General features: G+C 44.1%; 2 protein-coding genes and 1 pseudogene across 5 annotated transcripts; 2 read left to right on the top strand and 1 right to left on the bottom strand.

The window, feature by feature from the left end:
- The first annotated feature begins 152595 nt into the window (after positions 1-152595).
- hmg20a (high mobility group 20A) lies at positions 152596-160999 on the top strand. 2 transcript variants are annotated; one of them, XR_003931816.1, is made up of 9 exons: positions 152596-152747; positions 154835-154905; positions 155190-155399; positions 156581-156713; positions 157463-157500; positions 158855-158930; positions 159074-159289; positions 160166-160365; positions 160468-160999. XR_003931816.1 is itself a non-coding variant. In XM_030096650.1 (9 exons), the coding sequence occupies exons 2-9, from the start codon at positions 154840-154842 to the stop codon at positions 160469-160471; spliced, it is 876 nt and encodes a 291-aa protein (XP_029952510.1). In that variant the 5' UTR covers positions 152596-152747; positions 154835-154839; the 3' UTR covers positions 160472-160997. The 2 variants fall into 2 exon arrangements, 1 of the variants encoding a protein (XP_029952510.1); XM_030096650.1 differs by having other exon boundaries at positions 160166-160298; positions 160468-160997.
- Positions 161000-170541: 9542 nt separating this feature from the next.
- On the top strand, positions 170542-274889 carry peak1 (pseudopodium-enriched atypical kinase 1). Of its 3 annotated transcripts, none has more exons than XM_030096611.1 (7): positions 170542-170641; positions 192785-192887; positions 227577-227653; positions 250933-254419; positions 262524-262759; positions 268335-269140; positions 271605-274889. In XM_030096611.1, the coding sequence occupies exons 4-7, from the start codon at positions 251058-251060 to the stop codon at positions 272955-272957; spliced, it is 5757 nt and encodes a 1918-aa protein (XP_029952471.1). In that variant the 5' UTR covers positions 170542-170641; positions 192785-192887; positions 227577-227653; positions 250933-251057; the 3' UTR covers positions 272958-274889. The 3 variants fall into 3 exon arrangements, with proteins under 3 accessions (XP_029952471.1, XP_029952472.1, XP_029952474.1); XM_030096612.1 differs by lacking the exon at positions 170542-170641 and adding an exon at positions 174815-174918; XM_030096614.1 differs by lacking the exons at positions 170542-170641; positions 192785-192887; positions 227577-227653 and adding an exon at positions 239596-240029.
- On the bottom strand, positions 260327-284886 carry LOC115391518 (creatine kinase, testis isozyme-like; annotated as a pseudogene).
- Positions 284887-288358: the final 3472 nt, after the last annotated feature.

The following is a 288358-nucleotide window of genomic DNA, read 5'->3' as shown; positions in this document are numbered from 1 at the left end:
TATTTGCGACAGGCTTGATACAGCTGTTTTTGTCCAAATTCAATAGACCCTGTTTTCAAGGGGGGATTACTACATTGGAGCACAATGTATAATAATTAAATGTGAATCTCCATATTCATGGGATAAGGCAGGCTGATGAGATAGATTAGATGTCTCACACCTGGTGGCCCGCATTCTCGTTCGCAATGATTAACAGCTGCTGCACAACACAGGAAGCCCGAGTGACACTTGACTTGCAGATGAGCCGCTCGACAGTGTTTGTTCTCTTATCTCGCAGAGAGAGGCGATCAGGATGTGACTCCAGGGGCAGGAAAAGCGAGTGTCTTCTCTTCCAGCTCAAACAAAACGGCAAATTACGGACTGGACAGTTGTTGGAAGGGCAAATCAACTTAAATTTTAACGATGCGTTATTCTCAGCGGGCCTGTGTTGATACTTTAAAGCAGCTGGACCAGCGCAAATGTTGACCCACCCTGCTACCAGATATGGGTCATGATAGGCAGGGACATGAGTGACTTCAGGAAGGAGGATATGGCCTCTGCTCCCTTCAGTCGTGGTTCCAGTCACTCTGGACTGATCGGTGCCTCGCAGCATTGCCTTTAGCTGAATGCCAATCACAGCGGAGTGACTAATAACAGAGAGCTCTTTCTGTGTCCGCACTACGTCTATATGCGGCATCCCCCTCGCCAACCCTGCATTGGGAGGCCTCAGCTGTAAGCACTGCCAGCATCTGCATCCACTGGGAAGCTGCCAGCCACCGTGCCGACCGCGGGGGCTCCTCTGAAGCAGGAAACCAAGCAATCTAACGACAAGAGGCACCCAAGAGTGGCACATCTGCTAATTACAGTAATAGCATCTACTGAAATGGGTACACGCCTAAGCTGACACTGTGCAACAGACACACAGGCATGAGCACACCTCCTCCAATCTCCTTGTTAATCGAGGCGTAATCAGTAATCAAGGCAGTGGAAACGTTTCCAATCTTCAGGTGGTACACCCTTTAATGTACACCCTGTAATGTGTTTAACAGATCAAGTTGTTGAACATGGAGTTGTCCCATAACAATTAGGTAACATTCTGTGAAGGCCAAGATTTGGAAAAGGCCTCATTGTTGGAGGTGGTAGTTGAGAAAATCACATGTTAAACTAATTAACCACTAGAAGGACAACCAGAGGAGGAGGCCTGTTCAGTCGATAATTGTACAGCTGTCATTTTCTAATACTTGGTGGGAGTCCATCATGATTCACTTTTGCGCTAATGTCAGATCATGTTGAGGAACATTTGCTTCTATGTTAATGTGATGAACAGAGTTACTGTATCATCAGAATAACATGGATGCTATGATATCATTTCAAAATAAAATAAAAAAATCTGATGCTCTGTCAGAGCTGCAAAAGTTTTTTTTTTTAATATACAAATATCTGTTTTCACTTACAATTCAGGACTGATTTTTTCTAAAAACAAAGTAGGAAAAGCTTGCAAAATGTGAATTTTTAATTAACTAGCAGAACAAAACTGAAAATGTACTGGCAATTATTCTGTGGCGATTTCACAGAAAGATTCCAACATTTCATGGCTCCAACCTCTTAAATTTGAGAAAACGCCAGTTCTCAGTGCTATTACAAGGCCAGCGCATAAGTGAGTGGGCGACTAAGTAAAGATTCAAGTTCCAGCATGAGTAAGTCAACTTCCAGTGTCTGTCTCAAAGTGAGAAGTGATTGATTTATATTAAAAGACACTTTGAGGTACTGTATGTTCTGGGAATATATAAGAGTTTTGGATTGACTGTGAGCAATTTAATGAAACAAAGTATGGAGTGTTGTACAGTAACATTAATGGCGGATTCCAGAGTGTCATGACTCCCAGTCAATATTCTACTCTGCACGTGTGTTATTTCATTACAAAAACAACCAACCCAGCAGTGGGCCAACAGTAAAACTAAATTGTTGTCAGTGTTTATTTCATTGCTATGTAAATGGGCATTGCATTCAACTTTTCTGACACAAAAACACAAAAACAATGGATTTTCTCCTGAAACGTCGTGGAAATGGGGCCTAAGCAACACGGTTTGGCCAAAAAACAGCAAAGAATAAGTCTCAATAGAATAATATTCACCCCGACATAACAAACCCTCTTTGCAGCCCTACTTGTTTGGCCCAGAGTCAGATTCACATGTAGAACTAGAAGAGGATGTGCTACATGTAACCCACTTCAGGGTATGTACACGTCGCATTCTAGGTTCTCGTTGGTGTCGGTCAGTTGGACTGACACGAATCCTACGTCTGAATCCGTTGAGTGGTGCGGTGGAACTCAAAGTTCTGCTTGAAGCATCGAAGGTCGACCTGGAGGCTCGCCATCAATTGGATCACTCATCAGCCTCGTTGGGCATGAAAGCTGAAGCTTCACTCTTTCCACGCATCACAATAAACCTGACCTGTATTTAGAAAACAGGTTTACAATCCAATTCAATACATAGAACTTCTTCAAATGATCACCAAAGTGTTTGAAATGTTCAATTCAAGGTGGTTGTACAACACTGATATATCTTTATCAAACAGGAATCAAAATACTATGGTTTACATACTGAAAACCATAATTAACCTTAACAGTCAAGAGTTTATCATGTCAAAATGTATTATTTTAATCAATTCAAATCAAAAGGAATAATGTTTTAAAGGTTTCATTCAACCAATGAATTCTTACTTCCACATGAAGACATGACATGTGCCTTCTTCATGTGTGTTTCTCCCATTTCAACCCTTTTGTAATATCAGAGTAGAGATTTGTTCTGAAAATGTGTTCAGTTCTGAAAACAGATTTAACTCCAATTACAGCTTTGCTGCGTCTAGACAACTTAAATGAACTTAAAATGACTTCTTGTACTCCTTCTGAACACATTTTAACTTCCCATCACATGTGCAAAAGATGAGGCAGTTCACACAGTAAAATTCTCACATGTGCTCATTCCAAGAAAAGGGAGCAAATAAACACAAATTTCACCATTGATACATTAATATAAATGCTGTTAAGTGCAAAATATGAATTAAAGAACTTAAAATGTACAAAACACTCTTACACCCCTACACTCTGAACACAGGCGACATGCAGGAGGAAACGACGAAGGATTTATTCCCCAAAAGAAGGTCAACATGTGAAATTTGGTTGTATTTCGGCTATAAAAAAAGACGATACGGAACAAAAAAACATCCTCGGCCGACAGTGCCTCGTCGTGGTTGCCTCAACACGAGGTAATACGTCAAACCTGTTGGACCATTTGAAACGCCATCACAAGACCCCAGGTGAAACTTCATCTTCTCAAAAAACAATTACAGAAGCCTTCGCTGGCATAACATCGTATGATAAGAACTCCAAATCATGGATGCAATAACTTTTTACCTCGCGAAAGACATGGTGCCATTGAACACCATGGATCGTTAAAGAGGGATTTAAAAAAATGATCCGAACGCTTGACAAGCGGTATGAAACACCACGTATTTCTCTCAAGTGGCCATCTCCCCAAATAGAGCTATTCAGGTCATCTGGTGAAAATTCTTCTATTTTTAATATCGCAATATATATCGCAATATATCTCAAGCCCCCAAAAAATCGCAATGTCAGTTTTTTCCAATATCGTGCAGCCCTACTTATAAACATAAAGAAATAATTAAATAACAATTGCAAATTAATGAATTGTATTTATTAGCCCTTCTGGAGGTGGGTTATATACAGAAACCTGAAATGTATTGAATTATTGTTCAGCAGCCACATACTCATCTTGAAATAATGCCATGACAACCTTTTCATGTTGTGGGGTAGATGTAATGGGGGTTTTTTTTGTTTGTTTGTTTTTTTGTTTGTTTTTTTTCATAAAACTAAACAATTCCTACCAAAACTTACAACAATGTTAAAGTTAAACAATGATAAAGTAAATTTTAATATGTTCTGGTGCAAACTACCGTGAAATGTCAACTAAACTTCCCATACAGATTTTACATTATGCATGTTTTTACAAATGTCTTGTTTTGAAGTTAATGTTAGATCACGAGCAATGAAGTCGCTGGCATCATTGGAGTATCACCGATATCTTATCTGGGGTCTCAATGTTGTGTTGTGATTGCTACTTTCAAGAAATTTGTTTCCAAAAACTCCAGTGTTGCCTTTGAAATTTTAACCATTTGTTTGGTGGTTTGGTGGCCCAAATTGTATCCTCTTACAGGCCAGTTTTGGCCCCTGGACCTTATGTTTGACACACCTTATTTAGACTCATTGCATTGGGTTTGTTTTGACGCTGTTCCAGTATGTTTATTTAATGGAATTATATTTCTCCTCCAATGGGTGACGGATTAATGCCACAGTAGCTCAAAAGCACACCAATACCCCTTTCACACTGGCCAAAAAAACAATTTAAACCCGCTAGTTAATCGGCTCCTCATGGCAGTGTGAAAGTGTTCACTCTGCATTAGACCCGGGTCTTTCAACCCTGCAATCGACGCGGGTTTTTAGCAGGTCACTGCTATCGGCATTTTAATGGGAGGGGCGAAAGGGAGTGTGAAAGGCAGACACGAGTCGACGCGGTAACTTACGTGACAGTGTGGCTACGTTAGCGCGCTAGTTGTTGTTTCTGAGCACAGCGTGAGATTTCCTTCGTCAAGATGACCCAGTATTGGCAAGATAGCGAGACCAGAGAGCTCCTCTGGATCCATGGGGAAGAGGAGATTTGTCTACAGGTAACGGGGACTGAGCTCTAGTCCGTTGTTTACTTTCGCTTTGCTCTGTTGCGCTGATGATGTCATCAACGCGGGACACTATCGGCGCAGGAAAACGCAGCGACGCGGCTCGCCAGCAGGCGGATCTGCAGGCAGTGTGACAGGACTCAAAAGGCGATTATTAGCGGGTCGAAAACACGGGTCGACCTGTGAAAGGGGTATTAGTGCATCAACCCATCTATTCATTGATCCATACAAGATTCATCCAAAAGAGGGTGATGTAAAGTTCAAGCCTAACCTATTTGAAGTTTGCAAAGAAGAGTTTTTTTTAATTGCAAGTTCTGTGCTGTTTTCTGATCCAGTCCACACCTCTGGAGAGGTAGCCCCACTTTGCTGAACCTCCATGCACTTGTTTTGCGTGGCAGTGAGGACACATCGACCTCCTCTGGTCAGTCATTTAGCTTCCCAGCTGTTACCCACTGCTGAGCCACTACAGATGACAAAATGCTAAGGTTGTCATTCACCGAGAGACAGGCCCCGCCTTTCAAGGGGTGACTGCCTGCCATCGGTGATGAATTGACTGCTTTTCCTTAAGATCTGTTCTGCCTACAGTGTCATTGAGCTGAACTGACCACAGAACAAACAGTCTCTGCAGTGATGGAGTCTGAGCTTCTCATGATGTCTGCTGTTGTTGACACAGCAGATAAATGAAAGGAACTGCAGTAACTCAGTGGCACAGTATGTGTGTGTGTGTGTGTGTGTGTGTGTGTGTGTGTGTGTGTGTGTGTGTGTGTATTGGTTTCCTGCTGATAGCAGAGCACAAAAACGGTCAGTGCCCAAAACAAACCTGACATTTACTTAGCTATTCAAGTCCAGCGTTTTTGTCTATACAAAATGCAGCGAGACGCAGTTGCAGCCATAATAAACTCGACAACCAGCTGAGACTCACCCGGATTGTTCCCTCTGCACATGAAATAAGCTTAAATAAGTTTTAATGTCAGGTGGCTAGTGCACCTTAGCTGCCCCTGAATGCATCACACCTACAGTCTACAGAAAGATAATTTCATATTAGCCCTGATTGGATCACAAGTAAGTTGCATGGGAATTTTGTTGACTTAAATTCTGCAAAGGACTGGGGTATTTTCTCATGCTTAAAAGTAGTGAGGGTTTAAATTTCCCATGTTAATCCAGGAGGAGCTGCTGCATTATGCATTGCCTGCATAAGAGCATCTTTCAGGAAGCACACCAAGTTGCTCAAGTCCTGAAAGTGACTGGGAAAACATTGATATGATTCATGGTACTGCCTAATCCCACATCCATCATCGGTTGGACTAAAATGCGAAAGCAACATAAATGTAGCTACACTGCCATGGATCATTTGTGAACAGTTTGTCATCCACATAATTCAGGCCTCAGGTAGAGGGTGAGGCACACAGTCCTGCAGTAATGCCCAAGAAAAAAGTAGAACTAAAGAGAAATCTGATAGCTATTTAACTCAAGTGTTCAGTTCAGCCACATCACGTCTCTGAAGCTGATTCCTGGATGAGAAATGGCCTACAGAACTTGGCATTCTATAATGTTTTGGTTGTATTTTTTCAATAAATTAGTCTGTTGCAGTTTTCCCTCAGTGCCTCGACCAGGAGTGTCAATCTCTTTTTAGTCTGAGGGCCACAAGCAGCCCAATTTCATCTTGAGTGGTAAAATTGTGCCATAATGACCAACGAATGTAAAGTTTTTCTTTGTTGTGGTGCAGCGTATATGTGATGAAAATGCCAATATTTTCACAAACCAAACAGTTATTACTGAGGAAGACTACAATCTCAACATGAAGCCAAATTTAAGGGAACCTTATGGTGTAAAATACAATGAAACTGTTGTCACTCAACAACTCACCCCAGGTATCTCTGACGACCAAGTTGAAATGCTATTACAGACGAAGCAAATCAACAAATTTTGTTTAAAAATCTACTTTCCTGCAAGTCATGGTTCACATCAGTGGATTCTTAACAGCAAGCTAAAAATATCAGAGCCAAAGGAGCTTTACACCTGAATCAAACCTCATTGATTACTTCTCCGTTTTACCACTCAGCTTTTTTTATTCTTTAGTCATCAGCCTAAGGTTTCCTTTCATTTCTACCACAATGCCAGGAGTCATTAGAGTGTGTTCGATGAAGGCATCTCATATACTAATTGTTTGTGCGATATGAGGTGATGTGCATCATGTTTGTCTTTATCAGAGGCTTACCCACAGACCAGGCTATATTTAAAGACCCATTCATGCAGAAAACGATAATATTTCACACCTTCACCTACTTTTTTCTGCTTGCTGCTCTGATAAACTTTACATCAGTACACAAACAGTCTTGAAACTGTTTTGGAAATAATTAATATTCCTGTTCTACACACTGACAGCATCGGCTGTCATTTCTCCTAAACAAACCCTCCTTCCTGAGCTGCCGGAGTCGGGTGTCGTGGCATCGGCCTTCTATATTTCATTGAAGCAGTTGAAAGGCATCCCAAAGAAAAGCTAAAAAAAAAAAAAACTTGTCATCAGAGGGAAGATTCCAGAAATCCGAGCCGCCATTTGAGAAGACAGGGAAGCGTCTGCAGCTACGTGAGACGTCAGGTGAAGTCTCAGGTCTGTTTGCACCAACAGTTCACGTCACTTCAAGTCTGACTTCTCCCTGAACCCTCTTTGAACCTCTGACAGCTTGTGTGATATGAAATCCGCCCCCACCGCCGCCACACCCCCGCTTCCCCCCGTCCAGAAAACGTTGTCATGCCTCACAAAGCGGCCGGCTCCTGACGGAGACCTTGTTCTCTGTCGATACGTGACGGGATAGATGGTGGGATCTGCTGGTTGGGTTCCTGAAGGGAAGAGTGGCTTTAGGATTCAGCATAGGAAAGAGGAGTTCCCAACATGCACATCCACAATTTCAATGAACACAATTCCCTTTTCTTACATTTACCTGAAATTCCGAATGTTCTGGGAGGTTGTATCTGCAGAAAAATTAAGAATGCAATTCTGCACTTCAAAAAGTTTTGAATGGAGACGGATCTTTTTTTTTTTTTTTTCAATTAAGAATCCATTGAATTATACGTGATGTTACTGCAGTCCTTCGGGAATTCCACTGAAATACAAAATGCGAGCGAGCAAGGGCAAAAAGTAAAACAGAGCCGAAAAAGAGGAAAGTAATTATAGATTTATTGAGCCATGTCTTTCACAATGCGAGCTGCCTGTCAATTTTTTAGATCTAATTCCATCTGTCTTTAACGACTGTGAGCTATGCAGCCGCTCATACCTCTGTAAATTGGGACTGACGGTGGAAAAGTCCCAATCAGTGGTGTCAAGGTGGATATTTTCCAACAGCTGTCAGAGTGAAGAAAGAAAAACTAAATTACTGCCTTTGCAGTTGACAATATTGGCTGTCTAGACTTCTATAATATACATCGTGGAAACTGTCAAGGAATGCAATACATGATGTTCAGTGTAGAACTTCCTGAGATATCAAATTTGATCAAGTACAGTGTGACCTTGACGGTTTAGGTGGAAAATATCAACATTTAATTGTTTAGTGAGAGCGTGTAGGATCTGAACATCACTTCGTCTGAAGTATCTAATGTTTCTAGATGCTGGAAACATGTTTAGTTACTCCAGTAGAGTGTGGGCAGTATACCTTTGAGTGAGCAATGTTCATTTATTAATCCTTTAACACCTGCTTCATCACAGTTTGAGTTACAAGAAACAAGATCTCATTTCAGACCGCATTCCTTTACAGGCCCAAAGCAGTGAAATACACAATTAAGCACATTAAGACCTTTGAGTGTGAGTGAATATGAATGAATGAATGAATACATGTGTCAAACGTACAGGAACTAGTTTTCTTTACCGAGTTTCTACATATTGGCTTTACAAGAAAATAACAGAGTTCTTTGATGAATTCAATCTGCTTGACAGCAACATGGAGCGTGTAATGAAGTTTTATCTTTGGAACACCAACACTGAGGAGCAATTTTTGGTCATAACAGTCGTTAAACACCAAATACGTATCAACTGACAGCTGTGGCAACACCCTGTATCCTTCTAACTTTCATCTATGAGCACTTTAGGAGTCAGGGTTGTCGATAGCTGAAGTCTAGCACAGGTAATGAGCAACAATGCATCAGAGGAGTTGGAAAGAGTTTTGCAACAGCATACCGGCCTTGACCAGCCTACATCTGGACCATTCATTTTGAGGTCAAAGGAAAGTAATGGCCGTGTCAGGTAAAGATCTACTTTCAAGAAAATTCAAAAGATCCCCAACCAAAGCATACACTGTTAACTTTCAAGTGGGAATAACAGCAAGTGTAGAATTAAAAAAAAAAAAGTAGGGTGGCTGGAGTTATTGTGTTAACAACAATTCATGAGGCCGGAGTGACCCTGTTCTGTTATGTCCTAAAATCTGATCAATTAACATGTGAAATAGGCAGAGCAGATGAAAACGTTCCTTCAACAAGGACCGAAAAGATCCCATTGGTGAGAAAGGGGCAAACAGAAGGACATACAACCCCAAAAACACAGCGCCTGCAGAACTAGTAGTTAAAGTTTTTCTATAAATATCAGTGTTGACTTATTGGCTTTCAAATGCATTAACGTCTCAAAATCAGCGTCTCAGCTCCTACTCTGCCACAACACGTGAACGTGCATGGCTGCCACTGTCCGCTACCTCGCTCCATCAGACGGCAGCAGGTTCTCTTTGTGGTTCCAACCGTGGCCTTGGTTCAAGCGGAGGCGACACACACCACCGAGCAGCGCCGCTTCCCTCCGCCCCCGCCCCAAAAGGCTTCCACTCCTCTCTTGCTAATGATTAACACCATAAATCACACTACGGCGTTTCCCGTCGCTGCCAGCGGTGAGGACAGCCGCTCTTCACTGACCTGACACTCCCGACGAGGGGCACTTGTGCTATGAAAACGGTGTGTTTTTTTGGGGGGTGGTGGCGGTGGGGTTTGGTTTCTGTCACAGTGTTTTGGGTGACAGGATTTTGTTATTTTGGAAGCACCACAATTTATCCATTCATGCTCTCCAGCATTACTGAGAGCAAACAATGACGATCAGATTGGCCGCTGACCACCACTCTAAATAAGCATAACCTGGCGGCACTTCAGCTGTCACATGGACTGGCTGGTTTAGCCTCTCTGTTGTATTATTTATGTGAAGTATGTCTCGTCAGGACACAGACTGGGATTAGGGCTTCAATTTTATGGCTTTAATCACTGAGAGAGTGTTGCTATAAAAAGATAAGAAAGCTTAATTCTGAAACAAGAAGCTTTAGAATCAGCTGAGGTGTCCTCTCTTGCGACTGATCATTCTGCAATTAGATAAAACAGAGTCTTGAGTAGAAATTTTAACCCAAGGACGAACAGTAATGATTTGCTTAGTGTCAAGTATCACATCCACCTTCTCTTCACTAAAGTAGGTCCCTGCTCTTTTGACCGATGTGATTTTCTGTCCTGGAGATATTCATCACTCATTAGGTCCCCTTCTCTGACCATCAGGCCGGATCTGGTCTCTGTACGTTTTCTGACACATTATTTGTATCTAGTGTGTCTCAAAACACTTGGTCCAGTTTTCTGTGAGCGCTGCAGCACAAAGGAACAGAAACGTAATGCTCCCAGTGACGCAGGGTGGGTTTATGGTGTAAATTTGGAAGCTCTTTATCTCAGGATCACAGGAGATTTGCTTTGAAAGAGACTGAACAAGCGGCTCACACACATTCTTCTAATAATTTTGTCATGAGAAAACAACAACAGGGACAATGAGGACATGGTGGGTACACCTTACCCACTGTACCGCTGCTACCGTTAGCTCTGACTTCACACTGCTTGGTTTCTTTCTCATGAAGAAAAACTGAAAACCTTTGCTCCTCACATGTACACTCTTCCTGTTACAGTTTGGCATTTCTGTGCTCCTGTTACTCGTGGAGTCTGGGTTTCGTGTTCCCTCCAGGCGCCCTCAGACCGGCCCCCACCACCACCACCCCTGCCCTGCTTCTGCATCACCTCACCCGACCTGCCTCTCCCCGCCGCTCGTTCCCATTCAGCCAACCGAGCCGAGCCTGCAGTATTTATACCTCCAGCTGAACAGGACTTCTTTGTCACATCTTCAAGTAACTCTGTGCGTCTCCAATTTCTCTAGTTGCCTGTTTTTGCCCTTTCCTTGGCTTTGTGTTCCATCGGCATCTGCTTATGCATGAACTCCTGGTTTTATTGTGATCTGAATCCTATGGCTTGTTTTTATGTCCACAAACGGATGGATTATTAGTGAAGCGAGCTCTCGCTATTTAACCCGCTTTCATGTGCACTGAGGTGAACTGCGAAGTCGCCTTTGATTTACATAATTAAACAGTTTAAATAGTTTAATATATCTGTGTGTTTCCCAGCACAGCTTTTCCCCTGGAAAGCTGCTGAACATTCCAGTTCCTTGTGGCTGCTTCACCCACACCGCCAGGTAGTCCTGAGGGTGAGAAAAACACCTCCAATCTGTGTCTCTGGGAATTTTTTTGACTTTCTGCTTGCTCTGACCAGAGACGTCATGTCAAGCATATCCTAATTCAGCAAGCTCCTCTCAAGAAAGTGTCCCGACAATAAAGCAGATAATACAAATAAACTGGGAAGGTTCAGGCAGAAGAGGCTGAGATTATGAGAGTTGGTGCTGTTAGTTGCTTTAGTGAAACACCACACACACACACACACACACACACACACACACACACACACACACACACACATCCAGGCACACAATAAACAGGGAAAGAACGCAGAAATTCGTATGGACAGACGACAAATTTGGATTGTTATTCAGGATGACTGTCACTGGAGTTACTTCATTGTTGTTATTGTCCATCTGCTTGCTGTTTACTGCGGCTGTGGTTTGCATGTGCAGTAGCAGTGTTTTCAAATAATTACCCTTGTTGGTATTTCCGCGGAGATGAGTCGGAGCATTTTCAAAAGTTCCATCTTGTTCAAAAAGCAGCATTTTCAGTGACTCTGAGCATCGCTGTCAAGGAATCGGACTCCCAACACGTAATGAAAGTTTTCTGCCATCATATGAAAATGTCGAACAAAAGGACTCTGTGTACCTTTTTTTTTTTTTTTTTTTTTTTTAACTACACATTCTAATTCTTGAAATACATTCACTTTGGTTGGTAATTTAATAAATACGCCTGTTGAATTTAGAACACTTCCACCGTTGTTTTTTTCTTTTTCACTAAAAAGCTTGAAGCCTTTAAGAGGCACAGAAAGCCTCAGCCACCTCGCTCTTCCTATTGAAGCGGTCTGAACACTTCAGTGAACATTGCCAGCGTAAGTCACAGCTTTACACCTGGTCCTTTATCTCCTGTTCAAAATCTAAAAATAAGCAATGAGAATATCTCTTCGCTGTCCTCTTTGGTATCACAAGCCATTGTGCATCAACAATCCAGCACTTTGGGAAATATGTGGGTAATGGACGACTCAGGGACAAACTGTAGGAAATATTAAAGGGTAACATCAACCTGAACCTTCACTGTTATGACTCTCTGAGCCCTCACTTTTAATTATTGATGTAAACATCCACTTTGACACTTTGGCTGTCAGCGATGACAACCCCGGCCGCTTGCCCGACACATGAAAGAGTAATGATGCGCTGCTAGCCTCGCTATCAGCAGGGTTCAGGGGATTAGCCGCAAAATGTGCTGTCCAAGCAGAATGCACGCGGTTTTATTTCTTTTCCTCTCACACCCTCGCTCGTTCAGATAAGGCACATTTTACACAAGGTGGGAAACTTGAAAGCCGGTGGCTGCGAGATCAAAGTGACCCGTGCCTCCGGTTCCCGAGGGAAGAGGCCGAGGGCACATTTTAAACGTCTGCGCTATTCACCGAAGCCAGGCTGGAAACTCAACAAACGATAAGCCTCTGGGACATGTACATATTTGAAGTCAGCAAACAAAAGTCTGAAGGGAATTACAAATGAAAGGTATGGAATTTTAAATGAGCTCAACTCAACCTACTTTTTCTTTTGGGTTTATGAAGAAGAGAAGAGTTTGTATTTCAGCTCGCTAACGCAGCTCAGAAGCTGCAAAATGATCACGCTGAGATCAGGTCACATAGATTTTCAAGAGTCTGACTTTGTTGCTGCGGCTCACACAGAGCTGGGAATCAGGACCACGGCCAATCAGGCTGACCCCGATCTGGCCTGATTCAATATCTTGCAACACATAAAGACGATGAAGACAACCTTACGCAACGTTGAAAGCGAGATTCATCAGATTTTAACTTTATTTTTGGAACATCCAATTCCAGCTAATTACTTATTTTAGCCAGTCAGAGAAAATAAAAAAAATAAATCTACATTTATGTTTTATTGAAATATTATTCAACTTGCACCTCTGGAAATGCAATCCAAATGTGAATTTGATCTCAAGCGTTTTGAAATGTGTGGAAACATGGGGAAAGACGGTTTCCGACAATTTAGCACAGGCACTCAGCCAGAGGACTCAGTCAGTCTGAAACAGTCTCACAAGACAGGCGTCACCTTTCCTTGTGCAATTTAATGATCTACTTTCAGATGCCAAAATATCAATATATCCACCATGAGAAGACATGTCTGGTTTAGAGTGTATCAAACGATTACCTGTAGACACTCATTTTAGATAAACATGCATTTCAAAAGGAAAATCCATTATTGATAAAGAAGAAAGTGTATGGAGTGAAATTAATGCCAAAACCTCTCCAACACAAAAAATGTGTTTTATTCACAGCCAATGATTCACAAACAAACTCAGTGTGTTTTACAAAAGCAAAATGTCATTCACAACTAATGCACTTCGGTTTGTTCATCAAAAAAACGTTCCACAAATTAAAAAAATATATAACTGCACTTACATTAAAATATCTTTCAAGATTAATTATTTTTTTCCGAGTACAAAAAACAATTCTGCAGGTTGGAGAAACATTTCCGCGGGTTGGAGAAACATTTCCGCGGGTAGGAGAAACAATTGGCTCCCCAGCGTCACGTGACTTTTGGCAGTGATTTTGCACCTTCCTGATTCGCATCCGCAGGACTTAGGATTTATTCACAACTGACAGTGCGTCATTTGCATGCCACAACAGGAGGTGGCGCTGTTGATGCCGTTTAACGCATAGCACCACACCATTGCCAGGACCACAACCGAGTCAGTCAGTCGCCCCAGAACAACGCGCCCTGAGCAGCCAACAGGTGAGTTTGTGGTCATTGTTGATGAAAAATTAAATTATCTTTCGTGGCTACATGTCATTTTTGTCACTGCCGGAGCTAACCCATGTTGCGGTGTCAGTTGTGTTAGCTGGTTGCTAGCGTTAGCCACGCTAGCTCGCACTGTCTCTTTCCTCCACTTACTTTTGAATTTATATCATATTTGTCCTCACTCATAGGAGATTGACTTGGAGAGTACATTGTAACTGACCTCATGTTAAAAGTCATAATGTTCGTGTGTGTTTTTCAGGGAGACCTGCTGATGAAGTGAATGAAACTCATCCAGACTGAACCTGTCGTTACAACTCGACACACGGAGGTGAAAGCGGCGGATTACCAAAGATTCCAACGGAGAAAAAGGAGACAGGAGACTGTGACGGCAGTTACCGCACCTGCTGCACCTGAACCTCACACACCTGATGTGTATCAAGCTCCACAACAGAGCGACACGGTGGAGAATGAGCATGAGAATGTGTCCTTTGTAAACATATCAATGGTGAAATTAAGTCCATGTGTGCCGAGATGAACCGCTTGTTTTGTTTATCTTGATTATATGTGACCAACTTCTGTTTTTCTGTAAATAAAATTGATGGCTAACAGTCTTCCTCTGCTGCTTCTAATGTTTATCCTTAACATTTCATTATGTCAGGACAGGTAAACCTCCTCAGCTGTTACTGCTCATATGGTGACAAAAACCAGCCTTCTACTTTAATAAGTTAATAAGACTATGGTGAAAATAAATATTGTAGCTCAGTAGCTATTTATGAAACTTCATTTTATTGGGAAATCCTCTGTGCGACTGCGCCATTCACCCATGCAATAATGTCAGACCATTTCTTGTTTCAAAGTCGTTTCTGTTTATTACCAACCTTCTTGTGTAGTGCAACAACACTGTTAAAGTTACAGTTACAGTTCAAATAAGGTGCAAAAGTCTTTGTGCACACATATCACTGCAGCTATATAAAGTACGATTAGATTGTGCATAAACAAATAACACTGCAAACAAAATTGAGGAAAACAATGTGCACCTTGCAGTCCACCGGCGTCCACACAACTAAGTCACAAAACTTTGCAGCTGTCACAATGATGTGAGTCTGTCTGGCTGTAGTATTACTGTCTTCATCAAGACAAAATGACTTCACTGAAGTCCAGACAAAGGTTCGTGCCCTGACGACCTATAGCGCCGTGCTGCTGCGATGCTTTGATGGACATTTCACTTCCAGGCAGAAGTGGTAAGTGAGCCCAACCGGGTCTGAACTGGGTCCAGCTTGTCTCCGTACGGTCCGTCGCCTTTCTGTTTTGGTCCATTTTTCCTCGTGTTTAATTCTGTCTTGTCGCAGCACAGTACGTGATCATACACTGTAAACACTGTAAACGTGAACGCGCACAGCGCCCTCTCCTGTTGTGGCATGCAAATGACGCACTGTCAGTTGTGAATAAATCCTAAGTCCTGCAGATGCGAATCAGGAAGGTGCAAAATCACTGCCAAAAGTCACGTGACGCTGGGGAGCCAATTGTTTCTCCTAACCGCGGAAATGTTTCTCCAACCCGCGGAAATGTTTCTCCAACCTGCAGAATTGTTTTTTGTACTCGGAAAAAAATAATTAATCTTGAAAGATATTTTAATGTAAGTGCAGTTATATATTTTTTTAATTTGTGGAACGTTTTTTTGATGAACAAACCAAAGTGCATTAGTTGTGAATGACATTTTGCTTTTGCAAAACACACTGGGCTCTAATTTGACGGCGCAACTTGGCGATGATCAGCGGCGGAGGCAGCGCATTCCTATTTTCGACAGGCGCAGAAGAGGGTGTCTGGCAGGTCCGCTGCACTTGCGCCGAGATGGGCGTGGCGGCGCACCAGGGGGAGGGGTCGACAGAATCAGCTGGGCGCAGTGATAGTTTCGTGCAGAAGGTGTGAGCAGGCTGGGGAGCGGAGGATCTAATGACACTGACAGCTTGTCAGTGTCATGAAAGATACACACAATCACTCATGAACCACATAATTGTTTTTATTATCTTCTTTAGCACTAGAACATCCAAGACAATCTGACAGACCATTTGGGTTTTTAGAATTCAAATAAATCTGTTAAAAATAATTCCCCTGTCCTCTAATTCTTTGACTTTTCCTAAATATGTGTCTTGTATGTTTTTCTGAAGCAAATAAGGTCCTAACAATAACACAGATAATATTACAAAGCATTTATACCTCCAAAGGCCAACAGTGGTCTGTGAGACTTATTATTTATTTATTTATTTATTTATTATTATTATTATTATTATTATTATTATTAGACTGATTAAAATGATGCACTTCACGGGGCTTTTTTTTCTTCTGTGATTGATTTGTTTTGGTTCATGCGCGCATCTGAACAGGGGGCTAGCTCTGACAGCAGACAATCAGACAGATGACCAAAAATATCAAGCAAATCCCAAAAGAAAGATAGTAAAAACAGGCATAAATAAGAGATATAAGGTGGAAGAAGCTTTAGCAATGATACAGGAGGTCAGTGAGGGGGAATCGGATGGCGGAGACGTGTCGGACATCAGCGATCTTGACTGGAGTGAAGAGGAGGAATGTTCTGAATCAGAGTCAGAACAGTCGCGGGACAAACAGCGAAACAAATATAATGCTGCTGCCCCAAAAATACCCGACCGACCTCCAGCTGCTGTACAGTCCAGCGTAGAACCTGCAGTGGCGCATGGAAGCGCTCACGCGTCACCTCCAGGTAGAGAATTACTGTAGGCTGCTGTCAGTTTACAACTAAATAATAATAACATAAAATGGTGTAAAATTATTATTATTATTATTATTATTATTTAAACTAATGTAATAAATCTGAGCACAACAGTGAACACGGTATTGACAGCAGGGGCACTGCAGCGTCTCCAGATGTGCCAGTTACAGATTCAGGTAAAATATTATATCCTCCATTAAAGTACAGCAAACCATGTATTTTTCGTTTCCAAAAATTAATTTTAGAACGAACATATTTTCTGAATAAATACTTTTGTCCTGTTGAGCCTGCAGTCCCAGAATAAAATGAGCAGGGTGAGGACGGGTCGGTGTGGGAAGGTGTCCGTCCTGGTGCGCAACCGGGGAGACTTATTTTACTAATTTTAATATGTTCTTGATTATTATTGACAGTTAATAATACAACTATTTTGTGTGTGTTGGCGTGTGTGTGCGTGTGTATCAGGGAAACGAGTGCGCGGAGTGTGAATGAGAGGTACGCTGCGCAAATGCGCACTGTAAAAAGTTCAATACATTTTAAAACCTGATTTTAGGCATTAATAAAGCAGATATGAGGCAGACGTTTTGCTGATCCACTTGATTTAATATTTTGTTTCTTTACCTTAATTTCTAATGCATTAGATTACAGAAAAGCAACCTGTTGGTGTGCTCCTGCGCAAAAACACTGCATATGACAGCCTGGCTGACCATAGTGGCCTTTGGAGGGGGGTAAGAATGCTGGCAACACGTGAAGCAGAGCGGAGGACGGAGCAGATAGCAGATGTCGCCACCATTCTCTCATAAATGATTATCCTTCGTCTGGGATGGCCGGAATGCCATGTGTGTGATAGGAATTACAGGGAATCATTTCAGAGGACATCGATCTGATGACAACTGAACCAGCAGTCCTAAGTAGACTCACCCAGCTCTGCTGTGCAGCTGCGCTGAGTGATTGGCACCTGTTATTCTTTGTGCTTTCCCAAATGTATCTTTAAGAGTTATGATGCACACAAATAAAAACAGATTTTCCCTTTCCCTACAAAGTCTGTATGTAGCCGCTAAATGCAGGGTGTCTGCATTTTTATTTCATTTGTCTGGCTCCCCAAGCTCTACAAGAGATTATTTATTTCAAAATGCAGTCATATACATTGTTGCTTCACTATGGTTTAGTATTGAGGCCAGGAAATAAAATGTATTTCATCGTGTTAATGTAGCAGTGTCCTTCTTTGAAAAAAAGGAGAGGTGTTCATTTGATTGGTCAAATTGCGCTCAGCTGGGTTAAACCCACTTTCTCTCCTCTCTCTTGCGCCACCTGCGCCGGTGGGCGGGATGGAGGCGTGACTGCGCCTGGTTCACGAAATTGGGACAATTTTCTGGACACGCCCCGTTGACTTTATCCGCCGACGGCGCACTCTGCCCTCCGCTGACAGCGGGCGGATTCGGCGCAGTCTGCGAAGTTAGAGCCCACTGAGTTTGTTTGTGAATCACTGGCTGTGAATAAAACACATTTTTTGTGTTGGAGAGGTTTTGGCATTAATTTCACTCCATAAAAGTGTTTAATAACAATGATTTGAAGCTGGATGGAGTTCTAAAAATCTGACCCAGTCTGTGTCACTAGTTGTCGTTGCATTCAAAAGTGTGTCTACAACTTCTTCGTCAACTTCTGTGCTTTAATTCACCCCCCTTTTCCATTCTTTTCTTCTTTATTATTCTGTTTTTGTCATCTTCTCCTTTACTTCTTCAATATATTCTTCATCATCTTCTTTTCCTTTTACATCTTCAGTTCTTTCATCTTCATCATCATTTTCCTTAATCCGATTGTTCTTCATCCAAATTGTAACGGTTCATGGCATTTTCTTTCTTTATTGTTTGTGGATTTGAGTGTCGTAATTTTGTCATGAATATCAATATTTCAGAGAACATTTGAATAATGTCTTTAAATAGACAGCTTTTTCTTTAGCCCTCCTTTAACAAAGCATCCAGGTAATACCAGAATCATGGAAACCACCTATTTAACCCCATTGTTTCCAAGAGGAGCATATGGCTTCCACAAAAATACACCAGTCCAAATAATTTTGAACCAATCAGGTGATCTTATGCCAGTCTCCCTCCAGGTCTCAGTACTGAAGATCTTCAGCTTGGTATTAAGGCTTCAGTTTCTTAAGTTTTCTTGGGCCAGAGTGAAGGAGAAGCAGTTCAACTAATTCTTGCCTTCACATCTTGTTCAGAGCCACCATTGGTAGAAAATGCCTTGATAGGTAAGGGAAGGTGGATCTTCATGGTTTTCATTATCCAGGGTGATTGGGTTAGGACTGGTGTTGTTAGTTCTCATGAACTTAGTCCTGCTCTTTTTGATGTTTAAACTGGTTAGCATCAGGTTTGAAAGCTAACAAGACATTGACACCAGCTGTGGTGTTCTTTGGAATTGGGCCAGGAAGAAAAACAAGTACAAAAACCATAATAGAGGCTAAAACCACTCGGTGCCAATGTTTGGTTTGATAAGATTTACTTCACACCTAACTGGGTTCACGTGTCAACAATCTGCATCAAAAACACACCTTCCTCAGATAAACAGAGAACCACAGTTCAATTTGTCATGAGCGCCAGCTCAGGATAACAACCGATTCGCTAAGTGAGATTGGGTCTTTGTATCATTGCCTAAGTTTTAGACCAACAAAAACATTTCACGAAAAGCACAGCTTCAGTCAAAGGCTCAGGGTTTCAATCAGCTGCATAACAAGATCTGATAGCTTCGCTTTTGTTCGCTAATGTTCACCGAGTCGACAGTCCACTGAGTCAAAGCTCGTCTTGATACAACAGTTAAAGAATTGCATGAATGGCGGAAATATCAAATAGTGACCAAAAGAAAGTTGATCATTTGGCATTGGCTTGTCGGAATGCATTTAACAATTTCTTTCTCAAAAGGGAAAGGCACAAAACAATGGCAGCCAAACACTGGCATCTTCAGTGAAACTAGTTGTGTCATGTTGTGAAAATGCTCTGGGTTTCCTGGATCCTTGTAGTTGTTTTTTTCTCTCCAACAGTGGACCATAGTAGTGACTTATTTAACAATAAAGTCAAGCAAATATGTTGCAAATTTTACACAGGCTGCTTAAACAATTGGCAGACGCTGCTGTGAATACCTGTCTTCTTCCCACAGCTGCACTGAGAAATTTTGTAAATTTGATCATAACAGCAACCAAAAGAACAGTGAGGCTGGTGTTAAATTACGAGAACTTTAGAGGTGAATGTCGCATGTGTGCTCAGCGGACTCGGTAATGTTAGAAAACCAGTGATCTCAGAAGTTCACCAATATGAAAACAAAGGTATTCAATAAATGTGATGGAAAATGGAAGGACTGGCGGTTCTTTGTTGCTGCCACTCGTGCCTGACAGCAAAGTGACTGACTGGACTGAGGAAATTAATAAAGTTCCAAAAAAATCATTTTGGGAACTGTTTGTTTGTTTTTTTGTTTTTTTTTTAATAGTGGACATTAGTTTCTATGCATAATTGTTACCTTATATGAGCATGCATGGGGGCCATAGATCCTGCAAATAAACAAAATCACACAAACATTAAGACTGTCAACCAAACGTGCCGGTCAGATTGAACTGCAAGCATTGAACTGTATGTTTCACTTCGACGCTGATAGTTCCAAAATAATTTTTTATAGAATAATTAAGTATGTTTATTCTGAATTAGGTGGGTTATACTGATAATTCCTCTTACATCTAAAGTATTCTGGATGTTGGCCCTCCCGGACCAGAATTCAACACCCCTGCTGGTCCATCCTCCATAATATTAACACTCAAGAACCCGACTGCTACACTGCTTCTTTAGGCATCGCTCCGCCATGCCATCCACCCCTCTTTTCACTGTGTAATGGTGATACCCTGACATGAAATTCCACTCAAAGGTGAGCGGATTACCTCCAGAGAGGGCTGGGGATGATCACAGGCAGAAATTTAAGACTAAAAGCACGTCAGTCTCAAGAAAGGACAAAAACAAAAAGGGATGTGAGGTAAATTACAACGGATGACAAGCATGATTAGCACATAATTTACCAGGCAGTGGCACAGTCAGCAGCATTAATCAAGATCACAACAGTTGGGTAATGCAGAGAGATAACCCCAGATCAACATTATCAGCCCAAAGCCCCATGTGAGGGCAGAACAGCGCCCACAAACACTGCTACTATTAACAGCACTTTTAAGGGTCAGCCACATGTGTATAAGAGATTGATATCCTACTCTTATTGCCAGACAGTCACATGATAGAAAGACTGAAGTCCTCACGGTTCAGTCGAGCTACGTTCACATAAGCAGCCTGTATATTTTTAAAATGCCACACAAAAATCAAGCCACAGTCACAGTTCAGCTGTCAACTTCTCCACTGAGACTTTTCAGAATGATTGGTTTATGATATCATCCAGTCCTTGGATGCTCTGAAAAAGGAGTCTGAAATGAGCCGGAGTTTGTTATTATGAAACTGAAACATAACGCATATGGCATTTCTATCAAAAATGCGTGCTTGACCCCAGCAGATCTCAGGAGTTCAGACAGAACATCTGTCGGTACAAAGTTCTAAAATGCAGGGATTTCTGACCAAGACCGAAGGCACGAAGGCTCCATTTGAATTACATATTGATTCTGTTTCCATTTTCATTTTTCATTTACTTGACAATGTTTTGAAAATCTCTGTTTATATAGAAACGGCAGAAAAGCTCAAATGACTTAGAAAGCATGCCAGGCCACAAAGCGGCGCTGTTGTTGTTGTTTGTTTTTTTTTGTTTTTTTTTTTGTTTTTTTTAATGTAATGTTTACTACGGCTGTGGTGTGCATGTGGAGCAGCAGCATTTCAGAAAAGTCGCATTTTGTCTCATTTACACGGAGACAGAGTCATTCTCATTAAATATGTTGTGTGGATTGACTCCGTTTTCACTTCGTTACACTGTCGTGTAACCGGACCATAAAATGACCCAGCTAGACACACCATGTTAACACAGGAGTTCTCAAGAAAGACGATTTCAGGTGAACCTTCAATGACCCGGGCAACGTTGGGTTTAACTTTTACAGGCACAACGATCGCAACAATCAGCTATTACTTTTTCAGAACATGCTAATCCAATTACACTGTGTTTGACTGTGCAGCTAATGAACCATGCAGATCGGTGTCATACTGAACAAGACTCGTCAGAACAAAGGGCTGATGATGACAGAATGGCCACTTCTCCCATGACAGTTGCTATGAGCAGCCGATTCCAGTGCATACAAGGCCAAGTATGTTCCCCACGACATTGAAGGCAAAGCCTGGATTCTTCCCAGTACTGAATATGAGCTTTACAAATAACCAAGTTGGTGTTGAGGTCCTGTAAAATCAGTCTCTGAAGAGAACAATCAGAGCTTTTCACGTCATTTCGAAAAAGATTAAGAGTTCAGCTGAGGCAGTGATGTGCATGTGGTAAAGTTTCACTCCAAATATTCTGAAAGCGTTGAAGAACTCTGTCATCAGACTCTCAGGTTAATCTATTTTCAAACAGGTTAGATCGGGCCGAGCAGGAGAGGGCAGATGGGAGCTTGTAAACCAAGTATTTTTAAGATGATTAATCCAATTCAAAAAGAAAAAAAAACTATACTTGAAGAAGGACTGAGTGTGGTTCATGGTCTGGGATGGGATCTGGACGACTGAATAGAGAATTTCTTTGATTTCTTGGTTTCGGATGACTGGATTGTTGGATTTCTGTAGTAAACCCACGGAGGAATAAAATTCATGTCAGTCTTCACACCCGACTGGTTTGATGGCCGATGAGCGTCTTTCTCAAAATACTGCCCCGTTGCTTGAATTCCCAGAGACCTCTTCACCACACCAAATAGCAAATAACATCACCTTGACTTGAATAATGTATTTTTCCATCACAATCGCTCACTGAGGCTTTGGCCTAGATTTTTATGGATTTAAATTGGATTTTAATCAACACAGTCACAGATTCAGTGCCCCCTCATGACATCTCGGGAAATGAAATTCCAACTCATTGACTTACAAAGCAGCAGCATGGGACGGGCCAACTTTCTCTCTTAGACAACCACAGCCACAGAGAGAGGCGCTAATCTCAGACCCAAACGAATCACACGCACAGTCGCTGCAAACTATTACAGCGAGCCCGGAGCTGCCAGCAGCAACACCTCAACATCCAGGTGGTAGACTGGCAGGATTACTGCTGTGGACCAACGAGGTGAAAACTGTGCCAGTGTGCTGAAAATGTATTTTTAAAAAATCTGGGATGCTGACAGTTTTGTTTATGCTTTTCACCTGTCTAATTGCTGCTGGGTTTGTTTGTTTTTTTGTTTTTTTTTCTGTTTAGAAATTGGTTTAAATGTTCTCCTGCTTGTTTATTCAGCTTTGAATGAGCTGGTTCTTTCTTAAATCAGAGAGGTATTTCATACTTCATCTAAATCAACCAGATCTTTCAATTAACTACTTTTGAGATGAGCAGAAACGCAGCATTCAGTCTACAGACCCGAACTGAAAGAGATACGAATATTCCTTAAGACACGCCACTGGGTGGCCCATGCACAGGTATAAAAGCCCCAGGTGTGCAAGGTTTCACTGATTCATTGATCTCCACTCCAGTGGGAGGAGATGTGTGTGTGGAAGTGTTCAGGAAGCTAGCGGGGCATCTACCCACCTCTCTGTGAGCAGGAGAGTCGATCTCAGGATAGCTGGCCGGCCTTTCTCCCCGTTGTCCATTTCTTTCTCCTGAAGCAATAGTGAAGCTTGAGAAGGGGTACCGTACGATCCGCTCTGCTAAAACGCCCAGGTATCGCCCGCTACCGAAGCTGACTCGCCCTGGTGTATCGCCGGCCGGCCGGCCGACGCCCCCACCAGTCCTCCCGTTTGTTCGCAGTCGCCAGGGAGTGACTTGAGATGTATTGCTGGGTTTCCGGTTTACGCAACTCCGCATGTCCTCCCATGTCCTGGAGTGCGCACCCACGCAAACATCTCAGCATCTCTACAGAAAACATCTCAGCCGAAGCCACCAAAGAAATGTTAGCTCCACTGCTACAAGCAGAGGCAAGGTGGGGGCTCTTCCGGGTCTGCCTGCTACGTGAGTACGGGAAGCCGGGATTGACCTTCCCTCAGGCCGAAATGCCTGCGGCGAGCGTGATTACTGCCTGCATGTGCTCATGACACGAGTTGACCCATCAACATGCACGAGCCGCTGCCGCAGATCTAGAATGCACAACACGGTCCGAGCCAGCCCAGCGCCTTGGACTGCAGCTCTGGCAGTGCAGGAGGCAGCATGTAGAGTCCCACCAACCTCCCAACCCCGACTCCACCCCAAAAAAAAAAAAACAGGGGTGCGCTCTGTGCCACGTGAGCTGCAGGCAGCCACAGGATCAGAGTTTTTTTTTTTTTTGCAATTAAAAATAGAGAAGCAGATCCTCCACCTTGGTAGCAGTCTGTGAAGAGTCAGACAGCTGATAAGGTTTATGAAATTGTAAGAGAATCCCCGACGGCGGGGGGGGGGGGGGGGGGGGGGGGGGGGGGGGGGGGGGCTCATTGTGATTGTGCAGCCATTACCTGGTCGAGGTTCTACACCTGTACATAGCTGCTGGCTCCTCCTCTGGGGAACAGGTACCAGCCATGCACCGATGCTGTGTCTTCTTTTAAGAAGCTATGCCCCTGAGTCGGTGAGGGGGGGTGAAATATCCCAGCCCCGCAAAGGAGATGTCTAATTTCTTGTCAGCTGGCCTGGCAGAGCAGAGCAGGCCAGCTGAGCGGCCTTTGTTCCCTTGAACCCAACTCGAGTGACTGGGGGGGGGGGTCGGCCATGCTTGGGGCTGCAACTGGCACTGCAGCATCTGGCGGTGATATGCAGCATCTGGTGGAGTCTCTAGTTCAGGTACTATGTACATGTGTATATAGTTTTTCACTGGGAGGTTTTGGTATCCACATGCACCGTTAGAGTAATCTGGTGGTGGTGACGTCTCATTTGAGTAACAGTGCTGCGGGTTCTGAGGTGAACCCAATGGGCTACTTGGCTCCGCCTCCTCAGTCTCCTCACGGTGTGTCTTAAAGAATATCCATGCCAACAGTGGATCAGTCCCCGTGCATATGGAATATGTAACTGTGTGGAGAGATAGTCTCGATACGATAGAGAACTGGCAAATTCTGGGCCAGAGTACCAATAACTCAGTCAGACATTCTGTAAAACACGAGTGTCCAGTCAAAGGTGAGGAACACCTCAGCGATTCCTGGTTTACGGTGATGATGAATTAATAAAAACAATTGATTCTATAAGTAGACCACATGAAATCCTGCACACTGGTGCATTCAGTTGTTGTTTCTTTTTTTTTTGTTTTTTCCTTTGCAGCATAGACCCAGTTGCTCCTTTCACGGTTCTGAATCCTTAAGAGGCCTTCATGTTACAGTACTGTTCTTGTCTTTGTTCTCCTGCATTCTCAGGAACCCCAGTTGTGCAGACCTATTTTTTTCAGCCACGGACGTTTGATTTAAAACACATTTGTCAGTAAGTTCAGGGGGAATCCATAAGCTTCTGCTCCCAGTCGCTCCCTCGCAGAGATCACGTCACGTGGAATCAACGTTTTCATTGAAGGGCTCTAATAATATATGATCACATGCCCGAATGGGTTAAGGCCTTTCTAGTATGTTGCTTTAAATAACCTCGTCCAAGTCCCCTAATCGATAGAACAGGCCCTCTCACATGCAACTGGCAGGCGTTCTGCTTTCGCTTGAGGGCACTTACATACTTGTTGGCACCTGGGGTATTCCACTGCACACTTGACATGCACTCCCATCCGAGACTGCTGGTGTCACACTTTGGCCCGAGGGTTATGGCAGGGCAGAGGGAGAGTGGGAGAGTCAGACACTGCACTGCACGTTCCCCGTGGAATGAAGCGCATGTGAATTGAGAGTATGAACAATGTTTATAACAAGCAGCCCCTCGGCCCACACCCCTCTTCTCTCCTCTGTGCTGGATTGCATCCACTAGTCATCAGCTCCTCCGTCACCGTTCAAGTACACGGAGGATCTCATTTCAGTCTTGGTCTTAACATTTTAAAATCCCCCGTACGTGTGAGGACCTGTCCTGGATGGACCGTCAGCTTCAGCCCGACGCCACCCGAAGCTGGATCACAGTTTATACCTCCGATGAACGTGTCAGTCAGGAAAGTTCTCGGCTGTGTTTATCAGACACAGTGGAATGGAATCAGTAAAGACTCAGCGTGAACCGTGTGTTCAGGCTGCTATTCTTAAAGGCAAACACATCGCCACGGCGCACGCTGCGACACGTGGGATTGGGGCGGGTCGAGTTCGAGCCACACGCCATGTGGAAAACTGCTGCTACTCCCAGTGGCATCAAGCACAAGTCAGTTCACAGACATTAGCTCTTGTGCATACTAACATGCCACAGGAGAAAAAGTCGACGACGAGCAATGTTAAAACGCTGAATTAAATAAGTGTGAGTCAATGATGGCACCGAATTCCAAATGAATGTGAGAGGAAAATCTTCAAACATCTTTTACATCTTTGTGGGTTTATCCAAACCAGACGCAATGAATAAAAATGACATTGATTAAAAAAAAAAAAAAAAATCCCAACAGTTTTCTCAACAGACCGATGGGACCGATGGATACTTGATTCCCCTGGAAGTATTTCATCTAAATTTAGCATTCTAATTTCAGTATTTACCATTAATATCAGATTTGAATGAGGATCATAACCCATGTAAACAATTCTAAATTCATCTTAAGAACCAACTGCATACAATGGAAATGGGGGACATGTGTGGCCAATGGTCCTCCGGTTGTGTATGTGTGTGTGTGTGTGTGTGTGTGTGTGTGTGTGTGTGTGTTTATATATGCTGATCTATTTATCCATTATGTATTTATGCATGCATTTATGCTCAGTTATTTATGCATTTATGAGTGTATGTGCTCATTTTCATGCATATCTATACCAGGTATGCATACATTATCACCACTCCTGGGATTGAAATAACATCATCAATGATAAATGTATCAGGTTTTGATAATGGCAAATGCGGAGTTAATAAATGGTGTTGTTGCTGTGCCATATGCTATCACGCTGAAGCCATCTCTCACTTTATTTCACTGAAAAAGCTGCGTGGAGAGGTCTCTGGGAATCCGGAGTTGAGTAACAGAGTGCTTATTAAATCTCAATTGAATTTGTTTGACGTCCACTCAGACCCAGCATTTTATATTTGGAAGTACCGTCAAGTAGTTTCAAGCACAACTGGTGGATGGTATCAAAGGAACGACAAATATAGCCGAGCTCACGGCACATTTTTCACGACTGCCGTAGGATCGCCGAAGCTAAGCCCTCTGACATGTCTCCACCGCTGTACAGTCACTGCTGGAGCTGTTCATGCATGAAATACTTATTAATGTCGCACTGTACAGAATACATGAGTGCAAATGGCTTTTTAGGGGTAATTCTTTGTACACTAATTGACTTTGACATCGCTTTTCCATTTTCTGAGTTCATCATGGAGTATTTACAATGCGAGGACGTCATCTGCCCGCATGAATATGCATGACTACAAGGGTGTTTGATAAATGATGATAAGGCACGCAACACCACTGCACTTTCGCTGCTTCTTGTACCCCTTCTGTGCCAATTACACTTCACCTAAAATGACTGAGGCTTTGATGTAATCTGAAGTAAAAGAACATTAATGACGTGATTTGCATGAAGTGATAATGAACAAAGTCACCTGAGGGTTTTCTCCACGGGCTGAGGAAAGTCTGGAGTCACACTGAGCTTTTAGCAAACAGCCGCCCGACCGCGCGGAGCAGACGATTCCAGACGAATCCGTCCACATTCCCCGGGTTTACAGAGTAAACGCTGACGGGGATTACAGTAATGGGGGGAAGCAGATTAGTTGCAAGATGAAGTAAATTAGTGCAAGTAACTTAATTGTTTGAGTTTCTCCCTCATTTGCTGGACCAGTGCAGATATATTAAAGATAATGAATTGGCATTAATAGAGCAAATACAAATCATTGCTTCTGCCTCAGTCACTCTCCAAGAGATCTCCGTTACCTCTGAAACAAACTTTTTTGTTATTGCTCTTGATCGCTCATCGTGACTGCAGGAAAAGCACGGAGGAGAAATTTATGCAATTCCAAACGGTAGATTCGTTGAAGCATATGCTTATCAGACCTAATTAATGAACCACACAAATAAACAACTGAAAAAAAATCTTTGCAGTCTTTGTGAGCAGCACAAACCTGATCACTGATTTTAAAAGATTCAGCACTGTTAACAGAATAGAGAAGTAGAGAGAAGAAGAGAAGTTTTTTCTTTAAATCAAGGGCTGCATTTCATTCATTTCGATCAATGATATTGATTTAGTTTACATGCAGTTAAGGCAACTCTTTAATTCATGTGTTTTGTTAAAACAATTGCATACACAATTATACACATTGATTGATACACTGATTGTTTCCCATGAGCTGAACGGAATAATCCCAACCACATTGCACCGGGTGTGGATCTTCTTATTCTACAGTAATTGACTTGCTATCTGGTTGTGCTCTTGCTTTTTCAGTGACTTTATTATAATTTACCTGTTTAATCGTCAACCTCATGCATGTTTTTCAGTCTTTTTTTTTTTTTTTTTTTTTAGTTTGTTTGCAGAGTATACCTTCACTCATTGTGGATTTAAGCACCAGTTATCTACAGTCGTTATACGGCGCTGCTCATCCACGGTCCCCACACCGTTCATGAGATTTCACAACCTTTGGGTTTAGAGGCCTCAGCCACTGAGCGCTTCCCTCTCTTTATGTTTAGCCCAAGTGTTTGTCTCTCTGCTGTAGATTGCACTCTTTCCTCTCCATCACCCTATTCTGACACATCTCTGGCTGTAAAGTTAACAACTGATCAGCGTTTTATGGTGCTGTTCACCATTTCCCCATTTTGTTAAATTTTCTCTCCTTGGCAATCACCTAACCTTAAGCACTTGAGACAGATGGCTGCTAACGCCCTTTTTTCCTGTTACTATTGAGTTTTATTTCATTTTGCTTTCTCTGTCATTGTGAATGCTGGCTAATGTGAAAACTGTGTCTTTATTTGTAAGTGTCTGTGATGGAAATGTTGCAATTCCCACTTTATATTGATTATATCATTAAAACCTTTGAATATCACCATAATATGCTTGTTATATGGATTCATATCCAATCCCATCAAGGCAAATTCTGATACCCAATCATTGAAGCTACTATAAATAAGCACTCCATCAGGAAGCTCAATGTCAGGAGGGGAAAAAAAACCCAATGTCACTCCACATGATGATAATTCCTTCTCTCAATCTTCAAGTTATGTCACTTGTCACTCAGGGGGAGAGCGTGAATGGCTCTTTTACCTCTCTCAAGTAGATTTTCATTCTCATCAAGCTGGAGGGCAGCAACTTTCCTTTCAACTGCAGGTAATAAAGCCTTTCTCACTCAGGTCCAACTTTGGGGTAATTTAAATGGCTTTTCTGGAGGTTTGACAGACAGACTTCACAATGCCGACCCGGCGGCGTGCCGAGCGCCGCCCGACAATGGAGAGCACTGTCCGTCGTCTCCGTTCACCGTCAGCGGCAAAGTTTTCACGTTCTATTTGTCATCATGTTCTTCGGTGACCTCTGATTGCATGCGCCGCTTGCCTGATTGAACTAACTCAGCCTGAAAGCCGCCCCGCTGCACACATGTGGCTTTCACGCTCTTTCATTCCCCACCTCTCCTCCGCTTCCATCCCAGTCTTTGGCCGACGCCAGCGCGGAGCTGTTGGCCCTGTGGGCTTTTATTTGAATGGATACTCAACTCTATAAGTGGTGCCATCTCCCAGAGAACCGGGGAAGATTCTGTGAATTACGCCTCTGACCTTCCACACAGAACTTCTCCTCTCATCTTCGCGGACTCTCAGAGAAGAGGCCGGGGCCCTAATCAAGCACGAGCACTTTATATTGATTTCCTAAAAGTTCTCTTATTCTTTCACTGCATAGGAAGTCCAGAGTAAGAGTTTGGGCTGTGTCATTTGGGTGTATTGGTCATCCGGCACGTCACAGCCAAAGGGGCGTGCAGTGATTGCTCTAGTTAGATTTGATCAGAGAAAGTTTCTGCTCGGTCTTGTGAAAATGAGAAAGTGTCACACTCTGTCAGCAAGAGTGAGGGGCACTAATGAGCGAAGACAATATAACTGCCCCCACCACATTATTTTTAGTACCGTGGCAGCGTGCGACAACGTGACAATCGCGGGGAAAAATTATTTGTCGCCAATTTCCTGCGAGATACTTAATCAAATCAACAATCAGGATCAATTAATCTGAGTTATGTGAAGTAGGGTACGCATTCACGCTGCTGAAAAACACAACTGCTCTTCAGTGAAATTGTTCTATACACAGGAGATATTCAACTATACCGTCTGATTAAATCAAGGCCGTCTTAATTTTTCTCTGTGGATAAGCCTTAGAAATGTTGAAGGTTTCAGCATGGGCCGGTAATGAAATGTAAATTTCATTTGTTTTGCGCTGTTGACAAAACATTCTAAGTGTCTTATGTGCTAATGAGTAATACACGGTCGGTTGATTTAGCCATTATTGCTTGATTTAATAGAGATGCAGACATCGGCTGTCAGGCGGCGGACTGGAGACCTGCTACCAGACGAACTGAAGGTTACTCTCAAAGCTTCTCTGCGCAGAGCAGGAAGATTCACAACATCATAACGCCTCAGGTTCATCTGAGGACTTACATTAAAGGACAGCTTTAATTAAAACTCAGCTGGAGCTTTTTCAAGTGCATAGGTTGGTAAGTTTGAAAATCTGTGACGAGATGAGATGAATAGTGGGCTGTGGGGAGTTTTGTTCGGGGCACAGCTGGTGGGCAGGAGTCTTATCCCAGAATTACTCCCGTCAACCCTTCCTTGATGTCAACAGAAAATAAAAACCTTACATACAGCATACAGTTTTAGAGCTGAAACTACCGTAAGAAATAGAATTTTGAAAACTTACCAGACATTTCAAATGGACATCATCTAATGAAGAAGAGTCATGCTTTACGTTGCCTATGAAGAGTTGAAGCATTAAGATCTTTACTATATATGTAGATGTCCGGGGTAGAGCGGTGTCAAACATCCGTCAACAACAGCAACATCATAAAAGCAACTGAAATAATCGGAGTCAAGGTGACACCAGCCGACCGTCCAGCCCAGGTTGAATTTGACTGCTTCACCGTCGGCCCGGAGTAAAATATCAACATCCATCAACCCAAAAAGAAGAGGCGAAGAAAAAAAACTCTGTTCCCTGACTGCACAATAAACAGGGAGCTGGCCTTTGGCATACTTTCTCTGTCAATACAGCCTCAGTCCTCCACATGAAGACTCAGTAACCTCTCAAACCTCCTGTTGTTCCTCGTGGGTACATTCTGCCAAAAGGAGTGAGTTGAGATGTATGAATGAATGAATATACAGATAGTTATAAATGGAAACAGTATGGTTGTTGTCCATTTACTCAAGAACATGCAGAGAACAGCATGTACTATGGCCATGATGCACATGTGTCGTAGCGTTTCTCTCAGAGATGGATTTTGGATTTTTTTGGATGTTTTCAAAGGGTCGTGTTTTCCCCCAAAATGCAATGAAAGCTTTCTGTTTTCGCTTGGAAATGTCACGTAAACGGACCCTGCAGTCCAGAAAATAATGCCGTTTAGTTTTAAGCAATGACATTTCCTACATAACGACCCAGCTGCAGAAAATAACAGCTCTGATCGCGCCGCAATGCCAACCTCACCCAAATATCATGGGGGATATTTGCAGCCGACCTGCTGTGCTGGGAGGTTTTCGCCACACAGGCATGAAGCAGCTTCTGTGTAATCATACACACTGTGCCCTGCACATCTCAGGTACATCCAGGGAAGCGGTGATTATCTGTCCGTGCCAGTAGGAGTGTTGCAGGCCCAGCCTGGCCCACAGTCACACAATCATCAAAAGTGGTCTTCTCATGGATCACCATACGGTTATCAGGTTTCTCCCGGCAGAGCAGGGGAGGATGTTGGCTTTTGGTGACTCTGCAGGATGCCTTTACCCCATTAACATGAGCTGGCTAATCCTTCGGCTGGCTGCAAGCGGCGGGATCCGGCAGTGTCTCTGTCTCCAGTGTCTGAGAACTGCCCTTTGCTGAAGGTGAGGGTGAAATTTGTCCCCCAGACTTTTTAATCTCAGAGGGCCTGTCAGGGAGGCCGCTTAATTATGACTGATGCAGCTGTGTGTCTGTGTGTGTATGTGTGTGTGTCTACACAATATCAGTGTCACAGCGGTTGCATGTGTGTGGCTGCCGGCATGCGAGAAGCATCAGGGGTTATCCGGCTTTTCAATTAAGAAGACAGTATGATGGGCATGAGCAGGGTCCTGTTTCTGACCGCCACCCTTCCTTCCAAGTGGAAGAACATGTTTATTTATGAGGCTCATCTTCAGACACCTGTATGGGGCACTAATCAGCACATACGTACTGCCACACAGCCAATTGTTAGTTTTATTTTCTTCTGATGATTGTCAATACTCAATTACATCAGTGACGTTATATCTGCGTTCATGCATTTTCATGATTTCTGCAAGAGAAGCATTTATTAAATACTGAAGATATGACCATAAAAGTCATCTTATTTGAGTCACTTCATAAAAACGCTAATAAAAACCTAGCATTTTTCTGGGGGTTTTTTTTTCAGAAAAGTTTTGTTTGCATAACAACATTTTAAAAACACTGTTCACACAGAAGTGACTTTTTCTCTTTGTAAAGAAACCACATGTGAGGGAAAAAAACTGACAAAGGCGAGCACACAAACCTTGGACATTGACTGCTATTACAGATGACTCTCAGCTCTTAAACTATAAATTTGCATTAAATTAGGGATGACAGATTCAGAATAGCAAATCTCAAAGCACAAAGAGATAAATATCATATATTTAAGAATATTTATTGTGTGTTATATTACTGTAAAGCGAAATAGTATTGCATATTCCTATGATATTGTGCAGCTCTACCTCATAGGTGACTTTAATATTTGTTTGCTTTTAACTTGTTTTCATGTCATGATAAAGATCAGTGTGGACTTTGATACAGATTAGATATTTCTTAAACAATTTCAGCCATCTAACAACCATATAAAAGCTGCAACGTTAGAATGCAAATGTGACAATGAGCTCCGGATAAGTTTATAATCCTTTAATATTTCACAGTTTATAGGAATTCTACTTTTCTGTGTAAAAACCGATTGACAGTAACAGCAGGAACGTAAATGACACGCTGAAAGCAGTGTTTGCCTTTTTTTCCCCAAACGCAACAAACTGTGACATGACTTGATTCTGTTAGTCCTCCCTGTCCATTCAAACCAACAGACGCAGCATGAACGCAATTGAATAAACCTCAATAAAAGCTCATGATACAATCTGATACTCCCTCCAATCCTCTCTCTCTCTCATATAACCAGTTAATGCTGCAGGATCCAATTTCAAAATATGAGCTTACAGATATGTGATGGGATCTCTGATGGTGTTTTCAGGATTATTCTGCTTATTATTCTGAAGCGGATAATATAAAATGATATCAAACACAACACCAAGGCCGTTATAAATACGTGTCGGGTTGGTGAATGTCACACGCCTGGAGGTGTGACTGTCTGCATGTGTGCATGAGTCTCTGTTCGCCTCGTGATGGACTGATGGCCATATTGTGTGCATTGAAAGTAGATGTCAAAGCTGATGTTGAACTTGTTCAAAGGAATATTTCAGAAATGAATGTGATGTGAATGTAATGTAAAATTTGCTCTGTAAATGCAACAGATCTGATGACTGAGAAGCGTCTGCTTGGCTTCATACAGTCATTTATATTCTGTGAATATCTCAATGACTATTGACAATATAATCTGTTGAGAGGAAAAAAAACTGGAGTGAAATAGATTTGATTATTAGGATGTCAAGATGGATTTAACCCATCCTTCACTAAAATATATAAAAAGTTTATTGAAAATGGGGACACATTGGTGCTTTTTAACATAACAATGGACTGGATAATGAATCATTTATGCTAGGATTCTTCATTCTTATTGTTGATATACTGGCAGAAAAGTTACCAGTGTTGTCTTTCTAAACTGTCGGACTGTGGAAAGCATTTTAAAGAAGTGAATGACTCTTCATGCCGCTGTTATGTAAAACAAGAAGCCAGAACACAACGGGGCCTCGTTTACGCGACATTTACAGAGGAAACTTTGTCATTTATGTCATTTATTTCAGAAAGGTTTTGCGTTTACACTCCAACATTTTGAAAATGACAGAAACACTGCAGAAGGTGTAATTAGCATGCTAGACCACAAGTTGGTGCTGTTCTTTGTCATTGTAATGAAACCACACATGCGTGTGCACAGAAACGGTAACAACGGCGAGTACTGGGACGTTCGTACAGACAGACGACCACGCTGGATTGTTATTCTGGGAGACTTTTACTCTGAAACTTCCAAGTCCCAAGAGAAAATGGACAGAGAGTCATGCCACTTGCTGTTATTGTCTATTTACTGACATGAGTCGAGGAAGCATTTACTTCACCGGAGAGGAAATCGGAGCATTTTCCAAAAAAGTTGCATTTTCAGCGGCTCCAGTCGCAGCTGTTTAATCAAACACCCAAAACACAATAAAAGTTTTCTGTTTTCATTTGAAAACATTGTGGATCTAAAATCAGCCCCAGCCTCTACTTTTACCCACAGTTCCACAGCAGTGACCTTCACTACAGGGCCGAGTTAAAAACAACCGGCTTTCCCATCCAGTTTTCACATATCGTTTACATACAAAATGACAGGGTGAAAAATACACATGAATACTTTAAGCACACCAGATTTAGTCTCATCAGCGTCTCGCTCGGCCCGGGCCGCTAACCTTCTCATCATCTTTTCATGGCGTGTGTCTGGCAGAGACAGAGAGCGCTCCACGCCCGATGGAAGCGCTGCCAGCCTTCATCACCGTCACCATGTCATCCAGCGTCCCGAGACCAGTATACGCTCCAGACTATATGAGGCGGGTGATGGCTGGCATGTGCTGCATCAGATCAGCTGCAAAGCGAATCTATGTATAGAATATGCCCAGAAACCTGTGTGAGTGGGGAGGAGATACAACACAGCAGCTGCATAGAAGAAGAAGAAGAAGAAGAAGAAGACGAAACAAGCTGCGGCGTATCGCCGGAGCTGCCGGTTGTCTGGGGAAATATAGCCAAGGTTCTTTTGGATTAGCGGAAGTAGATTTAATTGGAAACCAAACAATAAGGGACAGCAGAATTAAAACCGCCTCATTAGACAAATGCCTCTCGACATAAACATATTATCAACCGGGGAAATTGGAGGCCTTTTTTCCCGCGTACGTTGACTTTATTAGCAGTTCCATCGGTCCGGGCCTCCTGAGGTCAGACGGCTTTAAAAGTCTGCGCAGCCTTTTCTGGTGATGCCGCCGCCGTTTCAGTCTCAAATTGACTTTCCTGATACTTGTTGGGGTCAGGGTGCCGTAATAAGTGGGGAAGAGGTTGATCTCCGTTGCTAATTACACGCCACATGGCATTGTTATTCTTTGCTAATTGCGTGCTGTGAGTTACTGAGGGCGCCTTGCCTTGGAGGTTTTTAATCTATGTATAAAGCCCACAAATTTGGCACCGAATCTGGCAGCTCTGAGGCCGTCGACGCCGCCGGCCGCCTCCAAAAACCCCACGCTGAAATCCTCCCACGGTGGTGGACGCTCTTTTACTTATATTAATCATTGAAACAGAGAATTCTCCTCCGAACAAAATGGGGACGGCTTTGAGAGGCAGAGATTTAGCACACACGTGCGCACACACGCTAGCTTAGGAAAAATTTGCATATAATGTAGGCATATGGAGTGCCTTCTTGGATTAAAGCACAGGCCTGTCAGTTGTTGTTTTTGTGTATACGGGGGTTGTTGTTTTTTTTAACAGTATTTGCATTTTCCTAGTTAGCGGGCTGCTTTTTTAAAAAATATATATATATATATTTATATTAGGTCTCTCCCCCATATATTGAGGGAAAACAACAGGAAATATGATGATGTTAATTATGCTGATCAAATTTCATTACGCTGCTTTTGCAGGTAATGTAAATGTTTCAAGTGTTGGAGTTTACCTCGAGGATAAACAACCTCTACAAAGAGTTAAATGCAATTAAAAAGCCTTTAGAGAATGAGTCTTAGTGCCACCAGCCTATTTTTCGTTTTTATTTATTGGGTTTGGACGCTTAAGAGTTTGTCGCTGTATTTTTCTGTCCCTGAGAGACTCCTCATTATTTGTGTCTATTTCTCTCTCTGACACACTATTTATTATTCCCAAGCTCAGAAAAGCCACATGGAAGTAGTGTGTGTTTTGGTCGGGGTGAGGTTATGCAAATGACTTGTTTTTCCCCGTTACTCTGCCTCCCAACAAGTAGTGATTTAGTCTCAAAAACACACACATACGCACACACACACACACACAAATGACACCCGATGAAAAGTGCATCAGTGTCAGCAGGGCTGTGACAGACATATCTTTGTGAAGCAAATCCATGAAAACAGCTTTGATAGCTACAATTTGGACTGCCAAAAATGTTACAGTTAGCTGCACGCTGTCATCTAAGAGGCTTGCCGTTTTGGGTCGGGCAAGCTCTCCCCGACATGTCAACAACTTCCTCACCCCGGCTGCTTGACAGAGGCTCAACTTGTGCATCTTTATGTAGGAAACGCTACTTAATTGCCTGAACAATACAGTCCTCGCATTAGTTAGCGCCGCTGCAGAGAACCGAGACGTGTAAAGTGCTGATTTACGGGTCACAGTCTGGGCGAGGAGGGAAATCAAAGCGTTTATTCTGTTGGTATTTATGTTCAAGGTCTACTGCTCTGTGTGTGTGTGTGTGTGTGTGTGTGTGTGTGTGTTATATTGTAGGTACCAACATTTTTGTTGTGGACTCAAAACCCAGTCGCTATAAAAACAATAGTAGATGTATTGCGAGTCTCAATTAATGCCTGAGGAAGTTTTTAGGACACTCCCCAAAGGTGATTAAAAAAAAAAAAGATAAGGTAACTCAGTACTGGCCTCTAGTGACTCTGGATGGTTCTGCAGGTTTACGCATGAAAAAGTGTATGATGTTGGTCTGCTTGATTTCCTATTGAAATTACTTGTAAATTTTCCCAGTCTTTAAGTTTTGTAAGTCATTTATTAGGTGGAATAGACGTGATATTAAAGGCTTTGGAGATATTTTATTATAAAAACAAAACTCTGAATCCCTTGATTTTGCCTGTCTCAGCCTCAATGCAAAGGCAGGCGTTCCTTTTCACAGTTTATTGTGCTATTCCCTCACCAAACGTCAAACAACTTGGAACTGGCTGAGGAGCATGAAGGGAGCATTAAACATCTTGGCAGTACATGAGTAAACAATAAGAACAAGGTTAGACAAGTATTTTCTGATATTTGGGCCCGATATGCAAGCTCTTCATTTGGTGCAATAACAATATGTTGATCACTCCAGCCCAACAAAAGACACAGAGCCTGACAAAGAGAAGACATCCAACCCACATTCCAGACATTCTAGAGCCACTGTAGCCTCATGGTGCTTCAACAATTCAATCATATCTGTAGTTTTTCTACTGTGCTTGAGGAGAGGAAATCAGTGCATGTAACACATCCTCTCTGCTGATCGGCTCAATTTGCTTCCTTCAAGTAAACAAGCTAAGTACTGGAGATACCAGTGAGTTTTTTTCTCTTGCCTGCTGAATGCCCTCTTAACTTGTTCCCTCCTGAACTGTTCTCATTTTGACACCAAGGAGAAGAGTCAGAGTTCTTTCACACTTTTATTAGTGTTTTTAATAATGAATTTGACATGGTGATTTGTTCGAATCATCGGCTGCTCTGCAATGTCTTGGTTTGTATCTACATGTGATTGTTGATAAATTTGCATGTCATCAATGCATTTTTTTTAAAGCCATCCGTCAGGTCGAAGGACAGCTCGCACCTCCAGCTCAGTCTGGTGACACACACATCAAAACCACTGACCAGGATCCTGAGAAATCTGCGTTCATTCAGGATTTATAAAAGGAAGTTTGAACGAAGTCACTTAAACTAGAGAATCCTTCAACTGGAACAGATAACTTTACAAGTCTTTGGACTTGTTGCTCAAATATTTCCAGTGCATTTTTGGAAACAATTGTCTTGCTGGTAATCAGCCTTGCAGAAGAAGGAATTGAAAGAAGAGAGAAGGTCGTTGCTGTTGAGAAGCGCATGATGACCTTTATCACTTCATGTCGTGTTCCAGGGATATCTGACAGCGACGAGTGCCTTAAGCTGGATAAAGATGCACTTAAAAGCAGAACGGGGATGGCCATGAAATTCTACATTAAAAATCAAATCACAGCTCTTAAAAACAAAGTTAATCTATGTTGACACGGCTTCTGGCGTTATATTTTGTGCACTTCGTTATTGACAGCGGAAGAAAATGCACTGCAGGGTTTTTAATTTTTTCTGCTCAGTTGGTAATAAATGTTAATGTTACCCTTTAATCACATTAAAATGTAACTTCAACGTTATTCCACAAGCGCTTCCCTGAAGTCAGAAAAAAACCAGACTGTTTGTTATGACCCCATATATTTCTAAACACCTAACAAGGCCCCAGGATGGTGGTCCCACGCAACGGTGGCTCCCAGAAAGCATGGGTTGCTGCAATATAATGGAGACAAGGATAATGCAAAGGGATGTGTGTGTGTGTGTGTGTGTGTGTGTGTGTGTGTGTGGCACCTCACTGGCACAAACAACCAATTTAATGAGAGTGAAATGTGTGAGTGTCTAGATTCGTGGTAATATGTCAAATAAGTCGACTGAATCACTGAAACAAGACGCGAACGGCGTCAACAGTAATGCTGTTCATCACTCTGAGAGGATGTTGATACTCCGCTGCGGCAATCAAGATATCATCTTGAAATATTTTCAGCTCATGAACCAAAAATTCACTGAGAGTAAAAGTTTAAAGCTATGCATTTGACTACTGGAGGAAAATAAAGTGAAGTGTGGGGCCAAGACCATAATCACAACGATGTTTGTCGAGTATAATGTGGACAGCTGATAGAAATATTGACAGGTCAACTGAATGACAGTCGGACTGTTGGAGTAGAGACGACAAGTATGCAAGCTACCATTAAGTACAGTAGTATACAGAATTGGAGAGGATAAATGGAAACTCTTGAGTCTTATCTTTCAAAAATAATTGATCACTGTATGAAATTATTTAAGAAACACTCAACGATCAAGTTGGATCATCAGAAACTGCTTCTGACGGTTTTTAGTGGGAGTTATTGATGTTCTTTAACAAACTTACAGAGTTCCTGATGGTCCATCAGGGACTGATTGTAGACTCTCTTTAATACTCACAAAAAGTCTGTGATATTTGACTTTTGGGTGAAATTTCAAGATGAAATCAAGATACATTTGGATCTTTACGGGGGTCCAAAGGTTCAATGTTTTAGAGCTTTTTGCAGAATTTGCTGTTCTTCAGCAAGGGGCTGTATTTATCATTAGAGACTCTCCAATAGACTAATCCCCTAGGTTCCACATCTTGGATGAAAGTATCTAGATTGTTCTCCACCACTTTCGGGGGTGTGCTCCATCTAGACTCTGGGGTCTCCAGTCTGTACTCGGCACAGATGTTTCTGTATACTATGCCCTGAACCTGGGGTTTCACTTGTCTGAAGCATTCACTGAGGCTATTTTCTGGATGTATTGTTGGAGGGATGATGTTTCCTCTTGGATGATATCTTTGACACTCACCAGTCCTCGGCCTCCCTCACTTCACTTCGTGTCCAGCCTCAGGACGCTGGACTTTGGGTGGAACCCTCCGAGCATTGTGAGGCGTTTCCTTGTCTAGCTTCCTTATCTTGATATTGGTAGCTTGCATCTTTTCCAGTGGCCAGGACATTATACCAGCTGGGTCTCTGATTACCTGTCGGGCAGATATGTTAATGACCTAGATTTGACTATTGCCATTCAGCTGACTGTCCAGGACCTGTCTCACCCTCTGGAGGGATTTGGCTGTGGCCGACCTCCGGCCTGCTTCATCATGGTTGCCATTTGCCTGTGGTATCCCCAGGTATTTGTAGCTGTCTTCTACATCTCTTAAGTTGCCTTCAGGTAGCTCAACCCCTTCAGTAGTGATCATCTTCCCTCTCCTTGATACCGTCCGCCCACACTTATCTAGTCCGAATGACATCCCCATATCTTTTGCTGTATATCCTGGGGAGCTGAATCAGGGAGTCGATGTCCTGCTCACTCTTGGCATGCAGCTTGATGTCATCCATGTAGAAGAGGTGTCTTCCAACAATACTGGAAGAGTATCTGGGAGAAAGAGGTGTCACACGACACTAATGCACAGTGGGTGGCAGACCTGTAAGCAGAGCATTACGACCTCCCAGAACAAGAACAGTCATCACAGCAGCAGACATCCAGAGAATCAAGCTGACACCAGTCAGCCTGACATCGAGGTGGTGGATAAACATGCGAAGAGAGCAGTACTGATGGATGTAGCAATGCCCAGTGAGAGCAACATCAGAAAGAAGGAACATGAAAAGCTGGAGAAATACCAAGGACTGAAAGAGCAGCTGGAGAAGATGTGGAGTGTGAAGGCAACAGTGGTGCCAGTAGTGATGGGGGCACTGGAGGCAGGAACCCCCAAGCTGGGTGCATGGCTCCAGGAAATACCTGGAACAACATCTGAGATCTCTGTCCAGAAGAGCGCAGAACCCTCAAGCTCCCAGGCCTCTGGTAGAGGACCCGAGATGGAAGGAGACACCGCCCAGGAAGGGCGAGAGCACAGTTTTATACAGACATATAAAGTCATATGAAGGGAAAACCAATTATCTCAGCCAGTGTCAGGTTTGGCCTGCTGGCTCTGTATCTGATGAGGTTTATTGACAATCTTATTTTGATTACGTTATTGTTTGTTTGATGGATTCATATTAACCAAGCAGTTGAACCATAAAACACGACAATGTTACTTCCGAGAACACATCAGGTTTTAATATCTTGGTGATAGCTCCACTGATTACAAGTCAGAGCTGTGTAAGTATACCAGGTGTACTTCACATATCTTTATTCAAACTGCTTGGTTTCATGAAGTGAAAGCTCTTCTACCTCGCAGAAATCCTCCAGACGCCATCTTCACTATGAACACGCCTGTCTCCATCTCGTTTCTGTTTCATTGTCATTTCAAAACAACTGCCTAATGAATTCTCTTTCTTTACCAGCCCTCGGTCTCAACACCAACCCACTAAAGCGTGTGAGCTCTGTGTTCTTCTTTGCCCTTTTTATGTTATCGCTGTTGACTTGGCTGACAGAAAAAAACCCCTTTATCGGAGATTAATCTGGCTGGTATACGTCTGTGCGTGTGTTTCCATATGTGCCCAAAAGTGTTGATATGTGCACTCACATCATGTCAAAGAGGGATTCCTTTTTAATATTGAAATAGGTCAGAGTGTCTGTCTGGGGAGGTATGTGCACAGCACAAACAAGAATTACATTTCCAGTCACGTTCCAATACTAACAAGAATGACATTTTTCTCTTCTCATCATGACATTTTATCACCGTCATTTCTTTGACCTGAGGGCCGCTGGAGAGAGAATCCAGAGAATGGCCAACAGGGAGCGAGCACAGGAGGCTACGTATTTTGTGATCCACGGGAAAATAAAGCCCATCTAATTGGGAACTTATGCATTGTCGATCAAGGACTCATTTTCCAGAGGCACTTTGTGATACCGGCGTTATTAACATTTTCCTTTTCTCCAGTTCAGCATCATTTTCATGCCCGGAGTGTTCATGTGAAACTATTTCTGCAGCTTCACAGTTTAATAAACAGCCTCACTATTTGAAATTCATCTGTTTAGGGTGTGCAAATACTGATGAGTGATGCTAATACACGTTTATTTCCTCTGCTCCCTTTGCAGCAGTCACCACAACAAGTCATTAAAACTTCCACTGGAGACTTTTCCATTCTTTTTATGTTGTTGACCAAAATTTTTTTAAAGGTTTACATATGAAAACAAAGTTACAAAAACCAAAGTAATACAAATACTTGTTTCAAAATGTAGAATTTATAAGAGCATTTTTAACCTTTTACAGGGCACTCACTGACTAACTAATAAATGAAAGAATTTTAAAGGTCTTGGAACATCGTATTAAAAAAACCAGGAGTAAAAAAAATAAATAAATGAAAAAATATTTATCGCTAAAGAGAGACAAATAGCTTTTTAGTATTTTGTTGGTGGCAGGAAAAAAAGGCCTTTATGAAAAAATGGGTTTCTCCTGATTCTCCAATCTGAACATGAGGACGGACATCAGAACGAACATAATAACAGCGGATGTGAATCACAAGAAGGACCCGTTTGTTTCATGTTGGAGGAAATTGATGGACTACATAATAACACAAAGACCAGACTTTGACTCTGCTAACCCTGCACGATACACTGTGTGTGGAGCTAAAAGCACATCTCACTGGGTTCATGTTCTCATGCTATTTGTGCTGCTTTTGGTCTAGGAAAAAGAAATTACATTGAAGCTCATAAGCTGTGGCTGATTGTTGAAGTAGATGTACATTCTACATTTGTCAATGACTGCCAATTAAAAAAAGGAAATAAAAAAAAGTTTGCAAAGTTTAAAACTGAACAAAATTACATTATGTTGCTTAAAGCAACACTAAGGAACTTTCAGTTTCCGTTGATTTTGGCGGCACCAGTGGACAAAAGCGGTAGTGTTTTGCCTGAACAAATACTACAGTTCCCATGAGGACTAGTGCGTGGCGTCATAAAATGCTGCTCCGGTTGGCGCGCTGTAGGACTGAACTCGCCTGCATTTGTTTCCAGTGGCTGTGTGAAGGACGGATAGCGACGAGGTAATAGATCTAATGGTGGCTAAACGATGTTATATCATAATGTGACGCATGCCGTGTGCAGGGTTCCTACCACCCTCCTCACAGTTTCTTAGTCCAAGTGAAAGCAATACTGATGCCCTCAGCCCGTGACAGAGGGGTCATTCAACTCGTTGTAAGTCGATGTATCATCACAAAAGATATTAAAATGTTTTATTAAGGTTGAAAAGTTCCTTAGTGTCGCTTTAAAAAAATGTCAAATTTGGTTAAAATTCTTCAAAAAGCTTGAAAAAAAAAACAGGGTGAGCACGTTAGACAAGGAGATTAAAGGAGGGGCCCTAAAAGGGCTGCCATCTTCTCATAGCAGTGCTTCACAATTACAGTAATTTTTCCTGGTATAGAAATTCTAACTGATCAGAAGAACAGTGTTCTTCAGTGTTGATCATCTTCGTCCAAGCTGTCTTGATTGTTGTACGACCCGCTCCTCAGGAGGCGTGGCATCGCAGCTTATCTTTCCCTGAGCCAAAGCGCATCGTACCCTGTTTACTATCAGCTCAGAGCCTCCTTTTATGGATGTCAAACAATGTAAGCGTCATGCTAACTGAGCTGGAAGAGGTCCCTACGGCCTCCAATCAATGTCAACTCCAGTCAAAGTTTATTCATAAAGTACATATTAACACAGCTCGTGTTGTCCAAAGGGCTCTACGGGTTGCTGAAAAACACAATAAAAAAAGAATGAAATCAATAAATATATCAAATATTGTATTATACAGTATATAACCCAATAAAAGTGAATTAAATCAATAGATGATAAAACAGGATACATTTTGCAGTGTTGTAAAATGAGTAAGATGAATTCAACTGGTGCCTAAAGCCACTTCAGAGATATTTTCATTTCACCTCTAATCTGTTATTTGGTTCCAGTACTGAAAAGGAACTGCTGGATCACCACCGGTTTTCCTTGACCTGGTCGCATTGTACTGGTCCCAAGTCCCATGGTCCAGAACCGGCCCACGAGAGCCTCCAATCTGTCCCAAAGAAAGGACCAAGCAAAGAAATCATTGACGGTTTACCAGTTTGTGGACTTACACTGCCACTCAAGCTGAGATGGTTGATGCTGCCATGAAGATTTGCTCCTCAACGCTGTTAAACAAACAAATTTTAGCCTCAAAGCCAAGCGAAAGGATGCACAATGCAACAGTCATCTGACAGGTTTTTGTTGGGACTTTCGCTGATTTTAGCACCAGGAATTATCATTGAAACTGACTTTATGTTGAATTTGTAGTCATTTTCTGTATTTATTGTGACAAGCTCTTACAAAAACATACACATTTTCAAAACTCTGACTCTGTGCCACAAAAAAGAAAAAGGTTTCCATTTAGGGATTTTTATGGCACAGTTTTACTGAAATGAGGACTATATATGGTGCCTGAACTAAAATGCTAAAATGTGTTTGACACCCCCGGTAAAAACTGTTAAGAGCTTTGTTAAATGGTGCCATTACCTTCATGTTTTGAAAAATAAGTAGTATAATCCTGAACTGAATACTGGAGTTAACTTTGATCCATTGTGAGGAGACCAATACAATGCAGAGATGGAAAAAGTCTCCGAAAGAGGACAGTAAATATTAAATAATGTGATTTTTTTAAATTAAATTTTATTTTTCAAGCCTTTCAACCAAGGGTGTCAAACATAAGTCTCGTGCACCAAAGCCAACCCACAAAGGTTCCAATCTGTCCCAGCAAACCACCAAGCGAAGGGTAAACATTTCAAATGAAAGTGACTGATTTTTAGCACATCATTGCGATCTCATTGCAAACTAGCATTATCCTGAAAGCCATGCTGATCGGATGAGTTTGTAAAAACATGCATACTTCAACAGTTACAGGGAAAGGTTTTTGAAACTTCACTGTATTTTGCACCAGGACATATGAGTACAAGTCATGTTTAGTAATAATTGCTTGATGTTGTGAAAATATCTATATTTCTATCACGTGTACTGTGCACCATAACAAAAGGAAACATTAAAGTTTATTAGGTTATTATGACAGTATTTTACCATTCCGGCCCTCTCAAGATTAAATTAGGCTGCATATGGTCCCTGAACTAAAATATGTTTGGCAGCCCTGCTTTAAACAGTCATTCTTTATATAGATATTTGTTATTTATAATGCGGATCACTGTGTGCCTTTGGAGTGGTGAGTACAAGGTACAGCAGAGAGGAGAAACAGTTTAGTCCAGGAGATGGATCACGGTTGAATCTGGACTTCATGACTTTAATTACAAGCTATTTATGAAGGCATTTAAGCTCCATTTTGAAATATAACTGAAAAAGCTGCAGTTGCTTTGCATCATAAACAGTTTTGGGCAGTAAATGATGCAGCAAAGATGCCAGCCTGTGATTTGTATAACCCCTGACTAGGTTGCAATTTGGACTTTTACTTTTACATCCTGCAACTCAAGAAAACAAATTTCCCAAATGAATACCTTGTGTGGTTTTTACATTTGAAGTCACATCGTCCAAAGTTTTTGTCATTAATTTCCCATTTCCTCTTGCATTCACCATTGTTAATTTCCTTCCTCGGGATCCTGAACTCTGATGAATGACTTTTGAGAAAACACTGCGAGCTGTCAATACTCTCGTGAGCTGAATTTCCCTAATAGGAAATCAACTCCCATGCCTGTGCCTCCACTGAGGAAACAGCCCAAAAAGTCACTGCAGCATATTTAAATGACAGTCCATCAATGCAGAGGAAGTGGCCTCAAAACACTCCAGATATAAAAGCCCCAAAATCAAAACTAAAAGCACGTCTGATGCTCTGATGACACGACGGGATTTCCATTAATTTCATGCTTGAAGTCTCCACGTTTGCAAGCTGAGCTCAGTTAACCGCCTCCTAAATTGGGCATCAACAAACTGCTGAACACACACATGAAGGTAGATGGACCGGCTCTTCCATTTTGCATTCAGATCATGACGGATCCTTGGTGAAACCGATCGTGACAGGTAGAAGCAGTCGTGATCGCTCTCGTCTTTAGCGGCCTTGGTAAAACTTTCCAGCTGCATTTGAATTTAACAAAGATTAAAAATGCCGTAATCACTTGAGCCGCCTACTCCTTTATTTTATGACCCTCTAATGAATTACCTGTGCGCAGCTTAAGGAAACCTTGACAGATTCGATCAGGGCTGCTGCTGCTTTAATTTTACACCCAAGGATAGACGAAGATGAAAAGGATGAAATCAGACCAACCTCAGCAGACGTCTCCTTCTGGCTGAGTGACTTTTGTGTTTTATCTGAAGTCTGTTTCCCACTGATGCAGCACAGAGACACACCTGTGCACTGCTGTGTCTGGTTGATCCGTACTATTAAAAACACTACACTGGTACCAAGTTCATGAGGACATTGAGGCGGTTAAGGTGTTGTACCATGTCCATCCATCCAAGTTCTCCTCCTTCTTTGACTCAGTGATAATGTGAAGCAGTAAAATGGTTCCATCTGGATTGCTGTTCTCATTCAAATTACAAATTAAAACAGTTAATTAGTTACGGAGTCAAATAGGAGCATTTATTAATAACAAATTACTGCTGACAGATTGACCTCTGACTTAAGATGTACCCACTTCCTTATCTGGACCTCTGATGACCACAATTTCTTTCCTGGCAGTTGTACAGATTGGATTTTCATTTGCTAACTGAACTGAATTACTGGTGGCTTTCTGTATCTGGTTAAGAATGCCAATGGTTTGTGGCTGAGGTGAGCGGATGAGCAGCGCGGTATCGCCACCGTTGTGACAACCAACCTGTCGCTCAATCTGCCCTCTGCCCAGTGTGATCGGTGATGAAGGGGACTGAGCAGGAATGTTCGAGGATGCGTGCTGACCATGGAGGGTGGGGTTTGCTGATCTGGGTTTGCTTTTTCTCTGACCATGATGGGGAATTGTGTGTCGACTTTAAAGCAGATCGACTCCCAGTTTTTCTCGAGCCACCTCATGAAATGAGCTCAGCTGCAAAAGGAGCTGACGAACGTCGTCATTGCCTGTAAGTCAGTCATGGTGTTTAGGGCCCATTTTTGGTATTATCATCAAGTGGTATCAGATCCGTGACTTCTTTGCATTGTCTTGACGCCTGTTCATTTAATGCCGCCACGGGCTTTTAATGAGGGGCACGTTGTCGAGAAGGCCGAGGAGCAATGTGATTTTAACAGGCCCACTATGGTCCACTGACAGGGGAAAACAGCCGCCGCATTAGTTCTCTCTGAGCGCATAATTTATGCAAGGGAGGGACGACGTCCGCTTTTCAGAGTTCAGTCTTATAGAGGCGGCATGTTGTCAAGATGGCACGGCGTCTTTCAATGTAGATAAGGCGTTCGGAATATGTTAACCTTTTCTTCATTTGTTTTGTGTGTGTGTGTGCGTGTGTGTGTGTGCGCGCGCGCACGCACTCGCTTTTTTGTTCCAGCATGAAATGAGAAGCCGTTGCAGCCACGGGGCAAATCGCAGCTCGCATGGGGCTCACAAGGCGAAGGCATGTGGCACCTGAACATTAGCCTTCTGCTGAAATGAGAAAAGATGATGAAGCGAGCAGGAGGGTGTGGGGGCAAAAAGACAAGAGAGCAGGCGGAGCAGGGGAGGCGGGGGCAGCAGCAGCAGCAGCAGTCACATGTTCGGGGTAACGTCTATTTCTCGTATTCCGTCCACACCGGTTCCATCCTCCCCTTCCTTCTCTGGCTCTCCGGCCGTTAAGGCTCGGTACCTCAGGCACGGCAATTATTGGGACGGTAAAGATGAAAGGTCACAACCGTTAGCGGAGGAGAAGGAAGCGACAGTACGAGGAGGGAGGACATTCTAACTTTCTAAAGCTTCGAATGGCCGAGCACAAAGGGGGAAAATAACGCAGTAATGGCTGTCAAAAAACCCTGCTTATTGACTATGCAGAACAACGGTCCGTGACCTTTTTTTTCCCTTATTGCTGCCCAAAGCCATTTATTGAAAAATATAATATAAGCAAATTTTTGACCTCTGCTGTAGACTGCTAGAAACCGCCGTTCAGAGGCTGCATGCTTGGAAAAGAAACCAACTGGTGCAACACCGAAGCAGCTACACTGGACTGGAACTGATAATTCAGGAGTGCCTTGGACAAAAAGCAGTTATATGGAATAACCAGATGTTTTGTAAAAAAGTGAATATTTAAGTATGAGTGAAATGTTATATCAAATTTGAGAGCATTTTCAGAACAACTGTAATGGTTTTTAGTGAGCACTCGTGTCGGTACTCCAGCATCACTGTACTTGCCCAATTTGGTATATTCCTATTCTTTAGGTGTTATTTTCTGCAGGTTGGCTGAACTGCTTCTTCCATGTGTCATGAGGCCAATCTGGCTTCATACAGGATCAAGATCATCATGTGGGAGGCTGACATGTGTTGAAACGATGAGTCATTACTGACGGAAAGGATGCTGTTTGAATCCGTGTATTAACGAATGATACACGGATTTGTTTGCCTTGCTGTTTCTTTTAATTGACTATAATTTCAATTTAAATAAACAAGCTTCAGGTTATTAGTTTCATATCAGAGAAACCAGCTGAGGTTTTTCTTTGTACTGGACATTGATTACTCTGGAAGTTTCTGCCTTGATGGCGGTAAATAATATTTAAAGCGGACCTATTATGCTATTTTTCAGTCACGTCATGTCGGTCACAGAAGCCCAAAAACATAGTATATAAGTTTGTTTGCCCCAAATTCATCTTATGTTCGGAGTTTGAGCGGTCTAAAAAGTGGCTCTAAGGAGCCCTCCTCCGAACAGCCTGTTTTTCATATGATGCACAGTGGGGGGGGGGGGCACCGTCAGAGGCACGTCTCCTCGACCATTTCAGCTTAAGTTTCAGTTTCATTTTCAAAAATGTGGTGCAGCGAGACAAGGAGGAAAAAGACAGTTTTCAAAATTGAACGTCTTAATGAGGCTACGGCAACACATACTACTATAACCACCTATCAGGGGGCCCCCAAAGGCATGGGGGCGGGGGAGTGGTGTTCCTCTTGTTGACGTCGTCAAGAGGAAGATTTCAGAACCGCGTGTTTGAGTGTATATTTCCTCATACAGAGGCTCTGGGAGGCGATACGACTGTAAAGACACCTTTTTAAAGTGGATTTTGCATAATATGACTCCTTTAAAGTATTTTCGAACAAATTTGGAGAGAATTTCGGGACAGTATGAAACCAACTAAACAATGGATTTCCAAAAGCTCTTTCATTTACCTAATTGATGTTTCCAGATTAATTCCCTGAAAAATTATAATAATTTTAGGACCCCTCACTTGGTTTCACAGTAATTAAACATTTCAACAATTAAACATTTCTGAAACAAAAAACATTCATGTTACTCCACTTTTTTAACGATGCTGGTTTAAACAGAAACACTGAAAAAAAAAAGTATTTAGGCCACGAGTTTGTGTGTTCATTGTTGTGATCATGACTCATGTGCATAAAGAACAATACGCGATAAACACTGACAATGGCAAGCACATGGATTTTCCTATGGACAGAGACCAAGTTGGGTTGTTATTCCGAGTGACAGAATTCTAAAACTCCAGGAGAACATGAACTGGAGTCATGACACTCTGGAGGCAAAAGCTGTAGTTGTCCACCTACCTGTGCAGAAGAAGTATTTGCTGTGGCCGGAGTGTACATGAGCAGTAGCAGCGATTCAGAAAAGTTGTGTTAACCCATTTTTCGATGGAGACACAGTTCAAGCATTTTCATAAAGTTCCACCTTGGAAGTCAATTTTGTTTTTCTTTCCAGTGACTCTGAGCAGTTTTTCAGGGTCCCTGTTTGTCTTGTGTGTTTTTTGCTGGATTCTAATGGGCCATTTTCACAGCTCCACTACTTCCTGAAATTAACTGTGCACATTCATTTCCTGTCTTGCATTATTGGCCAAAATGATTAATCCAGGTGTGTCTTGTTGCAGCAGTCTAAACCAGACACACCTGGATTAATCAGTTTGGCCAATAATGCAAGACAGGAAATGAATGTGCACAGCTATTTTCAGGAAGTAGTGAAGCTGTGAAAATACCCCATTGTCTCTTGCTTCAGGCTCTTTGACTCCTCCTCCTCATGTGTGATTGCTGTTCGCTGCCCTCATGTCTTTCACCTGTGCCTGATTGTGTGATTGTCTGCACCTGGTGCCTGCACCAGAAGTTGTGTTTCAGTTCAGCATCTGGTCTCCACTTCGTCTGTGGTCTTCCCTTGGTAGCCTGTTTCTCTGGGGTGTTGTGTATGGAGCTAAAACAGGGACCGTATTGGTTGTCACTGAGGAAAAAAAAAGATTTGTCATTGAAAGAGTTCGTACATGTAAATGTTTTCACAGACAAATCTTTGTTTTTAAAGACATTTTTTTAAAGACAGGTTTTCTTTTACATTGTAAAAAATCTTCAAAATCATCAAGAACTCTGTGTAAAATAAATACCAATAAAATGTCTTTTACCTCAGCATCATCTGTTGTTGATTGAGACGTTGTACTGATGGCAGGCTTTCTTTTCACATTTGGCAAGCAGCTTTGTGCATTTTTTTTTTTTTCAAATTCAGTAGCATCAGATGGTAATGGAGTAAGATCAAGTCCTGCTGCAGTGGAATAATGTACAAGATCATTTTTCCAGCACAAGATAAACTGTGAATTAGTCTCCAGGAATAAACACCAACATCAGGAGGAACTGGAGTCCGACAGCAAGACCACACCACCCCGAGAATAAAGAGGTTTAGAAAGGGCATGTTATATAGAACAGGGATCTTTCCACCTCTTGAACTGAGGACTGTGACAGAGTTCAGAGTTCAGGTTCTCTGTCTGCCTCTGATCAGCATTTCCTTCATGAGCAAAATTAAATCAATACTGACAGTGACTTTGTAAAGCAGATTGTTACTGCAAAATTGCAAAATATCATATAATCCTGTTGTAACATGTGATAAGACGGTGTCCTACAACTCAATGCCATCGCTACAACAAAAGGATGCCATCGAGCACACATTTAGCATGTGTCTGAAATTTACAATCAAATCATTTTCAGTCGTTTTATGTGCATGGCTGCTCAAGGCTTCAAATTTTTGTCCCATTTTTGAGATGAAATCCGAGATCAGACAGACTTTTGACTGACTGACCAGGTTACAAAGAGCACAAACTGAACATGGTGGGAAGTGTAAAGCAGGATTTCCATCTGTTCCTCTCTAAGACCAGTCTGTTCTACTTGGGGTCGCTGGAGCCGATCCAAACTGACTGTGGGCAAAAACAGGGTACACCGTGGACCGAGACGGAGAGAGAGAGTCTTCAACTGAGGTAACGCTAGAGACAGAAACACACAGGCTGCAGTCAAAGTCCTGAAATACAGATTTCTTGAGGGATAACTGATGTCCTTTTCCCAATAACTTCTGGCTATTCTGGATGCAGCCACAAGATGGCCTCTATAGGAGCTGCCACCCACCTTTCCAGCCTCTAAAAATCAACCTATTAGCTGCTCTGTGGGGCGCTAATATACAGCATTGTGATGCAAAGCACTGTAATTACCGTCATTATTACAGCCATTTGTTTCCTGGGCATGGGAATGAGGCTCATTAGCGTTCATGACAGAAATATCTTGCAGTGTTGGTCACTGCACTCCATGCTAAACAGTAGAAAATGTGTCCGTCTGCCCATGCTGGCAGCAAGAGGAGGTCAGAGCTGGCTCGCCAATCTTTAAACTTCAACACGCTGCAATGAAATGTATGAAGCCCTACAGATATAATACAGTCTATTCATTCAGGTGAAAACACATTGCTAGTTATATTCTTTTAGCTGCACCTCAACTCCCCACAGAGAGCCGTGCAAAAAGGATGGATTTGGGTTGAAACTGCCCAGGCAATTGGGATGTGAGGCGAAGATGAAAGATGTGAAACGCAAGAGGAGAAATAAGCAGAAAGACCGTGAGAGCATAAGAGACAGCAAATGAGGAAATTGGAGTCAAAATTAAAGCAGAGATGGGAAAAGAAAGGCAGTAGGGAGCCTTGGAGATCGATATGCCAGGGGATGAAGGTTGTATTTCAAGCCCGGTGCCTTTGTGCCACTGGAATCACGGCAAGGTTTCTCATGCCCTGGGCTCTTCTATATAAAGCTCAGACAGCTGCTGGATTCTTCACGTTACAGCGATGGGAATGGATTAATACAACGTCCCTCCGTGTTTCCAGCGTCATCCGGCAGCATCCAGAGGGAGCCGCTCTCACAGGTCACTGGCCACCTGTCTCCGTCTGCTCGCTGCCAGGGAGGATATTAGCCGCGACGGACAATGTATGGCACACCGCATGTAAAGCAGCTCCTCATTCAGCGTTGTGTTGCTGCGTGTCAAAGAGGAATTGTAATATTGCACAAAGCGAATCAGTCTCTGGATCCCAAATCATCATCCAAGATTCCACCAAACCCAGAGAATCTGTGGAGCAATGATCACAGAACAAAAATACAACCACAGATTATTCTGTTCATTATTCTTACTGTCAAAGTTAATAAGATGTAAAGATTCAGGCCCAATTTACACAAAGTTTTGAGTGAAAAATGCAAAATTTCTGCATTTCTGTGTCAGAAAAATGTTGAATTTGCACGTCAGTGTTTTGAAAACTTCAAGACAGAAACATCAGAAAACCTGGAAATGATAGTTTCCATGTTGGGCCACTCTGAGTTGTTTGTTCTTAGAATGGATCCACATGGATATCCGTGCAGAAACCGATATGCTGTAAACATTAATGACTGACGTCTTCATGGAGACGGAGACAAATCATTTCTACAAAGTTGTGTTGGTGGTGTCATTTTTAAAATGTTGCATTTTCAGTGGCTCTGAGCACCATTGATGTGTAAACGGACACCAAGAACTCAACGGAAGTTTTGTTTTTTTTCATGTAAAACGAATTAGAGACATTCCAGTTAAATAGCTAATCTAATAAACAGTAATATTCTAATCTAAGAAACTGAAAGACAATGACAATATTTCATGTTAAAACTTGTTTAACCCTTTAATAAGAACGTCAATAAAAAAAAAATTGTATTTGTATTTATTTGTAGAAGAGACTGAAAGATGAACTTTAGGAACATGAAATGATAAATTGAGGTAAAAACAAATTAAACAATTAAACAGTGCATGAATAAAGAGAGTTTCACACACAAGTACATCGCACACTGGGTGCATAAGTCTGAAAACAGCATCATTACACTGCCACTCCAGCCTGGCCTTTCTCTGGAGGACTTCACACACAGTTTTGAAGCACGGCTGCAGGGATTTGCCGCCAATTCAGCCACCAGAGCCCGAGTGAGGTGGGTCACCAGCGCGGGGCGATAAGGCAGTAATTCCAGTTCATCCCAAAGGTGTTGGACGGGATTGAGGTCGTTACTTAGGGCAGGCCAGTAAAATTCTTCCATGCCAAACTTTAAAAGCCCCATGTTAGTGTTTTTCCAAATTATTACCACAAAGCTGGAGGCACGCATTTGGACCATTAAATGTTGCAGCGTTGATTGGGACTACTGGAGCTTGGCCAAAACATTGCTAAACATGCCCAAGACCATAGCTTTCACCCAAAACAGTCAACAATAGTGTTTTCTTCCCTAAAAATTACAATTCAGGAATTGCTAATGAATCTGGGTGTTTTCTGAATTTCATAAAGAACACGCTGAAACTAAAGCTTTCCGAAAGAACTGCATGTGCCTCTGATTCAGAGAGTGAAAAGTGTAATAGTGCTTTGAGTTTTGAAGACATGTCAGAATCAGGGTTGTGGAGTAACGGATTACATGTAACGGCATTATGTAATTAGGATACAAAAAAAAAAATGTTGCAGTAAAAGTACAGTACATTACAAGTTTAAAAAAAAGTTGCAGTATATAAAAAAAAATATGCAATCTCGTCACAGGTTTATCTGACAAAAACGGATTACTGAGCAGGATTACTTTTGAAAATCAGACGGAATATACCAGAATTACAACAGACATATGTGCCGTATACAGTCACTGTGACACTTTACAGCACTTTACGGCACAAACCGCGACACCGCCATGGATCTGTAAACAACAGACGTCGTAGATATATAAATGATAGACGCCGCATCGACCGCTGTCTGGGAGCAGCCTCCCGCTATACTATTATATGTTTAACCACGAATAAAAACAACCCGTGTTGCCGTGGATTTTGCCACCTGCTGCTGGAGTCATGGCTGCTCCAGAGAGAGAAACTCTTTGGCTGGAAACTCAGACATCATTTTGTATTTCAGTCAGATGAGGCCCAGAACTTCTCTGTACGATGTAAATTCTGCCTCCCAGCTGTGAAAATGCTCTCAACATCTGAGGACTCACCGTCAAACCTGAAGAAACATCTACAGGTATGAAACACACCTGTACTCACAGTGAAGCTAAAGTCTTATTTGTTGTCAATACACTGAGCAGATGATCCTTGTCTTTATTTTTATGTTTCCTGCTGAAGTAATCTAGAAGTAACTAAAAGTAATCTGGCTCATTGGTTGTTTTTTTTGTTTTTTTTTTGACTTCCATCGGTTTGATATTTTTATTTAGAGTAAGTAGCTGATTATATTTTTTGACAGGTAACTTGTACTGGATTATATTTTTAAAGTAAAGTGTTCAGTATTAAATGCTTCTTCCTGACAGAGCAGAGTAAAGATTTTGTGTGGGAGAGACGGGAAACGTCTGTGCACAAATAAGTGGGACTCAGATAACGTTCATGTGTGGGTGTGTTGCAGCGGCTCTCTCGTGAACTCTGCCCTTTGTAGCATTAGTGCTGTAAGTCTTTGTCTTGTGTTGACTGGCTCTACCAGCGGAGTGTTAGTTCTGTACAGTGTCTTGACTTTTTTTTTTTTTTGAAGCGGCAATAAAACATCACTTTATACAAGCGGTCACTTCCACCCAGTTTTTGTTGCTCGTTCTACTTCCTTTTTGGAAATTTCAAGCTGAAGTGACACCAGTCCACCAAAGTTACGTCTAAGTTTCCAAGAGTAAAAATTTGGATCTCTCAAGATGAAGATTCGCAATCCATTATTGAGCATGTCAGTAATATTAATGGACTGCTGTATAGTGGATACGATCTTTTATACAACATCACAGTTTTGCACCTGACATAAATAACCATCTGTAGAATATAACTTTAACATGAATTGTTTTTTTGTTTTTTGTTTTTTGTATTCCTCTCACAGAAATAAGCGTGACTTCCATTAGGTAAATTTAGAATTTTCTGATGCAGTACATTAGTGTGAAGCCTTTGTAGCGTCTGCTAAAGCCAAGTCTAACAGATTCAAAGATATTTGGTTTCAAGCTTATATTTCTTAATACAATATAAATCAATAAATTTTCTTTCAAGCTAGAAAAAGCAGCAGAGCATTAACCTGTATAACTCCTCTGCTATCATCTATCCACGTGTAATATGAAATTGTCTTTTATTTTGAATAATACAGTATAAAAAGGGGACTAAAAATAGTCCATTAAAAGCCCTCATTTGTTCAAATTATAATGGATCCAGCAAATGTTAAAAGCCTGTCGTTTTATCACCCGCCGCTCGCTCTCCGTTCTCGCTTTGCGGGTCTGGAGCACCGAGATGTCTGACCGGGGTCACATCACACAGCTCACATCAAGGGAACCCTGAGTTTCCTGCAGCACAGCTCAATTACCACATTTCCATGTTCTGTCCCTCGTATGTGCCGTGCTGTGGTACCTGGACTTTCTCCTGTACGCTTTCATAAATTGTCGGGTCTTGATGGAAGCCCTCCATATAAAACGTTAACAGGAAACAGGCAGGAACTCATAAACATCTAATCAGTGAGGGATGTATTTTATAGTGAGAGTGCTAAAGTGCACACAAGCCGGACCATTCACATATTCACAAAGTATGCATCCAGACTCCCTATTTGCTCTTTTTACTCGAAGATGCAAAGCTTTCCCTTTCCCCATACCCATACTGATAATTTCGAACCATACCAGCCATGCCAAACTCCAAAGAGACTGCTCATATTATATTCATGCTTCCTCCCCTTCCCTGTCAGAGATCAAAAACTAAAGGGAGACAGCAATATAAGTTAAAGTAAAGTATGATGACTCTTTTTTTCCTCTCTCTTTGGTCAGCCTGGGAGTTTCTGTTGCTTTCAATGTAGTCTTTGGTGTTTTCAGACATCCTTCAACTCTGTGAGGTCCAAAAGGTATATTTTCTAAAGCACCTTGATTTATTCCATCTGCTCTCCTGGTTCCCAAAAGTTGTTAAAAGCTAAAAGCAAAACATTTTAGAGCCCAGTGGAATGGCTTTCTCAAATGGACCGGCAGTTTCTTTTTAGGTAACCAACGTGCTGAATAATCATCTCTGTGTCACTGGGAGCGAGGTGATCGCTCCACAAACGAAGGCCAAGCTGCCACCTCGGCTAAACCCGACCAGAAAAAGCTTCCCACATTTTCCAGGCACATTAAACATTTCAAATCAAATACTGGGCGACCAAACATGCAGCCGACATCACGGAAAAATCGTACTGGAGAGCCTTTCTGTCTAAAACTCTGGGTAAAGAAGGAAAAGTTATGGATGGTTGATAGATGGTAAATGGATTTCACTAGCCCCGTTTAGGAGTCACTTAATGACGCTTTCAGAAAATATGGAACAGGGAAGTCAAAGCCAAAACAAACATTGTGAACAAGCAGAAGAACTGGACGGTGGTTGAGAAAAGCTTCTTAATGGAAACCTTGAGAGAGCAAAACATTGTTGACTGAAAAAACATGAGAAATCCCTGTCAAGTAGATGAAGACCAGAGTGAGAAACTAATGTCAACACGGTGACTCGTTGTCGTCATAACTTGATTTTTCCACACCAAAAGTCATAATTATCACTTATAAGTAAGGGTTCATTGAGATAGCTTGATGTAATCCAGATCACTCTGTTGTCTAAATGGATTTCCACTGCCTGAGCAGCCCCAAAAGCACTTTACACTGTAAAAACCACACTCACATACAGACCAGGGGAGGTTGGTGCCATTCAACGCACTGAGTCCTTCTACTAGGAACAATCTGGAGTTGGCTGTCTTACTCAAAGACACTTCAAGATGTAATCACGGAGAAATGGGATCAACCCTTCTACCAGCCAAGCCACAGCTGTGTGTATCGCCTCGATATAAAACTGAACTACAAAGTGACGTGTTTTATATTCAAGAATTTGAAATTTTTCAATTGTCAAAGTGCAAACAAAACGGCATGGAATCAGGTCAACTAGGCTGGATGATGTAGACATACCATGGAATGGAAGATAATTCACCTCGTGAGTTCATCATGAAACTGATGAAGCCTCTTGAATAAGGAGAGAAACATCTTCCAAGGCATCAGATCAAGTCCAGCTGGGCTGTTCCAGCTGGTTTGGAACGTTTTCTACCTTGACAAATGAAACTACGTTTAGAGAAAAATCAGTGCATTTGTTTTTTTAATAACTATTGTTAGCAGTTGTAGTAGTGTTTCTTTGTCACCATTTTGATCATGAGAACAGATGAACATGCGAAGACATAATGAGGTTTAATAACCACAGTTGTTTAGGGTTCCAAAGAAGATTGTAATATGGTTGCTGCTGTTTAAAAGGGTGTTTTGAAAATGTTTCATTTTCATCTATTTTAGCTGCTCTGGTCCAGACTTGTCAAGCTTCCATTAGCAGTGAGCATGAGGAGCATCAAGGCTACAGCAGACACTCGACAACATGCTTTGTTTGGCTCAAAGGAACATTGTAACCAGGACAGCAAGAGTGGTGGGAAAACAGAGAGTATCAAAAGAAGACAGTGAGGCTCGGTCAAGTGGTCCGCTTCTTCTTTTATTTTTGTACAGGTGCAAATAAAGTGCACTAGAAGTTTAAAATGGAGCAATGGTTTCTCCCACAGCAGAAGACATTCTACTCAAATTGATAAAACTATGAAAACTCCACAGATGTAAAACATAACATGTGCTTGTTAAAACTAAGTTAAAACCCTTGTTCTTGCACTGTCTTCACTTCTTCTTCTTTTTTTTTTTTTTTTTTAAAGAAACCAGCTTTCGTATTCATGAAATAAAGCTCTATCCATGAGCAGTATTTTAGAGCATGACTGTAATGTCTGTTCAATCTGCTCCCTGCGTAATCATAGCCTTGAAATGTGAACATTACCGCCCTGACAGAGATTAGGTCCTTGATATCATGGCGCCTGTGTTTTAGTGGCTCGTCTGACTGCGAGGAAAGGTCAGGTACTCCAGCGCCCCGTCCCGCCCAGTGTCGGAAAAGTCTCACGCCAAGCTCCACAGCTTCAGCCTGAACCCAGCTGTCACGATGAAGTATTTCGTTCAGGTGCATTTGGCAATGGCAGACCGATCAAGACGCCATCATTTCTGCATTTGGGCAAAATGTAATGTGTGTTGGTTCTGTCTGTTATTTGTTTCGCCGTGAGCTATCAAGCTCAATCGCCACTGAGATAGAAAATTACAGAAACTGGGAATATCTTTTTTCAAGCTTAGACACGTAGCAAAACACCGACAATCCAACGGTATGGACTGATCATTGATATGAGTTTGTAATCACTCCTGATGAGCCTGTAATTCATTCCTCAAAGCTTGTAAGGCAAGGCTTCCTTCTCTCCTCTCATTGATTCAACTAGTTCATTTTATACTCTGCCAACACAATTTCAACCTCACTGGTGCATTGATTAAGTCATTACGCATTTTATCATTACACGACTGTGGCGGCTCAATACAAAGATAGTTTGAATATCCGCTGGAAGAAAGGCGTGAGTCATTTTACCCACTGAGACATGGCAGGGCATCAAAATGCAAAGGAACTCATCTTTAGATTGACGTTAATGTTTACTCAACATGCTTAAGGTCTTTGTCGTCTCATTCTTAAGAGAACAGTCGATGAAGGACGGAACAGAATTGCGTGGCTGTGCTGCCATCGCTCCATTGCTGTTGACCTTTCGTGAGTGGAATAGTTTTTTTAATGTTCATGAAACTCTCAATATTAGGGGAGAAAAACCCACAGAGGAAGAGTTTGTCCTTTCTGGATGAGAGATCTCTCCAGCAGTCAATCATTGCTGGACCATGACTAAACCAACACTTTGTTGTTGTTGTTTTAAACACAACAAATGAGACACTGTGACCTGCCAGTGGATTTGTGGGTTGTTTGGGGATACTTGCCATGCTCAGTGTCAGAAAATATCCCGTTTGCTCAAACTTCCCCTTGTGTGTGTTCTCTCTCTTTTTCTAAAATCTCTATTGAAGATTGAATCCACGAACTTTCCAGAGCAGGCCAAACATGCTGACAGATCTGAAGGCAGTTCTGCTTGCCTCTGCCTCTACTCCATCTGATTGTGGTCATTCATTGGTGGGAGGAAGCCTACACAAACACGGGGCAGAGATTAAAAGTGTCCACACGAAACAAGCGCTGAACCTTGTCGCTGTGAAATGACAGTGCTAACCACTCATCCACCGCGACACCTCCGTACTGGTGGTAGGGAACGCTTGGCAAAGGAATCCGTCACGTTCAGACTGAAAGGGTAAATGTTTTTCAGGCAAGCGGAGCCATCTGGTGTGTGTTGGAGACACCAGCTGGAAGGAGGCAGGAAGACGGTTTCAGTCGGCCGGCAAGAGGACTGCAGGAGCGAGGGGGGGGGCTCTCTGAATCGGGTGACGTTTCAGCACCGGGGCGAGAGGTTCCGGTGAATCAGCGGAGTCGTGGGTTACACCTGCTCAACGCTAAAGCTCCGAGCTCGTGTCGGCACCAGCGTGGCAACGGTCACGAATGCATCCTAATTTAATTATCTTTAGACTGTGTTTGGAAGATAATCTGATGTTGCTGCCATGACACACTGAATATGAAACAGTTTTGTTTGGGTAAGCATTGAAATTCACTTCGCAGCAATGCCATGAGGCTTACTGGTGCTTTTGCAATATTTAAAACACCTTGACCCAAAACGGAAAAGCCTCATGAAATTTAATTCTTTTTCAGAAAGTTATTTCTTTTTCTAAATCATTTTCCATTTGTGAGTTTTCATGAGCTGTGTGTAACACGGGAGTTTGTAGGTTCGAATCCCACAGCTGACATTTCACCACTGTGGGTCCCTGAGCATGACCTTTGACCCCTGTCAGCTCCCTGGAGTGCCCCACTGTGGTTACACCTCTGCATCCTCGAAATAGGATGAGTTTTTACCACTTCTGCGCTCCTGTTGCCGCTCTCTCCAATCATCTGTCTTCGTCATCCAAAATGTGGACATTGCGTCCTCCTGAGGACGACAGCGGTTCCCTAAAGTGTGAGCAGACAGCGGAGTCCGGCCTGAGGAGTTTGCAGCTCTCTGCTGGGTTATTATACGTTTGCAAATTTCTATGAAGCACAGCCTCCTCCGAAGTGGCGTGTTGGCCCTTGGGGATGGATCGGTTTGTATGTTTGGTATTTCTTTAAAATCTCTGTTTTTTCAGACACCCAAAACATACTGATTTACAGTGTTTCTACATATCGCTTCCCTCCTCACCCACCATGTATTCAGTCTGATTGGAGCAGAGTTAAACATGAAATCCTAAAATTTGATCAGAAGAACTGGCTAATGGTGTTTTGATCTGGACGTAGCTGCTCGGTTTGAAATCGTCAGCGCTCTGCTGCTGTCTGAAGCATTGTTTAAGCCATCGGGTTGATTTTTCTCCCTCTTACACGCATAAGTACACCCACTATGCACTGGGCTTTCAGCTTTCAAGCGACAACTAAAAGTTGTCCTTGAATGCCTCTCAAGTAGATCGCTCGCATAATATGTTACCATAATAAAGAGATTTTGTGAAAAATGATGGAAGAACATTTGTGATTTAATCCACATTCTGGGCAACGTGCTGGTATCTGAAAAGAGCCTGAATTAGATAATTGTTGTGCGCACGCAAACACTCCCGTCCGTAAACTTGCATGTCTGCATTATCCTGATGGTTTTATGTTCCTATTATATGAAACATGATGCGGGGATGCATTACAGATAGACCAGTTTGAAGTCCAGCCATGAGAAGTTGAGAGTTTTGAGCCAGTGTAGAGCAAAACATCTCTTCACAGACTTGTAACCAATTAGGATTTTATTCATTTGCACTAATGTGGCTGAATGTATTCCGTTATTACTTGCATTGAGAGGACTGGACGGAGGAGTACAACATAATGACAATGCTAATAGCATAATGTAGACCAAAAGTGCACTTACATGCTCTGGGACGACGTAATGCAATCAAACTTTGCCGTGTGGCTCTCGGAGAGGCAGATTTTTTTTCAGTTAAACAGTCAGTACAAAAAAGGCAATTACATTGAGAAGTAAATGTTGCTTTACAGGCATTATCTGATTGCTTGATCATATTTAATACTCCGGCGCGCTCTGTTTGCCTTCCCCTCCCTCCCTCCTCTTATCCAATGTTCGGGGCAACAAATGCGCTATTATCCTCGCAGCGGACTTCTCTCGTCGATGTGAAATTGAGACGCGGGGAAGTTTCGATACTCGCTCCGTAACGACGCTCCCCACACGGGCGCGTCGTTCACCGGCTTGCTGTTCAGACCAAGTGTTTTGGCAGAACCTGCTGGGAGCTGCCATTGAAGATTTATCCAGCCCAAAACCCAGCGAGCGTCCCCCGCCAGCGCCCGTGCCCGTGCCCTCCATCACTGCCACCGGTTGACACATGCTCACTGTGACATCCTGACTGATTGCCTCATTGCCAATGAAGCAGAGGGCCGTGACTGATACGTTACATGTGCTGTCTGGCTGAGTCTGTCTGAGACGCAGATGACAGTGCAGCGAATGCTGGGGATTTATTTTGGTTTTATTTTAGTTCAGCGAGTTCATCTGAAATGTTTCGTAACTTTTTTTTTTACCCCCCCCCCCCTATTCATGGTGCGATTAATAGTCTCGGTTCTTAGTACTCAGGAAGGTTATTCTTTCTGCTGTGTGAACCAGCAAAGCCAACAAACACTCCATTCAATGCCGACCATACTCTGGAGGAGTGAGGTTGAAGGCCACGAGCGACACCGGTCTTCAGGTCCCTGCATCAATACCGAGCGCAGAAACTAGCCAACGGCAGAAAGGATCCTGGGAGAGAAGGTGAAGTCGGCCATCATTTATCAGCTTCTGGTAGCGGCGGCGGTGACTGGGACACCGATGCGTCGATGCATCACCCACGGGCGCACACACAAACCGCAGCCCACGTGTACAACGGCGCTAATGAGGTACAATAGAAAAGGTCACCGCTCAGAGCGAGACGTAGGCGCAGCCATGCAGCCAGCGCCAAATTCCCAATTGCATGTGCTTCACCTCCATTCCATGCGATTCCCTCCATTTTCAATCTGTATGATAAAGAGCCCCGGAGTAGGCACCAGTGAACGGGGGGGGGGGGCTGGCAAGAGATAAAGGACAGCCAGCGTAGAGAACAGCGGGTGAGAGACGCAGCCAAACTCCTCCAGACAACCAGCTTGGAAGCCGAGGGAATTTTTATCCACTATGCAAATATTGATTTCTGTCTTTGCTGCTGTTTCCATCAATGCTTTAAACTAACACCCCTTCCCCAGCCGCTGCCGCCGCCGCCGCCGCCGCCGTGGCCTCCTCTGGCACAAGGCCGCGCCGCGGCCGGGTGGTTTTTGAAAAGCAGCATTCTGAAGTCATGATGTGGTTCACTTGCTCTTAACTACAATCTCCGCTGACTTTGGCATAGCCCCGTACCATTTCGTCTCTTCGATATTTATTTATTTATTTTCCCCCCCATCAAAGTCAAACAGTGAGGCAGGAGAGGATTGTTTCGCTCTGGGATGTTCAAATCATTCAGAGAGCTGCACATTGTATTGTATTTGATGATTGTGTGTATCCAAAGGATTTGTACATGTAGAGACAATCTGAGAGCGCCTGGGCAAAACATCCCTTCCAATACATTCAGCAGTGGGAGTTTCAGTGGGTGACAGGGTTACTGTATAATACCGCCTTCCATTGCTTTTATTGAAGGGACTGAATTATTGAAGAAAAAGTGCCAACGCAAAGATAATGTCTGATTTATGCAGGTGTGAGAAAAACAGCAAGCTTAAAGCAAACGTCCGGAGAGAATATTATGAGATTAGTTTGTAAATACATCAAACGAGTTAAAATCTGATCAGCATAGTGACTGACACTTTTCCCTTCGTTCACTGGGCTGCCACAATTTATGACTAGAAGGAGACAAACAGTCACACGAGAATCCAGCATTAGTGGTGACTTTTCATTGAACTTGTTATTTAGCATTTCTTGCAAGAATGTTGCGTGAACTCTCTGGAGTCTGGAGTTTACATGGATGTTGAAGGCGTGACGCTCGACATTCACAAATTACTGATTCAAGGTGCACATTTTGGGCATTTTGCCTCCGTCTTGCAACAGACACACAAAGCGGAGCTCTTAAAGGAGAAGCTGCCGGATGAGGACGAGGCTGACGGACCAACAGAACAGGCAGCAGCCACACAGAAACCCCATTTAAAACATCTGACACGAACCACGACTGTAGCAGCTCAAACCACAACCTGATGACAGACCTGTCTGAAGCTGTAATACTGTATTTTTTTAAATAGTTTTATGACCCTTCTAATTGTAGCAACAGCATTTTGTAATCAGTGGATGTAAAACAGGGTAAAACAAAAATATGCTTGAAAAGACAGATTAGTTCATTGCTTTTCTGCAAAGACTGCTGAATTAAAGGCATTGTAATACCTTTTCTTGGGTGCCTCAAAAGCAGGTCTGGATATATGCCTGATGCGTTGCATTACTCACACTTACTCATTATAGATATCTGCGTTGCACAAATGCCGTGCTTCTGTTCTGACAAGCTGCGTCAATATGCAATTTATTACATATTATTGATCATGGGAACATGAAAAGAGGCTCTGCACACATGCTTAATTTACTTCTTCTTCCAGCAAATTGCCACATAGGTTTGTTTCTGTTTATTTTATTTTTCCTTTCCAAAGCCTCCTGCCTCCCACAGCTCCCACGTCACATTTCTGATTCTCACTTTCTGCATTTCAAACACAGTTTGTCCGCCACTCATTAAGCTGTCATGAACACACAGCAGCAGTGCTGATGGTGAGGTCTCATCAAAAACAAGCATTTACTTCTCAATCTTCGGCGCACTCCACACACTCACAAGCCTCGTCTCTCTGATACCTGATGCTAATGGCCAGTTATGGGCGCGTTAGCAGAGTAGAAGCCATCTTTTGTGGGATGTAATGGAAATTTCTCATGTATGCATGCTTTTTCTCACTTGTAGTGCTCGCAGAGGTATTTTTGTAAACAACCGTAGCTCACACACTCAGATGTGTGGGGAACCGCGAATGCTTTGTCTAGAATTTACTTTTCCTGATAATCTTAGCGTAGCAGCTGCGGGCACTCGTGGGAGTCTTCCTGTGTCCAGCCTATGGCTGGGTGCAGTCAAGGCCCCTGGGAGTGAACGTAGCAGATAGTTATTAGAGGCTTGCACGCCCCTGGGAGGGCAGAACTCACTCTGTTACTCTGTTGACTGCGTGACTTCTCCTGCTGTACAGCATAATAAAAGATACCAAAACGAACTCACCGGCGGAAGCCCTTTATTAAATAAAATTGCCATAACAGTTGGCGTCACGAACAGGATCCTACGAGTGGAATCCGGCGGAGGACAGAGACCTGGTGATTGGCCATCCTGCGGACAAATTGCTGCAGCCCCGCCGCCATTGACGGACTCTATGGGGACTGGGTCTGGGCCTACCGTCCGGACCACCGCTAGGATCCACGAACTGGTTTCCCTCCTTTTCGGGGAAACTCCTACAAGCACCCGGTGAGTTCTTTCCATATTGGACTGGTTGGAGGGCGAGTGACTGATGTAGTGCCGGTCACTATAATAACAGCATAAAACTCCAATCTTCCCAGAGTGAGTGGGAGAGAGATTGGAGAGGGTTTTTTAGCACTTTTGCACCCTCGGGTCTGGGCTGGGACCGTAGAGGCGAAAAGGCCGTTGGAGACGTCCAATTGAAAATGGGTAACAGATCTGTTAAAGAGAAGAGTCCTCCAGACACCCCAATATGTAATGACATGTCAGGAAAGTATGGGCCCGAGTGTGTGGGACGTGTGAGAGAATTGAGTGAATGGTTTGGGTTCCCCAAAGGGGGGAAGTTTGAGCATGAGACAGTGACTGGTTCTGCTAAAATGTTCACTGGGAAACAGGAAAACCGGGGATAAAAAGAAGATTGAGAAGTCACTTTGGATGAGTGAAGCTGGAAGCAGAGGTAGAAAGCAGAGGGACATCCGCTTAGGGAGAGAACAGGGAGAGAAAACATCATGAGGGACATGAAAGGGTTTTACTACAGATACATGTGTCTCCGTGCCATCTGCTCTCTTTCGAGGTTGATTCGTACTGGACGTCGGATGTGTGAGGAAAGTGACTGGACTCCTCCCCTTCAAACATCCATCCAACCACCATGGCCTCTGCTCTACTCTACTCCCACCCTCTCTGACGTGTCGGACTCCACCTCTGCATCGGCTTCCTACTGAAGGAGTGGTCTGGTCTGTCAGACACTCCCAACACATCGGCGCTGGAAAGCACCACCTCCTGGATGAATGATGGAAGTAAAAACCGAGCCAACAGCACAACATCATTCATGGTTCTTCCAAAGCAACTCTCCTCAGGGCTCAAGCTACAAGAACCACCCTGACGGGGATGGAGGACGCCAGGGTGAAGCTGGTGGACAGACTGGACACTGGGTCCGTAACTGCCCACATAAGGACTGTGGACATGGACGATGGTGTGCAGAACCAGGCAGAGGAGCACAAGAAGGGGGGACACCGGGTCACGCTGAATTCTCATCCGACTGACGGAGGAAATTCTGACTGCGAAGATGAGATCACCACTGATGGCATGGGTGACGTACGCAAAACAACACACAACCTGCTAACCGCAATGAAGAAGCGCTTTGCACTGATACACAGCTTGCACAGGGTCAAGACAGAATAGCAGGACTTAGAAAGAATACAAAAAACAACACACTGATTAATGATTATGTTTCATGCACAATTACTGATGTACATCTGAGGTTTCCCATGCTCACACTCAAGATAACACGGAAACCTGTGGGATTTTTATTTTAGGTTATTTTTATAAACTTTGTTGATTCTGGGACGGCGAATTGGATGTTGACTCCTGGTAATAGAAGAAAGTTTTTCTTGTCCACTTAGATGCGACATGTTCTTATTGTCTAAACTTTGCCCGATGACTCTGATTGACTGACAGTTAATGATCAAACTGGAGATGGTGCTCACATCAACCGCAAATTTAAAACTTCAGACAAACCCCAGTGCATATTATATGCACTGTGCATACAGGACGTGATGTTGACTATGAACAATGTTTTTTTCCAGGACTTTGACAGTGATTTGATTATATAAACATTTTTTTGACAGGACTCAGTGCGCAGCGTCTGTATGTCTGACTACTGTCCAGATGTCTTTGTTTAATGTTTCAGGTTCTCACAAATATTTCCAAAGTTCCCTTGCCAAATCCCGCGATGGGCAATGGAATGATTTGGGACGGTTCGTGCGACAACGCGTGATTTCAGCCGACTGCTGATCCAACCCTCCAATATTCGCCATCTCTCTCAGCATATCGTAAGACCTACGCTGAAGTACATGTTCTGCAATCTGTGCTGTTGACATGATATGCCAATCAGCATGCTTGAATAACCACGTATGCAATTGTGTTTTCAAGAACAAACGGAACAAAAGTTCACTCTGTTAGGATCAGAATGTAAAACCTTATTAATTTAATCTTGAGAGGGGTTTTTTTTTATTCCAGACCCTCCAAAGCGAACTGTAAAACAAACAGTTCATTCAGTAGCTGCATCTTTATCAGCTGAGGAGCTGAGGACAGCTGAATATAAAACAATTGCAGAGGCCTGAGAGACAGCATCACACACACAGCCTAGTGAGCTGATGATGTGGGGTTGAAGATGCACCGATCAGATAATTTAGTACAAAATAATATACTAAGGTGTTTTTGTTTTGTTTTTTGTCTGGGAAGCATTTGTTTGTTTTGTTAGAAAATTCCTGCAGGTACCCCCATCGCTCCGATCCACAATCCCCATCCTCCATTGCCAGCCGCACCGCACCGACCTGAGGAGAGCAGCTTCACAGCAGCGGGAAGTACAGACACACACACACACACACACACACAACTAGAGGGACTCAGATTGACACAGATTTAGGGAGAAATTGGTTTTTTTCCTGAGCCTGTGAGGACATGTGCGGTGATTCTGTTCTTCTCTTTCTGCTGAGACTTTTTTTAATGCAGGAGAGAAGGAGAAACTGTTGTGGCTGTGGAAGCAGTGGACACAATAATGGAGGGAGCTGCTCCAGAGGCTGGAGGCGGGGCGGCTGGCGGTTGAGGAGGTTGTGGAGGCGATGGGGTTTTGATTACGAACGTGGAAACTTCCGACGTGATGACGACATGTTGACTGCTGGCTGACCGCCGAGGTCAGAGCATGAACACACACACACACACACGGACACTTACAAAACCACACAGACAGAGAAAAAGAGAGGTAATTGAAATTCCCAAAGTTATTTTGTCAACTTTCAAATGGTGATGCATTTATTGTATCTCGTTACTCTCAAGGGAGAAATATTAGTGGGTCAACAGAACTGATCAATCCTAATAAAGGGAGAAAGAAGAGGCAGCAGGCTGCCTCCCTTATGGGTCACTTCTCCCCCCACAGCGCTGTGGCTCTGACCACAGGCTGTGAGGCTCATTGTCTTAGTGAAATTATTTAAGATGTCAGGCTTTGATATTGTGAACTTTATGTTTATCTGTACGTATTATGGAGAAAATATACCAATGCTAAACACACAAGAGAACTTATTTAAAGGTATAATACATGATTTTGATTTCCGGGTGGATCACCTAAATAATTGGTGGGTCCTTTTGTCAGTCATTCTGACGAGCTGCTTTCGTAAGGCGGTTCTCCGTGCTTGCGCCCAATCAGCTTCTCCCTTTTCCGCATGCGCATTCAGAGTGTTTATGTAGCCGGTGAGCTTCTGAGCTAGTACTTACCGATGGCGAGTCTGACATAATGAAACTGTAACTGTTTCGGGAAAAAAGCTTTATTTATGAGCGAGGCGGATCGCAGAAACTGTAAGCAGAACCGTGCACGCCGGAGAAGAGGAGATCGCGCTCGCACACTTCCACGTTTCCTGGGAGAAGCAGGAGAGCCGGGCGGATGGTCTGGCGCATGCGCGTTGTTCAAAAAGTGAGTAACAGACTTGGGGCTTCGTCTTTTCGAGAAAATCGTGTATTAGACCTTTAAGTGAAGGTTTGTTTATGATTGGCTACAAGAACCCTCAATCAAATGTCAGTTTCAAGATCCACTGACACAGATGGAACTTCCACCTCCATCTGTTTTAGCTGGAATATTTGTGGACTGAACAAAGATTATGTAGCTTAATAAGCTCAGCTAAACCTTGCTGAGTAACACTGAGGCCAAGTGTCACATTAACACGTCCTGGATGATGACAGTGGTTACAGGTATTGGATGTGTTATGGCGTGAATAACTGCTGAAGGTGTTTAGTTGAGACGGACAGTCCATATGATACACCTGATTTCACACCAAATCCGCTCACCAGGAAACAGGTTGTCTCTTTCCTGGGAATGTATTCCTGCTGTCGACAGTTTATTCCAAATGATTTTGATTTTATTGCTCCCATTAGGTCTCTGACTGCATGTTTGCAGGTTTCCTGGACTCCAGATGCACTGGAAGCGTCCCGGGCCCTGCAGTCTTCCTTCACTTTTCTGTCTCGACCTGTCATTTTGTTGTTTTTGATATTGAACAAACTGTGATGTTATGGTTCTGATAGTTCTGGTAAAATGATAATGTTCCTTCTATATTAGCAGCTTGCTTCACGATGCGCTGTTTTGACCGCCAGGCTCAGGTTGTTTGGGATTCACGCCGGGGGAATGGACGGCGTTGAAGGGCATGCTGATAACATGCAGCTTGTGTTTGAGGTTGTTTTCATGGAGCTGTCTCTTCAGACTGCTCAGCCCCTCCTTTACACTCTCACCAACTTTCTGGGGAATGAGGACAGTTTTTTTTCTCGCTCGGAGCTTCGATTAACAAACTAACCCATTCTGATGTGATATATTCTTGGTGTACATGGTGGTTCTGAGGGGGGAATGGTACATCAGGCCTCATCATTCCCACCAGGTTACATCATTGTGGTTTTCTGGGAAGTTCTCAGTGGTGGCAGAACAGCACTATAGAGTGTTTGGTGTGTGCAGCTCACAAGGCAAGGCGAGGAGAACGCTGTGGGGAATGCTGCTCACCGCCACCTGAGTACCCTGTGACCACCTGATGGTGGACTTCGTGGAGCTGACTCTGTTTCAGATCAGACAGACCATCACAGGGCCCTTCCCCTCCTGGCTGGAGGGCCTCTCCACTCTTCTGGCTGAACCCAGGTGACTGGATCCTGGTGAAGGACTTCTGCAGGAAACACTGGAAGGCCAGGCAGTGGCCAGGTCCAGGTCCTGCTGGACTCATGCTGCCTTTAAGGTAGCAAAGCGAGCTACCTGGAGCCAGGCGAGTCACTGTAAGCCTTTCCCAGCACCACCCTGACTCCAACAGCTGATCTCCCAGCCACAGGGCAGAATAATCCCTGAGATCAGCTCCTGTGTGAGGTAGTCCACCCTCCACCAGGCAACGGTGAAGATGTTCCTGCTCCTGAGGGTGCTGCTGCCCAAACCGCAGTGACCCCCCTGCTTCGTTGCAGACGTATGGTGGACCTCACAGGACTCCAGGACAGCCTGTGGTGGAGAGCTGCCCCTACGGTAGCTCCAGAGTCACATGATGCCAACTGTACTGTTTGTGCTAACACTTTACCATTCCTTGTTCCTGTTCCTCTCCAGGATTCTCTCTACACATTTCTGCATGCAGGCAGGAATAGCATTGGCTCAGAGCTGCGACATCCTAATGCTTCTCACTCTAACCCTTACCCTTAGCCTTAGTCTTTCCCTTACCCTTACACTTTCCCTCTCCTTTTCAGCAGCATTCTGAGGAGGTGTCTTCCCTTGGCATGGCACCATTCATAACCAGCATGAGAGCCTCACTAGTCTTGTTACTGATGGATTTGACCTCCTCATGGAGGAGCAGAAGGCTGTGTGTCCTGGGCCTGCTGAACAGAGTGGCCCTGGACCTCCTTCTTGAAAAGAAAGGGGGGTTTGCCCTCTCATAGGTGATCAGCACTGCTCCTGGGTTCCTGACATCTCAGAGAACATGACTAACGTAGACACTCAGCTGTCTTCTCTGTTTGCTGAATTGAGCTCTCAGGAAACGGGTGTCCCCTTGTCTGGATGGGACTTCTGGGATGGCTGACTGAGGGCAGCTGGCGAGCTTGGCTTACTAAGGTTGCTGGCATGCTTGCTATTTTCCTGTCGATTCTGGGGGTTTTCTCCTGCTGCATTATTCCCCTGGTCCGTTGTCTGGTTGCTCGCATGTTCACAGCTACTTTGGCTCATTATACTTTGCTTCATTCCACTGAACTGTTTGCATCCTTGTTCGCTCACCTTTCTGATGATTCTGATGATGATGATGCTGATGATTTGGGGCTGATTGACTGATGTGGGGTGTCTGTTGGCATCTCCCATGTGTTGAAGTTGATTAAACCGTGGTTGATTTAATCAAAAGGGGGGAATGTAATGGAAATTTCTCATGTATGCATGCTTTTTCTCACTTGTAGTGCTCGCAGAGGTATTTTTGTAAACAACCGTAGCTCACACACTCAGATGTGTGGGGAACCGCGAATGCTTTGTCTAGAATTTACTTTTCCTGATAATCTTAGCGTAGCAGCTGCGGGCACTCGTGGGAGTCTTCCTGTGTCCAGCCTATGGCTGGGTGCAGTCAAGGCCCCTGGGAGTGAACGTAGCAGATAGTTATTAGAGGCTTGCACGCCCCTGGGAGGGCAGAACTCACTCTGTTACTCTGTTGACTGCGTGACTTCTCCTGCTGTACAGCATAATAAAAGATACCAAAACGAACTCACCGGCGGAAGCCCTTTATTAAATAAAATTGCCATAACATAATGAGCGTTTTTCTCTCATTGCTTAAGTGATTTATGCAGTTTGTCACGTTGATCTCCTTTTGTAGCTCACTGCTTTGGCAAGAATCAGACTTCCTTCTGTATGGACAGACCATGAGAAATGATCTGCTCCTTCAGGTGTGTTTTAGATCAGTAAAATCTAAAATTCAACCTTCCTTTCTGAACCTGAGTAGTAAACTCACTGTTGTTCATGCCACCATGAACTAAAGATGAGAAATAAATTCAGGTTTTGAGTGGATGAGAACCAGGACTTCGGTTAAGCAAAGGGAGTGAAGGGACTTAAAGTTTATAGTGTGCAGAGCAAGGTTATAATCGTTAATGAAAACTTATGCTAGAATGAAAAAGACGTGCCTTTAGTTTTCATTTTTGTGAGCTGACAGTAGATAACAGCACGTAGCATGACGTGTGTGTCTCTGTGTCGCTGCAGGCGAGTCTGCAAAGCTAAATCATGGCAGCGAGTCGAGGGGGAAAAGCACCGCAGTCCTGTTCGGGATTATTTTGAGAATGACTGAGTGTCAAATAAGAGAAGTGCCTTGTGGTGGAACACAGTGAAATGTGTGACACATTTCTGAAAGCTAAAAACCCCACGAATATTAAAGTACATTAAAAAAAAAAAAAAAAAGTCTGCATTAGGAGGCTAACCGTACATTGAAGTGGTGAAGGAGAACTCTCCACCCCCCGCAGAAGTGGGTAAATATTTCAAAGCAGAAATTCATTAGTTCAGCAGCCACAAAGTGTGTATGTCTGTAAAACTATCAGAGTATTTTTATATTTCATAATTAGACTGCATTGCTCCTCAGGATATTCCTGTTTCCATCTTTGATGGAAGTTTCCAGCTTCTTGAATCACGATGTTGTTGTGAACACCAAAGGAAGTTTTGTAGTTACAAAGTGTGCCTAATGTAGCTGGTAGTAAATCTCTGAAGTGTGTAGGAGCAGTAATTAGAAGTAGGTGGGTGCAGATTAGGTGTCACGACTCGTGTTGAGCTGACTGAACAGGAGCTTCTGACTCAACTCCACTCTGGCGCGACCATAAAGCCATATCATAGAGTTTCCTTTTCCCAAAATTAGCTGGGTTTTTTTCTGTCCGTCACGTCACTCCTCCGGTTTCCTACGTTAGCCACTCGTCCACGCACTCCATGAGACAGCGCCATCTGGCACCTCCAGCAGCGCCGCGGATCAGCCTTTGTCTCCGCAGACCAGGGAGACGGCCGCTCCTCCGCCGCGGCGTCGGCGCCCGGCCACCGCGGGGGGGCGCCGACTTCTCCGACTGCCCCCGTGGAGGAGCGTAGCTGTTGACTTTGTGTTGACGCCGGCCCATATTTGTCAGCACTGTCACTCCAGTCAGCCTGCCACGCCGCGCACAAACTCATTACGCCTCTGAGAAGGGCTGTGCGTCACCGGCGTTCGGGGGAGGGACACCTCAGCGGGGTAGTTCTCAAAGTGCAACCCAAAGTGAGTCTTGCAGTTGCTCCGGCGATACTCGAGTGAGCTCACACACTGTGACAGCAGGATTTTATTGCTGACTGATATGACTGGCAGAAAAAGCCTTTCCCCTGAAAAGCCAGCTCTGGAGAGCGCAGCGTCTCTATTAAAGCTCACTCAGACTTCTTACTTATGCATGCTCTGTGTTTTCTGATGTTTTATTCTTATGCCTAAGCACCTCATGCAAAGTTTAACATGCTTTTATCCAAACAAGCAATTGAAAAATAAAGACATTAGAGCCATTTTTCTGGTGCTGCATCTCACAGATCTCAATGCAATGACAGCGTCTACAGCAAGCCGAGGAGCCGCCACTGGGCTCCGTCTCCATGTAGTCATGAATACAACAACAGATAAGAGCAGGGTGACGGAAACAGCATGACGCGTTGTGGCAAGGAGGTTGACATTTGAACCTGTTCCTCTCGTGCAGTCTAATCTTGACATTTCTTTTTTAGTCATTCCAGGGATTGGGGTTTTCTGTTCAGGCTCAATTTGTGTCACGACAAGAGCAAAGCTCAGATGCGAAATTTCATGTCGAAGAGAGAACTTTGTATTCTGAAGTCTGCAAATGTTTAACTTCTGATTCAGCAAACTAATAACGCGCAGTCACTCATGTACTTGTCAGACAAAATGCAGGAAACACTGCAGTCTTAACTTTGACACGTGAAGTTAATCATTCAGAAAACTGAGAGATTTGTTCAAAATATTGTCCCAATATAAGTCACTTAACCAGTATTCTTACTGACTTACTGACTCTTCTGTCACTGTCATTGACGTCAGTACGAAAGGCTGCATTTCATGCAGCCTGGATCACACTTTTCAGTTCTCAACTCTTTAAAGTGTTACTGTAGTTTAAATTGTGACCTCACTTGTTTAAAAACTGTCCATATGTTGAGATCTGAATTTAGAAACGTTCATCCAAAGGATCCAAAACAGGACAAACATGTTTCATATCAACTGAAGACAGCTCTATTGGAAGAAAAACCAACAACTGATGGTATTAGTGTCTTGGATGCTTTTCATGAGCTCAGATTACTTTGAGGCCGAAGTGTCTTTATGTACAGACATGAGTGAAAAGTTGTGTTTTCATCTTCTTCTGTGATGTGACCTGAAAATGTTCCCAGTGTCCATCTCGCTCTCCAGCGATAGAAAAGATGTTCTCTCCTGAGTGAATCCACTTGATGCTTTCATTTATAATCTCTGTACACAAGTACCCTCGGTATCGTCCATTAGCAGCAACACAGCCACCGGAGGACGGCGTCTTTGAAGAGACGATTCATTTGCTCAAATATTCAAATATTCTTCTTGGGAACAGACACCAACCGGCAGTAAAGCAAACATTTTGTGTAGTGTTTGTGTGTGTGTGTGTGTGTGTGTGTGTGTGTGTGTGTGTGTGTGTGTGTGTGTGTGTGTGTGTGTGTCAGGAGTGAAGGAGAAAAGGGGGGCCCCCCTGGGGTGTCACTGAGTATAGAGTGAATCTGTGAGTGTGCAGAGCCCCTCCTCTATGTGTGTGTGTGTGGGATGCACGCGTTCGTGTAGCCAGGCGACATTCGGAGTGTGGGTTAATGAATGAGAAGAAGAAAAGAGACAAAGTCTACGTTTGGAAATTCTACAACCAGAATTACATAACGACTGATGGTGTCCAAATTAAAAATGAGAATGAGAATTTCCAGGAATTACAACAGACAGTAAGTGATCATGTAAAGCCCACGTCAGGTATATAAAAGCTCAAATCTACCAAAGCTTTTCAACTATCATTAAGTCTGTATCCTGAAGAAAATACTCTCTGTACTTTGAATCGCTCCTTGGTATTTCCATACTTCACATAAAGTAGTCAAACCTCATTTAAAAAAAATCCAGAATCGGGTAAAATATTATACAGCAATTATCATACTCAAAGCATTCAACAAATTACTACCAAGTAACAAACAAGAAAATCTTCACAATTCAGGTGAGGATATGGGAATTTGTCCATACCTAAATTTAGAACCACTCAGAATGTTTAGTGTTTCTATGTGGAATTAAACTGTGGAACAGCCTGAATATCAACCTCAAGCAATGTTAGAACATCCACTGATGCAAGCTACTGTGTAGGCAGATGGTCTGGTTACAGAATCAAAGAAAGTGGGTCTTAATTCTCGTGTCTCATCAATATTCTGTCTTGACCGTGTTGATTTGTGCCTGCTGTTCCTCACCATGTTTGGCCTTTTACCTTTCAGGCTATTGTTCTTAAACTGTTCACTACTATTGTGCTTTTAGAGATTTCTTATTATTGATGGTTTCTTAATATAAATTAGATATAAATTATTGAATTTAATGAAATGCTTAAATAGCCTTTAAAACAAATTCAATATGTGGATAAAGTGCATAAATATAGGGAAAAAAGGTTCAAATTGTGTATGTTTATATATTGGGCCTGGTCTATACTGGGATGGGAGACCGCGAGGGAACACCAGGAGCCCTGTGTGAATGCAGTGTTAGAGTGTGTGGTCGGAGGGGTCGGAGGGGTCGGAGGGGGCGGTGGCACAGATTGGCAGCCTCACTTCCGTCAGTCTGGCCCAGGATAGCTATCAAGCATGGAGTCAGTGAATAATGTCATTGTAAGCAACTTTGAGTTCACTGAAAAAAGATGCCATTTAAAACCAACGAATTGCTATTATAATACTATCATTTATTACTGTCTGGAGAAATGTTGGTGAGCTTGCAACTCATGATAACATTTGTAGTGTTATACGAGTGCACTAAAATACATTTATGGAGATGATGTTACTGTTTTTGTGCTTTGAGATTTGTTTTTCCAAATACAAGTGTTCATTCTCTTGCAGAATTGGAGCAGCGTGTTGACTTTGGGTAACGTTTTCTCAATTTTTGTTTCTCTAATTTCTGCCCTATGGCCACAGCTTTAATTCATTTCGACTACCAATCAATCACATCAGTATTTAGCAGTTTTTGCTAATTGATGTCAAGAAATACCCCTATTTCCCTATTACCAAATTATCTTCACTCGGAGGGTAATGGACAATGTGAATTTCACTCTCAAAGAAAGGCTGAAACAAACTTGCTGCAAAGCTTTGTTTACTTTTTGAGGGAGCAGAAATGGATGTGGCGGTGGCGGTGGCGGTGGCGGTGTCACCCCTTCCCTTTGCTGTCACTGAAGCTTGTGTAAATTCTCTTTCTGCATGGACAACAGCCAACAGTGCTCCTCTAACTCCTGCATTTATTCAGCAGCAGAACATTCCTCCCTCCCTCCATCTCTGCCAACTGCTAGGTGTCATAAAACACTTAAAAATAGAGGCAGACTAACAATGAGACAGATGCTGGGGGCTACATATTTTGTGAAAGCTTCTGCAATCTAAGTTGAAAGCCTGCAAGAGTCAGGCAAACACTCCTCGCTGACGCTGCTGCATTATAGATGGAAACAAAATAGACATGGCTGTTTTATCATTAGCTGCTCTGTGTGAATGAGAGATCAATGCAGCCTGTGATCTGATGTGGAGATGGAGCTTTAACACGGACAGTCTGAACTTTCAAACTTTGTTAGAGTACAGCGGCGGCGGCGGTGACTCAGGAGACGTCTTTGTTCCAGTACTGGTGATGAAAAAAAAAAAAAAGCGTATTCCTGTATATTACAAAACTATTTACACTGTGAAACTTTTTGAGTTAGCACTCGCTGCGAATGTTTACTCAGGAGGATATACTTCGAAAACACGGCGAATAACTTCCTCTAAAAGCAGTTTGAGATGTCACTCTGATGGTAAAGCTCAAAGACGTTTTATTTGTTTGGTGTTTATTCCTTCATATTAGTAGCTTAGTTAATTACACTCATCAACATCTGCCTTTTTGGTCCAGTCAAGCAGTTATTCGACTGAAGTCTGTCAAAAACAATTCAGCGTGCTCACTTATGCTTCAGCTTTGACAATAAAAAAACCTGAAAGAAAATCTTTAAAATGAAGTGTGGACAAAATACCTCTAGCTCTAACTTTCTGTTATAATTAATTATAGTTTTTAGAATGTTTTTGCACCACAGAGCCAGCTGGAAACCTTAAAAAGTGATTGATATCACTTTGAGCCCGTGCTTATTGTGGGCTCACATGGAAAGGCTAATCAGACTTCATTCAGAAATGCAGCGGCGACGCCGCAGCCTCGCTGACTTGTCACCGACACAGAGCTGCGATGCCGCATGGTGCCTCAGTGCCTCATTAAATTGCTGTTTCATGTTGGAACTCAGAACCTGATTTTTTTTTTTTTTTTTTCCATGACTAATAATTCATGTTCTCCAGTCAGTGGTCAAGTCCTGATAAGATTAGGCAGCTGTGGCGCGTCGCTGCTCTATGGAGGTTTGATGGTTGGCGTCGTCTCCCAGTCCAGGTTTTTGGGGGTCCCACCTCAGAGACATCAGAGAGACGATTGTTCTGCTCTTCTTTTGTCCAGTTTTTTGTCAACTGCATCCTCGGTTTCCTGTTTGAGCAGACACCTCAGACACCCCGGGTGGTCGTCTGCTGCGTGCTCAGAGAGGATCTTCTGCATGCTTTGGTGGATGAGAGGTGTTTTAAATTCCTGTTGCCTTTCTATACTTTCATACCAATCCAGATATTCCTCCGTAGCCTCTGACAGCAAGACTTTAGGCCATGAGAGCTGCTGCTCACTGGATGTTTTCTCTTTTTCGGATCGTCCTCTCAATACACTGGAGTTGGTTGTCTGTGGAAAATCTCAGCAGATCATCAGTTTGACAGACTCGGACCATTTCGACACCAACTGGTTCAAAGTCACATAAATCGTCTTTCTTCTCCACTCTCATGCTCAGTTTGAACTTTAGCAGCTTATCTTGATGATGTCTGCAGGACAAAATAGACTGAGTTGTTCGACTTCTGGATGTTGATGCCCATAAAGAAACTACATTATCAGAAAAGAGAGAGGAGTTTTCCAGTCATTGCCCAGTAAAACACCACAACATTTGACACAAGGGCTTTTTCTATTTTACCATCAGTCATCTGAAGCTGGAGTGGTCGTAACAAAGAGCAAAAAATGCTTGACATGACAATATAACATGTACAGTGGCATAGAGTTAGCTAAAGTCTGTCTTTTTTACGCCTTAAAACATAAGTTTGTGACATTCAACATCTGCTTTTTTATCTGCCGGTTACAAAAATTTAACTTTCAGCGAGAGTGGGGAAAAAAAAGATTGAAAGGTTTTACTGGAGAGACACCTCTTGAAACTCGCTGTAAGCCTTCAGGCTTGCTGGAGAAGTTAAGACAGAGCCTCTCCAAGTTTAATGGCCCGTGAGCTGTGTGCAAAAACTTCTCTATTTTCACCCCAAACACGTCTCATGTGGCTTCTTCCTTCACACTGCTTACATTTGATTAATTCACAGCTGAATAATAAATAGAATCAATTCCAGCTGAGGCATTAAATTACCTGCAATTAAGCCATTGATTGAATGTTCTGATCTAGGTAATTGATTTTATTGTCCATTAATTTAAAGCAAAATCTACAGCGAGGGGACGGGACTCGATGGCTGCAGTCGTCTGGGGGAGGGGCTATCCGCTTTGTAGGATCAGGTATGGAACTTCTCCATTGTGAGGCATGATAGTGTTGGTCGACTCATCCCTGGGAAAACCATCTTGAACATGTCGGGGTTCGTAGGGCTGCAGGAGATGTTGTATGTGTGCGGTCATTACAGTATGAATGTTTATACTGCATATATTGCAAAAGACTGAAAGAGCAGCAGTAAATATGTTTGTATGAACTATTAATTCATCAACCAGACCAGACGTCAGGTAAAAGAATTCTACGCTTTGAGGGCCAGCGAGAAGCAAAATACTGACATGACAGCAGTGAATACCGATGAGCACTTTTTCAATTTTCCAGCAAAACTCCCAAAAGTGAATCTTCTGGAGTTTCCAAACAAGCCATTCTTTTTCATCCATACTTTCTTTTTTAGCAGCCTTCCCTCGCCTTGAACACAGTTTAGGTCCCATTATGGAAATGCTGCTGCTCAGTTATGCATGCAACCTCCTCATTTTCAACAAACTACATGACATTCCTTCATGAAAACACTGGCGTTGAATAATTAAAGAGGACTATTTTGTGTTAATGCATTTAATTATAATGTTGTCATGATGAAATACATTATTCATTACCTTTTTTTTGTTTTATCAAAAGTATCTACAATTCAAATGTAGTCTTCTTTTTTACTCTAACTTCACACTTCAGGTTCATGGAGAGTTTTTCGTGACCGGGAAGTAAGAGCTCCGCAGTGACCACGTGCACCTCACGTTCTCACAAGATCTTTCCTCAAAGCTCAGTTTCTTTCTGAGCACTTTCAGCAAAAGCAGCCATGTTTATTTGATTGCTTCTATTAACTCCTGAGAGTGAAAAGAAGAAAAACTGCAGTTCATTTTGAGGCTGTTACATAATGTAGCTTCCTTGTTCCCACGCTGACAGCAGGACTCGGAGCATATTAATGTTTAAAGTGAGCCATGAAATAACCATTTTTCTTTGCTAATTAGGAGGCCACCTCTGTGCCACTTCCGCTGGCTTTTTGTCTCTGCGAATTCCTGCTCTTTAAATCCAGTCAGTGAAAAGGAGACACAGTTTTCATCGGTCCACTTCAAAAGATCAAACATCATTAATTGGCCAGATAAAAAATATTTATATATTTTTTGTTCTAGCTTGATAAAAACTTATCCTGTTTTACCTTTTTCCATCCATTTCCATCCAGAGGTTCTGTCCCCGGCCGCCACGTGATGCTGCAGAGACGTGTCAACCATGACAGCACACCCAGAGATTAAAGGTCCTCGGGGCGAATCTCGTCCACCCCTGCTGCCTTGCCACTGAGGAGCTTTCCAACCACCTCGGTGACTTCAGCTCGGGTGATGGACGAGTCCACCTCTGAGACTTCGGCCTCTGCTTCCTCCACGGGAGACGTGGCGATGGGATTGAGGAGGTCCTTGAAGTATTCCTTCCACCGTCCAATAACATCCCCAGTTGAGGTCAGCAGCTCCTCACCTCCACTGTAAACAGTGTCAGTGGAGACCTGCCTTCCCCTCCTCAGGCGCCGAACAGTTTGCCAGAATTTCGACAGATATGTCCTCCCTGAACTTCTCCCAGACCTGAGTTTTTGCCTCCACAATGACTTGGGCTGCAGTTCTCTTGGACTGCCAGTAACCCCCAGCTGCTGGAGTCCCACCAGCCAACAAGACTCAGTAGGACTCCTTCTTCCCCCTTCGTGCCCCAGTAGGTCAGTGGAGTCTACTGGGGCCAGCCCTGCCCTCTGCACTGCTGTTCAACCTGTAAGCCAGAACAACAGTAAGGCACCTGTCCTTGACCCCAAGGCACAGGGACACATCCGTCTTGTTCACTGGGGTGACCGCATGGTGACTGAGCTGTGGGCCTATGAGCCAAATCGCACCAGTCTGGACAACGCCAGGGAAGTGGAGAGTCCAGCCCCTCTTCAGGGATTGGCTTCCAGAGCCCAGGGTTTGCGTGGAGCTCAGGCTGTTTCAGCTGTGTTTCCATGAAAGCAACCGGAGATACAGCTTCTCTGAAATGCTTCTACTTCTTATGCGCATGTCTGAAAACTGAGGTTAAAGATGGCGGTCATTGCTACTGAAGGTTTGTGAGCGAGAAATCAACCGACATCAGCTGAACGCCATAACTTCCTGTTTCCATTTGAAAAGAAGAACATTTTTATCTTCAGAATGAAAGTTTCAGCAGAAGAGTCTCAAATCTATAAGAATCGGTTCCCTCGACTCACCCTGACACCAAGACATGGGACCACAGACTTCCTTCCTTCCAATGAATGGCAGCCACACTGTCTGAGGAAACGCTGATTCACCATTTCACCAAACTGCCACAATCCAGTGTTTCAAACACAGAGCAAGCAACATTTTTTACTTTGTTTTGTTTTCAAATGTCACCCAAAAAATAATTACATCTTTGATGCTGACCAATGACAAATCAGGTGAAGCTCTCCATCAGTTCAGATTTGATCAGCTTTGTATATACAGATTTAATTATATGCACTCATGTGTTTTGGTTACTTGAACAACTCTAAAGTTTTTCTTTTTCTTGTTTTGGCTTAAAGTTGTAAAACTGTCAACTTATCAGAACGCAACACACTGCACTGGTGATTACGCCACTGCAGGACAGACAACATTTCATATCTTGAGAAGAGAAAGACTCCAGCCTGACAGGAAGCGTCTCTGAAGTCCACTACAACAAGGTAGCTTAGAGTGAGCAGACAATGTGAGAACTCCTGCTGAAGCATCAACTCAGCATATCAGAGAGCCAGGGAGTCCTAAAAAGATGATAGGAAAATCTAAATATCCTCCTGACGTTGACTTATTCACGAAAGTTGCTGCTCAGAACAATTCAGGTCTTTGCATGTGGTTAAAATAACTTTCCAACCAAAAACAATCTCAACTAAATCCTGCTCCACAGTGTATTTTGTTACTTCAAATGACTACAACTTGAATGGAAGTGTCACGCCAAAGACAAAAGCTGAGGAGCTGTGAAAATTTAATGATTCACTTTCTTTGAGAGGCTGCTAATGTAGCACAGGACTGTTGGTGTTCCTACTCAGCAAAGTGCTGCTGTGGCTTTTTAAAAATAATGTCATGCTCTGCGTTTGCTAATCTCTGTTGCACCAACTGCAACACCATGAAGTCGGAACATGAGGTCCTTTGTCGCACCGGAGGGGGCCCGGAGAACTCAAGTTCACTCGGCTCTCAGGAAGCAGCGGAGACATCTTAATTGGTTTGTGAAATGTTTTGAGACGCACAAACGCTGAACTGTTTGTCGAAGCGCCTCTATCTGCGCACATCGGCATGGGAATAGAAACTAATGAAACAAACAAAATGCCTAATTGTGCACAAATAATTGCTCTTAATACCACATAAGTATTCATGGGGTGTAGATATAGCACTTTATTGCACAGGCATGAAATTAACTGCATGCAGTTAAAAATCTTACACACACATTTTTTTCTTCACTTCACAGGACTGTACATTGATTTTGCATTTGTTTCCTATCGACTGATTGGGGTTCCACAAAGCACACACACACACACACACACACACACACACACACACGCACCTGTGTTTTCTATCTGTATATTGACTTAAATATTTTCAAGCAGAAATACTCAAACCTTAAGGTCAATCAGATTGATGAACTCACCATAATAGAAAACCATTAACACACACGCATGCACAGTGTTTTCATCACTTCTTGCAGCTTTACATCGACTTCCATCCATTTCCTGCAAACAAATTGCTTAAACATTAACTCGAACTGCTAACCTGACTTCAGTAACACCTCGGTCCGTGACTCCATCCTAAATACGAAAGATTCACATAACAGGGATTTGATCTTTGCTTGATAGTACACACACTCAGTTCCACAAACACACCATGAATGTACACACAGGTTTGAACAAATGCATGCATCAACCCAAATGCACTGGAGTGGTCACACACATGATCATGCACCCACACTGACTCTCATATGTGAGCATCTGTGCACACACACATGAACAAACGCACACACACACACACACACACACACACACACACACACACACAGACAAACTACATGTGCAAAAAGTGAGTCTTCCTGTGAAGCAGAATTCACCAAGCGTTGGATTGTTCCCCCACTAATAGGGAGTGTGAGCTGGGTTTAGTTTTAACCTACTGATGATGTGTTTTTGCAATAGTAATCCTGTGATCAGGGGCGGACTTACCATTAGGCGAAACTAGGCAGTTGCCTAGGGCCCCAAGTTCCTGGGGGCCCCATAAAACTCCTCATACACTTATGGTTAATACAGTTATTGCTTATTTGTACACATTAATTATGTTTTGATTGAAATCCTGTCGCTAAAATGCCAGCAGAATGCTTATTGTATTATGTGTGTCTCGGGGCCCCCCTTCAGTCTCCACATTGGATCAGTCCATCTTACTGCGCATGTGCAGAGAGGATCCAGGAAGACAGCAGCAAAACATACGAAAACAAACGGCGCGAAGACAAGAGAAGAGCAGAGAAGAGAAAAGAACAGAAAAGAAAAAGATGATGAAAAGAAGCTACCCCAGCGGTGCTGAAAAAAGGAGGAAAAAGGAGGAAAGCAGAAAGTTGCTCTCAAAATGCCCCAAAGTGACGACATACTTCACCGCGGCAGCGGCTCCAGCAGCAACCCACCACGGCCCCAAGCCAAGTTGTCCCCGACCAACTCAACCCCAGACACCTGACCAACTCGGTCCCAAGTAACTGTTCCAATGGAACAGAGCACATTTAGAGCAGCTGCACGTTGTTTTTATTTTTTTAATTCTAGTGAACGTCTGTGTGCGTCTCTGCGATCAGCGGATGGTGCGTTCAGGAGCGTCGGAATGTTAATTACTACTGAAAATAACGGGGTTACAATGGCTAAATGTGAAGGATTTGTGTGAGTCCCCCCCCCCCCCGTCCCCCCCTAAACTGACCCCTATGTGCAGATGGTTTTAATGAGACAGATGTTGCAACTGAGGCTTTACTGTTCATTGTATTTATCATGTTCAAACTTAGTATGAATCAAAATAAAATACAATATTCACAACAACCAGCAAGTGTAACGGCGACGTCAACACCTGTTTGGGAGGGTCAGTTGTCGACGTGTGGAGATGAGCAGCTAGTGAGTATCAAAATGGCGTGTGTGTTGTCTTCTCATTTGAGAGGGCCCCATTCCTGCCTTTGCATTGGGCCCCAAATTTGTTAAATCCGCCACTGCCTGTGATATATGTGATCCAAGAACTCTGCTCATGCAGATTACAGACACACACGTACGTGACCACGAATGTACTGACACAGACACACAGATGCGAATTCTCTCGATCACACATATGTGTGTAGATATGCAGACTATCCATTCCCTGCAGATTTACTTTACCCTTCCTAACTTTAGCCTCGGTTAAATCTTTAGATGTTTTCACATTAACCTTTGAGGGACTTGTTTTTGAGAAAGTCGCTTTATTGTGAGCCTTTCAAATTTAGGAAAAACCATGTCTACACACACGTGCACCCGCTACTCTCACTTCTTCCTGCACGACTAGACTACAGAGGAGCAGATCGGAAGTTCTTATATCTCAGACTTTCCTCTCATCTCTCAGCCCACTGCTCTCCTGCAGTAGCTTAGGTGAGAACTTCCGTCTGTACTCCCACCTTCAGCATTTCCTGAAAGTCCCAATCCAAATCCCAGCCAGGATAATCTCATCCCTCCACTCTGATGTACTTCCATTTATCCCAGCCTTGTACCAGCGCCAGCTCAGTCCCGTGTTAGGGAAGAGGAGAAAGAGGATTTCTTGCGCTTTCCCCTTGCTCGGGCACTTCACTGAGGTTGTAAGCCCGTATCGCCTCGCGGCTGCACCCGGCCTGCTCAATGTCACCCCCGGTGGCTCCTCGGGACGTGGCGGACGCCCGCTCGTTATCACGCCACTTCCAGCTGCGGGTTCATCTCAATGACTTAAGCAGCAGAATGAAATTCCTGGGTAACATTAGTGAGCAGAAAACGGCGTCGCAGCCATCAAAAGCCCACAAAACGTCTTGCATCAGTGAGGACGCTGTGGTGGGTGGGCACGGTGTGAGACAAACACTGCAGAGAAAGCACAGGAAAATAAGCTGTCACATAAATCCATCCTCAGTCCTCAGCAGAAAATACTGAATGTGCGATGAGAACGGACGCGTCCGAGGCGAGGCATCCTCACTTTCCTTGAAGCCAGGATTACAAGGAAATGATTCATGTGACTGAGCTGCATGCAAGATTAACAATGATGCTCAAAATCCTGAAAAAAAGGAGAAAAGCATTATCTGCTCAACAATTCCTTAGGTAGAAATGACCATGAAGGTAAATGTAATTGTAACCCGAATCCAAGCATAACTTCCCGAGTCACAAAGAACATCCAAAACCTGAAGATTCACCCTGGCTGGTCCTCCTCCAAACCAAACCAGCCTGAGAGACCGAAGCAATGATATGAAAACAGGACAAACTGCCTGTTGCTTGTGTTACATCTGTGGCGTTTACACATTTCTTCTGTCTTTGTGCATGTTTAATCGTGTGTATGTGTCTGTGGATTTCTCTCTTGCTCGCTGGTGCCTGATGAAGGCTGCAGGCAGTGTCTGAAAAAAAATCCACATGGAAAATGATTTAATGTAAAACACTTAGCAAACAAATGTGACACACAATATAAGTGAATTTAAATTAAACATATCCAGTTGGATAATCATCTTTATTAATCCAACACAGCTGCAATTGAATTAAATTCTCCTTTAAAGGGCTGTGTCAGTGAATCACGTGGTTTATGGATGATTAAGTTTTACTCTCAGTGTTTTTCTCGATGCGACTCTTTACATTCATCCAGGGTTGAGGAACCAGAGCCGGCAGACGTGCACACAGTGCCTCTCCGATGGCTGGTCCAGGATCTTGCTCTGGGAGCCACAGCGGATTTGAATCCGAGAATTTCTGGGCACAAACTCGGTTCCCTGACCTCAAGGCCACCACGACCCCGAGTCCAGGAACATTTACATCAACATCTCCCATTATCTGTGTCCCCAGGACTGTGTCAACAATCCCATCTGATTTGTTTAGTATTTCCTCCTCTTTGTCTCCTCCAGCCTCATGGCTACGCAGATGACACCCAGCTCTCCCTCTCCTTTACAAAATGCTGCTGCTGGGATCCACAGTAGCTCCAGTTCTCCATGAACTCCACGGGTTCCCACTTCATCAATGCATTCTCTTATAGACTTTACTCCTCCATGCCTCGCTGACCTCAGATCAGCCTTCTCGCTCAGCCCTGAAGACCACCATTGGGTCCAGAGCCTCCAGCCGGCTCGCCGCCCCCCCCCCCCCCCCCCCCCCCCCCCCCCCCCCCCCCCGCCCCCCGAGCATTAACACCTTCATCAATCAGCTTCAGCTACGTGTCTGTTGATCGGGGAAGAGAACTCAAACACAAAACCAATGTGTGCACATGCTTGTGTGTTCTGGCTGTCCATTTGCCGTTCCTCTGTGAGCGTCCCCGCCTCTGCACTTCTGAACTGCAGCCTCTGAGTGTTTGTGGTCTTTTCTCCAGAGGAGTTTTGGATTTTATTTATTTTTTTGTATTGGGAACATCTGGCCTTGCAATAAAAGGTAGCTGGATCACCAACTATAACCTATAAGAAATGATTCAAAGAGTCTTCAGCCTTATTCCTCAATCAATTTCTAGTCTTACAGCAGTATCCAGACAATTAAATGATTTATTAAGGACTGATATATATGCACTCCATCACATGTGTATATGGAAGCTTAAGCATACAAAATAGACTCGATACAAAGCACAAAACTATAACTCTAACCTTTTTTATTCTATTCCTATGTTATCTTAAACATTTCCAGAATTTAAGGTTTACAGATCATCATTCAGCCATCAGCTTTTTAATTTCAAAGCACTAAATGATAAACAAATCTTGTATTTGTGTTTTTTTGTCTTTGTTTTTTCGATTTTGTCCACACTAAATCTTATGTAAAATTGGATAGATTCAATTTCCTTTTTAATTTGAAGAATCACCCAAATGATGCTCTTTTTACTTTTGTCTTTTTTTCCCTACTGATGTCAACACACCCTGAAATAATAACTTAACAAAATTCTGTTGCAATTCTCCAGTATCTGGTGGTTTGGGGAAGTCAGGAGGAGTGTTTCACTTTTTGTGTTGCATCAGGGGGTTTCCCATATCAGAGCTGCTAATGAGAGCAGTATTCCTCCAAATTAGAAGATTATCACTTATAATTACTGAGTCAACATTTAAACGAGCTGCCGTGTCAGAGATCTCTTTTTTTAATAGGTAGGTGTACTTTTCGGGGCCAGTACAAAATGTCGGGTTCAGTACAACAGAGATGTCTGTATAATTATATTTACTGATAAAATCCACATTTTACAAAGACACAACCTTTGTACAAGGGAATAGTTAACGATATAAAGCAGAGATCCCTTGACACACCTGCTGTACATGCTTCAAATCAAGATCGGACTGAGTGAACACTGACGTTAACACAAGGTTGAATGCCACAGGTTATTGTTTCTGCTTTACATCAGTCGCTAAATTCTCTTCCGCTACATGCATGTTTTTTGGCAATAACCGTATACTGGAAAATCACTACAACTTCATGGTATTTCTGAAATGTTCATGTTTTTGGCAACGTGTCCAGATACTAACCCTAAATAAGAGGAGGAGAATGAGGAGAGAACAGGGCAGCATTGTCAGCACCGCCCCACAATCGACAACAACAAGGTGTCGGACTGTGGAAGGAGGGTTCAAAACCCATCGAGCTCTCAGAAGTTGCACCAGACCAGAAAAGAGAGGCAGTGCTTTGTTGCTGCCGCCCCACATGCCTCACTGCACTCATGGGGAATAAACCAAATATAATCCTTTACTTTTACCAAGTGACCATATTTTGTTATTATTAGTTTCATATTTGGTTTACAATTTTCTTTTTACATCTTCTTCAACGAAAATCAACTTCATGCATTTAACTTGAAACTAGTTCTAGTTTCATGTCTGTTGTTTTACTCAAACAAAAGCTTCTGGTGAGTCATACTGACAAACTTTTCTTCATTTTTCTTTGCAAATAATACACAATGCAATCGTTCCCAGTTGAAAATGGTGCGCTATTGATCAGTGTAACGCTTTCATATATTTCATCAAATGTTTATTTACTCTGACAAAATAATGAAAAATCCCTAATTAACACTTTGGGTTGTGTTTGCACTAAATGAGTCTTCAGCAATTTAGAAATACTTTCAGTTGCCGTTCAACACTCAATTACATGTTCGTGTCTTTATGGTTCTCAGTGTGACAGTTTGGCTTGAAATGTTAAATGAAAACTCATAAAAAAATCAAGCGTTGTGATTTCGGCACGTTGTGTTTATAGGCTATAACAACAGCACCACAGAGTGACAGATTTCTGTTGTCAAAGTGAGCAACTTGAGCTGTAAAGTACATCAGTCTGCCAAATCAAAGATTACAACATGAATATTTGAAAGCGGCATTAAAATTTAAACTGATACTGCTATGAAAGAGACATTAAAGCACATCTTTGTGCAATGCACTCCAAAAAAAAAAAAACAAAAACAACAAAAAAAAGAACAATTCAGGGAAGGCACAAAAGAGTCTTCGTAAAAATCTCAAACACAGCGTTAAATGATGCAAAATGAAAACATTGCATGTACCGTGCAAAAAAAAACAAAAAAAAAAAAAACATTAAAGCAGCAGAAAAAGCACCACACAAAGAAAAAGCATGAAGGCAAAGAGAAAGATCATTCTAACAGTGTTGAATATGCACAAACAGAACAATGCCAAAACATCAACTTGTGATTGACACATCTGCTAAAACAGCAAACAGGCTCTTTAATGGTTATTTGTTCACCAAATTGGATTGTTTGAATGAAATATCGGGTGGCAAATATCCACCTCAAGCAACATTGTACCAGTGCAGCTGGCGTGATTAAAAAGTGTGAAGAGAGAAATAACATTTAACCCGGTGCATGAGAAGTTTCTGGAGAAACAAAGTGAGAATGAAAAACTGGCAATGAGGGACAGAATAGCGTCGTGTGAAGTATGGAAGGGTTTCAAAGTCAATGAAGTCGGTTAAAAGAAGTCCTAAAATACTGAAATGCCTGGTCTATATCTTTGATTTAAAATACCAGTGCATCAAAACACACACACACACACACACACACACACGAACACCATTCACCGATTTCATCACAAATTGATTTGCACTTATTATATTTCTGATTCAAGGACATACTTGTTAACTTCTCTGGGAATTCATTGAGGTTACAACATAAAGGCCCGTCCATGCTTCACATGTACGCGTTTCCGCGTCCGCTTTGGAAGGTCCGCGCACCACCGATGCGGACGCGCTTTCTCCCATGCTACATTTTGAGCTCAGCTGTACGCGTCTCATGCCGGCGCGGTGATCCACGCAGCCTCGACAAGCTTTTCCAGCTCTACAGACTGTTTATCTGCTCCTTTATTACGGATTATTTAGAGAAAATTAAGCACATACATTGTCAGTACATTATCTTTAAGTATTAAAGTTTATTTAGCCTTTTTTTTCTGTTTCTGAATCGCGGGGGCAGCGCCGGAGCGATTAGTTACTTTTTCACTTCTGTCTGCAGACCTTCTCCTCCCTCCAGACAGTCTCTCTCTCTTTCCACGAGTTTTTCCACTCTTTATGTGTCTTTAAGTGGAGCCATCAGGCTGGAGCTCCGTCTACTTTCACTTTTACCGTCATGTTTTGTTTGCCATGGCGCTCTGGTGCATGCGTACACTTCCGCGACCTGCGCGCAATGCGCAACGCGGTCTCAAATTCTGGCTGCTGCGCGGACGTCCGCGGACCGGTCCGCGCGGACCCGAGCGGACAGGAATTCATGATGATTTTTACGTCACGCGGACCAACGCGCAACGCGCACCCACGCGGACATGTGAAGCATGGACGGGCCTTAACATATTCATCAATATCACAATGTCAACATGCTCGACTGCAAAAGCGCGACTGAACGGCATCAAATGATGTTTCGTGCGATAATGCTCTGAAAATTCATGATGACAGGATTTCAAAGATGAAAGACATGAGGTTAATTCACAAAAATGTGAGATTTTCTGTCTGAGAATTTACACACAAGCATAAGTATCTGCATTAATCAACGGAATTTCGTGACATTTGTGAGTTTGTGTGCGTAGCTGTATTCAATAAAGCACTGAAAAGAAGAAAAAAAAAACTACAAATTAGACCTGAGAAATTGGTGATCAGCCAGGCACAACAACAAAGACCATCCGAACACGTTAGCAGGAGCGGCGAGTCGCTGCCCGAATAAACTCCTGCTGCAAACATCACACTCTGGAACCTCCGGCATCCTGCTCAGAGCGCCGTTCAGCGCTGACAGATGTTGAATATTTCTCCTCAAAGCCGTCCAGAAGCTTCATTTTCAGACTCTTGGCAGGTTGAAAGCGAAGTGTGTGAACATAATTGCAACAGCCAGGCAACAAAAATGTGTTGTAGCCGTTCAAACATGAGTCCCCGAAAAAAGAGATCATAAGGCTGGAGAAGCATCACAAGTAAAACTCCAAGAGCCTGGTACACTCAACACACACACACACACACACACACACACACACACTCACACTGCAAGCAACATGTAAAGAGAGAGCAGAGCCGAGCCAGTGGACACTTGGTGGAAGAAGCTAAGACGACCGATTTTGCAGTTGCAGTTAGCGTGTCAGTTTGAGTGCAGAGAAAATGCCAACATGTTGACCTCGGCCGCCCGGAGCATCCATTAGGCCAACATTATGGAGAGAGATTACCTTTATGCAAAATTGCACCACATTACATTCTGTTTAAAAAAAATAAATCTGAGCAACTATGAACCCGTCTAAAGAGCTCACACTTCAGACTCCTAAAAAGCTTGTTCTCCATGTACGACTTCTTTTTCAAGCCCTGATGAAGAAGCAAGACTGTGGTGCACCGACACATTCTTTTCAATGACAGAGCGGTACAGTTTAGAAAAGACAAAAAAATGTGGACACAATGACCCACTGTTGTGAAATGACAAGATTTTTCACAATCTGCTGGTGGAGAAAGGTAAAATTCTGCCAAACATTTGAAACTGGCAAACCTGTCATATTTTGGCATCCATCTTATTCCAGACATATTCTCAGGAAAAGTCAGGTCACAGCATGAAAGCAGAAGAATAACCTTCAGAATTCCTCACATCAGGACACGGGTGGGTAACCTGGCCTAACATCATCGGCAAAGTTTCTTCTCTTCATGCGGACGAACACCAGGTGTTTCAGAGAAGAAGTGGGTGGAGCTTTGACTGCGACTTTGAAAAACAGCCAATATTCAGCTAAGGATCCTTTCAGTCCATGGTTTCAGTCATTCACTCCCTTTACTCTAAGTCAAATAAGAACACTATGATAATCTGCTACAGAAATTACAGCACTTTCGTGTGTGTGTGTGTGTGTGTGTGTGTGTGTGTGTGTGTGTGTGTGTGTGGGTTCTCATTACAAATATCTGCAAGTCACTTGGCCTCAAAACTCTCACTGAATATACCTAATTATATTTTCACTTGGCAGAATAAAAGTTAAAAAGATCTCCAATTTGAAATATCTGGAACTGGAATTCTGAATTACATTGTAGATACCCCCAATCTGTAATTACAACCAGTCTGAATGACGCTGTCGATAAATGTAATGAGAGCTGCTGTTTGAATGGTTACTTTGATACTGAGATCTTCTAGACTAGGAGGAATTCAGTTCATATAATCCAGCTGTGACAGTGTGAGTCCAACCTCAGCGTCTTTCCAATTTAGTCAGCGTGTTATGGGATCCTTTAGAAATACACAAACTCAATATTTTGTGTCTCAGTTAATGGGAAGAGACTATATCCAAACACCCCATAAAGTTGTTAATTCAAGAAGATAATAACTTCAAGCTGAATTCGAGCCTGATTTGTAATGCTTGTCTGTCCCAGAGTGATTGGATCTCTAATTTAGCAAGAATTCATCTCAATTTGAACAGAAACTCTGACGAAGCTCGATGCTGACATGAGTGTAGGAACGACTGAAATCAGTTCAAAGAGTTCGCCTTCAGTGCTCACCAATTTCACTCACCATCTCTGAATTTGTACTTTGACATAATGCAGACAAAGGCATCAATGTCAAAGTCTGATCACTTTAATTTCTCTTCACATGTAAACAGGCTGAGACTTGGCTGGAGGCCTTTTGTGCCTGTTGATAGAAACAACTGACTAAAGTACCCATAACTGGAGCACTTTTCATCCACTGAATGAAGGAACTGAGGAGTAGTTCAGCACCGCATGAAGATATTTTCACAAAAAGCAAAGCTACGCTGAGTTGAACAGACCACTGAGGGGCTGACAGACATTCACGCTGACCTGCAGGAAACCCAACTGTATCTTAAAGGATCCCAACCCCCACAGACATCACTTATTCCCAGGTTTTCTGAAGGTAACAAACCAAAAACTAGCTTCTGTCCTGAGTGAGTGCAGCGGTTCTTCTTACCCCACAGAAAGAAGGCTCTGAATTCAGATCCACGGTGGGCCTTTCTGTTCGGCATCTGCATGTTCTTTTGCTCGCATGGGTTTTGTTTAAAGTTCAACAGTCCAAAGCCATGCATTTCAGATTAAATGTAGTGTGTGTTGACTCAGTGATGTGCTGTCCAGTGTGTGCCCAGAGACTACATAATAAATATGGACGCAGCACCTGCCACCTTTTGGTTTCTGCTCTCAGGATACGAGGCCAGGTTGGAGGCTGCCATCTTGGATTTTTGGAGCCAAACACAGAAAAAAAAGGCAGCAAAAGGGCGTGGCCAGAGAGCAACAGGGGGCAGGACTGACTGAGAGCTGAGGACCCCTGCCTGTATTTAGCCTTGGATAGAGTTTACCACATGCTTTGGGAACCCAAACATCCGTAGTGGAGGGGGAGGTGAGCGCACTGCGGATTGGACACGGTGCGCCTGGTCATGGCTCCGTTCGGAGGCTCACAGGATCGGGGGTTTGCAGCGTAGAAGTCAGAAGGACCCCGGACCGTCAGGAAAACAAAGAATCTTTTTAGCTAAAACTTTCTCGAACTTCATGTTCAGGACACAACACCTTGGAAAAAATGTCCATCTTTTGAGGAACATTGCACGTCATATTTACCTCTAAAATTACATTTGAAACACAAACATTCACTGACTGAACAAACTGGATAACGGAATCTTTTATGGATCTTTGTGGATGAAAGAACAAGCCATGGTTACAGTGAACCGACAACTAATTAAAAAGAAGTCAACAAACTGGGTAACTGTGGAAAACAGCAATAATTAGGAGACAACTCAATACAAATGTGGATGAGAGCCAAGTTCCATTTAAAAAGTCTCCTGAAGGCCTCACAGGAAAGGATCAGTCAATCATTCCAGGGCAGACTGTCAATCAAGTAACCACGCCCCCTGATTATGGAAAATCTCACTCTGAACTAAAATAAATTCAATATAGACTTCCTTTTCAGATGGACCACCTGATCTGTCTTCTGGACCATGAAAACTAATGAACCAAACAATCCTGAACCATAGACATACAGCCAGTCCAACTTTGCTGGCGTCTTATTTTCAACTGGAGCCACAGCCTTTTGGAGCAGCCCCCTGGTGGACAGTGTGGTATTGCACTGTCAATGTCAAAGAGCTTTGCAGTACAATAAAACAATAAGAAACAACCAAAGCAACACAGCAAAACAATGAGATAGAATGACTGCAAGTTTTTTTACATTTCCAGGTAGGCTTATGTTTTGGAGCCAGGCACTATGTCCACCTTCATTTATACAGTCTACCTGTGTGCTTTCACCCATTGCTGGGGTTAATTCCAGCTCCTATGAACCATAAATTAGAATAAACCTGTACAACAGATGGGATTTTTAATCACATGTATATATTTCATTCATTTTAACCACTCACAGCAAGCTGCATCTCATCATTTAAACAATGAAAATTAACATTTGGTGTATTATCTCTATTTTTTGATGATTTACATGGTCCTGGTTTTATCTTTCTATCATTCACCCCAACACTATTTTTACTACCATTATCCTGAGTCTAAATCAGCCCCAGCGCAACACAAAATATGTTACGGAAAAAGCTTTGAGGATTTTTTTTTTTTTAATGTAGAGGGGTTCAAGATGAACACAGAACACGTACAGCTCTTCTCAGCTCCATGTCAAACGCCAAGGTGCCCTCTCAGAAGGGTTCTTAGTGCTCAAGTGGCAATCAATTGAAAGCCACGGTTTCAATTGGTTTAATGCACTGTATATGCTGCTCTTAAAGACAACAGCACAGACGGAAAGACTGGTAGACAATGGCCTCCAGACTGCCGTCAGTGACTGGTCCGCCATGGAGTCAGATGCGCTTATGGAGACGTCAGCCATGGCACAAGCTGTCAGTGACTCAAGCCAACAATGTCAGCTGTCACGCACAAACAGCAGCACGGCCGACATGAAAGGCCTCCGGCAGATCAGCTGGATGCAGTATAGGCTCATATATAGACGGGATATTGGGAGCATCATAACAATTATATCACCTTCTGGGCGTTGCTACCATGTGGACCCATCAGCGGAGACAAACAGACCCCCTACAGTCGTTACAGAGAATGACCGCCGCAAAAACAGACAGAAACACTCAAAGTGGGTCAGTTTCAACTCTGGGTTGTTGTGCTTTTACTTTTTTATAACTGAAAGAACATTGCTTAGAGGTTTTTATATCTTACACAAAACAACAATCTCAAGAGAATTTCGTTCAAAAATAGTACTCGGTGCTCACTGCCGCGTTGTTTCATCTGACTTCCAAACAGGAGTTGGTGGATCTGACGCTGAGCTGAGTTTGGAGAAAGTACAGTGAGGTCTGACAAGTCCGACTCACACCCTCCTCAGGAAGGTCGTCTTTTCATTGCAGGTTATTGGTTTGTTACAGCGATCACGAACAACAAACCTGGCTGTTCAAAAATTTGGAACGTGTAAAATCATGATTTAAAGGAAGTTCCAGTTTTAATGTGCCTCAAATTGAACAAAAAGAGTATATTCAAGCAATCATTTTATTTATTGAATATTATGAGATGCAGCATTTGGCCTCATAAATACTATAGAGATCTCCACAGAAAGGAAACGACAGTAAATGCAGAGGCAGCCATGCTCCATGTCACAATCAACGTCCATGTTCAAATAATTCTGGCAGTTTCTGTTTGACCGTAATGTATTCTGACCTGTATTGTGGTTCTGGGTGCAGATTTACAGATAAAAGGAAAAGTCAACTGGGCTTTGGTAAAAGTCTGCACTCGTAAGGTGTCTTTCTGTTCAGATGTGCTGGCCAGGTCAAAGATAAATGCATTTCTGCTAAAAAATTATGTCTCATATCCTGCAGAAAAATAATTGTGCAGAATATAATGCATGTGCACATGCTGAGGCCAAACGGCTTTGAAAGGATTAGTGTTGGCAGAGATCCAGAGGCCATGAAATAAGGAGCAGGCAGAAGTGGAGCATGAGAGCATAAAATATAGGTCTAAAGCCAAGCCATGCAAAGGAAACATCAAAGCCAACATCAATGTTGAACTGATGGTGGATATTAAAAAAAAAAAAAAAAATCATACCCCACAGAAAGCATTCAGCGAGGACAAAAGGAGGAAATATCTGCATTTGGATTGGACTTTCTGTGAGCTGGCCCCGAGACACGCAAAGATGCGAAGATTTCAGATCAGACTCAAGTTTGAGCTTTTGTCTTGCTTCAAAGGTCAGATTTACCCAAATGACTTATGACAAACATTCCTCCTCTACCTTTCACCAGTCTGGACGCTTCCACATGTGACATTTTTGCTAAGATCCGAATCTAAATGCGACCTCCAATCTGTCAATTACGGAAGTTACAAATGTCACGAGGGAAAAAAAAATGGAGATAAAGGATGATTTTATAAGCGCCTGATGTTAAAGAATACATTATATGTGATGAGTCCTCACTGTTCTGCAACATATCAGCACTAGTCCATACCATAGTGAGTCGAGCACCCCCCCCGACACACACACACACACCCCACCCATACTATTTGTTGCTCGCTGTCAGTTCGTTTCCTCCATTATTAATTACCTGAGCTTAATACGGGAGGATTTCTCATTTTAGACCATCATTAGAAACACATTACCGCACCGCTGAAGCGACGTGACTTATTTACTCCACAACAGTTTCCTCAGAAACCAGCCCGGGGAAGGAGGCGCAGGTGACGACGCGGGAGAGACGGCGCCCGGGCCTCGCCGCAGCCGCAACCGTGAGCAACACAAGCTGCATGAAATGGATTTCTGAGTTTGCCTTTGCAGCCCTCCACAGGGCACTAACGTTATATTATGGGCTGTTAGCGCCTCTCAAGTTTTTCTATTACCTCGGTCCGTGACTTGACATCACTGTTAAATAGCGACACGACATGTTCCTCGCGGCTTGTTCAATTTCGTTGACCCGGCGAACCTTCAGAAATAAAGCCGAGGGAGGGAGGGAGGAGGTGGGGAGGTCATCTCCAAGGTTATTGGCCTTCTGAGTGGGAAAATGTGTCCACGCCTGCACATGTGTGCGTACAGTGCTGCTGCTGCTGGCTGCTATTTCTATTTAACACACACTGAAAGTCCGCCTGCCTGTGTGGATGCTGCGGCCGTCTCGCCCTCCTGTTATTGAAGGCGCATTGATGGCTGCGAGGCCAATTCTCTTATGATGAATGGCTGCGGGCCGTGAAGACAGATGAAACAAATAGCGCTCGTTGCTCTAACTATGTTCTGCCGTCTGATGGTGCTTCAATAGCGGCCAGCCTTTAGCCCCTTTCGGCCCGAGCAACAATAAGTATTCTGCTCTTTCGGTACACGGAGCTGCACTCAAACTTATCTTGTCGTCCAGTTGTTCGTTTCCAAAGAGCGGAGGGGATTTTAAGAGGAGAATCGCCGAGGTATCTGCAGAGTGATGAACGATCCCTGGCCTTTAGTGGCAACGCGAGCACAATATGAACCCGGCTCATTCTGTTCCCGCAGCCTGACCACAGAACTTCAAGTATCATCATCATATAATGTGTCACAGTGAAATACCACTGGGAGGAGAGCTGTTTCTGACCAATTGATCAATTAAAACCTACTAAACAGCGTTTTCTGATTTTCCTTGAAAGTTGCAGCATCTCAGATGAAGGGATTTTGGTTTTTACAGCTGTGGTTCTTCACAGTTAAACATCAAGTCCTGCTCTATGGACTTCAGCAGAAAATATACAAATATTTGACTGTTCCGAGATGATTATGAACATATTTTTACAGGGTAATTCTATGTTCTTACATTCCAATATGCAATATCAGCCACAGAAAAAAGGAAGTAAGTTTAGGGAAGTTTATCTTTCTGCACCACTCTGTTCCTGGTTAACCTGATCTGCACACATCAGTGGGCTGCATACAGGAGGCTGCTGAGGGGCTGTGATCAGGGACCCACTGCCTCCATTACTCTCTAAATACCACACAGAAAGACCATTTTAGGAGCTGCAACCATTCATATGGATTTAATGTGCTTCTGGAAGGTTTGCATTGTCAACACCTGTGTGAAAGGTCCATTCTTATCCCTCAATAGTCTGCTGGTTGCTGTACATTATCATCTCAGTGGGTGCATAGCGAGACAGGGAATGCATTCATTTACATAAAGCACACAAAGCTTTTAGACAAGTGGTCAAAAACAGTCATCCTGTAAAAAAAAGGGACGACCGAAACAGGTGCACAGAGACAGAAGAATGCTCAATTTCAAATCAGCTGCTCTGTCAAGCCTGCATTCTTTTTCATGAACATGCTGAGTTGCACGTCGGCCCAGTCAGCATTACTGATGTTGCTGATGCCAGTGAAAATATAATAAAGTGTATAAAAGCTTTACAGGATGACATTAGCAGATAAAATCTAACATGAGTTGTCTTAATTTTCAAGAAGAGATCATGTTAAAAGTTCAGTGGAGTTTAAAACTAAGAAATATGCTCTCAAATATGAATCTGCCTCAATAAACTTTCACGCCACACCATGAATGAAGTAGTTGTGCCAGTTTCAGACTATAAAGCCATCAGATTCAGAGCCAAAACTCACATCAAGTTAATTTATGTAGCTCAATCAACAAATGGTTCTTGTTGACCAAAGATCAAATTCCATATATATGATTAAAATCAATACATTTTCAGCCTCAAACCTTATTCATTTGTTTTTTGTTTTTTTTAATTCATCGTTATTATTTTCAGTATCACGGCTTTGGTCAGTCAATGTCCAACTTTCAGGCCAGTACCAGTGTCCGTATCAGACCAGGAGAGTTCAGGTCTAACCCACAGGAGGGTGACCTGAATCTTCAATGAACGTAACTGCAGCTTCTGGTTATCCGGTTAGGTTTGGAGCTGAAGACGCCGCTCGTTATCTGAGATCTGAAGCTCACCTTTATCACAAAAGGCAACACTAGTATAAACACAGCTTAATGGGAGTGTTAATTTAGCAAATTGTGAGGTTGAATTTGTGAAATAGATAAATTCTGAATGCTGCAGTCACATTTCCTGGAAAGCAACAGGTTGTTTGCAACTTTAACCTTGAACAGAAACACTTTTGCTGAGAGGATTTTAGATCCTTCAACAGGTGTGGACAGTTGATCATTTGTAACACAAAAAATAGGAAAAATAGAAATACCAGCCACAAAAGAGCACATGACTTTAAGACATTTAGTTGCAACTTGTCAATCAAAAATCATTTTAAAATTGTGTAATTTTGAAATTATGCTATTTTTCTCTTTCAATTGCTATAATGTACTTTTTTGCAGTAAATCGAAGGGTAAATATTATGGCTGTTGTTTGGCGTAAATCATACTGGACTATATTTACTGGCCAGGCCAATCAAGCAGGGCTGTGTGTGTCCCTGAAGTGAAAATGCGATGGAGGTCCCTGCATTAGACGGTCTCACGTCACCACCTTGTTTTTTATATTGGCATTTAAACACAGTGACTCACTTCATGGCTGCTGTTTCTCCACATCCTGTTGATTGTTGGACAATTTAATGAGGTGAAGAGGAAACATTTCTCTTACCTGTTAGCTCCAAGGACACTGAAGTTTTCTGCTTAAAGGTGAAACGATGAGCCATAGTGGGTTTGGAGAAATCACATATAGTGTTGACAGTTGTCGAATACTGCCTGTGTGCATCTCCTTGAGTACGGAACACATTAATTTAAACATTCATTATTTTTGTCATGCTTCAACTGATCGGCGTGGGATGAGTCAGAATGAAAATTTTTATGAAATTATGTTTAAAAAGTCAGTCATCTGAGAGCAGATCATCTGTGAATTCAACCTTTCTGAGCAGTCGAGGTTGCAGAGAGGTGATAAATTCCAACATTTCAAAGCCCTGGACATGTGCTCTACCTGTGGAAATCCCATTCGTCGGATTTACATTCACAGCCATTTAAATTGCAAGGAATGTGACATTCTACTGGATCATGCGGCAACCTGCGTCCGGAGATAACACAGAAACCAAACAGGCTCTATTAAAGCTGCAACTGTGTCAATGTTTGCATGAAGAAAAACTTCTGTAATGTCCAAAACTGTCTCGTGTTGGTGTTGCAATTTCAGGTGCAGAAATATTGACATGGTTCACTGTGTGACGGATCAATCAGCTGCTGCCTGTGAAAGCGCCGCCACCTGTGACTCCACCGCGAGCAAGCCTTGCACACTCACCTAGACATGGAAAAAAAAAGACGAAGGATGACTCTGCACGCCTCTACATGGACTAATACCGTTATAATTTAAACACAAGACACAGGAAAGACTGATGCAAAGCCAAAATCCATAAATTATACAGCCAAAGTAGCTTGGCCTGTTAGTACGTTGGTTTATTCTGATGGTTCATGAGTCTTCTTAGCTGGTGTCTTCCACCTTTTATTGGAATAGAGAACAGACTTTAACAGGGTTTCTTATCTGGTAAAGCGCAGTCAGCTCGTATTCTGCTGCCATTCTTCCCAGGAAGAAGACTGTTTGCATGAATATTTAAGCTGGTATACGTTATGCTACTCAGGGATTGGTGTAGAAGAGGGAGAGTGGCCGTGCTGCAGACTTTGCTCTCCATCCATGGATGGACAGAAGACCCCAGACTGTTGCTGCTCTTCTTTTCAACCAGCACCCTGTAGACAGAGCCGCTCCTTCTCCACACTAACCTGCTCACATCTGACTCCAGGCTGATCTCATCCGTAGGCCTCGGACATCCTGACCCATTACAGCCACGTCTCATTGTCTTCTCTGGGAAGAACAGATTCTTCTGTGATTATGATAACCCGTTGGTTAGCTTTCTCCTCCGATTGTCTGCAGTTTAGAAGCAAGCTGTTGGTTTTTTCCAGTCCATGACCTTAGTTCGCCTCAATGGCTTCTTCCTCAGCATGTATTACCCCTTCGCAGGCGGCGCCGAAACGGGGTTAATGCCTCTGACCTTAATATTACCTAAGACTCCCGTACAGTGTTATTAGCACATGAAGATTAAATGAGTCAGTTATAAATCAATAGAAATCAATTCCCTCACAAGATAAGATGACCTAGTAAAGTCGGTGTGTGGTCACATCGTAGCTGGAAGCAGGCTGCAGAGTCCTCAGATACGAAAGCACGGAGCTTCATTTACTGTTGCCTGGATCTGAAAAATGCTGCTTAAGATTTTGTTCCGGGAGGACGGCGGCATTTCTTTGGGGTTTGTGTGACACATTAAGATGTTTAATGTGCCGAGACAAATCACAGATGCTCGTGGTCGGAGTTTGTTTATGCAGGGAAGTTGAAAAGTCAGGAGAAGCCTCTGAAACATTAAAAACAAGACGTGAACAAGGCACTTTATAAAGAGGAAAATTCAAAAGAAGAATGGTCGGCGGTGACGCATTCATTCACGATTTGTTCTTCTGTTTTGATCATTAGAAAAATGTCCTTTTGACGCAATTTGCCATCATGATCAGACATTTAATTCAATTTCATTCGAATACAGCATAGATATAATTTTGCTGCACCATCGGTAAATTCGTCTCATTATCTAGAGAACTTTTACAGAAAGATCCACCTTTGGAAATAAGAAGCTCGTTTTAAGACAACTGTTGCTGTGCAGTGTGGTACAACTCTCCAGAGCCACATTTTAGGCAAATCATTTCAGGGGGAAATGAAAGTCTTTTGTTGACATTTTGTCGGTTCATTTAAGCAATAAAGGAGCTTGAAATGCAATTTTTTGAAAACACTCCAACTGCGGCTGTTTCTCCATGTAGACCGGTGGTGTGCACGGGCGCCACGGCGTGACTCCCAGCCCATATCCTCCTGGGATTTCATAGCTTTATAGTAGAGTCACCCATAATAGCAACCTCACTTCGCCAACTCTCCATACGAGTCTTTGACACTTCTTCGACACTGTTAATGTTTACAAAATCTAACAATAGTGGCTCAACGTGAAAATCACATTTTCAACTTTTTTTTTTAATTTCCATGTAAAGAAACATGAAAAATGCTGAAACAATGTATTTTCACTTGAAACTGTGTGAACTGGGGTCATAGTTTCTGTTGGGTGACACGTATTCTTTACCAACTAAATAGTTTTTTTTTTGTTTGTTCGTTTCTTCGGGTTTTTTGCCTTGTAAGTTAGATTTCTGATACTTAGATCGTAAAATATTTTGCTTCTTCTGCTAATTCAGGTGATGTTACAGATGCATCAAAGGATTTTATCTTTAGTAAGAGTCAATAACAAGTGGGGAGCCTCCATTGGTTATAACTAGAGTGGTTTATTACTTGATTTGTCAAAATTGGGAAATATGTGAAAATAAGTGAATCCTGCATTCTTATCAGGAAATGCTGACTTTGAAGTTGACTGACTGTTCAACTAACCACCTCCTGATTGAGGACTGATGCTTGACTCTGACCATTTTAATTGAAATAACCCTGAAAGAACCCATGGGGTTTAGCCATAGCATTAGGAATGCCACTGCCTGTGCAAATTTGAGCAGGTAAAATATATTAGGCAGCAAGTGAACATAGTCTCAAAAACTAACATGTGAAGCGAAATGTTGTCCATACACCAAAACAGGAAGAAAGATAAAGCAGTTTTGGCAGCATAAGACAAACCTACATGTTGTTTAGCAGGTGGTCATAATGTTCTGGTTGATCCGCGGCACAGTGTGTTTAAAAAAAAAAACTAATCCGTGAGAAACATACAGAAGCGATAGGATTGGACCCAAAACACAGCGTTGACGGCACATCGATTGTTTGCCAGTACTGTACGTGTTGATTGGATTTTTGGGGAACCACTTGTTTTGAAGAAATCTCGTGTCGTCTTACAAATGGAATCCTTACAAATCAGTCCATTTTCACTCTCATTCTGCGGAATGAAGTTACCAGGAACATTCTGCGGTTTCAATCAGCAAAGGCAGTTGGTGAGTGGGCGTGTACCGTCAGGACAATGGCCAACGCCGCTCGGCACAGCCTGTGTTTTTATCTGGATGTGATGAACCTCTACCTCCTGCTCGAGAGGTCACTTTCCAGAACAGGTTCACGCCGCATTGTCTTCACAGCGACCATGACAGGGGAACGGCGAGAAGGAGACTCATCCGATTCAACGTGACTTAAAGGTGGAAACGCGACAGTTTGGATTTGCATTTCCGATTCTTTTGCATCTTGTTGCAACCTGCTTGAAGAGATAACAAAGAAAGCAGTGAAACCCGAACAAACAGACGTTTTATTTCCATCATGATGCTCGAGTGACCGAGACTCCTGATAAATCCCAAACATGGCGTCCCCGCTCTGCTCCCGCGAACATCACATAATGCAATGTAAATTCGCCCTGCCTTGAATTGATTTGTCTTAAGACTCAAATTCCACAGGAGCAGGGAGGCAGAATACGTTGCCCCTGAACTAAACCCAGCCGTCAGTCACCTTCCCAGACGGGAGCGCCGTGGGTTTTCCCTTTTACCACCTCGGGCAAGGGCGCAGCTCGCCGGCTGCGTCGATACATGCATTCCTTAGCGAGCAGCCCCCTGCTTCGGGCTGTGGGTATAATGTCTCGTTGTGCTGGTTTGATGCCGCTGAAGGGTGCGCTTAAAAGCCTCCTCTGAGCTCCTCTCCTCCGTCCCAACAGCTCACTACAGACGCTGCATTTTACATGTCAGTGTGGTCGGGCTGGCTTCCAGTCTCCGAGCCGCTCATGGGATATTAATAACTCACCTGCGCGTGTCTGTATCCATGTATGGGCGTGTGTGTAGGTACATCTGTGAGTGTGTGTGGATGTTTGTGGGTGTTTCTGTTTGTGTGTTGTCAGAGAGACGGAGGAAGAGAGAAAGTGTGACGGTGGGTACTGAACACCCACAGCTCCCTCTAGCTTCGCCGCTGCGAACAGCCGGCTGCTCCAGATGCAGAGGGGGAGTGGAGGCGTCCATACATCCAGCCTCAGCCGGCTCATTTGTCTTGATTCAAAAACAGTAATGGTGATCTGGACGAGAGCTGGGCTGGAATCAAGCTCCAATTTGCCCAACTGGCCCGCCTGGTCTGCCTCATTTTCTAGAAAACAAACTAATAATGCTGCACACCAAACAACAAACAATTTAGATTGCAGCAATTTTGAACCCATTATTAGGCACCAGTCTGAATATTTCCCACCAAACCTTACTTTCCTCACACCTTTACACAGGAATGCTCAGGGTTTTTTCTTTGAATTTTTATTTTTTTTATTTACTTACTTTCACACGGCGGCCTGTGAGAGAGAGAGAGAGAGACTGAGGGAATAACGATGTGAAATATCCTTGGAGACAGACTATCAGAGACCTAGCCAATGAGCTGGTGGGGAGAAACAATGAGAGCGAATCTGAGCCACCCAAGAGCAAATGAGACGACAGAGAAAGAGAAAAGTTTCGACAGAGCCTGATGGATTTACTGGGAGAGGAGAGAAGTCGAAGTGAGGAAAGAGACAAACAGATAAACACAGACACAGAGGGAGTTGGTGAACACTCCCGCCCCGAGACAAACATGATTCAAGGAGAAGTCGGGGAAATCGGCCCTTATTGCTCTTTGGACGGGTCACAAATGGTTAAACCTCATGCAAACAAGCAGCGATCAATACGACATTTAGAATTGTTGCTTTACAATCATTTCAGATCTCGTTCATGCGTGAGACTGCTCAATCTGATGACCGGGTGCATGAACAGATGTGAAAGATGTTCAGCTTCCATATGAAACAACATGAATGCATCTTTATGCTTGTACATTTGTGCTTTAATTCAATATATTTACAATGTAGATAGATAGATAGATAGATAGACAGATAGTTGTTTTTCTGTTTATTCTCATACCCATAAAACAGAGGGTTAGCGTCAGTATTAGCATTATCCAAAAGGAGTGTCTATGTTTCTTCGAAGAGGATTGCCTCATTAATCCTGAACTAACTCAATCCTCATGACAGCAACATGAAAAACGTCCGACTGTAATTAGCGTTAACATGAGCCTGTAGGCACAATACCTGTCAGGCATTAGCGTCCTCAGATAAACATTAGCTTACAATTAAACGAGGTGTTTGCGGCTGTCTGCATGTGGGTAGTTCGTCTCGGCCGTTTCGTCCCTTCGCCATTCGTCAGCGTTCAATAAGTGAACAAGTCGTTTGTCTGACCTACACAATGCTGACAGCTCAGCTATGCAGACATTAATATTACAGTCAGAAGTACCAGACACATTGCTTTCCCCACTATAAGGGAATAAGTGCACTCAAGACATTGGCAAGTTTCTCCACTCTCCTGACAGTTGGTCACACATGATTTCTTCCTGAATTGTCTCAAAGCCTTACACTTGTCCTTTTTCTGCTTGCCATTCATTCATTTGAGTATTTCCCACCTAATAAATCTTACATTTGACAAGTAACAGCATTGAAAGATAAACAACGTTGGTAAATTGGCATGTCAGCAGTCACCATGGCTGGTGGGTGTTCAACAATGTAAAATGGTGTGACACAGCAGCTTTTACTTTATCCCTATTTTATGGTCCGTGAAGGTTTTTCTTCAATCGGGTAACAATTTACATGACTCCCTGGCCCCATGTTGTGCAGAACTAAGGGGTTAAAAGCTGCTGTGATGAGGAATTCCAACAAACTGACGGAAGTGCTCTTGATTTTCATGCTGTTAAACCTCCTTCACTCAAATGCCCATGAGTGAAAACCTTTCGGTTATGCAGGCTACGCTTCAGAGTCCAACGGCGTGAATGTGAAGGACGGGCTTGTTGAAGAGTGCATGTGCGAAACTGTGAATAAATGCGGTTTCAAGTAATATCATTTCCCCCCTCTGAGCTGCTGACACTGTGACCTGCACGGCCTGAAGTTTGACTTTCCCCTGCATGTTCATCGTCTCACTGCACAGCCATGTGAGGGGCGAAGTGCCTGTAGTATCCAAGGAAACATCCTCCACCGTGAGTTGTTCTCAATGCGTTTTTAATTTTAGGATTTCAGTCCCAAGCATTTGTAAATATCACACACCTCTTCCACTCAAAGTCAAAAAGCCTGATTGTCTTTCATTCACTCAGGCACTCTGGGTTCGCTGCAAGCTGCTGAAATCCAAGTGAGATTAATGATTTTGTCAGAAGCGTATAATAAGAGAAAGCGGGGTTTCATATGCCAATGCCTCAAATTTTTGTCCATTTAAGGAAAAAAAGTAGTAATAATGGTAAATGTATAGTGGTTTTCCACCGCTTCAGCAGCACTTTACATTCTTAATCACTTTCACCCTTTCACACCCCAGTGGAGGCAGCTGCTACTGTAAGCAAGGCACCCAGAGACTTGCTCTAAGACACTTCAACATGCGGACATAAAAGGGAATTGAATCTGCAACCTTCTAACTAACCTGCACTACCAACCAAGCCACAGACCCATAATCTGTTCTTTTTTACACATTTAAAATTCTGATTTTAAATGCCTGATATACAAAGTCAGACAAAAAACATCTGAAAATCTGTATAAATCTGTGTAGAAGAAACAAGGCTGAGGATTCATATTGATTCTGGTGTTTTTCAGGCCCTTGGGCAGCACTACATTGATTCTGCACTGGAAACTACTGGGTTGGAGTAGAAGCACTTCCATTAAGCATTGTCTGTAAACACATTTCACGTGTTAAAGATGTGTCTTGTCAAGTAGACGCTACATGTAGGGGACAACCACCAATAATCTCTGGGACAAAGCTCTCATAGTGCTTTCATGACACCAGTAAGGCTTTGTGATTGAAGAATCTCGGTGATGAACTGGACTGTCTGTTCCTCTAACATTTCACCAAGAGTAAACATCTGAGGCCTGACAGAACTGAAATGGAGTAGCTGAGCAGCAGGAATCCTATTTCAAACAAGTTACAACTTTTCTTGCACTGCCACAAAATCCCAAATCAGCATTGCCCTTCATGTGAAATGTGTAAATTTTAGCATTTTATGAGCTGAGGCCCAGGCCTCAGTGGCTGCTTGCGACAACCAAGTTAACCACCACTAGACCCAGGATCCAGCAGGTGGCTACCACTAAGCTAACCACCACTAGACTATCTGCTGGACCTACCACCACCAAACCCAACATCAAACAAATAACTACTACCAAGATAACCACCACCAGATCACAAATGAAGCAGATTGTGACCATGGACATAAATAGCACCAGACCCAGGATCCTGCAAACTGAGCACTACAAGGCCTAGGTCCTGCCGATACAGTAGCGACCATTTAAAGGTGCTGTAGGCAGGATTTTGCTAGTCGATGCTAATTTTTCTGTTGTCTTTGGATTAAATGTTAGAGTATTCATCAATAATCCTTTAGGAGCGTAGCATAACTGCACTACCGCGAGGGTGCAGTGTTTCCATCTGTCTCTGTTCTGAGCTGAAAAGGAATCGCAACCACTCCCGGTATCTTTGACCAATCAGAAGAGCCCATGAGGCTCTAACCATGATCGGTCGAGGGGCGTTCGTCGCACGTTCTTGTGGGAGGGGCTTAACTTGCATAAGGGTGTGATGTCAGAGAAAACAGGGCAGGATTGGCTGTGCTGGGTTTCAAATCACCATCTTAGATGGGTCAAATCGCCATCTTGCTTAGGTAACCCTAAGCAAGATGGCGGAGATGCCGAATCCTGCCTACAGCACCTTTAACTAACGACCACTATAGCCACAGTCCAGTAAATAGTAACAATTAAACCACAACCATCCCCAGGATCCAGCAGATAACTACCACCAAGCTAACCACCGCCAGATCCAGGATCCAGCAGATGCTAGCCACTAAGCTGCCTACCACTCGACTACCACGATGCTGTCTGCTGGTCCTACTAGAACCAGACCCAGGATACATCAGACACCTCCCACTAAACTATTACAAGTCCTCAGATCCAGATTTAACAGACACTTATCACAAAACCACCAGACCAACGATCCAACAGGTATCTAGAATGAAGCCATCCACCACAAGGCCCAAACTCTACATTCCCTTCTCCCTCTCTTTCGAATGCAGTTACCTTTCACCAGGTAACTGTTGTAAATTAAATCTGCTCTTTTTTTTATCATCAGGTGAAGCAAAAGTTGAATTAAAAAAAAAAAAAGTATTTTTCCAAAATTGCGTGACACTCTTTTTATCTAAAAAAAGAAAAAAGTTTTTACTTGCAGTGTTACACGTTGTACTGACCTTTTTGGAACTGACGTTACACAATGTGTTTACAGACAGCATCCTTCTGAGGGTCTAACCGGTACAAAAGAATAATGTTGCTTTTAACCTCTCACATTGGACTCACTGCTGCTTCACACAAAGCGAGGTGCAAAGCTAGCGAGAGCAGCTGTCAGGTCGCATATCTTCTGGCGTCCGGCCGTGGGATGCCGGCGCTGTGCAGCATAAAGGTAGGGTCCTGGCTCACACAGTCGAAACCTGCATCCGCGTGTCTGTCTCTCTCCAAGCTATCAAATGAGTATCTTCAAGTGCCGTGGGGCCGACTGATTGTGATGCACGTTGAATGGCCTTCAGATTCCTCCCTCGATGCATGGAGGGGGAAGGGGGAGGGGCTCTGCTGCATTGCATTAGAGCACATTCGCTTCCTTCATCTGGAGGCTGTTACTTAAGATAATCAGGAGAGCGTGATTCATTTTTACCTCCCGTGCCCTTCACACACAGCATTATGTGTCTCCAGCTCCTGCTGTTCAGTTTAGCATCAAGTGAAGCCGTCCAAGGTTTAAAAATGTGTCTATGGAAACAATGAGAGTTGCAAGCTGTTGCTTCAGCGGGACCTCACGCAAGGAAATAAAACAAATATCCCAGTGAGGACGGCATTACCAACTCTCAGCTGCCTGTAGGCAGAGCATTAAGTGTGTACATATTCAATCAAAAGCTAATTCACAAGCATGGAAAGTCTTTCTTGTTGTTTCATGTGGAGCCAGCGGAAACGATACATGTACATTTATTTTCGTATATACAGTAATACGATTAAGATATCTTGAGGGTGAACATGATGTCAAATTAGCACAAAATTGCACAAACATATATGTTTAAAAAATACACACGCACACACACACACACGCCCAGTATAAATATGCAAATATGTCGATGTTGCCGTTCACACTTGCATCAACCGCTGGGGTGGAGGAGGGTTGAAAACACACAAACACATGAACACACACACACACAGTTGTTTCTTAAATGTCCTTATGGAATCGTTTACTGTTCAGTGAAGTTGGTTAACAGTTAGTGTTCTCACAGAGCAAGAAGGGTTAGTTCTTCTATGTTTTGGCCTTTCTGAGGGTGCTCCAGTCCAACAACATGTATTTGACATCAATCAGAGTAGCAATTGCATATAAATATCAATGTGTTTTTGTTTGCACCTCCAGCCGTTGTCAGCCCACAGCTGTATAAAGTGGTGTCAATAATGAATAAAGGCTGTTTTTTTCTTCATATATATTTATTAAATATAATCAACAATAACACACACACCTTAACAGTGACACAGCTCTAGATGCAGGTAGGTAAAACAGAAGCACATTCAATCAGAAAGTGATGAAGCAAGGAGTTAAAAAGTTAAATTCTATAAGTGTGTCCTCTATAAGCCCCTTGATAAAAATAATAATAATAATAATTATGTCCATATGACAAGTAGGGATCCCTTAGCTTGTGGAATGCATCACTTTTACCATGCAGTTTACTTGTTAAATGCTATAATTAAACACTGCTGTCATGTAAAGGGAGACCCAGTGCTGTGAATACTCCTCTGCTGCATATCGAGTGCTTTTCAAACCCACTGGCAGCTAGTTCTATTGGATTAAATTATGCACATGCCTCCCTTCTATTGATCCAGACCTGCAGAAGTAGATTCCAGTAGTTTTGTTGTAAAGTTAATTTAACGTGCAAATGTAAGTCTCTGCTTCAATCTGTTTAATTTTTCAGAAAATCAAGCACTTGAATTACTCATGTTACTGCAATAAGCTGGTGCTTATCCCAGCTTACACAGAGCATTTCTCCAAATACACCACGGACAGGACAGTCAATCACAGAACAAACACAGAAAACCAACCGCGTTATCACTTTATTTAGACTCGCAGCTCACAAATCTGTATTTGAATTGTGGTATAGAACAGGAGTTCATGTCGGCACAGAGAGAACGAGCAAACTCCAAGATCGACCTCAGAAAGACCCAATCATGTCAAATCAGATCACTTTTAATGGCCGATCGGTTTAAAATCACTATTTCTTTTGTTTCCTTCAGATTTTGTTTGAACAAAATATTAAATTTAGTCTCAGAAAAGGTCATGATTATATGAAACCAATCTTTTTTAGATTTATTTTCTCCTCATGAGACCAGAAACACACATTTATGTGTTATATATCTATACCTATATTATGCTATATCTCACAATACTTCTTTGTTTTTTAATGAACACCCCATTCTCTTGAGTTCATGCACAAATATATATATTTTTTTTAAAGCCAACCTCCAATTGGTTGAATTTTATGTTACCACCGTTTTCCCACATGCTGTTCACATAAGAGGACGCCTTCTTTCTTTGCTATTTTCAGACAAAAAAAAAAATCTTATTTAATTCGCATGTGCAGTAACTACTGTGCACATCAGGGTGCCAGTGACTGATGTGTCACATGTGATTCATCCCATGTTTTCCTGATGTTCCAAAGATGTTTGGTGCCACTAAAAAAAAGGAGAAGAAATTCAAAGACTTGTAATAAGCATCTTCTGTCATTCATCACCGCTTCGCCCCCTCTGGCAGATAAAGCCGCCATTATTGAGTTTATTGCTCTCACAATTACCGATTTTAGCTTTCAGCTCAAGCTGCAGGGCGGGAGAAGGGGGAACAGGAAGCAGAGGGCGGGGGGCGTCGGGGGGAATTGTTCAGGTCAATTGGCCTTGAAATAGAGGCAGATTTCACCTCGGGTTAAAACGGGCCCCTTTCCCTCCTCCTTCAAAATATTCATGAAGTAATTATAATTCATATGATTAACAGGGAGGAACACAGAGAAACTGTGATGAGCATTGTAATTATGGGATTTGCGGAATATCTGCCAGATAAGGGTGTTTGTTTTATTTTTTCCTCCCTGCCTGTGTCTGTGTATATGTGTGCACGTGAGTGTGCCTTGACAGACGTGCAAAGTGCAATTAAAATGATAAGGTGAGTATCTTTAGGCTCTTGCTCCCAGAGAATCTCTGCAGAATCACTTTGCATAAATATTAATGAAGCAGATCAGTGGTTGAGTTTGACCACAAAGGCCGTTTCTGTCATGATACCCTGCAGGCTGTTTGTTGGTGAATCCGTCAACGAGAGGTAGTGCTCCTCGAAATGGACAAAAACTAGAAAATTAACATGTGGATTCAAGACAAACTGGCTCAACATGTGCAGGTAAAGAGACAAAGGTGGACACAATCAGGGTGAAAGGTCAGCTGAGAAATTTACATCTCTACCTTTTTTATGCAATTCAGAGTTGCACTAATGGACAATTTAGAGCGACCCATTTTCTGGAGCCTATTTTCTGATGTGTTTTTGATCTGAGGAAAGAAATCCTACTATGCACAGGGAAAACATGTAAAAGTCATACACACAGACTCTACTGCCCCACTGTTTCTGAAGTGTTACTTTTCACAGCACGAAATGTAAATTTTGAGTGAAAAGGTCAGTGAGATTTATGAACCTTAAAGGTGCATTAAGGAGTTTCACAACCTTAAAAATACTTATTTTCCACCATAAATATGTTACACATTTTTAATGATGTGTACAGTGTGCCCTGACATATTCATTGTAAGTACCGCTAACAGCGCTAAATTGTCACTTGAAAGCTGCAGTGCCGGTCTGGCACCAGAATTTTTTGGGGAGAATTTGAAAGGAATGACGTAATGCACACTCCGGCTGGCCTGATGGAGTTAAGTTTCGCTTTGTCCGCCATTACTCCGCCAGATGCTTAGTGAGCAACAACTGAGCAGGATCTTCCAGAAAGTAAGAAAAGACCGACTTCTAGCACTGCCACAGCTCCAGCACAGACCCCACCAGGTAAAAGAAACTTAAATCTTACTTGAGCGCTACTAAAAGAGTGAGGAAGGAGTTCCTCTCTTCCGTGCACGCAAGCCACAGGCACGAGTTTTTCCCTAAGCTGCATTACGCCCAAGGCCTGCAGGGGGTGCTGTTTCGCATAAAACGTGCAAACTCCTCAATGCACCTTTAAGGAAGCAGAAGTTGGTAAATTTATTAGGTGACATCTCCATGTGATTGCTCTCGACTACAAGTCAAACTATTTCTTGTCTCCACCGGTCATAGTAGTAGTGCTAGTACTAGTATTTGCACTACTGCTCTATCATACCACTGGTGCTATAGTCTGGATCAGTGTGAGTACTAGTAATCTAAGTGGAGGCTAGGAGTAGTCTAGCCTACCAGACGAGTGCTAGTTTAGTACTTGTAATGCTACCACTAGTCTACACTAGTCGTAGTACTAGTGCTACTAGTTGCACTCGTGCCAGTACCAGTACAGACTAACTGATTGTCCATGTTGGAAAAGTTGAATTTTCCCTTCCCTTCCATGGAGAGAGATTGTTTCTCAAACACTGCAGTCTGGAAACTGTTTTCAAAAAGTGCCAGTTTCAGTGACGTTGTGTAAATGAACAGCCAAAAAGCCATAAAAGTTTCCTGTTTTCACTTGAAAAGGTGTTTTAAACGGAACCTCAGTGCCGAGTACTATAAGTGTGAAGTTCACAGCTACACTGTCGCGTCGCGTCGCAGCTGGGTCGACAGCATGCAAGACGCCGCAGTACGAGAATAATCATGTGACCAGACACGAAGTAAAAAAAAAAAAAAAAAAAAAAGCCCCATTAAAACCAAATCGAGTCGAGATATTCCAGACAGATCTCACTTCCTGACATGGCTGAGCACAAGGGGAAACACGTGCCTCCTCTGCAGATGGTGTTGTTTGCTTCTGTCCAAATCTCAGCTGCTGGCTCGTGCTGTACTGTTTTTTAAATGAGGAGAAGGAGAACACACCTTCTGTCAGTCTACCTCTCTCTCTCTCTCTCTATCTCAAGCCTTCTTGTGGGATGCTCCCCACATCTCCCCGTGTATCGCGGGAGGCTCTGCTGCTGTTGTTTCCTCTGCCTAAGAGCCTTTCCTTCGCCTCTCAGACAGATGAACACGAGTGCTTCAGGTCATCAGATACAGTCTGGTCCTCCTGCTGAGACTGGAGTGTGTGGAGACAGAGTGTGTGTGTGCGTGCAGTGCACCGCAGGAGCGTTTGCGTGTCAACAAATGGAAAAAACGTGCGCGTGCACGTGAGTTTGTGAAGGAGAGCGGTGTGCGTGTCAGCGTGAGTTGGCACTTAGGAGTTTTGCAATCCATCATGGCGCCAAAGGTTGCTATAGAAACACCTTCCTTCCGCCGCACAGCCACTGACACAGGGTTACACTTAGTCTATACACAAATGTATTTTCAACTTTTAAAGGGCTAGAAACTTTCCGCAGCATCTTTTCCAAGGCAAGATAATCTAATTTGGGATTTTCTGGTTGTGCGGCATGTCTTCCAGTGGAGATGACTTACTTAGAGCAGCTCGCAGCTGTTTCACATCACTGACCTACTCAGAAATACAGTACAACCCAACTCCAGAACAGCTCCAATACTGTGTTACATCAAAACAATTCAGTTTGCCAGACAAGGGAAAATCCAATTAAAATTAATAATTTATGCAGATTTTTTTTCAATTTATATTCAAATATTTTTTAAAAATGATACTACAAAAGTATAGAAATTACTTGTAATATTTAAAGAATAACTGTAGAAGCATGAATTAACGATGAGTGAGATGAATTAACAATAGCGTAAGGACATCAAGGTGATGTCAGTCAATTTCTTCATTTGACTGGATATTGGTGTCTGATCCTCTTTCTTTTAATGAATGTATAATGATATTTGAATTTCACTGTTTTTCAAGTTATTATTAGACATGTTCTTGAATTGCATTTTCACAAAATCAGGGAGTATTTTGATGCATGTGACAGAAGCTGAGCACCATTTTAAGAATTACAAGACCAGGAGAACGATCCTTTTACACATGTTCACCCTTAGTAGCACAGTTAGGTGTAGAAAGACCTTTGCAGACAGACGCTGCTCATTAAAAGTGAGGAGGGCCCACTGCTAACTGCACAGTGAAGCAATAATAAGAGTAGTATTGCAAAAGAACACAGAGCTATTATCGTCCATAGCAGTGATTCCTAACTTTGGAAAAGTCTTGTTGAAGCATTAATACTTCCACAGATTTTACCTGCTACAGTGAGTGACTTGTATTTCCTTAACCTGGGCACAGCAGCATGTGTCACTGCACAATGTCAACTAAATCAGACATGACATCCATACATCGATGGTGGAGCTTTAATAAGCAAGAAGGTTGCATTCTTTGCAGGAGCTTGATGATACCTCCTATAGCAGAGGCCTCTGCTGTAACAGACAGCATATCAGTTTGTTTGGTTGTTGCACCATTGTCTTGTCGGTTGTTGCGTCATTCTCAGATGGCTTTCGACTAGTTGAAGAGTAGCTGTGTCGTCTAGTGAGTCGGTCATAAATTATTGCAGGGTGTTTGTGGCTCCACAGTCATGACCAATCTACACAAGACTGAAGATTACAAGGCATGACAACAAATGTTGTTATGATTGCCCATCTTCAGCCTGAGATGGTCAAAATCTCAGTTTGTAGTCGCCTTTATACAAGATAAGTCATTTACTATGAGGTTGTTGAAAATGGATTTGCAGTGTTGAATGAAAAACCCATTAAAGAAGACACTTAAAATGTAGAGCATGCCTTGAAAAATGTTCATTGCTTTAATTCTGAAGACTCCTGCTGTTGTACATTGGTGAGAGTGAGCGAGATGTCATTCAGCCTCGCTGTAGTGTTTTGTAGAGAGAGTCTGCAGTCTTTCTTGGAGACAGATTGTGGGAAGTCCAGGGAAAAAAAAGGTTTAGAGGTAGAGCTTTTTATGCTGTAGCAGGTTTAACATGTTTGTCTGTCCAGCCATCTGCTTGGTCTCGGGTTTGGTTGGCTGGCTGTCGGTTGGTCAGTCAATCTGTTTTCTTGGTCTATCTGCTCAGTCAGTCAATCGAGTGTCAGTTGACTGGCATTCAGTTGGTCTGTTTGCTTGGGCTGAGCAGTGGTTTGGTTGGTTGGGTGTTGGTTGGTTGGTCTGTCAGTCGGTTGGTTGGGTATTGGTTGACTGGCTGTCGGATGCACGGTTGGTCAGGCGGTTCATTGGGTGTTGGCTCTTTGGCTCTCTGGCCAGCTGATTGACTGTCCTATCAATCGGTCGGTTGTTTGGTTATTGACTGGCTGGCTGTTGGTTGGTAGGTCGGTTGGTTGACTAATTGTTGGTTGGGTCAGTAGCCGGCTGGCAAGGTGGTTGATCAGTCTGTTTGCTTGATTTGTCTGCGTAGTCATTTAATCGGGTGCCAGTTGACTGACAGTCAATCGGTCTGTTTGCTGGGCGGTGGTTTGGTTGGTTGGGTGTTGGTTGGATAGCTGTTATTGGCTGGCTGTTGGTTAGTCGGCTGGTCAGTCGGTTGGTTTGGCTGGCTGTTGATTTCTTGGCTGGCTGACCAGATGGTTGTCTGGCCAGTCAGTCGGTTGGTCAAAACTTACTGTGTTTCAGGATCAACATAAAATCTGTATATTTATTTTTTTGGTAAAAAATTAGCATTGTGATATAAATGTACAAATAAGCTTTACTTTAAGCTTTATTCATACAGTGTATCATTGTTTGTATGTATATTTCATGCATACATTGTCGTCCTTCTTTTTCTCAATTTCTCTGACACACTCTACAGTAAATCACAGAGGCTTTATATAGAACTAGAATAAAAATGATGCAGATTGCATGTTATTAAGAATTGTTTCCATACAAACTTGGATGCGCCTGTTTTGATAAATGAATCAGTCTCCAAGCAACATGAGCAAATGCTCTCGACTCATTCAATACCGTAGACTTCATCTGTTGTCCCACTGGCTCCATGGGAACAGGTAATCAAGTTTGGTGAGCTATTGTCTTGGAACGGCAGCTACCTGCCTGGTAATTGGAAATGAGTGAGTGTGATGCAGAAAGACGGAGGCAAGATTTTGTTTTGACTGGGTGGGGGTGGGACAGACAGGGGCGAGCGAAGGAAGGAGAGCGCGAGACAGGGTGTGTGTGTGTGTGTGTGTGTGTGTGTGTGTGTGTGTGTGTGTGTGTGTGTGTGTGTGTGTGTGTGTGTGTGTGTGTGTGTGAGCGTGCGTGTGTGTGTGTCCAGCCAGATTGTCAGGGAGAGAGTTGGCATGGGCATGGACAGTGCCAGAGAGAGCTTGCCATCCCAGAGGATTCCTCAGCAGTGATGGCTGTTGGTCTTCCCCTGGGAGACCGCCACTATGTGACACACACACACGCACACACACACAATCCCCAGACGAAGCATCCTGCCTTCAAGGTGTTAGTCTGTTTTTTTTGTTGTTGTTGTTTTCTTCTTCTGGGACATAGACACTCCCACAATCCCTCAGGCGGCTCCCAAATGTCTGAATTCATTTTTGGTGACATATAAACACAATTCACGCACACACACACACTCACACTGGGTTGTAAGGTGCAGCCATTACAACACAGTGGCATCCATTATTGCCCAGCACAATGACAACAAGGTCATGCCTGGAGGAGATCTGCATTTTGTCAAAAGTGACACCATAATACTGCAGCGGCGGCGGCGGCTGCTGCTGCTGCCCAGGATTTATGCATCGCTCTCCGGTTGTTCATTCTTGACATTTTCTGCTCAGCAGGTGGCTTGAAATCTTTTCAGCATAACAATGTTGTTTTGAAAGCGGGACATCAATTCATGTTTTTTGCGTGCCACACTGTGTTTGATACCTGCAGACGCAGGAAGGCGGGGAAACACATTCAGCCGGCAACAGATTCCGATGTGTTGTGTCAGGAGACAGAGGAAGACATGAGGAGAGACATGTAAAAAGTTATTTTTCTTTTATTGATAGCAGAAATGGACAAATCAATCTACATATGCAAAATCTATAAAGTAAATTGAAAAGTCGGGGTATAAGTGACGGTTGCGGGGTTGATTCCCAATCTTCCCCGGTCCATTAGCCAAAGAATCCTTGAGAAAGACGAGAAAGAGACAGCCATCACCACTGGTGTGTGTGCTTTCCATTTACTCCATTTAAATTGTGTGAATATATTATGTCTGGGTATAATATTGTAAATACTGTTTTCATTCATCCATCTTCACTGCCTGAAGAGTTCACCACAGAGCAAACACGCAGATAAACATACCCACATTTATATCGACACCTTTCACATAAGTATGAAGCAGACTATTTCTCTCTAATGACCCACTTTTCTTTTGCTTCTGGGAGAAAAGTATCAGTCAAGAGAGGTTAAATTGTTCCAAATAAATGCCTCTGGTTAATGTAAAATCAAGCTTTCAAAAAAGAATTCATGTTAAACCACCGCTCTAAAGGGCTCGGTCAGAAAGAGCTCTGTTTGAAAGGTAGAAAACTGTCGATGCAAGTAAAATTAGTCAGATTTTAAACAGGGCATTCATTTTGATTAACTTGAAAAGAAATAATACATACTACAAAATTAAAATCTTGCTTTGTTTTCACACTAACATTATTCACTGCACCTAAGAAAGTTTCTTTCGGTTCTAACATACCTGTCATACTGTATTTAACCGGTAATGTTCAATGGATTCAGTGTTATATCTTATTAACTTAATTGTTATTTATATTGGGTGTCAGTTTTGAGATCGGGTTGGTGGGTTTTGAGGGAGCTGCAGTGTGGCGAGCCGTGACTGGGGCGAGCGAGCGAGAGCTGGAGGACGTGCTGGGAGTTAGTGGCGAGCCAGCCGGGTTGTTTTCCTGCAACTTGATTATGGCCAAGAGCAGCTGCTTGTTCACTTTAATGGAATGTAAGTTTGCTAGACGAGTCCTCGTTCTTCTCTCTGGCGAATCCTGGTGCAACGCCACATGGCCAGTGCGCCAGACGGATCAGACGGACCCCCGCGTGGAAAACGGCCGGGAACAGCAGTAGGCTGAAGGATGTGATACTGACACAAATGAGAACATATTGTTTTTAAAGTTTCAGCTTGAAAACCTTGGAAAAAAAGGCACAGACAAGAGCAGGGCTGCATTCAAAATATGCAATAATTTGTTTAATGATTCATTTTTTTGTCACTTTTTAAGGAGTTGCAAAGGAAAAGATCAAAACCGGTTAACTTTCTTTCCACCTCTTGAAACAAGCTCGTGAAGCTCCATCTCATTCCTCAGCTGATCCCAGACAGGAGGAGCAGCATAAAGAAAGGCCTTTCTCTCCAAGTCTTGTCGGGCTTTCGGGACAGATAGTAGGTATAAGTCCAGAGTCTGAAGAAAATAACTTCCCACGCTTTTCTCAGAGGTGCAGAGCCATAGGTAGCAGAGAAGCAGACCCAGAATCGCCTTATAAATAACAATGTGCCAGTGGTAAAGCAGCTGCGAACAAGACAGACCATCAGACTCCAACATACAGAGAGCTACGGTGAGTTAGGATCATAAAATTTGCAATGAATGTTGGTGCTCAGCTGTACAGACAGTATCCAGTCCATCTTGGCATGGTGAAGATGCATGCTAGCAGAGAACGTCACTACCGTCCAACACAAACAAAACAGTGGCAGCTACAACTCTCCTCTCAGGCCTTGGAAAAAGATCAAGGCCCAATGGCCGCTTCGCTTGCCTCAGCAGGTACAGAATGAAGAGATTATCATGGACTGAATGCAGTGCTTAGATATCTGGGGTTAAAGTTTATTTTTCTGAATGAGACTTCCTGATAAAATCAAAATGAAATAAGGACGATTTCTTTAAAAAGGATGGCACAATGTTTTGAAAAAGAGCTTCAGCAGCACATGTCTGCGTGGAGGAGATGTTCAAAGTCTGTATGTTTATGCTGAAACACTTCCCTGCATAATGTTTAAACAGTTTTTCACAGTTTGGTAAACAAAATGTTAATTTCACCAAGCTCCACCTCTTTCAAAAAGGTTTTTCCTTGATACTAATTCATGTTACTGGCCTGTTGCTATTCAACCTAACTGGTTGCAAAATGTTCCTCCAGTTGATTTTTTTTAATGAAATGGTAAAATATATATGTATATATCTTCCTTTTAATGTTTTATGTTGTCTACATGAATAAAACATAACTGGATCCTGTTCTTCTTATTGACACATTGTTTGAAATGTTCAGCAACATGTAAAACTCCCATTAGCCTCTCCAAAAGTGGCTCGTCTGAAGTGCAGTTTAGTAGAAACTCCCCAAAATACCCAAACAAACAAACAAACATGCCCAACACTTTCTCCCAGTCTGAGGAACTCAACACTGAACCTCAGCTTCAGAGAGAAATGATTCAGGCGAGTGCTAATTAATGCCAAAATATTCTTTCATTAAGCGAGTTATGTACGTGAAGAGGGAGAGAAAGTGACAGCTGGTGCGAGCGCTCAGCAGAGGGATTTGGCGGCTCCGCGGCGTCTTCCTCCTTCCCACAGTGATCCGTCCGGCTGAGTCCCACAAACACAAAGAGCTGTGTTTTTGGATCAGGGCGCTGCTTATTACTGAGGCAGAGCGGGGAGAGGAGTGGGGGTTCAAAAGGAGAGGAGGCAGTGATTGGGGGCAAAAGGGAGCGCCAAGAAAGGGCCGAGAGCCAGCTCTGCCCCCAGTGTCCGTCTCAGATCCCTCCATCCTCGCTGCATCCTGTCCCTCTGCTTCCTTCCCAGCAGCTGGCCAGTTCTCACCCCGGCAGAGAAAGAGCTCTCTGAAGGCTCAGACTGAGACATCAGTGTGTGTTGCATCTCAGAACACACTCTTTCTCTCTCTAAACTCTCTGAATTACCCTCCTCTCTCCTGCTCCTCTTTATCCTCTTTGCCCTTTTTCCATATAGCCCCCCCCCCTCATATTTTCTTCATACTTCTCTCCCCCGATCAGTCCTGCTGTCACTTACGTCTCCGCTCTCGTCGGACCGGCTTCCCAGAGTCCACTCTTAATTGACTCGGACTGGCATGCGGCCGGGACCATGGGAGCGATCCTCTTGGGGAGGGTCGATATGTACAGATACGGAGCGCAAACTCCACATCGCCCAGTCAACAGCAGCGGCCGGCTGCAGGCTGCGGGGCATGACGACCAAGGGACTGCCTTTTTTATTTTTTTCCAAGAGAGAGTTTCTGCGCTTGTATTTTTAAAAGTCCTGCTGCAGAAACGAGGCCATACACACCATGTTTGATGCATAAGAAACATCCCGCAGACTCTGGTTTATGCTAATTGCTGCCCCCGTTTTAAACTCATCATGCAGGTCTGCACATTAATTCAGTTTCTGCACGTTCAAACAAGTCAAACGCCGCCATGTTCCTGCACTTTACTTCCTCATTTAGTGTCAGACATGAAAAAAAAAAAGAAGAAACGAGAACTTTTGGCTGCAACTTTTTGGGGAATTTCTTTAATTTTTCGAACGCATGAGTGCGAAAACAAGTTTTTCAACATACAGAAATCAATGTAGGAAGAAATGGGAACAAACAAGGGTGAAAAAGTCGTTCCCCACGTTAGCACGTGTCATTTCTGTCTTAATCAGCTCTGCATCAGGTGGTAAATCCAGCGCTACATGTGCAAATCATTGAAAAGCCGTCAATAAAACCGACCCGGAAACACGTTGATTTTATTTCCCAAGAGGTTAATGAGGGTTTATTTACTGAGTCTGGTAAGTCTGCAGGAGCCTCACCGGGGTAAACACGGTCGTCACTCATTTTCACTTGTGATACATTTTTAATTCGCGAGCTCTCAGATGAAAAGCCGCGGCGACCTCAACGCAACGCACGGTTAAATAATGCATCCTGCGGCTCTCGCACGTCGGACGTCTGTGGAGATGAGAGCGGGGCGAGGGTGAACCTCCCTCAGGTCTGCAATTAACTGATGGGTCTAACAGAGGATTTCCCTCCGTCAGCTCATGTGAGGAGTTAGGAAGCGAGCAAAGCAGCGCTAATCATGGTGATGGTTATGAACGAAGAGTCCACCTTTCACTGGGAGGCTGCAACCTTTAGCTCCAAAAGGTGCTGAAATTGGATAACTTTCCACCAAAGACTTTCTTTCAAAATGACGAAACACTGCTGGCGAACAGCTGAAAGCTGCACCGTTTACCAGAACTGGATTATTCGCGAAATTATGTATGAAATTAAAAAGAAAAAAAATCTGAACATTTTCAAAAACTGACTATTTTCGGTGAACAGGAAGCCCTTAGCTTCAAATAAAGTTTCACATTTGCATGGCAATGTTGTGAAAACGATGTCCATTTCAATGAAAATGCCAGAAAACGATGTGGTTTTATGCTGGGCCACGAGTGCTTGTTTTTGTAATTAAACCCCCCCCCCCCACACACACACACACACACACACACACACACACGTATAAAGAACACTATTGTTTAAACATAACCAATGGTGAGGACAGAGACAGTTGCATGGACAGAAGACATTTATAGGTGACTGTCAACGATAAAACCACCAGAAGAATATGGCCTGGAAGTGAGCACCGTTTTCGTGTAAACAGACACCCAAAAGCGCAACAAAAGTTTTGAGTTTTCACTTTAAACGGGGCCCATTGAGTCATTCAGCAGTTTCTCTGTTCTCTGTCTGCAGAAACAGGTGCTTTAATCCCATTAAAAACAGCAGCCAGCCACTCCAGGCCATGCAGGGATGTGTTGCTGCAAACCACCTCTACTCAAAATCTGCACTCACGCTCAGGGCGCCTGCAACAGCTCGCTCGCTACATCAGACACTTGTTTACATTTCTTCTGTTTAACTACAAATTAAAGTTACCAATCATTCTGCATAACGAGTCAGTCATGTTTAGTTTCACAGTGCTGTTGCGGCTTAAATTATAGTTTGACATATTCCGGTGTAACTTGTGTTTGACAGGTCAGAGGTCGACGTGGGCATCTAAACAGCAGCAGTTTGGACTTTCTTGTTTTTGTTGCAGCCGGACATCTGTTAAAGTCTGGAAGCGGGACTTAAGAGGCACAAGGGGTGAAAGTGTGTCGCTTAAAACCGCTCTGCTTCAAAGAACCTGTCAAGAGGTGGAGGCGAGTGGGCCGCCCCAACGATTTCTTTGTCACAACACTGGCCTTCAGTCCAGGCACAATGTCACTTCTATACGGCGCCCAGCAGGTGCGGGTTCCAAAGCAAAATGGCGGAAAACCAAAAAAATAGAGGCTATCAATGAGGTGAATGACCACACGACCTCCGCTATACAGTTCCAAACATGGCCCTCCGAGAGGCGCCGGTACTCCAAGGCGACAATACGGCCGTGATGGAAAACAGCAGGGGGTGGAGGATACCCACAGCTAAATTGACAAACATGGCAGCAAAGATTGAAGGGTTTTTTTGGGGGGGGGACTTTGCTTTTGTGCACTGCAGCTGAAAGGTGCCATCCAAAATGCGCCGGGGCTTAAATCTGTTGTTGGTGCTTGGATTTAAGTGAGATTTGATCCTCTGCGACAAAGACGAGTTGACACACTCAAACAAAGTGAGGACCGGAGCGGGGCAGTCCACCTGGAAACCAGCAGGATACTTCCAAGGTAATTAAACTGAGCAGAAGTCCAGTGGATCGATTCCCATGTGCCAGAAAGCTTCTCCAGAATGTTATAGGCTGTGTGGCAGTTTATTTTTCATAATATTCTAACAAGTGACAGCTTTTTTCAAATCACACTAAATAGAAAATGTACGGATTTCAGCTTTTTCTCAGAAGAAATTATCTACATGTTTAAAAAAAATGGTTTAAAAGGAATGTTTCTAGGAAAGAATTGCTGTTGCTGTTTTTATTTCTACTGAAATTGAAAATAATTCATTATTTTGCCAAATTTTCTAGTTGAATGTCAAATTAAGGATATCTTCATCTATTGAACTCTTTGCATATGATCACATTTTAACTGTTTTAGCTCCATTTTTAACACATTTTGATTTTATGTAGCCACACGATAATAAAATTGAACACATCAGACGATAACAAAGGTTGTGTAGCAATGGCAAAATTACATTCAACATTAATTACAAAGATTGTGCTCAACAAGCTTATCTTAAATAATCCTAATGAATGCTAAACGTTGTTTATTTATATAGTGTATTTTCAGTGAATCACATTCGTCCATTCAGACTAATAACAATAGTTGCTCCACTGGGATAATTTTGGGACTAAGTGTTTTGCCCAGGGACACTTTGATATATAAACGTGGAGAAACGGGGGAATCAAACTACCAACATTCAAATGAGGCCACACCAAATACAGGAATTTCCCACACCTACAGCGAAAATCTGCACACCGAAGCTCTTTCCAGGGCGCGCATCTCCAGTGAAAACGTTTACACACACATCCTATGTGCGCTAATAAAAAGCATGAAGCCCGTTTGAAGCTTAATTTAATCAAATTTCAAACGGCGTGTACATTTGCGGTGTGATTGTTTCCCGTAGTCGACTGTTGCTGAAAATAATTCGGTGCAGCAGGCTGGCAGAGCGCAGCCCGAGGACGGAGAGCGCCGAGCGCGGAGAGCGTCTGTATCTGCATGTTAAATTACCGCCACCCTTCTGTTCGTCTTGTGCACTCGCTGCACTCGTGTTTATTTATGCACATCTAAGGCGTCGATAGCGGCGGCGCGAGAGAAGAGCCTCGCATCCTCTCGCTCGGGATTAAACGCTCCCGGTTCACATTGTTTATAACATCCACAGCTATCAACTAATAAAAATGAAAGAGATCCGAAACGAGTGCGCGCCCGAGCCTGCGCCGGCTCGCCGGTTCCTGCAGAGCATCTTCAGGGAGATTCATTAACTCGGCTCAACTCATTAACCTCTGAATGGCTTCTGCTTTATCAGAGGAGCTGCGCCGGTGAGCCGTTTCCATATATTGTATCCACATGCAGAGCAACTCAGCTAAAAGAATGTGTAATTAAATAACCAGGTAGCATTTCTCTGCGTTGTGCCAAGTCATGTGCACGGCTGCCGCCGCTGGAGGGAAATGATTGTGAGCCCGGCATTAAAGAAAATGTATGTGCCCGTTTTCTTACGTTCCTTCTTGCTTCCCTCTCTTTCTATCATTTTAATGGTGCTGTTTAAATGGAAATCCCTCATGGACCCAAACAAAGACCGTCCAGTCTCTCAGTCATGGGAGAGAAATATGGACACTTAACAGAGTCTCCGCCGAGGCACATGCTGTACTATCACCTCTCATTACGCCAGCAGGAATTCATTTTTCTCCGTCTCATTGTGGCTGTGGTCTGTGGATAGAAAGCAGGAGGCCCCGCTTTGTTTCCCTCCTCCTGTTTTCATTCATCCAGGCTGTAAAAACGTCTGCGTAACATTGTGCTCGCTGCTGAAACTATTACATTAAAATTCAGGGTTTAAGTACTATACCTTCTATCAACCTACAGAGGAATACTGTATCTTCTGGACTATAAGTTACCTTTTTTTTTGTTTTGCTTATGTGCGACGCATCCAATCACACTGGTGTGTACTTCCTGGGAACAACAAAATGTCTCTTCACCACATCCAAAACACCTCTGTTACTGTTTTTTTTTTTGATCGACAGCACGTGCTAAATGTCACTTGAAGATAAAGCAATACAAACAATCTAAAGTAAAAATTTAAAAAATAGACAGACACAAAATGGAAACAGAGCAGTACAAAGACTGCAGAGTCGGTAAGAAACTTGTAGTTCACTGAAAAAAACAGATACACTGTTTCTCTGATGAAGAAAACAAAATGTAAACATGGGCTAAAAGCAAGACAGGCAGAGCTGGAGGGATAAATCTATTGACTGGACTTTATACGTATATGATAAAATAACAAAATAAAAGTCTCCCTCTCACCCTTCCAGCCTCGTCAGCCACTTCCTCTGGCTGTTGCCGGTACATGCCATGGAAGCGTTTGTCTCTGTGTTCCAGTGCTGCTTTCTTGCGCCACGACTTGTTCTCATCATACCTCCGTGTACATATTAAAAATTTAATGGAAGAAACTGCCTTTAAAAGTAAAAGGAAAAACGCAAATCCCCTATAAACCTCGCGCGCACTTCCCGACAGACCGCCGTTGAACGTGGGCTTGCATATGTCCAAACGGACTCAGTGCCCTGAGCTTCCAGCAGTAAAGAAAAAAGGAGCCATAATCATGTGAGCCTAATGAGTTCCTGTACCGTAAGGCATAAAAAAGATGATGGTATGCATACTAACGGCACGTTACAACCAGAAACGAAATGAATGAGGCTAATAAGTCAAACTGTGATTAACCCAAGTGAACAAAAGACCCAGCTTTTCCTTTTCACCAATAAATGGTAACTAAAAAACTTTCTATAAGTCTAATTGTCTGTGAGCCTGTTTGCTCTGGCCATTATGCAAGCCACTAACAAGAGAACTTTGGAAGAAAATGTGTATCTGGCTCTGCTTGCAAGCTTTAAAATAATTCAAATATCACAGGAAGAAAAAAGGAGACAAAATGAACATTTTGCAAAGGAAAAAAAAAAGCAATCTGATTTGTGTCGGAAAGCTGGATATTAATGTCAAGTCCAAAGGTAATCCGGATGAATCACAGTCAGACACAATGAAGATAAGCGGTGTGTGTTAATGCCAGGTAAACTGGGAGACGCCACCGTCCCTCTGACAGCGAAGCCGGATGGTCTGCTGGGATCAAATGCGTCAGCGGCTGAACAACTGGAACGGTTTGACGAGAAAGCAACGACGAACGCCGGAAATTCAGCCCAGCGTTCAGTCGCCTTCAGTGGATATCAACCGAGCCGTTCAGTAATGCGGCGGGATGACATTCATACCCACCCTGTTGCCGCTGGAATCCCGTTGCCACCGTTGGATTATGCTTCCTCTGACGTGTTATCAGATGTGAGCCGGCGATGTTGTCTCGAATTGCCTCACGCAGCCGAACCTTTCCTGAATCCCATCATCGTCACACAAGACCTGCAGGCTCAATTCGGCTAAACGCAGACCTCCAGCACTGCCATCCGATTGGTTTTTGCAATATTGGAGTAGATTAAATCAAAGGTTAGTGTGTTCCAGTCCCTTGATATTCCATGTAGATGACTGAATCTTTCATCTCCACTGAACTGCAGTGGAACATGTCATCATGAAAGCATGTTTTCCCAGGTGGTCCTGATGAGGCAAAGAGATTTTGTCAGATGTTCCTTTCAACCTGGAAAAACAAAGATTGTGGTCTGAGCTGGTAGGTTGGAATACTCCTGAACATCTTTAAGGATGAATCTCACAGCCTGCGAATGAATACCTAGTGTGCTTTCATAACAGGATAGTACTGGGACTCGGTTCGATTTGGGGTGGAGAATCCTGGAAACTTTCACATCTTCATTTGGTTTGGTTCACTGTGACACTGCACCTTAAAAAGTGGACCAAACTGTGACCTTGTCTCAGTGGGAAGGAATATAGAAAGCGCAAGATGGAAAATAATCCGGCTCATTGATTGGTCAGGCTCAAAATCGATCTTCCCGCTTCACATGCCTCCAAACAAAAACACACTACAACCAGTCTCATGGATGTTCACAAGTCATGACTCCACATCTGCCAATGAGACGTTTTCCTAACTTCTTCTTTAGAAGAACACTGGGGGAGTGAACTAAGATCATTGTTTACCCAAAAAATACAGGAACTCAACCAAGCCTGCTGAAGAGCAAAGCAAACATGGTGATGGGAGTAGGGATGCACCGATATCTAGGGATTGATACCGTTCACTTATGAACTAATACAGTACCGATTCCCAGGTTGGGAATCGGTACTGTATCACTTCAAAAGTGAACGGTACCAATCCCGAGTACCGATTCTCAGGACTTGTAGCCTTAGATCTGAAGCAGTTTGAAATGCTGCACTCCTCTGCCTTAAGAAAAGTCTTGTGTTTAACCAGGTGCCACATCAGGTTAGAAGTATTCCCACTGCAGCGAGCGTAATCTGCATCGCATTTTGAAAAGTGGAGCCGTACTTCAGCCATGCTGCTATGTTGACTGAACGCTCGACAACTGACGTCATCGCGCTCCTGTGCCTGCAGTGCTGTGTTCCAGTCCAGCATGGAAAATCGCCTCATCTTCCACCCCCTCCTGACATCGTGCCTGATTTTACGTGAATCAGTACTCGGTCGTACCACCAGAATTCTTTTGGTACCTATAAAAGTACCGAATTCTGTACCCATCCCTACCGATACCACTTACTAAACTTTAGCTACTTGCTGATACAGAGTTCCAATACAAGTAAATGCCATAAAGTGTATTTCTTTTGTCATTTTATCATCATTTTTTGCAGGATAGCTCAGAGTACAGTTCTCCGATTATCTTTACATTATACTAGGATCATGAGTCAAATCACACTAGTCAGTCAGGAGTTTAGATCAATAAAAACCATGCATTCATGCGCTGGCCATGCATTTTTCTCGATAAGCTGATTTAATCATTTATCCAGCTTCTGACCTTGTGCCTTTGTGGCATTCATCTCTCCTCAGTATTGCTTTCCTACATTCTCCTACCTGAGACCTTTACAGGGCGCTCATTAAAATACGTTTTGTAAAAGTTAGACCTGTGTTTGCAAATGGACACTGTTAAACTTCCACTGGCTTCATGTGCACTTCCCGTGCATGTCATCAAACATGATGTTAATGGAGTAAAACACTGGGAGGACAATAGTTTCACATGTTCAACCCCAGATTCCAGCATCATATCTATTATTGAATTCTTCCAAAAGTCCCAGGAAGAGGTGCAGGAGTTACTTGCCTGTCGAATGTTAATTCCTCATTTCTTCTCATCAAGTGTGATTGAGGTTCCTGGACTGAGACGTCCAGTTGGAGTGATAACTCACTCCGGCAGCGATCTCTCACCAAAGCTGTGACTTCCCTTGAGAGCACTATCTCTTATGACACACGGGTGAGAAAATATGAATAATTTAGGTGAACCGACTCTTGAAGACATGATCTGAATATGATTGAGGGCTCCGTTTTAATTATGAGGTGTATGAACAACACGCTGATGATGAAACCCAGAGAAAGTTGTAAAGCACTTCTGAAGCTTGTAATTTTTCATCACTCTGGCCGTTTGCCTGTTTCACACAACTTTTCGAGAGGCCACTTCATCCTAATAGTTTCACCAGATTACTATATCGTAGGATATTAGTAGCATATCATGTACAGTTGCTGTTTGGCTAGAAAAACCTGAACTTTCAGAAACAAAACTTTGTTGATGGGGATTCGTTCTTCTCTCACTCTCTACATTTGCCCCCAGGACAAATGTGAAAACTGCAAAACAAAGCTCCACTCAGCGGCGGTGTCAACAAACAATGTATTGATGGCCAGTGCTGCAAGCAATCAATTATTAATGCCCCTGTGGGTGAGTGGTATGTATATAATAGTGGACTAGGGGGAAAAGTTGATGTAATATTCCATTAAGCATTAATTTAACAAATAAAAAAGCTCTTTAGGCAAAAATGGTAACAGTATCGCCAGGCAGGTTGAGGGAGTGTCGCTGTTCACTGCTCCGTTCATCTGCATAATCAGCATTCTCTCCACATCACCTTGTGTGGAAAACATGTTGTTGCCTCCAGCCATGCCCAGAGATGAGGTGTAACATTAACACACGAGGAAGCCAATCTCCGTCCCATGTTCTCCCTCGCTCACGCTGCGAGAGAGGACTCGGAAGTGATTCTGATTGCTACTTGAAAAGCATGAAGAAAAAAAAAAACCACAAAGGCCCTCAGATGGATTTTTTTTAAGTCTACAGGAGCTTCAGCTGTAACTGACTCCTAGATGGTAATTATGTCTCTTGTGCGTTATCCATTATCTGCCAGGAGTCTGGAATAAGTGTTTTCCTGCATTTCTGGTGATGTTGAACCTCAGCAAAGTGACAGTATTGTCTCACATAGGCATGGTGTTGTCAACGTCACTCATCTGCAACGTTTGGTAAATTATTCTTATTCTGTCAATATCACGTCTGAAGATCATTTCACAGGAATCACTCTGAATTTAACACACATTTTCATCACAACAAAGAGTTGTGTTGGGCAAGAAAACCCTTCTTAATGCAATATCTGCATACCTCCTTGACCTTACATGTCTTTTGTTCACTTTTATTGTCAGTCATGAACATTTTGGATCCAATTATGTTAAAGTGGTCATTTCTGGGCCAATTGTGTGTCTACACTCAAATTAAAGTTAACCCGATTGCTCAGTCTGAAAGCACGGAGTGTGTCTTCAATCGTCCAAAACAGCCAGAAAATCCAAAGCTGCTGAACAAGAGTTCTCTATTAAATTCAGGAGCGCAGGTCAATCAGTTTTGGCAACCATTTATTGTTTAGTAACAAATCTGCCTGGTTGTTGCATGAGGATGGAGCTTCAAGTGTGTTTCAGGCGGGATTTGAAATGTTTTGCAGGTATCAACCCGTCGACGGAGCTGAATGGAATAAATGTGCTTTCTTCCTCTTGGTGTTGTCCTTCAACTTCTTTGACTGCCATGAAACAAGTGTTTTGCTACTGAATGCTACACACAGTGGAGTGATGATTAGTCCTCCTGATTCAAGCATTTCCTGCCCTGCGGACAATAGCCAGTGATAACCAGCTCCTTATGACCTTAACGTAGATAAAACACGACAGAAAACGCATGAATGGATGATGGATGAAACTCATCACGAGTACATCTCTGTGTGTCATAAAACACTGCCAACTCCATTATTCTGGCTAGCTGCTGGCACGCCATGCCACCCATCCCCAGTGTTCACCGTCTCTTTGCTTCAGGTGAATCCGGCAGCTCCTGACACGCCTCCATTCACCTCCAGCTGTAAAACCCTCTCCTTCCGACAGCCAGGGTCGAATCTGAGGAAATATGCAGAACTAAGACGTCTTCAGTGCATCAGGGACGTCTGTCAAGTCATGGGTCAGAAAGCCAAGACTGAAGTCTTCCTAAATTTGATGATTTGAAAGTCTTGTTGACCTTCATGAATAACGGTTTCAGCTACAGGCTGTCTACCTCCTACTTTGACCTGTTTGCTAATAAAGTTGCCGTGACTGAGTAGGCATTACTTTTCTTCTCAAAACCAACTTTCCTCTTTGGCACACAACCTTATTAATAGTGTTTTTGGTACTTTTCAGAGGCTTGTCACAACTGAGTAAGTCCATTGTTGTTTTGTGTGCCAAAGATGCAGCGCTAGCCTTTTTCAGACCAGATCAGACGATCACGAACAATCTGACAATACCGGTGTAGAGGAGGAGTGAGTGAGTCAGGCTTTGCTTCGTGATCTTGCACTTATTCTCCAGGAAGCCCCTTTCAGACATTGGAAGTGAACAATATCTGGACCGGCTGCTCTTTGAGTGGCTTTCTCTCACAATTCATGGTGAAAATTAGGTGCTTTGTTAATTCTGTAGCATTTCTGGTTTCTGCAGTCTCGGTATTGTTTTGTGAGTGGACCTGGCGCCCATGCGGTCCGCTCACAGTCTTACAGCCTGCTGCTTGGTTTGAAAAGACGGGAGCAGATGATGACAGTTGGGTGCACAACACCGTGGGATGACTGTGGAGAAAGAATGACGAAAAGTGACAAGGCAACAGCCGCCTGCAACATTTGTCCTCTGCAAACATTACACTCCTTCACTGGAAGGCTCAGCGGCCGATAAGTCACTTTAGTTTGACCTGTAATTGCAGCCCCTCTTCTTGGACGGGGAGTGTCATTTGCAAAAACTGCCGGAGAAATCCCTCGAAGCTTCGTGGAATGGCGGTCAGTGAGGCCTTAGGCGCGGCATGGGATGAATATAAAGAGGCGGTCGATCGGGAATTAGCATGTATCCAAGATCCGAACACATAATTCACTGAAGGAGATCAGCTGGACTGAATACTAAACACCGAAAGATGATGAGGATGAAAACAGAGGGAAGTTTCATGGGTGCATCCCATTGTGAGCGCGCACATGGGAGAAACGCTCAAGTGGGATGACAATATAGAAGAGCTTATGGATGGATGTTGGGGTCTCTACGGCTAAATATCCAGTCATCTTTCAAAGAAGTATTCAAAGCTTCAATAACTTTAAGAAAAATTGTAATCACACCCAGTAATCCTGCATGAAACTGTCGGCAGTTTTGTGAAAGACATTTCAGCAGCGCTTCGCCTGTTATTCTTTAATTACTAATTGAGAGTGCTTAATCAATGCATGAGAGATGCTCATGAAACAATGCAGCTGATTGACATCAGAGTCACTGTTTACCCTCTTACAAACATATTATGAGCTAAATTAGGCCACTTTGAATGCAGAGCAATCATTTCCTCCTGCCACTGCTGCTTTGGAAAGAAAGCATTAGACTGATGAAGTGAAAGTTGGATCATTTGAGAAACAGCCTGAATAAAGACGACGTATTGTTGACGATGCATGATCAAAGTAATTTTCTTTTAATGTAGCTGGAGAAGATTTCAACATTTGTCATGGGTGGAGCATTACCTATTAGCAGCTAAGAGTAGAAGAGTGAGTTAGATTCAATTTCTGAGCACTTGGCTGAGCTCGGCTTTTTGTGTCAAACTGTTCGTACCTGGCTGGAAATCTAACCACGCACTTACTTTGGCGGACTTCTTAGTTAAGACAGTGGGGGGGGGGCTGACTGTTTGCTGAACTGTAATGCTCACCTACTTTAATGGCAACTGGATTCATTAGAATTACCATATTAAAGCTGTGATTTCTGTATTTTTCAGGGGGTTTAAACCAATTCGAGTCGTCAACAGCAAAGGAAAACCAGATTGTAAGATCATATTTGTAGATGGTTTCATGAGCAACCCCAAGGTGGGTGGTTCAGTCCTTCATGCTGGATGTTGGATTGCTATTACAGGTGACTGATAAAACTACCAAGTCCCAAGAGAGTCTGGACTGAGAGTCATGACACCCTGGAGGGGTGATATTGTCCACGTACTCGCACTTGCACAGTAGGTGCCTTTCAGAAAAGTCACATTTTGAAAAAGGAAAAAAAAAGCATTTTACTCTGATTACACGCAGTCAGAGTGTTTTTGAAATGTTCCACTCTGGGAGATGTTTTCAGGGAACCCCCATGACGCAACGAAAGTTTTCCATTTTCACTTCAAAACGTCATGTAAACAGGGCCTTAATGACAAACGTTATGTTAAAGCTTCATTATCAGTTCAGGCATTGAACCAAGAACATACTGAATAATGACAGAATCATAAACCCTCAAATGTTAATTCTCTTCCTGGTTTTCAGGCTTATTCTTCAATCTGTCTGTATGTCCTCACAGCATGTCCGCGCCTCATGATATAGTGTTGATATTTTCTGGTGTTTTCAGCATCTGAAGTTGATTTGACTCTTTATTCATTCTGTCACTTTCAGCTCTTTAATGTGTTCACCCCCAAACAAATGGACGGGGGAGATAAGCCTGTGAAAAAAAAATAAAAAAATTATAATGCCAGAACAGCGAGATAAACGACAGTGTCATCCCCGCAAGGTCAAGTTTGGATGTTAGTTTGTAATCCTCTGAACTGACTGTCAGAGCCCTTTGCTATGGAGAGCACAAACAGCGCATTAAGAGAAGGAGACGGGCCGCGCGTCTCCGCAGGGACCAAACACATGAGTGATATTGATGGAAAGCATTAAAGAAATCCCACATAGGAACGCGGCGAGCGGCGGGCAGAGGCCGGGTGTCACGTTTCATGGGCACCAGCAGTTTCGTCCGTCAGGAAGCCAGAGGAAGAGAGGAGGAGAGGGTCGTCGAACGCGCCCGGCAAATTCTTGTACCACATTAGATGTCGCCTTTCGGCTTCGCCGGCATGACCTCTGTGGCCAATTATAGGGGAGGCTAATGCTCTGGCTGACATATCTATTTGAATGGATGAGATGTTTTTCTCATTCGCTGACACAGGAGATCACACGCCTATTATCATCACAATGGCCGCATACACAAGCTTATGTAAATGCCTCCTCACGCAGCGGTGACTGTCAGGCCCGCCGCATATTAGCTTTGTGTCTGAAAGAATGGAGGGTGCGGAGAGAATAGGAGGGATAAATTCAGGGTTGCTCGGATATCATTGCCGGAGCCGTGAAGGCTACGCACCAAGATAACAAAGCCGCTCTCTCTCTCTTTTTTTTTTTTTTTTTTTGTCTCCTTGTGGTGTGTAATGATATTTAATTAGTTCATCTGAGGGCATTACGGCTCGGAGGACACATCAGTGAGTTTCGCCCTGCAGCCGTGGTCATCAGGACATCGACCAGAGATGAGGCTGCGGACTGATAACAGCACTGAATTCTACCCAGATAAGAGTGATTCTCCAAGTCCAACTGCTACGTTCGAACATGTTCCCAATGTCACGCCGGATGCGAGAGCCTCCCCGTCAGTCCCTCGCGTCCTTCGGGCTTCCATCCTTCTTCCTGCTGCAGCCGGAGCACCTTGTGCGGAGCGAAGTGGGGCAGGCGTGTCGGCCCGAGGCTCGGGGAGAAATGGGAGGTGGCAGCCTTAGCCGAGCAGCGCCGCTCTCACCGATTCCCCCCTCTGGGAAATGACCCTTAATTAGGCCCCGTTCATGTTCGCCCGTGCCAGCACCTGAAGAAAAAGGCTCCTCTGGAGGTTTGGAGGCTCTGGCGGCGATTTTTATCTGTGCGGCCCATTCTGTGGCTCCGCTTGTGTTGGCCGGCGATTTCCTCGGCTGTCTGCTCCATTGTTCCTCTGGATGAGGTGCACTTCCTCATCGGGCCCCAATTAGCTGCAAGCGTGCTAAAGGACTGGACAGTCAGACATTTATCTGTCTGTGTGTGTGTGTGTGTGTGTGTGTGTGTGTGTTTGTCTGCAAGTCTGGTCTGCTAAGTCAGACTCGTGTGTGTCTATGTCAGCATGTGTTTGCCCGCGTGATTGTGCTGTATCAGTGTGTGTGTGGGTCTCTGTGTGTGTGTGTGTGTTTGCATTGCGGCTGCGAGCTGCTGTCAGTAGTCATCCCGTCTGGGGGGGGAAAAGTCAACTGATTTGCCTCCCGCTCTCCTCTGTTTGATCCCACTGCTTGCTCAGCCGTGAGCTTGTTTGGTAACCTTTGACATGCAGATGATGGGGCCATATTGATGAGAACTCGTGTGTGACAGGTGTTTACCAAGTCCGGACGCAAACACAACACCCACGGAAAGAGACAACCGTCCAGCATTTCCATGTAACTGTTCTCAAGCCCTCTTATTCGTGCACGTCTGAACCGTCCAAATACTCCTTTTAACGCCCTCCTCAAGAGAAGGAGAGGCTGAATGTGGCGACGGGAGGCTGCGATGCCTCCACGCCGGGGCATCTGTATGTGGTTCTGTCTCTGCCTGCGTGCGCAGAAAGGGACCTCCGTATTCAAAGTGCACGAGTCTGGCTCTATTTTAGCACCTTTCATCCTGTCAAGCGGCGGCCCCGTCTCTTTAATGACCCTCACGCTGCGCCGCGGCTTCTCTGAAAAGTTCAATGCGGCGCCCCCTTGCACGCTGTCAGGCTCGTCCCCGGCTGTGATAATTGAAGCCGCTCATCTTTAGCGATGGGCTAATTTGCCGTCTTTGTGCCGTTTTGTTCTCTTCCCTTTTCATTGTATTATCCGCTCCACCTGCCATACTTCAAGACTCCTTGATGTCCCACAGCCCTCGCTGCCCTTCATCTGGGCCGCCGAGAGCCGCCACGGCTGTGGCCCACTGCCCTCCGCTGGCCTGATCGGGTACTGCGTCTCCTCTGCTTGCAAACCCCCCCCCCCCTCCAGTTCACAGGCTCTTGCATCGAAGAGGAGATTAAATGTAATGGATGATTTAGCAGCAGTCGCCAGGCTTTCGCTTGGTTGTGATCCTCAATTCAGCCACCCCAAATAGTTTGCCTGGGAACCAAAAACAGCAGTAATTCTGGTAACTCTGTGAGGTATTATTAGGCATTGCTGCCTCATATCATGGTGTTGTGTTCCTCATCATCCCGGATTCCTATTCATGTCTGCTCAGCGCTTTTCTCAGGGAAGCATGGTAACTTTGCTAAACTTTTCTTTGTCGATGCAGAAATGGGAACTGAAAGAGAGCTGGCATGCAGATGGGTTGCATGGTAATATTCAGTCGACTACAATAATGTTTGCGTGTCACATTCTGTTCGACAATAGAAGGTTTAAAATAGCTTCGATCTCTTTGGATCCTGTTTGAAGGGGGAGGAACTGCTGCAGAAAGATTTCCAGCGGTGACTATTCAGCCTCTCTGGATAGGTGTGTGTGTGTGTATGTGTGTGTGTGTGTGTGTCTGTGTCTGTGTGTGTGTGTGTGTGTGTGTGTGTGTGTGTGTGACCAGCAACATAACACATTTATACACAAAGACAAAACACACAGGCACACTTGTCCTCACGACTTGGCAGGTCTGCCCACAGAGGTGGCCAGAGAACGAGAACGAGTGCCAGGGAATGACTTTGCTTCTCTGTGTCGGCATCGGGCCGCCGCCGCCGCCGCCGCCGCCGCCGCCGCCCCCCCAGCGCAGAGGTGAGGAATGAAGGAGGGACTGCTACTATCCTCTGCTTGAGTGCTACTAATAAGAACAGGAAGAGCAGATAAAGGGCTCTCTTTCATGGCGTACCCACGGCCATAATGAGGCCTGGCATCTGATGGATTACCCAGACTTATTTCGCAAAGGCTGCCTCATTTTTTTCCCGGTCGCCCTCCGCCACCCTCCGCTCTCCCAGTCCGCTGAACAAAGGCCCGGCCTTTTTAGGTCCCTTATTGCTTTCATCGGGCGGCCGTCACGTGTCCAGACATCGGAGCTCGCGCTCATTAGTCGTCCGCCAATAAATCTGACACCGTTTCCTCGCCGCTGCAGAAGAAACGGCGAGAGAAGCCGCTCGCCGGGGATCCGAGATGTAATCAGAAATCCCAATGAGTAGCCGTACATTCACACTTGAAGTTTCACGCAAGGCAAATTCTCACAATCTACAGATGCTTTAAAGAACTCTTAGCCACAGACGAGGTGACAGATATCGAGCCTTATGGGCCCGGTGTCATTTTTCACATCGCTTTGATCAGTCTTTCTAGAAAAACGTTCCTGCAGTTGAGCATCCACATTCAAAGATGTGTGTCTACCGTAGCACTTAATTAGAATCAGAGGCTGCAGCCTGAATAATTCAGCTTTTTAAAAAAAAGATTAATTAAACAAAACGTCAGCTTCCATGAAATCCAGGAACACTCTTCCAGTGCAATCTTTCCTCTTTTCTTTTTCTTTTTTTTAGCTTTAATCTGTGATGTGTGAAAAAGCCTGCGGTGGTTCTCCGCTCGCTGCCGTTGTGTGTGAACGACCTGCAGCCGCTCGGCTCGCAGCCCCGGACCCGTTCCGTGGTACAGCTGACGACATTTAGCCTGAAGACATCTCCCGGTCAGGAGACCGTGTCTGCTTTTGTAGTGAAGGCAATTAAGTTGAAATTAGCTTCTAATCTGATATTTTTGTGAAACAAACGCCACCCAACGACAGAAAAATCAACTGGAAAGATAAAACCTAAATGTTTGATATTGTAGACGTGTCAAAGAGTTCTGGCACATTTGTGTTTGACACCAACATGTAGGAAACAGCAGCATTTTCTCAGCCTTTCTTTCCTCGGAGCTCCATATTATTGCCTGTGGATCCCTTTTCTTTTCTCACCAACACATAAAAAAAACTGAAAATAACAGACAGTTTCTTCCTCTCATAACTTCACAGAAGCCTTAAGACCCTCAAGAAACCATGTTGGAAACTCCTGCTTTAGAGATAATCCCACTTCAGTTCAACCAGTTCTGCACCTAGTGAATGTGGAAGTCCTGATCGGATCAGCAGTATTGATCAGAGAAGATCTGAGCATGCTTTTAATTGATCTGCGATCGGCACACTGACTTGTTTCCTCACAAAAACTGTCGTAGCTCATACTGTGAAAAGTCATTCAGCAACCCCATCAGAGCAGCCAGAAAACGTTTGTTGCATTTAGGGTTCTGTTTACACGACAGTGTTACTCAGAGTCCTGAAGACGCAACTTTTAGAGAATGGAATGAACTGACTGGAATGAAACGGTATTTCAGGAGGCGGAGGCATCACAATCCCTTCAACACAACCAATGCCACCAACATCACGGACCTTAAACATGTAGCGGAGAGCAGGGTTTGCGAAGTCCTTCGCCTCATCTGATCACGTCACGACATGGAATTTAATTCAAGATTTAAAAAAGTGACCATTATGTGAAGCTACACACTTCTGGAGGTCCAACGTTTGCATCATGAGACTAATAGATTGTTTCTACCTCTCTTCAGTTAAAGCAAAAGTGTTTCATGATTCAGAGAAGGTGAAAGAGGACGTCAATGATACGGTCAACAACGAGGGAATAAACAGTTAATGATTTCACATTGTACTGGGGGCCATAAAAGCAGTTTTTAGCTCAGTATTGTGATCAGGTCCTGTGTTTCAAGTGTTTAAAAACACACACACACACACACACACACACACACACACACACACACACACACACACACACACAATTATAATAATGACCATGGTAGCTCACCAAACGAAGCTCATTAATACATTAATACCTGAAACTTTGGCTTCTGTCTGAAGGTTAAAACATGTAATCAAGGCCTGGAACAAACTAACTATCTGGTACAATCAACAAATAATAACTTACAGAAAAGACAGTAGAGTTTACTCGCTACATTTTAACAGGACCAGGTTTATTACAGAAAGCAAAGCAGGTGGTCAAACTTCCAACAGTTTACTAAGACACTTTAAATTTCACTGCAGGTGTGTTTTTTTCCTGCTTCCAGGTCTTATGGGTGACTTCATTCAGCTAATGTTCTCCATATTAACCAGTGTAAAGCAGGTTTTCTGTCCTCCGAGCGACACAGCCATTTCCAGTCATCTGAACACCTGAACGCCTCATGCTGTTGCTATAAAAGATAAAACAGTGTTAAAGTAGGTGGTGCATGTCAGAGAAACGCCATTCTGAAGATACAGAGAACCCAGATGCTTCTTTCCTCTGAACATCCAGCAGTGAGAAAACAACTAACTCTGCCTCCACCAACATGTCTCCTGAGTTCATTATCATCCATTATGTTTATGTCCATTCAGCAAGCCATGATAAATAAAAAACAACCCTTAAAAAAGTGAATTCCGCCACAATTATTTGGCATTTTTTCAAATTTCACAGAAAATATTCAGAAATCCAGCAACACTGCATCAAAATGTACACATGTAGACCCGTGATACTGGCCAAATGGAAGTCGATTCTTCATTTTGCTCTTTGCCATTTTCAGTCTGCGCTCCCTCCTCTGGGAAATACCTTCGTCTTTACTTCCTAAATGTTACACTATGCTCGCTGCCTCGTTGCTGTCTGTGTTTCTTTGCCGTTGAACGTGGGACAGGTTGTGCACCGTGTTGTTGTTGAGGGGTTTTTTTGGGTTGTTTTCCCGGCAGAAGACCGGCGCTGCCGCGGCCACAAACGAGAGCAGGAAGAGCTGGACAAAACAGGACAGGTGTAAAGCTCTGGGCTGTGAAGGACGTGTGTTTCAACATGTTTACAGCTCATACTGTAGTTTTAATGTAGAGATCTCTAAATAAATGGAGAGAGGGAGTCCACAGCATTATCAGGAGCTGATCTGAGAATTTTTTGAAAGCATGTATATAGATGGGTGTGATCTGTGAACAAATTAGGAGTGAAATTTGTCCGTTATTATCAGGTCTGAAGCTCTGGACCACTGACGACCTGCCATCTTGAAACTACTACAGTACAAGAACATACACACTCACATGTTGGTGATTTTAAATCTATCTTTTTTTTGTGGTGGGAAACCGCAGTACATACAGGGGAAGAGAGAATTCCCCCCCCCGTGAGGCGGCGGTGCTAACCGCTGCTCCACAGCTTGTTATCAGTTTTCTCACACGCTCACGCCTGTGTAAGGACGATGTCGGCCAAACATCCTTGTGGCATCGAAAACTAATCCAGGCTCTAAATATTGGCTGTGTGGATTTCTCCCTTGACTGAGCATTTTCAGTTTCACAGTGTTTACAAGGCACAGACAATTGTTTTCCCGTTTCAGAAAAAGGCATGGAAACCTGCTTTTTAACTCTCTTTCCCAGCTTCTACAAACAGCATTGATTTAAGAAAAAGAAAAAAAAAAGTGCATTTATTTTGAGAGAACCAGCTTAAAAAATAAAGAAAATGCCACAGAATGTCAGCTCAGATTTAACTGGAAATATTTTGGTTTTTACAGGAGTGATAGCGTGTTATTAATGAGACACACGCTCACAGGAAATGATTCTGTGTTTTGCAGTCGGGTGAAGAGAACGAGAGCTCTGAGCACGATTCATCATCATTACTGATTCACTTAAAAGAGAGGCTTTCAAAAGGAAACGATCATTGGAGATTGACTCAGTAGTTCCCTCAAAGAGCTACTCGGAAGACAAAAAGCCTGTGAAGGACTCTGATCAGCAGGATGTGAAGCGCCAGCGACAAACCAGCTGGGTCCTTGGACCTCTTTCTTTTTTTCCTCTTTCGTCTCCACGTGTGTTCGCCGTGTTTGGACATGAACGCTTCCTTCTTGCTCTGGCGGACTTTTGAAGTGGCCCGTGCGTTCCCTCCCCGGTGCGTCCTGGGAGCTCCAGCCCGGTAACGGGAGATAAAGCCGGGTCTGCCACCGAGACGGGAGGAAGGAGGACGCTCGCAGCGGCGCTGGGGAGGGTTGAGAAGCAGAAGCTCGGCTGGTTTGTTCGGAGAGCCCTCGCACAACAAGAGGGGCCGGCTTTTTAATTGCCGGGGTAATGTATCGCCTGGCCTGCTAATTAAATTGCGTCTTCGAACCAGCCAGGCCAGCGCCGCAACCGCACAAAGCCGAGGAGGGAACGACTCTGCCGCAGGCCAGGGGAGTCGAGGGAGGACAGGAAGAAGACGGAATGAAGGGACAAAGGACGGAGGGAGAGACAAAAGCACCGCCGATGGAGAGGTCACAAAGAGGGGGAAGTGAGCGAAACGCGCTCATTGATCCCCGTCTGTCGGAAGGCCACGAGGCGCAGGAGTCGGCGGCGCTCAGGCGCTCGTGCTCGCTTCAAATAGAGGAAGTGGAGTCACACCGCCGGGACGCGGCTGCAGTCTCGCTCCTTTAAAGGGAACTGCGGCCCAACAGGGGTCGATTAAGGACTTTAGCGTCTTCATTTTATAAATAACTGGAGTCTTTCTAATAGGAACCTGCAACCAGTGGCAGTAAAACAGAGAAAGGACAGAAAGAGTGTTGTTTTTATTTTTGGTTGCTGTTTAAAGAGTGCTGCAGGGATTGTTCTAGATGGTTGAGAGATGGCACATTCCAACCTGTAGACACTCAACTCACTTAAATAACAGAACTGGTTTTAAAATATACAATTAAATAAGCTGTAATAACTGGTTCGGGTGGATATACATGTTTCTAAAACAACGTTACTGCTGCTGGTGAAGACGTGGAGGCTTGAAATCCAGTGATAAGAGTTGGGCAAAAAAAAAAAAATGTTTTATTAATAGCAGGACCAGGCTGAAGGATGTGATGAGAAAATGGATGGAAAGCAGGTTTTCTGTCAGTAATTTGTGGGATGGAAGAGTGATGAAGGCTCACCTCTGAGCAAAATGTGATGCAAAGAATTTACCGATCAATAAGATTGTTCTTATGATGTCGCCTCAAAGCTAAACATACAAAGGTACAAGCTTCCACACACACACACACACACACACACACACACCGATCTTTTCTGAAAAACTAGAAGAAAAACTCTGTTTAAAAACTGATTTATTGATTCATTTCTCTCTCAAACCAGTTTGACTCAATTGTTGCTTCTTCCAAATTCTGAGATGCAGTTACAGTGTAATCTATTACAGCGTCAGCTTATGGTCAAACATGCTCACTACATCTTTTTTGACATTTCAGCCATTTCTGTAGAAACTGATGTTGTTGTCAAAACATTTTAAAATGGAAAACTTGTGACCTTTTTAGATTAAAAAGCAAAAATAATGCATTTTCCTTTGAAACGTCATGTAAACATAGATAAAATAAGATTGCCTAGATTTAATAAGTTAAATAATACTATAAATACTGATTCACCAACACTTTTAATGTGAATTTCTTGAAAGCTTTAATGTTTTTTATTGTGCAACACAGGAAGCTTTGAGGCGACACAATAAGAACAATCTTATCAATCAGTAAATTTGCATCATCTTTTCCGCTACATCATAAAATGTATAATATCTTAAGCCCCGAATGCCATTTTTGTTTAAAAAAAAGAAGATAATTATCAAGCACTTAGAAAATAAAAAGCTGCAGCTCTAATAACTGAAAAGTCAAAGACGGTGTGTTGTTCCTTTCCATCTCTACATTAAAAAGCATTTTTGTTTTTCAGTTTTTCCATTTGTTTTTGTACCGCTGTGAAAAAATGGTGTTTAAATCATCAGTAAGATTATCATCATGATTTATCACCGACTCAATTATATTCATATCAAGGGCAAATAACACAACTCTCAAAGTCAGTTTCAGCAGGATTTTTCTATTTTTTCCTCGCTGACTAGCATGAAGAGTCCCAGCCTGCTGACAGCCTGCTGGTTTCACTCGCCGTCCTGACAAAAGCTGAGAGCAACACGAGGAAGAGGAAATGTGTTCGAGCAGGTCTGCAGTGCGGACGGGCAGTTCAATAAGGCAGAGAAACCAAACTGATGGAAGCTGAATGAAATCTGTCAAACAAAACGGACACTTGACAAAAACACGTCTGAAACATCAAGTGACAGAAGACAAACCGGCATCGAGACACAGAGTGACTTTAGTCCTCCTGGATGGACGGGAGAAGGAGACACAGGTGGAAACGAGGGTTGTTGGGGATTAACAGAAGGCAAGAAGCAAGAAAACAAGGAGGCAAAGAGGAGCACATGGGAAAAAATAAAACATGAGAGCGGACAGAGGCTGAGGAAATGACCTGAAAACACATTTAAATAAATCAAGTCGTCCGGACTCTGAGGAGAGGTGAGGCTTCAGCCCGGTCGTGTCGGTGTTTTCCCTCTATTCATTTTGTGTTCGTGAAACCCCGTCCTCAGGTGGACGGGGGCAAATCGACGCAGTGCATTCGGCAGCTGTGGCTCCACAGCTGGATTCCTGTCGTCCACGGACACGTCGGCAGGTTTCCCCATCGACGCGTCTCCATGTGGGCAGGAAGAGTTCCAACAGTTTGGCAGATTTTCAGGGAAGATACGTTTTCTTTTCCAACTCTTTTGAGTTTGATTATCGAATTGGAATTGGATGGAGATATACTGCAAGTAGCCATTAAAGCACGCGCTTTCAGCACTGTAGACTATGAGCTTTTAAAAAACACCATGACCCAGTCCAGGGACTCTCTTCAGGGGTTCTAAATGCATTAAGTTCCGGTTCAGAGTGCTAGCCGTTGTTAGCTGCTCTGTGACCTTCACTTGACCTAATCAGAGGGACGAAATCGAGGCACATGTTGGTCCGCTGGTTAAAATAGATGAATGTATGAAATCATGATTGGATGTTCTTTAAAATTTAAAATTTTCGTCACATTGCCCACGGTTATCATTATTTTCAAGAGATGTGCACGATCAGAAAATTGCGGAGAACATTAGAAATACACATATATTGAATTGTTACGGGGCCTTTTTCATCTCAGTGGTGCCTGATCGGAGAAATGTTGCCCGTGGCAATGTTTCACAGCGAAATACATGACAAGAGTCGTCACGCATGCTCATGGTTTCCACTGTGGTCGTCTTTCACGGCACTTTTGATGGAAATAAAAACGAACATGAGGTGCTGCCTCAACAAGTGGGTTTGGTTTGGAATTCAGCCTCAAGGTCTGAGGACGTCCAGGTCGGTTTTCCTGGAGCGAGTGTGTGTAAATAAATCAAAACCCATGTGTTGAATAGTAGTTGAAGCACTCCATCATGACCCACAGCAAAATACACCTGCATGTACCTGTCGTCTTGTTACTGAATGTAGTTTTTATGTTCTGATCCACCTTTCTTCTTCACCAGCTATGGAGATAATTCTAAATACAACATGTGATTTGGGCATTTATTGGTGTTGGTATCTCAGTGAAGCAGAGCTGGCACCTCCAACACAAGGAATGTGGCACTTTTCTAACTCTAAACTCAACCATTTATTTTGTAGGAATGTATTTTGACTGAAACTTCTTGAATACATGTTTGGTAGCCTTTTACAATGTTGGGTAACTTTAAAATAATTTTTTATTCCTTTTTTTGCCGTTTGATCTGACCATTTCAGTGTTTAAATATTATTATTGTTTCTATACACGGCAAGCTGATAGCTAGAGAGCGTCAGTATCTGCAAATGATGCAGCTGCAGCATCTATTCTGACCTTGAATCGTCTGCATTCCGTTCATTACGCTATCTTTGAAGAATTCATGAACTTTTAATGAACTTTTTTCCAGTCCCCACAGCTCATTGTGAAAACATCCCCACCTCCTGCATTTTCACACAAACTGCCCCCCGAATAACTCTGAGACCTTCAAACTCCACCAGCCTGAAAGACGGACTCCGTCCCCGGGATTAAAAGCCGGAGCGTTTTGGGGACGCTGTGCCACTCGACCTGCAAACACACTCAGTGCCCCCCCGCCCCCTCCGGAGCGCCGACCTGCGAGGCGTCGGCGCATCACACGGCGGGTCGGGCAGCGGAAAGGACACCTCCCTCCGCTCCACGTCCATCAGGTACATTAAAGGACATGACGGACATGTGGAGGCCGTTCCCGGGGGGGGGGGGTTTGCCTTTTCCGGTACAAATGTGAATAACTCAGCAGAGTGCAAATACATGTATGACAAACACACACACACAGCTGGTGACCTCTTGTCTTGATCCCGACCCGTCCATCGCCGTCGCCCGAGGGAGGGACGGCAGCGAGCGAGGACATCTGCAGCTCGACCAAAAAAAAAAAAAACACAAAACGCCGGACTGCAACACACTTCACACGGTGTTAAACACACCAAAGCAGAATGCATCAGAAATGTAATCGTGCCTTTGATCCGACGTGGCACCCGTGACCGGGATTTGTCAGCGTCAACAAAGAGCGGCTCGCCGCCGCGCGCAGAGGAAGTGTGCTCCTCCACGAGCGCTCTGAATTTATTTACCTAAAGCTGTTTCACGCTCGTCCATTACCAGGCGACGCCGCTCGCATAATTAGGCTGAACCCCAATTATCAAAGGTAACACACACTGACTGGGTTTTAATAACCGTTTGATGTCTCACTTCTTGCTCGGCTTGTTGTCCTTTTTTCATGAATCGGCCGGAACAAACCACGGCGGAAGTCTTCTTTCACTTTTTGTGTACATTTTGTTCCGCGCTGCAAAAAGAGGCACACACACACACAAAGCTGATATTATAGCAAATGACTGTGTTTCTCTCTCACTTCTTACAGCCTCTCAGATATGAGAGCAGATTCAATTACCGGCAGCAACACTCTTTCTGATGTAACTGTCTGAAGGCCATAAGCCGCCTTTTAATTACATACTTTTACCTTCACGCTGCAACAATTACCTTGAATGTGCTTGTAAGGTACATTTTATTTCCTGTGCTCAAACCAAGGCATTTTCTACATCAGATTTCCTGAAGATATACATTCACAGCTCGTCTCGGGAGTCTCTAAGTCTTTTGCAGTTTGGTCATTCCGTCATCGCATGTCGTGATTTGTCCCGGTGTGTGCTTGACTCCCTTTAGCTGCATGTAAACACAAGGCAGCAGATACTCAAGGTGGGACGAAGACGCTGTTTGAGCGTTTCATGTAAAAACTGAAAACTTCCTTTGCATTTTGCGTCTCTGTTTACATGACAACTTGAAAACACAACTTTTTGCAAACGGCTCCCCTAAGGTGGGTGTTTAAGCCGTGTTAACAGATATTGCTTTCAAAATGTTGCCATCAAAAGCCCCAAACCTCTGAAATGAAAACAGAAATAAGATGGATTCTCACTTGAAATGCTGTCGAGTCAACGGGGCCGAATTTTAAAACTATTTCAACAGTCGTTTGTTGTCTTCACTTTAGTTGACAGCTGCTTCAGTTATCGATACAAAAATGTACAAAAAGCTTCCAGATGGTGTTGAAATCGCAGAGTTACCCAGAGTTCTGAGTTCCCAGATGAAAGACAGACAATGGTGCCAATATCTTTGATCACGCCTCCCGCTGTGGTCTTGTGTCAGGCAGTGAGAGGGGTGAGCAGACAGCTGCTGTCAGGGTCATGTGACCACGAACACCTGATCTTCTCGCCACGGCAGAAGTCTCGCAGCCGCGCTCTTCCTGCACTTCTGACTGCTGCTAACAGCCACTAACGAAATGCAGCAGCGAACGATCAGTGCTGCACCCCGATTCCCAGATGAAGAAGGCCACGTCCACATTCTTCATCTATTTCCTGGTTTATGTTTCCTCAGGGCAGTCACGCAGTGTGTGTGTGTGTGTGTGTGTGTGTGTTCCATCCTATTCAGGGTTGCTGACACTCCTGGGTGCTGACATTAAGCCTCTCTGATGACCGTCCCCACAGCCCACCTCGACCTCTAGAGGTTCTTTTAGGCTCACATCTCGGCTTTCGAATTCTCTCGGAGCGGCGAACTGAGGACGGAGCTGGGACAGAGCTACGCTGATGATACTCAGCTGTTCATCGCCGTGTCTCCTGACGACTCAGGGCCAATAGAAACCCTTTTTAACTGTATTTCAGACATCAAGTCATGGATGGCAGTGAATTTCCTGCAGCTCAACCAGGACAAGACTGAGGTTTTAGTTATCGGTCCCGAAGGTCAGAGAGAGAAAATTTTACCAAAATTACTAGATTTTAAACCAGCGCAATCAGTTAAGAACCTGGGCGTGATTTTTGACTCTGAGCTAAATTTTATTCCACATATTAAAAATATAACTAAGATTGGATTTTATCATGTTAAGAATATCGCCAGAGTCGCCCGTTTCTCTCTCAGGCCAGCAGGAGGCACTAATGCAGCTTTTATCTCCTGAAGGTTAGATTACTGTAATGCCTTGCTCTCTGGTCTTCCCAAAAGGAACATTTCAAACTTAGAATTATTACAGAACTCAGCTGCCGTGCTGACGAGGACCAGGGGGCGGAGCCACATTACAGCGGTTTTACAGTCGCTGCATTGACTCCCTGTCCGCTTCAGGATGGATTTTAAAGTTCCCTTATTAGTCTTTAAATGTCTTAACGGCCTTGCGCCTTCTTATTTAGCTGATCTGTTTTTACCCTATCGACCCTCGCGGCCCTGAGGTCCTCTGGCAGTGCCTTATTGTGTGTTCCTAAAGCCAGAACCAAAAGCGGCTTTTACCCACTACGGCCCCCGCCTGTGGAACAGCCTGCCAGAGAACCTCAGGACCGCAGAGACTGTTGATAGTTTTAAAGGGAAGTTAAAAACACACCTTTTTAATCAAGCTTTTAACTGACTTTTTATAGGCCTCTTTTTCCATCATTATTTATGTAATTTTGTTCTGTTTCATTAGGTACTTTTAATTTATTTTACATTTTTTATTTTATAATCTTATGTTACTTATTTTATTATAAACTGCAGCATATCATTTTAAGTTTTTAGCTGTTTAACTCCAGTGTTTCCTGAGGGGGGTCCTTCCCACCGGGACTTGGATGTGGTCCACTGCAGGGGTTGCCGTGCGCTGGTCCTCTGGTCCCGGCTGGCCTGGGGGGCTCCACACCTTGGTCTGGGGGTTCCCTTGGTCTGGCAGGGTTGGGGGTCGGGGGTCATTGTTGCAGTAGCAACTTGGAAGAGATAAGGTAATTCAGTGTTTTTTCATAACGCTGGAGGTGATTTGACTGAAAGTTGTTTCTGCACAGAATAAATAAATTAATGAATAATGTTTAATGCACACAGAACAGCATTTGACATTAAAAATATCCCACTATCCTAATTTATTCAAAAAGATATCCCTCCTATTTGCCGTCATCTAAAAGCTTTCCGGCCGATTAAATGATGACATTTATAATATTTGTGTAATTTCAGAAGAAGACAGATGGAAGAAAATAGTTCCTGCCACTTTGCATAATATCTGTGATTAAATAAAGCATGTTTATCTGAATCTATGATGAATCTATTGAAATTTTACCAAGACAGTCGATCCTAACACATGTAGTGCTGGATGTACATGTTTCTTATTCCTACATTTCACCATCTGCAGGTCTGTAGTTGCAGAAACTACCTTAAACGAAATTACTTTTCACACGCTGCGTATTTCCTCTGATATAACTGCATTCATATGTTTGAATGGCCATCTTCGATTTCTCTTTCCCAGCATCTTGCATGAATAGCTACAATATGTGCATAAGTAAAAAGGGCTTTTTTCCGTCGCCCGCTGCACACAGATGGATTTAATACAGCGTCTGCCCTGTGAATGGGGCTCGTCTGCATCCTCCATAAGGTCTGTGCAGAGCATTCATCAGGGCTCATTGCTGCGGCTCATTCAGCGAGGTTTTCGTACTTATTGATCCTCTTTTGTCCATTATCTGCCAGGCGGCGCGGCGACAGTGATAAACGTGACATGGCCGGCGAGCGGCGCCGTCATTGTGTATGAATTTAGATAAGACATTTAAGGCTCGCTGCGGGAGCATCATACATCAAGTTATTATCCGGTGTCACCTCCTCTCCCCTCTTTAGCTCTTCACAAAGGCCGGGCTGGCTGCCTCCGGGCCGCCGCACAAAGTCTTATCCAGTTTTTTTTAGTTTGAGTGCGTCTGTGAAACCTACAAATCCAAGATATTTCCTCCTGTATCACGATCAAAGTTTTCTGTTTATGTCCTTCACCCTCAAAAATACCAAATACTCTTTCTTTCCAGAAGCGTCTGCTTCTGTTTCCCGGTATGTCCCTGTCCGTGCAGCATCCCCGTTGAACTTGTGCGCCCGTTTTGCATGCTAATTGTGTTCCGGCGGTGATTTTCAGGGCGTCGCTCATCGCAAAAGAGTCCCATTTCAATCACACGTGGGATTGTTCATTCAAATACACACAGAGCGAGGCGCGAGAGCGAGGGCTGCAAAAATCAGCCTCGTTCCGAGCGGCGAATCAGATTAAAATGCACATTTCAATCAGTAGCATCACAGGATTAAAGGTCACACACCGCAGGTAGATGTAAAACTGTAATGCACACTCATATGAGACGGGCTTTGGAGTGGAAGGTGAAGGGTTTTTCAGTCGGGAGCTGCAGGGGAGGCTTGGCTGTGAATATCAAAGCCGCATATTCAGAAAAGCTGCATGAACGGACGGGGAAAAAAAAGGATCTGCTTTCATATTTTTAGAGAAATTGTGAAAGATGTACGTGAATATACAAATGAAGTAGTTAGAAATCAAGAGTCAAAGAGCAATTAGCATAGAGTGAGGAAAAAAGTTCAAATGTTATTATCAAGAAAGAAAAAGCACATAAACTTAGTCTGATTTAGAAAAAAAGAAAGATGTTTGAAACCCAGTCTGGGTTTCAAACACTGCCCTGTAAACACAAAACTTTTCTGAAACAAAGTTTTCACTTGAAACATTATGTGAGAAAGAGGTCAAAGTTTACATTTACTCAATTAAACATCGAGACATGCTACCAGAGTTGTAGAGTATGTGCTAAAAAGTAACACATTACTGTAAAACCACATCATTTATTAATTTATTTATTTATTCAATAAGAAATATCCACAGTCTACAAAGAAAAGTCACGGCGGGCCAGAAGAGGAAACGCTGTGAGCGTAACAGCAGCAGCAGCACAAAACAGATACAATCTTAATCAATGCAATTATTTTCAGACATTGTAAATCATATTGCTTGTCTTGTATTTTTCAGTTAACATAGTATATTCCTCCAGATATCTGACAGACACACCAAGTATTTCAGAATCATGAAGATAAATGAGCTAAACTGAGCGTTGTTTTGCTCTTTCTCCTCATAATGACTGCAAAATCACGTTTGAACTAGTTTCTAAGTGCTCAACTAGCGCTCAAGCAAAGGCGTTTCTGTTTTTCTGCCGCTAAACACATTAAAACCTCTTTTCTGTTCTTTGTTTTTGTGGTCAGATAACAAGCTATCATCCACTCCATGCATTTCCACTGCAGTGCGCTGAAACCAACCTGCCAGAGGATCCACTGTAAAGTGTGAAAATCATAAAGGGGACTTTTTTTTTTTTTTGCAAATAATGCTCACCCCTATAAATTTCAGCATTGTTCACAATCTGTTCTATAGAACAAGAAAAAAAAGTGCAAATGTGAACAATTTAGTGCCTTTCTGCACCAAAAGAAATGGCAGTGGTGGAATTCCTGTTACTTCCAATTAAACTGATGTCTTTTTTTGTTTTTTACTGATTTGGCCCAATTGAGATCAAATGGAGCTCACAAAACCAAAATGAGTTTGACGGCACTGATCTACTGTAGGGCCTCCTAATTAGGCCCTATGTTATATAGCTGCAGACATTAAAAATACAATAGTGGGAATCATGATCATGTGGATGAACTTAATTGGTTCTTCAGTGCAGCTTTATGCTTCAGCCGGAGACATGAAAGCATTTTTTTTATTAAAAATAAAATCCTGAACATTTTTCTTGCTTCTCTCTGAAAAGTGCTACTAGGTAATGTTCTTAAAGATGAAGAAGAAGAGAAAAAAAACAACCTTCCTCGCTCAGGTAAATGAATTAGCATTCATGTGAGATAAATCTTCAGAAGTTATGAAAGATTATGGCACAAGGAGAAAGTAAAGTTTTGTGAATGCGACTGGAACCGGAACAAAACCGTCCTGATGAAGAGGGATCAGGGGATGATGATAATGACAGTTGTGAGATCATGATGATTGGTGGTCATGATTGCATATGATACACTTTTTGAAGGGATCCGAGCCTTCTTCTGGGGAAGTTTCTCTGATTAGCCTCAACTCGAGCAAGAGAGAGGAGGTGCTAATCACTGGAATCACCTGGCAGCGTGTTTGATTGCTGTGAAATCTGAGTCTTGACACGCTCGCCGTCCATCTCCACTCCCGACACGGCTTAAAGCAGAGAAATGAGAAAAACTTCTCTCGGCGTCTTCCTCCTCCGATTGTTCAGGTTAGCTGCACCGAGGCTAATTGGACATGATGCAATAGTCCTTGAGTCTTTCTGGGCCCGGAGCTCACAGCTGTGCCTCGTGGTCGTGCACGCGAAGCAAGAGAATACTCTCCGGCAGCCGTGCACGCTGCTCACGACCGCACGGCTCGCGCCGACGAGGTCATTAGATGAGCTAATGGATGCGGCGCTCAGCATATGTCGACATGCTTGTTTTCCAGCGGCGCGCGCCGTCATCGGCGTCCGCCGCTCCTCCTAAAGCTCGGGGACCAAATTCCCTCTCATTAATATCCAAATGTATGCGGCGAGTTGAATCGAAGTCGAAGCCAATTATCTGGCCGGGGAAGGCGGCCGCTGAGCAGCCGTCACCCTCATTCCGCCCGATCTTAATGTTAGCTGTGTTAACGTTCAGATCAAACGCACCTACATGCAGACGCCCCGTGACGGCAATGGGAACGCACGCCGCTAAAAGATACGTCAACCTGCGGTCATTGGCGACACGGTGCTGATTTTCAGCAGAAAATGGAGAAGATTCGAGCCTGGCTGTCTGAAGTGCGACGAGCCGACCGTGTTGTCAGCGTTCTCAAGTCAAGTCCCTCCAGTTCTCTACACTCTTCTCCATTAAAACTGGATTCTACATGTGATCCAAAGCTCTAAAATATAGAAAAGAAACAAAAAATAAAAATAAAAATCTCAGTATTTCACAATATCTTCAGGTAACTTTACAAGGCGATGTGTTCACTGACTGTTGGCAAATGTAAAACAAGGGGTTAGATGAAGAGTCTCTGGACATGTATAGACAGTAAATGGACTAACACAAAGCCGTAGATATGTCAGATATCTTCTGCAGTTCAGAAGACGTCACGTGAATAAGCAGAAGAGTAACGCACAAAGTACATTACTAATACTGAGAGGATCACATTAAACTCAAAAGAAAGCATGAAGTTTTTATATGTTGCTGCTTCAGAACACTTTAGCAACACACACAGGTTTCTTAATAGATCAGCGTTTCAATGGCGACGCTAACGACTCTACCGTCTGAAACGCTGCAGATGTTTAGTGATTCAAATCAAGTCTGGTCTCGTTCGTTCACACGTTTCCAGACAGCTGGTCCACCGCCCGAGTAGCTCCGCCGTCTATTTTCACACGGCTGGAACCGGGAGCCTCGGCGTCTGACGCACACAGTGTGGGTGTCACGGCGCGGCCGCTTCCCAGGCCGACTGTCAAGGACACGCCGCCGGCCCGCGGACGGGCCGCGGGCTGGAAACGCCGAGCGCCTGGCCTCGGGACGGGAGCAGATGATCTGGCGAGGCGTGACATGGCGGAGACAGCGATGCCCCGTGGGCCCGCTGGGATCTGATGAGTCTGTCTGTGGAGCTTAATGAAGCCCACTCTTTATTTTCCCAGGTACGGTTTGCAGAGCGGCCCCCGGCGCTCAGTTAGGAAAGGAAAGAGGGTTAAAAAAAACCAAACCCAGAGCCATGTGTGTTTCTGCCGGGAGCTGAACAGTTGGTACTCGTCACGTCTGCGATCCAAGTCGTCCAATTAGTGACAAACATGATTCCACACAGCAATTCGACTTCTCATTAATTCAGGACTGTTGGAGAGCGTAAACATTAGCTGTCTGTCGGTGGAGATTACCACATTATTGGCAGATGCTTTTCCACTGTTTAGCTCCGCTATAAATTACCATATCCACTTTGTGTACCTGCTGTTGTCATTGTTCTACATCACAGAGTGGAAATAAAGTTTAAAAAAAAAAAAATGTTAAAAAACGCCGCCTTACACAACAGCTTCTGGCAGTTTCCATCGCTCTCGCCGGGGTTTGCATTTACAGACTCAGCCGAGTTTACAGCATGACACGTCGGGTTTGGGTCCGGACCCCGCGGACTCGCTGATGTTCAGCAGCTTCACTCACAGAACTGCCTGACAGGGAAGTCAAAGCTGTCAGTTTTCTGTTGGGTTTCGCTTTTTTTTTTATATATATATATTCTCCCACTGACAGCTGCAACACTTCTGTGAGGTGTCGGACTAAAGGCTGCTGCTCTTCCTTTGTGAAGTGTCGGGGAAAAGCCCGGGTTCTGGCCGAGGCCGCTGTTATTATCAGCACCTGCAGTCCAGCGAGTCCAGGTTCAGCTCTACCTGCTTTTCAGAAAAGGCTCCAGGAATGAAATGGAGATCATTTAAAGAAACTGTAAAATAGTTGTAAATATTTATGTTTTTGCACACATAAATGGAAAAAAAATAATTCAGGAATGCACCAGTTTTGCCTTGTACTTATCAAATTATGACTATCTGGACTTTGAAACAGGTTGGTGAGTGCAGCTGTGATTTTAACATGTGGTGTTATCATTGCGTTGCCTTTTCACACTGCGATTTTTGTTTTCTTTTGAATTTCTGCTAAAACATCATTAAGAAACCTAATAAAAACAGTGTAAAAATATCAAAACTCACATATTTCAGATGAGATGTTCTGTCAAACAGTGTTTCAAAGCCTGTCGATCCAACAGGGGGACGAGGTGGAACTGAAAGCAATGTTAATGTCAAAAAATGTTGAGTTTCTTTGGTTTTTCTTGAGCTCAATTACCAAATCAAACTTAAATCAAGTAAATGTATGAGCTTGATCTCTTTTTCCCTAAATTATTTCACATCTTCCAAAGCAGTAACGTTATTTTTTTTTAATCATGTAAATAATAACAGCTGTACTTGAACACAGTGGATTAAACATTGCTTTAATGTTTGATGTTTCCAGAGTCGTATTACTGTGCTTAGTTCAATGGCTTCATTCTGTCTGTGACTTTATCTCCTGAACTTCAGGAGGTGGCCTGATGCTCCCAACCTGAGTGCAATGAGCCCGAAGACGAGGCTGGATTAGCTCTGGATAATTGGAAAGAGATTGCAATCAAAGTTTCAATTAGACTGCAGCTACAGTTAGTTTACTCCCGCCTGGCTGTTGATTTGCAATCTGTTAATTTAGAATTAGAGCATTAGTCTCTCTCTCTCTCTCTCTCTCTCTCTCTCTCTCTCTCTCTCTCTCTCTCTCTCTCGCTCTCTCTCTCTCTCTCTCTCTCTCGCTCACACTGTTTTTGTTTTGCAACCTAATGCAAGGTTTAATCTTGTGTTTTCTGCCCTCATCAGGACAAACACACCTTACTGAAACCTTTCCTCTGAATTAAAAGCATTTCTTTTATTTGAAATACAAATGTAAATAGATGATAACTCATTGAATACATGATTAAATACGTGTTCTCACCACTGAGGTTGGTGTCACTTTTGTGATACGAGTATTTGTGTGGAATTTGCAAATCTATGATAATCCATCGTCACCTCTGCTGGAACACTGATGTGTTTTGGCACTTTGGTTTTGTTAAGTCGGTTTACATGATTCAGTTACCATGATGATTGATATTGGAAAGAAAAGAATAGACAGAAAACAGTGGGTGAATACATGAACTGTGCAAGCAAATTTGACTCCATGTGGGCGTGTGTGTGTGAGTGCTGTTCAAAAATATATATGAATGAAATGTTTTAGCTTGCTCTCCTGATCACACAACCGTCACTCTACCTTAAAAAGTTTACTGGATTGAGGGATTGCTTTTATAGTGGAATTATTGAAATAGGTGTGAATCTATTCAGTCTGACTTTTTTTTTTTTTTTGTGGAATATGAATGAGACTTATTTACACTATAAAGATTTATTATTATTATTATTTATTTATTTTCATAAAATGCTCTATTTCAGCACTTCTGAGTTACAATGTTGAAAAGTTCTAAATCTTTCGAGTGTCTCTCCTCAATACATGAACATGACAGTAGAAAGTCTCCACTCCTGAGTCTTGTTCTGCAAAGGGAGTTTTTCTTTTTCACTGATGCGTTCTCGTGTGGAATTGTTTGGTTTTTCTCGGTTAAAGTGCCAAGAAATGACTGCGATGCAAATTGAAGCTGCAGAAATTAAAGGAATCGAATTGAGTGACTGAATGCTTGGGTTTCCTTGGGCTGCAGTACACACAGCACACGGTGGGGGGGCAGCAGCGTCTTTATGAACCTGTTGTGTAAAAGTCTCACGAAGAAGAAGCAAGCTGACAAATAACCCTAGAACTAGAATACATAGAATAGTGAGTGAGCATGTTTGAGGAAATTGAGCATTTTATTCTTTGGATATTGTGCATCCATATTGATAGCAATAAATATATTTCTTTAAAAGGTGATACAGGATCTTTAGTGTGGTATTCGAGACTCAAACGGCACAGACACAGACATTAGATTGTCTATATAGTCCAATTCTATACGGTGGCTGCTGTATTGTTTTGATTAGGAAAATAATTTGGGCTGGTTCAGTTGCGGATTTTCCACCTAAGGTCGGTTTCCACTCATTATACCTTTAATATATCAACAGTCACTCTTCCGATTTGTGTCGTTACGAGCATGCATGTTTATTAAGTGGGAGATTTGACAGCTAACAGCGCTCTAACCATCTCCTGAATGAAGCTATTTACACGGTTAGCTGTTAGCTCGTCGGCTAAATGAGCTGAGGCAGAACCATAAGATTAACGTTATCTTAAAATATTTAATCACGCCTCAATTATTTCGATCAAATGTCACGATATATCACCAAGATTCGTGAGGGGAAACTGCCTGTAAATGCAATGTTAATCGTGTCTCGTTAGCTTGTGTGGCTTCGTGTTGACGCTGCTCGAAGCTCCAGGCTTTGCCTGTCTTTCGGTTACACACAGTTCAGCTACTTACCACGAATAATCTCACAGTGTTATGTGCTTTGTTTATCATTAAAATGATAATTCATCCTACTTCCTCATTGCTGTGTATGATAGGGAGGTTTTTTTAGCGTGCTGGAAATCGTTGTATAACTAGTTTAATAACTGGAAAAGATCACCCAGTGAAGAGTGAATCGGTGCAGTTTGCACAGTTTCTCCACATTGGCTGGAAGCGAGTGATTTTATCAGTAAAGACTTCATTAATTTCTTCATTAACACTTACATTGCCTGCTCTGATCCAGCAGGGGGCACCGCAGCACAGCCGGTCCCCTTTTTTAAGGGGTGGGTGTGTAGGGAGGAATGTGTATTTAGGTCAGTGTTTCCTGCTTTCTTTTTGGATTATCTCAGTCATCTTTGGTAATTGGAGTCTATTGAGTTAAAATCCCTGTTGTGGATGTAGATCATCTTTATGCTTGCATGGTTCTGGAGAGCCATCAGCACTGTCAGATCTCTTTCCCAGTGTCGTTCATTCGAAAATGATCCAGCCAGATGATGGGACAGTGGAAAGCAGAGGCTCAAGTTTAGTTTTACATGTCAAACGAAATCAGATCTAGACACATTCTATGAGTTCGGGCAGACCTGGGAAACAGTTTTTATCTCAGTGACTCCTGTTTTTTTTTTTTAATTCAGTGACGGTACATGTCCACCAGCATTTGGCTTCAAGGTAAAATGTTGATAAATCAGTGACTGAAGTCTGTCATGTGTCTCCTGTTTGATGGCTATAGATATCAAATTGATGTAAGGTTGTCCAGTAACTTCAGTATTGTAGTTGTGTTAAACTTCTATAACCCGTCCACCTCCCCAAACCTCTGGTGACCTCTTCATTCTGTACTTCCACCCCATGATAGATCTGAAACACTGTGAGAGCTTGTTCTTTTCCCAGTTTTGGAGACAGTTTGCTCCAGGAGGGGGATTTTTCCTTCTAATTATCTCCCCAGAAGAGCTTCTTGTGGCAGACTGGCTGATTCCTGAGTAATTTTTCCCCACATATTTAGTGGCACAGAGGCGGAAACCACATCCGGGATGCAGGGAACGTACTTCCCCACTTGTAATTGAGGACGGTGAGGTGAAAGGTTGAGGAACATGATATTTGCTTCTATTTTTAGAGCTCTGTGAGTCCTCTGAGTCAGCAGGCAGATTAATCTGCCGCTGATCTCTCTATTAATGAGGGGCCTTTGTGTTTAAATGAGCTCATGTTTTTAAAGTGGCTTTGAGAACACTTCATGTTTTCACTTCACAGCTGAGTGAGACCGGCTAACTCTGTTTTTTTTAACGTGTAGGTTGATGTCTTATCTAAATATTTAAGGCATTACCACAACACGGCTTCAAAATGGGCCACAATAGCGTTCAGGAGGAAAGGTGAAGCTTTTTTGTAATGTGCTTGCTCGATAATGATTGATTGCGGCGAGACATTTCTATTAGAGGAAACGTGGCTCGCCAGGAGGAGGTTTCAAGCCAAGAAAGCAGGGAAAGCTGCAGCGGGAGCGCTCTCCTGTCTGTTTCCTGGCATGGCAGCGTCCCAAATGACAGTGAGGCGCACACCAGACCTGCAGCCAGCAGCCGAAGCCATCCTCGTGTCACCAGCGCCCTGACTAATCAGTGACATTTCCAAGTCTGAAATAAACACAGACGGAGTTGGAATGGACTCTGACTTCCCTCCTGTGTGTTTGCAGGAGTCATGGAGGAGCAGACGGGGTCTCCCGCAGCCAACGCCGACAGTAACACCCAGAGAAACGGAGATGAGGTAAGAGGTCAAAGCCTATTTATATCACAGGGGAACTCCAGCTGGAGTCCTCCAAAGCCGTTTTCGAACTGATCGGGCAAAACGCTGATGTTCGGGTCAGTGTGAGCATGTTACGATCAGGGTCAGCAGAGGACTGCTGTTGGCTCAGATTACTGTTGAGATGACCCCAAAATAATCCCAAAACTTAAGGAGACATTCCTAAAACGGCTACATGCACCAAACTGACAAGAACAGAGTAAAAATGTTGTCCCGTCCCCGTTTTGAATTTATTTGTGCGTCTGCAGAAACCGCGCCGCGGCAACTGGACCAAGGGGAGAAAGAGGAAGAAGCCGATGAAGGACAGCAACGCGCCCAAAGCCCCGCTGACGGGCTACGTGCGCTTCATGAACGACAGGCGCGAGCAGCTGCGGGCCGAGCGGCCCGACGTGCCCTTCCCAGAGATCACCAGGATGCTGGGCAACGAGTGGAGCAAGCTGCCCCCCGAGGAGAAGCAGGTCAGGGCGGCCACTGTTTCTGCAGATTTTAAAAAAGAAAAAAAAAAAAACCCATGGAAGGTGACGAAGAGAGCCGAGGCCATGAGCAGCCCGCAGCAAAACGTGCAGAAGCCTTTGATTATTGAGGTTGGTGCTGCTGTTAGCTTTCAGCTGCAGCGCCGGCCGGCAGTACCACGGGAGGGCCGGACCACGATGCTGGCCCGCTCCACGCCGACACCCTTAAGACGATCCCCAGCCAGATTTAACAGGCTCTTAGCATCTTTTATCTCATTTTTCAAAGCAGCAGGAACCAAAGGCTGCAAGAATATGTGCAGTCGGTGTTTTTAGGAGCTGACAAACACACACAACACACACTCTGACGTCCCCTCACAGATTGTGCTGACAGCACGTCAGGCCCTGGCCTAGTTAGACCCTCCAGTGGGAGGCAGAGCGAGAAGGATGAAGTTTCTGTCGTGTAATGATGGAAACATCGTTTCGGTCGTGTTTGAACACGTTGTTAAAACTCTCCCTCGAAATACAGCAAAGCGTGAGCCAGTAGAATCATGATTTATTCTCAGCAGACTCAGAGGTTTAATCTTACTCTACTTAATAGATACTGTGGGCTCATCAGAAACAACTAAGCATCACAAAATATCACGGACATCCATAACTGCAGCAGAGAAGGTGCAGTCTGCCATGTTCACTAAAATAAAACACATTCTTATTTTACTCCTCCAGCCATATTTAGACCAAATTCTGCTTTATGTGAATTAAAATGAGTTTGAAACCTGTGACCTACCTGAGCAGCTCAGGAGTTTTCCGTCATGACATTAGATTCTGTATTTTTTATTTTTTTTTTTTTAATAAATCCTGTTCAAGCTAGGTGGAACATGTGATTCTCTCACATCTGCGTTTCCAGACACTGAATGAAAAGTTTCATTTCTCACCTCAGTGGTGAGCTGTCGTGCACAGAGCAAGGCGTTTGAATGCTGCTCTTTTTACGAGCTTTTCTACCAACTGCATCGCTTTTTTTTACACTACAGAAGATGGTAAAGGTCGGTTATTATTATAAGAAATGGATGATTTTTTTGTCTGGAAGGGACTAATCTTGATTAGAAGTGAAGACTTCCATTCACCCTGCGTCTCACCCATCATGCCTTCTGCTCCTGTGTGATGTTTTTTTGTCTGCGTCTCGTCTGCAGCGCTACCTGGAAGAGGCGGAGCGGGATAAGGAGCGCTACATGAGGGAGCTGGAGAAGTACCAGAAGACCGAGGCCTACAAGCATTTCACCAGGAAGGTGCAGGAGAAGCAGAAGGGCAAGCGGCACCGAGGAGGTGAGGCCGGGTCAGGAAACCTCTGCGAGCCGAGCGGAGGGCAGGAAGTCTGCCCAGAGGAAGCCGGCAGGGGAGAGCAGGGGGAGCAGGGAGTGGGTCTGTGGACAAATCGTGACTCACATGGACCCGAATCTGCAAGAATAGCAGAGCTGGCAACAGGATTCACATTCTTCACTCAAGTAGAAGGACAGATGCTCGTGTAGAAAACGCTCCCGGGGAAAAATGCAGGTTACGAAACTGAAAGTCGTCCCAAAAATAAATCCTCATGTAAAGTTGTCATAGCGACACATAAATCCGCTAATGTACAGCAACAGACTTTAATGATGGTGTAAAAAGTTGCTATGCTGTTGAATGATTCTGCTCTCAATGGGTGACTTATGGCCTGAGAACATCTGGAATGTTTTTTTTCCAAACTTGGCTTTGAAAGCCGGAGCGGGTTCGGTTTGTTCTGCTTCTTCAATGCAAATGGAACAGAAACGGTTCCTTTACGATTCTGTAGATGAGATGATGAAGAGCCAGCAAGCCGCCGCTCTGTTCCCGTGACATGTCGTCTGAACCGTGCTGATTTTAGATGTCAGTAAAGGGATAAATGTCGTAAACAGCTATGCTACAGCAGGATAACGTGAGGAAGTGCTGTGCTGGAGCCAGAACTCCTCCAAGACGGCTGTTTTCAACTTTTCTTCGCTCTGTCAGTTTACAATACGAACCACAGCAAATGTGAATCATCTGCCGTCCTCCTTCCTCCCCAGACGCCGGGCACCAGGTCGCCAACGAGGCTCTGCACGAGGTCAGTCTCTCCTTCCTGCCCACCTGACACCAACATGAAGCAGAGGAGCTCCATCCAAATTCAGCGTCAGCTGTTTGTGTTCCAGAAACGTTTTAAAGGCTGGAAAGATTTTTGTGAGCGTGATGGAATTCAGTATGCTCACAAGTGTTGATTCCCAGTGGGAGACTCCATGAAGCTGATGTGGCTCATATGTCGTCAGGCTGACAAAAGAAAGCACAACACAATGTGACTTTTTTTTTCTTTATCAATAGAAACGTCCTTATTTATCCTGTTGTTCCATTTCCTGTCTAAAACCAGTCATTTTGATATCTTCATGCCTTCGTTCAGTCAGTGTATCATGACATCAACATGCACCAAACACTGAACTGTGATGAGTTATACTGTTAAATTACTCAACAACTTGTCACGATTCGCAGACTCCTCTGATATGGTTCAGCCACAAGATGTTCAATAACTCACTGAAGCGTTTTTTAACCGTGTTTCTAACGAGTGAGTTTACAGAGCGTTTTCAGGTACACTGCTTTCAAAACGTCGACCCTGCTGACTGACAGCATCAGTTTCTTGTAATTTGACACCAGTCTCGTCATGTTGTCACCTCAAACGGTACTGTATAACAGTCTGAATTATTTTTCGCATCCAGTCAAATTTAGTTTAAGTTCTGCTGTGTAGCTTTCTGTTGTACTTCAGTGACATCCTGGTATTTTATGATATGACCGGCTAAACAGTAAATCCAGAAAATACATTTAATAGAGGATGTAAAGTTAAAAAAAAAAGTAGAAAAGTGGTTTAAAGTCATTCTAAAAATGAAGGCTGGTGTTAAATTGGACTTTTCACTGTTTGGGTCATTAGTAATTTGGTGTAATCTTGGCCTGTTTTTGCTTCTGCAGCTTTTGTAGCTTTACACATGAAGTGCTTCTCGTTGCATCACTGAAGCTTTGTTTAATCCTCTCTGGTGCCGCGTTCGGGATCCAGACACTTGGCTCATGCTTAGTGTGTGACTCATTTATATGAAGTTCTGGCGTGTCGTTCAGGGCTTTCCTTAGCGGAGGGTCGCAGCTGAAGTCTCCGAGTCTCCAGGTTAACACACGAGGAAGAGTGAATGAAACCTGAGCTGTGCTTTTTTTTTCCCCCCACAAACTTATTGCTAGCCGTTTGAGAGGCTGCGATATTGTGGGAGTGATGAAATTACCCCGGCTGACTCATTTCTTCTACTGTTTGACTGTATTTTCCCCGCGGCCAGGTATGAAATCAATTACCCGCCCACCTGCGGCCCGCCCAGATAACCCAGCGGCTCCGGCTGCCGGTCTGCGCGGCTTATCTCATTCCCCCGCTCTCCGTCTGTGGCTGTTTGCAGAAGGACACCGAGGGAAAGGACAGGACCGTGTTCGACATTCCCATCTTCACCGAGGAGTTTCTCAACCACAGCAAAGGTGAGCCGCTGTGTTTCCACACACAGGCGTCAGAGAGGTGCAGTCCTGTCCTCAACTCGCTCAGCAAATTAAAAATTGATAAAGGTGTAGCTGTGCCGGAGCTCCCTTCTGATCGCCGTTTCCCCCCACACACACACACGCAGCACGCGAAGCCGAGATGCGGCAGCTCCGCAAGACCAACATGGAGTACGAGGAGCGCAACGCGGCGCTGCAGAAGCACGTGGAGAGCATGCGCGGCGCCGTGGACCGGCTGGAGGGCGACGTGATGCAGGAGAGGGGCCGCAACGGGCTGCTGCACCAGCACCTGGAGACCCTGCGCCAGGCGCTCACCTCCAGCTTCACCGCCGTTCCTCTGCCAGGTGAGAACCGGCGCCGCCTTATGAGGTTTCTCCTCCTCTTTCTTGAACCTCACGCTCCTCTTTCCGCTCCGCGAGGCTCCATCTCTGCGTTCCTGTTGAGCAACACCAGCGTCTGAACTGGTCTGGACTTGATATCCCTCAACAGGAAGTCACCCCAAAGACCTGACAGCAAACAGTGTAGTAATCCCTTCTCTCCACAATCCCGCTCTAACACACGGAGGAGCGAGCGTGGGCGTTCTCTCTCTGTGTCTGTGGCGCCTTGAGCTGCAGCATCTCTTTTTCCCTTTGATCCACACGTTGGAACACGGACCGCTCGCTGTTGAGTTCAGGATTGTCCGTGTAAGTCATCCATCTTGGCTCCTCTCTTCTCCAGCTCTCTGTTTGTACTTGTTTTATACACAAACAGAACTCTGTGCATGGATCACACCCACTGCATTTTCCCCTGCGAGCTTCTCCCACACCTATTTGAATTTCCTGCTGGAGCAGCAGGGAGAAGACCAACGTAACGCCGCTTGAACGGTTCCACAGGAGCCACAGAGTGAGGGATGATCGCAGCAGGCACTCAGATCTGCCCTCTGGGTCGATCTGTGGCGGATTCTGCTCGCGAGAAAGCGCCGATAAATAATTTGTAACGTCAAAGCGTTTTCAGAGGATAAGCACCCAAATAGAAGGAAGCTGTTCTGGATCTGTAATTTATCCATTAATTAACCTAATTTGAAGGGTGAAGGAAACAGCAAAGTCAAGGTGCAACAGAAATATATTTATTACACACAGCCTCTTTTTTTTCCCCCCAATTGAGAGCATTGTCATGTAAACGGGTCCCAGAACATTGTCTCCAGTTCCGTTCATTCTCGTCCGACGTGACTCGTCCTGCAGGCAGCGGAGAGACGCCCACTCTGGACACCATCGACTCCTACATGAAGAAGCTGCACAGCATCATCGTCAGCAACCCCCAGGAACACGAGAGCCTCATCAACACCGTGAGAGACGTGGTGAACCGCCTGGACAGGTGACGGTGACCGCTTCGTTTTGGATTGTTTCCTAAACTGTTCTGCTCTCGTTCTGAACTTTTCAAAGTAAGATCAATCGGTCTAATTACCAGAGCGGTCCCATTGCGAGCTTGATTCATTGTCCGCTGTCTGAATGTTGTTTTTGCTGTCGTTGTCGTTTGACCTCAGATAATTGGACCGGGGGCGGCAGACGTGACGGATTGTGACCCTGAAGCTGACGCTCGCTCCGGGTCGATGCCTTGCTCTTCGAAGTTGAGTCGTCTTGTTGAAATTTCACCCCAGTTGAGTTTCAAGCAAATTTTTTTTTTTTTTTTCCTCCACTAAGGTAATATAGCTGAAAGTGGTATAGTGGTTCATATTTATTTATATTTCATTTTGTACTTTTTCTAAAAACTTCACATTATTAAAAATAGCTGTAGTTTCTTTTTTTCTTTTTTTTTTAATGAATGAAATACACTATTGCACAATTTTCAGTCATTGTCCCACTTGACCATTAATGACAACAAAAAACTTCAGAAACAGCATCTAAATCATCATTAAGCATTTCGTCTGTGTATTTGTATTTACATATACAAAAAAAATTCCTTTTTATGTTCTGTTGAAGAAAAACGTGCCATTATTTTATTTTCCCTTCTGTGTGAGAAAGTGTTTGTGCTGTTTACAATAAATGGTATTTCCACCACGCGAGCATCCAGTTTATTTTTAAAGTTTGTACTGAAGTGAAAAATCAAAGATGTCCTAGATTCTTTCATCCGGTTCAAAGCCGTCATGATCGACGCTGCGGATTTCACGTTTGATGGATGAAACTGTGCTCTTAATACCAGCCTCACACTGCAATGAGCTGTCAGCTGAAAATGTGCTAATTAAGATGCCAGAAATCAAAAATGTCCCAAATATCTTCAGTGAGCATCGATAAGTCTGGTCCTCGTGGATTTGGGAAGATCCTCTGTGGTTTTGGATGTTTTCCGATGTCCTGCATCAGACAGGCTCCGCTGGAGCCACAAAAACAGGGTCCAGATTATGTAAGTCATTCAATATGGGTTACTGATTTCTCATCACTTTCATTCATTCATAATGAGCACAATTCATTCAATCCAACTGAATACTTTACAAAAAATAAAAGTTGGTTACCTGAAAAAGTCATTTTAAAGGTCTCTTTACAATAATAAACAGAAACAGAAACAATCATAAAGAAATTGCAGGTGCTGTTACCTCTATGCATCAATAAGAATGTTGACAGAAGTACACATTATATGAATAGCACACATCATGTAAATATGTTAAAATGTAACGTGTGAAAAGTGAACAATTGAACACAATTTATAAAATAATCATGAACAGGATGGCATGTGGGGAGATTGAAGCTGAAGTATATTCAGGACTGAATTCAACAGTCATCTGAAGAGTTAAACAGGAGTTAAGTGAAATAGTAACTCAAAACATAGTTTTTGGCCGTAGCATGTATTTCTGCCTAAAGTCTTAAGTCTAAAGTTCTCTGTAAAATGTGAACAGTTTTACAGGAACTCCAACGGAGAAGTGTGATGATGCCGCCGCCGTGCTTTACTGCAGGAACGACCAAGCATCATGGGAAATCAACTTTTTTGTGTAGGCATGAGGGAAATCGTCAAGTGTCTGTTTTTTTTGTTGCGTTTTCATGCAATCTGAACCTGATTCAAGACAGTAAATCCACAGTGAGTCTGGACTCTGCAGTGGAAAACTGGAAATAGTCCTGCACGCTCCCACACAAAGAGTTCAGCTTTTTCTGTTCATTCCAGAGAAGTTTTGTCCTCTTGTTCTTGTTTGGTCTTCCTACCTGAGGCCCTTTACTGGAAACCTCACTCAGCCAGGCAGCCCGGTGTCCTTTCCAACTTTTGGGCTATTTGGGCCACCGAGCTTAAAGTTTACGCTCATTTAGAAACCTTATATAAGCAGATGTGTTCCTCACTAAAGTGTGACCAATCCATTAATATGCTGCAGGTGGAGTCCCGTCAGCGTGCAGGCACTTCTCAAGGATAAAATCAAAGCAGATCGCAGTCTGGAACGGCAGAGCAAAACTGCTTTTTGTTTTTTTTACCAGACGTCGTTCATTTTATTAACTGTTTTGTCATTTGGAAAAAAATCTAGGATTTGTGGATTGGCTGAAAGCAATTTAATCCATTTCAAACTGAACATAATAAACCAAGGTTGCTATGAATTTTGGTGATGAACAGTCACTGAAGTTCTGGAAATCAGCGTTATGAAACTGTTGTGTAAATACTAAGGAAAGCAGTCTGATGTGTCCGACTAACTGCTTTTCCAGTTACTGATTTGGCAAACTAGGAAAACGATTAACTTGTGAAAGCCCCGTTTTTGAAGTCGATCCTTCTGTATCCGTAGAAGTATGAAGCTAATCCGCTCTAATACTTCACTGTTTGCTGTAACTTTGTTGGCGCCGAAGCTTATTTCCTTCCAGTTGACGTGTGGAGTCCGAAAGTTTCAGACTGCCGAAGTCAGCCGAGTCGCTGCTGCATGTTGTCTGAAATGTTCCCACTCAAGTCATATTGACACAAACGGAACACGGTTTGAATTAAATGCTGCGCCACAAATCCTTTTTACTTAATCGCTTTTATTTTCAGATAAATGTTCCTATTTGTCCGACCAGAGCTGACCCAACTGGTGCTGCACGAACCCTGGAGTCACTAAGTGCTGTATTTGTTCTCCATTTGGCATCATGAGCTCTTCCTGTTTCCATTCACTGATGCCCGTTTCCCTTTTTTGCCAGCTGAGATTTCCTCCCTACAATGGCTGCATGTGTCAAAGCTTTTTAACTCCACAATGTCCCCAGCAGATGTTTGGCTGCCTCACCGGCGTGCGCTTCGACAGAAACAGCCCTGGGACGCTCCAACAACTCGTTTTAGTTTAGGGGGCACAGAAGGACAAGTCCAAGCCCGAAGGAGTCGGACATGTAAAAAAAAAATATTTGCAGAAAACAAAGGAATGTTTTGACGTGATTTGGAGGCTGTAAGTCCTGCAATTTCTGGACTATAAGTCAAAGCTGTCAAAAACATAAGAAGAAAAAAATGCAGCGTTAATAATTCCAGTCCAGCAGCTGCTGTTCCAGAACAATCTGAATTTGTTCCTCAGTTCTGCCTGTTTTATCCCACAATTCTCTATTTTATTCCTCATACAAACACTTTCTGTTATTTTTTTTTTTCTAATTCCTCACAAGTTTCTCACTCTGAACTCTTTCTGCTTCTGTTTTCTCAGTTTTAGGTGAAATTCTATGAAGCAGTCATTGCGGTAATTCTGTGGCAGTGTGGCAGCATGCTGTTGTCAGACAGTGACTTCTCGTAGTCCCAGACAGTATGTGCTGTTGTATTTTGATATATAGGCTGCCTGACCAGTCAAACAACTTTTGAAAAGTGTGACTTATAGTCTGGAAAATACAGTATGAAACAGTCGTCCACCTTTTAAATATCTGCAATTATCAAACAGTCTTTTATCATCTGCATATCGCCTAATTTTATTGGTTATGTCATGAAATTAATGTTCAGAAAAACTACAAATATTTTTCGATTGCTCTCTCTGACAGGCCGGTTTTGGTCTCGTGTCTTATGTTTGACACGGCTGTTACTGCATTTTACACATTATGCTGCATATAAAGCCATTAATTTTCCTTGAAAAAAGTGTTTTATGGTGTGCCAGCCTCGGGAAACACTTACCCTGTAAACACAAGGCTTGTTCAGAGTTTGCTTCTTCATTGTGATACAACAATAATTACATTCATGGAAATGTTGAGCACAGTGGCCTATAATATAGTAGTGCTGTTTTTAATGGCTGAAAATTCACCAACAGTTTTTTAAAATAAGTACGTAAAGGGAGAGGTAACACTTTTCTACATTTCAAGACCAAAGGAAGAAAATCAGCTTCCAGGAGGAAGGGAGCATCCTCCTACAATACCGTCCTGATCAGGACAAATGTGAGTCGGAGTGCAGCACATACAGAGCTGCTGGTAAAGCTGCAGCGACCTCGGAGCTCACATGGAGGCAGAAAAGCATCAAAAAGTTCTGGAAGGTGAGTTTCGAGGATGTCTAACACGTATTGAATTTCATACTTTGAAGCTCCAATAAAAATCTAATATTCCACAGATTATTAATCCATGTTTGGAAAATTTTTTGAAGACGGAGCTTGTCAGATTTTTAAGTCTTTCTGAGTTTGTCTTTTATCCATGTGTCTTTTTTTATTTTTTTTTTTTTGCACATGAAAATGCCACCATTCAAGTATCCGTTCATTTTGAAGCCTGCCATGTTGATGAGACTTTTTCAATGTAGAAACTTCAATCGAACCTCGCCAGCCCATTGCCTGCACACCGACCTGCTCTTCAAACGCTGTGGGTCTGTTTGCATGGTGTGCACCAGGTGGTGAATGGAAAACTTCCACAGAATGTCCTAAAACATGCCGGATACTGTAGCTCCAAGGCCACCCAGAAGTCACTGAGACACTATCTCTTCAAATCATCAGAGGACACCTTGAAGACCATAAAAACCAGGTTGTTTTTGAATATGAAGGCTGCGTCCTTGGTAGACGGCTCCTCCTGCCATGAAAGCCTGGTGAAGGACGGCCCTGTTTCCAATTTCTGCCAGAGACTGTTTCCGTCATTCGTAGTGTTTGAAGGCGTGTCAGGTAAGTTATTAAGCTCGCGACTCTGAAACCTTCTTGGACTGAAACGTGAATGATGTTCAAACAAATTCTAATATGTTCAATGTTAGAATTTGGGGGTTTTTTTAACCAAAGACCTCCCTGAGATGTGTCTGGAAAGGCTTCAGTGGAAATCCTGTTGTCTTGCATGAGGTCTACAGCTATTGCTCCGTGGCATCGCTGTCCTCTGCAGGTGTGGATTTCAAGAATCACAGAAAGTCATAAACACAGGAGATCAACAACTGCCATTGCAGATCATCTCCAAAACAGTTAAGTAGCCCAATCAAGGTGCTTTCAAGAGATTTTGAATATAGGAACCCACCCACCCCATTAGGTTCGGTTTCTTCCTTGGCACTATGTAAAGAAGTTTAATTGAATTGAATGGTGAGTTGTGGAATACATACTACAACATCACAGTAATTTAGGTGAAAGTACATAATGTGAAATAATGATATTTACATTAGATGCAGAATAATTCATCACATTTGATTGGTTTCTTATCTCATTAATTAAGATTGAAGTATTGTTTCCTGTTTGTAATTTATTCTGTCAAGTGTCCATTTATTTCATTGATCACATATTAAGTTTTATATTAAATAATCAAACATGCATTTTAAAGCTCCATTAAGAGGGGAACAGATTCTTATGTTTTAAAACATTTCTTTAAAAGTAATGCAATAGTTACTTTGCTTAGTAATTAGTTACCATCAAAATATTGTAATAAATATTTTGAAGAAGTAACTAGTAACGATAACTAATTATTTTTTTAAAGGTAACGTACCCATCACTGACGGTCAGACACAAGCGTCCCCCTGCGGAGGCGCTGCCTACCTTGTTAGAGTTGTTTACCTTTTAACTTGTGGGCTCATGTTTAACGTGTGCGCCGCTCGGTGTGCAGTAAGCCCCAAAGCTCATTTCTATAATGAGCTTAACTCCAGCCGCTTTTGCTTTGATGTTGCCCCAAAGCTGTAAAATAACAGAAACTAAAAGGAAAAGCTATAAATAGCGAAGTGTAACAGCTCATACCTTGCTTTCTTATTGTGAGTGGAGTTCAGGTTCAGATGTTTACTGTTCGGTTTCGAGCGCCCCATCGGTCTCCTATGATAAATCTATTTTAGGACGTGACTGAACTGTTGGAGCGGAGTCACAGCGTGGCCCCGGTCCAGTGCCCCCATCACGCCCCTCCTCTTGCCCTCTGCCCGCCGCCACGCCGTCACGCCCAGGCTGTATCGCTGTAACAAAGAAACACCTTCTTCCTCGTCGGCGGGCTGGCGTCTGCTCTGTTGGCCGGCGTCCTGCCCGGCGGGCAGCAGGTGGAGTTGAGGAGAGAGGGGCCAGCTCCAGCTCCTGCTCCAGCAGAGAGACACAGATCCTGGACCAGAGGAGGGAGGGAGTGACTCAGAGGAGAGGGGATGAGTCAGGCGTCATGTGCTGAATTGGCACCTAACGGCCTCTGTGTCCTCAATAGTTTTTTGTCTCTGTAATACGGTGCACTGTTATGGACAAATCCTGCTACCTTCGGCTCTCAGTAAAGCTGGCTTTAGCTGTGGCCATCTGACATCCATGAAGATAATTGGTAGAATTTACGATGACATGCAAACTGATTTCATAATTTTTACAGATTTTCACAGAAATCCACCGGCTTGGGTGGGGACATTGCTTCTTCTTTGGTGCCTGGGTGGAGGTCCTCCACCTCTGCTGAGAGCTCTATCTGATTTGTTTCCTCTCTGGTTCTCCATGCTCCGCTGCATCTTTCTGTCTGTTTGTTTGTTATCACTCGGGGGGTGGTAGGTATGTCTTTCGGGACCGGGAGGGGCTTTGTTTTCAACATGTAAAGCATTTTGTGGAAAGTGCTGTATAAATAAAGGTTGATTGATTGATTTCCTGTCGTACATGGGGAGGGGGGGGGGGGGAGGGGGGGGGGGGCAGCATGTCTTTAGTTTAGAGAAGTACCAGTATTGCCATGGAGACCATCAGCAACAGCCACCAAATAGAAAGCTCAAGTATGTGCTACATCTTTTTTTTTAATTTAATGGCCAATTTTGACTTTGAGGACAAAAACATCCGCTTCACATTGCAGAGGAAACTCTTCTTCTCCTGCCTCACTTGGTTTGTTTTGACCTCATAACTCAAGCCTTGTTTACGATGATTCAATTATTCAAGAGAAATTGAATCTTTTTGCCTTTTCATTCATGAAAAGTTTCGCGTTTACGCGGCAGAAACGGTGACCGTGATGTGTTTTTTCATGTTGCACCCACAGTGGGTGCTATATTGCATCCCATCCCCTCACAGCTGCCTGCTTCTCTAAAAAGTCAACAGGCTGCCCCCCCCCTCTAATGCATGACGCGAACTTAGTATTGAACTAAAGCACACAGAGCTCTGCTTCTCATGAGCCGAGCTTTCTTTTTGAGTCACCATGAAGAGAAATTACTTTGTTCTGTGACTGAGCAGAGTAATCTATTATTCAGGTCCTGTTCGGATGATTTGAAATAAAGCATGCTGTCTGATGTAATAGTTTCTCCTCTAAAGGTCTCGGAGAACAGAGGAGAATTCAATGAGGAGGGGTTTTATTGCCGCTCTCTTGCTTTTCCTAATCGGACATAATTACTGTCAGATGCTTCTCTTGCATTCAGCAGCTCACCCATATTCTGGAGGTAAAAACAACTCAAATCTTCTTTGGAAAAGGAAAAAATAACCAAACTGCATTATATTTTTGACATTAATTTGCATGTGGCCTCAAGTATTGGTGGTCTGTCTGAAGGTCTGTGTCAAGATTAGGGTTAAAGTTTTCAAGGGAAAATGGAAAACTTACTGCGTTTTGTGTGACTGTTACCACAACAACTAAAAAGTGTTTCACGCCACAAATCCATGGAAACAGAGGAAAACAGAACTTTTTGAAAATGCTTAGACTCTGTCAAGAGAAATACAAAAGTTTGTCGTGTAAACAGGAAACTTTTCTCAAGCAAAAAAGGCAAAAACAATAAGTTTCCACTTGAGTCATTGTCATCTCAACGGGCCCGAAGCTTTAGTTGTACTGACACCGCGACCCTTGAGGCTCCATGTGAACCCCATACAAGAACTGATTGTACTAAAACAAATGTGCACGTGGCCTCGGGGCGATTCTGTTGTGAAGATTTCAAGTGGATGGACTCTGAACCTAACAATGGAAAACTATTGAGCAGACTGTGATGATGCCCCGAGATCGAGCAGATCTTCATCCTCTTCATCCCTGATGGAACATCTGCTAGCCTTTTGTCCTGCTGTGCGCTGCCACTGCTACTTTCGGTTTCTACAAAAGCATATTAATAGGGATCACTCTTCATCTGAAATTAACCTGCCAGTGTAAATATGAGAGTGTGCCAGGAGTATAACATCCATCTTCACATGACTCAAGGCAGCACAGAATCAAGCAATCTATTCCAACACAAAAAAACAACTTTAATATAATGGATAAATAACCAGCAAATGGAGATTAAAGACCATTTAGAGGTGAATATTCCCTGCTTAATTAAATGCATTTTGATTAAAAGCCAAACTCAGTCATTAAACAGACTCAACTGCTTACAATTATAAAATAAACTTGTCATTATGCCTGTGTTTCGCCATGCTCAATAAGCACATGAACGGACTTTATTGGTCTTTCTCTATGGTGTAAAATGGTGGTTGTCAAGGAAACAATACAAGTTGTTATCAGTAATCAAAAGTAATCAATGCTGGAACAAAGACCTGTGATCCACTGAAAACAGACCCACTTTTGAGTCCCAACCCGCAGGATTGGTAGAGAATCAGTCCTGTTGCTGACCAGGAGCCAGTCTGCGGTCACGGTCTGGTAATGAAATGCAATCTGTTGATATTCTCATTCAGACCTAATGAACTCATGTTGTGTTTGGGTCTGTCTGTGTGCTGGAGTGTGTCATTCACTGGTGTGTCATATCCTTCTTTATTCAGTAAGTCAACACTTTTCTTAATCACTGTGCTGAAACTTAGCAACTTTTCGCTCTTAAATCACACAAACGGCAAAGTATGTGATGAAAGCATCCGCCCTGGTTTTGTGATTACTCAGCTGGACAGAAGAAGAGAATTGCTCGCCAAGCTTAGTGAAAATAATAAAGAAAAGGAAAATGAGAGTCATCCTTCCTCTTCCTCTTCATCCTCCCTCCCCTCCACCCTCCTGATGCCCTGGAAAATCCTTGGCCTCTGTGCCCGGGACCCGGGCAACGAGGAGGAGGAAACAATGAATGGAATGTGTTTAAAAAAAAAAAAAAAGAAAAGAAAAAACTTGAGTCATCCCCACATGTCAACCTCTGGCTCAACTCCTCCTCCTCCTCATGCCTTCAGGTTTCTCACATGAACTTTCAGATTGAGAATATCAAGGAATTCCCATCAACAGAGAGTTGTGACTTTCACAAACTTTTACTGGATCACTCTTTTAAGATTAAGGACAAAAAAAAAAAAAAAATCAGTTCTCACATCAAATTAGGGATAATGTAATTCTGTGGATATATCATCACATTTAGGACCTGAAAGCAGCATTTTGAGGAGGATGAGGAGGAGGAGGAGGAGGAGGAGAAGGAGGGGATTTCCCTCTTTTTTTCCCAGTGGTTATTATCCCTGGGATGACTGCACTCAACACTTTTCAATAACCATTACAGCTTTGTACCACACATCTCTGAGCTGTCTTTTCCAAACACACATGGTTTAGAAACAATACAAATACAGTACTTGCAGCACATTTTAACACAGAAGTATCACGCCACACAGCAGTTTAATGCCAGTGAATGAAACATGGTAGATCATGGCAATCAGCAAACATTACAACTTATATAAAATTCTTAATTATGAATACTGTAACCTGTGTCTCTCTTCAGTTCTGTGACTTTTGTAACTAGTAACTATAATTACTTTTTAAAAGAAACTTGTCCAACACTGCTCAGGAAGCAGGATGATCATAACATGTGATTTGAAGTAGGATTAAGTCATATTTCTTCTTTCCCCCTTTTCAAATGAACTGACATGTCGAAGTAGACATATTTGTCATATATGTGTATAAACATGTATTTTGAGATAAATAAGTTAATTCCAGATAACTGAGTATAGAATATATAAATGAAAATTCATTAAAAAAGTATTTATTTATATTTATTTTTTCTCGGTCGATTGCACTGCGCACATAATGGCTCCGTTATTTGCACGTGTCATGTTCTGTGTGCTACTGGAATTATCAATGGAATTATCACGCATAAAGAAAACAATTTGCTAGCTGCAACCAACAAAAGTTGAGACAAACTTTTTTTTTTATCTTAAGTTTTTTATTTATGATGAATATTCTGAGGTGGAATGTTTCTGTTTTGTTTTCTCGTCCTCCGGTTCTTTTGGTGCCCCTCGTAAATTGCGCGCTCCCGCCGCTCCGTGGCCAGCCCAGTATCCCGGTGCGCGCGCTCCCGCGGCAGCCTGCTGGAAAAAAGGAGCCACGCAGAGAGAGAGAGAGAGAGAGAGAGAGAGAGAGAGAGAGAGAGAGAGAGAGAGAGAGAGAGACGGCTCCACTCCTCGCTCACTCAGGGTTTCCACCGTCTTCCTGCCCGGGACGAGCCTGTCCAAAGCGGGATTTTACTGCAGCGGGGACGCGTTCGGCGCGGAGCGGGAGGCGGAGAGCGTCCGGAAAACGGTGAGTAAAAGTTAGCGGAGCGGTTTTCTTTCCTCTCCGCTCCCCCGAAATTGAAAGTGTCTCAGCCACAAGTCTCGCCAGCTTCCCCCGGGTGAAGTTCCAGGTCGTCCTGCAGTATGGTGGAGGGAGCGGCGGGAGGGGGAACCGCGAGGCTCGCCGTTTGCGGTGAAACGTGACATTTGCGCGGAGCGGAGAAGTTTGCTCGCGCTGCCGGCCGCTGGTCGCAGGGACGCGGCGGCGGGAGCGTGCGGCTGCCGCTGTCAGAGCTCCGGAGGGAGCCCGGGGCTGGGTCACCGCTGAACAACGGCTAAAGTTAGTCAGCACGGCTCGGTGTGGAGCAGGGGGTCCCGGGGGGGGGGGGGGGTCCCAGGGTCCACCCGAGAGGGGTCACCCGCCCAGACCTGCATCTAATGTGGCCGAGGAGTGAAAACGGTCCGGCGATCGATCAACTTTCCTCTTTTTATGGCACAAATCCGACCCGATAAAGTTGTTTATACAACAACAAACACAGCAAGACTCCCTGACAAACATTCCCACACACACAAGGAGTGGATCACAAGTCAAAGCAACACTGGAACAACTGTGATTTTGAATAGTAGTAATGTTGGCCTTTTTCAGTGTAATACAGTGTATTTGATCCAATATCATAAGTTATTCTATAACAGTAGCATTAAAAATCATTTGAAGATCCAACTCAATTACAGTTGTCTAAATTATCGATCAGCTGCAATGTTATTTGGCTTTATTCCGTTCAGAATGTCCACTCTCATTATGATACTGGTGAATGTCATTTGTTCCTTCAGGCTATAAAATCTAAATAAAACAAATGATTACATAGGTGACACACTGATAATCAATACACAGGTTGAAGAAATGGGATTTTAAAAGTCTGTGATAAAATTTTTTTTTTTTTTTTTTTCAGAAAAATGCCAGCATTGTCTCTAATATGACAGACAGGTATGGAACTGCTCAGTACTAATACTCATTGTTACAATAGCAGTTTGTAATATTGTAAAAGTTTGAGCGATCCAAGGTAAACTGTTTGTAAGCATTCAAGCTGTGCAAGCTCAAAATTGCAGAAATATGAAGATGAAAGGATCAACTGGAAGAAACAGAAAAGTGTGACATTCTCTGTTCAAAACATTTCTATTGAGAGCACTTATTATTTCATAACTTGTGGCCATAGGGGCTCAAAAATCAAGCCGAAAATAGCCGAAAACAAACGGTGCTCTCTGGAACTGCAGATGCACATGATAGATGAGGAGGAGGCAGACGAATGTGAAAGCACAGAGACTCGAGAATCATCTTTCATTTATGTTCTTTGCATATCATGTTAATGCAATACTCAACACTTGATAACATGCAAGCCTACATTCACATCTGGGTCACCAAATTAGTCTAAAAAGCATGTTTTAGGGTAGTAAACCACAGGAAAATAAAAAAAAACTCATGTACACAAAGGAAGAACATGCAAAACTCTAAAGTAAGGCACCCCAACCAGCACCTGAACCAAGGATGTGAGAACTCACCACTACCCCATCGTGCCACGCTGTTTTCTACTCCTCTGCTTCTAAAATCATAAATCGCTTCTGAATTAATACTCAAAAATGACACTTTTGTGGTCAGTCCATTTATTGTTCTGACAGTTTATGAACATTTCTCCACCATACTGTTATTTTCTCTTTTATAACTATAACAGATTATTTTTCACTTCATCAAAAGCTATTTTGTTACTGTGTGATTAATGCGACGGTGTAAAGCCACTCCTACAGTTGTCACCCAGCGGTGGTTTTTCTCCTTCATCAATAATGCAGTTTACACGAGTACCATCAGCATGTGGTTGTTATGAGCTCCTAATGACTTTGAAGTGAAACTGCAGAGAACATTTCTGCCTGATATAACATATTCTAAGAATTATATCACATTGTGTGATGCTCAGTCAAGAGAGATGAGTTAAAACTGTCTGTGAATTCCCCAAAAAACTTTGTATTTTCTATCTGCATCTGTCAGTGGCTCCTTGTGATAATGTGTGAATTCCTCTACAGAGGACTCTTCATTTTATCTGCAGGTAAGTGGGTGCAGATGTCTGCTTCAGTCTTTCACACCAGTGCTGCAACACTTGCAAATAACAGGTAAAAATGGTTTTTCAAAATCGCTGAATTAATGTGCGGTTTTCTGAAATTACAAATTAATGTCACCAAAAAAATCATACTGTGCATGAGATTACAAAAAAGTATAAAACAGAGTGTAGAAAAACCTAAATAAATCCTATCGCTCTGATCATAAAAGGCTTAACAGGGGTTATGAAAAGTGCATTGTGTTTAGTTTTTTGACCTATTTTCAAGAGGCAGGCAGTGAGCAGTCGAAGCACGGTTTTAATACAGATATTGTGATTGTGCATACCGACTTAACGTTGAGCTGTAGAGCCCGTTCCATGTGTCACCTTTAAACAGGTTTAAAGGATGGGAATCCCCCCCCCTCACACCCCAACAGACGACCTGCACCGTCCCACATGATAAACCATTCTGATCAGACCTCCGCAGCGGCGCACTTCTCTTACATAAACGAGCTGCTCTACATCGACCCTCAGCCGTTTGTTTTGGAGCCGTGTTGAGGATGCGGCCTCTCTGCGGTCCTGCCTGTGAATTAACATGCTCGAACTGCAGCACGTAGCGCCGGATATCTCACACACAGCTTCTCTGAGTGGACCCGCAGGTGAGGTCTTAATTCCTTCTTTAATGAGCTCCACTTTGTGCACTCATGTGGGACCGCGTGCCGCCGTCCTCGCTTCTTGTTTTCACTTGCTCAATCCTGCTGTTGTGATTACCGCTCGCAGGTTGACAGTGTCAACAGAGCCCAGCGCCCGACATTGTTACTTCTTCACCTGCTTCAAGCAGGCCGGCTGGGGGGGGGGGGGGGGGGGGGGGGGGGGATTTGCAGAGATTTCGGATCCCTGATAAGTGCCCTGCGGATGTGCATCCCCCTGAAGTCCGCGGGACAAATATTAGTTGGAATACTTCCTAGATTTCCGAGCTGGAGACATACCTGACATTCTTTCAGGAGAGCAGTGGGAGGACTCGTGATTCACAGCGTGAGGAAGTTATGCAGATAAAGTCTGATGGCTCTGGCAAATGAGCTGAAATGATTCAAGTATTTTGACTTTTGTCCTTCCTTGGGAATTGTCAAAAGCAGGTCAGTGGTCCTTTTGCCTTTTGTGTTTGCTGCAGGTGGTCAGCAGATGACATGAATGTGACATATATTACCTTTTCCGTGACAATCGGCTCCTTCTGCGAATGTCATGGATGACGTATCGGCCCGGAGGCCTGCCATGGAACTGCAGGGCTCAGAACATGCTGCTTGCTGATCTGGATGAAACTTGTTTGTGTTTTTTCAGAAAGATCAGTGAACCAGAAGTGTACCTGATCTGGTTGCTGAGTGGGTGTCAGCGGCAGCTGTCGACGAAACCGAGTCTGGTCTCTTAATTAAAGTTAGACGATGCACTGGAATGTGTGCAACAGTTAAACATGTTTCAAAAACTAATGATTCACTTCTTTAGCTTAGACATGCACACGTTGTCTGATCACCTTACTGTTAGAAAACTGCTGTCTGTTCAGTCTGGCGGGGGGTGGGGGGTAGTGTGTGATGGGGGCTACAGGGCAGAAGCAGTCTGGTGCGTAAAGCACAAAATAAGTTAAATATTTCAACTATCAAGGGCATGGATGGTTAATCATTTAGCCAATCGTTCATATCTCCAGTGCTAAAACACATTAAATATCAAATATCAAACTTCCCGTTGTTTGTCTTAAAGGTGATCTTGAAAAAGGTCCAGTATTCAGTCTTGACTGGTCAAACGCAACCAATGAATCAGTTTGTCTCAGGCAGAGCTCGGCCTGCTGGTCATGTACTGATTGTGTTTCACTATTCTTCATTTCACTGTTAATCACTGTTTATTTAGGATGTTTATTGTTTCTTTCTGTTTATTTTTATGGAAAAGTGCAATTTTTCTACATTTGGCTGAAATTTGCAACCTTCAGAACATCTATTACTGCCGATGAGCTTGTGTTAGGAGCGAGTCTTAAACTATTTCCATCAGCTTTGATGCACAACATGATATTGGTAGCTCACAAACCTTTTCTCTGTAGATAAATACGTGATTTCTTCCCTGACAGAAAGCATGTGTATGTCTAAACCCCAGAAGAGATCTGTGGAGGAAGTGTCACATGACCGGCCCGACCCCTGACCTCTCCACGTTTTCCCTGAGCCGGGGATCAGTTGAGGTAACAGGTGTGACCTGAATGTCACAAACACACTCAAACGGGGCCTGGTGTCAGGACAGCAGTCAAGATAGCGGGTTAATCACCGTGTTTTGATTTATCTTTGCCCCACAAATGTGTCATGGGAGTCAGGATTTCAGTAAACAAATGTAATTTAGGGTCAGCCCATTAGTCATGTGATCGCATAGTTACCCCGGAAACAACCCGTGGCAGATTGTCGAAGGTCAGCGGAGCCCGATGAAGTGCAGCACGGGCTGGGAGCCATCTCTAAAAAGTTCAGCTCTCCTCGCAATCAAGACAGAGCCGGAGCCCAGCCATGTTTTGTCTCGGGAACTGCGGTCTTGACATAATTCATCCTGGCAGCTGCAGGTCGTGGCTTACACCGAGTACATTATACAGCGATCAGGCAACAACATTGCACCTACCAAAAAGTCAGGGTAATGTCATGTGAGTCATCCAGGTGGGAAGACGTCAGGACAAATTAAAATGAACCGCAGGCCTGCAGGAGTCCTCCGCATGTGTTGTGAAATATCTCCAGCACATTAGTGGTTTCAAATTAAATTCTGTGATAACATAATGAATGTTGTGGCCCAGGATGGTCACCACACTGCCAAAAGCAGAAATCTGACCACAAAAGTCACAACAGCAGAGAACTGGCAACAGGCTGTTAAAGTTATGCAAGAAGTTTATTAGTGGTTTCAATAGTAAGTGAACCAGAGGACTGCATGACAGGTTGCCAAGTGATATTTGAAAAGAAATCTTATATCTCAGTGTTTCTGTCAGAATTCCTCTCAAAGTTTCCTTTTCGAAACAGTCAGTCTGTCAGCAAAAACAATCCACTGTAAGTTTTCGTTTGTGTTGTGACTTTTGTATTTGTGTTGTGGTTTTTGTGTCGGGGTGACCCATGACACAGCTTGTAGACAGATAAAGCCACAGGCACTTTCAATTCAGTTTGAGACGCCTCACCAGTGCCACTTCTGTTAAGCGCTCTCACTGTCAGTGCAGCTTAACAGTAGACGATGAAGGAGTGGATCGGAGCAGCATTCAGATCTCGTATCAAGCCGGAGGGGTCGTGCTCTTGTCTGGTTTTGCTTCGTGTGTGCGAGACACTCAAGATTTCTTTCTTAGGATTGGTGCAGGTGATTATTTCTCCACTCAGAAGTTGAACAGCTTTAGTCAACTTGGCAAAACTTAGTTCTCAGTCAATATTTGAGATATTATTTAGATCATTCGTACATATTAGTTTCTACTAATACTTACTGCAATGGTTTTATTTTCCATGTGGCCAATCCATTTATTTTGTCTTCACAGTATTTGTTTGACCGTGCAAGGAATGTTGACTTTGCGAATACTTGTGATTATCTGGGAAACTCAAGGCTAAGCCCCTGCCGATAAGCTGTTAGTTAGGCGCTGACCTTGGAAGTGGGAGTCTAATGAGCTGTTAATGCAGCGGAGGCGATTATTTAGCCACGGCGCATTTGAAACGTTCATTAATCAACAGCGGTTCGAGCTCGGAGTGGAAATGCTCATATCTGACCGACTGTAATTCCAGTGTGAGGGAACCGATGTGTGGCAGGATTAGTTGGAAACAAAGTTTGGCCTCTCATTACTTCAGCAACCCTCTGTGTTGCAGTTGGTTGGACGTGCATACAGACGAGGACCCAGAGCAGAGGTGATGGCTCTTAATGACTGGATGTCACTTCTAAGTCCTTGTCAAACTTCGTCCTTTCACCAAAGCGCGTGATTTAAAAGAGCGTCTGCTCCTCACAGGGCAGGCAGAGTTCAGCTATTCAGCACATCCCAAACCCATTTAATGGGCCAAAGCTGCTCAGCCCGGTGATTTAATGATGTCAGATATTCTCCTCTGGAACTGGATCGTGGGAGTGGGATGGTCGGCTCCTGCCCTCGCTGTCGTCCTGTGGGGTCCATAAAGCAGAACCGGGGCCAGCGGTGACGCAAGGCCTCTTCACGGTTGACATACTCCAGACGTATTACCTGTATGTCTGCCTGTAAAAAGCACTGCGATGACTTGCTTTATCGCAGATTAATGTGGGCCCTGTTGGAGATGACATTAGCTGCTGCGTTTGGCCGTCAGTGGAAAGCGAACTGTTGGCGCACGTCTGAGTCGGACTAGATTTACTGTCCTCAAACCTGCTATCAACCCCACTCATGCAGAATATATTTAACTCTTGACAAAGTTAGCTGATTTACTTTACCCGGACTTGGCCTAAATGTATTCCTTATTGGAGCCTTGAAAAGCAGTTTCTGTGCACGGCCATTCAAACGCAGCACCTACGGCCCGGCCTGCAGTGGACTCCCTGACCCTGAAACCAGAGGCTGCATGTGAAGACTCCTACAGGGGTTCGTTCCAGCTGCAGAGCATTCCAGGCCTCATAGGTTCTGTTATTTCTCTGACTCCCAGGAAAGATCACAAGTTGCCGTCTCTTGAACTGCTCACGGTATCCCAAGTACTTATTGCTGCAACAAATCTGAAGAGGCAGGAGTTTTTTCCGGACGACCGACAAAGAATATTTGCTTTGCTTAATATTTATGGATTCTTGACTACGAAGAGCAAAGATTATATACATTTTTTAAGTGTTTCCATTATGTTCATTTGATGCTTTTTCTAAATCGGTTATTTGCTGAGTGATGGATATTGTCCTGTAGGGGACAGGTAGGCTGTAAAGACTGCATGGTTGGTGGTTGGAGGGTCTGGCTGCGGTATGTCATTGGGGAATCACTGATCTGGACTTCTCTTTGATTTTGGTAGCGTAAATAAGAGTTCTGAGAGAGGCACATGTAGCATTGAGCAATCCGGCAGGGGAGCCGGGAGTGCGTCCCTTCAATGAAAACAACGATCCATTAGGTGACCTACTTGTAGCTGCTGTAAATTTTATCCCTGCTGCAGGCGAGAAGGTCAGCACTCTTATCTTGGCCGACACTCTTCAATGTTCTGCGAGGTGCAAAGCAGAAGTCCACTGTGGACTTAGCCCTGTTAAGTGGCTTCATTGCTCCATGAGCTAAACCGAGTAGTGAAAGTCTGCTTCGGGATTTTTGGTCCTATTAACTTGACCTTTGGGTCCTTATTGGATTTTTTGGCACAGGGTATAGAAAACTAGGCTGCTAGGAATACCAGTGAATGCTCTCCAGGGTGTTCTTGGGATGGATAATGTGCGCTCGTTCTGCTTATACTGCCATGTTATCGTTTTCCTGGGACAGGACAGCACAGAGTACTCGCTTTTAGAAAATGTTTAAAAATGAGGAAAGTATGATGGAGAAAATGAGACCTAAGGCAAAAAGTCTGGTTCTTGTGGTGGTTTTGAGTCACTTGACAACACTGAGGAAAAATATGAGTGGTTCAATGACAACACACTCCAGCAACAATGAGGCCAAATCATACTCCCACAGAAAACTGACTAATGCTTTAGAAACAAAAATCTTCACACGCCCAGTCCAGTTAATAATTTATCCTAGCTGTGGCTAGGAATTCACCAAAACCAGACTTTCATGCTACGGCTTTAGCATGTCTGTTCATGCTTAACCTCAAATCTGTAAGAACAACAGCTGGCAGGAAATGTGCAGCATACTGGTGTCATTTTGTTTTGTCAGAAGACTGTTTTCTGTTTTTGTTTAATGAATTCTGCCACCAATAATCAGCGGAGATCAAATACCATAGATGTATTTACGATTGGATGCACAGGATTCCTGGAGTCTTGGACCATTTTATGAATTTACTTTGCCAATTTCAATGTCACCATTCCCCCGAGGGAAATATTCTCATTTTTTGTCTTGGTTGTGTAAAGAAAAGACAGGTATTGTGTTTTTACACGACCTTTGTCCAATAGATTCCTGTTTTCTGTCCTCTGAACTGTAAACTACACAAAGCTAACTGGCTAACTAACTAACTCGCTGAACCATAACTGTTTTCATTTCAGTAAAGTTTCCCGGTCGGCCAGCAATGTTTCAAATGCCAGAAATGCTGAAAACACTGCTCTTTGCATGCCAGGCCACAACGTTTTGCTGTGTTTTTGTAATACAACCACGCACACATATACACTTAGAACAGGACGATATAAACAGTCAAGCTTTATTTGTTTGTCACATAGGCTCCCTGAGTATCTGGTGTATGTAAAAAAAAAAAAAAAAAAAACGTATTCACATCTGATCCAGATGATAATGTCATAAGTACTATATATTCTTTGTTGAAGTGTTGCTAAATTCTAAAGAGAGCGGAGCACAAACACATGGGGGGAATAAATTTACAGCAACCACAGTTTTCAAAACTTCTAAAGCAGTTGTCATAGAAACAAAGATCCGAAACACAACGAAAGTTCGTTTTCACTTTAAGACATTGTCGCGTCAAAGGGGCTGGGATTGCAAGGAAATGCGCTCTGTCTTGCACCATCTTATAAAATCAGGGGCCTCACAATAAAACAAACGGGCATATTCCCAGGTCTGCTGTTTTTCATTGACATTTGCAAATCTAAGCTTGACGGTATCTGAGCAGGAAAGACTTCGGGCCCCTTGAGGGGATCCCGGGCCCCAGGGAACCACTGATTTGAGCGAACTGGAAGTCTTCTCGCAGTGTTTTGGCCTGTGAAGAAATGATGAAACTGAAGCATCATAGCAAATGTTTTTACACGCAAAGGATAATATCTTTGCTAGTTTTGCAATAACAAGGTTATCCTTCTCACCATTCGGCTGCCTCGTTGCTTTATTGGCAATCACACTTGCATAACTGTGATTGCCCATGGGTGTGTTGCTCTTCAAAGGGGTTCTGGAACATTGCTGTCTTCAGGCAACTGAAAGTAATTGCAGGACTGCAGCGCGAGAATCTAGGCTTTAATTGAATCTTGTAAATTACCATTTGACATATTTAAAACTCATCAGTTTGATGCTATTATGTAGCTACATGCAAAACATGCATTAGCTTTAGTATGTAATACACATGAGGAGCATGCAGCTTCATGCTAAACCACATGAAAGCTCATCTAGCGTTTTAGTAGAATGTGTGCTTCTTTTACTAAAGTATTCTAATTAATTTCAGTTTAAAAACACTCTGTAATTTGTGTTATCGAAGCTGTTTGGATATTGTTCTGCTGTAATTGTACCAGCTGGTGTCAAATGTGTTGCGTTCGTGTGTCTGATTGTCTCATTTTTATATCCATAACTGGAATCATTAGCTTTGTTGACATTGCCATTTTTTCTTCAGTTTTGGTGAAATCATTGGAAAGTTTTTGCCTTGTGATGTTGCTCCATTGGCATGCTCACACGGTTGCACATCCAGTCTTACCCAGAAGCCCATTGCTATTGAAGATGGATTTGTGAGCTCAGCCAAGTGAACGCGTTGCATTTCTTTTGAAACATTTGAAACTTCTTTTCAAACAGTGAAGTAACGTTGCCCTTGTTAGGAATCTGTGGCATCATGTGGTCACGATACGTTACAGAGACCAGCAGTATAAAATGTCTTCACGGTTATTTCTGTCCATGTAATCACAGCTATTGTGTGTGTAATGGAGTCACAAGAAACAGCTGAATGTATTTAAATGGGTTTAAAATCTGTTGTGTGTCAATCCGTAATGGAGCTCATACCTAAAAAGAAAGAAAAAAAAAAATATCGGCAAAAATTGTACCGTTGACATGGCAGAGGAAGTGTTGTGTCGTCACATGCACTTGGGGCCACCCAGCACGTGTGCACACCTGCACATGCACACATCTCCGACTCTGTCATCATGCATTTCTGGGACAGGTGGAGAAAAATCCCCTGCACCAGCAGCGCTCCTCAGTGCAGCCGTTTGATCTTGGGGAGCGTTGGCACCAGCGTGGTCTCATGGCTAACGCCGCAGCGGGTTCGCTGACTGATACCGCGCCTTTTGCATCAGATTAATGTTGCTGGATAGAGTTACAGAACCCCTACTGACAAAGCGCTCCCCCCTCTCCCTGTTGTTGTGAATGTCTGCATGTGCTCTCTCATCTTAGCCGCCTCTGTGCTCAATTAAAGTCCATATATGGAAGGATAATCTCTGGGAAGATCGATCTGTGGTGATGCATTTGCACAAGTATTTGTTTGAGTTAGGAAAAGGGCTCCGCGAGTGCTTGTAGGCTGCATCCGTGCCAACAACCCGTGGGCCAGCTGAAATGCGTTCGGAGCTCTCTGGACCAAGTTTTAACCTCACTAACCCTCCCAGACGCACTCTGGCCGTGCTTCTTAAAAATAAGCCGCTACGCGTTGTGCTGAAATCTCTCCAGCATATCTGGCCGCTGCAGGACTTGTTTACAGTGGTGCTATCAGAGATCATTTAAATACGCCAGCGCTTTGCTGCACCCCTATTGTTCGCGCTGTAGAACTCTTGCGGGTGGGTAGCCTGAGCCTGCACACTTCCTGCTATTTCAGGCTTCATATTAGAGTTTCCTTGTTGCATGGATGTTTCCTATAAAGTCTGGTCTCATAAATTATTGATGAGATGTGTGGAATCCAGGGTGCGGCACAGCTCTGCAAACCCACTCCTAATAATGGCTCTTCCTCACTTTATAAATGTATTAAACTTCCCTCTAATGTTCGGATTTCTTAATTAGGTCAAACGACACTTTTTTCCTCCATAAAAATGTAAAAATCTGCGTTCAGTTTCTTTACTTGCACAGTGACACCCCTTGTCTTTTTTAATAGGAGCGTCTAATCTGCTCCTAATTTAGTGACGACCAGAGATGACTTTAATGCCTGAGTGGCTTTGGTTGTTTTCAGCTGTAGCTGATTTGAGCAAGTGGCGTGTCCTCTGGCTAATTAAAGTTTTATCACTGTTTCACACAGCATGAAAAATGTCAAGACTTTATACTCTGATGGCAGGGCAGTGTTACTCATTGTGAATAATAGTGATTTATTTGGATGAGGAAACTCACCCCGTAATAGCACATGTTCTGTTGATGAGAGCTTCTCATGCCTCTGGACTGAGACCGTGTGGAGGTAGACGGTTTTAGCAACAGTCTGCTGAAAAAGATCCAGCTTTATACTGCTGTACAGCACAGCATTACCTTTGTTTAACTTGCAAAATTTGTCGTCTGGCTGCATACCTCTGTGTTGTGACAGTGGAGATAAACACCATGCTCATCTCCACACAAGTAGTTTTTACTTATTAACAAAGGCAGGATATCACAGTGACGTATATGGACAGAGAAATGCAGTGCAAGCACACGCTTCTTTTACAGCACGCATCGTCATAAAGTTTAAACGCTGAAAATGTGCTCAGCCTGCTCTGTGTTAAAGATAAGCCCTTTTGAAGGTACAGGTAAACTTTGATCACATATTGTCTAATTTTTTTTTTTAATGAAGGAAATGGATGTTTACATTTAGTGGAACTGAGAGCAGCACCTTGCTGCATCGCTCCAGACTCGCCAACAGTCATCCTGAGCAGTATTTGCCACTTGGCATTCCAGGTTGGTTAAGACATTACACAACATCCGCGGCCAAAATGCCCGCCGGCGTTCGCCACCTCCCCGCTTGTAAACAAACATCCGCCGCCTGACCTTGCCTGACACAGCGAGACTCTCTTCTCCACAAATAATCCTGTTGGTGCCGCTCAAATTAAATTTGCGGACTCACCTCATTTAGGCGTCACCCAGCTGAGTGAGGGAACATCTCAAATTACCTGCCGCGGCTCGCGGGCCCTGCTCTCGCTCTCCGTCACAGCGCACACAGCCGCCATCACGCTGTGATCTCATTAGCGGTGATAGTTTGCGCCGCGTCTCTGCAGCGTTGCTTGTTGTTTAGCGCGGGACATCATCTGGATTCTCAGGAAATGGCATGAAAACAAACGCTCTCTCCCCTCGTGTTGTCCCACACCGTGAGTCAACGCCGCGGCTATATCAGGGACGGGGCGAGCTTGATGTGGCCGTCTGAGAATGGTGTGAAGGAGCGAGTACGGCACGGCGAGGAACCAAGAGATGGCATGACAGCTCTTAATCGAAGGAGACGAGCAAGTCTGTAGCGTGTGTTTAGGCTGGCTGCTCACTTCACGGCGGGGTTGTAATAGCAGGTGGGCGCTCTGCCCGGATTTTGGCGCTCAGCCACGAGGTTTTGAGCTCTTGAAGCAAGAACAAGCAGAGAAGTACAGTGAGATGCACTGTGTTCCTGGAGTCCATGGACAGCAGTAGGAGCAGCACATGGCCGGGCCTTAGCGCACCCCGTTATGCAGTTCATCTTCCATGTCTGGACTGAGCTCTGGGACGACGCGTTGTAAGATGATCAAACATACGGATCGGCTTGTCCCTTGGCTTCTTTATTTTTCTGGCACACTTCGTCTCAGTGGAAAACTTCAAAGTGTTTATTTTCTCTTCTGTAGAAGAGATAAAATGTAAACATAGAAAATATACTCTCATGTATTGACTGACATCCACGTTTCTCCCCCCACCTCTTATCGCTTCCGATGCCAGAACATCCTCGTCTCCCATGTGTGAGAATTAGAGTGGAGCACCTGCACCGGCACGTGATGGAGGATTGGGAGAGATCTCAGGAAACTCTGTTTGTTTCTTCAATACTTTGAGAAAGCAAAGTAACTTTTCAGAGGAGGAAAGAAATTACTAGAGATTTATGTATGTGGTAATACTCTGCTGCTGTTATCATTTCTGTGTAACGTGCCGTTGAAAAGGTCAAATGGGTTCACTCAAGTGTGCGTTTTGAGAAGTTAAAGCTAGGGTTGCCGATCTTGGAAAACTAGCATGTAGCACGAATGTAGCATCTCCCCAAGGCTCCGCCCAGCTCCCACCCCATTGGAGGAGCTCCCGTTGGGAGCGAACGCACTGGACGTGGAAGCGCCACTCGCACGAAGTTTGTGATGGCCTCCAATGTTATTAACCTTTCTGACTGCCCGCACACAACGCGCATAGGAGTGCAGCGCGCCCGCTCTGCGAGCTGCGAGCGCCGAGAGCGCCTTGACAACGCGCACTGAACCAGGGCCAGTGCACGCCAATGAAATGTACACACAGGGGGCTGGTAGAACGGCGAAGGGATTTGATTGGTTCCTGAAGAGCGGTCCGCGCCTTACGATTGGTCGGAGTTTTTACCGTCCTTTGGCCGCTACAGTTGTCAGATTTTTTCCGCACCTTTTTCCGTCCACATAATGTATTGACTTCTCCCAGGGGGGGTAAGGAGCATTTCACTCAGTGTGACAAAAAGTGCTTTTGGACAACATCGTCTACCCGAGCTTTAAGAGGCAGCAAAAAAATTGGCTGTATCAGAGAACTTTTTAGACTCTCTTGTGTTTAATAAGAGCAGGGCCTGATTTATACCATGATCCTTCACTGAGTGAGTTTTAGTACTTGATGCACTTATCTGCCTCTGCAGCGCTGTCAGGAACCTTCAGGCTTCAGCCCAGATCCAAATGCTGCTTTCACATTTTATTTTGAAAACAGATTATTTTTTTAATGAAAGATAAATTTTTAGACACCTCTTATAATTGTGCTGAAAAGTGGAGTGGTTTGAGGTGATTGTTTTTTGTTTCCCAGCTAAAATGACAATGCCCACTTCCATTAAACATCTTCTTAGTTAAGTCAATAAATACCAACCATTGATAAAATCACTGGAAATTGTGGTGGCAATGTAAAGAAATGATCGCGCAAAATCAGCATGGATTGTTGGTGATTTCATCTAAAAAAAAATTTAAGTCAAAGTAGCTTGTGCATTATAAGAAAAAAGAAGAAAACATCTGGCATATGGTACCAGTCACGTTCAGACCAGTTCAGTCTGATTTTCCCTGAAACGCTGTGTTCCTGCCTCATCAGTGCTGTTTACGACAGTGACCCACTTGATAAGCTTCCACTTCCCTCTGTTAAAGGAAATGAAGTCAACATGTTGATCCTCAATAGGCATGGATGCATTTTAACTGTCTTCTGTGATTTGTTTAATTGTTAGTGACTCTCAAAGTCGCAGACAAACACTGTGCATCTCCTTTCTATGTTGACCCAGTTCATTTATGTTACATCAATCATTTTTGGAGTGAATTACATGGACTTTAAATTAAACAACTTTACTTTATCATGTGTGTTGATAAAGTCAAGACTATCAGCAGCATGGCTGAACCACGTTCTGACATTAATGATGATATTGATCCCTCTGATATGATTAAAACAATAAAAATTATTTAACGTTTTAATGCCGTAACCATTTTATCAGGTTCTTATGTACAATCGAATCTGACCCGTCTCTGATGCCGTACGTTTGTTCATTTTTGAGGGTATTGCTTTGCTCCAGGGTATGTTGATAACTGCAGCTGCAGTTACTTATTCCCTTCTTTTAATTAAAAGCTATCTTTTCTTGCACACACTTCACGAATCCCCAGTTACTCTCCAGCGACTTAGTTAAGGAAGACGTGCTCATTTACTTCCACTGTACAAGAAAAAAAATAGATTCAGCATGGAATCCTGACACAAAGGAGGACACACTTATTAGTCCTGCACTCTCCACTAAGAGCTTTAATTAACAGGTTGGTCATGGAAGTAGTTGATGCAGCTTGAAATGACAGAAAGATAAATTAGGTCAGAGCATGTGCATTGTTTTTTAAACACTTTGCTAACGATTTTTGATTTTTAGCCAAATTCACATCACCGAGCAGTTCGAGACTGTCACACTTTTCATCCAGAAAATAAATAGAAGCTGCCGGAGCAGAATGTACTTTTATTTATGTATGGTACACGGTGTGTCGGGTGTCGCAAGGTTTTTGTCAGGAAGAGAAGCAGTTTTTGACCGCTGAAGCGCAGTGTGAGTGTATTGGAAACTGTAAGCTTTGGATATTTCTAAAGGAGAAAGTTGTTTTAAATTAGGACTCATTAGGATTCATCCAACACACCAACAATCAATACGTCATCAATTAAGGATCCTGTTGCAGCGTCTCAGTTGTGTAAAGCATCGGCTCGGCCTCCGCAGAAGCAGTCGGTAGTTTTTTGTTGGATTAAACATAAAATCATAACAAGCTGAAAGCAGAGTTGAAGGTGAAACAACACGTCTGTCTGATTTCACCAAGCTGTTAAAGCCCCCCAACACCCCCCATCTCCAGGACACCACTGGTGTTCACTTGAAGGTTCCAGCTGTCTTCATTTTTTCATGTTTTCTGTGTTCTGTTTCCACCCACCTCTAATACCCGTTTGACATATCAGTCAAGATTTTGTGGGAAAATAGATCTACATACAGTAGTTCTCCGGCTGTTGTCAGAAATGTGGGTGGATGAGACGCATAGTTGATGTTCTTTTATGTTTTTTGTGAGTAGCAAGGATTCCCTGTTGTTTAAATGAGGTAAGGAATCGTGTATTTAGGAATGTTCACTTATATTAGAGTTTCCTTCTGTTGGTTATCAGATTATTTCTAAAGTGGTGCAGGAAGGAGGCTGCCGGGCGTAGCTTCAACAAAGAACTGGATATTATGAGACCCATACATTATCACAGTAATTCAACTCCACACATGACTTCTTCCTCTCACGATCTAAAGATATGCTAACAAGAACTTATTGGTGACTAATGAGCAGGGATGTGAATGTGAGTGTGTCTATGTGTGTGTGTGTGTGAGCACTGTGATGGACTGGTGGCCTGCCCAGGGTGCACTCTGCCCGTCGCCGGTTGTTAGCTTGGAGACATTTGATTCCCTCCCTGCGACACGAACTTTGTGGCATATCCCAGGTATCAGTACGATCATCAGTTCATGATCTATCATTTTAATGCTGTATTTTCGTTGATACACTGTCAGTCTAAATTTGGGCATTTCCAAATTATGTTTCTTAAATAAGCCTCGCAAAACATCCACGTCGAAGCTTTTCAGATTATAGTTTTCAAAAGTGCTATAATTTATGCTCTGTTTTACTGAGATTACTGTTGCAGAGGTAAACTGGTTTTTAGTTTGTTTATTTGATGTTTTACTTCTGTACAATCCCAGTATGATGGGCTGTAAGCTTTTCCTAAATCTCCGTTCCTCCAAGTTGTTCCTGAATACCTTTCAGGAATTTATTTCTCGGGCTGCTCTTGTATGGACAAAATAATGTTTGCGTCTCTCTTTTTCACTATCATCTGTCTACTCTCCCTTGAAAACGTTACCCACAAACATCATCCTCACTTTTACTGCCTCTGTGACAACATTCAGGTTTACATTTTCTCACAATCCTTCACTTCTGCCAGTCTTACAAACTTTCCATGACCGCGAACGATTTTCCTCACTGTTAACTTAAAGAGGTCTGACATAATGGTCATTCACCTTAAATTCCTCGTGAAGACTCCGAGAAACGTCTGCTCACCACATCCTTGGCATTATCTTTTACTCAAGATGTCAAGCCATATCTGCTTTTAAGCAGCTGAAAAACTCTGCTCGAAGATCAGAACCTCTTCACTGTTCCACTGGCACAGCAGTGATTTCAGAGAAAGTTGTAAATGTCCTCATGAAACAATAAGTACTTTGCATTAACTTCTTAGAGCCACACCACACACACAAGTTGCAACACACCAGAGGTAAAAAGTGGATTTGTCGTTCTTGCGGACATTAATGGGCCTCTCCTGGGAGTCTTAGCTTGATCCTGACTGAAGTCTTTGAGCACCCCATCGGGTTTACATCACTCCCATGTTGCTGTAAGTGGAAGCAGTTTTAATGGTCATTCTGTGTCTTGTTTTCTGTCTAAACCACTTCTCTATCTCTTCTGTACGGATCGGAGTTTCTGGAGCCGGGTAAGCCTGCAGACCTGCAATTAGTGCCAACCATAAACAACCAGAGTCCCGCTGAGCCCTGCCACGGGTGGCTGCCCTCGCAGCGACAATCCGGAGTTCCCCCCTTTCTCCTGAGATGTGTCAGATGTAGAGCCAGCTGCCCACCCTGGGAGCTGAACAGCAGGACCACTGTGGGGATGGAGGCTGAGACGACGGCGCTAAAGAGTGAGGATGGGAGATGAAGAGAATATATAAATACGACGGGAGGAAGAAACAGGAATCTTATAAAGATTGTGACGAGCGAGTGTTATGTTAAGTAACACCAGAGTCCTTTTCTGTCCCCCTGCAGAATCATTTAAATATAACATCTGATGGCATCTAAAGTTGATGCAAGACCTCGACTCTTGGACCCAATCGGATGCTTTTTTCTGCCCTGGCTCCGGAACGAACAATACTGACGTCATGGTTAATGCGCTACTGGGTCGCTCGCCATTCCAGCCATTTGTCTGGCTATGTGAGAGGCCGAGCTTATTCGTTTACAGATCACGCATCTGCTCAGTCACTTGTCAGAGTCGACTCAGGCTGCAGGACGCTCCGGCCACGGCCTAATCCTTTTAAAACGGAGTCGCGGTGGCTGAGTACGCTCGGAGAACATGTGCCAATCTTTTGTTTGTGCTATTTTTTGTGGCCGTATTTTTATTTGCGCTGCTGATGTTGATGCAGTCACACATTTCAGAAGTATATAAAGAGGCCATGACCACACAGTGGTGTCGTGATTGACACTAACGGCTCATGTTTGGAGTTTGCATGTTTCCTTTGCTACATGTCTCAGTGACATGCACTTGATGCTGATTGGGGTGATTGTAGATTGCCCGTAGGTGTGTCTTTTGGCCAGTGATGGACTGGTGACCTATCCAGGGTGTAGTCTGCTGGGATTAGAGCCGGCGCCTCACGACCCTGAGGTGGACAAAGATTGATGGGTGGATAAGGAGACTGAATCCAAGCTCTCAGACTTTTTGCTTCTTGTCTGGCATACCAAACTTTCCCGGCTCACGCAGAGGTCACGGTGAACTCGTCGCCGTCTTGGGAAACAGGGTCTTGGCCCAAAGACATGCTTCGCGGACCACTGCAAACAGTCTCCTGCCCCTCCTGTGGCTTCCCGACATACTTAGCCCGGACACTCAACAAGTCTAAATGCCGGAGAGGAACGCAAACATCTGTGCTGGTCATGCAGACACCGCAGCATTTCGTGAAGATTAAGGACCACGCTGTTTTCATTCTGCAGCGTCAGTATCAGCTGCAGTCCGAGTATAAAGTTTAGATTTGCTGAAAAGTTACAATTTTTACATTAAAAAGAAAAAAGCAGCCCTGTAATCGATGATATTTGTCGATGGGAAAATAAGCAGCGCTTCAAAAAGACGTCATGTTCTCATTTTGAGGGTTGTTTCATACTTTGGAACTCCACAAGAACAAATTTGTTTATGAGACACATTTTTTTTTCTTATTCTGGTGCTTTATGTACGTCATAACTTCATTCAAGCTGTATATACAAGGAGCTTTTTTAACATTCGTATTCTTTTCATACCCCTCTTAAAACACCTTTTTTGGGCTTCAGAGGTTTTCTGCGAGCCTCTCTTACACTGTTGACATGCTGATAATTTGACACCAGCATGGCTGTGATTATAACTGAAGCCTGAACCTTTTCTTCTAAGCAGATAACCAATTATTGAAAGAAGTAAAGCTGACGTTTGGTTTGAACCTGGTATTTACTGCAGTGTAAAGCCGGATATTCTCCTCAAAGCAGTCAGCCAGACATCTCTATATCTATCATGATGGCTACATTAATATTACAGCCCGAAGCTGTAATGATTTTTGGCAAAAAATGCCAAGAAATATCAATCTGTCTTTCATGGGTAGGAGTAGTTACGCTGGTTTTTCTTGAAGTCACATTCTTTTTGCCATGTCCCGTCTCCATGTATCTCGGATAGCAATAAGCTGGCATATCTTTGAAACATTGCACATTTCCAGCCAAACAAGACGGTGTCACATGTGGTTTGGGGCTGAGTATCGAGGTATAGGCTTTGATTTCAGGTTCTGTTGAGCTTGGCATGCTCTCTTCCCACTGGGACCTCCACGTCTCCGCCTGGCTGGGAGATCAAAGACGCGCCGCGCATCCACGTTGTCCGCCGCTCGCGTCTCGCGCATAAAAATCTCACGTTTTCTTCTGCCCCGTCTTGGCAGGTAGACTCAGACTTTTTGAAAGTTTTGGCCTCAGACCGTTTGAAGACGTCTCAGTCTGTGTGTGAGAGTGATCGGCCGGCAGCACGGCTGGAGGAGCCGATGCAGACTGCAGAAGTGCCAGAGTGATGCAGCCGCTCGCTGTGTTCGACTCTGTCCTGCCTGCTATCGCTCAGCTGCCATTAGAAGACACATGGAGCTGCTTAACTATCTGCCTACGTTGAAATACTTTGGCCGGCTGGCAATTAGGGCCAGAGGAAGGAAGTGGTCAGGGCTGAATCCCAGAGTCAAGGAAAGCCCTCGGGAGAATCGTTCTGGCTTATATTTATCAAACTTTCATTCAGCTCATGATGTGAGATGGGAGACTTGGTTTTTTTTTTCTACTTTCTTTTTCTTACTTGTCAACTTGGAAAATCTTCTCACTTTAGTGCTCTTTACTTTTTGGGATATAACTTGTTCCATTCACCTGTCTTTTGTGATTATTCGTGGCATTTACTGCCCCTCTTAGGACAGATAGACCAAGAGTCCCTTTCTAATTACAGAGCTATTTACATGCTCTACTGCAGTGTAATTGGGTTATGAAATATATAGTATATATATGATAAATGTGACAAGGACAGACAGACACTAAATTCCAAGCATCTGGCTTGAGCTTGAGGAGTTACTGTTATTTTGTTTTTATTCATCATAAGAAGATGACAAAACATCCCTCAGCTGAGCCTTTGTGTCGTTGCGTTCTGTTTGCGTGGTGATTTTTAAAGTTTTGTGTCGTTTTTCTAATATGTTATGAGTCTTTTTCTTTTTTTTTACGTTGTGTTCCACCAGTTTCTTGTGCTGTTTTGATCTGAGTTGAAGCTTTTGTATTTGTTCTGGGAATTTTGTGGTTGTGTTTGCTCTGTTAATCACATTCTCCTATTCGCACACCAGTGGAGGCGGCTGCCATGCGAGGCGCTCAGTCCATCCATTGGATGTTGTGGTGTTCTTATTTGTGTTGGCTTTTGTATCTGTGTTGTGGTTTTTGTGTTTTCTTGTGTTTTTTCTTATTTTTATGGTCTTATATATTTGCGTTGTGGTTTTTTTTTTTTTTTTTTTTGCATTGTTGTTGACCACAGTTCGGGGGGCTTTGAAAGGTCAAGTGAGGGTGCTGCATCGTCCAGCAGACGAACGTTTCATAAGATGGAGAGAGAACCTATAACTAGTTTTTTTAATTGCATTGCATTGCATTGAAATCACATGTATCATTATAATAAGCTGGCTTGTCATGTTGTCTGACCTGCTTCGAGAGCTGTGCAGAAAAAGCATCAGCAGTTATTCGAATCGTTGCATACTTCTGTGGATGCTCACCCAAACACTGACCAGAAAACGGCTCTCACACCTGCATGTGCTCTCACAGGCTGACCCTGTCCACCCCCCTCCTCCTCCTCCGCGGCCCGCTGGCAGCCAATATTAGTGTTGGATTAAACATTAAAGGCCGAGTCGTGTTTAGCAAGTGGACGCTCTTGAAACAAAAAATAAAAATGCTTTCAGTGTAAACAGACTCCCCACCTCTAAGCCCCGGGCCGTAATAGTTTAAGGCCGTTAGCGGCGCCCGGCACTAACAATTCCTTATATAGCTGGGTTTCGTTCCCCGAGCAGGGTGCAGGAGGAGCGGGCGAAACCAGGCCTGCAGGGATGAATTTAGGGCAGGGGAGTGGTTCACGGCTAATTTCTGTTGACTCATGGTTTTTAATGAGAATCGGGATGTGACAGTGTGCTGGAGAACGGGTTTGAAACTGCTCATTAGTCTGCTGGCATCGTTATATCGCTCGCTGGATATTTTGGCAGGCTTGTTTTGAGAGGTTGTTCCGATTATCTCACATCAAGAAGGAGCAAAGTTTTTGTCAGGCTTGCTTCTCAGCGAACAGTGTGTTGTCGAGACTCCATTCCCCAAACAATATATTTGTATTTTTCTCCATTTTATGTACAACAGCTTACATCAATTCTATATTAACAGACCATAATAATGTACCTGTTTTGCTCATGCTGTGAGTGGAGGAGCGTAATCATTGATTCGGCATTCTGCCTGTACACACTTTACAGGTTGAGGCTTTTAATTCCAACAATAGTGTCCCTCAGAGATTCTCTGATCCATTGCACCCGACTTGAACCCTCACATCCTCACAGCTCTGCCTCACTGTTTGAATTTCGGAAAGCTATTTCAGTGCTCTGTGTGTAAACACAAATAGAAAGGTATCGCATCATATCATAGGTGTAAAACAAAAATAATATGTTGAATTGACTCTCAAAGCCACATTGATGACAGTGGAGTGAATGCTTTCTGTTACTTGTTGGATGTTTTAGAAGAGCAGCTTGGCTTTTCTCTTGCCAGACCAGCTGAGGATAGAACTGAACAAAATATCTAATCGAGACTGAGATCTAAAAGCAGCTTTCTTTGGACACAAATATAAAATTGGTGCCATTTTTAATTAAACAGTTAGTTTCCTGAAAGCGAAGAGCTTTTGGTTTGCTATAAAATAATTTAGCTTTTTTTAAACTATTTTTTTCACTATTTGCTGTCCTAATTAGATTTTCATAAAGATGTACAGTAAGCAGCAGAGATTTGTCATATTTTCATAAACATAGTAGATAAACATGATAAAAAAACATACACAATGTTCATAATAATGTGTGCTTGTATGTTTGACACCTTGAGCAGCGAGTCAAAACATAAATGCTCCCTTTGGTCCGTAGTTCTTTTTGTCTTTGTGTTTTGTTGACTCAGTTTTACAGAATAATCGACCTGAACAAGTTTTCATGAGCAGAATTCTAACTAAATGCTTACACGTTTTCCATACTGTTTTCCTGAACGTCTCTGACTTTGCTCTCTGTCCTGTGCACACCCCTGCCTTCCTCGAAGCAGAGGCTCAGCAGGTACAAGTCGCTGACATTAAGCTGACATCTGCCCTCTTTTCTCTTGCAGGAGGTTGCCTCTGGTCCTGAGATGCCCCGCGGCATCGCATGAGTCACCGAGCCCCCACGCCATCAGTCTGTAGAAGGCATCGGGGAGCCACGTAGCCTGGCAGGTAAGCCCAGTCTAAATTTCTGTCCCCCTGCTTTATCATGGTGCCGGGCTGCACAGCTAATCACATTACGACTGCTGTTTTAATTTGCCACGCTGTAAGCCACCACAGAACCCTGCTGTGCCGCTCCACAAGCTGAGGGCTTCTTTCAGGAGAGCTTCCTCCTTTCTCCTTCTATGGCAAGCTCGGCTCCGGCCTGGGAACCACTCCTGTGGCGGCTTGTCAGAAGTGTCGGTTTGGACAACAAGCTGAGGCACCGCAGCCGTGTGGGCCCGTCCGAAACATCAGCACAAATGGAAAAGGCCCAGCTGAAAGTGAAGAACTCCTCAGCCGGTATTCATCCCGAAACCTCTGACTCCACATAATATTTGTGGAGGACTTAGCTGGTGACACAAAGGGTTAGTCATGCTCATGCAGCCTGGGTCTTTGCCCAGGCTGGTGTTTGATAGCTGTTTGCCTTGGTGGCTGCCCCCCCCACCACCCCACCCCCGTCCCCCAGCTCTCTCTCCATAAATCTTCTTCTTCTGTGAACGGCATTCTCACGCTTCGACACAGAAGTGCAACCACAACAAAGCCAGATGTGTCAGCGAGCCTCGCCGCCTCGCCCCCCTGTTGTCTTGGCTCTCGCTGGTGTGGCTGTGCTTGTCTGTAACTTAGCCCATCTCGGCTTACACCAAAAACTCCCAGCATGCACCTCTCTCTCTCTCACTTTCCCTGTGATTGCACACTTGCACCAAGAGAAAAGGTCAAGAGCGAGCCCAGGTAGGCTGCTCGTTTGTTGAAATGATTCAGACGACTCCTCTCTGCCTGCTGCCGTCCGGCTCTTCCCGGGGAGTGATTTCACCCCCCCTGACTTCATGACTTCACAAGTGTCGGTATTTGAAAATTGCAGCTTTACGTCACTCCCAAAGCTACTGCTGCTATTTCTGGACTTGTTGTTTTGCCCTGCTTTGCCAGTTATTGCCACCTCGTCTCAGATGACTGCCGTGTTGTGCTGTCTCACTAAATCCCCTTTGCGTTAACTGACAAGATTCTTGTCACTGCTTCTATAATTTCACGTTCGCAGTACTTATTTCCGCGCGCCTCTGCCTCGTCTCCCTGACACATTTGATCTGGTTTATATGTTGGTCCTGTCATGCAAATTTACAGCATTTTCATCCCTGCAACACAGTGTTATTGGTGTATTATCTAACTTTTGCTGCTAAAAATATTCATCTTGTGCAATCACGTCGATAGTGTAAGGCGATTATGTGAATTAATCAGTGTTTAGCAATTGATTCCATCATCGGGGCTTTGTTAAGGTCTTTTTTTTTTGCGTTTGTGTCACTATAATGATCTACTTTTAAAAACTGCAAAGCACATTTTAAAACATGCATTGCAAGAGTTGGTCGATATGTGGACTGGTGCTGCTTTTAAATGGTTTGACGTTCAGCAAGTTTTGATATTTTAATCGTGAATGATCTGTATTTAAAAGTCAGTCCGCCATTAAAAGGGAGTTACTAGTTTTTCATAAGTGTGTTCCAGCTGTAAAATCATATGAGCGTTCAAGTGAGTACAAAGTGAGTAGCATTGTTTATATGTTCAACAGGACGACTCTAAATGAGGCAACAAGTGATCTTTCTGTTTGGTTTGTTCGTCTAAACTGCTCTAAGAAAAGGAAGAGAACCTGTTGCACTGCTAAACTTCACTGATGCATAAAGGAATGAGGGATGACCTGTATGGTGCAAGACAACGGACGGGCTGCTGCAGCTCGATACGCTGCAGTGGTTGCTGGTTCTGATTCTAGTATAGCATGGCAGTGTGTTCTGTATGGGGTTACACAATATTACACCTGTCATCATTATCTCATGGCTGATTGGTATGCACATTAAATGGACAAGTGCTGCTTTGAAGTGCTGCTTCACTAAACAGAATTGAAAGGCACAGCTTTGTTTAGCCGCGATGTAACAAATAAATAGTTTCTGTGTAACAAATCATGTGCTGGAATTGGAAAAAAGTTTGCAATCTTTGCACTTGAAGTGATGTGGAAAAGTGTAACTTGGCCTTTCACTTTGATTTAAATGAGGCAGTAAAATGCTCACTGAACCTGAGTTTGGTGCAGTTAATCCCTCCGTTAGACAGTCCAGCACACGTGTTTCTGCGAACTTGACATTTAAGATTTACACATTTTGCATTGCACGCAGACATTGTGGAGAACAGAGGCGTTTCATAAGAAAGCAATGAGGGAATCCAGGTGGTGTGGTTTTATTTTCCTAGAATTGTCATATCAATTCTAAATCAACTACCTTGCGCAATCCCAAACTGGTCTTAGGTGCTCTTTAAATTGCCCTGATGGGACTTGGTCTTGTTCAGCCGGCCTGAACTCATCCCTGAACCTGATCAGTCCACGCCATCTCGTCTGATCAGGAGACGATCAGACGGAAGTGATAAGCGAGGCTTGTCTCTGACATCTTTTACTCTGAAGATACTGAACAGTGTGGTCACTGGCATGAGCAGCTGCACTCTGTTCCACCTGGTGAACTTCAGTGGTTATTTATGGAGAAGGCAGGGCAGCATAAAACTACCCAAGTGTTAACGATATCAGTTGTAGTAAAATCCGCCGTGTGGTATTTGATACGCTTTACGAGAGACAGCTTTCATTTCCAGTGCCATTGATAGACTCCTGTTCACAAATCAGCTAATAATGTGAGAGACGTTCACACAGTCGTGCTGCTCCGCTCTCTCTCCTCCATCTCCTGCTGCGTTCTTTGTAAAAGCAGATGCATTGAAAAAGAAAAGCTTCCTATACAACACATTGCTCAGAACCTTTTTAATGAAGGCTTTTTAGTGTAGTTTCTCCATGAGTACTGGTAGCCCTGGTTACTGTAGCTACAGTAGAGGCTGGTGTGTTGATCAAGAACAGTGTTAAAGCGATACTTCAACATTTTGGCAAATTGGCCCATTTAGCGCAATTCATTAGTCATTTCGAACAGTATACTTACTTTTTTTTGTGAGGGCGAGCTGTTGTTTATTCAGAGGTGAGTCGGGGAAGGTTTTCCGGACGGACGCAATGGAAGTGGACGGTATTTTGGTTCCCCCTCGTCAAACTCATCAAATACACAATTCAACAACCCCAAAACACTTTGGTGGGCAAATTATAATCCGCACATTCACTACGCTGTGGAACACCAACAAATAAAATTGTAGCGTTACGACACTAGAGCAAATACTGGGACCTACTTTTTCTTTTGAAATCACTACGCCCAGACAAGTAGTTCCGTCTTAGCAATCTTCGCATAAACAACTCAATCTGGTAATTTTGCATTAATATTTCACAGCGTAGTGAATGTGCGGATTATAATTTGCCCACCAAAGTGTTTTGGGTTTGTTGGATTGTGTATTTGATGAGTTTGACGAGGGGGAACCAAAATACCGTCCACTTCCATTGTGTCCGTCCGGAAAACCTTCCCCGACTCACCTCTGAATAAACAACAGCTCGCCCTCACAAAAAAAAGTAAGTATGCTGTTCGAAATGACTAATGAATTGCGCTAAATGGGCCAATTTGCCAAAATGTTGAAGTATCGCTTTAACATAGCCCTGATCCTTGTGAATTTCTTATTTTTTTCTCTTATGATTTGAAATTCATTACTTGAAGTACAATGTGGAACACAGGTGAATTGTAACACAGGTCTAACAGATGCTGGCTTTTAAAAGACACCAAGTCCTTCTGAAGCCAGGCTCTGAGGAGGTAATCTTTGTCCTTGTGCTTTTTTTGGCTGCAGTTTAAAGGAGGATCATTTCATTAAAAAGATCTGAAGACTTTAACAAGGATCTGTGTTTGATTAATAGTAGATTATACGGCTCAAGCTTCTCAGGCCTTCTCCTGACCAGGTCCGAATGTTCTGACAAAGACGACGAGCAAGGTTGAGGCCAACGTCTTTTGGAATATCCTGTTTGATACCTACTAATGTTATAATATACATGAAAATCCTGCATCTAATATGGGAGGAGATGAGCAGGTTGCCAGGTGTGACTGAAACCTCTACAGCATCTCAACCCAGTGAGGAGTGGTCCATTTCATAGATTATTGATTTCCTAAACACTTGACAAAGAAATAAATGTTTTTGAGATCTTGTATCATTTTACCTGATGAATTAAAAAAAAAAAAAAAAAAACACTGCACGTTTCAAAGATCTCCTTCTACGTTGCTTCCAGTTCATTCATAACTGACTGGGGTACATGACTGACTATTTAGTCGCCAATATTGAGCTCGAAGAGAATAGCTTGCATAAGTAATACATGTGATATATATAATATATGTATAATATTTTAAAGCACTGCTCAAATCTAAAATATGTGGCATTAGTACCCTTCAGTAGAAATCTTTAGTTTCCATCTATTAGCTAATTGGTGGAATAATAGAGTTTCACTCAGTTGAGTCCACGATTATTCTAAATGATGTCCACTCTGAACGTCTTGTACAAGTGTCGGCTAATTCCACATCACAGTATCGTCTGTCCAAACATTTTGGGGTAACACACCACACCAACCTTTTCTGGTGTCCAAAGGATTTCTTGATTCTAAACATATAGTTCCTTCTCAACTAATTCTGGCCGTCATTGGACATCCAGCTGAGGATTTTGGTGAGACGTGACATTTAATTGTCCAATATTACCACTCATGTTATAATTTTGTCAATACACATTTCCACAGATACTTGTAGCTAGCTGTTACGGGGGACTGTGTAACATTTAGGCCCTGACTTTGGGTGGCAGCGTTGAGTCACTCTCTTTCCAGTCTGTTCTCTGCCTGACTGTCCGTTTTGGTTCTTTCTCTCTCATTTTCGGTTGGTAGCGTTTGGTTGGTCCAGATTACCTCCAGTGGGTAAATAGTGAATATCTGCTTCTATGGTGGATTACACAGCAGTGCAACAACCAAGAGGATCACCCATTTTTGTTGTCTATTCCTTTGAGTTCCACCATCTTGTGGTACCGATGGCGCATCACACAGTTGCCTTTGAGAATTCAGAATTGTGGTTTTGTCTCATTTGGTTGATTTATTAAGGTCATCTGGATTTACACTCAACTAAAAAATACTATACATTGTGTACAGCTTTTCAACATGATTGTTTTCTGTTGATACAGCACAACGGTAGCAACTTGCTTAAGTGGTAGAATATACTGTAAGCACTGGTAAAATATGTAGAAAACAGAGCAAATTGGTTCAGACAGTTGGGCCTTTGCGCCCCTCTTATTATTGTTTAGATGGCGAGCGCAGCCTTTGATACCCGGTAGAGTACCCGAGCACTCAGAAAGTCTGTGTTTATTTACTGCCAGTATGTATATATGTGCCGATCCATCAAGATTACACACTGTTGACTCATGGAAGCTCTTTAAAGTTGCTGTACTTATTGATTTCCCCACAGCGATCGTCCTTGATAAATGGATTACATTGTGTCCGGTGCTTTTTGCATCCAGAGCTACCGCTTCAGCAATGTTCCCTCAAAGTGCCCTTTCCTTCCAAGCCAACAGACAGCAGTGTAAACTTTTCCCATCAGGGCCCCGTTGATAATGCTTAAATCAATTGAAGCTGGAAAAAGTATCCAACTTCCAGGAAATTTAGTATTGGTGGGTGCGTAAAGCCAGACCCCGTCGTCCTTGAGGCCCAGCGTGTCAATAGAGACAAGGTCAACAGAGATCAATAAATTAGTGAGTGTCTGGAACATGAATTCCCAGCACACTCCTGCTCCACCTCTCTCTCTAAGCCCCCGACTTCCCCCTCCTTAGTTGATGTGGAAAACGGCAGCTGTCGGAGTTCCCATCAATGCGCATCAGAGAGCAGAAATGAATTTTACAAAGGGAGTCGCCGGCGCCTGAAACATCAATATGAGATGATCTCCAGGTCAGCTCTCTGCTGCATGTCGTTATTATTCACAGTGAACCTCCGAGGGATAACCCACTAATCCAAAATCTATGTAGTTGGACTACGCAGCTTGTTTTTGCTGCATTTTCTTTTTGAAAAGAACAAATCTCGTCAGGTCCGAACATCTGATGTATATCGGATCCAAAACTTGTGAATTCCTCCTTGAATAGCAACAGATTTCTCAGGCTTTTATTCAGAATGTGCTGTGGAACAAATGATGCGTTCATGAATAACAGGGAGGTGCCAAAGGTCTGACGTCCCAGTGCGGAAAGTGCCTTTGTGCCCAGAAGTTCACTGGTTTGAATCCCACTGTCAACATGTCACGGGTGTAGGTCTGCCAGCGAGACCCCGACTGCTCCTGTTGCACCAAGATGTACATCCAGCGTCAAACTCACGCCAAATCCAACATGTGGGTCACATGATCTGCTGTGGCAGCTCTGGACGGGAGCAGCCAGCGTACATTTTTTTCCTCGTTCTCATAGGAACAGATGACGGCACAGCCTCTTACCACTGCAGTTTAAAGCTTCACGGCAGTGACTGCTGATGATCTTCACTCCAGAGGAACAGCGTTTTGTGTGAAACTAGATTAGGCCTCCTCAGATTGATTTTATCCCTTTCTTTGCTGATGACAAGCTTGTTTGTTTTCACAAGTCTGACCACCTCAATGAATCAACGCTGCCAAGGCGCTTGTTCTTTTGTTGTTGGCATGGAAACACTGTAAACTGTAGCTTGGGGCTTCTTGACTGCTAACTATCCCATTTCCCAGCTGCATGAACGCTGCAGCTGAAGGTCAAACGTTAAACCAGAGTCAGGTTGACTTTTGAACCTTGAAGGTGCCCGGTTGCCTCCGGTGCGGGGTCTGGGCGAGGCCTGGGAGAAGTGGGTAGCAGTTTCCAGTGAATTCCACCAAGCTGCGACGACTCGCTGCCTGCTATAGTTATCCCAGGCCTGTTTCAACTTAGTTATGGCTGGAATGTGCCATTGCATGAGAAGAGGTCATCTCTCCTCACGGCCTGCCTCGGCTTTTCCCCCGTCCTCAGAGGATTCGGCCGAGATATGGATTTGCTTTCCCACGCACGCCGCCGTGCCCCCGTCGGCCGATAAGGAACGCAGATATTAATTGTGCCGGGAGCTTAACTTTAGCTTTACCCGAGCTCCTCGGAGGAAATTTCAACGTTATTGTTTTCTTTGATGCTCTACTTGCACGTTCAGCCAAGTTTCGAAATAATTCTCTGCTCCAGTTTATTCTCGGCATCTTAAATTGATAACTTGTTTCACTTCAACCGGCCATACACGTTTTTCCCTTTTAAAAGTCTTCTGTTCTTTTTTAATTTCTTGATCTGCGGTTCACGCTGAGCCGCCAAAAAGCATCCAAGTCATCCCCAGTATAATGCACTGCAACCGCAGCGCTTGAGAAGCTTTCCCACATACTTCTCAACCCGTAAATTGTCTGGCAAAATTTCTCCTGTCATGTGGCGTTAGAAGCTGGAGTCGATTTCCAGTGCAATGTGCTCTCAATAATTAGCCAGCTGAAGGCTTTCACTGCAAGAGTTTGATCAGCGACTGAAGTGGAGCAGAAGTGAAGAGAAGCAAAGGTAACGTATGACATTTTATAGCCATGATTTTGGATTTAGTGGGCGATGAGTTCATCAGTATTTTAATTGATATTTTACTATGTGAGTTCTCTCTTTCAGAAACAGTAAAAGTTTAAAGTCTTTAGTCCTTTTAAGGTTGTCCCTCTCAGTAAGGTCTGTCTTTTTGTGTGTCTTTATAGCTTTGCTGTTTGAAAGTGTGGTTCGTTCTACCAGAGTTTACATCAGCTCAGGAGGAAGACGATGGTTTTGATGTTTGTGGTTCTTGAAAGAAACTGCGAAGATGCAGCAGAAGAGAGTTTATGTAGATAAACCAGCTATTATCTGAGGATGCCGTGCATCACATGTTACAGCCAGACATCTTTCAGGTTCAGATCAATTCAATATCGACAACTAGGACAACGGTTAATTAGTTGAACACAGGGATTCAGCGGCGTTCTAAATGTTTTTACATCTCGCTAACTTCGCTTCTTGTAATTACATTACTGAACATTTCAGAGCGGTGAGGGACGGATGTTTCCAGCTAGCAGTGTTACAGTAATGCGTTAGTATCTGATGCATTATTCACAACAGCCGTTACGAGTACAGAGCGGTTTTGCCTCGGAACAGGCTGAGATGCACGGTCAGCTGCACAGCCTCTCTCCTCGTGCTGGATTAGTGTCAGTTTTTTTCTCTTGAGCCCCGTTAGGGAAACTGAGTGGTGGCTGTCACAGGATAGCTGCACCCTGCCGATGAAGGCGAGTGTCTCCCGCCATCAGTTCCTACCGTCACATTAGATTTGCCACTCCATTTTCAGTGTCAAGTGAACCAGAGGCATCGAGCTAGGATACACAAAAGCTTAATACAGATTAAATTATCACGAATGTTGCTTTATATTTGTTTTTGACATTCCCCCACTCACTCGGGCTTTAGCTGACCGGGAGGGGGGAAAGTCCCCGACTTTAGGATACAGCTCTAGTTACTTCCACAGGCTGTCACGTAAGCTGCGTTTCAGATTTATTGACCACTAGTCTGCCCAAAGACTTTCAACTTGATCTGCACCAAGCCCTTGGGCCTGGCCACCTATTGTTTCACTGTTCAGTCAACCTTGTCTTGCGTTGCTCTTCAAACAGGCTGAGGTTTCAGCTGTCGGCCCCTGCCCCTGCCCGGGCGCTCTTGGCTTTGAAGGTGGACGGAGACATTCAGCTCCATGCTGCGGAGATGGCGTTGAAGTCAAAACAAATAAATAAATAAGTCATATTGTAAAAGAAGTATCACTGTTTTCCAATTTTCCAGAATGCCCCTGGCTTTGCGGCAGCCAGCCCGTGTTTACAGTCGTAGCTCCGTACAGTTGTCACACTGAAAGTAAACAGTCTTTCTGTAGCGCTGGAGGCTCGGTGAGTCACACCACCAGTAATTGATTTATTTCACTACCAGCCACATTTGCGAACGCTCACTGTTCAGCAAGCGTTTGACAGATTTCATAACATTATTCAAAGTTGTGAAAGAGTGAACTGCGCTATGAGCCTCTGAACAGTGAGTCTTCATGCTAACGGCGCAGAAAACGGTGTTGACGTCTGTTTATTCATCAACAATCAAGTTGTGGCAAAACTAAAGCTGGAGTTGTTTTAGCACTGCTGTGAAATGTTAAACACAATTTCTTTCAAACTTGCTCTAATGACCTCCTAATTCAAAAGATGGAAAGTTCTTTATCAGATCGGTTCGTTAGAGCGCAGATCAGTCTTTTCTCATGGTTTCAGCAAATGTTTTGATGATGCCTGAATCTGCTTTAGATTCACAAAGGCCGTTCCTTGACTCAGTTTATAGATTTAAACATGTCTGGGCAGTTTAGCGACAGCAGAAGAACTTTACGATGATATTTTGAAATCGCTTTAATGACTTGATTTTTGTTTGTTAAAGCTCGGCGGTGTTGCAACACACCTCCTGCAGTGTGTGATGTGCTGGACTTAAGAAAACATCTCTGTCTTACTTTTGGGCCCTCCGAGACTCATATTGATAATGGCCTTTGGCAAAGTTTTGTTTGAATTCCAGTGAAAACACATCAACTAGAAACTGTGAAGCATGTGACGCAGAACAACTTTTAAAAGCTTTTTTTTCCCCCTCCAGTTGTTACCGTGTATTATTTAAAGACAGAATGATATGTCTGTGCGTGCTCTCACACGACCTCGTGCGTGATTGATCTCTCTCAGTATTGGAGCTGATGTGCAAGTCCAGATAAGGAATATATTTAATATTGCCTTTGAGGGATTGATCGAGCTGCCAGTCTGTCAGTCTTAAAGTGATTTTGTTGCTATTAGGGTCACATTGTAACTGCAAACAGGATCTAAACATGCATTATGGCACATGTGGTGTATTAACAGCCAAGAAGCTGTCCGATCGAGTGAAGTCATTGAAGGAAGTTTTGCTAGAAGCAGGTTTGGGAACGATACAGGCTGATACAGTGCAGTCTGACACACTGGGGGCCAGTCTTCGGTGTACCCTGCCTTCACGCCAAGCCAGCCGGGAGACAATATAATACAATACAATACAATACAATATACTTTATTGTCCCACTTAGGGAAATTTGTCTTGGACTGTGCCATAAATGCCTCCACAGCCAGAATGACAATAAAGACGTCTCCACAACAATTACATAACAGTATTTCACATATGATATTACACATAACACATAATTACACCGCATTGTAAAAATAGTGAAAGCGCTATGATATCTCCAGATTTAAGCGGCTCTCTCTTGGATAAAGAATGTATGTGAAGTGAATGGAAACACCACAATGTGATTCTGGCTTTACATGAACTGGAGGATTCAACTGCGCTTTATTTTCTCATCGCAGATGGAGTGTAATCCCTCTGCTTCTGTTTAATTTAATCTGTTGTGTCTGCAAATACTGGTTGAGGACGGTGTGACTTGTGACCCCTGACATCAGGATGCCTGTTATTAATAGAGGGAGACGGGAGTTTCTCCTCTCCGTCCCTTTGCCTTGTTGTGACTCTGCTACACCCGGCCAGGCCCAGTTCACCCACCTCCCCCACCCCCCCCTCTCCGCTGCATGTTTTTTCAGCTGTGTTTACATGCCAGCTCTGTGAAACTTGAAAGGCGGGGTGAATGCCTTCCTCTGTACGAGACCTATGACATCTGTCAGGACTCAACATCATTCATTTACCTTCCGTAGCGGCAGGAATACCAGGCACACACATTAAAAACTGCTGCTTCAAGGGGAAAACCCAGTTCTTCTTGTCAAATTTATTTGATTTTATTCACATATTACTTAAATAAACCATTTCAAAGCAGGGTAAATGGTTAGCTTCAGGCTGTTCTTGACAGTCTCCAGATGTTCTTGAAGCAATTATTATTGACTTTAAATGAGACTCGATACACAAATGAAAGTGTGATTTGTCCTGTCGTGATCTGAGCAGTGTTTTATAGTGTCAATTATATTTTTTGGGAAAGTAGTTCAAACTTGCTGGAACAGTTTAAAAGTACTAAGATAAGATGAATTTATTTATTCAGGGAAATTCATCCAACTCACAAAAATCCGCAGCACTGATTATCCAGGCAAAAACGGAACATGGAAAAGTCCACACTGAAAAGAAAACCATCTTGTACAGTGCTTTCCACTGCTTCACACTTTATAACATTGATAAATAAATACATGTGGCCAAAGCATGAATTCATAACAAATTTGGTGCAATTTGAAGCTGCAAAGAGGAAGGCAAAACCCGGTGAAGTGCTTCAACGGCGTCTGAAACGCCTGAACAGCATTTTAAAATGGGGAGTCAGAACATAATTGTTGTAATTTTTTGCAGATTGCAGAGAGAAAACCCCATCTTCAGTCCAACATCTCAGCGTTATAATGAAACCCTCAAACACAGAAATAATTACAAACATTATCCTGGCCTATATTTGAAAAAGTAGTAATAACTAAAGTCAAACCGTTTATTATGCCAAACTTTTTATTCCCTCTTTGTACTTTTTTGGGACTTGTCTTTCATTTCGATACAGCCTGTTCGTTTGCCTGTTTGTTCAGTTATCAGGACTTTACTATGTTTCCAATATGTTCCCCAACATTTTGACTCGGTAACCACCTAATATTGCTTTGCCTATTGAACTTGAATGCATCATCTGATTTGGAATTGTCCGCTTTACCCCGCTCCCTCTCACCCTTCCCGCTCACTCAGCCAGGACCAGAAGAATTCAAACTCCGCAGTAGCTTGCGACGGTTCTCCTGACCTTCCGCTGTACGTTCATTCCATATTTCTTTCATGACTCATAATTGGAAACCAACTGGTCAGCCAGCAGGGAAGAAAAGCATCTATACTGCATGCATTATTGATGAGTATGAAAATGGAGCCTCAGAGCTAATAGGTCATCTTTCATCCTCGACGCATTACGCACTCAGGCCCCCCTCTGCCTGTGAGAAGTCCACTCCTCAGCCCCCAGCCTGCACTCATGCTCCGTTATTGATCATTTGAAGCCCAATTTAGCCCATTTCATGCAGAATAATGTGTCATCTGTATGCATGTGACATCGACGACCGAAGACCTTGCGAACAAGAGATAGCTAGGTAGAAGCGGTTGTTAAGTGATGGATTGCCTGGAAGACTTTTGCCTGTATGTAAACGGTCATCTTATTTCTGCTGTTTTTGCTAATCAGACCCTATCCGTTCCCTGTAGATAATCAAACAACCACTAGGCGTCAGAAGCCTCAAGTCTCCACAAAGGTTTATGATGTTTACAGTCCCCGACAGGGAAGTCAATCCTGGAATTTGAAGGATTGGAATTAAAATGACTCCCCGAAGCCAACCTTTGTGTATATAATTATACACGTAACATTGCCGGAGTCAATTTGATCTGTTTTGCTTCTGTTATTTGCATTTTGAGCAAGCATTGGAGCTCACCAGAGGCACGTCATGCTGCAAAGAAAACCCAGTAATTAGCCGGCCGCTGTTTGCTTTGTTGCACGCAAAACTAACCTTGACAAGAGTGTTTGCACCAGTTGAAACATCTAAACGAATAACCCAAGTTCAATTCATCGCAGTATTAAAAGGAGTTTGCACAGTGGCTAGATTGTTTATTGGGAATAAAGTAACAGAGTGTTAGAGAGCAACAGCGGGCAGTCAGTCAGCAGCGTTGGATTTAACTTTAGAATCTCTATTCTGCATGCATTAGCAGCTCTTAAGTCTCAGAGGGGCTATTTGGAATATTAATTGAACATACTGTAAGGCATTAGTCAGAAGTTACAGTGGACTGGAGGTGCAGTGAAACAGAAACGGCTGAAATATAGTAGGTGATTACTTAAGGGAACATAAAGAGAATTTGGGTTCATCCGTCACGGTTTCTCTCCCAACATGGCGGCGGCTCTTCGTAATAAGGATGGATACTCGTGAAAAAGTAATCTCTGACAAAGGCAGAAACCAGATGGGTCGTGTCGTGGTAATGTCATCAAGATTCTTCCAGTCGAGCTGTGTCACTGCCAAGAATGAGCAATGATCAGGACTGAGTGATTACCCAGGAGGAGTTCTTGGGACAGGTGCACCTTTTATTTTTTCTTGCTCTCTGCTGGTGTGACCTTACACACACCAGCTTTATTTGGATTGAAGGCAAATATTGACAGCTGTCTCTCAAAGCATCTGTGGAAAGTCATTTCTTGAATAAATTCACCTCGGAGAAAGTGAAACTCGCATTCCTCATTCTCGGGACAACATATGGTGAAGTCATAGACATGTCTGGGCATATTTAGTGAAATCCAGGTCTTGTAGTGTTTTGACCAGAAGATACATAAATCTGCAACCTGCAGCAGTGTTTACATCTGTTCAAGTTCAAATCAGGGTTGACGGCCTTAACACAAAAGTTTCACACTGAAACCGCTCAGTACGTAACTTATAAAACTGTCATTGTTGAGGTTTGGAACTGAAGATTAACTTCTGACTTCATTCATGATGTTACTCTGGTTTGTTGCTGTGCAGTTTGTAGTATTTTTTTTTTATGTTTATGTTGACCTTCTACATCAGATTTATAACTAATAACTTATGGGACTGTATGTGAAACCTTGAAAAGATATGCCGTCAGTGATCTAATAAGCAGCATTCCATTTTTTTCTCTTCATTTAAACTTATTGAAAACATTTGGTCAGGTGACCACAATCGATTAAAAAGCGATTTTGGGAACCCAAAGAAACTTTTTGACAGTTTACGACTGAAAAAATGCTGGTAAATCTTCTGTTAGGGCTCGAAAATGCTCATAACTTTTGATTGTTTCCAGTGTCACACGGCTCAAAAGTTCCATTCGTAGATTGATAGTCTGTCCCTTTTCTTTGGAAGCGCCATGTGTTGCCTCTCTGCTGGAAGGCCAGTGGAACCAGATCTGTTATCCAGTGCCAAACTGCCGAAGTGAAACGAGTTTTTAGAGGAGCTTGGCAGGTAGACCGGTGAAGAAGTTCAAACTATTTTGGAACATAAAACCGGGACAAAGGTTAAACTGACCAGAATTCTGATACAATTTGTCTCATTCAAGCAACTTCTGCTTTAGTTAAGTCGATTACAGATATCAGGACTGAGTATGAGTGAATAGTATGGAGAGTTTTAATGGATTGTTATGAATATTTCTGGCTTGTACAATATATATCTGCAGCACTAGGGCTGATGGTTTGGTCAGTGAGAAATCTTTATGCTCTTACAGGTGCTTTATGCCTTACTTAGGTTAGTTTATATCAGGAATATCACACATTGAATCTGTACCTGTGATTTACCACAACCTCAAACCTGTTGCCTCTATTTAAAGGAGTCTGTTTCACATACCCACTGGTCTCATATCACATGACAGCGCGCCAAGCTTTCAGCTCATCCTGACAGTTCAGAGGGTAAAATTCACAGCAGTCCGTCGCCACATTGTTATGAATCTCCCAAAGTCTGTCAGGTTGTAACGTGATACGGCTCTTAAAGCATTCGTGGCCTGATCCACGGTTCTGGCCGTGTTGCAGCGTCCTGTCGCTGCATGTCTTTCGCAGGCTCAGCTGTTGATGGAATGCAAAGCTGGCAGGGGCAAAAAGCTTCTTGGCAGACTGGCATGGATGTGCAGGCATCAGACTGCAGGAAGCAGCTTCCGAGAGTGTCTGCAGAAGGTTTTGAAGGTTTCTACAACCTGATATTGAACCATGCGCGGAGTACGAATGTGTGTGAGGTGTTAACAGTTTATATTGCTTGGGAATCAGTAATGTGTGTAAACACCCTCTGGTGAGGTTTTTACCGATCCAGCAGCCTCAAGTCATCCTTAGTGATTCATTTTTTTGTCAACTTGTCAGTTTTCAGCCACTGTTAGTTCTAACTTGTGATTCAGTGTTTTGCCCAAGAAAACCTAATCAAATGTTACGGGTGAACGTGGATATTGAACCTCCAAAACTGAGATTTGAGGACGATCACCTGAGTAGCAGCCACCTCTCAAGTATGCACACAGTAATCAGAGTAATTGGTGGGCACATGCAGCTAATCATAGTGCCTGAAGCTGCTGTGACAGTACTTCAGATTGACTGAAGAAGGGAGTGTGGATTTTATTTCTCAGTTCTTCATCAATGCAACTCTTTATAAATTCTTTCCACTCCACTTTATTTCAAGGCACTTTATATAAGTGTTTGATGGTGATGAGTATTTCAACATATCTTGATCTTTTAAAATGGCTTAATGAAATGAAAAAAGACGAAAATACATAGATAAAAATGAGTGTTGTATTAAAAGAACAACTCTAAATGATCTTTACGGAGGCATAAAACATTTATATAACAAGACTGACTTGCTGTTCTGGTCTGATATCTTCAGGGTTTGTTTCTGGAACAGTGGCCCTCTTATGTATTTTTCCAAGTGTATCTGAGCTGGACTGTCTTTGTTTCTTGGGAGATGTGAAAATATCTGAAAAATGTTGAAAACTCTCTCTGTAAGTGCAGCAACACTCAAATTCTCAGTGCCGCTTTCATACAGAACAAGCTCCAGCCGCTTTGCTTCATTATTCGGTACCTGGTGAAGATTACGAGTTAGAATTCAAAGAGCTAATTTGGGTCCGACGTTCTAAAAATAAAGCCGAGCGACACCAGGTCCACACAACACAGCGGGAACCGCCTTCGCTCGCCGTTCTAATGACTTCATTTCGATGCAGCGGGAGCAGCGATGATGGATTCTAATGTCTCTTGGTGTGATGACTCAGTTGCCATGTCCGTTGAGGGTCTAAGCTTTCTGCTCGGAGACGGCCACCTGACATTTTAATGAGTTTTCAGAAAATAACATAATGACCTCGCATCTCCAGCATTTTTTTTTTCAATCTCGTGTGCTTACTTACCCCACTTATAGAAATGCTGCCTATAGACTCATGAATATTAAAGGCGGCACTAGTTTTCTGTCTCATTTAGAATCCACTGCTGATAGCTTTAAACTCTGAATGCAAACCTGAAGCTTTTTTCTTGATTTGTGTTTTTTTGAAAAAGCAAAGCACATCCCACTTAAAATATGTAAATCCTGGCCGTACCTGCAGGTATTGTTTCGTGTCAGATGTCTCTGCAGGGGCATGTGGAGGTGTCGAGATGACACCTCAGGGCGTGCTGCTCCTCTCTTTACCCCGTGTTTACATATATCTCTGTAGAGAGCAACAGCTATTTCTCCAGTGTGTCCTCCCACAGGAAAGCCTTGTTTATGGCGCTTAAATAACAGCAACATGCACACACACACACACACACACACACACACTGGAATGTTGGCAGAGATTCCGTAATCATCCTCCTGAGAAGTTTACCTTTATTTATATTAAACAAACCCTACCGGACATGCTCCTTCAGCACGCCTGTTAATTCATGTCCACCGCTTAGATTACAGAATCACCCCTACGTGTTGGCATTTATCCTTTATTGAATATTGTCTTCCTGATATTGTTTTTTCACCACGTTTCTTAACCCTCGCGGGCATATTTACATCAACTTGTAAAATGACCATCTTTGTGTGATTTTCAGGAAAATCTGGCATTGCTGCAGACATGGAATTGATTTTTTTCTTCTTTTTGCTTCATATGTAACGTCTGTGTTTGTTTTATACACCTACAGAGTGCACCAAGTGCCTTGAGCCAGTTAATTTGATCACACTTGTCACGGTCTGTTGACCAGGCGCTGTCATGTTAGGCAGTGTTGTCTCGTTCCCCCGGGTCAGTTTCAGGCTTGTATTTTTGTCTGTGTGGAATTTTGCCAATGGTCTGGCTTAAAATCAACTTTAGGTCATGTTAGAGCTCACAGGATTCCCCATTCAGTTGATGGGTGACTTTTAGTTTGTGTTTCTGGAAGATGTCAGTCATTCTGAAGGGCCAGCGTAACATAGTTATCCTCACTTTCACCCAAGCGCCAGGCCCCTGTAAACTGACACCAGTCTGATTTCCGGTGTAGCTGTTGCTGCTGCACCAGTAGCAGACGACATTTGCAAATGGATTGATTGACAAGCAGATGTCGCCTTGTCCAAATGGAGCGTGACAGCAGTCTGAATCCTCCTGAGTCACTGAATAATGTGGTTAACCCGGTCATTTGACGCTTTGGGTGCAATTGTTTCCTTCAGCTAAGCTTCCAGTGTTGCGTGGCTGTCAGGAAATTAGTAAAAGCTCAACAGCTCCTCTTTAAATGTACGTTCTCTGTATTTTCTGCCGTGGATTGTGCACGTCCAGTAAAATAATGTGAAAACAGCAATAGCTCGTGAAGCTTGATGTCCTTGCTGTGCTTTGAATGGACTCCGGTGCCCCTGCCTGTCTGTGGAAGCCTCTTTTCTTTTCTTCGGATAGGCCCCTTGTGTTGTGTGTGCTCGTCCTCCTCAGAGGGCCCTTCACAAGTTCTTATCACATACTCGGCTGAGCACCGGCCCTCCGAGACCCGCCGCAATCAGCCCAGAGGAGGAAGCCGACACGAGTGGGCTGCACAGAGGCCATTACTCTCTACTTAACAATCATGACCCTATTCTTTCTTTCCTGTCATCCCTCCCGCTTCTTCCTCTCGTGAACCGCTCTCCTTTGTTGTTTACATGATCTCACTGCCGTTGGTTTGGGTATTCATCACGTGTTTGCACAAAAAAAAAAAAAACAAAAAAAAACGATGATTGAAAGAATGCATTTTCCAGTAAGCACAGAGGAATTCTCTGAAATGTTTACAGCTCCTGGAGGCACAGACTGTTCTAATAATGTGTAAGAAAGAAATTCTGAGTCAATCAGGATGATTTATTTTGACATGATGGCAGATTTGTTTGTAGTATGTTTGTGTTTCTTTGATTGAATGCATCTTTAACAAGCACGGATCCCTGCTTATGTTATGCAGTTTTAACTTTATTGCTGACAGTTTTTTTTCCCACTGATTATATCTTGTGTGAAACTCTTCACTGTTGCAGGTCTTACTGCTGCAGGTGTGAGCTTAACCACTGTGGTCTGCTTCAACCAACCTTATGCATTATGTATTAGAGTCATGCAAAACTTTGAGTTTTCACTGAATCTCTGGTTTGCATGTCCCACAGCCTTACAATGTAGCTTTAAAAGCCACACAGTAGAAACTTCAGTGCTGAATTATCTCAGTTGATTTTGACTTTTTAGAATTACTATAAATTTGCTTTGCAGTGTGTCGGCAGTGGTTGACCTGTCGTCTCTTGTTTTTGTTTACTTCTGATTGAGTTGTTGCTCTTCGTACTTCTGGCCTGGCGTCACCAGGCGTGACATAAAGTGTTAAATGATGAGTAATACTTTTCGCTGTTACCACAAGATTTCCAGGATTTCCTCAGCACGGCTTGCAGCGGCTTATGTCATAATTAGACCTGCTACGAATCGTCTGCAGCACTTCTGGGAGGCGACTGGCGCGTGCTGAGCACATCTGGTGGAAACACGAGCGCTGTCTGGAATAGCCGGCGGATCAGTCTGAGTGGCACGCCACAGCCGCGCCTGCTGGGAACTGGGGGTTACCTGCCACGGCCTCCGGTAGCATTAGTTCATCCCTTCGGTTGGAAATTTGGATCACCAATCAGCTGAAGCCTGGAACACCTACCACATCCAGGATGATTGTGATTCCTGGCGTTGCATCTGGGCATTCAGGTCTGGCTATGGTAAGACGTTGCCCTATTAGATAATGGATTTTTATGTCCTTCCCCATGTGTGCATACCTAATCGGCAACTCAGCGTTTTATGGTCCCAGATTGATGGCGCACCATTTCATCATCCCACTTGATGTGTTTTTGGGCGATTGGACATCCCTCCCTCTGGAGTACTTTATGACTTGATGCCTTCCCCTGCCCCTGTGAAAGTTGTCACTGTGAATGCTCTGTAAAGTGACCCATACTGCAGTCTTAGCATTATATTTTTTCTTTTGATTGTTTTTCTTTTATGGTTAAAAACCACTGTGTTGTTGTTTCACATAAATGGCATGGTGTCAATGCCAAATCCCTGCTTCCATGTTGGAGAGAGTGGGCAGTGTTTGGCTTCACTGTAGTGGTTTGACAAATCAGTGTCGGATACGCGGTCTGCAGCTTTTCTTGATGGCGATCCAGCTTCCCAGGAAAATATCTGCTTTAGTTATATAACAATTGCAATGAATCAATATGCTCTGTCAAGCACAGCATCTTCACAAACGTAAACATTTATAGTTCACATTGTGGAGAGCATAAATACATGAGACTGAAGTAGCAGAGATTGTTTTGAGAAGAGTTATGGCGTGTGCCTTGCAACGTCAGAAGGGTTCATCTTGACTGAAACTGTTTAGGTGGCTGCTCTCCTCTGAGATGGGCGACAGGAAGAGAGAGGCACACAGAAGTTCACGGTGATCTTCCCCCAGCCTTCCTCCCATCCAGGAGAAGAAGTCTTTCTGCAAACGGAGTCCATTGCTCATGAAGTTAGAAATGCGCCTCGCCACCAGATACCTTGGGTTGGATGATTATTAGTAGTTCATCTATTTCTTTAACTGTTCTGGGTAAAAAAAAAACAAACTGTCAAAATATTTATGCTTGGAGTGTTTTCATATCAATTTTTTATCAGATGAGTCATCCTCCTCTGAAGGATGTTTTTGAATTCTCCCTCCTCCCCCAGTGGTGAAGTGTACGGAGGTTTGAGGTTTGGGATAACAGCTCGAGCTGGTGGTCTGTGAAATGCACATTCAGAGCAATTGGCAAGAGAAAATTCTAATCAAGCTTGGAGCACACTCACACACATCCTACTTCAAAGTACCGTACAGAACAAACCTGTCTGCATCAGGTTTCTTTTATCGACGACACTCCTCCAAACAACAAATAGAGAGCCCAGGCTGGCAAAGTTCAAACGCTCCTCATTAGCTGTCCTCTCAGATTTACCGCTCTGAAGATGTTTGGGCTCCTCTCGTATTAATCTGACTCCAGTACACATGTGTCTGTGTGAAAACTTTTACCCACCTTTCCCCAAAAATTCTTCTTTCCTGATACTTTCACACACGAATAACTGGAACTAAGTTGTTGTTTTCTGAGGTTTTTCTGCCCATTAAAAAGTGAGTAGAAATCTCGTACCTATAACTTTCTGGAGTCACAGTTATATAGAATACGGAGATGCTGTTGGGGAATGTGGGGCGCCAGTATGTAGGTGTGGAGATGTGTTTTTATTTCCCGGTGCTGAACGGTTCCCCGCCGTTCTTTTGGGAACACAGAAACATTGCTGCTCGGGGAAGAGTAATCCACTCAGAGCGCTCCGTCTTGTCAGCGTGTCAGGCTGATGTAGTGCGCGGATGTGAGGCAGTGGGATACACATGCCACCACCCTTTTAGTTAGATTGAACGACCCCGAATTCTCAGGGTCAGAGAGGAGGAAACGAGCGCCGAAGTGCATCACATTTATCTTACGTCAAATACAGAGCCATCCTCACACCGCGTGGCTGATGGGGCATGTTTCCCAGAGCGCCGCTGACCACCGCAGCAGATGTGTTTCCCTTCGCCGAGGATGATTTGATCGAGCATAGAGAGACTCCGTGAAACAGTCCTTTGACATGAGCTCCTTATTTATCAAATGATATTCCTACTCAGTCAATCACAAGCAACAACAACAACTGCATTTTAGTTTATACCGGATTTCAGGAGTGTAACGGAATGCAAAGCTCAAAATACAATACAGGGATCACGATACAAAACAAAACGGAATAAAATCACCTCATGAATATAACAGCTCTGATGAAAAGCAAAATTGGACAAAGTAATAGTTTTGCTCTACAAATAAAGAAATAAAGAAATCTTACGTTAAATTTACCAGTCTCACTGTTTTTTTTTTTATTACTTTTTAAACATAAATGATAATATCATAAAGACTTTGGTCTTAGCAGTGCTTTTATAGTTTTGGTTGAAATTAATGCAGACCAAAACGAACGGGTCTTTTTGTTCAGTCTCTGTGTGCACAATCAAACGTTTTGTCATCTTCCTTCATTCTCTTCTATAAACTATAAAACATAAATGTCAAATATTATATGAGGTAACTTATGGCGAGTGCAAAATTACAAACATCTCATTCTTAACATTACGAATGCAAAAATTAGATGTGCTTTACTTTGTTCTTTATGCAGACTTACACAAACATGCAAAGGTTATTGTTGCCCGTCTACTGTAAAAAATAAAATACTCTGACATTTTCTCTCTTATTTAGACAATAATACAAATGCAGACATAAAATCTGCAAAGGTGCTTTTATCTAAAGAATGAGGAGAACTTGTTTCTTGAAATGAAAAGAAAAACTCTGTTCTCCTCAGGGCTGCAGTCTGCTGTCAGAGATGTCGACACTTATGCTCATTTTAGAGTTGTTTCTGTTGTCAGTTGTAAAAAAAAAAAGAAAACAACACGGGTAAATTAAGTTTTGCATAACATAAGGTTCACAGACACACCACATATATTTTTAGCCCAGCAGTGGCACGGTGAGTCCACACCTCTGGCTTGTGCGATGCAGGAGCGTCCACCATCTTCGATTTTCACATGAAGTGAGGGAGAATGCCGCTGCAGTCGAGCCAGAGAGTCAAACTTATCGGTCTCAGAGCCCCTTGGTGATCTTGAAACTTTTTTCTTTCAACTTTTATTTCATATGTATTTAAATTTTATTTTGTCATTTTTTTATTGTGTGAAATTTCGCTACACCCCTACAAGTTGTAGTTGTGTTTACCACCAAGCCGGAGTTGACTTACTCTGGAATAATATCTGACCTTCTCCAACTTCAACAGTGGAAGCGAAATATTCTGGAGATGCTCATAAAAGCGAAAACAATCCCACGCCTTTAACTATTATCACTTCCAGTCACCCGGTTCCCAGAGCTCAACCTCGCTACCGCAGAGGCCCTTTCACAGGCTTTGATCCTGTTAATAATGATTTGCCGTGCCGCTGAGGAAGAAGGGCAAACTGAAGCGGCAGCAAAGTGCTGTGAACTGATAGGCAGGGGAAGGCTCGGAGCGAATGGTGGAGTGGAAGTCCCGACCCGCTGCTGTCCTTCACATGTATTTCCTCCACATGTGAAAAAGCAAAGAAGACGCTAAAGGCTACATCCAAACAGGTCCCGTGCCAAAGGACCGTATCCCTGCAAATGAATGAACAATACTTGAATTTGAAGCCTATTTTTATCAACCACGGCGGCTTGCAGAGGCTGGAATCCAGCATTCATCAGCGTTCAGGTTTCTTTACTGCCGATGGCTATTTCGGTGAATTCTGAGAGGTCTCCTCTCATCTCTTCTGTGCCATTTGTCACTACTCAAAGACATTTACCCTCCTGGGCAGGCTTTCTATCTGGCTCTGGATGTGGACTTGAAGAAGAAGTGGAGTGAACATCCCTACTGATCCACCAGCAAGGACGAGAAGCAGAGCGGTGGCTGGAGGCCGAAGATCTCGACTCGTCTTCAGCCCGCTCTCTCCAGGGTTTCAGATGGTTTTTAGTCCGTCGTTTCTTTGATGTCTATCCACTTTGGAAAGTGCCACTGGACTGTCCTTGCTCAGGGTGAGAGTTGTGAGTGGATTCACACTTGGCAGGTTTGATATGAGGCCCTGGTGTGAATGATCTGCAAGTGCAGTGTCTTCATGGGAGTGTGTGTGTGTGTGTGTGTGTGTGTGTGTGGTGCTGCAGTGTCCACTTAGGAATCACACCCAGACCGTCTTCAAGGCGTATCGGTCAAAACCGACTGTTTAGTACGATTCAGAGATATTTATGAGGCACATGCCAAAAATTGAAGAGCCGAGATTGAAGTTGCTCTTCAAAGCAAAGAAGAAAAAGTGACGGAAAGTTTGACTGCTGCTTTGCATTTTAGCTCCGTGGTGAGCTACAAACCATCCTTTGGGTGCAGTGCAGCGTTGCATTAATCACCTCCTCATTTCCTGCTGTGTTCTATTGATTAGAAAGTAGCTAGTTGTTGTTGCTAAATTTCTGAATGCTGAATGTCTGAAGATTATCCCAGGCTAACTTTGACAGCAACACCGTATCGCTGTCTGTTTGTGAACCGATCGACACAGTTTCCCATACCTGTGGAGAGTGTGTTTTCATAGTCAGGTTTTTCACTGGCGCGGTCAGTCTGGGTTATTTTCAGTGTGTCGAAGCTGAGAGACATTATTCTGCTCCGTGGACACAGACGGGTGCCATCGAAAGCATTAATCAATAGATTTTGTGTCTAATTTCGGCCATCGCAAAACATGGGTGTTGGATGCTTGATGGAAATTTTTCTGTGCTTAATAGTTCATTGAGTTTTTTTTTTTTTTTTCGACACACACACACACACACACACACACACACAGCCAGGAAGCCTGGAACTCACATGTTCTGTCAATACCTGTTAGATTAAATAGTTCCTGTGCAGGGCGTGTTCAGGGTATCTGCAGCCTAAATATCCTAAAGTGTCCATGAGCAAGGCACTGAACCCACGTGGGTCTCCATGGTGTGTACTTTGCACTGCATGGCACCACGGGTGTTATAATGCAAAGCACGATGAGACTGTTGTAACGATGGATGGACAGATGGATGGACTGACAGTTAGACAGACAGATGGATGGATAAACAGATGAATGCATAACTATATGGAAAGATGGAGGAACAGAAGAATGGATAGACAGATGGGCAGACAGACAGAAGATGATGAATGCATTAATTGAGGAGATAAAAAAGATGCATGGATGGACAGATGACCATATTGAAAAGTTGAATTTTCCAAAATCATTTCAGAAAGTCGCTTTGCAACTGTCAGGTTGTTGAACCGCATTGCTCCGATGGACAGGATCTGAGCATATAGATAACTGCTCATGGTGGTCCAACAACAGCAAACATTGAGCTGAATACATAGATTCCAAAACCGCATATGGTTGGAAGCGTCTCTTTTGGTGTTTCATTGATATAAACACAACAAACCTGCATGAATTCAGATCAGGAAACCACGCCGAGCACGAGCACAGCCTTACAAAGCTCACTGGGATGTTGTGGTTCCACTGGGAGTCAGCAGAAACACTTTCCCAGATATTTGGAGCTGTTCTTTCAGTGCATCGCCTTTCCCAATAACCCCACAAACTTCCAGACTGGAATTGATTGACAAATCCGTAATGTGGCAGGACACTGTAATCTGTAGCAGCCTCTCACACCTCATTGGTTTGTGGACTTTTCTACAGAGCTGGCGCCACAGATTCCATCAAATCGTGAGTCTGCAAAGGGAGAAATTGCCAAAAAATAAATAGGATTGATGATGAGATTTAGCCCTTCCAGCCATTCATGCTAACAAGATGGGCTTGTACAAATACCCAGTGTGCTTTGCAGTAGACTGAATCCTCTCCCCCTCCCTCGCCTTCTCTTTCTCTCCTATTTCATGAGTCATACTTTGAACTATAATGTCATTTAGATGGACTTTTATCACCCCAGAGCTCAATAGGGAAATTGATTTATTGAGGTCCTGTGTGAAATTGATATTGAGAAAGAAGGGCACGTCAGGACCGTCATCCCTCACGCTCTTCACAGCGGCGACAAAACATGTTAAAGCAAGCCATCATGATGACTAATACGTGATTGGCTGAGCTCTGATAGCGAAGGACGCGGCAATAAACGGGCCCGTTTGGCTTCCTGTCACTCCAGGTGGGAGGAAAGAAAACGCTGCGGAGGGATCATCCCGCCGGTAAACAGACGGACGGCTGAGGATGACGAGGCAGGAGGCGCGCAGACACGCAAACAGCCGGTGATGAGAAGCAGCTGTCAGCTGAGGGTCCGGGACATGCGACGGCCGGCGCTCAGAACGCAGAGCGGTGCCTCGTGCTCAGACGGGAGGCCAGCGCTACACGCTTTACAAGGCGGTGAACGTTAATGGCAGGTTGCTGCGTACACAGTGATGTCTAACCACAGGCATTCTTCGAGGAAACCGAATCACACACCGATTGTTACAGCTGACTCATGGGATTTTTACAGTGCAGCTGAAGGCCTGGGAAGAAGAGTTTGTCGGAGATAATTCAGTAACATTTTGAAGAGCTTCTAAAGGGTTTGTTTCTACTGTGTTTTGTGTTATTGTAATTGAAGATAACATCCTTGAACTTGGTGATCTGCCTTTCGTAAACTGACAGATTCACCTCCGGCTGTTGTGAATACTCGTCTTTCAACCAGCTCTGCGGCTTATGTTCTCAGTATTGATTGAAAAAAGTAGATAAAACATGTATCAGAGAAATCATCCATCCATTTGTGTATTCCCTTCCATCGGTGTGAGTCATTCACTGAGTGGACTGTTGAAAAAATCATGGACTTATATATATCTATTGGCCAAGGCGCTCCCATGATGAGTGAGGTCTGCGCTGCATGGCTTCAAACTGATCTTTCATCGTCTTTATGAAATGGTGTGTCGGCCGCTGGCATATTGCCTATTTTGTCCGTAATGCTGCCACACAGATCTGTCTCTATTCAGCGAGAGCAAAGAATGAAAGAAGCCCGATGCAGCACGTGAACTCATCTTCTCTCTTTATTCTGCATGTGTCACACTGAGCAGTGTTTCTCAGGCATGGAGCTGTGTTGCCTCTCTGTAAGTCCTCGTCTGCAGCGTGGAGTGTGAATCAAGTACGGTATCATCACCATGCCTCACAGTCACGATTAGATCGGCAATAATTTCACAGAGCTATCCTTAATCTGATCCCCGAGATACGGGAGCCTCAATAACCACAAAGGCTACAAAGGCTCCCTGTTTCATGTTAATCCATCTCTCTGGATAAACCTGGGCTTGTATCAGCGATCAGTTTTTCGTTCGGGCGGCTAATTACTGTAACCCTGCAGCTTACCGCCCCTTTGCTTTTATCCAGTGGAATCGTGTTCCTGCTTTTATCTGGTTTCTTCCACTTGTTTGCACTGAAGCTTCAGCCCTCCTGAGATCACCCTCACAAACCATGAGATGGTTTTCAGTTTCCGCTGTCAGGTTATTGGGTCAGCCACTCAGTGATTCATTTACTCATTCTTGTGATTCATTTCATAAATAATTCACCATTTTATTCATCCGTTTGTTCAGTCAGTCATTCACTGAGCCGTGAGTCAATTTCTGTATTTGTCATTTATTCATTAGTTTAAGTCAGTAAGTCACGGAGCCATTCAGTAAATTTGTCATTTATTTAATCTTTAATGTTATCATGAGGTTATTGAATGACTGCCCGACCAGACTCAGCCTATCTTACTGTGCAAGCAGTGTCCTTGCAGATCGTCGGACAAACTCTGCCTCCGGTGTCCTGATTTTATTCTGAGTCTGACCTCTGACCCCGCCCTGCTCAGTCCATAAGGTCCAGATGTCAGCGCAGATGACGGAGGCCACCTTCATGTCACCGGATCGTCTGCTAACCGCCGTGACATCTGCACGCCCGGTTCCCCGCGCGTTCAATAGGAAGTGGCCTCTCGCAGCTAATTTAACACCGCTGCGCCGGCGAGACCGAACACTTTAAAGAGCTGGTAGTCATCAACATCGTGGCCTCCGTCCGTAGAAACGCCTCGTGAACGCCGCGATACATTCAGCTGGAATGCCTCCCATTTGTTTTGGTCGTAAAAAAGTCACTCAGAGGGAACGACGGAGCCAAAAGTGTTTCCATCCTCTCAAGCTGAGCAGCAGAGGAAACCGAATGGAAACGCTCACACTGAACGTGCTCTGAAAAATGTTTCCAGACAGCGCTGCATTGATTCAACTGACGGCCTCAGCTTGTGAGAATTGGGTGTTTAGATTCACAAAGCGGGCATAAACATGAAGGAGGGCATGGCAGCACTGCCCTTCAGTTGTACCGATATTTAATTCGATCCACTCTCATTTTTTTGTGTGTAAATATTTAATTTAAAAGGGACAAATTGTAATAAAGCTTGAAGAAAAATAAATAAGATTTTTTCTTAGAAATGGCACGGTTCTATATATTTTTTATGAGAAAAGAAAACAAAATACAATACAATACCATACAACAGGTAAGACAGCAAAAAGTAAGGTCTCTTAATTCTTCCAGTGCAATACATTTCAAGCAGAAGCATGTTTGAAATACAAAACATAAATGAAAAATTAAATAACTCAACTATAAGTTTGAAAATCTGCATGGGAGAATGTTAGAGAAAGAAGGTGTAGTTTAATCATACTCAGCAGTGCACATTGATATCGCACAACACAGATGAGACAGTTTGGCACTTTCATCAAACACTGAGGCTCTGCCGCCTCGGTGAAGCCACGCTGACGTATGAAGCCATTTCTTTAAACGAGCTGGATCTCCTCCATCTGTGGTCAGTAGATTTCCCCATGCGCTGGATTATTGTTGGTATAGTGTAGGGAGACAAATATACTCCCTTACTGATTATTTCTAATACAATGACAGATCAGACATTTAGAAATAAAAATGTAAAAAGTCCAGTGCAGTTTATAGTTAATATAACAATAGTGTGAGAAATGGACTGATGGAGGAAAACATGCTGGTCCTGGTTCCACTGGTTTGGCTCCATGAACACATTAAGCATTCGGTTCCAGCTTTAAAACTGCCGTGAGGTAACAGACTGCCGGTTGCTTTTTAAAATAACATCTTGAACAACGTTGTGTCTGTATACCACAATGAAGATGGAGGGATTGTGGAATATTTGTTAAAAATACGGCACAGATGAAAACGTGCCAAGCCTCCTCCTCGTCCCTGGTTGTCTATCATGTCTTCACAGCTCATTGAATAAAGCTGTTAGGATTATGTTACAATAGTTTTCCTCAAATTTCCAAACGATTCCATTAAAATGAAATTCTCTGCCTCGCTGCATCAGTCCCATTATAAATTGAATAGTACTTTTTTTTTTCCCCCCCCCGATTCTCAGGTCCCTCTGTGTAGACTGGCTCTGACGAATGAAACATCTTTTGAATTATCAGCGAAGCGGACCGGAGATTAGCCCGGCGCTGCGGTCCACATCAGCAGGGAGGCTGACAGCTGCTCTGCTGGGTCCCTGCCTGTGAAATGTAAGGTTAAGAGGCATGATGAAACAGATAGGTCTCCCTGGGAATTCGGCTCTGCTGGGAGGCTCCAGCGCAGCCTCATTCACTCACTCCTTTCACTTTTTTTTAATATATATATATATATATATATATATATATATATATATATATATCCTGTGTGAACATGGGGAGCGCTAAATGGGCTTGGATGACGTGGCCGCTGTCACCGAGGGTCACAAACACACACAGAAGTGTGACAAGACATGAATTAGGACAGCTAAAGAGACAGCCTCACCTCCGGATATCATCTTTCTTTGCCCTTGGTTTCTTTCCACCCTCTTTTTTAAATGTGGGAAGACAAATTGATTAGATTCCCATCATCCTGTGTGTTTTTTTTTTCTTTCCTCTCTCATCTTAAACCCCTCACACTCGTCCCCTCCCTCCCTCCCTCCCTCCCTCCTCATGGAGCCCTCCCTCCCTCCCTCCATACCTCTCATTCATGCATTTGCTTCCTCTGGACTCCACTTGTCATGTGGCTGTCTCTCTCACTCGTCCGCTGAGCGGATGCACGCTGCTTTTGTAAGTAATCAAACATTTTTGTTGTTGTTGTTGTTGTTGTTGCTCGTACCTCCGCTGCTCCTACTCTTCAACAAGTGTTGGCTGGGCTGGGACAGGCCGGTCACACAGGAGCTGATAGATCCGCGGAGGGGGGAGCGGTGAGGATTAGACGAGGTGAGATCAGAGGGTGGGGGGGGGCGAGCCACCAGCCGCTGGGCTCATCGTTCCCGTCTCCCCTCTGGAGCGTCAGGTGCCTGGAGAAGGGGGACTTTCGGCGCCGACGGGACGGCCTCTAATTAAGCAGGATGTGGCTGCTTTGGACAAGCTGGCTCACATTTTAATGAGAGCTCTTCATGGAGTGGAGGAGCTGCAGCGTTTTGCTCGGCGGCACAGTTCAGCAGCTTTGGACAACAGGAACAGTGTTTTGCTTGTTTCGTTATGCATTCATGAAACTGAAGCTTTTTGTGGTACAAAGACTGGGGTTCGTGAGATTTGGAGCAGCTTTGTCTTCACTTTCTTGTTTTGAATTTGTACTGGAGCTACTTTCTCTGGCCTAAAACTGAAGGTTTATGCGGTGTTGAGAGCCGACGCTCTGATACTCTCTCTCCTCGTTTTCATTCAGCACAGCTCTCTCCTGTTTGCCTTCAAAGACCAAGCACGGAATATAACTTTTTTTGCCCTATTTCACAGATTCTCGGGTTTAAAAAATGAAATCAGAGAGTTTGTAGGGGGGGTTTCTGCTTTAGTAACTGCTTTCTCCAGTTGTTTGAATATGAGGAAGTGCACGCTCAGCCGTCCTGCTAATGCAATTTGATTGGGGGTTTATCTGCGACTATTTTTGCTGGATGTATATTGGATAATCCCACCCCCTCCTCCGGCACATTTCTCTTTCTAATCAGCTCTGAGCAGGAAGACACAATACACACCCGCATCTGTGTAGCTGTGGATACCGCGAGGTCTGGATGAGACGTTTCGAGACCCTGTTTTCATGGACGTGTGCTATTCCTGAGTCACCGGACTAGTGATTTGATTGCTTGTGTTTAAATTGACATTGGGACGTCGAGTGAAGACTGAAGCTCAATTAAAAAAAATCATTGGTGTTTTATTTTAAAAACTGAAATTTAAATGTCACTGTCAAAATTTGGGCTGCAACAGCTGATTTTTTTTTAAAGATAATTGGATTTTTTAAGTTATGCAAACTAGATTTGTTACAAAATTTACAGCATTATAGTGCACACTGAAACATTGACAAACCTGACCAACTGGGCAACACACTTACTGCTATAGCATTATATTTCTAACTCTGTGCTTTTGGGCTTTCAGGGCTAAAGTTTTCCAAAAAGTCTGAAGTCCTGACTTGGAGTGTGTCTTGCATTCTGCATCTTTGTTTGATCCAGATCTATGTTGATTCAGGAGGATTGTAGCATGCTGTCCAGCTGACGTAACTCTTCTCAAGAGGAAGTTTTCAAAAAAAGCAACTTAAAGTTTGGATAATACGTGTGTCATTTCTGAGTGAAGACTTGTTGGTGCCGCAGGTTGTTTAGCAGTGATTTCGTAAGATTCAGCAATGACAAATATCCTGTTAGTTACCCAGGAATCTTTAAACGCATCCCAAACATGCCGAACACAGTCGAACCGTGACTGTTTCCTTTAGTTTTACCTGGGTCTGCTGGGGGTCGGAGCCAGCGCTGCTCTCTGACGGCTGGCCAATCCCGCCGTATCAGTTGCCGCTGCGTAAGGAGATCAGACTCAGAGGCTTGTCAGCCTCGGCTCATGACAAGCAAATGAGTCGTTATCTTCAGAAGAGCAGCTTCACCAGCATAATGGTCTCCAAAGGCAGAGTTTTATTCATGAAATCCTCGTGTTTATCTGCACTAAGTCTCTTGAGACAGCTTTTGAAAGAGGATTGGTTGGAAGTTGCCGAGATTACTGCGATGTGCTGCTGTTTTCCAGTTAAGACTGTTAGTCAGGAGCAGGAATCCAGGGCATTTCACACACTGAAAAGGCTACAAGTCAGATTATTTTCAAAACAATTAGAAGCCTGTCACTGGATTGAAATGGCATTCACATTGGAATGGACATTTTCCAGAGAAATCTGCTTATTAGTAATGCAATGACCGTAGGTGTGTTCTGCAGTTCATCTATGAAATTGAGCAGTTCAAGTCATAAAACCTAATTATTTTAAGAAAATACCAGAGTCGTCATGTTAAAGTCAGGAGGTTTTCCTCAGTAGGTTGGAGCGCTCAGAAATACAAGCCGCAAATGCAATACTTTCTCCTCAAGACGACTTAAAACTAGGATCAAAGGTCATACTCACTGAATGAATGTTAAATTAGAGAATTCATTGTTATTATAAAGGCCAGGACTTCTTTGGGGGAGTGATAGAAATAAGAAGACATCAGGCTTTTCCTACTCTGAGCTCATTAGATGAATGTAATTTGTACATGTTGAAGAAAACAATAAATCCCACTTTGCTGTATTTTGCTCAGCTGTAGTCTGTATTGCCAACACAGAGCAGAAAGCAGGTGCAACAGAATCACACAGACATATTTTCAGCTCCATCCAGAAGGTGTTGGTCCCGTTATTCTCACAAGCATGTCTTTGAACTGTGGGAGGAAACGGGCACAGTCGCTGCTGTACCTTGACTGCGTGGCGTCGACGGCGCCGCTAAGCTCGGGATTTGGAGTGGCGATTTGTTTGTGGTCTCCCGCTGAGCCGTGCTGTTGCGTAAAAGCTTCCTGTGCGACTTTGTAGTCGGCCACAGACTTAGACTATTGGGACCACACCATAGTTAAGGAAAACACAGGCTTTGCAAATGGAGATGCTGCAATTCTGTAGATTGGAACTGACGATAGGTGTCAAAGCTCGAGCAATAAATACCTGTCAAAACTCTACTTTAAGTGCTGTTTTGGTGAATTTAGCTGTATAGTGTAGTTTTATAGAGTTGAATTTGATTTTTATTCCCTGTACCTCTGATTTCCATGCTTTCTCTAATTTCTGTCATCGTCACTGCAGCATTAGAGATTAACATTCTGCCGTCTGTCTTAATGAGAATGACTCATCAAATTACATCTGCAGGAGTTGGTTTCAGGAAAATGAAGGTGATCTGGGAGGTCAGATGAAAATGTCTCACACACAGTTAGAAAGTAAATTAGTACTAATTCCCAAAAGACAAGCAGGCGTTCATGAAGTTAGAAGAGCTAAAATTGAACATGTTTTATAACGTCAGAGAAATACAAATATTAAAATATGATCGACTGAGTATCTTTTTGTCTTTCTACTAACAATTGGCATGGTTCCATGGTGACACCAGAGGGATTAAACAGCTTCTCCACAGCAAACAAACACTCAGAGTCAGCGTGATGAGACCAGCCAGAAGCTTAAATCCCCTGCAAACACAGAGGATATTGAACACACCTTTCAGACACCAGCCACAGCATTAATCAGGGCCTCTTTTTTTTTTTTTTCTCCCCCAGCGCAGCCAGGCTTAGAAAACCAAAAAGAATGGACCCAGACAGTCAATTAAAAGTGTGTTTACCGCCGTGTGTCCTGGTCGGACACTGTTATTACTGTGCACGAGCTTCGGCACAAGGCTGGCAGTGTCCCTGGAAGTGCGTCCCTCCGAGGAGACGAGCCAGAGCTGCGAGTGCCGGGGACGGGAAACGCTCAGGTAGCAGATGGACTCCTGGAACCAGCTGTTGTTTACGAGGCGCTAAGGAGGGATTTTGGTCAACACAGTTCAGGGGGGTGGGGGGGGGGGAGGCATGCAAGGGGGCGGGCAGCGCCACCTGCAAGCAGCACCGGTTGATTGACACTCGCCGACTTACAGAGCACAATGGAATTCCCACGACGCAGGAGCTTTAATTAAATGAGCGCTCTGATAATTGTGCCTGATCCCAGGCAGCCTGCCAGGCTCGGTTTTTAAAACGGAGAGTTGCTCGGTGATACATCTTCTGAGCTCCGGTCAGATGGGGCTGAGTTTACAGGTGTGCTCGGCAGCTCCCAGGTGTGTGAGAGGGCCATGCTGCAGAGAGCGAATGTCATTATACAATTAATAAAAAGTAACGGAGCAGAAGGAAAATAATAGTTGTGACCTTCTTCAACTTTAAGGGGCATTTCTATTAGTCCTCAATCTGTCTGAGGTTAAGCTAGGTAGTTTTCCTTCAAACGGTCCAGAATGACACTTAACCACGCTATTAAAATTCACAGTAGACGCTGCTCGCATGCTTAATACAACATTGTAATAACAACATCTGGCATGTTTATGTTTTTACAAATCGTACCATTATTAAACATTAAAATATCTCTCACATGTTTCGTTGCCCAAACTGTTCACCACTGAACTTCTGCTGAGATCAATTCTTGTATTCGTGAGCTCATTGCTAACCAACCTAAAATGTAAGTTTTTCAGGGTTTTTTTTCTTCACAGCCCTGTTTTTTCATTCTTCATATTTTTGCTCAGTCACAGAAAACTGCATAATGTTTGCAGCCGTTGTCAAAATGAACCGGTCCAGACAGCATATGGTCACTTGTGTTGTGACCAAATGCTCTCTAGAATAATTTTCTTATAGCGTCGCAATTTATTTCCCTGCTATTTTTAACTCAAATAGTTCATTTGAAAGGTTTTTTTTCAGTTAAATAAAACCAAATGGATTGTTATCGTCCTTTGGGTTTGAATGTTCCCCTTTCTTTTTCTTCATGAAGCAACTTTACACTGAAATCTTGTTTTCCCTGTAGGACGGCCACATCCTGAGATCTCTGCAGATGTGTTGTTGGGAAAACAGTAATCATAACCCAGCTCTAATCTAGCAATCACCACACAGAGGGAGCTCGTGCACAGGGATATCATTTTGAAGCCAAACTACGTTTGACACGTTATATGTGCTCATTTTGCCGTTATTACTGGAACTTAAGCGAGGATTTTCTCTTCATATTCCCATTTCGACACATCATTTCCATGGTAAAGAGAATAAATGGCTTTGTGACAAATAGACCAAGCCTCCCGAGATGGCTGGAGCTATTTTGGTCCCGTTATGCATTAATGTTGGGATGTTTTTAACTGTACGAGCCTGAATATAGAGTACAGAGTAGTGATGTGGCCTCTGGAGTTTCCATCAATAACACAGCAACACCAACAAATCTACCTATTCTGTGTCCAATGCAACACCTTTAGAAGGCTCCTCCGGTAAAAAGGGGGATAACGTTCACAAATGGGTTGAGCAATTTCGATTCCCTGACAGAAAATATGTCTTGGCTTCACAGCTGGCATTAAATCCGCCAGCGGGATTAGGAGGGCTGCTACTGTGAGGTTTATTTTCAGCACACTGGATACCAGGACAGGGCCATGCTTCCATGGATCTCGGCTAAGCCTTGTATAGATTCTGCATTCACGGGGCACACCACATAATTACTACGTTTCACGATATGTTAGGATGACGTTTCTCCACATAACCTGAAAGTTTGAATACGTGATACGTTTGAATGTCATATTAGGGTTAAAATGAACTTTACGAACAAACTGTGATAAATGTTGATAGTTATGCAATTCATGTTGATAATATATTGTGAGAACTATTTCTGCTCAGTTCTGAGGTGTATTGTGTGTCCCAGATGTGTCTTTTTTGTCATTAAAAATGCAATAGCAAAATATTGTGAAGGATTTTCAGCAGCCCTGCCAGTGGAAGTGACAGCCGAGGAGAGAGCCTCGCTCGCCTCTGAAACGCGCCCGTGTTTGTTGTGTTTTGGGGTTGGGATGCAGCTTTTTCTGCTCAGGAGTTGAAGATAATGTTTCCTGTCTGCTGAATTCAGCACCACATCTGATGTGTGTGTAACGATGCAGCTGCTGTGGGAATAACGCTTCCTCACAAATTCGCACAAAGTAGCTTCACCCCGGAAAATCATACCTGATTGTCAGTCATTTGAAATAAATAAACAACTTCTTCAGATATTCCGCCGGAGTTGTGTGCTCATAAGACTAATTTTTAAGAATAATACACGTTATTTTGACTCGTGAAGCGTGAATGGCTTCTTCGTGACTTTTTCCCCGGGTGGTGAGTGAATCTGATCTCAGTTCAGTAACACAACCGAACAATGACTGACTGTGACGGTGAGCCTCGGTGTTCATGATGTGCTTCTGGCAAGGTAACTGAATGCTCTCCCCCTTCCCTTTTCCTCCTCCTCCTCCTCCTCCCGTCTTTCTTTTACCTTCCCCTCTTCATTTCCTCTCACTCTCACCTTTAGGTTCCAGCTGAAGCCGCTCTCTCTTCCCCCTGCTGGGACCCGATGGCTGCCCTTGTTCCTGCCTGATTGGATTTGTGGTGAGTTCTCCTCCACCTCATGTGGGTTTATGTTCCGGTGTACCTTTCTTAGGCCCGAGTGTCGTCGTGTAAACAGACACCCAAAACACGAGAAAAGTTTAGCATTTCCAGTAGTTCGCTGTCAGCCAGCACTAACCAGTTAAACTCAGTGTGTCTTCTTCGCGTTCAGCCTCTCCACAGAGCTTTATTGTTGTGCTGTTTAGTCTCTCTAACAGCTCAAACCAGGAGCGAACGCCTCCCCGTGGACCCGAGTCATGCTGTGATTAGTCTCTCACGCTGAGTTCATTATTCTGCCTCGGCACTCTGAGGCATTAGCGCGGCATTTCTGGCCTCCTCCAAAACAAGAAGTCTTTGAGTGAAGCCAGCGCCATCAGCTCTGTGACAGACGGGTCACGCCGTCGATTTACAGCTCAGAGTCCTGCGGTGTGCTGTGTCGGCGTGTGACCCCTGCATCCACACCGAACATCACTTTTTATTCCGTGTTTATGTGACAGCTGCTGCAGTCATGTCGGAAGAGCGTCTGATTTCACTGGCATTGGGTGGAATGTCTCGGGCAAGTGTGCATGTTCTTGTTGCTGTTGAAGTGTGCAGGGGACCATTATGCAAATATCAGGTTTCGATATCACATGTTGGAAATGAAAGCGTGCAGATCCCCTCCAGACACAAACAAAGATTACACGAATACTCTGCTTACCTGCTTTGAAATTCTTAAAGCGAAATCAACACCTTTAAAAGACGTGTTCTACATAATGAAACACTACTTTCACCATGTCTGCAACACAGACTGGAGATTTAAGATCCGCTTCAACCTTCCCGTGATGTTTTACATCCACATCTCAAATGTAATTTTACTTTTGGATATTTATTTAATCTTTAATATTCAATAAAAGTTACCGTGACCAAAACAGACTGTTTAATTACTTTGATAGTTGTGGATCGATAGAAGTTGTAACTTCAAAACTCTCCCATGTCTGATAATGAGAGTGAACTTCAGCAGATTTAATAGACATGGGACAGCGGTTGATCAGCTTGTATGAGACTAAGTGTGAAGATTTACTCCCAACTTCTGCTGCTGCTGCTGCTGCTGCTGCTGCTGCTGCTGCTGCTGCTGCTGCTGCTGCTGCTGCTGCTGCTGCTGCTGCTGCTGCTGCTGCTGCTGCTGCTGGCAGTAAATGTGGCAGAAACAACACAGGAGGATCATCCAGAAGAACTTCAGTGTTCAGGGTCAGGTTGGGTGGGGCGTTAAGAGGAGGGCTTCAGGTGTTGTGCTTTGTGAAATGTCTTATATATGTGCAACAGGAGTTGCTAATGAAGTCAAAAATGACAAATTTTTGGAAACTTTATCGTTTTAACATTCTGTCTGTTGTTGAATAGAGTCAACTGAGCAATTCTGAAACGTCTCAATATCAGTGAAAATTTTAATTCTGTTCAAAACAGTACCTTTAAAATAAATAGTGCAAGTTTCTACAAATACAGAAAGAATTCTGATGTTGTTGTGAACTCAAAGCAAGCAGCTTTGTTAGTTTCAAACTGATGCATTTAACACTCAGACGGTTTAAAAATCAAATCTTAAGTTCAAATGCCACATTTTTCACATTGTTTGCAGCAGTTTTTTGTTTGTTTTGGTTGTTGTTGCACAGTAGCCATTCTTGTTCCTAAGGTCCAGCTGTCACTTTCACTACTGCTTTACTTACTTCCTCAATGTGTGCATGCACCTAAGTTCTTGAGCTGAATTGTAAGAGAAAACACACACCTATGAATCATGAGGAAAAAAAATGATTCATCACACACACGTATTTTGATCTTAACACAGAATAACTGTTGTCAACAATAGGAGAAATTCAGGGGTGATTAGAGTTAGTGGCCTTCTTTTGATTTCGTCTTTTAGAACTTTTAGAATATTAACCTGAATGACACTGCGGTGTTCAGGAGTTTATTCCCGAGTAGGCTGCATTACAAATATTCCAAATACTTGTCTCTCACAGTGTTGAGATTCTGAAATCTTCACAGTGTTTTGTTGAGTGATCAATGCTCACGCCGGCGTGTGACGGCTTACCTTTGCTACCATTGTCATGCACTTATTACCCGACTAACGATCTCCGTGTCCATATGTTCTGGGAGCCGTCTGGCGTGAAGAGCCGCCATCTGTGGTGTTGCGTCCCTGCAGGTTTGGACGCCGGCTCGGTCTGCACAGCTCCCATCACAGATGTTACAGTGTGTGATCGTAATGCATTGTTCTTGACCTTTTTACACAGAAGCGCCTGTCATCGAGCACGTCTTTAGTTTTGAAGCCAACAGTTTCTTATCTCGTCTGCTTTGTTGAAACCTTGAAGATGTATGGAGCCACTTTTTTTCCCCCCCACCCCCACCATTCCTGGGAACAAAAAAAAAAAAAAAAAACGCAAATAGTAAGCAATAAACTTTAGCTTGGAGCTAAGGCCATGTTTCAAACCTTATATTCAGCTCTTTTTTTTTTCTTGCTTTTTAATGAAACCCGTCAGGCTTGATTTCACACACACATGCACAAACTCGAACACTTCGGCGCTGGCTGAACGGAGCGTGGCGGCGGAGAAACGCTTGCTCGGGCAGAAACGGAGGTGCCGCGTGAAACCTAGCATATAGGGCGGTCCCCTGAAGCGCCCGTTTTCCCCCCGTTTAGCTGCTCCTAGAAGCCGTGGGTTGGCTTCATCGCTCTCGCTTTTGCCCCTTCCTTCCTTCTCCGGCATCCAGAAGTCTCAGCTGCTGCTAGTTTGTAGCACACTTTGCTGTCGGGGGCCGCGAGCGCGTTGCGCCTGCTGTAATTGGATGACACGGCGTTATCTTCCAAGCTCTCCATGCCAGCAGTCGTCTCTTGGCCCACAACTCTCGTCACCTTCCACAGAAATAATTACTCACATTATGAAAATGAAAGTAGTGCGTTTTTCTTCGAGAACTTGCGAGCGTGTGCAAAAAACAAGAATGGTGGAAGTTTTATTGTGATGGCCGTGATAGCGTTTCTTCTTTCATGAGTACGTCAGAAGCCCAAAGAGTTTTCTTATCTTTACTTTTCCACTAACTTTCAAGTCCGGTTTGGAATAAAATCTGTTTTCACATGACACAGAAAGACAGCTGTGCATCCTCCACAAACTGCCGCCAGATTTCAGGATTAGCGTAGCCAGTTAGCGGGCAGAGAAACACACAAAAGCCACAGTTTAGTCATTAACGGAATAAGAAGCCAGCTTCCTATTTTACCGCAGCGCGCCTGGAAAACCACGATGGGAACGGCGGCAGAGAGCGCGTCTTCACTCGCAGAAACACTTTCTTTTTATTGGTGGTAATTGGGAACCGTTATCAAATCTGTCCCCCCCCCCCCCCCTCGTTTTTCCCTTCCTTCAGGAGCAGAGCTCTGCCACAGAAACAGGCGATTGTCTTTGAAGAAAGTAGGACGACTTATTCCAGGAGCTTCACTTTGTCTCGGGGCGGTTTCTTTCTCTGCTGGCTTCCTATATAGTCAGCCTATATATTTCTCACGCCTATACTCCACCACGGCTAATTACAGCTCAGGAAAGGCTCATGCTGAGTTCCGTGGTGTGGAGAATAGAAGTTTTGAGTCGTCTTACGTGTTTTTGGTTGGTTTGCCTTCTAATCTTCTATTGTGGATATTATTGTTGCTATAAATTCTCTATATAATGTTGTGTTTTTTTCAGGCCTCATCAAGTTGTAACCGTTTGCCAAGAGTTTTTTTTACATCAGTGTGTTACTAAAAAAAGAGGTGATTGGACCAGATACGGCTTTATTTGTTTTTTTAGATATTACGATTTTTGAAGTGATTACAAAAAATCCCACGAAAATGAACACCCAACACACACACACACACCCATACATACGCTTATTCTTAGTTTCATAAAGAAAACTGAGTCTTTTGAGGAATCAGCTCTCAGTGGAAGCGTTGTTCTCACAATGATCTTATCAGGCTCTGGACCAAATGTGCAGTTATTGCTGAGTCCATACGTACATCTGTGTTGGGTAGATAACTGTCAGTGTTTCCCCAAAATAGTTTCACAATCAAATTTTTTTGCTGATTTATCTTCAGCAGTGTGGATTTAATGAGCATAGATGAGTGAAAGAGCAGCCTAAAACCTTCTCTTCAGTCCAAAAAACTACGTCAGTTTACCGTAAAAGAGCCGATTACATCTGTTGCACTAAAGACGATTGTTTTTTTGTTTGTTTTTTAGCAACACAAAAACATCAGGCAGCATTTTACAAAATTACATCTTAAACTGATGAATAAATTAACTGGGTAATGTAATAAAAAGCATTTAAACTCCAACTTTCGTCTTCTTTATTGTTAAAAAAAAAGAATATGACTTGAAATTACTTCTGTCTTTTAACAGATATGTGACCTTATACTATTGTAATGTAGCTGATGAAACAGGACAGGATCCCACCGCCTGCCGTGTTTTTAAAAACAGCACATGTGCCTGTTTGCTGACAAACCTGAAGCCAGGAGAATATTCTGTGTGGTTGTGAGTGATCGCTTTGCGCTGCACCCCCCCCTGCACTGCCAGCCCCCCCTGAGAGTATCCAGCTGTGCGATGTTACCCATGGTGCCTCCTGGTAGCGGGCGAGCCTGTGCGGCGGAAAGCGGGGGGAGAAGCTTCATGAGCTTGACACAGTCATCAGCAGCTCGCCCCTGGCTCATCGCCGTGTCAGTTTGACTCTGAGCTGTGGAGTGTGTGTGAGTGTGTGTGAAATAGAGGGGGGAAAAAAAACGATACGATGAAATGTGTGTTATTTATAGTCGTGCCTCGACGCCGCTGTGATGTAGCCGGTAATCGGAGCCTCGGTTTGCGTGCACATCTCGTGCAGATTTAGCCTTTTTCCCATGATTGTCACATTAAAGCGAAGGGAGAGAGACGCGCCTCTACACATGTTCGCTTTCTGCTTTTCCAGCCCCGAGTTGCAGCCGTGAAATTATTCCCAAAGGATGGAGCCTCATGTTTGACCGGGACACAAAGCTAGCAGGTCTCCACATCAGTTTCCCGCTATTTTCTTTGTGTATTCAATACCTCCTCTTTGTTGCCCCTGTGCTTTTGCCGCCGCTGGGAACTTCTGGAGTGCTGTGATAAATGAGAAGGGGTTGAAATAATGTTGGGAGATGTATAAACTTTGTAAACGCTCTGATTTTCCAGGAACACAAAGACGGCTCCTTTGTATTCAGGATTTAGACAATCAGGAAGAAGTTATGCAAATAAAAGTGTGTGGGAGAAGACTGCAGAAGCAGGCTTGCCATTACTTCAAAGCAAAAGGTGTCAGCATTAGTTTACACAAGTTTGTAGTGATTTTTTTTGTTGAATTAAGGATTTTAGGCTGCAGTCATACAGTGTAGCCTGTTGCATCACTCACAGCTACTTCAATAACTGGTCAGTACGCTTCAATGTTACGTTTGTTTTTTCCTCAGAATGCTTTTGATTGAATTGCTCGTTGGACTTATTTCCAGTATATTTTTGCTTGGTGGCCTGGTGTGACTTCCTGTATTATTGAGTTCTTCTTTCACAGAGATGATTGAGGCTGGATCACACCGAAAGCTCATTTGCACAATGTTTTTAAGTGGAAATGCGAGACTTGCGTTGCATTGTGTGTGTCTTTTTACACAACAATTTGGCTCGGAGTCACTGAAAAGATGTTTTTTTTTCCATGAAAACATGGGAAAACGCAACTTTTTGAAATGCTTATGCTGGAATTGCCGGAATAGCAAAACTTGCCATTGTCAATATTTATATCTTATTCTCTGCTCATGTGTGTGATTTCATTACAAAAACAAACAACAGCACCCACTAGTGGCTCTGCATCATCGTCTCTGTTTTTCATCCATTTCCATGCATGTGGCTTATTGTTTTCCAAACAGTGTCGCGTGAACATGACTCTTTTCTGAAACAAATACTTTGTATTTTCATGTAAACCGGACCCTAATGGCTGAAATGGGAGGCTCTTTCCTTCTCTTTCTTTTAGGCAGCTGGCTGTCTTTGTTTGAGATGCACCAAACATGTTTTTGTTGGACGTTTGATTCATTCGATTCCCGACCCCTGCCACCAGGTACTTGAAAAGAAATCTTTCCAAATGTAGTCAAAAGGAGTAGAAAAAAAATTTAAGTTGGCTTCAACTACAAACAAAAAGCCATCGACCAATCGAGCTCACGAATCTGTTCCACAGTGGACATCTTGGCCGGCCTCAGTCATCTTTGCTCCACTGGGAGGAATCAGAGTCTCAGAGGAAATCATAATCATGTTGGAATAGAGAAAGAGAGAAAGACTCAAACACAACAGCCCTGAGTGCTCCTCCACATAATCAAATAATTCACTCACAAGTACAGCTAATCACATGTAGTATATTCCAGACGCTGAAACGCGCTGCTTTTTGCGTTTCTGAAGCAAAATGTCCTTTGCCCTCCTGGTTCCAGGAAAATATTTTCTTCAGTTTTCTTTGTGCGTGTGAGTTTGTTCTGTGCACATTTGTTGCACTCACTCCCACACGCTGCCCTTGTCTGCTCTGCCTCTCTCGGCCGCTGTGTGTCTGCAGGCCGGCGCGTCGGCCCGTCTCCTCCCTCGGGGGACCTGTGCTGGCTCTTTCCCAGGCCAGACGTTGCACAATGCAGGAATGTTGCTGCTTTCCCTCTCGTTGCGTTTCCCTCCTCAAACACCGACTCTTGTTTCTCCTGAATACTGATCATGCCCCTGCTGCTGCTGTAACTCACGGCTGCCCGACAAAAGCAGTCGCAGATTCGATCATAGCGCTGTAGCTGGCTTTAATCCAGTATGTTTCCGTGAGAATTTGTGGTCTCCACGCTGCACAGAGGAAGAAAACCTCTGAAGATTTAATGCAGTGTGTCTACTGACAGGCTTCACCCTAAAGCAGAGGTGTCAGATTTTTTAATATTTTCTGCTTTGCTTCAGGGTTCAGTGTAGGTTAGAGGAATGAGATTTTCCACAAGATCGTATTTCCACAGGTAGAGGTGAGCTACAGTCAGAAAGACTTATCGAAATCACAGAGTTTCTGTGGCCCCTCTTCTGAAAGTGTGGAATCGGAGGCCATCTCACCTAAAAAGGATCGAACAGGCACTGCGGAGCGGAGCGAGAACGACCCCAGGCTCAGATCTCGAAGCTAACGGCTCAGACTGAGGCAGTTGGAGGTGCCAGTGGGAGATAATGACTGAGCCTCGCCGCAGCCGCCAGGACCGTGTTTTGACAGTGTCATGTGGTTTATCCATTGGCTCGTCTCTGCCAAATCTGTCAGTGAATCAGCCACGGGAGGTGAGCTTATAACGAGGTGATTCGCCTGTCGCATTACTCATCGCTGTCTGTCAGCATCACCACTAAGAGAGCCGTGCAGCCGGAGTCTGTTTACTACCAGCTGACCTGAGACCGGGAGGGTGTTACAGAGGAGCTGCCAGCGAACGTCGCAGCCGAAGCATGTGATCACATTTCACTACAACTAAATCCACAAGCCGCAGCCTCGTGGATGCTCTGCTTTCAGAAAGATCAGTGTTTTAGAGTGAACGCTCTAATCTCCAGTTCATTTTCAAAAACAAAGTGTAGCGGGTGAATAAATGAAGCCAATTAATTGTTGGCAATTTGGTGATTTAGATATTTGAATAAGTGTCGAGACGAGAGAGGCAGCATTCGCATAAACATAAATCCAGAACGTCTAAAGCGTGCATGAACTGCCTCTGGAATAAGGGGTAGAATGTTTTCTCAGACTTACGGCAAATCCAGCTGACCTGATTCAATTGTTTTGAGATCCCTCCTACCTGGACAAATGACAATACACACATGCACAAAACCAGTGCGACTCGTCAGCACTTTCATTCTAAGAACAAGAAAACGAGGTAGCATGCAGGCTGTCTGGAAACATGAGAATATAATTACTGTAGTGGAGCGGTGCACACACTCAGCTCAGGCATCTGGATACTAACCTGCACAGAACTGCCAGAAATGTTTGCCACACTTTTGCCTATTTGGCATAATTTAGCCTGAGATGCTGTGATTGCGATAAGTCTGAGAGGATAACGTGACAATGGCATTGCAGAGGACCGCTTTATCTTAACTTTGTTGAAGGTAATCGCTTCGGGAAGTTAATGGAATCTTCTGAGTTTTCTGAGCGTATCGGCAATTAATGAATAGCAACAGTTTTTTTCTCTCCTTGGCAGTGTGACCAGACATCGTGGTAAATACAGTCAAACCCCGATTTATGACATTTCAGATGCGTCCAGGAAGCAGCTTGAGGCTCTGACGCCAATATCCAGTAAGTCTATTTTTGACCAAAGTTGCATCAAGCTGAGGGGAGGAGCTCGAGCCACACAGGACGTTCCCACAAAATGAAAAGTCCCATCAGGTCATATTTCACTTTTTCAGTTCAACATTACCCTATACCAGGTGGAAACAGGCCAGAAGCACAGGCAGTACCTCCAGGGTGACAGTGGGACCAAACAGAAATCCTCCACTGTGTTTTTGTGGATCGTCCCCGTTCACTGAAAGCTTGAGTCACAAAGGCGTCAGACTCCAGAACTGTTTTATCCCAGCTCACAACAGGTGAACGTCAGGCTGCTTCGTACCTACAGAAGATTTAGTCACCAATCGGCATGTAGTTGAAGAAAACTCATACATGCAGAGAGAAAACATGGAAACTTCGCATCTGCATGCAGAACCGACTTTTTCCAACAAGTAAATTATCATCAGACAGTATTCTTCTCTCAGGATCACCTTGGCAGTGAAGTGAATGTGTCGCCTTTATGCACATGGTTATTTTATCATGTTTTCAAGGTTATGTTACGATCCCGTCTGCTGGTTTCACCTCCAACCAGGAACTACACACACACACACACACACACAGACACACACACACACACAGAGCGAGAGCCGACCGTGGAGCCACTTAGCCCATCACGATAGATTTAGTCCATTACTCTCAGTCCATCTTGGGTTTCATCAATATGGATGAGGCCTCGATGCAACATGAAGACAGTAGAGGCCAGTCCACAATAAAAACCAGGCACTTTAGACCCATCCTGGGTATCGCTGTGAGGTCCCCGCTTCTTCACACTGACAGCCGGCGGACGGGTAAACTCTGCTTTATGTGTCCTGAGTCTGCGGGATCTCTCTTGGCAAGTCACATCTGCAAAAGCGGGGGTTCCTATATTTAATTTGGCAAAGACACAACTGAAATAGAGCCCTCTCTGGCTGCTGTCACACCCTTTGTGTCTTTTCTTCTGCGTGTGACTGCTGCTATTTCTTCCTTCCCTCTGGGTTGCATGCGCGAGTTAGATGAATGGCTGTTGTGCAACACTGACATTTTTCTTTCAGTGTGGATTCGGGACTTTAATCTTGTGATTTATAGTTTCTAGCAGACGAGATTAGAATCTGTAGTTCAACTTTGGCAGGGCTGCTTCTCCACTGCAAGTCATTCTGAGGGTGTTAACCGTTGATGCCCTGAACCTGCGAGGAAACTAGAAAAGTGCAGCTGCTGAAATTTGTGAGTAAACTCCTCCTTTCCTCCCGTCTGGCTCCCTTGGTGGTCTGCATGTCGGCGGCTCACTGACGTGTTTGCATTGTGAGACTTACTCCGGGATCCTCTGGAGATTACATACCATGCTGCCTGGCTCTTTGTGTCAGAACAGAACACTCGCACTGCGTGGTGCATGCCACTGGAAAGTAGTGATTGATCGCAGGACCTCGTCACTCCTTTGGAAAGTAGTAAAATGATTTTACTGGTTAAAGTCAAAAGCAGCTCGGAGGGGTTGCTACTGTTATCCTGATTACTTTGAACATATATAAGTGACTGTACTGCCGCCATTATATTTTTTGCAGAGAATCAATCATCTAGATATTTTCTGTTTTATGATTCTTGAAGGTTGAATACAGATGTAGACAAACTTGGCTGTGTAGTATAACAGTTAAACCACTTCAAGGTCGACGTCCCTGAGCGGCCAGTTTCTCACCTCACTTTTTTCCTGTGGGAATGTCTATATTCTTGAAATGGCCATACCCACGAATGAGTAAAATAAGTTTAGGAGGTGAAAATGTTCGTTTTCATAAGCCCACAAAACCCAACACAACAAGGCAGGGAAAGTCCTGGAAATATGTGACGACACAAGGTTCCAGTCTCATTCTCACTGTACAAAATATATTTTATTTTTATTCATCTCACTCCAGGAGAGTTTAATAAAGAAAGCAGGACTGTACTAATGCAGCGTTATTTGACACATTGCCTGATCTGTCAGCATCACGTGGATCAGCTTTAAATCTGCTCTGTGATCCGATCGATAATTTGATTAAACTGCGACTGCTTCTAACGCATAAATGCCGAAAACAGAAGTTACTGAGTTACTTAATAATTTGTTATTCACGCCTCCAACGGCCCAGCTTCTTGGCCTCTCTGAGCTGCATCTGTTTTCTTCGTGGCTGAAATCCTCGCAGAAGCTCCACAGGCGGCTTGAACTGTATGATTTACTGCTTCACTGCTGCACTGACCAAATAATTGCACTGGAGACACATGGTGATTTCAGGAAATAACTCTCCATAGCAAGCTGCCTGCGCGTGACAATCGGCCATTTATTTATTCAATGGAAATTGTATTGTTGTTAACAGTATGAGCAGACTGTGTTTGTGTCATGCTGGCCTTGCTCTGGACATAACTCAGTGATATTACAATCTTGTTAGTATAAAAAATGAATAGTTCTGCGTTTTTCACTTTAACTTTCAAGAGGCTGATCACTCCCTCTAATATGTATTTCTGATTAATGCAACATCTAAAAAACACTGAAATAAGCGGCTGATCGTGGGCAGAAACGCCCATCGACAGCAGGTATTATGCGGATCGGATTCAGTTGAGAAGCTGCTTCTGAAACTGAAAGCTCAGCTCTCAGGGTCGCACCGACACAAACTCACAGGCGGTTCAGCTGTTTGTCATCGTTCTCACAATAGTAGCGACCAGTTTCCATCTCTGTACAGCCGGTTTAAATGGCAGCCAGTGATAGTAAACTGGACCGGTTACCGGTAAAGACCTGCATGACTAAACGTGAGGAGGCAGAGCGTGAGGACCCGCTGAAGGTCGTCACTCTGAATCTCCGGATGAGCAGAGAAAACCTGAGGAAAAGAGGCAATAAGTGCAGCCGAAGCTTCTTTTATTGCTGTCACAGTGTCCTTCACCACACTGCTGGACGGCTTCCGTTTCTGCCGGCTCCACTTTCAGCTCTGTTCAGCACCTCATAATGACCAGTCGGAATGATTCTCCCCAGAGGCCAAATGAAATAAATTGATCTGTATTAGCTGATTGTAGAAATGGGAATCTCTGAGTAATCTCTGTCGATAAGAGGAAAATGTGGGATAAAATGCCTCACGCTTGAGTTAATTCAAACTCGTGGTTTCTTTAAGATTCTACTTGAAAACATTTCACTTAAATTTAAAATTTGATAATCAAAATGGTTACTAAACATCATGTCTGGCAGTGCAAGTAAAGTATAAATACTTATTTGAAGGACATGGTGCACGATCATCAGGTCAGAAAGACATTTGCAAACAGGCATGTGGGATTACAGAAAGATGTCAGAGTATCTTCAGAAACTACTGAACTACTGCACAGCTGTCGTGTCTTGAGGCGTCTGTCTTCTGGACAGAGTTGCAGCCAAAATGTGACACTTCTAAAATCAGCCTGATCCTGACCGTTGGCCGTCCAGACCCGGTTTCACTTCTTCTTTGAGATTTCAAGAAATGATCGAGAAGTTTTTTTTTTTTTTTTTTTAGATGTGTAAACGATGAGACAGATGGCTCAATATGAGGCACACCAACACAAAAATGGAAAAAGTATTTGACTCTTACAGACGGAAAAAAGATTTCATCAAGCTCTGTCTCTTCATAGGTGGCTTGTTGAAGTTAATAACAGAAAACTGTCTGAAAAGTGAGTTTAACTGCAGCTTCCTTTGGCCTAGTTTCTCTCCTGAGTGAGATCTTGAAAGCTTTTGATCTAACTCAGAGTGTGTGTGACGGTTGTGGCTCCTGCTTTTAAGAAGTGGCGTTGGCAGACACTGGTTTACTGTCGCCTTAACAAACAGCGGCGCGCACAGCTTTCACCCACCGCTCCGCAGCGCTCTTCCTATTTCATATCTATTCTGCACTTGTCTCTCCCAGTGCCACGGCTGTCTTATCATTCCACCCTGTGCCATAAAGCGGCAGAAAATCCCATATCCCATCTCCTCATGGCTTCGGCTTTCTGCCTGAGTTATCCCACTATTATGTACCGAGCTCCGGCTCCCTCTCGCTGGACGTGCTCGGGGTGGGAATGAGCCCCGGCAGTCAGCGCGCCGGCTTCTCTCTGGGGAAAAACATCGCCTCTCTGTGGAGAAGTGGGTGTAGTTAGAGCCGATATCAAACTTAAACCTGAGCTCCCTGTATGGGGTTGTGCTTTGCTTCCTTCTTTTTTTAAAAAAAAATCAATGCTCGCATTCAGTTTTTCCTTTTGTTTTTCCACATGAACTGTCCATCCTCTCCTTTCTTATTGTTTTTATTCAGATGATTGCATTTTGTTGATGAGGGTATGTCAGGCGGTCACATCGATCAAGACACTTTTAGGTAATATGGTAAACATTTACAATACAGTCAATGCACTGGAGCAACGTTGTGACTTTCTCAAGGTTTCTGCAGTTGAGTCTCTATTTTTAACGTCCATCGAGCAGCAGGCGATCACTCAAAGTGTCAGACAGCTGCCTCCTTTAGGGTTTTGATTCAGTTGGTCAGGTCATTACAGTTTGGAAATTTCACATCATTCCGCCAGTGTTAAATTACAAATAAAAAAGCAAGAGTTTGACTCCGTGCAGAATTACACTGCGCTCTGCGTGTGAGATCGGTTTACACTGGGGTCAGGAATTTGAAGTCAACAGATGTAAATGCTGCATGGACCAGAATGGAGGAGATGTTCCCTCTTAAGTTTGCAAAAAAGTCCGTGTGTTTCTTTCATCAATTGAATAAACAAAAGGAGACTGTTGTTACTTGGCTCTGTTTGTTTATCTTGTAGCTTAGCATGAGCAGCAGCTTTTTAAACAGGATTCGTTCAGGTTGCTAAAATATTCCTTGCCCATCATAAAAATGGGTCCACTGGTGGCAGCACGGGCTCGAATGAAACTCAAGCAGAAAATGTGGCAAATCAAGCAGATTCTGAACGGCACCCTTAATGGCCCCGTGAGAACGTTTTGAGAGAAAATAAAAGATGTCCGTTTGTATGTGTTTGGCCATCGGAGCGAAAGAAGCGGTGAATGTTGCTGTCAGTGAAGTCGCGGCCGCCGTGGACCTCCGTCGGAGGCGGTTGCTACTGGCAACGCAATGTTTGAGTAAAGCAAACTGCTGGCGAGAAATATATTCATGTGTTGGCGACACATGAGTTTGTCCTTGTCTTTAGTGCCAAGCTGTTTCACAAACAAGTTCCCCGTTGCTTTCTTACTGACAGCCGATTTCTGTTTCAGTGAATTTGGTGAAATGAGAGGGAAAGTACATTGTTCTCAGCATTTCTGGCATTTCCGTGTACCAGATGATCATTGTCGTCCGTGGATCATTGTCACGTAGACGGGATCTCAGGCTACAGTTTGCAGAGGGTCGTAGAGCACCGCGGAAGCATTTCCTGGTCTGATGAGTCTTCATGTTTGTTGCCACATTCGAATTGTGGGCTGAAAACTTGGTGTAAACATCCAGTCCGCCTCGTATCGACATTTCAGGCTACAATGGTGTTGGGGAGATTTTCTTGGCTCACTTTTGTATCAGAACCAACTTCTGATGGATGCTGAACACAACTTGTCAAAAAAACTTAGAGTAAGTCACCCAGTAGACAACTTTGAGGATGTGGTGGATCAGAATCTTTGCATGAACTGCGTGATGCTACCATGTCAACATGGACCAGGATCTCTGAGGAATGTTTCCAGTTTGTTGATGAATTTATTCCACCAACAAGTACTGGAATCCACAGCACCAGCCTCCTGCTTCATGATCAGTTTAACCAGTGTGTGACTGCAGTGCAACCGGGCCTTTCCGCTGGCACGAATGCTTTATCTCAGCCAGAATGAGCATTTCTTCGACATTTTGGCTAAATAAGCTGTAACTGATTGGTGGGGGAAGATGGGTGCGGCCTCAGGTGGACAGTGTGGATTAAAAGGATGAAAAGACGAAATGGGAGTTTAAAGATGGGCTTTCAAACAGCTTGCCTTTGTGTAGTTTTTATGTCGAACACCAGCAGTTAGAAGCACAAAGACTCTTGATTGTGTTCATGTCTTTGTGTCGGTGGGAAGAAAATGAATAAAACCGTCAGAGACCTGCTGGGTAGTGCAGTGTTTCGTCAGAGGGGTCATCTCTAAACCATTCAGAAATCCCCATTAAGCCCATGACTGCAGTTAAACTGAGTTCAAATGAAGTTAAAACAACTTAATGAGAGTTTTAACAAAGAAGGAGAAAAAGATTCTCAATAAGTCTCTCTACCTTTTACTTGTATTATTGTTGAAGGTCAGATGGAGATGAAGCCACACTGAGAGGTGGTCTTTTTAATCACTTTTCTTCCGACACAGTGATTGCGTTCACCTTATTGCTGGGACCGGAACTTGTTCGCTGCATGCTGAACCCAGTTCTTCCCTCATTTTGAAAACACCAGGGGAAATGTTTTATGCATCAGCCTCAGCGGGGTGTGCTCTCAGTAAATAAACTTCTTGTCTTGCCTGTCTGTCCCTCCTCTGAAGTTATTCTTATCCCCGCTACAAATCTGGGTCTCGCTCAGCGCCACCCCTGGGACTTGTGCCTCGGTGGTGCTGGTGGTGGAGGTGGTGGCGTCGAGCAGCAGGTGGCGTGTGATGTCTCGTCTGGCACGCCACCAGACTGCGTTTGCTGCTATCGGATGAGGAGCAGATGGTCTTGGATCGCGGGGCCAGTGCTGCGTCTCGTATGGATGGCTAACTCCATTAGCGAGTTCCAGTCACTGCCTCAGAAACCTCAACCGCTCCTCTGAAAACTCCACCTCTCTCTGGACCGCCTCGGTATCCCACCAGGTGAAGCTTCGCTGGTTTGTGTGTTTGCTGTCTTCGTCAATAAATGTATTATTATTGACGGAGTGCTGCGCTGGAGTTTGGACATTTCTGAGTCGTTCCTGTCGGCTGAGCTGGGCGGATGTCTCTCTCATTGTGTGGCAAATGGTCAGGATGACAGCACCCTCAGCTGTCTCCATACAGCTGCAGGGTTTCTTCATAAAAATCACAGTCCACACTGACAGCACTGATGGGAGCAGTAAAACTTTATAGAAAAAAAAATAAAATAAAAAAAAAAATCCCTCAACGGTGGTTAAATGTGAAGTAATGAAACCTAAAGAGGAGTTATCAGTCGTCAGTCTGATTAAAAGCCAATCGAATGCGCCTCCTTTCCTGATGTTCTGGATTTCTAAGATAGAGAGGAAGTAACTTTTTATTTGAAAAAATAAATCAGTAACACTCGGCTAAATCATTGAAGTTGATTTCCTACTCTTCATCTGTCTCTTTTTGTTTTTTAGTTTATTTTAGAGGAAAATCGAGAAGCCTCCCCCCTTTTTGATGCCCCCGTCTTGTTGCTCTCCCATTTCGAAGAGTGTCCTTCAGGTCCTGCACCAGCCTCTGGGCCTCGGCCCAGTTGGCCGTTCCTGTTTTCCCTCCAATGGGAGATGACCAAGTGGCGTCCCAGTCCAGTGTAGAACCTGTTTCCGCTACGCCCCCCCAGTGGGAGATGTAGATGTTCTACTTTGAGTTCCTCGCAGATGGCCATGTTCCTCACCCTGAGAGACTTGTTAGAGAACTTTTTCAACTCTGTCAGCAAACATTTTTGTACATTAACATTAATAAAACATTAATAATACATGAACATGTAGCATTATCAATGAAATATGGAAAGATATAAATGATAGACACCACAGTGAATCACTCTGCATGTAGTCAAAACTGTCTGCCGTCGGACACACCCCTGCTGCTCTCTGACTTGTCATGTTGTCATTAGCTGGAACTCAGCCCAGTCATTCCCAGGAAGTGATGTGAAGTTTCCTGAGCTCTCCGTCAGATGGAACATACCATTAGACGGCACACCACCGGGAAATTCCAAGTTACTTGTGAACGCGTCAGAAGTCCTCATAGAACTTCGAGTAACCACTTTCTCACAGAACTGAAGAAACCCAAGTTGCACAAAGTGCTTGAACTCTGGCTGTGGGAGAGTGTTTCAAGCCTGGTGTGTTGTTCATGGTTTCATCCTTGGTTACACATCAAGTTTAAATTCAGGCAGAAGTGGAAGCAGCTCCCGCAGATCGATGTGTGTTTTCACTGAATGCACACAGCACCTACATTGACAGCAGTTTACCTCCCATTCACACAGATTTCACACAGACTGAATTATCGACTGCTGCTTCAGAGGAAGACGCTGACCTTCCCGGCAGATGTTGCCTTAAGTTCACGGCCTCACTTTAACCCTTTAGGACAGAAAGAGCTGGAGATCAAACCATGTCATCTTTTTATATATCAGCTACAGCTAAACGTCTTCTTATCTGTCAGCTAATGATAGCACTGTTCATTTGTTGGTATGTACACAGCAGGAAGTGGATTTTATCATCAGAACCTGAAGTCTGTGTTTACATCTGCTGTCTGACAAGCGTAGAAGTGTATGAAAGTGTACAGCGGTATTGATTGAGAGTGTGTAATCACCCCCTGGCTGTGGGCTGGATGGTGCCAGCCTGCACTCTGGAGTGCTGTTTGAAGTGCTGAGGGACAGCGGGAGAAGGATTTACATATCTCTGAGGAGGAAGAAGAAGTTATGAAAACGAGGGGAAAGCCAGCAGAAAACAAGCTGGATGAACAGGGAGTGGGTACGGGGTGAGGGAAGAGAGCGAGGAAAATGTTGGGCCGGAGGGAAAAAGACAAGAAAACAAAAGCAAAACTTTGAAGGAGAGAGAGAGAGAACGGAGGAGTCAGAGAAAGCGATGAGAGAGAGGCGCTGGGTGTATCACTGAATGGCAGAGAGGAGTTTGGGGAGTGAGGAGGCTTCTGCGACGTGACATTTGATCTTCTAGACTCATGTTCTTCAATTATTTTGTGCATTCGTGCATCAACTGTGATAGACAGGAAACTTCGTCAGACTACTATTTCAATGAAGTTTGAATAAAATGAAAGAGATATCTATATATTTATACTTCTGCTTTTCATTAGAATGCTCGTGAACCACAAGTGTTGGGCTGGGGCCTTTCAGAAGTCTACTAGCTCCAACTTTCCATGCACCACAAATGGAATAACACAAGAAGCAAAGCAAAGCAAGCCTGCCTATAAATTTATATTGTATGAAGTCTCAGAATATTTGCTGAAGCTGGAGATTATATTCAATTGACACATTGAATGACTTTTTTTTTTAATTTAAGATTTACATTTATTGCCTCAAATTGTGAGATAAGAGAGAAGGTTAGCTTTAAAAATGTGTTCAAAATGTTTGAAAGCAGTGAGCCACTACAGAGGAGCTAAACAACCACAAGCCTTCCTCTTACTATCCGACTAATGCCTTACATTAACAGAACCAAAACTCAACAAGATGTAGAACCACATCCTCACTCCTCAACACATTAAGGATGCATTTACGACTCCACAGAACGGATTTGGAGTTCGGTCAGTGAGCTCTCTGACCCTTTTGAAGACCAGAGGCTTTACATTATTAAACTGGAACTTAACATTCCAGGTTTTGGACCAAACAAAAAGCAAATGATTGAACACACACATTGATGGTCGTTGAACTTCTTGGGACGCTACATGTAATGCAGACTTATGGCTCTTTTACATTCTTCATGCTCATGAAAAACGACGTGTGCTTCAGTCGTGTGTGTTAGAATTCGTGAGGCCATTAAACACCTCGAGGTGTCACGCTGCCACCGATGCTTCTGGTCCTGCTCCAGCGGTTTGTGTGTGTAAGCTCCCAGCAGAATGACACAAATGTTCCTCTGTAATTGCTTGGTGGGTTGATGGGCCGGATTGGAGCCTCTCGTGGGCCAGTTTTGGCCCATGGGCCTTATAGTTGACACCGCTGGCATAAGGAGTAATTACTGCTTAACTTGGTCGTGCTGAAGTGGCGCGTTGAACCGGAGAGATTTTTCACCAACAACTAAACTCTAAACTCTGTCGGAAATGAAATGATAATAATGACTGAGCTGTAATTTGTTTGTCTGTTCAGAGGAATTAAGATTCAGAACGTCATCGCCCATCCCTTGATCGAACAGACACCTGAAGTCTGCCGGGTTATCAGTCGCTCCTCTCCTCCGAGTCTCCGGTAGCGCCACAGTCAAAGCGCCTTGATTGGATTCCCAGCGTCTCTTCATTTCATTAGCAGGGTAGGATTTCAATCTGTCAAAGTTTGACATGGCGGAAAGAACAACACGCGTGTTTCACTCTGATAGCCGAACACGCTGCGCAGGCTGGAATTGGTTTCACAGGAAGTGAAGCAGATGAGGCATGAGGCACATCAGCGATGGAAGAGCTTCTGCTCTCACACACAGGGCAGATTTGCAGAGGATGTAGATGTTGATCATGTGGGCTTCATCTTTCAGAACATAAACAAATCTCTTATTCAGAAGTGCAAATGTGTCTATGTCGGGAATCAGTCATTTTACACTTTTTTTTACTCAGACAGACATCAGTCTTCATACATGACAGGCGACTCTAATGCCTCAGCCTCATCAAATATGCATGGAAAGGAAGTTGCTGGTAAACAACAACAAGACGGAGGCGAATAACCAAGCAGGCAGCAATCAGAATGCAGACGATTGTGGCTTTTAGAGTTTCCATTGTGTCGCGTTCACAGAAAGCACTTTGCGAGGAGTGTTTGTGTTCGGAATGAGTGGCGCTTATTCTTTTTGTTCAATATCTTTTTTTGTTTTGTGAGTGTGTTCAGATGGAGAAAATGAGCAGATAGAAATCAAAAGTAAAAGAGAAAAACTGTTGGCGTGCACCGTCGTTCGATAATCTGCGGCAGCTGCTGACTCACATCGAAATCAAAGATGCTGCAGAGTCACACTGTCGATATCACAGCTACATTATTCCAACTTTCTTCTATTGAAACCAATCTGATCTATTGTAATTCATCACATTTCAATGGGGTTGCATAATATCTCTTACATAAGAAGCGTCGCACCGAAATAGCAGTCTTTTATTTGGCTGATGGCCACGAATGGGAACACTTATAGTGCAGGAGAAGAAGAAGAAACATAACCAGATAGGATCGTTTCATGGTGAAACAAAGACGATTACATAAGCGTGAAGAATTGCTTGTGCCAGAGAGAGCCTCCTCGTCTTTATGTGTGCAGGCTGGAGTTATCATATTTTAATGACATGGCCCTCAACTAAAAATACAGAGCTGCCAGGCTCAGGAAAAGATTGTTGGCTGATACAATCACAGATCTCTTCAATTCTGAACTGTTATCTCAGATCTGAAAAAAAATCAACAAATAAATAAATAAATGAATTGTCATGATTTCCAAAGAAATCTATTGCTGTTTCATCTTTAGATAGGGATAGAAGTGTCCCTGCTGTAGATGGTGGATTTGTGTTTTTGTTTTTTTGTTTTCTCAAAAACTGACATTGTCCTACCATGGCCCTGTTTGCATTTTTGCTTCAGAAAAGCCTCATGTTTGCACAGCGAGTGTTGTTATTACTGCCCATCTACTCGCGCGCGTGGAGAACTGTTTACTTCAGTCATGGAGCATTTTCCCCCGAATTAGCACAGAGTCGCAATGTTTTCAAAAAAACTGCGTTTTCAGTGGCTCTGAACAACAGACACTCAAAACACAGCAAAATTTTTCATTTTTCACATGAAACTGTCACGTCAAGGAGACCTAGTCAACGCTGACATGCAGGAAATAGGTTGTAGGGAGTGATTCCAGGAATGCTGCGGTAAGTCTTTATAAAGTGATAATAAAATGAGTTTCCAAACTATCTTTTCACACCTGTGGTTTAGTGAATGCTCTCCCTTTTCATCTCTCAACACCCAAGAGTGTCTTACAAAGATGAAAAATTAGTGAATGCAAGTTTAAAACTATTACATTAAACACACATTATAAAAACCAAACATAAATGTAATGAAGACAAAATCGACGAATCACACGCAACATTTTGGAGGTTAAAAAGGTGTGGGAATGGAATGGATGCATAAGAGGACCTGGCCAGTTCAGCGGCGCTGCCATGTTTATGGAGTTTAGGATAATGCCGTTTGACTCGCAGCCTCCGTTTCCTGTGAGGATGCGGGCCTTACATGGGCTGCAGCCAGACAAATAGTCGTCAGTCCGTCAATGCGAGGTCAACAGAGTTGATTTCCTTCATTATTCTGTCTGGCCCCGTGTGGGCGTCGTCATGAAAACATCCTTCCTGACATCCATGACTCGCAGGACTGAATCACCCGCCCAGCGAAGAGCCGCAGCCCTGACCTGGACCGATGAAATGCTGGTTTTACTTCAACCTCAAGTACCAACATCTTTTCTTTATTTATGTAATTATGATAAGTTAGAAGGGTATTCTATTTGAAATCATACAAAAGGCAAGGATTGTACCCCTTCTTTGGTACGAGACACCACACACTGTGACTGTGTGGGTTTTTGCCTGACCAAATTCGATTGTGTGTGTGTGTGTGTAGGCCGAATCCTGTATAATAATCCTTTTTGCGTCCCTTAGACGTCAAACAGAGCTGAATGAAGTCAGAATCCACAGCCAATGGATAGAAAATTGCTCCAGCAGAGGACGCTTAATCAGGTTTGTCTGCGGAGGGGAATGGCTTCAAAGTATTGATTGATCTTGGTGGAAGAGAAGCAGATACCTGATTATCATCCAAAAAGCACAGTGGAGAGCAGATGCAGGTCTGCAATCAATTGCCGGTTTACTTTTCTTCAGGATGAGGGCAGCGTTCCTTTTTTTTCTGTCTGCTCCTGTGATTGGTATAATAGATCATTTGTTTCATTGTCTGAATGTTTCTCATTTGGCTCCCAGAATGAGGGACGATGCATTTAGGACAAAATAGACATCTTTCATCTATGAACATTAAAAATCAGGTCATGATGTACTTTTCAGCAAACTAAAGCATTCAACATCAACAAATGAATGCAAACTTTCCCTTGGATTGGTGGGACCACAGCTTGCTCCAGGTTTCCTTTGGATAATTGTGAGTCATTTTGGCTGACAGAGTTATTCTGTCAGATTATTTTATTACCTTTAGTCTCTTTAATATAATATGAAAGATACCAGAACCATATCACTGCCACAGCAGAATCCTCAAATAATAATAATAAAGTGGGGAAGTACGACAGCTGTCGGGCAGTGGGCCGCCTCCCTGCAGCAGTGCGAGACTGCAGTTTTAAACCATTGCGGTGGAAAGCTGGAGGGATGTCCTCAAACAAAACCAGCTTGGTTTGATAGTACTTTGAGCTTAAAAAAGCAAGGTAACTATTGCTGCTAGCGGTGTTAGCTTCCTTCACTGGTCTGACATGATAGCGTGGCTGATCACAACTGTGACCGTGCATTTCACTGGAATACTATGAAACTTAACAAGCCCCTTTTGAATATTAAACCGTCTTAATCAAAGCTTCCTGTCAGTAGATAAAGAAGGAACATTCCCAGTTAATGTAATGTCTAGGTGGGAGTGGGTATGCACTGGCTCAACATCTGGACTGACTATCCATAACTTCACAGTTACTGTTTATTTGTGCTACACTCTGCAAAAACAGCTGATGTGGTTTTGAAGAGCTCATCATAATCAGATGAGTGAAAGTCGACTGGTCACTTGGAATAAGTCACATTTAAATGCTAATGCTTCTTCATTTGTCTTTCCTCTTCCGTTAGACTGACTGATTGCATTAATGTGAGGATCAAACTAATTTAACAAGTGTTCCATGAAGATCTCTCATCCCATCTTTTCTCTCTTTAACACTCGGGGTCATGTCGGCTGGCGCAGGCTGGCGGTGTAATCATGAAAAAGTGTGCGAGCTGTTCGGCTGAGAAAACAGGATGTCATAATGCACGCTGGCGCTGATAACCCGAGACCATGCTGCTTTTCAAATGTCAGCCTTTGTAACTGCAGAATAGTGTGATTATTTGGCTCAGGTTGTGTTTTTTCTCACCACCTTCTTAATGAGAGGCGGTTGAAAGTTCAAGTTGTTTTTGTGTCAACTTTGATTGTTAGAGTGCAGAAATTAAAGCCATATTTACCGAACTCAACCTCTAACCGCATGGAGTTGTGAAGTGTCTATAAACCTTAGTATTTACTTTCTGATTGTCCTCGACAAGCGAAGCTTCAGACTTGTCCTTTTTTTGCATTTCATAGCCTTTATGTCGAGGATTGTTGACGATAACAATATGATTTTAAGAGCTATAGCTCAACCCAACTCTACTTTCAGACTTCACTGAAAATATATCTCTTTTAAAAACTTTTACCTCGACGCCGTTTGTCAAGCACCAGTACATGTGAACCCAGACGGAGCCCTTTTGATTCTTCCATTTTCCATCTAACTGCAGTGGTTCATAGGATTTTGGACTTTCAGCCGGGTTTGATTCAGGGACGATATCAGTACCTTTATTCCTCCTAAGCCGTGCTGAAACACCCAACAACAACACCAGACAGCAATTCAGAAATAAGCCTCCCTAATCCTTTTCATTGTGGACCTGTGGTTTTCGGGTCTTACAGGTCCATTTGTGGGTGAAGAGGCAGCACTGCACTAGTGGGAAGGACTGTCTCCTGCAAAGAGAAAGTTTGCCACCTAATGGAGGCAGTGCAGCACTGCCTTCCTCCATCATTTTCTTTCTTTCCTCTTTGTGATCCACTGCGGGGTTTTTTTCATCAGTGGAAGTCAACAGCATTTATCTTGACATTAGTGGTTCAATTACAAAGTTTTTCTTCATTTTTTGGTTATATTCCATTGATAATAGGATTTGATAGCATAAACATCTGATTCTCAAATTTATATGGTTAAATAATGCTGCTTTTATAAATTTCTATGACATAAATTGCATAAAAAATGTGCCCAGTCAAGCATTTATTAGCAGTTTACTTGAGGAAAATGAGAGAAATTTCTAAACTTGACTAGACTCAGCCTAGTATGCTTAGTTAATGATCACTTGCCATCTTTGTTAGTGAATAAAAATCAATTATCACCCACTGAGCAGGGAGACAAGTTTCACACTGTGTAAAGCTCTCAACTGAATAAGACATTTCTGAACTTGTGTATCTTTTTCTGGTTGTCTCTTTCAGGTCCAGGTTACTCCAGATTTGAAGTCTAAGAAGAGTTTATTGTGGTACGACAGTCCAATCCAGTAGCTTCATGGAGGGCTTTCCAGTTCACTGACCCAACAGGCTGCCCAAGCGGACCAGCAGCCATGTCAGCCTGCAGCACCTTCACCGAGCACGTGTGGAAACCAGGCGAGTGCAAGAACTGCTTCAAGCCCAAGAGTCTGCACAGTCTGGCTCAGAGCGGAGGGAAGCCTTTCCCTGAGCAGAGGCCTTCGACGGCCCAACAGAACCCAGCTCCTGCTGGGGCTAAAGCCAACCCGAACCTTCCTGCCAGCACTCAGAGAGCCAGCAGCGGGTCGGCTCGCTCGGCCCACTTCCGTCCACCGGTGGCCAAGAAGCCGACCATCGCAGTTAAGCCCACGATGATGTTGCCCTGCTCTTCAACAGGCTTGGATTCAGATGGCAACCTGCAGCAGCCGCTAAACTTAATGGAACAGGGGAAGACGTCAGCCTTTACAGTTTGGAATCACAATGGACTGAACCGTAAAAGACCCAGTGGGCCCAGCAACAACAACGAAGGAGAGGACGGCAGCGAGGAGATTGAAGGTTATGGACAACTTAGCCCGAGGACGCCGAGTGGAAATAACAACAGTGGATTAACAGATGTACTCAAGGAAATTGCAGGTTTGGGCCCTGGCTCTAGCCCCACGCCCCTTTGTGGCTCCAAAGACTTGTTTTGGGGACGAATCAGTAATTCATACCGACGGTCTTTAGAGAGAGGTCTCCCAGCCTCCAGCTGTCTGGCCATGGGAAGCTGCGGCAGTGGTGGCTGCACCGCTCAAAAACGTGTCTCGCTTAGTGACAGTGCCAAAATCATCAGCACAGAGGGCGGTCGCTTTTGCTACCCTGAGTTTTCCAGTGACGATGACGACGAGGATGATGAGGATGAAGAGGAGGACAGTGAAAGGGAAGATGATGAACATGAGAGCTGGGATGAAAGTGATGAAGAGCTTCTCGCCATGGAGATTCGTATGCGAGGCCAGCCACGTTTTGCAAATTTCCGTGCGGCCACATTGTCTCCAGTGCCCTTTGCTGCAGGAAAAAAGTGGAATACTGTACCGCTTCGCAACCGCTCACTACAGCGAATATGTGCAGTGGATTATGATGACAGCTACGATGAGATTCTCAATGGATACCCCTCAGTGGATTCCAATGGGGCTCCTCTTTCCTATGGGCCTCTGCACTGTCAAGGCAGTGGGTTTTTGTCGACTTCAGAATCTACAACCTCGCCAGAATCATCATCGTCACTGCCAGACAATTCACACACAGCTTCCAGCAATGGGAGCAGTTCTGTTTGTGCCCTTCGGAATGGACTGCATTCTCCAACAGCAAGTAAAGTACCTGCTCCCTGCACTTCTCCAAAGACCGAGTCTGTCAGCAGAGTTCTGAGTCCAGCCAAAGTCACTGAAACACACAAGGCTGTCTTAGCCATTCGATTGGAAGATCAAGAAGGCAGAGAGGGCATGCCCATGCCCCAAGCCCTTCCAGGCCAACCAGTTACTATAAGTTTTAGCCCCACTGAGGAGCAAGCCAAACCATACCGTGTGGTAAATTTGGAAAAGTCACTCATCTGTAAGCCGTACACTGTTGTTGATGTCTCAGCATCTATGGCGACTAAAGATGATCAGACTCTCGATTCTTCACCAAAACCCAAAAACCTGTCGATGCCCTCCAGTCCTACATCATTCTGTAGCACTCCTGTAGTCCAGCCTTTGTCTCCAGCATCTCCTACTTCCCCGTCTTCCCCCGTGACGCCAACATCACCCACATCTGCTGCTCCTTCAGTCACTTCCCGAAAGAAATTAGGCAGCATACGCTATCAAGAAGTTTGGACTTCTAGCACAAGTCCTCGGCAAAAGATACCTAAAGTGGATCTAGGGGTGGGGAGCAATCCTGGTCCGTCCATTATGTCACAACACTGCAGTCACAAATCTGCTCCCACCTCTCCCATCGCCGGGTTGTCCTCATCCCGAACTGTTCCTGTGAAATCCCCCAACTTGTCAGAGATCAAGTTTAACAGTTTCAACAATGCAGGCATGCCTCCTTTTCCCATAATAATCAGAGACGAGCCAGCCTACGCTCGCAGCTCCAAGAATGCTGTCAAAGTACCAATTGTTATCAACCCAAGTGCTTATGACAACCTAGCTGTGTACAAGAGTTTTTTAGGACTCAGTGGGGAGCTGCCTCAGCCAAAAGGGGCAGGTAACAGGGTCACCAGCCACACTTATGAGGAAATCGGGTCTTCTGAGAGCGTCCAGTCCTCGTCTACAGAGAAGACGCATTCTGGGAGAGGCACATCAGAGCGAGCCTCTGTTGAAGAGATGAAATTTCCACTTGATACGGTGTCAAAAGTACCAATTTTACAACCAAGAACCACTACAGACTCTTGCACTGTGACAAGCACTGTTATTAGCTCTGCAGTCGGGGCCCTTTCTCCCACTATGTCACCGAATTCTCCTGTCAGTCTTGCCATTACTGCAAACCTACTTAAAGCCAGCACTACTGCCAATACTGTTACAAATAACTCTAAGACAGCTGGAGATGCTCCTTGCAGTAAAGATAATGATACAGGCTTACCTTTGTCTCCTGGGACACCCTTAAGCCACCGAGAGGAGGCCAGCACCGTGCTTTCACAGATCGTGGCCTCCATCCAGCCTCCTCAGTCTCCACCAGAGTCTCCATCAGCACAAAGCAAAACTTTCAGCTCTGAGGAGCTGTATGCCCTCCCACCCGACGCCATGAAAGAGACCCTCACTCGGCCCAAGTCGCTCTTTTCCACAACCGATGGCTGTCTTTCCAAGCCAAAGAAAGACACACCTTCAAAAGTTTTGTCCAAATCCCAGAGTGCCTCTGCTGCTGTCCCCCTTTCCAGCCCCAGGTCGGAGGCCACCCCTCCCTTCCCTCCTCCAAGATCTACATCCTCTCCTTACCACGCTTCTAACATACTCCAGAGACATTTTGGCAACTGGACAAAGAGCTCGGGCTCCAGCTCTCCTGTACGGCCCAGTGACGGCGAGGCAAGTCCTGGAGGGGAAAGCAGACGTCTTTCAAATGAAAGCTCAAAGCCCAAACGCTGGATCTCCTTCAAGAGCTTCTTCCGTCGGCGAAAAGATGAAGATGAGCAGAAAGAGAAGGCAGAGAGAGAAAAAGAGAAGGGCAAGCTGGTTGGTCTTGACGGTACGGTCATCCACATACTCCCACCTCCACCGGCGCAACCTCAGCATTGGTTCACTGAGGCTAAACCAGACGACCCCACCCAGAAGCCGACCATCATCTTCACCTACAAACCGGACGGTGCCAGTGGCTCTGGTGATGGGGAGGGAGAACTACGCGTAGAGGAGTGCAGAGAAACTTCACTCCTGGCAGCCGACGAAAGCAAAGAACCAGCGAGCCCCGGGCAAACATCTTCACACACCACTGGAGTGGATCTCAACAGCAAGGACCTCAGGTAATTATCCAGTGTTTTCTTGGCTCTCTTATAGACTAGTATAATGAGAGATTCTTCTGAAATATCTATATAAACTGCTGAAAAAGGTTTCAGGGTTTCATCAGGATATTGAGCAACTATTCAAAATATTAAGCCGCTAAACTTCACCCAGAGGACTCCTCAGTAATTTTCTTGCTAATCTCATAACCAGGGTGACCTGGTTGCTGTGGATGTGGATTAGAGTTGTTATTAAAATTTGGTGAACAGCATTTGCTTGATGTGCAGGAGTAGATATATGACCTGTGGGATCGTGGCCCCCCTGGCAGAAAGCACTTACAGGCTGTTATTAAAGTCCCATTAAAAAAATTAAAAAATGAAAACTTAGCTTGCGCCACAAAAAAAGGGTTTTCTGCACATGAACAATTTAACAGCAGCTCCAAGGTGAGAAAACTGCTGCTAAGTGAAATACTTTTCTTATGCTGTTTTTTTTAAAGCTGTGTTTAAAGCTCCATAATTATGTGAGTTCACACACATGAAATGAACTTCACGCATGTTCTGCATACATGAACCCCTGCTGATCTAATGCTTCATTTTACATGCAGTGCACGTTATCACAGTTACCCTCATAGATTCCTCTCAGCGCCCTCATGGGAGCCTTCTTGGAATGAGGATACTTGGCCTTTGCCAGCTACTTCTCTCCCAGTCATAAAGATTCCCTCATCGCGGATTCTTTAAGCGTTTGATGTTAATTTGACGTGTCCGGTTGCGCGGACTCTCAAGCCTCCGCGGCCTCCTCTGTAATGGCATCTATTACCGGCACAGCGGGCTCAGCAGTTCTCCCTCCAAGGGGTGGAGTTCAGTTTGCACAGAGTCACACATTAAATTCAGATCAAAACTCTTTAAAACATTGCTTTCAGTGGCAGATTCCCCGCAGCTGCTCAAACTGTAAGTCACTCACAGTAATCAGTCTTGCCAGTGTGTAGCACTTTCTTCTGAAATAGCATTTTCATTACTTGTCTTTGCCCTGCTGTTACACTTAGTTTGCCACGAGCCAGGTCTCCTGCAGGGTGACTGATGGTGCAGATAAAGATAACTGTGCTCACTTCAGATTCACAAGCAAACATTTTCTGCCCTAAGTGTTGTTTTTGTGTTGACGGCAATCAGTCAAACACATGATGCAATGACCGAACGAAAGAACGACTCATGAAAGAGCGAGTGTACTTAAAGTGCTGTTCAGCATGGGACACGCAAATGTCTCCAGAGCAACGTATTTTTATGGTTCCTCCATAATATCACAAGGCCTCTGGACTTTCAGTCAACTAAAGACGTTAGTTCAATAATACAGTCTTGGACTTTTAGTCCACACTTCAAAATGTCAGCTCATTGGTGTGTTGTCCTGGGCCATTAGTTTTCAAGAGGGGTCTTTCAGCTTAGATTAACTTGTTGAACTTAATTCTGCATTATCGTCTTCTTATTGAAAGCAGTGTCACATAGTTTCAGTCACTTCTTCCTCTCCTACATCCGTCTTGTTCTTTTTCTCAGAAGTTTGTCTGAAATCTGCTCTCCCCACACAAAGCTCCCATCTTTATATTCTCATATAGTGACATTACTTTGATGTGACTGCCTCGGGGAAAACTGCATTCTGCACCAATTTGTCTTTCTTCAGTGCCTGCGGGATAACTTTTAGCTTTGCTAGCCAACACAGGGAGGATGACTGAATATAAGTGCACAAGAACAAAGAGTGTATTCTAAAACAACAAACTGCCACCAGCGTGGAAGCAGCGCTGCTACACTGAACACATCGCTCATCCATTGCTTTGTGCACAGGCTACAAGAAGTGGCGGTGACAATACTGAGTGCAAATATTCATTTATCATTTACAGTGATTGTTATTTAACTAATTTCGTATTGATCCTGACAAAGCCTAATCAGCGACAACCAAAATACCGTAGGAAGCATGTGCACCATGCTTTTCACGCCAACTTCATGATATTTGTGCCTGCTAGATTGTTGTCAAGGTGCAAAACTCCACATCATCGCAGTCTCATCATCATCTGCCACTCCTCTGCAGCATTCTCTTTTGAGCCCGAAGCACTGTGAACTCGTAAATATCTCACTCCTCCATCCTGTCAAGACGCCGGCCCAATTCTGTCTCTTCTCCCACTTTCCTGCTTCCTCTCTTCTTCTCCTTGAGCTTCGCTCCAGACATCTCTTCGTTCTTCCTCAAGCCCCCGTCTCTTCTCTCCCTTTGGAAGAGGTGGTAGATTTAAAAAAAAAAAAAAAAAAAAGTGGCAGGTATATCAAGTGACTGGTTAATGTCAGTGCTTTGGTAGGATATATTTAGGTAGAAAGGGTTAGTGAGTATTCATGAGTTTGACTCAGAAACATACAGGCCTTTGGTCTGCAGATGGGTTTGGTCGAAGGGTAATCCATTTGGTCAATTTGGTCTGAGTGTAATCCAAATAGCAGTGAAATTATCTATTACATTTATGAACTTGTGGTCAAGGGAGTGGAGACTGGCAGTGAAGAGGGCGGGGCCTCAGACGGACAGAGTGTAAAAGATTTTAACTGAATGAACCAGACAGGTTTGGCTTGAACCAGTCCCGGGGTGTGTGGGAGATGGAGAGACGGTGTCAAAAGCTGCAGATTGAGGAGGAGGATGACGTTGGTGAAATGATGAAGGCTGTTTCTGTGCTGCACTGAGGACTGAAACCAGACTGAAACTCTTCTTTGACTTTATTGTTGAAGACACGAAAGTGAATTTGAGAGGCTACACTTTTTTCCCAGAATCTTTGAAAGAAATGGCAAATTAGAAATTTGGCGAAGGTTACTGAAGTTATTGGGGTCAGAGTCAGGTTTCTTAAGAACTGGAGTTATACTGAGAGATGCTGGAATAAAACCACGAGTGAACCAGGAACAGATGAGACAGTGAGACTCATTATTTCACTAAACCACTGATTCAGTGTTTGTTGTAACTGGATGTTAACAGTTGTGCTGTCAGCCAGTCATATTCATCACCTCGTCTTCAAGTTCAAGGACATCTCAGCCCAGCGTTGTCTTTGCACCTGTCTTGCAGCCCACAGCTGTTTACAGCATTCACTTGGAACTAGTCAATCAGTAATCAGCTTACTAACAGGCAGAGGCATGGACCTTTGTATTCACCCTCACACAGAAGCTGTGTGATGGTACCAGCAGTTCTTTGGGTGTTGAAATGGCCGCCAGTTTGTCTCACTGATTGTTAAATGTGGCCAAAAAAAACATGTGAGTAACACCCCATTCCCATGAAGCTGGTGTTTTTGGAGAAAGTTTTTGAAACGGGTTCCAATCTGAAAATGCTCACTCACTGTCTCCTTCACAACCCTTTCAATCATCTCTGTTCTTGGTGTATTTCTCTGGTGGCATTGAAGCGTCACCTACAGTCCTGGTGTAAGGCTGCAACGTTTTCAGTGGTTTGGAATGCACAGATACATTTCTTGCTGCTGTTTTAAACGGATGGCACATGATTTCATGTCCCTCTGGACTCAGTCTCACATTTACTAATGTTGGAGAGCTCCCAAAGCACATGGTTTTTAATTGATAGATGTTTCCATATTTGTAGTTGAGTTAAAGAGAGATTACAACCTCCACCGAGTGTCTCTTGTCTTTTGAGGTACACAGTCTGTGGCAGTGTTGGATTTAAGAGAGTTACTGTACCATAAGAACTTTCCATCCTTGGTTTTGAGAGTGGTAAATTAGTGCTTCGGTGAGTGTGTGCTCTCGTTATGTAGGAGTAATAAGTAAAAGGAATCAAGTTTTTTTTTATTATTATGATTGTCCCTGTCTGGTGTTGTAGCAGTGACTGTAATTGTTGAGAAATGGTCTTACACGGCATCCTTTATCTCATTACTCATGTTTTATAAGAATGTGATCTGTCTGGTGGAATGGGGCAGTGATTCACACACTGTAAACCAGTGACGCTGCGTCATTCTACACGCCTTTTGGTTTGCTTGGCCGATGAGGGGTTAACTCCACTGTGGTGTTTTTCTCCTGACTGGAAGCTGCTTTATTGGCCAATAGTGGGCGTGCTCACTAGCACAGACAAACATTACCTTAGACAGGTGAGAACGTTCCAGGAGGGAGAAGCAGAAGAAGACAAGTACAGTCTGCACGCTGAAAAAAGACAGTGTTGGTCCCAACAACAGGCTTGCTCGCATTCCTTTAACTCTGCTCAACCGAGGATGTGATTTCTGCCGTTCACCTTTCGTTCAGGGAGTCTAGATGGGGAGCTGTGTGAGCCAGTACAGTGGGTAAGAACTGAAAGCCAACTGTTTCCTGCATAGTTTGTAAACTGCGACCACAAAGGCTGTTTGGAGTAATGTTGACCGAGCAGGGAGCGGAGGCTCTCGGGTTAAATGATCTGTGTTGTGACTGAGGGATCCTTCATTCCCCGTGCTCAGGTTGCTCCATGCCGTTTGAACAAGTCAGGTCCTGACACTGAAACGTGTAGCAGCCACGAAGGCATTTATATTGTCAGGAGCCACTTAAAGAGTGTGTCCGCTCCGGATGTTTTGCCCATCCAGATTGTGTGAGTGTTTTAGTGCTCTTTTGGGCAGTTTTATGGCTAATTGTTAATGGTTGACGACTTGGTTGTAAGCAGGTCTTTGAATCTAAACTACAGAACATGGAAGAGCGAAAGAGGAAATTGATTCTACAAGTACAAACGATCAAAGAGCAGATTTCTAGTGCCAAGCTTAAAGCAGTCAATTACAGCACAATGATCTGGATGTTTGTTTTTTAATTGCTCCACTCACAGTTTAAGTGCTCCTGGTTTTCCGTTAGCTCTCAGCGTTGTGATGATCCTCTTATTGGAACTGTCTTTTCCTGGCACGGCGGCGGTGTCTGTGGTAATGTAAAAGCTATTGATCAAGTCTCTTGAAAGCCGTCAGAGGCAATGGGACCTGCAAACAGTAAACATGTCAGATGTGATGTTTTGCTCAGACGCACTGCCCCGGGGCAGCAACAGGGCGTTTTACTCTACATCAGTCACACTGCTATAGGATTTGAACAAGTTGTTTGTCTCTATCATCAGTAATCATGTGAACTTGGAGTTCACTTTATCAACTCTTTAAGTAAAATGAATGAAAAGTTTCATGGTAGAGGAGAGATGTAGTGTTCAGCACTGTTTCCTGTCATGTAGTCCTTGTGAATGCGTCAGTTGTTTCTGGATTGACGGAGGAAACCAGGGAAACCTACCTCCTGCTTGTCAGGTTAATTGGTGACTTGCACCGTGACCTTTTACCCCAGAGGTCACGGTACACGCCACCATTTGACCTGCTCTACCGCCATTGTTATCCGGCGTTGGCTCTCCAGGTACATAAAATGGATGGATGACCTGCTTGACCTCTGTCTTCTCTTTCCATTTCTCTTCAGATGGCTGTGATTATAATTTCACGGTCTGACTGAATGCCACGCTGCCGGTGTCACGTGTGCATTAATGGCACCTGAGATGTTTTTGGAGCACTAGCATTTGCACTCTTCATGAATCATTGTTGCCAGTAGGATTTCAGCTCATTCTTCTCACCTGAGGTGAAACATCCAGTGACACAACAGCTTTTGTGTCTCCTGTTTGAGCAGCATTTTAGGGACTTTCTCCAATGATCCCATAAATCTTCAGACACATTAGGAGCATGTGTCATCAGTGTTACGGTCAAAGGAAGTGACACATTGGGATAATACAGAGATCACTGGCAAAACGGCAACACCCATAACAAGGCCTGAGGCAGCGAAGTTCGCTCTGAACTTTTTGTGACTCCTTCCTTTTCCCTCTTCTGTTTCTAATGTTACCTCTAGCAGGTGAAGGCATTATAAACTTAGAACGAGAGCGCCAGCAGAGTGTGTCATGCTGCCACAACAGTATCAGAAATGGAGAGCAGCTGGCAGGTCCAGCCTCGTCACAGTGGAGGTCAATAAATAACAGTCGCCGAGAACGTCACACAGCCTGGGAGGCCCAAACCCAGGTGGCCTGAAGCTGTAATATCCCGGCAGGTCACATTCAGACTGTAATCAGTTCAAGGGTCAATAACCAGGAGTGTCTGCTTTACTCTGAGGTGAGCTGATCCCAGGTAAGGAGAGACACGGTCGCTCACAGTTGCAGTGTGGCTTTTTTAAGAGTTTGAAGTTAATGTTAAACTCTGTCAGAGGGTTTATGGAACAGCCTACTTCTGGATTTCATACTTCCTCTTTCAATGTTTACACCGAGCAGGATATTTCATGTAGCTTGAATGATTCACTGACTTTATGAACTGTGTAGAAAGATATGATGGTTTCTCACAGTTGGAACCAGTGAGTTGTTGATTGCCTCCTGGTGGCTGGTTGCAGCAGAGGCCATACTTTTTTCTCATCATTTTCAATTACAACTGGAACCTGAACTGAAACTTGAGTTGACCTCAAACACATTTTTCTTTGGTTATTGGCCTTTTTTCATGCCAGTTTCTTTTGATTTATTTCAATTTTATCTCATCCTTCGCCTCTCACGAGGAACTGCTGGGTTCAACCTCAGTGTTTATGCATCTTTGTGCTCATTTCCCTGCGTGTAATATTTCCTGCATACCATGGTTTAGCAGGAAATAATGATGATAAAGGAATAAGTGGAGTTTGTGAATTTTTGCTTGCAATGTGTGAAGTCTTGGCACTTCCTCCCACTGAAAGATACACAAGCCACCGAGTACAAAGTACACGTGTTTTGGCCACGTGATCAATTCCATCCGCTTCGATTTTAAGTAAGAAGAACCCAAAATGTTTCAGCCCAGCTGCCATTGAAGTGATGGAGTTTGTAATATATTCTTTTTTAGGTTTTATGACTTGATTGAAAAATATATTGATTAACTTAGCCAGTCACAAAAAGGTGAAGTAATGCGCCACAAGTCTGGAGGACTGGAGCATTGAAAATAAAAGATTACTGCTACAGAGAAAACAGATTCCAGAGTGCTGTAATCTGAAATGCTGGGTTCTGGACGTACGCACCAGTGCAGTAGTTTACAGTTTTACAATAATAATGAATCCAGCTGCTTGTGCTGTTCAGTCTTCACCATTTAACTCCTTCATTAAGCGTACATTTACTACACAGACAGTCACATTACCTTGTAAAATATGAAGTCTGCCTGCCAGCAGCAGACTTGTCAGACGGGACGACGCGGTGATCTGGTGATACTCCGACGCCCCGTGGGGAAAGCCGTGGCGCTGTCACTTCCCACTGAAGACACACATGTGGCAGACCGCCCGTGCGACTCGCGCCCCTGTCAGCTCATGCCAGATTGAGTACACAGAGTCTCCTCGCAGCGTCCCCGGGGCTTTCGCGCTGCGATCGGAGCTGCTCTGGACAATCTGAGCTCTCACAGCGATAACTAGAAGACATGACCCACATTTCTCCTGACGCACGGCTCAGCCCGGCTCCTGCAGGGACTTCGCCTCCTGTTGAAATGGGAAAGAGGAGATTTTTGCCTTCTGTGTCCTTCTGAGATGTTAGCCGTGTAACTTTCACAAGGCGATATTGGCTGCTTATTTTCCAGGACGTCTTTTCATTCGAGCCTGGAGCTTTGTTAAATGACACCAACTAAGTAATGAAGCTCATTTTCATTTGCCACCTTGTCACCACATCACTGTGGCACCTCGGTCGCAGGAGGCCATTTCAAAACATGTTATCACACTTCGCTGTGCCCTCTCACCCCTTTTCTTTTTTTTCTTCTCTTCCCCTCAGGCGGCATATGCACACTTGCATTTAAAACACTTCAAAAGCCCCCACGATTACAGCTGCTCTATCTCCCGTTCATCGCTTCAGAGATGAATCTGATACAGCAGAGCAGATGCAGATTTGAGAGACTGGGGAAAACAAAACAAAGGAACTGGACAGATATGAACATTGTTGTTTACGTTTTTGTTCATATCCTGTTTTGATGAAATGACGGATGACAGATTAAAGGCTCTATCAAAAGTAGCTTTGTTTATCATCCTGCTCAGGTGTAATAAACTAAAACCCACATCATGACCACATTAGAGGATGTCGAAGGGAGGAAGTGAAGCGAAAAGGAAATGATGTGCGTGTCCTACATCTTCATATCTGGGTGCCTCTCCCCCTCCCTGTGTGCAGCCAGGTTCCGGGCAGCGCCAGCGGCTCCAGAGGCCGGGAGCAGCCGGCCGACGCCTCCCTGCCCGCCAGAATCAATCTGGGCCTGGTGTTCGGGGAGGTCGAGGACGGCCGCACCAACAACCGCGTGGCCAGCGAGGGCAGCGCCAGCCTGGGAGAGCCGGAGGAGGACGGAAACCACTCCCATCACTCCCACTCTCCGGCCTCCAGCCAGTGCAGCGCCACCTACAGCAACATGGGTAAGAAGAGAAACACTGGTGTTTCACTAAATCTTAATATGTGCGTAAAGTAATATAGATATTTCAAAGATATGTCGAGGGATATCGGTTCATTTCATTGCTAAAATTGGCCATTTTGTCTCAAATATTACAAATTCAGAGAAACTCAAGCAAAATTTCAGTTCTGTATCAAAATCATGAACCAAAACACATTTAAATATGTAAACTACAAATTATTTGTGATATTTTTCACCAATCTGCAGATGTATTGATCACAGTATGGTAGAAAAACAGTATAAGTCAATATTGCAGCATCACATTTAGTGATTGAACATCGAATCAAAACTGGTTTAAAGAGTTGACCTCTATAGTTTTTTTGTGATTTGGTTTCTCGTTAGCCCGATGTGCTAATGCTAGAAGCCCAGTTTGGCTTGAGTTTCTGTTTAACTGGCAGCTTCTTTATAAACTTTTCCACATTGCCTGAAAAACTTCTCACCACGCCTCCCCTGCAGTCTGGCAGCCTATTATAATACATCAAATCCTGCGTCCTGTACAGTGAACATGTACTGTATTCCAGACGTGCAGCTTCAGTTTAAAGAGATGGATGCCACGGCTCAGTGCTCTTTATTTGGAGCAGCTTCTTCCCTCCACAGTAGCTAATTCGACTTTTCTCCAGCATCAGCACCCTTCTTCATGTGACGAGTCGTAATTTATTCCCTGTTAAAACAGCTGGAGCTCAAAACCTCCACACATCTTGCTGCCGAGAATAACTTGAAATATACTTTACTTTTTTTTTTTGAGCTGGAAGTGGGAAATGTTTGGTCTGCTGTTACTGCGCCTGTTTTCGTTCCTGAAACTTTCACTGATTTTATTTGACATGAAGAAATGTGTTGTACATGGATGATCACTCACATGAATTCCTTTTGTTCTCTGAAAGCTGACTTATGGCCTTTATTGAATCTTTTTCTAATAATATGTGTCGAAAAAAAACTGCCTGCTCTTTTTAAAGTATTATGTTTAGAGTTTGAGGGTTAAAAAAGCATCTAAAATGTGGTTTCTATTCAAATTCTAGCGTACTAAAGGTGATGGCCAGTAAACGCTAAAATACTTTTACAATTTCAAGAATAAACACAATTTATATTTATATTTCAACACAATTCTTGCTTCTTTTTGACCTAAGGATCCGTTGTGAGTTACTGCTGGACCTGATTTGTTTCCTGTATGATGACGACTCGATTTGAACCACGGATAAAAAACAGAACAGCTGTCTTCACCTTTCGAAACAAAGTTCAGTTCGCTTGGTTAGGGTTCAGCTTTTTTCAGCTGGACAAAACAATCAAAAAACATTCAATGTTTCCATTTTACCCCCCAAGGATTGGTGGTCGGTAGAAAACTGAAGGGAATTCTTAGTTTCAACGCTTCACTTGCATTTCAGCCTGCAGACTCGACGCTTGTCTTACTCATGACACCATCTTGTGGTGAAAAGTGGTCTTACACAACAGTCCTGCTGCAGTCCCTTTGCTATCTGGACTGTGAATTCCAGCGTTATGTAACTTCTTCAGAGGGAAATGCAGGCTCTGGCATTTCAGGAAGACGTTTTTGCACAAACTGTTTCTAACAAACACTACATTTGCATTTCATTCAAGAGAGCAGTGTACGTTCACACACAGGAAACACTATTGCTGAGCTGTGCTTGAAAACTTTGAAAGATGTTGTGCACATTTATCTTTGAAACAAAACTCTTGTACCTTTGAAAACAAAACCTTTACTGTTCTGCCATTTAAATATATTTGAGAGGGGGGTTGTCATTGCTGGTGAAAACAAGACAAGACTGCTTAACAAAATGTCTTCATGCTGTTCACGCTACACAATTAATTCCGTATATGACTATACCGTGTTTTCTGATCTACAATTTCTTATTTGTTTTACTGGTTATGAGGCTTACATTAAAAAGCAACTCATATATCAAAACATAGCAGATCTTCTGTTTCGGAGCCTGTTGGACATGTTGGTCCGTCTTCAGCTGCTGAAGACTCTGACGTGCTCACACGGCGAGCGCCATCCGGACCGGGCTGTCACAGCAGCGAGGAGGGGGGGGCAGAGTGAGAGGCAGGCACGGCTGTCAAGTATTACCGAGCGCTTCAGAAACGAAGCTCTGCGTGTGTGTGTGTGCGTGTGTGTGTGGGAAAAGGAGAAACAGCAGCCCGAGTGTGAGTTTGTGGAGAGGAGCGTCTCTGTGCACCTGCAGGGATTTTTCCTCCTGTTATGGAGCTCATCACTGATGAAACGCTGGTGTGGGCTCTGCAGCGTTTCTGTGTTAAAAGCTTCCTGCAGGTTGTTGCACGATGAGCCGATTTTACAAACGCTTCACTTTGGGAGGGGGCGTGTGGTCTTGAAGGTGTCGCGTTAATTTTGTTCTGTGCTTCTCTGTGGGAAATCACTTTTGTTCAGACACAAGTCCCCCCTTCCTCCTCCTCCTCCTCCTCCTCCTCCTCCCTCCTCATCATACAGTATGCGTTCGCTCGTGTTTTAATCACAGCGTCGGGCAGTAGGAGGCAGAGCGCTCACTCGCTGGCTCTCTGAGAGATCTCCAGCTCTGGTGGGAGCGTGGAGCGATGAAAGCGGAGCGGCGCCTTTCTCTCTGCCTCCCCACACTGCCGGCGCCGCCGCCGCCGCCGCTTCTGCACTGCGTTTAACTGAAAACTTTGAGGTGTTGGCAGAGACCAGGTAGGCTCATCTCTTTCCTGCTTTCTGTCTTTATTTCTTCATTTCTTCCTGCTTTTGAACCGCTGCCTCCTCGCTTTGACCACCTCCAGCCTCCCACTTCCCTGATTTCACCTCTCATCCTCTTCATCCTCTTCATCCTCTTCATCCTTCGCCATCGCTTCCTCTTGCCGAGGTGTGCCCGTCAGTTTTGTTGCACCTGTGAGATTCTGCTGCAGCAACAAGTTCCTTGGTGTTGGTGAAATTCGGTCTCTAGAATTTAGAATTTTCTTTTAATAGTGGTATTGATGTACTTATGAAATACAGTACGTTGCAAAGATGATGTGTTTTGGGATCTTGGACAGCAACAAAACAGTATAAACACATTTTAATATTATCATCACCATAATATTTTTTTTACAGACGTGTCCACACCAGCAGTCATTTTGTTTTTAAACTCTTTTATAAAGTAACCTTGCCATTGTGGGAGTCAGTTTAAGTTCTTTTGGGCTCCTTTTTGCCTCCTTTGATTCCAAACTCATTGATTCTCTGTGTTTTGTTTGCATGTTCTCCCTGTGCATATGTGGAATTTCTTCAGCTCCTAAAACCAAATGGAATGGTTTACTTAAATGTGGCCTGATGAATCTAAATGTGTGTTAATGTGTGTATCTGGACTGGTTTCAGACTCAAACTTCAGTCGTATTTTGGCCTGAGCTTGCTCCTTTTCCTGTTGGTCCCATTGTGAACTGATTGTTTGACTCTCGGGTGGCACGCTAATGGTCTCGTACACAGTTTGATTAATCAGTGGCGCAGCTTGCCACCGAGCGAGTTTGTTCATCTTATGTAATTCACTTAAATCGCCGCCACGTTGCCGCAGCCGGGCGAGGGGGACGCCGTCCTCCTCGGCTGGATTACCACAGATTGGTGGAGCAACACATTAAAATATATTGGTTCCAGAGGATTAGCGAGACTCATTTACTTCATCCTGGCTGCTCCGTCTTAAGGCCTGTCCTGCAGGGTTAAGACGGCGGCGGCGTGAATCACACGTGACGAGTTCCCCCCGACAAGACTTTGTAATCAGTGGTGTTTGAACCGTGTGTGAAACGGTCAGTTCAGGCTCATGCTAGCACCGCAGGGACGGGGAAAGTAATCCAGCAGAAGGGGTGACTTTGAAAGTCATCATCTTCCACCGGCCTGGCAGTGCTATCTTCCAAGAAATTGTGCTGTTCCCCGGCGAGCCGGAGCCGAGCGGCGGGGTCGTCTGCGACCTCGTGCACCCACTTAGTCGAAACACTCAAGCTGTTTCGCTCCCGTCATGCAAAGTCGCGACCTCCTTTTTCGCTCCGTTCATTCCCGTCAGGCGTCTGTCTCTGACCCATCTCGCCTCGGTGATCCCTGACTCCAGAGCCAGTCCAATCAAACCCAACCCCGCCCCCCCAGAACCCCTCCGATTTCGTCACGCCAGCATCCCAGAGAAAGAAGGTCACGTCGAGCCGCTGATAAACCGGCTCTCCACGCCGCCTCCTTAAGCCTCGCCGCCGAGGCCCAGCCCAGCTGTTCCTCCCCTCGGGGGCCACCGGCTCCCTCACGTGCCGAGGCGCACCACCTCGTGTCAGCCTCTCATCTTCAGGAGGGGCTCCGAGCCAGGGGGCTGCAGCCGGGAGAGAGAAAACCAGCAGCTCAGGGGACGCCGGAGGTGGAGGAGGCTTTTTTTTTTTTTTTTTTTTTTTTTTTTCAACTTTTCTGTCCGGTTTGTGGGACTAACCTGCAACTAGAGGTGAGAGCAGGATGCACCTGCACAGGTCCACTGGCCATCAGAGGGAATGTCTATGCACTAAATCGCAATGAGGCCTCCAAATTATATCAAGAGTGATTTTTATATATAAAAACATAGGATTTGTGACCACTGGATGTCATAACAGAAAGCTGCTATAGCACCACTCAAGAAAAACTTAATACTGTATTTGACTGACTGTCAAAGCACAAACGAAGAAACTAAGTAAAAATTATGAAACAGGCAGGAGAAAATAGAAGACGGCGCAGCAGAACGCTCTCAGAGTGTCTGAGAAAGTTGTGAAGGACTGGAGCAAAGCGGAGAAACTGTTACTGTGACGGAGAAAACAAAGCACAACAACCCGGAGCTGGAGGAACAGAGCCGCAGATGGGCTCTTGAACAGCAGCTGCTGGAGGAGGAGAACGCTGCAGTTACGTCTGTGCATTGACAAATAAGTGCAGCTTATATCCTACGAGTGGCATTTATATACGTTTCCTCTACAGGAAGCTGTTGTTGTAGCAGCAGGTGGTATCTCAGTATGAAGAAACGATAGACGGTAATCAGAAATAACCCCAAGAACAGCTTTACAATGTGAGCTTTGCATCATATTGCAGATTGTTCTGCAACATGGTGAAACTCAGCCCAGCACAAGCAGAGACTCACTCTGGACAGACACTTTGGTTCAACTTGCACAGAAAAACAGTCTAATTGCCCCAAAAACACTCTACAACAAGTACGTGTTGCTGCAGTCAGTCTGTCAGACACACAGCTGCACACACCAAACTGCAGACGGTTTCAGATTATAGAAAACTTGGTAGATAAATGAATGCTGAAAGTGACGTTTTGTGTTCTCTAGACTTGATGTTGTTCATTAAAGAAGAGGAAGCTCTGTTTTTGGAGCTACTAAATTAATTTCCTTTCTTTTGTTTTGTTTGTGTGAAGTCACGGCTTATGTAACTTTAAGTTAAAAGTTGCTTCATACATTCCTGTCTTGACCTTTTTTCGGCAGCAATCAAGAAACCTCTACGTGCATTTACTGGTCACCGTACGGTGCAGTTTCACTTGTAATATTCACTCCTGTTGTTGTTGTTTCTTCCTCTCTCTGTTGTTTCGTTGCAGGTCAGTCTCGAGCTAACATGATCCCGCAGAAACATCCCCGGAACGTCAAAGCGTCCAACGACACTCTGGCCTCCATCGACCTGGACTGCCTCGCCGACCCGCCGCCGCCCAAAGCCACGCCGCCACCCCTCCCCAAGAAGGTGGTCCCTCGCTCGAGCACCGAGCCAAACCTGGGGGCCAAAGAGCCGGCGCAGGGCGGCCACAGGCCCCGGGCCGAGGCCAAGCCGGGGGGCACCAACCTGAGCGTGGCCAACCCGCTGTACGACCTGGACTCCACCTGGGAGACGGCCAGCCAGAGCTCCTCCCTCAGCTCCGAGAACCACCGAGCGCCCGAGCACGAGAGCGGGGACTCTCTGGAGAGGCCGTCGGCCGCCGCCGCCGCCGCCAACAAGAGCCGCCTGGCCAACAGCGTGTCTTCTCTGCTCCCCCAACCCGCCGCCGTGGCGCCCGGCGCCGCCGCGGGCCGGGAGCGGCGGGTCTACCCCAGCACCGAGTCTCTGGCCGGCAAGGGTCGGACGACGAGCCGGGGGGCGGCCAAACCCCACAGACCGGCTCTGTACAGGGGGCTGGACAGCTGGGACGAGGTGGTGGGCAGGATCCGCGGCCTCCACACCGACACGCTGCGGAAGCTGGCCGCCAAGTGCGAGGACCGCTTCATGGCCGGGCAGAAGGACCACCTGAGGTTCGGCACAGACAGCTGGTCCCACTTCAGGCTGACCACCGGGAAGCCCTGCTGCGAGGCGGGGGACGCCGTGTACTACACCGCCTCCTACGCCAAGGACCCGCTGGTCAACTACGCCATCAAGGTGAGCCCCGGGGTTTTCTCTTCATCAGATCATTTCTGAAAAGACTGAAACACGCTGCGTTTATGACGAGTTTCTTCATCTGCAGTTTATGTTCAATTCATTACATTTAACGTTAGAGTCAGAACAGGGTAGAACATGCATGGGTTTGTGAGATTTTCCAGTCGTACGTAGATTTGACGGTGTATCCTGCTAATCTTTGGGTTTAGTTTGTGTTGAAGAATCTCTGTGCTTTCGTCTCTACTGAGGAGGAGGAAGGTGAACTATTGGAACTTTGAGCCCGGCAGGCACAAACTTGTGCAATAAGAACCTGTGCGTGCATGTGTTTGGGACTTTTAATCCTCTGTGTAATTGCAGGAGGGAAGCAGTTTTGTTTTGAGTGTGTGTGTGTGTGTGTGTGTGTGTGTGTGGGAGAGACAGCAGAGGAGCTGTGAAGCTAAATACAAAGCTGATATGGATGAAGGCTGCATTATGCACGGGATATGAAACTATCGGCGCTCTGTGCCACTTCAAGGCTTTGCCTGCATATTAGCGGCGGGCTCCAGAGCCGCTCTTGTGTTTTTTATGATGCTCATCCATAAATAAAGCTGGCACGAGCTGCCGAGGCAGCCGAGCACGAATACACCCGGACTGCCCAATTAAACTTTTCCCAGCTCGCCACTTGAACGCGGCCCAGCTGAGCCTCCTCGGCCCGCCTCTCCACTGAAGTCAGGCCGCATGCAGATGAGATGTTAACGCACTGTGATATTTTTAATGCAGGGCTAATTATTCATAATCCACCTTCAGCATGTCGGGCGTATTCTTGACCCCGTGTGGGGAGCAGCTCAAAGGGACGGGGCTGAAGACTGAAATCTAGCCTCTGTTGTCCACTCGGTGTTGGATGTTAAATTCCTTCAGTGCCAGCCAGTCCTTCCTCTTGGTACAGTAGATCGTTCCAGTGGTCTGATGTGGATCCACTGGGTAAAAATGTGCAAAGAGCTTCAACCATTTCTGTGGCAGCTATTCTCTGAGTCACTCCTGGATGTTTGAACAGGCGGGGGCAGGCTGGAAAACATGCTGACTTTGGCAAATTCACCAGAAGCATTAAAATGTCTGGGAGATGACGCCATGCCTCTTATTTTCTCATTCTGATCCTTATCTGAGGTTCGACTGATTGACAGGATGCTAAAATACCACATATTTTATCCCCTGAAAGAGGGAGCGATGAATGAAATCACCTGGGGGAGTGAAGCTTTGGGCTCCAGCACACAAACGGAAACGGTAAAACGTTTACACGTGTCCTGAACTGATGAGGAGAAGTTTTTAGATCAGGGTGTCAGAACCGCCGAGCACATTGCTAAAGAGGAGCACTGTGAGGGAATCCAGCTGCAGCTTCACTCTTCAGCAACTCTCGCCGTACATGAAATGTCAGAACGAACAGCTGAAAAGGTTTCAGGTTACAGCGATAAAAACTGAATATTTAGAAGCTTATTTCCAAATTTCTTCCATTCCAGTCTTGCCTGAGTGATTTGGTGCAGCGTTTCTGCAGACTTCTCGCTTATGCAATGCAGGAATTCATCATTATTTAAAATGTTTGAGATGTTATGACGTCTTCCAGAATGTTTTCAGACGTATTTCACACAGAAACCCGAGCGTGAGTCGCTCATGTCCGCAGAGATCAGTAACGTGGACAGTAGCCTGAAGAGAAAACCGCCTTTAAAGCAGGAGTCTCTCAGGATGTGTCGAGACGTCGTGGTTTTTGCGGCTGGTGGAGAGAAGCAGCTCGACTTCACCTCTCTGATCGGAGTGTAGACGGAGGCTGTCGTGTGTGTGTGTGTGTGTGTGTGTGTGTGTGTGTGTGTGTGTGTGTGTGTGTGTGTGTGTGTGTGTGAGACCGCCTCCTCACAGCTCGCTGTGTCATTAACACCACCAGCGGCAGCACGCCGCGCAAACAACGCTTTTTCAAAGAAACTCCACGTTTTTCATCTCCTCTCTGAGTTTTACAGCTGCTGTCACGGAGCGGAGCGGTTTGTTCAAAGCGTCTCCTGTGGAGGTCAAACAGCGTTTTCCCACTGTGAAGAATTTTACTTTGATTTCATCAAGTTGAATCGCCCACATTTTGAAACAAATGAAGTCTTCATGGGAGAAAAGGACGATGTGAGAGATGAGCACTATAAAATTAGCAGTATAACCGTCACCTCATGGATCACTATCATATATATTTTACAAAAAAAAAACAAAATCAACTGTTTTGGACTAAAACATGCAAGCCAAGTCAAAAACCACCAGAATCACATCCTTCTGTTATGCAGATGAAGGACTCCTCTCAGCTCCAGCCACGGCAGTGTGTTGACACAAGATGCAAAATGTTTTGTCAAATCTGAAAAAGAATGAATGAGTGAATGGATGAATCCTGGTTTTGTGGGTTAGAGGAATGGTTCTGTGGTAAAACAGGATTTGTCTGACTTCCTGCTGTTTGGTCCTGCAGATCTGCCGCAGCCAGGTGAAGGAGACCCAGCAGCAGTTCTTCCACAGCCTGGCCGTGAGGCAGAGTCTGGCGCTGCACTTCAACATCCAGCAGGACTGCGGACACTTCCTGGCCGACGTCCCCGCCCGCCTGCTGCCGTGGGAGGAGGACGAGGAGGAGGACGAGGGGGACGAGGAGCCGGAGCAGGAGGAGGGAGGAGCTCTGAAGGAGGATGAGAAGGACACCAAGGCGGCGAACGCTAACGGCAAACTGGACGAGGCCCCGGCCGGCGGCCGCCTGAGGAGCCGGGTGGTGGTCATCACGCGGGAGGTGCCGTTCCAGACGGTGGCGGACTTCGTGAGGGAGGGCGTGTCGCGGCACGGCCAGAGCCCGGAGCTGTACGAGCGGCAGGTGTGCCTGCTGCTGCTGCAGCTGTGCTGCGGCCTGGAGCACATGAAGCCGTACCACGTCACGCACTGCGACCTGCGGCTGGAGAACCTGCTGCTGGTGCACTGCCCCCCCGGCAGCGCCTGCGCCCCCGACCCGCTGGAGCCCAACAACAACGGCGACAGCGGCGGCCCGGGTCCCAACGCCGCCGGCGCCGCGGCCGCCGCCGCCGCCAACGCCGCCAACGCCACCTGCCCCGCCCGCCTCATCATCAGTAACTTCTCCCAGGCCAAGCAGAAGACGGCCCTGATGGCGGCCGACCCCGGCACGCTGCGCGACCAGTCCAGGCTGGCGCCCGAGATCGTCACGGCCACCCAGTACCGCAAGTGCGACGAGTTCCAGACGGGGATCCTGATCTACGAGATGCTGCACCGGCCCAACCCCTTCGAGGAGACGCCGGAGCTGAAGGAGCGCGAGTACACGTGGGCCGACCTGCCGCCGCTGCCCGTGCGCTCGCTGTACTCGCAGGGCCTGCAGCAGCTGGCGCGCCTGCTGCTCACCGTCAACCCGTCGGAGAGGATCCGCATGGCGGAGGCGCGGGCCTGCCTGCAGTGCCTGCTGTGGGGGCCGCGGGAGGACCTGTTCCAGGCGCTGGGCTGCGGCGGCGCCGCGGGCCCCGCGGGGGGCGCCGCCTCCGGCCAGCGCGACGCCACGCTGCAGAACTGGCTGGACCTGAAGCGGACGCTGATGATGATCAAGTTCGCCGAGCGCTCGCTGGACGCGGCGTGCGGCGTGAGCCTGGAGGACTGGCTGTGCTGCCAGTACCTGGCGTTCGCCACCACCGACACGCTGGGCCGGGTGGTCCACATCCTGCAGCAGCCGCAGCGGCCGCCGGCGCCGGCGCCGCCTCACAACCAGAACCACGTCTCACACGGCCAGACACACCTGCCGCACGCCTACCACTTGACTCAATCCCAGCCGCTCTGAGCTCCCCGTGCCCGACTGTTACCGTGGCCGCCGCCGCCGCCGCCGCTGCCTCTGAGGCTCCCCCGACGCAGACGTTGCTCACTGCAAAAGTTACAATCAGACATTTGAAGATTCGCTGTCTGGACGCCCGGCGTTGCTTCATCAATGAGTGGAGTTCCTCCCTGATATTTAACTTATTATCAGTTTTTATGTTTTAACTTTATTCTTCAAATCTGTCGAGTTTGAAATCAGAAATGAAACGCGGCCTTTTAAATGAAGGGAAATCAAATCTGAACAGGGTCACTCTTCTAAAACTACAGTCACCAGTAAATTTTCACCATTGAAGCCAAAGATCTGCCACAGATGGTCATTTAAAAAGTGATGCATGTCGTGAAGTTCGAATTCAGAGAGCCACACAGCGGCGCTACACGATGACACAGGAGGTGGAATTATTAACGTCAGATTTCTCTTTTTATTGGACAGAGCAGAATGAAGCTGACCACCTGCGTGGAGCTTTGTTTAAGTCGGCGACCGACGTGGAGCTCGTCTTCCTCTACATGCGTGCAATGAAAACCTTTGAGACGAAGCGTCCGAGCCCGATCAGTATCGAACTCTCACCGTTTTGTGGCACATAAGCGGATTTCGTGGAGGCGGAGCCGAGTGGACTGAGCCTCCTCGGTGGATTCTACGGACTGCATCAAAAAAGTTCTTCTGTCTTTATTGTTTGTTTTTTGTCAAGTCGTTGGAGAACGGTTCTGCGTTTGCACATTGGGTTGGGAGGACTGGAGGAGACCGGGGGTGGGGGCCGAGGCGAGCTGTGGGCCTGATTTCCGGGGGGGGGGGGGGGGGGGGGGGTCACTTTGTTTATGTAGAATGTAAAAGTTTTCCCGGACCTGATCTGATCCACAACTCCTTCTGTTTCAACCACTTCGCTTCACATTTGTGTGTGTTTGTGCAACAAAAGCAGAAAATACGAGCAGAACCGCGGAGGCTGGCTTCAGCTCCTCCCGCCGCTCCCCAAGCAACGCTTTTTACAGGACTTCGTCACATCTGGACTTTTTGTTTGCCTCGATCAACAAGCGGCCTTTCACGCGTCAGTCAGACGTGCGTTGGCTCTTATTTCAGCACCGCGGGTGTTTCATAGGACTGAAGTAAGCATGAAGTGTAGAAATCTCTGCTCCGTGTCGACGAGAGGCTGCATTTACCTGTTCATCGCCACAAACTGCATCGGCTCAGCCTGTCGCTGAGGGGGGGGGGCGCTCGGGGTCCGGGAGGCGTGATGGTCCACAGAGTGAGAACGGCACAAAGCAGGTGTGAGTTTGTTGTTTCTAAAGGATTTGTGTACTGAGGCGAGTGTGTGTGAGTGTGTGAGTGTGTGGGGCGGCACTGGTGGCTGCTCCCGTATCCAGAGATTTTAAGCCTTTATATAGTATATATAGTATAAATATATAAATATAACCTTTATCTATTTTAATCCACACACTATTTTGTCACTTACGGAGCACCTCTGTTTCTGCGTGTAGAGTCGACGCATCATGTATTCATTTGCTTGACTCCCTTCGCCCCGGCATGTTTCAGGGGAGAAGAGAGAAGGTGAGTCGTCATCACTGTCCTCCACCACAGGATCTTCTCGGTATTATCACATAAACGACGTGTACAGTATTTTTATCCCTCCTGTAAAAATGTTCCTGCTTAGGAGAAGAACCACTTTGGCTGAAGGATGAGCTGGAGGCTCTGCAGCAACTCGGACTGAGGCGCGTTACACTTTTCTCTCTCCGCTCGGTCTTTTTGTTCTGTTTGTTGGTTTTTTTCGACCCCGGAGCCGAAGCTGTTGGAGGTTTACCAAACAGGTGTACAGTCCGTCTCCGAGCCTGCAGCCAGTTAGTGTCGATCGAGTTAACCATCAATAACAGAACAATAAAATATATGTTTTTATACATTCCTCTTGTGGGTTTGTGTCACTGCTGCTGCTGTTGTGTGTTTCATTTTGTTGGTTTTTTTTTTTTTTTTTTTTTTTTAGCTACAAGTTTCCAAAGCAGCAGGAGAGCTCTGGAGTCGGGGTCGACGCCTGCATGGTTGTTTATGGAAAAACATGGAAGGTGAAACTTAACGTAAATATTTTATTATAACATTCAAACTAATTATTAGAACTGAATTTACTGCCTTGTGGCCCCTGGGTGGAACTGTGTTTTGACCCCTCAGCTTTAAATTCTGCTGATGTTTCTTTGTGCTGGTAGTAATGGAAGTTATTTGTTGGTGTTGTGGCGGCCTTCTAGTGCCATCCGGTGGTCTCAGATGTTATCTTACTGGTTTATTTTGATAAATCAGTCACCTCAAGATAAACTTTGAGTGAATGCTCGCTGTGTTCAGGGGCTGGTGGACTTGATTCCACGTCTCAAATTTAACTAAAATGTCAGAAAAATCCTAACGATTGAACTGTAGATACAACCCTAAAGTTTGATTTTTACTTCCTGTACTGAACCACAATTACATATTGACCCTACATCCATGTGTTTTCTTTATTCCCTTTACTCAAAAATCATCGATTCTACATGTCTGGCTCCTGGGATCGACGTCTCTTTTAGGTTCTGTGTGTTAAAAATAAACAGAATAAAGTCTCATCATCAGCAGGACAGAGACTCTCCATCACCAGGCTGTATTAAACAGGAAACATGAAGGAAGTGACGAGACGACAGGAACACAGAGAGCTGGAACTTTATCAACGAGGTGGGAAAACTGACATGAGGACGACAGACTGAACACTTTAAATACAACAAGAGATTGTTTTAACAATCAAGTAGAGCAGTGAAGTTCAACACGACAAAGTATTCGAATGTGTCGATTGGATACATGAAGTCTGATCTGCTTTTATTGTAGCTGCAGTTGGAAATATTCTGGATTATACACCTTATACGCCAAATACAATGTGTTTTTAAAGCCAAAACCTTTGCTTCATGCCAGACTGAACTCAATTCCATGAGACCAGATCCCTAATTTCAGCAAAGCAACGTGGGCCCTCCGGCCTCTGAGGTGTTTCCGGCGTCTCTTCAGAGCTGTGGGACTGAAGCCAGAACCTCTCCAGCTCTTCAGCCGCGCTGGTCGAGTTTTCTTTTCTCAGTGAAACTTTAACAGCACACACGCTGTGCTTCCTTTTTATTAACCGACATCAAACTTCAAGCCTCTTTCATAAATCCCACAGCAGAAAACTTAAAACCTCTCATCCAGGCAGCGAGGAGCAGGAGTTCCTCTGTCTGCCACCAGGTGGCGCTGCAGCAGAGACGGAGCTCCTCTCTGCTCTCCTGCTGCCTAAACCTTCTCTGTTCACAGTGAGTTCCGGTGGTGAGAGCCGTGAACAGATTACACAAATTGTGGAGGAGGAACAAGAAAGACGTGTTCACGCTGCTGCTGATGGAACTCTTCCAGATTATCCCGTCTGGGCTCAGATCCTCCCGTCTCGCCGCAGACGCTTCCAGCTCCCTCAAAAATTTCAATAAAGCACTGTCTCCTCATCAGATGAAAATGATACAATAAGAGAAATGTTATTAAGAAAACCTTTTAATGTGTGGGAAATTTTCTTTGCTCCTGACAGCACTCACAGGTTTTCGTGTGCCGTGGCCCGTGTGCAGGGATTTACGTTTTCCTCCATAACTGAACACTATTCAAGCTGTGGTGTCCAGAACGCTTGGTTCCACAGCTGCTCGACTCAAGCCTCAGACATTTTCTGTTCCTGAAAACTTCATGAAAAAAGCCAATAAATCCGGAGGTGATGGATGACTCTGCTCTTTAGAACCAACATTCCCCTCAAACCACGTTTTGCTTCCGTGTCTTCCCTTCATCTTTGATTCATGTTTTATTGACAGTAAATAAATTGATATTTACACCAGTGCTTCCCAATCGATGGGCCCCGACCCCCATTGGAGGCCGTGACGCCGCTGAGCTCCCGGCCTCAGACTGAGGGGGAGCGGGCTGCCTGTGGTCCGCGGGCCACCAGTTTGATATGGAGCAGATGTGCCCTGTGACATCCAGACACCAGGGTTTTTTAAGAGAAAATGTCATGTAATGAAGAATAACTCTGTTTTATGGTGGTAATTACACTTTATAGTTGTGATTTTGAGTCGCTCTCTATTTTTATTGTTCGCGCTTTGCTTTGTTCCGGGAGTTCTGCTCCATACCTTCAGTAAACTCGATGTTTCCCTCTAGGTGTTGATTTAATTACTGCTTGATACGGATGTTCCACACTGTGAGGAATCATATAAGCTAATCTTCTTTAATGAAGCTGAATTAATTGCATTAACTCATAAATCCTACTCTACAGGGGGTCCTTGAATGCCTCATTAAGTAGTGTGTTTCTGTACTTATTTTTTCAATTAAATCCGAATTCATATCATTTCATCAGCATTTTTTTAATTAAAACATTTATTTTAGCAGAAGTAAATCCTCCTTTGCGTTTATACTTGTCCACTATTGTGTTATTTTATTCAGTCTATGTAATATATTACTAAAAGTAATGATTCTTTTCCCTTTTTGACTTGCGATCAGGTACCTTCCAGGCGGAGCAACAGCAGCCGTTGTTGACTTCAGACCTTCAGCAGCCCCTGAATAAATGCTCCGTCTGAATTCTGTGAGCGAGGCCTGGCTGTGAGGAGGAATAATGAGTGTTTGGATACCAGGGGTGTGAAGGCTCAGACACTCACACACTTTCCTCACACTGAATCATCCCCAGCAGCTCTCAGCAGATCTGCAGCAGAGCCCGGTGTGCCGGGATTGGAAGGTGTTTTTTGTGGTTTGTTTACGGTGAAGGATCAAGACTGAACAAGTTTGGCTCCAGAACTAAAACTTAGAATGACAGAAATGACAGATTACATGATTCAAACCTCAAAGTCTCAATCTATGAATCTCTGGGTGTGAAATAATAATAGCTTGAAAGAAAGTTACCAAAAGTCATTTATTGTTTGTGGATCCAGACATCCTTGTTCTAGAACCTCCTCAGGATGAAGACTGGAGGAGGAAACCTGTGCACATGGAGAACATGCAAACTTCACACAGAAAGACCCAGAGTCTGGACTCTGAACACACTACACAAAAAATGCAGGATACTGGGCGTGCAACTTTGAGCGGCCAGCTTCAGTTCGGTGTTTTAGTGACAGTTGGCTGCGTCTTAAAAAAAAAAAATGTGTTGACAAAAATGGAGAAATGAGACAGGAGGCGTCTGAGATAAACTGAAAACAGCCACAGTGAGAGTTTTCACTCTTCAGGGTCAGGATGCGACTCGTAGCTCTGAGCAGAACATCCAGTCCTGTTCTCCGTGTACATGAAGGAGTCAGTCTGCTTTCAGTCGAATCATCTGGGAGTGTTTATCCATTTCAGTCCAGATCAGAGGTTCATCTGCACGTTAATACTGAGGTTTTATTCAAATTGCTAATCGTTCATGTTTTTAGGTTTCATTCTTAACTGTTTGTTTGTTAATATGGAGCAATACTCTATTAATACTGCAGCTCAAACATAACCTAATACATGAAGACCCTTTCGATTCTCACTCATTATCAACATGTAGAAAGAAATCACAACAATCTTATTCACAGGACTGATTTACACGAAGGGACTTCAAAGATGAACGGACTCTCCATCACTACTGTTTGTTTCAGGTAAAAACTAGTGAACATATGTATTAATTGACAGAATTTTAAATCTGAATAGTAGGAAAGGTGTTTCAGGTGAGCCATGACGTGCGCATGCGCACAAACACAGCGCCCGCTGCTGTCCGCTTCAAGCAACTGCACACTAACTTCACTACAATCTGACGTATTTGATGCATGAAAATGGCAAACACAAAGTAAACACACAGTATGCATCGTTTAACCCAGCGGCGGAGGAAATGAAGACCAGAGAATAAATGAAAGTTTGGAGGGTGTCCCTGGATTACAGCTCACCCCGGATTACCCCCTCCCTCCCGCACCGGTTGCGTAATAGCACCGACAGCACCCTGAAAACCCCGTGCTGTTTCGCTTTGGAGCGGATGTTCAGGATTGTCACAACGGGAGTCATGAGGAGAAATCTTCAAACACCATCCGGATGAAACCCAACAGCTGCGCTGTGCTGCTACTGTCCACGGACGCCACCTAAACTGATCTAAAGTTCATTTATAATGAACATATTTTTAAGATACTGTAATTTTTAAATCTACATAAATACAAGTGTGATTTGAAAAAAAAAAATCAACAAGACAACAAGTAGTTTTAGTGAGTTGTGCTATTTTTAGAACAGGCCTGCGAGAGACTTATGTGGTCCTTGGGCACCGTGTTGGTGACCCCTGATCAGACTCAAACTATTGTTAAAATGTCAATACAATAGGATTATAACGAAATAGAAATATTCTTCACCCCTGAAGTTCGATCAGCCAGTAAAATCTATTGTTTTGCAGCTAAACAGAGGAAACTCGGGAAGGCTGAAGCAGCGCACCTCCGATCCATTTGGCTCTGGAGCAGGAAGAACGCTGTGTGTTTTATAACTTAAACACGGCCTGGGGTCCTTGATCCACTTCATTTACTCACTTACTACAGCCTGAAAGTGTTCAACACATCAGCAAGTGTTATGTCCTCACTTCTTCTCAACATAATGATACGGACTAGAGCTGGGCGATATGGCCTCAAATCAATATCACGATATATTGAGCAGTTCACCTCGATGGCGATAAATGGACGATAACTACTGGGGGGCCATTTAATCACGACTTTATACTGTACTGAATTAAACTTCTGACAGTTTACTGTGGGAGGTGTTTACTTTTGGCTCAGGTGGTGCAAACATTATTTTATTTCTCATTATATGGGGTCAACCTTCTTGAAATTTTATTAGATTTATCAAGATTAGGGTACAAAACATATCTATGTATCCTAACTTTCACAACAACAGAGAATATAACTCTGAGCCAAGAGAATAAGGCACTGAAGAAGACCGCTAAAGACCCCTGGCTGAAACTCTCCAAGACGGATAACTTGGAAGAAAAACGTATGAATGAGCAGAAGGCAACCCGAGACTTAAAGGAAATGAACAAAGAGCTCCAGCGGCGGCTTCAGGAGTTGAAGGGAAAACTAAAAGAAGAGAGGCAAATGAAAATTCAGTTTTCAATCCTGGAGCAGAAAAAGTGCAGGAATTTGGAGGAGAATAGGAGGCTCCAGGTCCAAATACGAGCCTTCACAGAGCAGTACAAAGAGGCATCTCCTCTTGTCCAGAAACACAAAGAGCTCAAAATAGAGATACAAGAGATCTGCCACCAGAAAGCCGACCTTCAACAAGAGTTTTAGAGTTTAAATGACGAGCTCAGAAAGGTCTCCACTCCGAGACACGAGAATGCTCAGATGGAGTCTTCCAGAGAGGTTCTTGGTCATGACAGCTCTCTTTTCTGCCACAAAGCTGAAGAAAAGAGCAATGAGGTGTTCTTGGTTGTTTTAGGGTTGTTCTGTGGCTGTAAATTAGGTTTGTTTGAAAGAAATTCTATGACTACAATTTCTGACTTCGCATCTATCTTAAATTTTATTGAAAATGTTTTAAAAACTCTTGAATTCATTCAAATGGAACCCCCCCAATGGAGAGAACTGCACCAGCCGCCACTTTTTTTTCATTCCCGTCTGTCTGTCTCTGACCGTCTGCCTGTTGTCCCGTCCACAGTGTCCCTTTAGTTCTTTAGTTTCTGCTCCCCACCATAGTGTCCCTTTAGCCCTTTAGTTTCTGGTTCCGTCCTTAGTGTCCCTTTAGCCCTTTAGTTTCTGGTTCCGTCCACAGTGTCCCTTTAGCTCTTTAGTGTCTGGTTCCGTCCTTAGTGTCCCTTTAGTCCTTTAGTTTCTGGTCCCGTCCAGAGTGTCCATTTAGCAGCTAAACAGACACTCTGGACGGGACCAGAAACGAAAGGGCTAGTTTAGCCCTTTAGTTTCTGGTCCTGTCCAGAGTGTCCCTTTAGCCCAGGAGTCTCCAAACTGGTCCAGAAAGAATTGAGTCACCTGTAGAATTGAGTCCACCTGTAGACTTGGTGAAATAGGTGGAGTCCACCTATTTCACCAAGTCTACAGGTGGACTCTTGAGGACATGGGCAGAATCTGATGTGCTCCTGCTTGGTTGAACAACAACCATCAGCCACACCGGCCCTTTCTGGACCAGTCTGGAGACTCCTGCTTTAGTCCTTGAGTTTCTGGTCCTGTCCACAGTGTCTTTTAGCTCTTTTGTTTCTGGTCCTGTCCCAGACATTCCTTTCTACTCAGTCCTTTCCGTAGTCACTCTTTTGGTGGTGGTGGTGGGGGGGTAGGGTTGGGGTGTGGGGGGGGTGGGGGTGGGGGGGGGGGGGGGGGGGGGTGGGGGGGTGAGGAGGGGGCGTGGTCGTCCAATTGGAGGATTTACTTTGGGGCGGGCATCAGGTCGTCGATGGACTGGCCCTTCTCCAGCCTCTTCTCCATCTCCACCAGCAGCTTGACGCCGTCCACCACCATCTGCACCAGCTCCACCTCGGAGAAGCCCAGACGGTCAGCGTTGGAGATGTCGAAGACTCCGCCCACGGCGGCCGTGTCCACGCCCCCAGTTCCTCACTTCTGCAGGCACAGCTTCTTCAGCACGTCCTCGAAGTCTGCGTGTTTGCTCATGTTGGGCAGCTTGACGTGGACGCCGGCACGCAGCCCGGTGCCCAGGTTGGAAGGGCAGGTGAGGACGAATCCCAGGTGCTCGTTCCACATGAAGGCGTGGCCTCGCTCCTTGAACAGGCTCTCGATCTTGGTGAGCCCGGTGCAGAAGCGGGTGAACACTTCCCTCATGTTGCCTCCTTCCTGCATGGAGATGACTCGCAGGTGGTCCTCCTCGTTCACCCACACCAGGAAGGTCTTGTTGTCGTTGTGCCAGATGCCGCAGGCGTCGGGCCCGCCGCGGGCCATCCCTGAGGCCAGCAGCAGCTGTCCAGGTCCCGGTACAGATCCTTCATGTGGGTCTGGAGTTCCTTCAGCTGCTACAACACATCCAGGAATCATGAGGTGCTGTACTGTCCATAAAAAAACCCCACCAGATCTCCTGCGACAAGGTTTCTCTGCAATCCAGTCCAACTCTGCAGTTCAGATCTGTGGCTTGAAACTCTCCAGGTCCCGGGACAAATCCTTCGTGTGGGTCTGGAGCTCCTTCAGCTGCTTCTTCATCTCCTCCGGCTGCTGCTCCATGGCATGTCTGGACTTCTCCAGCTCGTGGACGTTCTTGCCCATGTTGTCCTTGGGAGACAGCAGGTCCTTCTTCTTTTCGGCACGCACATTGTTGTTGCGAACCAGTTTGTCCTTCATGTGGGCCTCGGCCTCCGCCCAGTCGCGCTCCGCTGCTTAGCAGGCTGAGATGTTCTTCTGATCCATCAGCATCTGGTTTAACTTCTTCTGCTTCTTCTCCAGGTTGGAGTCGATCTGCAGCAGGTGGTCCTGGTTCACCAGGATGTTGTTCAGCTCCTGCTGCTGCTCGTTGTTCTGGCGCTCCATCTGGACCTGGGAACCCTTCACTCGCTGGGAGCTGCTGCACTTGGCCGCTAGCTCCACGTTCATCCAGCAGGCCCGCAGCATGGACTTCTTGAGCCGGTTGCTGGTCAGCTCCACGCTGCACTGCTCCTCCTCCAGCAGGGCGACGCGAGCCTCCAGCCGCCGCCTCTCCTCCACGGCCTGAGCGTTCTTGGCTCCCTGGTCGTTGATCTTGTCCTGCAGCCCATCCTGTTCCTGCTGGGTCTGCCTCCCTCTGCCGCAACCGAGTGCTCTGAGACCGCTCCTGACGCATCTCCTCCTGGAGCAGCTCCTGAGCGTCCTGATAGCGACCCTCAGTGTGCTTGGCTGACTTTGTGACCATGTCCATAAACTCCAGGTCTTCTCTGGACAGAATGACTTGTTTCTCCACAGCAGATTCTGGAAAGTCCATCTCTGATTGATGTTGCCACAGCTCGTCCAGGCTCCAACTTCAAGGGAGCCAGCTTCGCTACAGCTGTGAAGGAAGTGGAGAGGCCAGCCCTGTCTGTGGACAAGGACACAAAACCGCCAGGCTCAGGACCATGGGGCAAGAGAAGGTGGTGAACACTTTCATCGTGCCGGAACTGGAGGTGGCAGGACTTCGACATGCCACCTTCATCGATCTGCCTGAAGCGTTCACACAGCTGTCAATGCCAGCGCACAGAATGAACATACCCACCAATGAAGATCTGACAAAGTGGCCATATTTGAAACACCTCTCCTTACCACAGATCGAGTCTGGAATTGACCTGCTGATTGGGACAAATGTTCCACGAGCCATGGAACCACAGGAAGTCATCCACAGTGAAAATAATGGACCTTACGCAATAAGGACGGTGCTGGGCTGGACGGTGAACGGACCACTGACAGGAAACAGTGGAGAGGCTGATCACTGTGAGCAACCAGTAACTGTAAACTGTGTGTCCGTTGTGAACCTGGACGAGCTGTGGCAACATCAATCAGAGATGGACTTTCCAGAATCTGCTGTGGAGAAACAAGTCATTCTGTCCAGAGAAGACCTGGAGTTTATGGACATGGTCACAAAGTCAGCCAAGCACACTGAGGGTCGCTATCAGGACGCTCAGGAGCTGCTCCAGGAGGAGATGCGTCAGGAGCAGTCTCAGAGCACTCGGTTGCAGCAGAGGGAGGCAGGCCCAGCAGGAACAGGATGGGCTGCAGGACAAGATCAATGACCAGGGAGCCAAGAACGCTCAGGCCGTGGAGGAGAGGCGGCGGCTGGAGGCTCGCGTCGCCCTGCTGGAGGAGGAGCAGTGCAGCGTGGAGCTGACCAGCAACCGGCTCAAGAAGTCCATGCTGCGGGCCTGCTGGATGAACGTGGAGCTAGCGGCCAAGTGCAGCAGCTCCCAGCGAGTGAAGGGTTCCCAGGTCCAGATGGAGCGCCAGAACAACGAGCAGCAGCAGGAGCTGAACAACATCCTGGTGAACCAGGACCACCTGCTGCAGATCGACTCCAACCTGGAAAAGAAGCAGAAGAAGTTAAACCAGATGCTGATGGATCAGAAGAACATTTCAGCCTGCTAAGCAGCGGAGCGCGACTGGGCGGAGGCCGAGGCCCACATGAAGGACAAACTGGTTCGCAACAACAACGTGCGTGCCGAAAAGAAGAAGGACCTGCTGTCTCCCAAGGACAACATGGGCAAGAACGTCCACGAGCTGGAGAAGTCCAGACATGCCATGGAGCAGCAGCCGGAGGAGATGAAGAAGCAGCTGAAGGAGCTCCAGACCCACACGAAGGACTTGTCCCGGGACCTGGAGAGTTTCAAGCCGCAGATCTGAACTGCAGAGTTGGACTGGATTGCAGAGAAACCTTGTCGCAGGAGATCTGGTGGGGTTTTTTTATGGACAGTACAGCACCTCATGATTCCTGGACGTGTTGTAGCAGCTGAAGGAACTCCAGACCCACATGAAGGGTCTGTACTCAATGGACAGGCTCCCCCCGGCTGCAGTGTGGCGGCAGGCAGAAGCCGTGGATGCTGCGTCCTGTTCGGATCCTGGAGCTCAGGACGTAGCTGGGGTCTAGGTCGTCTCCTCCCTGCAGGTTTTCTGCGTTCAGGTCGGTCTTGTGCTTGTCGGACGGTTTGTATCCTCCGTGTCTGTCCTCGATCACGGGGTCCAGCAGCTCCTTGAAGACCTCGTACGTCTCCTCGTCACCGGCCACGCAGCCCACCGTCATGATGAAGGGGTGGCCCGATGTCTGGATGACATCATCCAGGGTGAATCCACTGGGGGTCTGCTTGTCCCGCAGCCGAGCGTACATGTCGGCCGTCAGGACCTTGGCCATGTGGTTGTTTTGCTTGCTGAGGTCCGGATACTCCTGCTCCGCGGTGAATTCCAGCTTCAGCTGGTTGTGCGTGTTCCCAAAAGGTATGGCTGCTCGCTGCTGTTGTTGGATTTTAGGGCTGTTAATGCTGGAGGTGGGGGCAAATATAAATGTTTTTGGGTTTTTTTGTCTTAGCCGAGGATTCATTCTATTAGTAATCAAGTTTTTCTTCTGCTAACTGTGGCGTGCAGCTCGCTTCTCTCCATTTTCAAAGTGTGTGGAATTCTTTCCTGATGAGATCTGCTGGCCTTTGGTGTATGATGATGTCATCAGACCCAGAGCTTGTCTGAGGTGCTCGGTTACCATGGCTCGGTTACCATGGCAACAGCAGACCTGTGTCTCCTGCTGAATTAAACTATGCTGGCCGTAAAGATCTTGCATTGACCACCCTGATCAAAATAAAATAAGACACTGAGAACTACATATTTATTTTTATCAGCTGCTGTTTCTTTTAACACCTCTTGAGATGTTTCACCTGCGAAGCTTCCATCTCAGTATGTTTATATGTGTTATTGTTGGAGCCTAAGAAGAATTTCTGTCACCACTTGAGACAGACAATAAAGTCTATCTATCTATCTATCTATCTATCTATCTATCTATCTATCTATCTATCTATCTATCTATCTAAAGGTGCAGTAAGTAAGAAATGTCCTGTCAGAAACATCAGGGTAAGTCTTGATGAATTTTATATTTCACTGACTTGTCATGGTGACTCTTGTAAACATGAGCACTCATTTTTAGATTGTTAATCACGAGTATCTTTTCTTGTTCGCAAAAAACTCAGTGAAAAATACAAAGTCGCTTGCCATTTGCTGACTGCATCGCATTGAGATCAATCTGGACACTGTCAGGTCAGCTTTTAGTTAGATTTATGCATACGTATATAATAAGCGGCCCACATGTTAACCCTGACCCTGCAGGGGGAGTGCAAGGCCGAAGAGATGCATCTGAAAAGCCTAAACTCTGAGAGCATTAATAATATGCTGTCCCATCAGCTACTACAGGAGTCCCAGCATAGCAGCAAAGACTGCTTAGATGTATGAGGAAGTGGCTGTAAAGGTAACTTCAAGAGAAAAATAGATGTTTTCAAATCTGTTATTGATCAGTAAGTTCATCAAGCTGTAAAACTCTGAGTGCTGAAATTGAAATATCCCTCAACCGGCGAATAAAGCAGTTAGAACAAGATCCTGCTACTATTAAAAACCTGGTTGTAAATACTTTCCAGATAAAAATTAGGGAGCTGCTTTTGGTCATGACAGCTCTCTTTTCTGCCACAAAGCTGAAGAAAAGAGCAACGAGATCCAGAAATGTCAGTGCTTTGTCAACAATCAGAGAGTTGTGACAGCAGAGGGAGAAGCAGACCGAGAGCAAAACTCTGCGCTCCAAGGAGGATTTCAGTATCTGAATCTGCAGCTCGACAAAGACGAAGCTACAGAGCAAAGGATGGCTGACTGAGACAAAGACCAGGATGTGAAGCTCAAAACTGATCAGATTTTTGATGAGTGAATGGGCATGGAAGAGACTGTAGGCATCAGCGACTGTAGGGGGAGCTCCCGGCCGAGTTAATTAGCAAGGATGAGCATCCCCGCGGGGTGAAAGAGCTACAAGCTAAAGCGGCTAAAATAGAAACGGGACACAACAGCGTGGATGCTAAGCTGGACAAAATCAGCAAACAAACGGAGGACAGCTGGAGAGGAACGCCTGAAGTCCTGGGACAACTGAAAGGACAGCTACAGAGAGGAAACTAAGAAAAGCTTGAATTATTCTTCTGTAAGCAAAATAAATAATCTGTCACTCAGTGGTAATTTGTAAATAGTGTCAATTGTTAGTGTCTGCTGCTTGCCTTCCTTTTGTGTCTGTGGGAATTATTTTTATTACCTCCGCCAGGAGGTTATGTAATCACGTCGGTTTGTTGGTTGGTTGGTTGGTTGGTTGGTTTGTTAGCAAGATCACGGAAAAAGTAATGGACGGATTGCAATGAAACTTTGTGGAAAGGTGGGTCTTGGGCTAACTTAGAATCCATTAATTTTTGGTGATGATCCGGATCACTGTCTGGATCCAGGAATTTTTTAAAGGATTCTTTATCATTGAGAGATAGGGAGTCTTTCACATGGTTGGGCAGGCCCGCCGACAAACGCCTGGTTCACACAGGACGCGCCGCTTCCGACGCTGAAGTGGGAAGCCCCGCGCACCGACTGTCAGATCGGCGCCCCTGTTAACCTATCTGACGGTTCATACAGGAGGCGCGGGACAGCGCCGCGTGCGGAGCGGCTCGCGCCGTGGACCGCCAGTTGTAAAGCTGGACAGAGCAGATCGCACCACACAGGAAGTCAGGAACGGAAAATACGAGAGAATCCGGTCAATTTTCAAATTAAAATGAAGTAAAATAACATAAATTATGTTGCTTTTCGGTTTTCCTTTTCAGATAAACACACACACACACACACACAGGGAGAGAGGGCGACAGAGAGAGGCACCGCACGCCGCAGCGCTCCGCTCCGATCACACCCCGATCACAATGTTGTGTGATTATATCTGGTGTTCTTATTGTTGTTGGTGACTGATTTGACCGGCGTGGCGGAGGTCTGCGCTCTCTGAGTGCCAATTTCTAGTTGGTAATATTCTTATCCTAATGCTTGCTTGCTTGCATGATATTCCAGGGTAAAAGTGCCATAATATGAACGCATATACCCTTGCTTGTGTAGAGTTTGGTAAACTCTAATCATAACCCTGAGAAAAGCAAACAAAGTCCCGGGGAGTCTTGCAGGTAACACCTGGGGAAGCCAAGGACGGAATGCCGGAGCCTGAGATGCAGAAGCTGGGACTGACTGACCCAGTCAGAGTGAGAATGGCATGACTGGGCGGACCATGGAAAACTACCAGGAACCACAGCTTGAGAACCCCGCCTGCGAGCGAGGAATCATAAATACACACAGTTCAGACATCGCCTTTTTGCCTGCTGGACGCTACTTTCGGGTAGACCAGGGACTCAAGGACCAGAATTCTGTGTCAGGGAAACGTCTTGCTGTAATGAATTCACACACTAAAAGCCAGAGGTCGTCAGGTCCTTATTGCACACTTTGGTTTTGGGATCTAAAAAGGCCGGAGCGGAGCGACCCTGTGGAGACGGGCTGAAGATCCTCACCTCGACATGTCTGAAGTGGCTCTCATCGACGGTGACCATCTGCTGCAGGCCATCTTGGACCAGATTGCTGATCTTCCACAAATGTCACCATCAATCACTTCCACTTGGCATAGACGCAGGCGTTGTGCTAATCCAATAAAACAAGGCAAATAATTATTATACCGCTATTTATTTTAATCTTTTTGGTTTGATACACAAAGTTTACGTCTACTGCACCCCAATATATGAAAACTGTTCACTACTGTGTAGAAAAAAAACAACAATATTGATGGAAAATGTGGAAAACATATTTCTTGTGCTGGACCGTCCAACGGACTGTACTCAACATAGTCCTAGGCTTTACTTCTTATTGTCTCATGCTAGCTGTTGCCAAAGCTGTCCGTCCCTGGGAGAGGGATCCCTCCATACTGTGGTTCTCCCCAAGATT

This window comes from Salarias fasciatus, chromosome 7 (genome assembly GCF_902148845.1).
Source record: "Salarias fasciatus chromosome 7, fSalaFa1.1, whole genome shotgun sequence".
NCBI lineage: Eukaryota > Metazoa > Chordata > Actinopteri > Blenniiformes > Blenniidae > Salarias > Salarias fasciatus.
Note: the sequence above shows the minus strand (reverse complement) of the source record. Positions and strands in the feature narration are given on the sequence as shown.

Bases quoted from the DNA above. Each gene is read 5' to 3' on its own strand.
- hmg20a (XM_030096650.1), top strand. From the start codon at position 154,840: ATGGAGGAGCAGACGGGGTCTCCCGCAGCCAACGCCGACAGTAACACC. The intron at 157,501-158,854 runs GTCAGTCTCTCC...GGCTGTTTGCAG, and splicing joins CCAACGAGGCTCTGCACGAG to AAGGACACCGAGGGAAAGGA. The intron at 158,931-159,073 runs GTGAGCCGCTGT...ACACACACGCAG, and splicing joins GTTTCTCAACCACAGCAAAG to CACGCGAAGCCGAGATGCGG.
- peak1 (XM_030096611.1), top strand. From the start codon at position 251,058: ATGTCAGCCTGCAGCACCTTCACCGAGCACGTGTGGAAACCAGGCGAG. The intron at 262,760-268,334 runs GTAAGAAGAGAA...GTTTCGTTGCAG, and splicing joins CGCCACCTACAGCAACATGG to GTCAGTCTCGAGCTAACATG. The intron at 269,141-271,604 runs GTGAGCCCCGGG...TTGGTCCTGCAG, and splicing joins TGGTCAACTACGCCATCAAG to ATCTGCCGCAGCCAGGTGAA.